The sequence below is a fragment of the Struthio camelus genome, chromosome 2 (genome assembly GCF_040807025.1).
Source record: "Struthio camelus isolate bStrCam1 chromosome 2, bStrCam1.hap1, whole genome shotgun sequence".
Lineage (NCBI taxonomy): Eukaryota > Metazoa > Chordata > Aves > Struthioniformes > Struthionidae > Struthio > Struthio camelus.
The window spans coordinates 160,656,669-160,941,925 of NC_090943.1; the positions used below are offsets into that span (position 1 = coordinate 160,656,669).

Below are 285,257 nucleotides of genomic sequence, written 5' to 3' on the forward strand. Positions count from 1 at the left end.
ATCTCTCTGTATTAACAAGTAGAGATGTTGAGAACAAATATACTATGCAACGTTTCGGGAAATTTTCAAAGTATTCTCATTCATTTAAGTGTGCTTGAAACGATGCATCAATGTAAAATATTTATGTTAATACTACATATTGATGTACTACACGCTTCTCCTTCTATCCAAATACATTTTTACTAATTAAAATATTTTCTAAGACAATGATCAAGCAGGATAATGTCTTCTCCACCATTCTCAGAGAGGGTGAGATTTATTCCAGTTATGCAGAACTGTGCACATTGAAAGTGGTCCTATTAGCAAATATGAGAGCTACCTCATTGCTGAAATACCCTCTCAGCTAGCTGCACAGAATCCTGTAGCAAATTTAGATCAAAAGCCCATTTCCAGACTGTCATCCAGCTAAACTCAGTATGGCTTTCCTCAAAGCTGCAGCAAGGCTAAAGTGCAGTTCCCCCCGAGTCGCTTAAGGGTAGCACTCACGATCACAGCCCAGCAAGAAAAAACAGGAGAGCTTTGGGGGAAAAGATAACATAGAGGAAGGTGTATTAATCTTTTCATTCGTTTTCAGGATTGCTGCAGTTTCCATTATGTTGCAGAATATACAAAGTCAATCCCCTACAAGCATGGGATAGGTGCAGGCAAAGGAGGCACAACTTAAACATTCTTCAACACAAGAAAATCGGAATATTAAAAACTCTCTGTCTTCTGCAAAGAATACGTTTATTTACAGATGACACAAATAAATGGGCACATGCTATACAGTGACACCTGTGGCCAGGCCTTTGCTGACAGAGAGTTTGGAAATTTCCCTCTTTTCTATGAGACAGATTATCTTCTCTCCCTCCCCACATTTACTTTAAAAGGCTCTTCTTTATCTGAAATATGCTATGCCTATGGTAAAAATGAGGGATCTTTTGGAGAGAAAGAACACATGCTGCTCTTAATGGAGATTTTCCACTGGGTTATTTTTGTATAGTCATGTGATGGTGATTTGTAGACCGCAAAGGTCTGAAGATCATTTCCTACATTGTATTACAGAAACCTATTGCTTCTGCGCACTGATATCATCACTTCACTGCAGCTAAAAGAATTGCAAGCTCAGATATGATGAACTGTACTTAGAATTTCATTTCCAAATTGTCTAATCTCTGTGTTCCTCTTTTATTTCAAATTAAAGCTGTTTGACCACTAAAACTCCTAGTTCTTCCTGCAATCATTCAAAATAGCAAAATTGAACGTTTGTATTAGTCGATAAATTTGCAAAAATAAAAATAATTTAAATAAAAAATCATAGATTATATAGATTTAAAAGTGCTTGTCTAAATCCCAAGAGAATTATTATACTGAATTAGGCAATACCAGGTAGATGCTGTATCATTTAGTCCTGTATTTGATCGCGGACAATAAGGAAGGTATTACTTAACAATATGAAAACTGTAAATATCTTCTCAACCATGAATCATTAATAGTTGCCTCATGGCATAAATATTTTGTGCTTTTCAGCTAGGCTGTTTGATTCAGTGTCATCTAGCAGCAAAAAAAAATCATATAATATTTACTAATAATCACCCTTCTTTGACCTTATCCCAGTTTTATCTGTTCCTGCTATATAACTCCATCAAGGCCTATGCAAATGGTGTGGAAACTTTTCTACTGAGAGCCTCTGAAGTCCATCGATGATAACATTTTCTCTCTTTGACATATAATAAGATTCTTTCACTGACTGGCGTTGTGCAAATTCATAGACACGATGCAATAGTAATTGAACTCAGCATCTTTCTTCACATACCTGTCACCTCACTTCTTTCATCTGTAACTAATGGTGTTCCTACCACCCACGCTTTCTAAACTGGGTGTGATTTGTTTATTCCTTTTTTTGGAGCACTTCCTCTTCACCATCTTCTTCGTTAAAATCAAATTTCTTATTTTCAGCTTCATGGCCCTGCAGGATGCCCCATTTGCCTTCTTTTTCCTTTCTTCTTAGTTTCACTGGCCATCCCAGTTCTTTTATGTCTTCTTATTCTCACAATTCATGTTTCATTACTAGATCTTAAAGAAGAAGCACTATCAGCCGACCATGTCCTCTCTCTGATGACCCCCACCATTTAGCCTTCTGACTTGCAGTGTCAAGAGACACAGCTGGATTTAGAAATGCTTTTCGAATTGCATGCATGGTCAGCCAGACACGTGTGCAGGCAATAATATATCAATTGATGTTTTCTGTGGCTACAAATATTTTAGGAACAGCAAATCACCCCTGAATTATTTTGATGTCGTGCTTGACATTTCAAGTTATTTTTGCTAGTTACGGAGGAGGGAAGATGGTGAGGGGGAGTGAAACCTACTGTCAATATTGTTCCTGTGAAGGTTTGTGACATGCTTACCATTAACTGTCTTCAAATAGTCTCAATTTTTAGACAATTGCTCTACCTTGCGCAGTGTGCTGAAAGGAATAGTATACCTTTGTGTGGATTTGATCAATGATTATGAAACTCAGCAGCATGTTTTTTGTGATGGATTCAAACTTCCTGTTCTCTAAGTTTCCTTGCCCTAGAATCTATTGTATTTTTGGACTTTCACTGCCAAATTCTCTTTCTGGACTCTTGTCAGAATCAGAAAGGTCCCATTAAAATGCGATTAGTGTTTGATGTTACAGAAGGATTTGTTAGCTCAACAATTGAATTGAAACCCAAAATAAGAATTTTGGTCGTAAGTGGAAATGAGCCTGTAAGTTTTATCTTAGTTCCTATTTGTTTCTAAGAGATCCTTATGGGGAATGAAGAAAGCCCTTTTCTCCGCCTGTGCGGTGGATATTCAGTTCTACAGATTCTGAATGGGTGGGATGTGCTCCTGCCTGTTTCCTGACCTACTAAATTAGTTCCCTCCAAATCTCTTATTCTATTATCTGTCATGAAGCTCCATTGTCAAAGTCTGTGATATAGTGTTGGCAGCTCAAATTGCTTAAGAGGAATCTAAAATTGTAGGATTTTATAATAATTCATTATTTCAACTTGAAATAGTTTTATATTTATTTCTGGGAAAGGAACAAAACTGTTCCACCAAGAAGCAAAAAAAAATGACTTACCTGAACAGCTACTTAAATATATTGCATTATAGAGGACAGCGTCTGCAGCAAAAGTGAAGCTGCCTTGTAACGCTCTGCGGTAACATTATACACAGTAAGGTTATGCGGTCTAAGTCAGATAGAAAAAGACCAACCTGCTCCATTCAGTCGTCCCAGGAGGCTGAGACTGCCGGGTACAGCTACTTCTTTTCTGATCCTAAGTGGGCAGCAGAGAAACAGGAGTAGGGAGGTTTATAGTCTGAGGTCCCTGGGACCCTAACCCAGGACTGCAGTAGTGTAGGCAAATAAGGGGCTGGGCAAGAACTAAAAAGACACAGAAGCTTGCGTGGGGCATACTCAAAAGTGGCCAATGCAGACAGGTCACTGCAGCCTAGGGTGACTTCAGAAGCAATCTAACAGACCAGTGAAGACATAGCTAATGACATATCACTCAGATGCTTTTGTATCCCCAGCCTGTGGAGCCCAAATGGCAGCCTGTGCAGCTGCAGAGCACTGTGCCTGTGCTATACATCTACTAGCAGCCCAAAACTTGAGTTTGCAGGCTCAGAGCCCAGCCGCACGGGAGCCACCGCACATGTTTCTCAGCCTTTGTTTTATTTTAACAAGTAAACCCTCAGTAAGAGTTTGGTTTCCTCTTCTGCTGATAATCCACGAACAATTTTTGCAGCAACTGATGAGTTAACAACCAAACTGGGTGAAAGGCACTACTTCGAGCTGTGTGCAGCCATAATGCGGGCCTGGAGAAGGGAAAAAGGGCTCTGAAGCCTGACTCCCGTCAAGTGACATGGAGCACGTGCCACACCAGGCAGTAAAGCTGCAACTAAAACCCTCTCCTCCTGCCCCAGGAGAGCCACCTTGCCAAGAACTACACTCCAACTTGGAACTGGCTCCATCAGACAGAATGAGTAACAGCAACGGAAAGAGGCATTAACACGCAATTCTGGCCCCAATGAATTTGGTAGCAAAAGGCACTACTACTTCAAGGGACCAAGAGTTTAGGCTTTGCATTCAGCTATGGGACTGCCTCTCTTGAAATGCTTAGCAGAGGTCCAGTAATCACTTTCAATAGCCCTTAATGAGATAAATAAATTCTAAAAACCCACTGCTTCCTAGAACTGCATGCTGAAGCTAATCTTCCTGTCTCACATAAGTGAAGATTAAAGAGTATGGTAAAAAGCAGCTAATAGCTCAGGAAATGGTTTTTCTTCCTCTTCCTGGTTACAGTTGTACTTATTTTATGACCTTATTTATCATCTCTAATGATATGTGAGTACATATGGAAGCTGGGGACATTTAGGAAACAGCAAATTGGCCATTGCTCCAAATATTTTTTGTGTATACGGGAGCCAAAGAGATAACATGTCCCAGAACAGCAGCTTAATGAACTTATTTAGTGGACTATTGCATTTTAGAGACAGAGAAGTGAGAATAATGGGTTTCATATGTTTAATTGCTTAAATAGTATGAAAACTACATGAGTCTGAAGAACAGCCCGAATGAGAAACTGCAGAGGCAATGAGAGTAAATGACTCACTCTCTTCTCTAACATAGTAGTGAAAAGCCTGCCGGGTATTTGATGCTGGACAATAACATTTAGCGTGTTCCACTTTGTTATAATGGTTGGTGAGAAGCAAAAACTGTTCAATGCGTTACACTACGTCTGTTATTGTGTCCTGCATTCTTGCACATAGACAAAAGCGCTGGGCTAAAAAAGAGATCAAATTCATACCATATGCAGAAATAAAGCAGATATATTTCTGGGAAGTGAAGAGTACATTATCTCTCCGCATAAATCACTGGGAATTTTTCTTTTAACTTCAGTGAAGCAATCCAAAGGCATTAAGAGATAAAGAAAATTAGCATAATCAGCTCATGTTGTTTAATCCCCCTAGTCCAACCCAGGAATATTCTCTACGTGTTATTAGTTAACACTTTTATCCCGGCCAGGTTTATATGACCTGTAGCTTCCCTATTCCACTGACTGCTGTAACTATCAGAAGGCTCTCAATGTGCATCTTGGATTTTGTAGAAAGATGCGTTACATTTAAGTTGTATTTTAAAATTATAATATAGTAAGTGCAATGGAGAAAGGAGAGCACAGAACAATGTGGGAGCTACAAAAGAAAGTACTTTCCAATTTGACTTTTTATAGATGCATAATATAATAAGTATGTATTTTTGATTCCTTAAGAAAGCTGCCAAAATTTGGTACTGGCTGGAGCGAAGACCAGCGTGGAGCTCAGTGATGGATGCCAAATTGAAGGACACAACAGGAGAAGGAGGGCTTCTTGAGGGGATTAGTCAGAAAAATAAAGGTCCTCTTGAAAGCAAGCCTATTTCTTTCACACAGCATGAGCACTGAAGGCTCAGAACTACCACAGGTAAGAAAATCAGTTTCTGTTGAGCAAATATTTGTACCACGCTTTGGTAGTGTTTGGCACCTGTTACTGTAACGTTTAATTCCATGTGGTCAGAGCCAAGACTATAGAGAAATCCTCTGGGAAATCCTATCCCTCTGTTCAGTCAGTACCTAAACTTCCACTGATCAAGGTGAAATCATCTGCAGGTAGCCTTCATCTGAAATGAATGGGATGTGCATTGCTGATAGAGCATGCAGTGATTCCGCGTTATCATTTGAACAGAATTTTGACATGAGCGACTGAGTATTATTAATGAAATGCTCTCTGTTACAGTGGGAAAAAAGCATGTTAAGTAGGTTGTTTTCATCATTTTCTCTTCATAGGTGAGGAAAATCAAAACACTTAGAAAATATTCAGGTACTTCTGCTTGATTTTGTGTCATTAAACAGAAATAATGTCAGTTCTGTAATAACTTTTCCCGTTTGTCATGGACTCAGAGTAAATCAGTTTCTTCAGTTGCACTGACTTAACAGTAGGACAATTGTTGACAATTTGGCCTTATGGCCGAATGCTGTTCCAATATACAAAATCTGGATGTTATTCCAACACACAAAATCTTAAAGAGGAAGAGGTAAAACTTAGTTTAGTGTATTATGACAGTTGTTAGGATAAATATCCTGACAACGAGAAATGGAGATGTGATAAAATTGGACAACGTGACTTGGCGGCACCAAGAACGAATGGTTTCAAATGGTTCTAAGAACACTGAACAAGGATGAAACCATTTGCAGTGTAGGTGGTACCTGTGTAACTGACTTTGGGCAATGGCCATAATTATTTTGTGCTTTCTAGAGATTAATGTGGCTTTGGAAGTTGCAAAGTGCGCACACACACATACCTCTGAATCATTTCTCAGTGGCACATTTGTATTCTTGCGGATGTTATCTGCTGCTAACACAAGAAGGAAAACATTGCAGTCATGATGGTTTCTATTTTTAAACTGACTTTGAAAAAAAGGCAAACAAACAAATTGCTACCAAAAGTCTGCAGCAAAGAGACAGGATAGTAATGGGATGGGCCACTCAGTCTCTGAAAGGCAGACACGCTGCTCTAAGGCCTAACATATCCCAGCTCTCTCCACGGCTTTCTTCCCCTCCTCTCACAATCACCAACAAGATGCATGTTTAAGAATATGAGCTAGTCCAACCAGAAAACGCTTCTTCCTTTTTCTGTAAAGAACCTAACTAAAAGAGATTACAGGTTTTTTATTTCAAGATTTTTGTTTTTGTTGTTAAAATGCCAGTTTTTATGCCAAGAAATATTCCCCCCCGGTTAAATTTTTTGTGGAAATGTTTTAACTTTTACTGTTTCAACTGATGGCGGAGATTATTTTGGTTTTGAATAAAATATATACATATCAAGGTACAGAAGATCCACATACTCTTCTTCCCTCTGTGATGCTATTAATATTTTTCCAGTTCACTCTGTATATGCGCTGCCAAGGTCAAATAAAGATATTGAAGCTCTTAGTGTGAACAGTTAAAAATCGTTATCATAAGTGAATTGCAGCCTTTTGAGACATAGAGTTAAATGACAGAAAACACTGTAACCAACATTTCAGAGGACGGGGTACACGTATGTTTTCAGGCCGTTGTTTTTTGACTGCTTTAAGCCTCTCTCCATGTACCCTACTGCTAGATGAGGTGATTCGGTCCTTATCCCTGCTTTCTTGTGCATGATCCCATCCTCTTCCTCAGGCCAGCAGTTGCAATCGTGTGTTAAAGTGATAATCCACGTCCGGGAACTAATCTAGGGCGAAAGAAACAGATGCTCAGTCCGTAGTCTGGTTCAAGAGTAGCCACGCGAGCTCTGTGCTGGGATTAAGGGAGGCCCCAGCGCCGTGTTGCCAGAGGGATGAAAGAAGGGCGCGCACGTTTCACTCTCGGCACAGACGTCTATCAGATCCATCCAGCTCATCAAGAAGCTGCACGCAGATGGCCTGGACCAAGTCCTGCTAAAGCAGTGCAAGCACTCCACATCATCTCCTGCCACTTGGAAGGATTTCAGGGGTGGCTGACTGGAGAGAGCACGACTCACACGGAGCAGCCTTACAGGCACCCCGGCCAAAATACCTGGAAACGGTGGCAGGGGGTAGTCAGCAGCCAGAGTTGTTCCTGGAGTCCTGAATCATCCTTCACAACTTGAAAAGTTTCCCACAGTGCTGATCAGTAGGGAGTGAGTCCTATTTAATCAGACTCTGGGTAGGGGCCAAGAGTTTGGCTCTCAAAAAGGAAAACGTGCATTTTTTTTCACTGACAGTGCAAACAAAGATCATTTTATAAGAATCGCCATGCCAGACAGATTTTACATAGATGATATCTGCAGACTCTTTCATCTAGGGAAAACTAATTCCGGGTAATCTGAGGCTGTAAGTACAAGAATATTTCCTCAGAAGCAGTACCAGCACAAGGCTTGTGCAGAAACGTTTGAGCTGGACTGAGGAAGTGTCTAGCTAGAAAAAGGGAAAGGAGTTTTTCTTCCATTTTTTTTTCCAGCAGGATCCCTTTCCCAATTCAGTTCATCATGAAAGCAATGCTGTGGAGGTTTATGTAATATAATAAATCATAGTGGCATAATACGGCTTATATAGGGGAAAACTCCATCATTCTGGATGTCGATATTAGTTATGAAAGTCAGTCAATACGCCAACACAAGTTATTAAAATAAACATTCGTCACAATTTTGCTTCAGTTCATCACCAACCACTGGTAGCAGAAATAGCAATATGCTACGTTACTTGAAATTAATATTGAACATCCATCCTCTTGCTATACTAGGTTAAAAAGCGTCCAGAATATTCCTTTTAGCTATTTCTCTACCCTGCTGCTATAAAAACCATCAATGGCAGAATTTCCACTACCCCCTAGGAGGCTCGTCTCAGTGCTGAGCAGCCTTTATACTTAGGAAGCTTTCTGTAAAATCTAGTTGAAAAATCCTTGACTGCTTATTAGGCCATCCTCTTCTTGTCCTGCTCTCAAAGGTTATGCAGAAAGCATGATCAGCAACTGGTTTTTTTTCACAGAAAATCAACGGGTATTTTAGGCAATAGAATGCCGTCGTCATTTATTTATGGATATATTTTGTTCCGGAGATTGAAATGCTTGTAATAAAAGAGAGAAATTTTATCTTTAACATGAAATAACGGGGAAGAGGGAGTTAGGTGTCTTCCCCAGTCTCCTATGTGACACCAGACTTTGCTGCAAAATTTGGAACTTGTTGGAAAGCTGGGGTATTTTCAAATAAGCAGAAGAAATATATCATTCCTGTTTCCTTTCTACATATACTTTCAAACAGTGACACGTTCAAAGCTTCTGTTTCATTCCTGGTTCCTGACAATTCTAGCTGCTCCAAGTATGCATATGGAGATCAGGTCAACAGAAATCTCAGTAATAAGACTAAGGTAGCTAAATGTAAAAACAATACATCTATTGATCCAGGCACTTTTCCCTCCTTGGAATAGATACTATTCTGTTTGTATCAGCTTTCCCCCCCCCAAAAAATCTTACTCTGCTCTTTAGCTTCACTGCAAGCAAAGTGATTGTATAGACCAGAGTTTTTGTGCAGCTCTAGTGTCTGAGTCCACCCTAAACAACGATGGAAAACTGTACTTTCTGCAGAGGTCAGTTCTCTGTCTGGTCCTAGTCAGTAAACTCATGTAGGCCCCAGATGATCTCATAAGATGATTCCAGTTCAAGCGCTAGTAGTACATAATAAATGGTGTACGATCCCCCCTGTGCCCTCATATACAGTCACTACAGTGGCCTAGTATGCAAAGGTCATGACTGAAATGTAGATGATTGAAGCCTACTACATCCAAACCAAAAATTATGCCAGTGGCAGAGGGGAACATTTTGGGTTAGAACAGTTTCCTCTTGAAAACGCATATCCACAATTAATCAAATTCCGAATGTGTGACTCTCGGTTTCCTCACTAGCATCAACTCCTCACATAACTACATTAACATTATTGCTACCACCTCCGTGTCTGCAGAAGTTTCATTCTGTCCTGGAGGACAATGACTTGGCTTCAGCTAGTCATACTTTTATGACATCTCAACTGGACTACAGCAATACCACATATCTGGCCACAGACCTTTTGATAAATGTCTATGTAATATATACTACATCTCTTCAGAACCCTACCCTTTGCTCCCTATGCCAGTTTCCCTTCAGTATTTAGTTAAGTTCAAGATCTCTGCTCTTACCTTTAGGGGAACAAGTGACCTGAGCCCAGGATATCTGAAAGATTAGCTAAAGCCTGTGAATGAAAATCACAGCCAACAGTTTCATTCCTCTACTAAAGTGAAATATCTTACAGTCAGGAAAGGTATGTTCTCGCAGTGCTGTACCAAAACTGTAAAATGAGCTCCCGTAAGTAAGACACGTTACGAGCATCATGACATTTTGCTGTAAGTGCTAAATGTATTTCTTTGACTTTGTCTTCTCCACGAACACGGAATATTTCCACACTAGGGAATGTCAAGTCAGTGAATAGTTCAGAGCTTTATAGAAATTGAAAGTTCAGCCCCTACTGGGAAGCAAGTACTTTGCTTTACTTGGCATTTTTAGCCAACTCAAAAATAAGTTGATAAATTAAGAGGCTTATCCAGTTAGCAAAAGCTGGAATGATAGGTCCAATTTCTCTTCTTCTAAGGAAGAAAAAGGACTGTTTGTAGTTCTGCAAAGTATTTGGAAATTGTCAGTCCTTGGCAGCTGTGAAGGGGAAATGCCAGACTGTAAAGCAACATCTACAGTCATTGCATGTTTTTCCTTGCCCCCACCCACCTGAGGTTATGGAAGGAAAGAAGAAAATAATAATAATAGAGCAAATCAAATAATGAATAGCATATTATAATTCACTATAATTCCACTGTGAGAGTGGATGCAGGATCAGAAAGCCCAGAGTGGGAAGGAGGTGTTTGGTAATATTTGTAATCTCATTCGTGTGGGATTCCTGTTTTTCGGAGCTGTGCTGTTACAGAGGCAGACAAAAAATAAAGGGCTGCACGGGTGCAAGAATGGCACCTTGTTACGTCACCTGAAAGCAAGTCCCGTAGCAGTGATGCTAGTGGGGCCAGAGGGGCTTCACTCCCCTGAGCACGTCTCTCTCCCAGTACCTCTGCAGCTGTAAATTTTGTTCTCCTTTGTTATCTTATGATTTAACCATTACAAGGATAATTAAAATGATGTTAACATTTCAAGTCTGGACTGTGAATTATGTCCTTCTTAAAACCCAAACACCTATCTGTTTGGCACACTTTCCTTTCTCCCACAAAACACGCCTGCCATCTTCTGGCCAGCCCGCTGTGCATCCAGGTGCTGGCTGGAAGCGCCCTTTGGAGTGTCTGTACTTGATGGGCTTTTCCAGTTGTTAAAGCAGTCAACCAAGCAAGCAGGCTGAAATTAAACTTTGGTTTGGGTTGTCATGTTTCCTTGATCACAGAGGAATTTAGCTTTCAGGTTGTACAAAATTCCTCTCTCCCGATTCATAAGGATTTGCATGAGCTTTTCCTTTTATCCTCATATCCGCAAATATCCTAAGGATTTCATTTCATCCAAATTTTAAAAAGGCATTCAAGCAAAACAATCATTATTCAACTGGCTTTACATTTAAATCACGATTTTCAGTGGCATTGGCAGGAAAGTAAGATTGATCAAAGCGGGAATGATGGTTCTGATGAACATATATTAAACACCAACATTGCAGTGGAACTTGAGGCTGGGCAAAGTTCGTGTGGTGTCGGGTTGCAATGCAAATATTCAATGTGACTCTAATCAAAGTCAATGCTTGATATCACCTTAGGAAGCTTCAAGGAATTTGCTAACTAAGAATAAAAACCTTTTTTGGACATCAAGCATTAAGTTTTGACAACCATTCTTTGCTCCTCAGGATCTTCAAAGCAAGGCTAAACCTCTTTCTAAAGAATATAATTTGTTATAAGTAGGGGAACTACTGCTCGAAATTTCACAGTCCATCATACAGAACTTCAGATTGGATGCTCATAATGACTCTCTTTGGTTTTAACGTCTGTGATTAACCCACAAGAGCAGACTGATTATTTTTATTTTAGGATAGAACCATTCTGTAGGAAAATGAAATCATATGAAAATCAAAACACTTCACAAAACCATATTGCATTAATAAATCTGAGAGAAAATGAAAAAGATTTATGACAGTCGGTTCCAAACAGCACACTGATTTAGATTTTTTAAATTTAGGAATATTTTTGCTTCATTTTCTAGTATGTTATATATTACAATATCATATATAGCCTATAATATATTTCTGTAGTATATACATGCAAGATACATATGATATGTACATTATACACACATATATTATAGTATATATATAAGTATTATATTATACATGTACATATTATATATATCGATGAATATATTAAATCTTAAAAATAAAAACTTGAATTGCTCAGAATTTTTACATTTTCGGTGCTTCAATTTTAAAATATAAAATCGATCCACAAAATAGAAAATCTGCCCTCCACATCACTTGTAGTTGAGCAGGATAGTGTGGGAACTGGAACCACCTATACGACCATGTAAAAATCAGTCAAGTAAATTTCTGCACCCTCCAAAATGCCATTATGGCCTTTCCTACATCAGTTACAGAGATTGTGCTGTTCAGCCCTTAATGACACACTTCACCTTCAGCTTAAGTCACATGAAGGGCTGGGAACCATCTGAGTTCCCAGGATAGTCAATGAGAAGATCCCTGAGGTTTCCAGACAATGATTCCACCTGTTTGAAGATAAGTGTCTAAGTGTCTAAGGGTATCTCTTTCTCTTTGTGAACTGTTCAGGAAGCCTACCTAATTAACTTAGAGTGGGCTTTTAGATGGCAGTTAGCTGGGACGAATCCTACCCAACATGACTACCCAGACTATATGGAGACACAGAGAACAGGTTCCTCTGAGCACTTTTGGTGCCAGCTGTGGCACGCAGCCAGTCACATTTATAAGATAGGATTCACCCCTCCTACGAAACTAGATCATGCATTACCTCGTTTTTTTCTAAGCCTTAAGCCTACTCCGTAAAGTTCATGATAACCTCTGCACTGAGACACGTTTTAGTCTGAAATTGTAATCTAGCTTTAGCTTACAAGTCAGGCGTCATCCCAAACTAGGTACCCAGGCTCCACTAGTAGATAGAGATTGACAAGCAACTCCAAATGAAAATTCATCCTCTTCGTCATTGACGCAATCTTCAGATGGGAAAAACTGCTTTTTGGACTCTCTTTTTGCTGTCTGCAGATGATGTCTCCAGTCTGACATAATCTTACTTAACCTGAGGTTCCCCTGTTAGAAACAGTCATGTTTGGCCCCTCAGTATAGTCCCTGGAGAGAATAAGAGGCATCTCTAGCTGCTGATAAAACCAAAGAGCTGACACGCTTTTGAATGAGCTTGTTTCTCTCCATTGACACGGGAAGAAGTGAGGCTGACGGGACTTCCAGCTTCAACTCTGCAACTCATTGCTTAACATTAGGCAGAAGTAGTCCAGACTTGTGCATCAAACCCATCGTTTTATCACCGTTTATCACCATGTAATCCGATCTAGATTTCCCCGGGAGAAGAAAGGCTAGACAGGCCATAGCTCCGAGTCCTCCTTTGCCCTATGCTGCAAATCACTTGCGCTCCACTTCAAAGACAAATGAGACAAAATTGTGCTAGCCTCTTCCTCCCATCCCCTCATCAAGATGGTTTCTATACCCAGTCCTAGTTACACCGATCCCTCTAACCCAGCCTCATGCATGGTTCATACTCAGAATTGATTTTTTGCTGATCAGATTCAAGGTTTTAAAAACAGATTGGTGAAGGCTTTCCATGGGAACAATGGATGTGCTCTTCCAGGGAGGTTCTTTCAAGAAGACCACCTTTTCTGCTGCAGCTGGTCTAGCTTCCAGTGTAAGTCTGATTCTCTCCACTTTTGTCTCTCATAAATTGCCTGTAAACAAATATCGCCCGGGTTAGCTCTTTTAAAGGCTGAAATCATCCTCAGAAATGTGTTATTTTAGCTGAAAACAGAAGATGATTCTTTCCAGTGGGCTTTATCAATCGAAATATTTGTTACATTAGAGAGCAGTTCATACTTTCAATTGGCTTTAACTAGTTTGATATTAGCTCACTGATGTTAACTAGCTTGAAGTAGTCTAACCGGTGACCAGCAGTACGCTTCTGGCCTGTGAACAGTTTTCAGTTATCAGAGACTAACTAAATTTAGTAGCCTAGCCCACAGATTAGCAAAAAACAGCTCTTGCTTGTGACTGTATGCAAAGGGCAGGGGAGCTAGGGGCAGGGCTGCTCTGCACATGGCTTCTGAAAACTGAGCTTTTCCACTGAGATCTCTTCTACTAAGGCTTTGTACTGGTAGTGGAGTAGGTGGGACTGGCAATTACTATGTGAGCCTTGAGAGTGTCTTGGTACCATTGGCCAGGTTTGCCAGCACAGACATCCACTTCAACTGGGAAGTGGAGGAAAGCTCTAGTGGGAGAGAGACAGCCCACTCACGACAGACAGATTAACGACTGACCAAGGAAACAAGTAGCACAAACACTGAAAACAATGTCACCTCCAAAGCCCCGGGAACCTGCCTTGCTCCTTGATATTTTATTCTGTAACTTGGAGGTTCTATGATTGTACCCCAGATGTTGCTAAATATCTGAAAGAAGCAGCTCTACGAGGCCTTTGTTTCTGTACATTGAATTAGAATAGCAAAACCTTGCCTTTCGGAAGGAACGTCTTATCACATGCAGCCATGCATGACCTTTTAAGGGTAAAAAAACGTTGACAGTAACGTATAATTGCTTGGGTTAGCTATGAAAAACAACATATAAATCTAGGTTCTATATGGTGCAGCTGCTCCTCCATGGGAGGATAGTGCATGGGATGGTGGTTTTCCTTCCCTGTGGAGTGCCATCTGGGTATGCGTCTTGGTCAGTGCAGGTTTTACCTTTTAGGCCCAAAAGCCAGCTATAATTGCACCGCGGTGGATCCCTGGCTTCCAATTGGAAGATAAATGACCTTCCTTTGGCCCAGTTATTATTTAAGTCTTCCTCTAAATTTGGGAAGTAGAGACAGATGGGCAGTCGATCCTGGGTTGTTTAAACAAGCTGTGATTGAGGAGGTATTAATTAAACAGCTGAAGAGTTGTGTTTGTTTTAGCATTACATTAGATTCGAACCCTTCATTCTGTGAGGGTGTTTCCATACTATCAGCAACGAGTACTAAGGTTATCAGATCAGTGCTCTCACTATATTTATTATTTGGAACAAATTCATTTTGCACAAGATTCCCTTAGGATGGATTCGACCACTTTTAGGGTGGTGCCTTTTTGCTTGGGGTTAGCAATTTGGGAAATAGTAAGCAATACTAATAGTTCCAGTCTTGCCAGGAGGATTCTTAACTTCAGGCCTCGCTCACTGATGCTGTGGAAATAAGAATAGCGTGTCTTGGCGGGATGAGTCCAGACAGGTTACCCCGTTAAAAAGAAGGAGAAATCCCTCGTGCACCGATTCTGTGTTTCGCACCACTGCTATCAGTAGTTTCCCAGGCAAGTGGGCCACGAGGTTTAGTTGAAGTCATAGGCGCAGCAGCGATGGATGGCAAACTGAGCATCGCAGGCTGCAACGCTCTCGGACACTTTCCTTTCCCAGTAGGTGGAGCACTGAGTTTAGTTCTTAGGAAGAACTAAACTAATCCGCAGCGGGCCCGGACCGGTTATTCAATTGATGGAGTACGCTGGGAAGTTGCATATCCCATTGGGCCTCCTGCGGTTTGAGACTCTTTTTCAATAAGCCATTAGCTCTTTCTGTCATCCCACTTGACTGAGGATAGTATGGGGTGCGAAATACCCATTGAATACCTTCTTGTTTTGCTCAGTCTTGCACTTCCTTACCTGAGAAATGCCAGCCGTTATCACTTCGGATAACATTAGGAGTAGGTGGATTTGCCAGCCAAAGCAGTAGTCCTCACGTTGTATTTTGCCTATCAACTTTTTGACACTTAGTTGCCATAAGCAGGCCGGAGACTGCTTCCACTCCTGTGAGGATGTATGGATATGCTGCAGAGGATCTGAATGGTCCAATACAATCAATTTGCCGTGTAGACCATAAAGTTTTCCCTTCATTGATATATGGAGGTGGTGCTTTAGCAGGGTGATCTGCTTGTAATTTTAATATACATTCGGGACATTCTGTTAGAATAGATTCACAAGTTTTCCTGTGTATGAGCCAGCCCTCACTCTGTGCAGCAAGGTGCCTCCTTACGTGTGTGACCTAGTTGTTCATGTATCCATTCTCCCAATCGATATTACTCAGCAGCTAAAGTGGTTTTCCTAATTTTAGTTAATTCACCTACCTTTTGGTTCCACTTTGTGGCTAGTTGATTACCCTTGGTATGAGCTTTTACCCATCCCGTCTTGACTAGTGTTTTCCTTGCTATATCTAGTAATAGTTGCCAGTCTTGATTTCTCCACACTGGAAATCTATTTATTTCCCAGTTCAAGGTTTCCCATTGACAGAGCCATTGTGTGGTACCGGCCCACACAGCATAAGAATCTACACATATGATTTTTGCTCCATTCTGTGCTGCTGAAACAACTGCTCTTAATCCTCCTACTTGTGCACTGCCATCACTTTCTATTACTTGTTTGCCAGTGGTAATATCTAGGGCAATGGCCTCATACTGCCCTTTACCATTTGTCCTTTTTGCTAAGGCATCAGTGAAGCAAATGTTTCCTGTTAGTGTACCCTCAGTGAGGGGCGGTGCATTCAGAATTGGCGAAGGTTTAAAAGGTTGTTGTAACGTCTGCATTTATAGGCATCTGCAATTTGGAAACCTTAGTGTGTGCCTCAGTTAATTGCAAATTTTCTACAACTGCTGTTAAGTAGGTATACCATTTCCTGACAGTGGATTTTTGTGCAACTCCTTGTGGGGGAGCAGTCCCCTTTAGGATTGCTTCTAGCAAATTAAATGGTTCTTTAGTTTGCACAAATTGTCCCTGGTGTATTTTCTTAACTTGTTTAACTGCTCCGACTAAAGATAAAAGTTTTCATCCCTTTTCCCATCCAGAATATCGTCGTTCTGTTTCTTTAAAGGCAGTCGAGTTAAACAATAAAGGTATTTTTGGTCAATCGGGGCCAGTTTGGAACAGGTTACAGTATATAGCGTGCTCGGCAAAACCCCATTGGGTTATAACAGGGTCGCGGGGGTGTACTGGTCCCAGTGACTGATATGTCTTTAGCTCTTCAGTTAGGGTTTTGGCTGCCTCTTTGTGTTCTAATTTCCACTCCCAGGGTTCGTCTTTCCGTAAGAGCGAATATAACGAATGAGAAATGATAGAAAATCCAGGTATGTGCGTCCTCCAATATCCTAAAGTTTCCATTAACTGCTGTAACTCCTTCCTTGATTGGGGCATTCGCAGTTTTTCGATTTTTCTTAAAGTGTCTGGAGGAATCACTGCACTGCCTGCTAACCACCAGTTACCCACGAATTTTATTTCCCTGCTTGGTCTCTGACAATTTTCAGGCGGACCTCGATTTCTGCTTTATGTAGTGCTTGCCATACTGCTGCGGCCGCTTCCGCCAGCTTCTCAGGGGAAGTTCCTCCGAGCAGAATATCATCTATATATTGGTGCAGTTTCTCGTTTTGAGGGAGTGAGGCTGTCCGTAAGGTCAGCGAGCGCGGCATGAGCAGTTGTGGGTGAATGTTTACACCCCTGCGGGAGTCTGCTGAAGGTGTGTTGTGTTCCTTCCCAAGTGAAAGCACACTTCTCTTTATGCTCCTCCTGCAAGGGGACCATGAAGAACGTATCTTTTACATCTAGCGCCGCCATCCACGGGCGTGCGGCTCCTTGCAAAGCGGCTGTAAAGTTTGCAATATTTGGTACAGCACCTGTTAGCGGGGCTGCATTAACCAATACAGCCGCTAACCAGTTGTCCCGCCTGGTTTCCCGACTGGCCCGACGGGTGAGTTACATGGGGAGCGGGTTCTGGACATAACTTGTCCTTTCTCCGAATCGGCTCCGACTTGAGCAATCCCCTTCCCCGCCGCAGCAGAGATGGGATAGCGCGGTGCGTTAGTGATTTTGGCATGCGGCAGTGCCGGCACCGCGCGGGGCACAGGCGCGGCAGCCTGCCCGCGCCCCGTCCCCCGGCCGGCAGGCGCCGGGCTCGGCCGTTTGAAACACCGACACCTCAGATACCCTCGTGGCCGCCTCTGATTGCTAAGTCGACGTGCGCCCCTCGCCCGGGAGCCCTGGATTAACCCTTGGCGGTTTGGCACGCAGCACTCGCTCCGTTCACACCGGTAATGTTAACTCTTCGCCGCCCGGGTGGCGCATCCAGCTTCTTGGCGTTTTGTTGCGTTAGTATTGAAATTTAGGCTCCCCTGACTATTAAAAACTTCGCCAATTGTCGGTGAGGACCAACCGGAATCAAGCTACACGGGCCGTTATCACTCGGCCACTGCTAAGCCTCCGCTTGCCGGACAGGCAGACCCAATCGCCTTCCGGGCCTTACTCATTTTTTGGCTTCGTGCCCTGCAATTCCCGCCTCAGGGGGAGGAAGGGGTAGTCTCCCTTTCTGGGAGCTGGCAGCGGAGGAGCCGAAATACGCTGCCTCCTTTCGCCGTTATCTCGTTTCTGAGATGCTTCAATCAGACCGGAGATAAGGCCAGCAGGCCGACCTCGGAGGGCCGCTCGGGGGGGGCCTAGGGCTAATTTCCTCCACAATTCACGTCTCCCCTCTCGAGCTTCCATTCGCGGGACTTCAGGCTTATTTCCCCTTCATCTAGCTTCTGTTCCCTGCCGGGGTGCCTGTGTCACCGGTCTCACCCTACCGTCTCCTCCACCGGGCTTCACGATCGGGTTTTCGGCTCTCGGACCGTCCCAGCCCGTTTCTCGGCGGTGGTTAAGGACGCTGCCCACCTAGGGAGTTGTCTGCGGGGGGTCGTTATCACCACTCTTTCATTGTATTCTGTGTCTCTTCTTATCCCTTTTTGCAACTAAATAGAGTTTAAGCAATTGCCCGGGGTCCTCTAATCAGTGGTTTTAAAACATTGCCAAATCTGCTATAGCAGAGAGCGGGGCATCACCGGCTCCTCCTTGGCGGGTGGCTTGTGTGCAAGCGGCTTTTGTGACGGCTGTGGAGAGCTCACTTAGAGATTTAATGCGGATTATGGGGGGGGGGGGGCCTCACCTCGCTCCAAGGTGTCTTATTTCTCTAGCCCAGGAAGCTACCCACCCGATGCTAGAATGGGGCATATTTGCAAGGTCGGGCCCTAAATTTAAGAAAACTCCCGGACCCGAGCAGCCGTTTGTTTCGTCCCCGGCACTCAGCTTTATTCGGTCGCCGCCGCCTAGGCAAACTCGCTGCAAGTACTCAGTTTCAGTTTCACCGGGTTTTCTGCTTTATCTCCCTTGCAAATTTGTCCCTTCTAACGGATCCCAGGGAGTGACCCTCGAAGCATGTGGTGAAGGACCACCCCAAGGTGCTTTCTCTTTTAACAGTGGGTTTAGCTTCATATTCAGGAGGATTTGAGGGGAACAGAGGATCATCTTCTCCTGGCTTGCTATTATCGGGATCACCCCAGATGTCTCCATCCCAGTCTTCAGAGGACACCACGAAGTATTCTTCAACCGCTTCCCAATTATGCCAATTGTCACGATCCCGCTCTACCGAGCAGGTGGGACGCGGGTTCACGCCATGCCTCCATAAATAACCGGTGAGACTGCTCGCCATCCTGGCGACTGCGACAATTTGTGTCGGATGAGCGCGGAGCGATGCACTTCACTCGTAAGAGAGAAGCAGCAATATCTGTCATTGCTGTAAGACAGTGTTTTAACAAAGATCAAAGGTAAATGAGACAGTGGTATAACGGGAGCCGACGGCAAAGTTATCTTGGTTATTAACGGCATAGAGGACAGGTCAGAGGAAATCGTCCAGGAGACCCTCCCGTTGAGTCGTGGGGTCCAGGGTGGACTCCCCTGCTTTCCAAACCCCTACCCAGCCCAGACTTAGTCAACGGTTCACAATCTGTCCTAGATTCACTTAGCAAAGTTTGCAAAGTCTCAGGGCGCTCTTAGTCACGTACCGAGGATCGGTGGCGGGCACCGAGTCTGCCGAGGCCGAGGAGTAACCCCGAGGGGCGTCCCAGCTCCAGGGGACGGACCAGGGGGCCGCCGGGCTGCAGCGCTCCTTAGGGGCACGGAGTTTGACTCCTGGTCACGCAGCGTTTGGTGTGGAGGCATACCTTTTGTGCTGCTCTCATGCCAGGTGTGGGGGAAGATACCTTTTTGCCGACGTCACGCCGCGCAGGGGAAAACATCCGCCTTTTTACTGTTCTCATGCCCGTTTCTGGCCTCACCAGTTGCAACCAGTATCGCCTGGTTCCTCCTGGTCAGCCCTGGGCGCTGTCAGCTGTGTGCGGTCAGTTGGAGCCCGAGATAAGGGAGTTGCGCTTCTCCCACACCTTGGGCTGGAGATCGGGGGGCGGAGGGGGCGGGGGCGGGGAGTTGCGCTCCGCCACTGAATTTTTGCCTGGTTTTGGGAGATGCAACTGCACTGACGGTCAGGCTTTTCCAGCCGCCCACCTATTTTGGGAAAGACTTTTTTTTTTATTCTGTGAACAAATAGATACTGAGCTCATGAGAAGTAATAGTCACAGATACCTACAGAACAGAAACAAATATTAAAATCTAGAAAAATATTGAATATCAATATCTAGGATAAATGTCTAGCTTCTGCTCTGAGATTCTTTGCTATTTTACTACTTTAACACTCTGGAGTTATTTTTACTGGGTATCTAATTTGTAGTAAAGTATGCTTTTCTACCATGAATTAATAGGAGGACTGGGAGGAGGGGATATAGGAATCTGTCAGGAGAGTGCATGTTACCCAAAAGGCAAGCACCTAACACAGCCTGCCTCTAGCAAGATGCACTCAAAAACCCATCAACCCAATGATTCTAATAAACAGCGCATGAGCCTGACTAGTGATTGCCCGTCTGGTACCTAAGGTGATTTGATCGCTTGCTTAGGCTATTCACCGTGCCTGTAGATTTTAGCTATATTCCAGGTTCTTTCTCCCGGGTTTGGATTCCTTCCTGTGGTCTGCTCATCTCAGATGTCTATACTCTGCCTTCTGCACCCAGCCAGGCACATAAACTTCCGGATGAAGAGAGGCAGCTGCTTCAGTTACTCGGGCAGGATAACAGCTTTGCGCTGGACTTGTCAGCCAGCAGCAGCATAAAGGTGGAGCCGCCCTCATCTAAAGCGTCATGCAAAGGAGTAGCTTGCTCCATCCAAAATCTACCCACTTGTGGCCTGAAAATAGAAAACCAACTTGGCAGTAACAAACATAAACATGATCTATATTCATTATTTCTTTTTGCCTGCTTAGTTAAGCCTTTAAATCAGGTCTGCAATGCACAGCTAATAGTTCTGGAAAAGCGGACAAGCTGCTGCAGCAGAAGCCGTGTGTGTGAGAGGGAGGGAGTTTTCAGAGACAGACACGTCTCTATGGAAGACATATGAAGGGCTCAGAAACCAAACCAAACCAAAACAAAAAACTAGTGTAGGTGAAGGATCAGGGAGGAGCATTAAGTAGTGCATTCCCCATAGGCCCCAGTGCAGAGGAGAACTGGAGCCAAGGAAGCAAAAAGTAAGTGCTGTGCTAAGCACTGTCCCTCTCTGCAGGAGCTGGGTGAGCGCCCAAGTGCTGTGGTCCGTGTCCGATGGTCCCAGAGGGAAAGGAGGACTGCGGCTGTGCAGCTCTTCTCTCATGTTGCCAAAGAGATACTGGAAAGGGGTCTGCTGTACTTAGATACATTTGATGTCTCTTGCTTTTCTAGTCTCCTTGCTAAGTGTGCCCGCCACATAGATAAGCAGGAAATGAGATAAATATGCCAGTTATCACATGTTCATATAATTTGTTCTCTTTACACACTTTTTTCCACAGGGGGTGAAACCTAAACTCTGCAGGGAAAGAGCTTTAACTGACAACTATAGTGCTATAAACAGCAAGGTCTAAGCAGCTTCTTTGCGGTCACCTCTTTGCTTCGAAGAGAATGAGAGAGCTTGCCCTTAAATATGGGGAAAATGATAGGACTAAGGGATTTTCCTTACACTGGCGGCGCACTTATGTATGAATCTTTTCTCCTTTAAGAGATGACTCAAGGCTTGTAGCTATGTTTTGACTCTCCAGTGTGTCCCTTGTTTTGAAAAGACACAAAACTCTTCTGGCCGTTTTCACTTTCCAAGGGAGCATTTTTTCTGAATGGTGAGCGCAAGCATCCTGTTCCTCACTGAGGGAAACAAAATAAAGTGAGTGCTCGTATGTTATGGCCATTGTCACTTCAGACAAAGGTGAAAGCTATTACGATTAACTTTGTGAACATTTTTAATACGAGCGAAATGCTTTCCACAGTCTCAGCGTCTTTTTAAAAATGCTATCTAAATGCATGGCATTTAGCTGTAGGGAAGGAATAAGTATCAAATTGATAATACAATAGCTAAGTCTTAAACACGTTACTTTGTATAGGGAAATTCTTACTATATCAAAAACGTCCCTGTCTCAGTAACAAGTATTTCCAGCTCTTACCTTTCTTTTTCTCTTAAGAAGACGACGCAGATATAAACTATTCGAGGGTAAAGACTACCACTGTCTTGCGTTATAATGTAAAAAAATAGACCTGTGAGTGTAAAACTTTTATATTAAGCCTTAAGTAGGAACTACGCTAGTCTTTAAATATCTTTTGTTTTGCAAGTACCACATATGAAAGTCTATATATACTGAGTTGCAGAACAACAGGTTCAGCTTTAGGAAAGTATCTATCTGCTGTTGATATTTCGATCTTATCAGTAGCACACATCTTTACAAGCCTGTGAACACTGAATTCACACAAGCAGAACTGATGACATAAGCTGTCCTCTACAGGTGGTTATGAGCTAATTTTACCAAGACACAGCTGGGTGTCACCCACACACTGAATCCAGCAAAGCTTACATTAATAAAGCACTGACACTTGGCTTTTTTAAAAAAATCATGCACATGAATCTCTCTTATGCTAGAATATCATCCTAGGCATAGAAATTATTGTTGTCCGCTTTAGGTTCCTTGCACGATGCTTGTTTTTTTGGTTCGGTCCAGGATACAGATGGCCTTATTCATTTTAATTAAAAACTGCTGTGAAAAAAGGAATGACATACTATACAGAGCTTTCTTCTTACACTTCAGATAGTTCATTGCAAAAGAAATTTGGGAAGGAGAAATAAAATTTGGGAAAAGTTAATGGGTTGTTACATTCATGGCAAATGAAAACTTGTGATTTTTGACACGCACATTTTGAACTGAGCTTTTCTTAGCATCCAACTATTACAGTTCTTGCAAAACTTACTATCTTTGCATCAGGCTAAGTGTATGTGTCGTGGAAAAGACACTGGATATATTTAAAGCTTCGCAGGTCATGTAGCTAGAAACAGCAACAGTATTCTAAGACCTTCCCTGCATTGTTGTCCTCTTTCCTTAAAAAATATGCTTTTTGCAAGACCATGTGATTTTGCAATATCTGATGTAAGCATTGGCTTTAATTCAGTAAAGTTGTTGCCGTGAAGGGCTCGTGAGAAGGCTTAAGCGAGAGGAGGAGTTTTAACAGCTCAAAAGTTGTTTTGCCAAGGAGCAGCTGTAGATGTGGCCAACACATACGGACACAGACCCCAAACATTCCTTTGGCAGACAGGTATAAAAAGGATGCATTTCTACCATTCCATAGGATAACAAGGGTTATTTCAGTATGTTATTAAACTAGCTGTAATTCAAAGAGGTTAATCAGAGGCTGCACTTGATAATCTGTATTTATGCAGTTCATCTTGCTCCAAATATCTCAAATTCGGGATTTTTAATAGCTTTTGAAAAACTGTATTTTGACCACTCTGAGCTGTGAGAAAACACATAAATCATTTTAAATAACAGAGAATAAAAGCCCAACCTTCTGCTACACGCTGTAGAAAACATCAAACAATTACAGTGACTTTTATTCATTATTCAAATAAATTGATCGGGAATTTTACGACTCCTTGCCTGCAAAAAGAGGTGTATTTAGTTCTTCAGAAAGCACTTTCTAGGTTTACGTTCTTATGCATTATCAAGTAAACAATCACGTTCTTTTGTGCTATCTTGTCAAGGGATTTAGGCTTGACACTTGACACTTTGTAAAAGTCAGGTACGTGCAGCCACAAGTGACATGTGGAGCAAGCTTCACTTTGGAGTTCAGAACCCTTTGCCCCTGAGAATTTATCTATATAGACAAATAAAGGAATTTTATGCCTAAATTATACGTTAGCTTATCAACAAGAAATTGCATAAGTCCCCAACCGTATAAGAACACTTTTTTTTCCTAGGAGTATTAATATGAATTTACACAGAATAGGATCTAACCTTATAATATACATTAGAAAGAATTTGAGACTGGATTTAACCCCCCCCAAAAAAAAAATTGACAAATTTTCTTGGATGTGTATATATAATTGAAGTGAATTTAATAGTTATGCTTGTGTAACAACGTTGGATTTGGTTCATTATTGCACATTTAAAGCTTTCAGTAGCGCAAACTGCAAAATTACAAGTACCCAGCAGGTGTCACCTTCATTCATATTGTATATATGATAATCAAGTTTAGAATTTTTTTATTTAGAATTTAAATTCACAGCAGGAGTCTTAAACACTGGAACATGTTTTCAGAAGAGCATGTAAAACGTATGAATTTGATCTGATACACTTTAGTAACACTAGGATTTCTGAAACACTTGTAATCTGGAAATGTTTATGCACCAAATAATTTACACATAGCCAGGACTGTACTTACACGCCTCAATAACATGTGTAAGATATGCCTGTAAATGCACATATTTAAACCTGAAAATCCATTTAACGGATTCGATTTAATTCGTATGTCCTTAACGCCGTATAAATATATACTACAACATTGCCTTTGATTCTGAGGCCTGTATTGCAAAAATAGATGCAAGCTCCTCTTTACTCACGGAGATCTTAAGCGAGGTTGGAAGTGCTGCAGGAGGGCACGTAATTCCACTTCCGCAGACAAGTGCTTTAAGTTGCTGACTTTTTGAAACTGCACCTCACAGAAATGAATTTTCATATGGATTATGCTGAATTATCAAGCAAACATCACAGATCCACTTGATTTACATTGCTTTTCAACGCAAATCAAATGTTTTTATTAATATTTAGCAGCTTTATACTTAGCTAAGGTGTAAATTTACTCAGGAAAGGTTGAATCACTGTGATTCAGCCACCTTCAAGCAGAAGCAACATAAAGAAACATGCACTCTGCATTTTAAACCTCTAACCTCCAACTACTATTTGGCATTGGGATAGTTACTAGGTCAGAGTCATGCCTTTTAGATAGTGATTAAAAAATGCACTTTGTCCATGTAGCTGGATTTTGTAATACGATCCTGTAGCAATTTGGTAACGTCTCTGGTTTTGTTAGTGTGGCGCACTGCTTAGAAAAGTGCATGCGCCACACGGCTGGGCCTGATTCAAAATCCTTTGAAAATAATAGAAAGACTTCTAAGGGCTTAAGCCATGAGGCAGTCAGACGTGTGAAAAGGCCGAGCTATGACAGGTGAAGGTAAAAGTAGACATTTGCAACAAATCACACGGCGGCAGACGCCAAAAAGCATACAAGCCGATTTCAATTGCCGTCTGAAAACTGCTTTTAATTCACAAAACTCATTGGAAAATGCCACTTTTTTTTCCCCAAAGGGATTAATATTGATTACACATTTGCACTTACATTACTTTTTTTTTATTAAATTTATTTAAATCAAGTCAGCTTGAGGCTTCCGAAAGTTAAGGTACGGTATAAGCTGTACTTCCGTGAGGATGCATGGGGAAGGAGACACGGTTTCAAAGAAAAATGCCTTTTTTTCCATATGATCTAGATATATGCTTATGCTTAGAATAAGACAGGGCTTTGTATCACATGTGAAAAAACAGGAAATTCTACGTAATCATTCCCTAATTAAAAGATCTTTATTTTTTCCAAGGTGAATTACTCACTTAAAAGCCAGGAAACGATTACGTTAAGGCTGACTACACCTAAACATTGGCAAGAAGGCGAAAACGCAGACGCGGGGAAATTTTACAAAGAAAGACGGTGCGCGCAAAGGCTTAGAGAGCAAATTACAGATTTCTGTCGCGAAAACAAAAATTGCCGGCTTGCTGCAGACGTCAGGCCGGCAGGACTGTGTCTCAGGCAGCCTGCTCGGGGGCTGGCAGAGGTTCACGGCCACCACAGCACCAACACGTGTTCTTGTTTGAAAAGGTTTCTTTGTTTTGAAGCAGTGTTTTCGCAAATGCGAGGAATGAATCCTGGCTCGTCCTCCACGTGACGACACGTGCTGTGTTTTGCGCAGGGACAGAGTGTTTTCTGGGGGGTCGGCAACCGGGAGAGCGGAGCCGGGCTGGCGCTGGCCTCGCAGGGCGCTAGGCGTCCACGCCGCCTGTACCTGAAACGCTGCCCAGACGACGCGGGTGCGTCTGAAACGGCCGTGCAGCGCCCGAGGGCAGACACCCTGCGGTGGGACGTGCGCAGAGCGGCTCCCTCGGGAGGCGGGTAGGAAGCGGAAGGGACAGGGAGAGCTTTGACGTCTGCCACCCGGGGATTAGCAGCGTGAACGCTTTTAGGATCGAGGCTGGGGCAGCGTTCAGAGCGGCAAGAGAGCAGCTGCCGAGGGCTCCCCTGTGGGAGCGGGGTTTACCCGAGCGGCAGGCCTGCGGCCAGCTCAGGCCGCCGGAGGGAGCGCGCGGAGCGGGCGGCCGCCAGCCGCGGGAGCTCCCTGACGGGGCGCACGCGGCGGCGGTTGCGGCGGCGGTTGCGGCGGCCGCGCGGGAAGGGACGGGGGAGGGGGGGAGGGGGGGGGGAGCGAACGCAGCGCCCACCGCCCCCTCCCGCCCGCGTGGAAGCCGGGGGCGGGGCCGCGCTTTGTGACGCGCGGGCGCGCGCGGCCCCGCCCTTCTCCCCCGCCCCGCCCCGCCCCCCGGCCCGGCTCGGGCCGAACCTGCTGAGGGAGCGGAGAGGGAAGATGGAGGCGGCGGCGCTGCGGGGGGCCTGGCCGGGCCGAGCGGCGGGAGCGAGGCGGTAGCGGCTCCGCCGGGTTTTCCCTTCCCCAGGCGCCGCTTGTGAAAGGCGGGAGGCGCAAGCCGCCTTCCCCCCCCCCCCTCCTCCCCGCCCCGCGCAAGGGGATGGCGGCGCCGGGCCCTCCGCAGCTGCCGTGGCTGCGGCTGGGCCCGCGGCTGCGGGCCGGGCTGGAGGTCGCGCTGCGGGTGCCCAGCCTGTTCCTCATCGACGCCATCTTCAACTCGTCCCCGCTGCCGGGGGGCTCCTTGAGCGCCGCGTTGCTGGGCGTGCTGCTGCGGCTGCTGGGTGAGCGACCTTCCCGTCCGGCGCCCGGGCGGCCCCCGCCGCCTCGCCTCCGGCCTTCCTGCCCGGCCCGGGCCGGTGCTGCTCCCCCCCCCCCCCCCCCCCCGTCACGGGGAGCCCGCGGGGCCGCTGCCGCCCCCCCCCCACCCCCCGCCGCTGGCCTTGTTTACGGCTGCAGGCAGGGGGTGGGCGCTGCTGCTGCTCTCTTCCGCTCCCTTTCCCGAGCGTCTTTTTTTTTTTTTATTATTACTTATTTATTTATCCCTGCTGTTACGGCCTGTCTCTCTCCTTCCCCCCCCCCCCCCCCTTTCCCCTATCTCTGACCCCCTTCTGGCTGTTTCCTTTCTGCTACTCTAGGCTCCCCCCCCCCCCCCCCCCCAGCCCCCTGCTCACTCGCTCCTCCTGGTGTGCTGCTCTGGTAGCTCATCTTCCCGCCCTCCCGTCGGGAGCCGGAGTGCTTGTTCTCCTCCTTTGCAGCCCTTGGCTGTCCCCTCCCCGGCGCCATGGCGGGGACCTGCTGGGCGCCCCCGGCTGTCCGCCCGGCCCGCTCCGGTGCCGTCCTTTCGTGCCTCCTGAGCGAGTTAACCCAGGGGAACTGCTCGAGCTGGCTGGGACGGCTCCCACGTACCGCCGTGATGCTGGTGGGCGGCCGAGGGGTGCCAGGGCGGCCGAAGTAGCGGACCCGAATCGGGTTTGGCGATGTTTAATGGAGCGGGATGGGTTTTGTGCCATGTGGCAGCTTTGCGTTGCTGTGACTTGCCGCTTCTCTACTGCGAGCGGAGGGGGTGGTGGCTGTAGTCTGGAGGTTTCCACCGTGCCTGTGGAAACCTTGTGACATCGTGATTGTAGACGTTAAAAAAAAAAAAAAAGCACTTGGATAGTGTGGTGTCTTCCCGAAATACGCTGCTGAAGCCCTTATTTTAGGAATGGCAGTTCAAAAACGCTCGAAACTTGAATCCCAAGTGGAATAGAACTGGAGGGGTCTCTTAAAACTGGATATTTTTGAACTTTTTTTTTTTTCTAATCCTGGGATGAAGGCTGAAAGTCGTTTGTATAAATCACTATGTGCTACTATTCTCAGTGTTACATACAGTGTAATGAGAGGTTCTTTATGCAACCCAAGCAAGGTTGGGTTCATTGGATTATAAACGACATTGCGTTAACAGCTAAACAAGTCGTGGTGAATTATACTGGAATCCTGAGTCAGGAAGGAAAGCAGAGGAACATGAAATACAGCTAGGATTTTTGCAGGCCCCTGATGTGTTGACGTTTTGTTGGATTTTATGAAAAATTATGATACTATGAAAAATCTGATATTATGGGAAGATTAGGAATGCAAGAAGGGAGGTGAACAGGAAAGAAGATGCACAGCGAGAAGTGCAGGGGTGACAGTACTGCAGTAGCTGGAGAGCAGAGGGGAAGAAGTGAAGGATAATCTGTAGTAAGATAGCAGATAACAGGAGAGTGAGGCAAGAAAATAACAAAGCAGGTAGTTCAGGTGTGCGCTTTCTTCTTTGGTAAAGGATGTCTGGGAAAGTTGCTGTCCTTATGAGAAGCGTAGGCCTGGAAGATTCTGACTTAGCTACTTTGTCATGTATTGCAGCTGGTACTGTTGGCTTCGTGACAGCGAAGAGGGAATTCTTCCTCTCTGTTTCCCATTTTCTAGTACTTTTGTTTTATACGTCTAGAGCTGTGAAGAATGCTTCTTGGTGATCAAAATATTCCTTTCTAAGGAAATGGACATTGCAGTGCCTTACTGAAATCATTTTCAGAGTCCCTTGTTGTATGATCCAGATGCTGTAGAAAGGGCCTTGAAATTAATCCCACATAAATTAGAATGGTGGATTTGTTATTGGATGATGTCTCTTAAGTGTATGATAATGGGATTAGATGATTAAGAAGTTCTTCAGGATTGTGTTTATGTGCTCACTTTTAATGCTAAATGGAGTTTTTTTTTTAAAGTTGCCTGCACAGTTCTCCAGCCCCCCCCCCCCCCACCCCATCACTTTCTATGTATGTAACTTCATTGGGTTATAAACAGCAACAAAATAAGTTCTAAAACTGTAACACAATTTTTTTCTCTCTAATGTTTTGATTAACTTTGCTTTACGTCTCCTACATGATGTTTACCTTTCATATCTTTGACTGCAGATTTTGTAAGTGATTACAGGAGAAGCACCACCTCAGAAATATAGAACAGTTGCATCAGAAAACAGTCCCTCCTCAGTGAGGACACTGATTTTCTGACAGAGTCACTATAAATACTGTACTTTACGGAAGGATGCAGAAACAAGCAGAATGTCTGGGGCTAGGAAGAAGAGTTATTTGGCAGTTCCACATAATTAAAATATTATCATGTAAAGGTAGTTATGCCCTGCAATTGACTGAAAAGAGAATTCTAGATAGTGTGCTACTGTAAGGATATTGGCAAATGGCAGGAGTTGAGGGAAAAAACATGAGAGAGAGAGATTCATTGTAATATAAGAAATATGTGTGGCTTGATTAAGTGCTCCTTTTGGAGGCGATACTAGATAAATGGTGATGGAATAATACAGATAGGAGTAGTAAGTTGCACAGGAAAAAGCAGTATATACGGAAACATGAAAAAAATCTTAGAGATACTGTTGTATGTAATAATAACAGAGGGAAAATGGGAAGGATCTACTGTTTGGTGAATACTTTAAAGGGAAAACCCTCTTTGGTGAATACTTTAAAGGGAAAACCCTCTTTGGTGAATACTTTAAAGGGAAAACCCTCTTTGGTGAATACTTTAAAGGGAAAACCCTCTTTGGTGAATACTTTAAAGGGAAAACCCTCTTTGGTGAATACTTTAAAGGGAAAACCCTCTTTGGTGAATACTTTAAAGGGAAAACCCTCTTTGGTGAATACTTTAAAGGGAAAACCCTCTTTGGTGAATACTTTAAAGGGAAAACCCTCTTTGGTGAATACTTTAAAGGGAAAACCCTCTTTGGTGAATACTTTAAAGGGAAAACCCTTGTTGTGGCAAAAAGGTGGACTGAATGACATAAACTGAAGCTGGGGGTTTGCCTCCCGTTCCAAGATTTCAGTCGTCACGTGTAGCCTTTTGGGGTTCCTTCAGGGGGCTTTTACACCTGGGTTTTGACAGAGAAATGCTACCATTTTGTTAGGCCCTCTCTAGGGAGACAAGTAAGTGTAACTTTTCTTTCTGTGACTCATTTACAGTACTGTTTTTAGGTATGTGTGTTGCATGCAGGTAGTCAGTATTTTAAGATGACCTGTAGTATATGATACAGACTTGTTACTACAGCTGCAAGGAAGAGAAATGGATTTTGTAACCTTTTGTTAAGGTATGTTTCAGAGCAACCTGGTTAGTACAAAATGCATCTCATTTGTCTCAAATTGTCAGAATTATGTAAATATGTTGTTTCAGTCGTTTGAGCCTTTTCAGTGACCTCTGAAGAAAGAGGAAGGGTACAAACCTGTCATTGATGTTGATTTACCCATAGTATGCACAAAAAGGGAGCAAAACTGTCAAGCCTGTGAAAAAGACCACTGTATATAATGAATATTTAGCTTTCATGGAAGAACTGAGCTGTGATACAATGCACTTCCTGAAAATTGATTGAGGTTTTTTCTCAATCAACTTCTCAAGGTTAATGATTAGTTAGGAAGAATGGTTTTCTATATTGGACTATGCTGCTTGCAAATTATACTGCTAACATGCATTCATAACTGGGCACTCTTTTTTTTTTTTTTCCCCTTTTGTAGTCTCTCTTTTGCTGTTGATTCACGGTGACCCTATTCCTTCTCGTTCAGTCTTTGAGGCCTTTTCTGAATAAGTGCGGTTGTCAATGCTACCAATAGAACTAAAGTGCTAGTTCTCAGCCAAGTTTCCTATTCCCATGATCAAGATACTATGGCTTAAATTTTTTTTTTTTTTTTTTTTGCAATAGTTTATTGTGGAAGATTTGGAACAATCTCAAATACCAGGCTCAGAAAACACTGGTGCTGTCCTAAGTAAAAAAGCAGAGTACTTGTATTTTCACTAGTTTTAGTGCAGAAGTTGAAAACAACTCATAATCAAATACAAGTTGTACAGATCAAAACCTCTCCAGACTGGTTTGGATGTGACAGCGGTTGCATAGGCTGGAAGCTAATTGAGAGGCCCAAAACAAAGGTGTTTCCTGGAGAGGAAATGCTTAAGGAAGTATCAGAGAATCTAGTCGTATGTGCCATTTCATTTAACATCTGTTGGGGTAGGGTGCTCCTCTATATATTACACATTGAAAAGTGTAAGCACTACAGAAAGAATATTGCAAGGACATGAATGCCATACAAAGGTACTGTAGATAGGATGACAGCGTTTCTCATAAGGAAGTGCAAACTTTGAATCATGGGCAAGACATATTCCTGGTCAGATATCAGGCAAAGGTTAGCAAACAGGAATTTTGAGATCTAAATCTGGCTTCTAGCAAATAGACACAAGTTCACACTGGTGTTTGGTAAAGAAGTGTTTGGTACAGTTTTGGATTCTTGTGCACAAAGTGCTACATTGCGGGAAAAGGTCTTCCCCATATGACTTTTAGTTCAGGATGCCTTTTCAGAAATTCAAGCATATTGAAGAAATTGCAAAGAGGCTGTCCTTCCTCCCTTCTCCTCCTTCTGAGTAAGCTACAGCAATTTTTCAATATTTTGACAGTTGTGGTAAAAAGTCTAAAAAGTTGTGGGATGCAATTAAAATATTTTAGTGTTATAAACATTATGCCTTCTGTACTGCCATAATAACTTGATGTTAATAAGAGTTAAAAATGAAACCTAATAAAAATTACTTAAAGCTTGACAGATCTCACTGCTATGATATTAAATTGTCTGAAGCAGACTAGTTTACCTGTTCCTCATCCTTCAGTGTTGTGCATCTTGTGACAATTTCTCAACATACTCAAACTGATATATTACTGACAGTATAAGAGTAAACTGTAATAAATAGTCATGATTTTTATTGAAATGGAAACCTTGAAAGCCAGGTAGTTACATTGTAAAAATACCACATTCATTGGAACACAACTAGCAATCTCTAGAAAAAATGGTGTGTTCCCGTTTTCCTAGTAACTTTCTGTAAACCACTTAATGCTCTATAGCATTCTGTATGAGTTAACTTGACTAGTTTTACTCTTTTGCTTATTTTATCAGTGTCAACTGAAATTAAAAAAAGCAAAGATCCTATTTGCTGTTGTTCAGTTCATTTCAATTTTAAATTGAGGAATGGGGGAAGGGGAAGGTTGTTAGCCGCAAAAGCTTGACTTGTCAGAAAGCCTGACATAACGTATGAGAGTTGTTAACCTATTGATAACCTACTTGCATCATACTCTACCGTTGATTCATGCCCATACTTAGTGAAAGGGTTTAGCTCAACTGTTTTGGAAAATATGTAATACTTGGAGTAGCTTGGACTCTGGCAGTTCAGTACATTGCTCAGGTGAATTAATGGACTTAAGGCAGGATAAATGGGTAAAATGTAGTAACCTTAAAGAGAAAAGTGAAGCTGTGTGTGGTAATTCTTTCAGCTTTTAAAACTTAGGTACCCTCAGAGTTCAAGACCGATCTGGAAGGATCTTTGAGGAAGATTGGGGAAGTTGTCAGTGTTGTAAACTGAAACTGCAGATAAGCTTGTCAGTTGCGGCAACTTACGCTTGCGTTCTCTTTGCGTCACAGCTGCAATGCACTGATGTATTAAATGCAGCTTAAGTGGTTCTGTTGTCTGTTCTCTGAAAATGGCATCCTCAGCAATGTAGAGTTTGAAGAACAGCTCATATGAGTAACTAATCTGAAAGCAATACATTAAATAATTGTAGCTCAAAAACCAATAGGTAAAATCTGTTGTACAACTTCTGCTGATAACTAAATTATTTCAATCTGTTTTCAGGTGTTTTTGTATCCAGTGTTGTTCTGGTCTTACAACAGCGAGCACTTTTCAAGTTTTATATGATCGCCTCGGCGTTTCTGCTGGCTGCAACTTCAGTGTTGGTGAATTACTATGCTTCTTTGCACATAAACTTCTACAGTGCCTACTACACAGCAGCTTTTGGAATTCAGTTCTTCCCTCATAAAGGACCTTCGCTATGGATGGCACTTTCCATCCTTCAGCTTACCTTTGGAATTGGATATGTTACCTTGTTAAATGTGCAGTCCATCTACTCTCAACTAATCATACTGGATATATTGATTCCTGTAATTGGCTTGGTTGTTGAATTACCTTTAAATGTCCGACAGATGCTTGTTTTTGTTTCAGGCCTAGTTCTGACACTAAATACCACAGCCATCTTAGTTATGAAAATTAAGTGGTTCTACTACTCGGTGAGATATGTTTATCTGCTAGTAAGGCATATGTATCGCATTTATGGATTACAGCTATTGATGGAAGATACGTGGAAAAGAATCCGTTTTCCAGCTGTATTGCGCGTCTTCTGGCTAACAAGACTTACGGCACAAGCTGTGGTATTAACATACGTTGTAAAGATGGCAGAAACTAGTACAGAAGAAAAATTCTTCTTAATATCATGGGATAGCTGTTGGGAACTGATTTGCAGTCTGATAATAAGTGGTTGTGATTCTACTTTAACTGTGTTAGGCATGAGTGCTGTAATTTCCTCAATAGCGCATTATTTGGGCCTTGGTATCTTGGCCTTCATTGGATCAACTGATGAAGACGACAAAAGGCTTGGTTTTGTAGCACCTGTTTTGTTTTTCATTTTGGCTCTACAGACTGGTTTAAGTGGACTGAAACCAGAAGAAAGGTTAGTTCGCCTAAGTCGAAACATGTGCCTTTTGTTAACCGCAGTCCTGCATTTTATCCATGGAATGACAGACCCTGTGCTGATGTCTCTCAGTGCCTCTCACGTGTCATCATTTCGCAGACACTTCCCTGTACTGTTTGTTTCGGCTTGCCTTTTCATCCTTCCAGTTCTGCTCAGCTATATCCTCTGGCACCACTATGCACTAAACACGTGGCTTTTTGCAGTTACAGCATTCTGTGTAGAGCTTTGCCTGAAAGTAATAGTTTCTATTACTGTTTATATATTGTTTATGATTGATGGCTACTATAATGTGCTATGGGAAAAACTTGACGATTATGTCTACTATGTTCGTTCAACTGGCAATATTATTGAATTTATATTTGGAGTAATCATGTTTGGAAATGGAGCTTATACCATGGTTTTTGAATCAGGAAGCAAGATTCGTGCTTGTATGATGTGTCTACATGCTTACTTCAACATTTACTTGCAAGCGAAGAATGGCTGGAAGACTTTTATAAATCGCAGGACAGCTGTTAAGAAAATAAACTCACTTCCAGAGATAAAAGGAAGCCGCTTACATGAAATAGATGATGTATGTGCAATCTGCTATCATGAGTTTACCACATCTGCTCGTATTACTCCATGCAATCATTACTTTCATGCACTTTGTCTTCGGAAGTGGCTGTATATTCAGGACACTTGCCCAATGTGCCATCAGAAAGTATATATTGAGGACAAGGAAAATGTCAATATTTCTAACAGCAACGGGTTTGTTGCACCAAATGAAAATCCTGTACAAGTTGCAGAAGAAGCTGCTGATGCTGAAAATGAACTAAATGAAGATAACGACAGTTCGGATAGTGATGAGGAAGATGACGACTGCGTGGCACAGCACTTGAATGAGACTGTTGACTCTAATTCTCTTGGTGATTAAAATGTCCTTTACTAAACCGTGAGGTATTGGTTTCAAATTGACTTCAACAGAATAAAATTATCACTTTGTAGTTATTACACTTAAGCACAACAGCAGTATCTTAATGTTGAGTCTGTGAATGGTGGTTGTTTACTGTGGTATGTGCTACTGTAAATATACCTCTAATTTCTGCTGGTCTCTTTCATGACCACCTTAAACTTATGTACATTATTGTACATGGAATAAAATGTTTTCACATGTTTTTAAGATGGTTGGAAAAAACACTCTTTAATTGATGTAGTGATATGCTGTGCCAAAGACTGTATACCAGTAATCCCTGATCAGTGAGTTCTGGGTGCAAACAAAAAATATTGGTGAAAACAGACTGTTCAGTAGGTCAACTTAGAAATGAAAGAAGCCTGAACCAAAGCAGCTCTACTTACTAATGCAGTATTAGCAGAGCTTTATAGCTATAAACTAGTGAGCTATGTAAAAAAAAAAAAGTAAAATAAATTTAGGTTGGTAGACTTAATGTTCTAGCATTTGCATACATGAAACAAAAATTGAAACTGCTAAGCTTTTTGGTAAAGTAGTAAAGCATGCCATTGATTTGTTGAACGCTTTACTCCTGAATTTCAGTACTAGCTTGGACTATTCTACATGTGAATTTAGCAGCTTGGCATTCAACTTGTAATACGCACAGCTATTACAAGAGTTGCTGGTTTGGATTATCCTAGAAATTGATCCTGAATCTTGATGCAAAGGGGATAGGGCTGAGAAACTGCACAAATGCAGACCACCTTTTTTCAAAATCATCTTTAATTTTGCACAAAAAAAAAAAAAAAGCACTACATACTGGTTCCAATGCTAAGAATGTGCAGATAAGATCATTCTTAAGTTTTTGCAATACATTTACTGAAGTTACGCTGAATAAATGCAAGAAAAACAACTTTATCTATTTGGAAAGAAGACTTTAATAGTGTTGTTATATAAAGTATTGGCCAACTCAAGTGGGTCATCTTCTCTTACTGCTGCCATTATTTCCAGTATTTGACTGAAAAAAAAAAGAAAGAATAATATTAGTAAACTCTGAAACTCAATACTGAATATACTTGTCTACTGCATGTGTATGTACACAAGTAACTAAGATTAACCTGGAATAAAAAAAAAACTATGCTGAGCGCAACACGGAAGGTGTTCAGATATGCAAATAGCTTCACTTTTAAGTCACTAACTTTTATTCCCTTTACACGGAACACTGGTTGCTCACTGGTACAGATTCAGCTTTGGTCTTTTGACTCTTGTTTGGAGGTAATTAAACAGCTTTCTGTTTCAAAGAAAGTGTCATTTTGTGGGTGTCTTCATCAATAGTCTTAATTTTCAGATGGAAATTTATTAGCCTCCTTTCAAGGCTAAAACTGCACTATAAACAGACACTGGTCTATGGCAAAGCTTACATTCCTGCCATAAATTTATCTGTTTTGAGAGTATTGCTGCCAAAATGGTTCATTCCTACTTTGCATTTGTCTATATTAATTTTGAAGAGTAAGTTCAGATCGTGTAGTGGTAGTACATGTTAAATGAGCACTTTTAAAAAGCCTACAGCTTGGCACGAGCTAGGAAAGCTGCGGGGCGAGGGGTGTGAATTAAAAAAAAAGAAAAAAAAAAAAAGGAAAAACAAGTCCTAACCTTTCTTATTTTCTCACAGTCACCTAGCACTTAATACATACCGGGGGGAAAAAAAAAATGCATACGCTGTACAATTTCTAAGAGGTTTTTATATCATCTTACTATTGAAGTAGGAGGAAAAAAAACAAACTCTCATGGTAAAGCTGATGACCCTCAAGCTTGGTAGTAGCATTTGGTAGTGGTGGTTTTTGGATCGTGCATCTAACTTACGTACTAGCCAGACTTCTTTTTGAGAAAGGGAGGGCAGAGAAAGTTCCTTTAAACCAGATGTGGAATGCAAACAACTTTTTACTTAATGCAGCACTCCTGGGCTTTGTAGCCAAACATCATCTTGATTTAAGGGGAAGCTACTAACTGCTCATTCCAAGAGAAGCCAAGGGGAGATCAGGCCGTTTAGCTACAGGCTGACACAGAAATAAGTATTTAATAACCAAGAACTTAAGCCTTGAAGTGTTTTGGTTGGGCTTACATATCTTTCCTCAATTGGATACAGCAGGATTAGCCAGCCCATGTTACTGTAATACTGTGTGTGTGTGAAATCACTACGGTGGGGGGGGGGAATCTTGCAGGCTAAAGTTTTAATGAAAAGAGCTTCCAAGGGGAGTTTTTTTTTTTTTTTTAAATATACATTAATCAGCAGTATCTCCAGCTAAATTGAAAGCTGTCTTGTCTCTGAAAAAGACAAGTGCACAGCGCCTTCTGCCAACTTAGCTATGATGAATGGTTGTGGTCTGATGTTACTTTCCACTCACACCAGATCTTGCTACTTGAGAAGTCACAAAATACCAATTCTCACTTACCATACTTCATTTTTCCTGAGGTTTAAGAGGTTCTCAGGTTACTAATCTACAACTAATATGGGCTATAATTAATTTTAAAGGGACAGTACTTTTGAAATAAGGTTGACCCAAACAAGGTTATTTTACAAGAATACACTAAAACACTAAAAGTATAGCACGTGTGTACCTACTGTAGGGCACGCTCCCTGCGTTCCCCATTGGGGGGTTTCTGAAACACTTTCACTGTAAACTACAACTCAGGCAGCAGAGATGTGCGTGTGTGTGTGTTGGGGGAGGGGGGTGGTGTGAACATATAGGGGCTTGCCTAAATGGTCTTATTCGGTAACAGTAGAGGTGCTTGACTTCCACAAGTCCTCAACTTGTTCTCAGAACCTGTTGTTCAGTTAGTTTCTTCCACTACACCAAAAATCCCTGACTGACCCCAGAAAATTTAAAATACTAAAAGAACATTTCCATGCTAATGTGTGCACTTTGTATTTAAAATACAAATTAAAATTACAAATAATTATTATTGCATAAAATATCTGAACGCTAGTAGGTGTCACCATGAAAGCTTAAACCATGCTTTTAGCATGACTAGTGGTCTTTTCTGGAGAACATTTCTTCAGTTCTCCCAGAGAAGCAGCAGAATTCCCTTCACCTCTCAAATAAATTCTTGTACCGATACCTCGCCAAATTCCTAGATATTTTAGTAGCACCCTGGGAACTGTTTCAAAAGGCTAGTTCCAAACAGGTGTTTTATACAGCTTTTCATAGACAAACAGACTTCACAGCCAAAGAGAGCTCTTCTGATGAAGTAAATAGGCTTTGCATTTGGATAGGTATAGCTGTGAGCTTTATTTACTGGGCTGAAAATTCATCCAAATACCATACCACGACAAGAGAATTCCCTGAATTTCTTTTCTGAGAGTTGATAACAAGAGGATGACAGAGAAGGTTGGTATAACCCACCAAGCAGACTTAGTAACACTTGTAAAAATCTATCAATCAGGGCTATTCAATGGATATAACTAAACCTTTTCACTGAAGGAAGGATACCCTTCCCTGCTTTTCATTGCCTCTGGGAGGGAGTGTGTGAAGGGATAGTAGAAAACAGGGCTTCTCTCCTTTCAGATTCTAACAGTGTGTCCACAAGCCCCTACAGTTTTAATAATTCCTGATGTTGACTACGGTTCTTTGTATCTTAAATGTGTAGGATCACAGTTTTTTGTAAACCTCAATAAATTTTTAAGCACAGCAGCAGAATGAAGAAGCGATCCTAACCAATTTTCGTGTTACTGTAGTTTGTAGCAGAGAGGCCCAAAGACTAGGCTGGTAGGCAACTGGGAGAAGTCATTTATAAATGACTTCTTACGAAAGACTTTTTTATATGACTTGTTGCTTATATCTACTCCATATCGTAGCACTCTCCACTCTTCAGAGGATCACACAGCTCTACCGCTGAATTCATTTAAAAGCAAGTGGAACAACAACCGAGTGAAATTTATTCCAGTCAGGTTCCTTTACAGGATATGGCCCCTTATGCAGTGTATCAAGTGAAAAGATAAAAACAGTACTGGTTTCACTTGCGGGGATTTTTTTGCATCCAGACCTTTTTAAGTTTTTCCACAACCTGTAAAGCGATTCCTTGCTCGAGGTTCAATAAATTTAGAATTCATTTCCATTTACTACGTTTCCAGTGAACTGATTTTTCCTGTAAGATGAGATTTGAACTATGTTAAATAATATAGTACACTTACATTATATGGCAGGGTTCATTTCTGTCCTTCAGGCAGTGCCCTATTTCCCATTTCTTTTTTGTAGGAAATGTAGTTTTTATGTATTTTGATCCCGCATGAGTATTTTTCACTCCACACCAAGGTGCATCTAGTTTCATGCAAAAAAGAAGTATTAGAAGCCCTTACAATCACTTTCTAAAAATTACTTCTCTTCCTGTTTGAAATGGAATTTAATAGATTTGGACAATTTGACATTTTCACTGCCTTTGGATTTTTATACCAATACCATCAGGACTTCACATTTTAAAGTATCAACAATAACAACATATAACACTAATTTCTTCTGTCATAAAAAAAGATCACTAGATAGACTACATGCATTCCACAAAGTTTATGTATGCTTTAACAGGTCGGCGCTTTATATGTAAATGCAATTTACATATAAAAGCATTTAGGTGGGATTTTTTTTTTTTAAGAGTTAAAAAACTTGCCCAGATTCAAAAATTCAAATAAACGCTGCATTTTTAACTGTCAATTACCGATATTTGAAATGAATAGGAGAAAAAAAAAATGACAACCCTAGCCAGTCAATTAAAAAAACCCCAACAACACAGCTTATTATCCCAGGAGGTATATTCAAGCCTTCTTTCATCTTACTCCATTTTAAGAATTGGTGTTTCCAAATGCCATTACCGCCACCACTGGCAAGGTCATGGCTCTTTACGTAGTCCTGTGTTTGAAACATATACAGCAGGCTAGATTTTAACAGATATTCCAGCAGGATTTTGGTACCTAAGTACGTGAAAAAATCTGGGCTTCTAAATTTGTCCTCTTCATCTTCACCTTTAATCTCAGGAACTGACAAGGCAGCTTAGTCCTTCTAGCAGAAGGCTGAAAATGAGTACTTCTGGAGTCTGTAAACTGCTTTCTAACCTGGAAAAAAAGGCAGTCCTTTCTCTTGTCCCAGTTTCTTAGGTCTTGATTCTGCTTTTCATTGCTATACAAGCATATCTCCTCATCTAGCAGTGTTTCAGTCACAAAAAAATCAAGATACAAAATCTTACCAGTCTCTATCATTAATCGTTCACTAGGAATGGATTTCAGGGTCTCCAAGTTAGCTTCTGTCTTCAGCGAACTAGAAAAATCACAGTTAGGAAGAAAATGTGTATAAAAGTAATTATTTTGCCTGCTGAAGTGTTTTGTGGCAAAGGCAGCTTCCTAAATAATTTCTTAAGTGAATAAAATCTGCTTCATCTTTTAAAAACCCTGCCTGCAAATTCAGGATTTGCAGAAGACAAGAGGCTTGGGCAGTTATTCATAGAAACTGTCTCAACCTAGCACGAGTGTAGAACTCCTACTTGCACTGCCCTACTCACCTGGCCTTAACAACCCACACAACTAGAAAAGTCAAGCGGGCTGGCTTTTGGCCAAATGAATACTGCAAATTCAGATTATTTAACTAGTTTATGAGGCTGATCGGATTGCACTTAAATTTTAGTCCTGGATTTGACAAGGCAGCTTAAAATTACAGAATTTAAAAAGTCCTCTAAAGGACTGCTTCTGCAACCCACAGCCTCATTCACTTACAGAAAAGGATTGACCAGAGGATAGCAGGAAGGACCCTAAGACTAGACTAGCTCCCCGAGCTGCGAGTTAACAACTTTTTGTAGCTAACAGATTTATTTTAATGAGAGGAATTCTAAATCTGTCAACAGACAACCATTAAGAGTCTACTGAGCTTTGAAGACTTGACCTGATTTTTTAAAAGAAATCAGTCAGAGGTCAGTAGAGCTGACATTTTAGAATAGTTTTATTTCTTGGAAAGAACTTACCAGCCATTTATTCCAATATAGAGATCTAAATCTATTATAGCAGCTGCTTCTTCCTTTGTGCCATCAAAAGAATGTACCTGGAATATATTTATATATGTGATCATTTGAACAGCTGTCATCAAAAAGTACATATTGATTTTCACTTGTGATATAAATACTTCTGACGGTATGTATTACACATGAATATAAACATCATAAAGATGTGGCGCAGCTCAGCTGATTCTGAATGCGGGCAAAGCTCAGGCTGAAGCCCTTAAATACTGCAGGTGGAACAGTGAAGTAAAAATTTGTTACCGGGTTTCCTTAGTTATAAATACACATAGAGAGGGGCTACACAAAGATACTACTTCGGGCTCAGGAACTCGCTGAGCAATGGATAACTGGAAGACCATACAGAGGAAGCAGTACTGTGCTGACTAATATTTACATTCTTCACTCACTATTCCCCACAGGCCACTGTCAGAGAAAGAGCGGTATTACATTCTACATAGCCTTAGTCCACTGGAGCTGGCGAGAGGGACTGTACCTGCCTTTCTGTCGGTCCAGGGACTAAAGAGGCAAGGGGCAGGTCACAAAGGGCGAACCCTAGTGCATTTGGGAGCCGCAGCTTCTCAGTCCCTGAGTGGAGCAAAGAGAACTGCCTGCTCTTCCATGCTGTGAGAGGAGCAATCAGCTGCAGAGGGTGCCTGCTCTTCATTTCTCTACTAGTAACCAGTTTTGCAGAAGACAGGAAGGAAGGAGAGATTGTGCAGCATTACATAAGAGCAAAAGTAACATGCAAAGTACAGAGCTAGGGGAAGGTATCTGCGGTAAGGGGGAAAATTGGGGACTGAGATGGTATTGTAGGAGACGTGGTCCAACATAAGTTAAGAAAGAACAATCCAAGTCTTTACTAGTTTTGGGAAACCCTGCCATAATGGAAACCTGAAAGAGTGTTGCTGGGCTTTTTAAATCACTTCACTGAAAGTTTTTCCAACTATGCTTTTGAATTAAAACACATGATCTGAATTGCTAAAGTAATCAAAAGTTACATCTGGATATAATTTAAAAGTGGTGTCTAATGTAGGAACCAAATATTCAAGGTTATGGCTTACACAGGGAATATGCATCTGAATTATCTTTGGTCTGAATGTACTACATCTACCGACACTGCAGAACTGGGGAGAAGCCAACGTAATTTATAAGGTGCTTAAACCGTCCTTCTGACAGGCCAAGAAAAACTGCTCATGTCAGCTGCCGAGTTTTTTCTCAGCCTATCCTCTTACCTTGCAAAAAACTGTTGAATAAGCAACAAAAATAAAAACACTGGAAGGGACTGGAAAGTGGTTACTAATTTGTAATAACTTAAATCATGTAAAAGAAAACCTACCCAGACTCTATGGAAAACAAGAAGTTGCATACTAAGGAATAATATTCACACACATTCCCACCTCCCCCCACAGTAGCTACACATATGTGTATATAAAAATGAGCACTACACTGAAGCCTGTACTTACCACCCCTCCCACAAATCTATCTCTATTTCTTCTCATTATATCTGTAAAGTGAAATAAATGAGAACGTAAGAACAGAAAACTTTATAACAGAAAAAGGCAAAAGATTCAGGTTTTCAGATTTTTCCATATTCAGTACTTGTTATTCCTTGAAGCTTTCAAACAAAACCCACCTAAAAATTCAGCATGCGAGTTTCTACAGTGGAGAAACATTGGCAGTTCTGTTTGTTCTGACAGGTCAAACTGTTTTTCAAAATATCTGTAAAAGAAAGAATGCTTAACCAGAAACTCAATGTAAGAACAAATAAACATACTAGAAAATTTTTTCCATCGCGTGTACGTTTTTGTCTTCAAGAATTAAAGACGTAACGGATTTGCCATGCAAAAGTTCTTATTTGTACAAGGATTTAAGCATTCAGTTTTAAAAGGAACCCTTTCCCATGCTATATTCATATACATTAGTGATCTATGTTGGAAGACAGATAAGAAGCGGCCAAGAATGACAATACTGGAAGAATCTATGCTACGCAAGTACTCTCATGGAAGCTGCCCCTTCGTAACTTTTCTTTTTTTTTGCTTGTTGTTTTTTTTTGGGAGGGGAGGGGGTTTAAATGAAAGAAGAACTGACTGTTTTATCTACCAAGTTTTGAAATTTTAGGAATTGAAGAGAGCACATATCGCACAGAACACTATCTCAAGAACCACTTGTAAAAGCAGGGACGGTGAAGGAGCGATATGGAGACTTCTGTAGCCTCAAATGGCCCAAAGTAGGTATCAGAGCTGGTTGCCCGGTAAAGTAACGCTTGTTTGCTCTTCAGTGAAGGTCAAAGTCATGTCTGTCTTGGGGTGGAACAAGTACCAATGTGAGACATTTTATTTCTGCCTTTGGTCTTCATTCTTTCAAAATCTTCAACTGTTTCCCTCCGCCTGGTTGTATGTCTCCATCCCTTCACTGTCACTCATTTTCATCCCTGTCCTACCTTCTACTCCTAGTATTGCCTTTGAGGAATCAGTAACAGCGAGGCAGCAGTCCTATGAAGAGACATAAAAAGGTGGGCAGAGGGAAGGTAACTAGGTAGCCAGTTTTCCCAAGACACTTTCTAAAGGAAACTAATTACCACTGAAAGAACCCTGTCACCTGTCGTTTGCAGCTAGTTCCGACCTCAGAGTATTTTTAATTTACCATTTCTGGCTGTCTGCCACACTACACCGAGGCATGCCAATTGCAGACGCTGAGGAAACATGGTAGAGGAACATATGCGTGGTAGAGGGCCAACGGTGCATAGCTCACTCAGTCTGCATACATAATGTGTAAGATGGCATTATATGGACAGGCCCGGAAGACAGCGTTGCTTGTCCAACAGGCTGGAAGCATCTGCACATATTGGATTTCCTTATGTGTTGCTGCTAAAAGCAGTCCAGGGCACTGCGACATTCACATCGTCAGATATCAGAAACATTTCAAAAGGAAACTCCAATATCCACATACTGCTGCATGTGATTCCCATATGAGTTGGTAGAAAATAGGAGGAGACCATTGGTTCGATTTACATTTTTGTACCACAAAAACAGGGAGTAAAGACAATAAAAAACAAAGACAATGCAAGTGGGTCACTTAAATTTGTTCAATTTTCACTATTTTCTGTCTATTACATGTTGCTATCTTTCTGGTACAGTTAAATTCTCTGTTTATGAGCGCAGATCCTTCACATGCAGCATGTGAAAGAAATCAGCTGTAATGTTAAAAAAAAAAAGACATGAAAATTCACAGCATGAATTACAGTGGCTTAGTATTTTCTAGATCCAACAGAATTTTAACTGGAACTCATGACTGCTCTTGCGGTTAACTGACTAAAATAGCTTGACTAAAAAAAAAAAAGACTTTTTTTTTAAAGGCTCATTTCATATGGAAATGAGGCTTGCAGATACTGATCTGCAAAATAAGCTCCCTCAGTAAATCCTGAATCTACTGGCCAACTTCAATCTAATTTTGAGAGAAGGGTGGTGGTCTTGAAGATGTAAAGTTGGGTGCCCCGTGGAGGGAAGGAGCTCAAGCAGCTTTTTTTCTGCTCTTGGCAACAACGAAGTCCAACACATGCTGCTACTTACTCTGCCGGAGGGACAGGAGTATGAATGGGGAAGGTCTCAGAGTTGAAAAGGAAAGGGATCGCACACCCAGGAAACGTGTGAAGAAACCAAACACGTGGCAGTCAGGATGGTAACAACCTAAATCAGTCGGAAATCAAGCCTCACTAGTTCCACTGCTTAAGGAACAACTTTTTTCTCTCGGCAAGTAAACTGTAATTTAATACGCCTGTTCTGCGTTGCCTCAGAAGTTGAAAATACTTTTGCAATATGCTTGTTTGCAGGTTTAGTTTTGACCATAAAAGTAAGTTTAAGTGTGGTATTTTTAGGTTTGGAATCCAGCCACTAAAGGAGTTGAACCAAACTGGTCTTGCTGAGATGGAGGCTCTCTAGATAAAACAATTCTGGACCCATTTATGAATAACAATACACATAATTTTGGGTGGTTCCTCCCACCCCCTATTTGGTTAAAAAACCCTTCTGTTTCCCATGTTGCTGAGTCCCACAAACCCAGCACAGGTCGCTACAGCAGAAGTGAAATCTTTATATATGCCTTGATTTATAATGTGATTTTCATTATAATAGGAAGGCAGTATCTTCATCTACCTACCATTTAAATCACCATAGAAACACCATACAAAAAGTTATGAGAAAGGAGGACATAAACAGTTCCTGAGGCTGCTTCAATACAGGAATTTCATCCCTATTGGCTTTTTCATCCAAGACATTGGTGGAATGATCATTTTCAATTTTACAGGTAGAAGATTATCCAGAAGAAAACAAAACATAACTAGAAAATAATGATTAAACATTAAACAAAACAGAGAGGTAACGTCCAGATACCATCTACCAGGAAACAGTCATACCCCTCTCCTACGGGGCAGCCCTGCAGCTGCTTGCTAACAAGTGACTGGTATGACACCTGGACTCCAGCTGAGCGGACAGCTGGTCAGCTGGCCCCTCACACTTCACTCTTTGCTCTCCTTTCTTAGTTCATTTATCAAGCGTACACTGAACATTAATTTGAGGAACCTGCCATCTAGTCTGAAAACGGTCACAAGAGTCGGACTACCTAACTCTAGAGCATTTCATTAGTGGAAATGGAAACCACAAAATAATTCAGAACGCCGACCACGTTTCACACACACGTGAAGGATGAAGAATAGGGAAAGGTGAACATTTAGAAAATAGGAACTTTACAAACATAATGCTTACGTGCACCTTTCCTTGGGTCTTTCCTTTTTTCTTTTCTCCCTCATACTTCTTCCTTCCTGTCTTTTTCATCAATCACCTCCTTCCAATTGCAATTTCCAGCAAGGACTTTCAATAAAGTTCTTAGGAACTAGATTAACGTACTTCATACAATTCACTGAAATAGCATCACCTAGAGACTTTCTGTCATTATCAATCTTAATTAGAAAGGAATCACCTACCACCTTTAAAAGGTGATTTCTGTTACACTTCTGTTAACTTCTTTCCTTGTACCCCAAAATTTAAGTGCGCCTGATTACTCTTCCACTTGTCCATCAGCTGCAGTCCATTAGAAAAGAAAAATCAAGATTTTTTCCCTAAATTGTCCACTCAATAACATGAAGCAGATAAAAATCTTAATATATGATACTCCAGCAGTGTTCTAGTTTGCCAGAAAAGATAAACAGGTTATCCTCCAAAACTGTGCTTTGCTGAACTTGGTGCACCCCGAATTCTACCCGAAGAAAAGGTTCTGCCCGCTTGGCTAAATATTTTACTGTATGATTGTAGTATTACAAAGAAGAGATTAACTCTACCGACTGCTAACATGTGGCAATTAGAAAAAAACACAACTAACCACTGCCCCCCTGTGACTAATTCTACTTAGAACAGCAATATGCAAGCATGACTCATTAATCCCTCAACTCAGTGGAATTTATCCCCTACCTTTTTCAGTCAGTTCCCTGTGTAGACGGAGTTCATCATTACAAGAATATGAGCTGATTTTAGGGACTATGCTAGCTTCTTTCTACTCAGTACCTATGCTGTACGTATTACTTCACAGTACGTCACTCGTCAGCTTTTTCATCAGCTTTCCTCGATTACCTTGCTCGCAGGTAACACCTCCCTTATTAAAAAAAGCTTACTCGTGTCCACTGCTGATTTAGCCTATTTGACAGCTTAGTTCCCTTCCTCATGCCCTCCACTACAACAACTCCATTCTTCCTTTGCACACTACAGTACTGTTATTCTCCCTCTGGGAGTCTCTAACAGTTCTTGAATATAAGCAAGAACAAGCATTTGTCACACCCAGAAAATCAAAAATTCTGATTGATTTCATAGAAAAGGACAGGCTAAGTCAATGCCAGCCAGGTAGTATGGCAAAATTTAGCGTATAACTCTGCTTGAATGTAGGCCTCTTTCTTTAAGGTCACATTTCTGTCCAAAAAAAAAAAAAAAAAGAAAAAAGAAAAAGAAAAAAAAAAGCTATAACTTCAGGTCTGTATCTGACAAAACGTCACCTGGGAGAACACAAGATAGAAAACATTTCTGTAAACTACTACAAAGTCCATTTATAATTATCAAAAGTTTCTTACTTGAGCTGGATGTCCTTTGGGCAAAACTCTAATCTATCAAAATCTACAAATGGAAAGAAGAAAACCCGGTTAGTAGTGTTGGGTTTTTCCATACAGAGGAAAAAAATAACGTTGCAGTACTAAGTTAACACTTACCTAGGCCACATTCCCCAATTGCTATTATTTTTCTCTTGTTTTTTTCAGTCAGATTTTGTAATTCAGATAAATACTGATCAGGGCTACTCTGCTCAAATTCTCCACAGCGGGTAGGATGGCAGCCAACTGTACTGTAAAACATGTCTAAAGCAAGGAAAAAATGGCAAATTTATAAATTACAGCTATTATCTGGATTTGAGGTCATAACTTTAAAGAAACTCCTTCTGAATGTCTTTTTATCTTTTTGATGATTTTATTACACTGATATTTGTTACTGGAAGAATGGCAGACAGTATCTCTACAGGGGTCTTTTTAGAACACATAATTTAACTCACTCCAAAACTGCAACTCATAGTTGAGTTATTCTGTTGGAGAAGCCCTCAAAGAGAAATATGACCTGTTCAAAATGGATCAGGTTATCCTCAGCTGCAAAATTCGTAGATAGCCTGTCAATTCCCTTGTACGTCTCCACACTAGCACAGACTTTATCAAAACAACATCTAGTCAAAAGACAGACTTTATCAAAACAACATCTTTATCAAAACAACATCTACTGATAAGTGCTCTTATGGAAGATGTAAACACATGAAAAAAAAACTGAACACGTAAGGGCCTGAGAAATGTGACCTACTATTAAAAACAGTCCTGCTTTGATGGGGGGGGGGGGGGCGGGTAGGAGGAGGCGGGAAGGGAGAAGAGGTTGGGCCAGATTCCCTCCTCAGGCTCTTCCAACCTACATTATTCGAAGATTATATTTTGCAAGCAGTACTTTAACATATGTTCATATATGGATAAGTAATTAGCTGAATGACATTTGCCAAAGGAAAAAGGCTGGGATACTCTCCTTTAAACAGAACGAAAGGGAAAGCTAGGAGAACCGTAAAACAGAAAGACACCTCTCCATTCTTCATGCTGGTCACGATAGCTTGGTAAATAAAAAACAAAAACCCACCAAGCAGCATGTGCTCCACAATATATAAGCATTTCAGCTTATTTCTGGAAGAGGGCCTTGTCCTTTCAGAAACACATATGGTTTGATTTTTCTAAGGATCTGTATTACTTAGAAATACAGATACAAATTGCAGGAAAGACTGATCCCCTCCAGCATCCAGGGACCTAAGTAACAGCATGAAGAAACTCATGCACAATACATTCATCCCATCCTGAAGCATGATTTCTGTTTTTTAATCTGAGATTCCGTCAGGACCTCCAGGCACGTATTCCTTCAAACTATTAATTCCGAGAGAGGAGAGGATTGTATTTTTGACTGACAAAAAAAGTTTTAAGCGAGGATACCATTAGTCTGTGCCAGCTGCAATGCATCCTTACTATCTTGTAGACTTCCACCTGTAATCAAAAACTTGACAGAAGAAAAATACTGTCAGTCAATGCACTTGGCTTTGAACAAACAGCTGCAGAATGTTTAAGAAAACACTCAGTTATAAATAAGAATCTAAACAAGGAAGATCAGCAGACAGTAATTGCTAACATATACGTAACAAAATATCATAAATCAGTAACAAATCTCCATATTCCTCATGAGCTAGTACTCATGTACTAGGGACTCGACTGGAATTTTTTCTTAATCAAGTATCTTCCACACTATTTTAGGTCATTTAAGAAGTAAAATGCTTCTATTTCCAGCAATATTAACTTCATTATACAGTGACTCAAAAAAATTGTACTGCTTTTTTTTGCTCAAGCAACGGTAGCCAGAAAAGTACTCTTCCCTGTCTTACAGTTTGGTCTAACCACCAAAATATGATTAAATAAGTAGATAAACCAACAAAGCAATCTGTACCAGGTCCAGGTTTACAAATTTAAGAATTTCTGGCTCCAATCTTGTATTTTGACCTAAAGCTCAAAGTTTAGCATACCAGAATTGTTGCTAACCTTTTTTTTTTTAAGCACCATCTGCAGAATCTATACCCTAGGTCGTAAACCAGGAACGTCATGCTACGACTATACTGCTTTTGGACAACTGTTATCGCTTCATATGCTACGTACCAGACTTAGTCAATCCCAACTCAGACGTTTCTGCAGTACACTCTCCACTACTACCACCACAGAAAGGAATAAACCTGAAACTGACTCATTGCACATAAAGCACAGAGCCAAACTTCACAAAATTTATCATAAATCAGCAGCCATACGGGCAAGTATACGTATTTTCAAGTGAACAGATTAAGCTCCAAGGCAAGCAGAAACAATCTGGGACAGGGCAGCAACATGACCTAGTAAGACTAAAAACGTAGCTGCGCACAGGGACCTTCTGAATTCTGTCTCTGAATCCACTGTGCGTCTTGAAAAAGTTACGTAGCCAATCTCTTCTTGATGATAAAATAGGAAAATTACCACTTACTCTCAGAGGTTGGCATAAAGATTGAACAATGCTTGTACAGCACGTATATAAGCAATAAAAGTAACCGCGACTCTGTATTTGCTGTTTTCCTTCTTCCTCTCCCGATTTCTTTCTAACTCTTTGAAATAAGAACATTTCAGCAAACTTAGATGCTTGTTCTTCTGCAAGAGGAGGGTTTACTTTTTCAGGGGAAAAAAAAAAATCCACCAGCCTCAGTAGGCAGTAATACAGCTTTGTAACAGTATGCAATGTATTCTGCTTTAATTCCTATTCTTGTCTTGAAAATGTATTCAGTTTAGAGAGATACAGAGAGGTGAGTTTGGACTATTACAACAGAGGGAGTGCGGCCCATTACCGACAAGACTGATTTTAGGCCAAGAGTTCCAAACCTGTTCATAATGATGCAATTTTAATACATATAAGTTAATAGTTACTAGCAGACACTCAGATATGTTATCTGTAAACATTCATGGGCATTCCTAGCTTTTCTGCAGTCACGAATTTACTTTACATATAACAACATCACCTGAAGAATCACAGTCCTGACAAGAGATTTTGAGCTGAGTCTATAGCAGTAACTGCTGTGTGAAAGAGTCGCACAGGATACAAGAAGCCAGTCCTGGCTGCCTATAATATAACTAAAACGGAAAATGACATACTGATTGCAGTAGGTCAGAGGAGAACATCTGTTAAAACTGTACAAAACAAATTCTACATGCACATCACATATGATACCATTGAACTTAATACGTGAGTATCTAATGATCTGTGCAAACGAAAAACAATGCTCTGCACAGAACGTTTTTGCTTTAAGGTACTGCAGCACGATACTGCATTTTCCCCAGCAAGTTACAAAAATATTGTTTTTGTAGTGCTCCACTACCAAATCAAACGCATTGGAAAGCAGTTAAAGACATTAAAGAAATTTTCTAATTATAAGAAATTACCTTTTTAACACCAACTTTGACTGCTCTCTCTACTACGTCCAGAAAGTCATCTGCAGAAGTTTACAGAAACGTCATGAATTAAACACGAGGTTTTACAGCATAGTTGAAGTACTTTTGAAATATAAATCACTTTCCAGCACTTAAAAATGCCTATATGCCATGAACAATCTTTAACCGATATTTGATTAATCCTTAGAAGGGAACTAATCCCTTAGAAGGGAATACAGTAACTGCAAATCTGATCCAAACCTAAGAAGCCAACAGGAGTTTTTCGTATACTTCAATAGGCTGCTTGTTTTTACCTCTGTATCTAAAGATAGAGAGAGCCAAAAGCACCAGTTCTAATGAATAACCATGGTTCACCAAAGCAACGCTGTGACAGCTTTTATTTTTCATAAGGCTCAGACCCCAGTTTCTTTCATGCTATTGGATGTCTCCTACTATAAATACAGCAGCAACCGTTTTCCATTTGCCCCTAGAAGTTACCCATACAATAGCTCAATTGCGGTTGAATATAAAGCAATATATGTCACTTTGAACATCTAATGTATTTTGTTATAGTTTCTACTTCAAGCACTAGCAAAACTTCCAGTCGTTGAGGAAAAAAAGGAAATCCTAACCTCACCTTCTGACAAACTTTTTAACAAGAGAAACCACACCCTCCAGCAGATAAAACAAAATATTCACCTTGATGTTTCTGTGTTCCTCTGTAGATTCCTCTGAACATAGGATCGGTCAGGTTAATACCAATATCTAGGAAGAAAAACACCAACAAATACGGAATAAGGCGTTACAGTCATTCAACGTTTCATTCTGGCAATCAGCACAGTAGGGAAGATGGTGAAAAGCAAAAGCCTTAGCGACCCCTGACTACCACACTGACAGGCAGCACAAAGCCTAAGCGTGAGTCTTCTCCCAGAACCTGAGGGCTCGCTCCTCCTTACCAGGAGCGACAGAACTACGACGTTACGGCCCTGTGCGCATCAAGCCCAGAGTTACCCACTAGCGTTTATAAGACGTACCCTAATGCTCACCAAAGCAAACGCATATACGCTATCCGCTGCAAACCATCCCCCTTCCCACATGAAAATGAAGACCTTAGCTCAGCCAGCGGCCGCAAGGGCCGAGGACAGACACAGGGAGCCGCGCACGAGCCGCAGGAACAGCAGCGAACTGAAAGGAAACCCCACCCAGCCGCCCGGTCAGACCCAGCCGCCCGGTCAGACCCAGCCGCCCGGTCAGACCCAGCCGCCCGGTCAGACCCAGCCGCCCGGTCAGACCCAGCCGCCACCCGCGCGCCGACGCGAGGGAGGCGGGCGAGGGTCTGACAGAGCCCCCGAGCGCGCCCGCAGGGCGCCCAACGGCCCCTCCGCCGCCCCCGCCGGGGGGGAAGAGCCGGCGCTGCTTGGGCTCCGCCACAGCTCGGGGACACGTGCGGCCGCCAAGAGGCACGACGGTGACAGCGACACAACCTCACCGATGAACTTGGCACGGCTCATGATGATGATGATGATGGCGATGGCGGCGGCGGCGGCTGCTGCCGGGGGGGGGGGAGGGGCGGTGCGCGCCTGCGCGGGGCGGTGTCCTCCAGGCTCCCGTCGGCCCCCGCGCCTGAAGGTGAGGGGGAGGGCGGCGCGAGATGGCGGCCTACCTGACGCACCAGCAGAAGGTGCTGCGGCTGTACAAGAAATCCCTGCGGCACTTGGAGTCCTGGTGCATCCACCGGTGAGGAAGGGACTGTGAGGAGAGGGAGGAGGCCTGAGGGGAGGGATTCGCCCGGCCTGGCTGGGGCTTCGTCCTCTTCCTTCCGTACGCAGGGCCGTGGTGGAGGTGGGGAGGAGAAGCCTCCTCAGTCGCCTGCCTGTGCCCGCTGTGGAAACAGGCGCTGTGAGAAAAGGAGTTCCTCAGAGGCCCGTGGCCAAGCCCTGTCTTTACACGGGGGCAACTGGTGATGTTGTTGTGCTTTATTTCTGTATCTGGCTGTGGTGTCTCTTTGTTTTTTCCCTCACGCGTACTGTGTTTGTCACTATGCATAACCAACCTCTGTCTGTAGAGACAAGTACCGCTACTTTGCTGTCCTCCTGAGAGACCGGTTTGACCAACACAAGAATGAGAAGGACATGGTGAAGGCAACAGAGCTGCTGAGGGCAGGTGAGGAGGAGTTTTGGGCAAACCAGCATCCTCAGCCTTACATCTTCCCTGACTCTCCTGGGGGCACTTCTTATGAGAGATACGAGTGTTACAAGGTAAGGTGGCCTGTAAGACTGTGTGTTAGTGTGCTTGGGACTAGCATGCTTACCTTGTTCCTCTTCTATTGGATGGAGAGTGTTTTAAGTAGCCTTTTCATAGCTCAGCAGTATCAGTAGCTCACTGCTGTTAAAAGTCGTACTGCTTGAATGGGAGAAGCTGTCGTGCTTTTGTGATCCTCTGAAATGAAACTTGCTGGTCTGTTGGAAGACAGCTAGTTTCTTTTTGCTGGAGTAACCTTCTGCCATTTTAGCAAGTTGGAGCTGCACAGTGATGGGTTGGACGAGCCCAGTGAAGTGCGGCAGAGCTGTGAGAGGACTAAGGGTGGAGGAAGCAGCGCTAGCCTCTATGGTGGTATCTGCTCACAGCCTTGGTTTCGCTCTGGTCCTGTGTGAACTTTGATGTCAGCTTGGTCTGTTGGGAGACTTGACTTCACTCAGTCCTACTGTTCCTCCAGCATTTTGAGCAATGGTACAAGTGATTGTTTCCCTTGGTGTGTTATAGTGCTAGATAAGTATTTGAGAACCGTGGTGTGTTAGTATAAAAACAGTAATATTCTTAGAACTTAAGGTGCTTCTAGAGAATTTTTTTCCAGACTGTTTTCTTTACAAAGAAAGAAACCTTGCTTTCACATTACAAACATGATGTTTGGGCTTTCTTGGCACTGGCTGTTCTAGTGTATTTTTAAAAAGTTCATATAGAAAGAGTATGCACCGTTTCTCTCTGGCGTTTTGAAGAAAATGCTGATACCCAAGACTAGATCCAATCAAGTGTATGTGCATAAGAAGCCACGTGAAAGAAAAAACCTGACATAGGTTTATCAGAGGTGGAAAATAATTTAGGAGTGATTGTGGTATAAAGGAAGGACTAAGGTTAATGCCAAAGTTACATGCTTTAACAATAGTAGAGATAACGATGACAAAGAATAAGAATCTAGGTGGGAAGAATTTTGTTTGAGCAATAAATGGTCAAGATTGGTCTCGATACAGAAATGCCAACTGTTTTATATTTTCTTTTTTCTTTTCCGTGTTTTTCATGCTAAAACAGTCATTTTGTTAAAGCACAGTCATAAGGATTTGCTTGTTACTATATCAGTAATTGTCTATTGTGGATGCTGCTACGTAAAATGTAATTTTTTTTTTTTAGATCTTGCTCTATTTGATTGGTTTAGTTGGTGTTTGCTGCATGTGGAGGTGTGCGTGTGTGTATATATACATATATGTATTTTTAGCATTAGCTCTGCTATTACTGTATTCAGCTTCTTAGTGGTTAAAAAAAAGGGAAGAAACTGGAACTGTAAATGTCACTGGATGAGTGATGGTATTGGAGCCGTTTCTTAATCTTCGTAATTTTCTTTTTTTTTTTGGTTGATGTTCCTGTCTTTATGTTGCTCCAGATATGTTGCTTCAGAATTCTAAATTCTGCTTTTATTTTTGATTGGACGTCTTAGAGATTGTACCGTAATCGAGACCTTATAGGTGACTAACTTTTGAATAGCTGTAGATCAGCAGAAGCGAGCTGTTGGGTTCTCTCTCTGACAAAGAAAATGAATTAATAATTGCAGAACAGGATCAGTCTAATCCACTGCCTTCAAGAGTAGGAGGGGAAGAAATGATATCTCTTCCATTAGCTGAAATTGTTTTTAGAGCTTTAAAATAAACTGAGATGACCTGGGGTCTGTCCTTGGGCTGCTGGGATTTCAGCAAGTCACTATGACTTCTGATAACCTGTGAAACAGATTGAAAGCACTGACCACTGACATAAGTGTCACATGCTCAACAATTCCGATAGCTCTTAAACAGTGTTTTTATGTGGTACTTTATTTCATGGCCTATTTACCCATTTTAAGACTGATTTCAATGACCAAGTTTAATTCTTTGTTGTGTTTGTGTGTGTGTGTATACATATATATATTTATATTTACCAGGAACACATGCGTTTTGTTTTGTTTTTTGACAGCTTCCTGAATGGTGCTTAGATTTCTGGCATCCTTCTGAGAAGGCAATGTATCCTGATTACTTTGCCAAACGAGAGCAGTGGAAGAAGCTGCAGCTAGAAAGCTGGGATAAAGAGGTCAGTGCTTGCTCAGTGCAAAGTGAAGCTGCTACAGCATGCAAGTATTTTGTGTTACATGCAGTTGTGTTCTTGGAAAGTATTTTAGGTGAGAACAGTGAGTTCACCTACTGTGATCTTATGTAGACTCTGCTTTATTAGAACTTTTGTCAGCTTGAAACGATAACTTAACTTAAAATGCATACGCAGATGTCAAAGAGTTACAGCTTCTTAAAGGCCGTGAAGGGAATTTTCAGTTAAAGCTAAATCTGCAAACTTATTTCAGTTCGCGCAGGGCTGTGGTAGCCGTTTTGCTAAAGGTAGTTCCAGACGGGGATGAACAGAGATTAATGACCGGAGAATTCCTCTTCTGCACTTGTGAGGCTCTGAATGCTTTTCATTTGCACCTTTGAAAGTCACTTGTCACAATGCCCCACATCTGGAAATCCAGAATAATTTCTGGTCAATTTAGGTTTAGCTTCAGTTGGAAGAAGTTGCTGAGGCTGTTAGACTTTTTTTTTTTTAAGTTATTATTTATTTATATTGACTTCAATTGTAGAGAAACGGCTAGATGCTTAAGGTGTCAATTTTGCGAGAATTAGCATAGTGACAGCCAGCACCTATACTACCTCAAGAAACACCTGTGGAAAGCATCTAAAGGGCTGTTGGTGGCATGCAGAAACAGAAAATCTTAAGTGCTTTTCTAGAATACTGCTTGAGGTCTGAGGTCTCCTACTGAGAGTTATGGAGGTTGTTCAGGACTCGTAATTATCTAGTAGCTTTCAAAGCAGCAAAGAAATACTGTCCGTTTTTCATTTAGCAATGGCAGACATGAATTGGGAAGAGATAATGATCTTTTAAGTAAAACTGCTCTTGTAAATCACTAGAACTCATTTTTAGTGACATAATATGAGCTTGCAATGATTACTGGGTTTGTAAGTGAATATTGAGAAACATGAAATCCGTCTGTCAACTTAACAGAAGACATTACTGCGTAGCCCTTCTCTCCCAAAGCGGGGGCCAGTTTCACTTCCTGTCTGAGCACCGAAATCCACAGTGTGGAAATGGTAGTACATACCAAAGCAATTGTATGTCTTGTCTTCTAGGTTAAGCAGTTAGAAGAAGAAACTCCTCCTGGTGGTCCAAAAACTGAAGCCTTGCCTCCAGCTCGTAAGGAAGGGCATCTGCCACCGCTGTGGTGGGAATATGTAACAAGACCCCGTGAAAATCCCATGTAAAAGCATTAATTTCATGTGTGAATTAAAGCAGTCTATCTTCGGTAAGCAGTAGACGTGTCAGTAAACGTACTAGTGTAAGTAACACAAAACGAAGCCGAATAAAATAAAGTGGAAGGCATTTGTGTGGTATATTGGTCTCCTATTATAGCATGCACACAATTATCTTCAGTTTGTGCAGTGTATAATAGATGACTTAATACCTACACCACGTACCTGTAATGTTAACGAGAGCATTGACCTGCACGTGAAGAGGTCTTAACACCAGAGCACATTTGCTAAAGATAAAGAAAGACAGCTTGTGAAGATTAATCTTGGTTGAATTTGTGATATTGCAGATAAAGTATGGATGGTACTTCATTCAGATTTTAACTTGAACCTTCTCGGGTGCCAAGCCTGCTTGCCCGTTTACCTTTGCTTCTTGCATTGAGCCTGAGGTCCCAGAGGAAGAGAGGAAAAAAGGCAGTCAGCTTTCTGCCTTTTTTTTGAGGGCCCTGGGAGTCTGTATCCCTTGGCAGGGAAAGCTGAAGTGTAAAAGGCTGTCCAAGAACAGCTATTGATGACAGAGCAGTTGCATCATGCCAAGCTTGGAACTTTAGGAATGGGTTCCTAAATGTTTAATTTCCAATTTAAGTGCTCAAAAAACAACTAGTTTAAAAGAAACGCCAACCCGTAATATCTGGCTTGAAGCTATAATCCCTGCTTTCAAGCATGAGTAGCAACCAGTGCCTTGGAAAAGTTAAAACAGATGCAGTGTCAGTAGATAATTAGATTTCATTAATTTCTTAGCTGTCTGATGAGGCTGGACAACTCCCTGAACACCCTTAGAAATCTTTTCAATGTAGTTGGTCATGTGGAGCTATAATATAGAGTGACATACTAATTTCCTTATACATAAGAGAATTCCGGTATCTTTCCTCCACAAAGACTAGGGTGGAAAAGGTTACAGAAAGCGTTCTTTCCCTCAGGGAAAATAATGCTAGTTAAATAACGGCCTGTGTAGAGCACTACAGAGGAGAAGGTGCCCAGGCTACAGCAGGAAACAACATGCAAGTAATTTGATGCTGAATTGGGGTATTAGAGCTGGTAGCAGAACAGGAACCACCAACTGTGCCTCTTTGGATGATTGCCCCTATCGGACTGAACAAAATGTTAGCCTAGGCTGCTGTGAAGTTCACCTCCGTTTGTATATATTCCAGCTCTTACAGGAAACTCAGCTTATGAGACTGAAAAAAAGTGGCCAAATAAAACTATGTTCCCAGAGAATGAACAGTTGCTTCTGCTTAAGGCAGAAGGCGAAGCAGGTTTGTTGGGAGGCCTGGATCAAACAATAAGTAACTGAACTAAGTGGCAGGAGCCAGCCTGCCAGCAGGGAGAAGGTGGGAAGGAGTAGTCCTGGAGGAGGTGGATGAAAGTTTCTAAGCAATTTGGATCAGCCTGATAACTTGGAATCTGGTACCACATGCAGGTGAGGTGGTAAACGCTTGTGCTAGGGCTGGAGTTCCAGGATGCTGGCAGCGACAGGCAAGGGCTTTGGTTGTTCCTGGAATGAAAGTATTTTTACCTTGCTTACAGGTAAAGACTTGTTGCCTTCCCGACTTAATAACGCTATTGGAAGTTTTGGCTGCATTTTTAACCTAGATACCGAGTCTTATTAAACACAAACCTTCTGCATGCTGCATTTCTTTACTACCACGGTTGAAATTGCTGTAGAGCACCAGACAAATGTTCATCCCTGTCCAAACTGAATTCTAGATGCTTACAGAGTTGTGTAAGTGAAGCCAAGTCGCAGTCTGAGGAATACAGTTCTCGTATGCTCATTTACGGGTCACAAACAGTTCTCATACTCAATACTTAGGAAGAGCTGGCGATGAAAGCAGTTCACTCCCAGCTGCAGGCCAAAAGCATATATGTAAGATCTAGGAAACTTTGCTAACATTAGCACCTACAACTTCCCAGTGAGTAAGAGAAAAGAGAGGATGTAGGCACCTAATAAAAGCTCATAGGAAAACATAACTTGCTCTTCTGCTGTAACAGTATTGCTATGTTTAAGGCTTCAAGAGAGGATAATTAGGTCAGCCTACAGAAGCTATTTGATTGTGCCGCATTTAGCCCTCACTAGGGCTTATTTTTTCCATGAACTCCCAACTTAAGACTGGAAGATAGTAAGAGATGGCAAAGCCGCTAACTTCAGTTGTTTGAAGAACATATATTCGACTTGTGTATTAGGAGGGACTTTAATCTAGCTGCTATTTAGAAATCGTTGATGACCATCTTCATTAAGCCTAAATGCTAAAATCTGCCTGAATCAAGAAAAATGATTTCACTTGTTCACATGCTCTACTTTGGAAAGTGTCAGTATTTCCAGCAGGCTGGACCTCTTCTCTGTCTTCCGTTGGACCAACGGCAGTAACAGAACTGAGGAGAGGAAACTGCAGTTGCCCTTTTCCAACGCTGATTTCTTCTCTCCACTCACGTACCAGTGCTTTTCAAAACTGAGGGTACATGTTCACATTAGGAGTTCCCACTTGTGTCCTCTTAACTCGTCATGGCTTTCTAATACAGGATCTGCTATACCAGAATTCCAAAATTGCCCTTAGCTAAACTGCAAAAGCTGATTTGCTTTAGCAGCTACTTGCATTAGCCTGTATACGAGAGGCCAAAAATGTACATGCGCAAAACTCACATGGGTCAAAAAATCACAGGGTTCTGCCCAGCCCCTCTGCCTTGTGTCTGAGCATGCTTTGCCATCTCCCCTAGCTGTAGACAAGCAGGCCTCAGGTCAGATCTGGAGTCATAGCCAAGTACATGCTGGCTGAACTGGTCGCTTTGCTTGCCAGAGGGCCCTGCACCATGATGGGGTACAGCTACTCAGGCCGCAGTCAATTTTTTGGCCAGGAACTGAGCAAAAGGAAGACCCAGGGGAAGGCCTGTTAGCCTCACCCCCATCCCTGCATCCAGCCCTGAGGTGATGGACCAGCTCGTCCTGGAGGCCATCACTAAGCACCTGGAGGACATGAAGGTGATCCGGAGTAGCCAGCATGGATTCACCAAAGGGAAATCATGCTTGACCAATCTGATAGCCTTCTCTGATGGCATGACTGGCTGGGCAGATGAGGGGAGAGCAGTGGATGTCGTCTCCCTGGACTTCTGCAAGGCTTTTGACACTGTCTGCCATCACATCCTCCTAGGCAAGCTCAGGAAGTGTGGGTTGGATGCATGGACAGTGAGGTGGATGGAGAACTGGCTGGATGGCAAAGCTCAGAGGGTTGTGGTGAATGGCGCAGAGTCAAGTTGGAGGCCTGTAGCTAGCAGTGTCTTCCGGGGGGGGGGGTGGGGGCGGGGGAGGGTGTCAAGATTGGATCCACTTTTGTTCAACGTATTCCTCAACGACCTGGATGAAGGGACAGCGTGCACCCTCAGCAAGTTTGCTGATGATACTAAACTGGGGGGAGTGGCTGACACACCAGAAGACTGTGCTGCCATTCCGAGGGACCTGGAGAGGCTGGAGAGCTGGGCGGAGAGGAACCTCCTGAAGTTCAACAAAGGCAAGTGCAGGGTCCTGCACCTAGGCAGGAAGAACCCCCATGCACCAGGACAGGCTGGGGTTTGACCTGCTGGAAAGGAGCTCTGCCGAGAAGGACCTGGGAGTGCTGGTGGACAACAAGTTAAACACGCGCCAATAATGTGCCCTTGTGGCCAAGAAGGCCAGTGGTATCCTGGGGTGCATTAGGCAGAGTGTTGCCATCACGTCAAGGGAGGTGATCCTGCCCCTCTCCTCAGCCCTGCTGAGGCCACATCTGGCGTATTGTGTCCAGTTCTGGACTCCCCAGCGCAAGAGAGACATGGCACTCCTGGAGAGTCCAGCAAAGGACTACTAGGATGAGGAAGGGACTGGAGCATGTCTCCTGTGAAGAAAGGCTGAGGGAGCTGGGCCTATTCAGCCTGGAGAAGAGAAGGCTGGGGTTCGGGGGGGGGGGGGGGGGCGGCGGAATGCGATCCATGTCTACAAGTACCTGAAGGGAAGTTGTGAAGAGGATGGGGCCAGACCCTTCTCTGTGGTGCCCAGCGACAGGACGAGAGGCAATGGGCAGAAACTGAAACAGGCAGTTCCATCTGAACATGAGGAAAAATTTCTTTATTGTGAGGGTGACAGAGCACTGGAACAGGTTGCCCAGACAGGCTCTGGAGTCTCCTTTGCTAAAGATATTCGAAAACTCATCTGGACACAATCCTGGGCAATGTGCTCTAGGCGACCCTGCCTGAGGAGGGGGATTTGGACTAGATGATCTCCAGAGGTCCTGTCTAACCTCAACCATTCTGTGATTCTGTGACAAAGTCTCTCCTGACTCTTACAGCCATCGTAACAGGCTTCATTGACGTTCTCTACGAGGATGGATACTTCACCTCCCAGCATGAAAACAAAACAAATATGTCACACACACAAATGCAAATGCATCAGAGATGCACTGTAGAAACATCAGAGATGTGCTTCAAAATTAGCGAGCCTGGCCCAGCAGTACATGGAATTGGGAAATAAGCCACAGAGAGACAGCAGGAATGAAAATACGATCCTTTTCAAGACAGAATGTATTTCCAGCCAAACCACCTTGGGTTTTCCTTTAATGTCTTCATGACAAACTGAAACCTCAGGACAAAATGGATCCATTGCAGTGTTAAGGAAATAAATGAGGCCACTGCGTGATAGCTGTAAGTGGGAGCAATACCCTCCCCCTCTCTACCTTTGTTTCTGAGCAGGCTCAACAACAAAAGTCTTCAATCATCCAGGTATGTGGGAGACAGCACTTGTGTTATGCTTGATAAATTTTGTCTGTAATCATGTGTGGTGTTGACAGCAGCAGTTTTCCTCCCCTGGCAAAAAGAACTGCAGTCCATCACTGGAGCAGATGCACAAACATGTCATCTGTGCTTCCTGGCCAGATAACAACAGTAAGGGACAGAGAAATATAATCAGTGTTTAATAACGGGAATTTCCATCATGAGCTCTGCACTTTCGCTCTGCTACTTCAACTACCCTTTCCAGCATGCATCAGTAAAATGTAACTATAAGCAATTTCTTTTTGAATTCTCTCTTGCTTCTGTTACGTTTTTGAAATTGGCAGCTGGAGTTCAGATGCATGGTTTGCATGACCTTCAGAAGTTTGATAAAGGAAAGCATTGATATCCAAAGCTCTAGAAGCAAAAAGTTTTTTTTAAAAACTGAAATACAGAAGTTTTCCAGCAGTTCTTTATTTATAACGTAGGCTTAAGCAATCATTACAATGTAGAAGGGAGACACACTTACAGCAATTATTGATACCAGTTTAGAACAAAAAACTGCACAGGGAGAGGTCAACTCTCAGTACAAACTAGCAACTAAACCACAATAATTTACCATTAGAAACATTTTATTTTTTAGCTGTGACACTGCTTTTACAATATGCAAAAACACAAACAATAGAACTATCCAAAGTGTCTTGTCACATTCTTTCTACATTGAATTTGGCAACATTTTATATTAAATTTTACTGATTATACTAACGTTTAAGAACTAAACAAGTGAAAAGCTGTACTCAGGTACAGTTACATCCATTTATTCCAAAGGTTTAAATAACACTTTTAACTATTGAGATTATCTCCTAGCAGTTTTTGTTTATGCAAAAACCATCTCAAAGCCTCATTTGCACAATGCATCAGCTACTGTATCAAGATTGGTGGGCTACACCACAGGCACTACTGTTTATTATATCCTGTAATAAGGAGCTTGTTTTTCAAAGAAAGGAAGGTTTAATATTTTCTAAGAATCATGCCTTTTTTCTTTTTTTTTTTCTTTTTGCTTTTAAGCCATAACAAAAAAAATGTTAGCAACCACAGCAGTGTAAAATGTTATATCGAACACAGTGACTACACAGTTACTAGAAGTTCCACATCCAATGCAGTTATGCATTAAAGCATAAGAGGTTATGTAGGCAAGTCCAGAGCCAACAGAAATCTGCAGAGTGTCTGGTGGAAACTAGCCCCTTTTATAGTATTTGGTGCGGTTTTAAACAATCCCAGATGGACAAGTCTGGTACCCACCCAGGTGTGGGCCTGCTGCGGGTGGGCAGACTGCATCCTTCTGGACCGTCTGGACAGAACACCCCCATACGCCCTGGGGTCTGCATATTTCTATCAGCTTTAGGAGACGGGTATTGCAGCAACAGCTTACTTTTACTTGAAGGAAAAAAATCCAACTCTTACAGTTCTATCAATAGCGTTCCAAAAAAAATGACTTAAAATACAAAAAAAGAGAATATAGTGCTCAGACTCCCAGGAACAACAAATAAAAAACCAGTATCTCTCCCCCCCCCACCCCCACCCTACACCCCTTTCTTTTCAGGATTTAATAAAAGCCAATCAACTGCCATTCAAAAGGAGTTAAGAAAAACAAGCCCCTGTATTGGAAAGAAACATTCGCAGTTTATTAGATCACAAGCTGGTTACCCCTGTCAAATTGGTACATGTTTTCTCAAAATATTTGGGTCTTCCAAGGTGCCCAGCCTGCTGGGCACAGTCAGAAAAAGGCATTTTGATAATATCTAAGAACTCCCTGCTTGCACTTTAAAAATGTTTTCACATTTGTAACTGCCTTAAGCCTGTTGACCTTGTTTGTATTCAGTGAAAGGATGAGTGGAACGGAAAGTGACGGTGGAAGAACCAAGCCTACACAGTTAAGGCTGCATGCATGTGACTGAGAGTTGTTGCTGTGCAGTCAAAAAGAAATGTGGAAAAAAACCCAAAGTCTTTAAAACACCCTACAAAACAAAACACTGCAATCCAGTATGGCTTATTCTGATGCATTTACCATGAAGCTACTAGTAATTAATCCTACTAGGCTACTTTTGTGCAACAGCATCTGCTATTTTGACGGCATCTCCCTCCCCCCACTACCCCCAAATACTCTACACCAACTGCAGGTTTCTTCCTTGCATTATATATTGCTTTTATGATCAATTTTTATTCCTGCTTTTCAAACTTTTTAATACTTAAATGAGGATCTAATTCCTTACTGCTTGACTTACTTAAACTTTAAAATAAGTCCCATTGTTTTTTTTTTTTTTTAACCTCACTATTACAAGGCGCTCTACAAAAGCTTGCAAAAAAAGCCAAATTCATTAAATCCCTTTGCTGAAGTTAACTACTCAACATTTTTTTTTTCTCCTATGATTCAAAACTTTACAAAGAGTTATAAAAAAGGTAAATGGAATTTGGCACCTTCAGAAAAAAATTAAAAGTGTAACTGAGATCAAAAAAATGCAGAAACAAAACCATTGGTATTTACAAATTAAAACACCAGTGAAGATTATGTCTTACTATGCTCTTTCACCTTGATTTCCTTTAGAGTACTTTCAGACCGTCTGTTACCGAGTATCCTAAAAAAATTCACTGATTACAGATTGGAATGGATAGAGACAAATTAGTTTTCCTCACAGTTCCTTCTCGGCGGCTAGTACTCTGGCAGCTGTATCGCTCCTAGGAAATACGAGGTGCTGAGCGATCATTTGTGGTCGTCTTCTTCAGTTTGACACCGCGCCGGATGGCGTTCAGCATATCTTCGCCTTGCGGGACATCGCTGGGACTGAGCTCCCCAGGCTCGAGCTCCGGCTGGCCGGCGGGCGCCAGGGTGCTCACGCCATCCCGTTCGCTCTCCTCCCCCTCGCTCTCGGCGACCGCTTGCCTCTGCTCCTCGGCAGCGCTCAGTTTCTGGCTTGACGGTGGAGGGTTGACCGACGCTTGCCCGCTCCACGAGGAGGAGGGCATGCTGGCGACGCCTTGCCCACCCTCTCCAGCTGCCGGAGACTCAGGACTTTGCTCAGCACATTCTTCCGTCCCGGCAAGGGCGCCGGGCAGCCCCCCGGGGATATCTGGCACTGTCGGCGTTTTGACGGGAATCACCGGCGTCTTGATCGGAATCGGACCGGCCCCGATGGTACCGCGTCTGACGGAAGGCTTGGTGGAAGGGGTCCGTCTGATGGTGGCGACGCCGGGGGTGACGATGACGGGTCCGAGCGTGGTCGGCAGACCTGCAGTGGAGGCAGGACGCTTGGTCTGAAACATTCTGCGATAGGACTGGCTGATGTCACTGTTTCTTGGGATGGTGGAAGATTTGTCAAAGTCTTGCTGCTCTGCCTCCTGGTCACCACTCACAGAGAAATAATCATAATCTGAAACTGATGCCAAAAGACACTGTTAAGAAACAAGCTGCAGAAGACAGCTGTGTCATTTAAGTCTAAAGTAGCTGTATGTGTACGTAACCTAAAAAGCCTGGAGGACAATACTAATCAGGAAAGGTTTCCCCTCTAGGAGGGAGAAAGCCTGAAATACCGCGACCAAGATTCTCACACCGAGCGACTGAAGCCAGGCACTAAAGCAGTTTTGAACCTAAAGCTGCAGAGTGCCGGCAGCTCTCATGAAAGAGCGCGAGGAACTGTACACATTCAGTACCTTCTCTAAAAAGAACCAATTAAGTAACAAAGACTTGATATTTGTTGCGAGCATGAAGACACAGAAGACTTAAAACCTTCAGAAATTGTATCCTGTAAGGCATATGCGACTACTACAAATACAAATACTGAAAACGGTCAGTGACCAAAAAGTGTATTTTAAAATAGGGCATTGTGGGGCTCAGGGGACTGTGCACCAGTGATTTCAGCAGCAAATATGCTTGTTTTGCAAACAAAATAATTCCCACCTATCGACAGCTCTGAAAACTCAGCCTGAGCGCTAATAATTACATCTGGGTCCTTCCTTTCCACACAGCTGCTGAGCCAGGCGAGGCCCTCTGCAAGCCCTGCTGCCTTTGCGACTGCACAGCACGACTGATCGCAGCTGAGCAAACGCCATCAAACTCGGCCCCTCTCAGCTTGCTGCTAGTTCCGAAAAGGGGTACAAATAAATTCAACACCTTATTGCAAGTTCCCAGACATGCCCAGTTAAGGTCTCCAATGGATTTTCCCCCAAGTACCACGATTTCTGCTTACATAAGAAGTAAATCTCATGAAGAGAAACGAAGAGCACATTCGGAGTTACTGATGGAGCAAGAAAGCAAAGTTTGTGAGTGCATATTTGCCAAGACAATAGCCCAGAAAGGATATTACCACCACAAGAAGTGTAAGATGCAAACCCAGTGATGTTTTGCTTAACCCATTAAATATAATTCCAGCATTCTCTTTAAAATATGGTAGCATCCTTAAGCTAAAACTCTTTCTAATAACATAGCAGAAAACACAAAATTGTAGTGCACTATCTAGCAATGCAGGTCTCTATTCGGTTAATAAATCCAGACTGCATTTGAAGCTGGAAAGAACTTCAGGACAGCGAAGACCACCTGCTTCCCCCCGCCAGATGCCACCTGCAAAGCCAGCGACGGCTGCAGGAACGCGCTTCCCTCCTCCCGAGGGGCTGGCGCCCGCGACAGCCTGCACCAGAAACGCTCGGAGGGGTGGTGCTTGGACGGCAAGTGAATGCAGGACCGGGCACCTTGAGATGGGATGGTGTCCTCCGAGCAGCACGGGGTTGTCGTCTGCGTGCTGTAGCCGCTGGAGCACTGCAGGGAATCCCGACTGCTCCTCTGCGTGTCCAGCTGCAGGCCTCTCGTCAGGGCCAGGGCCAGCTCCTCGCAGGCCTCCATCTCCTCCCCCGGCTGCACACACACCAAGGAGAGCCATTGCTTACACAAGGTTTGGCCGGTCTTCGCCCAATTTTTAACCATCTCCCCCCTCCCGAGCGACGCTTGCCACCATCCCAACCTGACCGGATTGCGTCCAACCATTTACTCCAGTTTAGAAACATTTTTTTTTTTTGGCTGCCTTTGCTCTACAAATGCTGATGTCCTCAACAACATCATCTCTCGTGCCCACACAACTTCCGCCACCCACCATACCAGCACCACGCAGGTCCCACTCGGGGGGGGAAGAGATGTGCCAACACAAAGCGCGTCAGAAGGGTACCAGCAAGGAGCTACCACCTCCCTTTCTCATGTGCCAAGCAGCGTATTCAAAATCCAAGCCTCACCCTCGTGGCGGCCGACACCGTCATGCTCCGAGGTCTCTGGGCCTCCTCAGCGGGCACAGCTGCTCCGCTCTGCACTCCTCCGTTAAGGTCCGGCTCGCGCTTTTCTTTGCGACGTTGCAATGTGTTCACCATTGGTTGGTCGTATGGGCCCGGTTTGGCCCAGTCCTAAGGAAACGTGTTTGTTAGGAACAGCTTATGTTATTCATTGCACTTCAATTATAACTAAAACTATATAATAGGACAATTTTAATACAATAGAGATGTATGCATCCAACTGAGGTGCCCTTCTGAATCAGGCCAGGTGTAAATTAATTTTGAAGACATTAAAAAATGTTCTATTATAAACAACTATCTATCTCCTTTATTAAATGGGAGACCTAAATCTCCTAGTCTACCTAAACTGCCTTTTACAAAGATATTTAATTTTCTTTAGATGAAGGTCCCTTGTGTTTAAAGCCTATATTTTCAGAAGTTCAAATGCAGAAGTCACACGTGTAAACTTGCACTTGCTAAGCAGCAGATATATTTAAGTGTCCAGTGAGTTCACTGTCCTAGGTGTATGCAAGTTCTAATATTATGTATTGTTACACGTGTCAACAACTCTGAAACATTAGTCCTAAATAGATTTTTAATACATATTAGATGTGCAAGCTTCTCCGGGTAATCTCTCAGCTTACTTACTAGCTGCAATCTAGATTATAATAACAATCCGCACTGAAGAAAAACTAACTTCACCCTGAATTACTGATGCTGAGTTTGAAGCAAACTCCCCAGGCCACTGAGCCTATATTCACTTTGGGCTCTATTAAGCAAAGTCCTGCAGCTGCCTGGGCGCTGCACGTTGCGCACCAAGGGCGGGATTCATCAGGGGCCTGCGCTGGGAGCCAGAGGGGCTGCGAAGCGGCAGCTCCCCCAACGCTAACTGCTAAAGGGGAAAGCCCAGGCACGAGCGAGTCTTCCCCCACCAACACAAGGGGTGCCTCAAAAAAATAAATAAAAGCAGAAGACGCCTCACGTCCCACCGCTGGCAGCAGCTGGCTGCTGACCAGCCTCTGCGTGGCCTTGTGATTAAATCCTTAATGACAAGCTAAGACCATATTATCCATTTTTACTGACAGGTGTCTCAGTCAAGGATATGGGAAGTGCAAGGCAGCTGTACGGACAGAAGCTGCTTGTGTAGACGGATATTTCAGTTTTATTAAGCCATGCAAAACTCAGCTTTGCCTGAACAGCGTTGTCTTTGCTGGGTTTTGCTGCAAAATAGACTGGCAAAGTGTTTCTAGCAGGGGCACAACTAATGACGCTGGAGCCCGCGATCCCTGTGGCCACCCAGTGCACGTCTCGGTCTCCAGCTGCTGGAGAGAGAAATTAGGGAGTCTGCAACGAGATGCCTCTGAATTTACATTTATGAAAAGGTCCCACCAGCGCGCAGGGTGCATCGCCCAGGGAGCGCATCCAGGCTAGGGCAGAGCAGCGGCGTTGCAACGCAAAGAGAGACCCTTGCAGATCCAGCTGGAGCAACTCAAAGAAGTTACCGCACTCTGACATTTGGGACCATCTCACCCGAGACACCAAAACAAGCTGTGTGAGGGCTTCCAGTTTGGATAGCGCACCATGACTCGATACCTCTGTCCAGCGACTGGGGGCAGGTGACTTCTTAAACCCCTCCAGCCAGGTCTACAAGAGCATGCGCCTGCCTGTGGCCACGGGAGGGGTAAAGTGCAACAGCCCCACTGGGAACAGCGTGCTGTTCAATGTTTGGCTGCACTAAGCACACGAGGTGCCGAGGCTGCGCCTCACTGCTCAAACGAGCGCGCTAAACCAGCTCTTCTCGCTGAATAGAGCCCAGAGTGCTTTCAACATCACGTTTGCTCCAGACTTAAACTCTTCCCTAAGTTTAACATATTTTAGGAAGTATCAGAAGAGACAAGACCGTTCAGAACCGCTCACTGCCCTTGTTCTAGCTCTCTATATGGTTACCACCAGGCACTGCCCATTCAGAGTGATACTAAACAGAGCAAATCAACAGGCAATTGCAGGGGTCGAGAGGCAGCAACTGCCACGAGCACAGTGCTGGGGGGAGGAGGAGGAGGAGGAGGAGGAGGAGGAGGAGAAGGAGGAGGAGGAGGAGGAGGAGGAGGAGGAGGAGAGGATGGCCACGACAAAAGGAACACAAACCTTCCAGCTAGGGATCTTAGATGATGGCAACATGCCTGGCCCAATGGTGTAATAATGAACGTAGTCTGGAAGGAGGGCTGAGGGAGCCCGAGTCCACGCGCGGGAGACAGGCGGGAAATGAGGGAAAGGACCTGCACCAACTGAAGCTACGGATGGGTCACTTGATAAACTACAGTGATAAAACCCGTTAGACAACTGGAAACGAAACAAATAAACAAACAAAAAAAACAGAAATTAATATAAACAGAATGAATACGAAAATACACTGTGACTTTGATGCTCTAGGGAAAAAACTTCTGTATCTTAAACCAAACAAACAAACAAAAAAAGTCTTAGCTTTGCCGCAAATAAACAACAGAAAATTGATACAATGCTTGGTTCAGAAGTGAGATTGCTTGAAAATTGTTATTTGGTATAACAAATTTCAGACAGCAACGTGGCAGTCATTGTCTCCAGGCTTGGCAGCTTTGCCTTCTGTCCACGCAAGCGGCACGCCGTGAACGAGCCCTGACAATTCAGCTGCTCTGCAGACTGCGGACACAGAAACAAAACATCTCCAATCCTGAAGGCATTTGCAATGGTGGCATTAATTCTGTGTAAGTGGACAGACAGGAAAAGCATACGGCCTTCGAAAATGACGTTGCAGCCATGTGATGGTACGGAAGAAAAAAAAAACCAGCAAGGATTTACCAGATGAGAATGGATACCGCTGTCACTATCTCCCCCAGTTTAGGGCGTTTCCCCCACGATTTATTCCAACTGTGCTCTAGCACCGTCCATTTCTTTATCTTTTTTTTTTATCTTTTTGTTCAAAGACACACCCAAATTCCTTAAGAGTGTAATGCATGCCACCTAATGGGAGAGCGGGGAGAGCCCACGAACAGCATGACCTGGACAAAGGGCCCCGCAGCAGGCGGCCAGCTGGGTTTAGGGGGCGTTTCACAGTATCCGAGTAGAAAAGGTGGACGACGAACTTTTAGAAAATTGTGTCTCTTTGCAAACCCCCAAATTTGTAGTATCCCCCTATCAACTAGTTTAAAGGCAAGTGTCACTGCGGTTTATTCAAACACATTCGCTTTTCAGGGAGAGCGTAACAGTTCCTATTCTCATCTCCGCAGGGAGGAATCCTGGCTGTGTCCCATGCACGCTTGTTCGGATGTTGCTGGGTTTGGATAACGAGCTAATAGGTTCGTATGTCTTTGAGATGAAGTTTTTCACCTTATCTGCGGAGGCCCAAGCCCCCATGGTGGAGCCTGAGCTGACTGAGGTGGGGGAACTGCACTCGCTCACTGACTGGCAGGTTTCAGAGGCTTCGGAAGAGGCAGAGCTGGACGAGTTCTGCAGCGTAAAACAGCACCGCAACAACGCAGGGAAAGGATACACAAGCCACCAAAAAGAAAAAAAAAAAACAACACACACAAACAAAAAAGAGACAAAAAGCACATACACAGAGACACACATAGGAGAAAGGGAAGGATGAGAGAAGCAGAGGGTTAGGGTTAAAAAAAAAAATCAATTATATACTGCTCAAAACCATTGCTAATGTTCAGGAAATCTATAAGAGAAATAACAAGCCCATTGCTTAATGCGAGAACTTGCCACACAGCTTGTAAATGAGGGAATCGAGGGAATCTCTTGACTCCTCATTGCAATTTCAGCGGCTCAATTCGGTTAGGCGTCTCAGAGCAAAAAGCTGAGGGAATTGAGGAAACCTACAGTCCAAACATGCAATACACCAAGACAACCGATTTGTACAGAAAAGCAGGTTGTCCATACTTGAAGGACACACAGTTTAGATTTAAAACATGGAGCAGCAAATGCCACTTGCATCCACAAGTTCTCGGATATTTTGAGCTGCAAAAGCGCTTGTGAAAAGCTCATCTGAGTTTGAACACTACGGAACAGAGAAAGAAATGATACTTACCGAAGCTGGAGTTTTCCAAAGTGCATTATCTGTATGCATGTGCCTCTGCAGGTAGTATGCATACATTAAAAGTGGTCTAACTCACGCTTTTCTGCCCTGCATTCACTGTGAAGGTACCCATTTCTCTGCTGAGCGCATGAGTGGTGGCCTGTGCTTGCCTCCTGCTTCCTCTTAACAACAGAGATAGAAAATTTCAGGGACTCAAAAGGAGAGGGACAGAAAATGCAGGACACTGCATGTGTATATAGGCAAAACACCTCCAAACATTCAGCTCCCGGCAAGCAGGCTGACTCCTAGGTGAATAACCACGTGGACCAGTTTACAAGTACAACGTTATTTTGTCTCTCTCCCCCTGAAAGCGGCGGTATCATCATCAGTGGAGGTTTTGCATGCAGGTCCACCTGGATCCTTTGAAATCATCAAGAAAACAGGCTAAGTCGTCAGGGCAAGCAATAAGCTCTGCTCGCTGCCACGACATCCAGCACTAGCACCACTTTAATTCATCCTGTTGTCGTCCCAAGACCGGCAAAGCAAGCCTAAAGATATCCCTGGCATTTTACTTTATGACAGTAGAGACAAATGGCTGAGATTTCCAGAAACATGCTCTTATACAAAGGTTGTATCGCAAAACCTCAGATTTCAAGGAGTGAAATTTTGAAGAGGGAGAGGGAATCTTATCTGAAATTAAAATGTCACCAGTAACCTTAGGTGAGATCTTGCGGCGATTACGCCAATAACATGACGGCTGGATAAGAACAAACGTAGAGGGAGAATTGCTGCTAACGCATGAAACTTGTCTCACAGCCTGCTAAAAGCTATGTAAAAAGAATATACAGCTGCTAACCGCCCACGTGAAAGGAGATGTCAGTCTCCTGACATGGGACACCATCGCCATAAGGAATCTGGTGAGGACTACTGGGACTGCTGCGAAGCCAATATGGGATCAGCATCTTGAGCTTATTAGTGAACTGTGGATTTGAGTAAACGCTGTGAAACTTTGCAAAGGCAAAAGAAAAAAGGCAATAAGGATGCACTCCCTGTCTTATGCTGACAGCAAAGCAGACCTGCAGGTGACTTCACAAGTGTGTTTAGGGTACAAGCACGCTCAGCTAACGTGACGTGTATTCAAAGTGGACTAAGTGCTGAGGTGAATGCAAGACAGAAAGAAAACCGCAACAAATGATGACACGTAACTATCAAGCATAGAAGTGAAAAGTATCTACAGAGAAGTGAAAAGTATCTACAGGGATACTCCATGATGCAGTGGTTTGATGTTTTCTCTAACTTGTCACATTCTTCTTGTTTTCATGAAACACCTATTACAGGAGAAAAAGCTCTAAAGATAACGTAAGTGTACCTGACAAAGATGAGCTCCAGTTGACTCTGTCACAGTACACTGAAGAGTGAGGAGGCTATTCTTTGTCTCTCCTCAGAGAAAAGCACGTTTTAGGAATTCTTTCGCTCTGAAACTCTTAAGTTCTGCCTACTATTCTAGGCAGCTCAGCAAAAGAAACTATCTGAAAAGCCCCAAGAGAACACATGCACTAGTGCCGCACCCTGTTCAGGAAAAAAAAGAGAAAAATGTAATTTCAAAAATGTTTTCTGAATCTCATGCTCATAACCCGAAAGAACTGTTGAAAAACCATCTTCGGTCGAAGTATGCTGCACGTGACAGGACAGACAGTGAAGGAACTTGGTTCCAAATGCCATATTGGGCCAGCTTGCTTTTTGGCAATTCCTTGATGATGATGACAAGTGCGAGTTTGGAGTTTACACCTAATGGAAGGTTCCTGTTTACAGGCCAGAAACTTCAGGAGATTTATGTCAAGCCATGGTGAAAATGGGACATAAACGGGCTAGCAAGAACCCTGCATAAAGCAAATAAAGGGAAAAAGACTAAACCTGCAAATTCTGAACATGCAAAGATTTCCTCAACTTACTTGATATATGGAGGAAAAAAAAAAGACTGGAAACGGTTAACTTGTTATTGCAATAAAATGGGCTTTTGCTGTCTTTTCTACCCCTGGGTAGACAGGGTTACAGACAGTAGATGGCAAGATACCTGCAATAGCATCCTAATTTGTGATCAGAGGCTGGGATGGTTAATTTGACATTATCCAGCTACGTGCCAGCTGTGGCAAGAAGCAGGTGACGTTTTGAAGCAGCACAAGCAAACCTGCTGCCACGCAGCGGCTGCCAACAGTCTCCTGCCCAGCATCCAAGGATCAGCCACTGACTCCTCTCGCGAGCCAAGGAAGCAAGCCTCATCATCCCTCCTGGTCCAGGAGACGAAAAGGAGGACTCCCCCAAACCTCGTATGACCGTTTGCAATAGACATAGCTAGGCAAAGGATGAACCAAGATACCACGGGCCAAACCGTCTTGGGAGTTGAAGGAAAGGCAAGAGATGGTGGCAGGGAAATGGGGCCTCCTCGTCTTAAGAAATTCACACGGCACAAGCCAAGGGAGGCTCAGGTATCGCTAAAGAAGGATTACAAAAGTGAGGAAAACAATGGAGAGAGCAGCAGCAGAATGCTGAACTCCTGAAGGAAAAACGTAAAAAAGTGTCAGTGAGGCAAACGCTGCCTGGATCAGACTGCAGAAATGCCTTGAACTGAACAGTGGGGAAGCACAGACCACCCTTCATTTCTTAGCAGAAGCACTGAGAACAGGAACTGTACAGTTACATCCAGGGCAGAAAGTCTCCAGATCTGAGCGCTCGCTCTAGATGCGCAAACGTCCGGTGCAACACGTACCCAGGGAGCGCACGCAGGCAAAGGCTGGGCATGAAGAACGACTTCGACCCCACATCCCTCAGAGTGAGAAACTTCACTGTGGGATTTTTGAACCTATCTGTTGAATCATTTTTAAAATTAATTCTTTCATTTTGGCTATTTTAATCACAGGAGTTTCCCCCCCCCCGCCAAGGCTGTGATAACCGATTGTATTCAGCTCTCAAACCATCTCTTCTAAGAAACAGGTTAAAGCCAACAGTATTAGCAGAAACCTAAAGCAGTGCTTTGCACAGTAACGTGTTCCTCAGATGACCATCACGCGTAGGTAGCCCGATAACTAGAGTCTCAGACATCGGGCTACGGCTCGTTCTTCAACTGCGTCCCTCTGCCTGGTGTGGCATGCCATGAATTCCAGTGAGGAGATAAAAAAAGCTATGTTGTATTTTCCATCTACTGTCCCAATAACCTATAAAAGGATTGCAGCTGTCTCAGACCACTTGCATCCTTTGTTTGCTACATTTTCCATTCAAATGTAGTATTGCTTTCTTAACCCTTTCCCTTCTTCATATACGAGGCAGAGCTTCCTGGGCAAGGTTTCCCCAGGAGACCAGATCCTAATGAAAAACCTGGTCCAATATCCCTCGGAGATCAGTGGAAGAGTCAGCAGTTACCTTTCAAGAGGCTGTGGATAGTGACTCAAGGTCACCTCCTGTGATTTCTCTCCTTTTCAGGAACACGTCTCTACCGACCTCTCTTCTCTGACCAAGAGCAAACCCTTAGGAAACTTATTTAGAAAGGAAGTTTGGGAGAACTAAACACCTGGTGGTAATTAATGCAAGAATGGTGCATTTGTTTTGTTTAAGGTCTAAATTAGGAGCATTTCTTAATTTAAATAGAAAACTAAATATTCATAACAAACTATTTCCCCTATTCTAACTTAATTTTATTTCAAGCAATACAACCTCCTGAAATGCAAAATCTTATCAGCTGCCTAGTTTCTACACACAGAAACAAATTCACATCTACTTTCCCTCCACTTCTCCGCCTAGGGAAAGCTATTTCAAGAATATTCTAACAATCCAGACTTTGACCGCTTTGGTCCGCTGCAATTTGACGACACACCAACAATTCTCTTTTCCTCCTTTATCTGTTTCTTTCTCTTTATCTAACACACTTTGCTTTCATCCCCATCAAGTGAGGAGCAGACTTTAAAATCCAGCTGCATAATCACTGCCCACGTTATTCCCACCACGCAGGTTCTCTCCAACTCCAATGGATCCTTTTATCATCCTCCTCCTAAATCAAACACAACTACACTAGGACTGTACTACTAATACCACTACGCTACTTGATCGCTCTCAGCCCTCAGTTTGTCTTCCCCGTACGCTACGTGTAGGTTTAGCAGCACTAACCACGTCGCGTGTTCACCTAAGAGCTACTCTGCTCCCATCCAAGAGGAGCCCGCACACGCTTTACGCTGTTCAAGTACAAGCCGTAGGCAACGCTGACCTCCAGGAAGAGAGCTGTCACGCTCTTCAGCTGTTCAGCTATACCCAAATGCACTTGCTTCATTAAGGTTAAAGCATTTTACAGTGACCTTTCCACGTGTACAGCTGGCTGGTACGGGCTAACACCTTTACTCCCAGTGACGTTAACATCAATGCTGCAGAAGAGAGGTCACGCTAAAGCAGAACAAGGCATCAGAGTCTGGTTTTATAATTGCTGTTTCTCCTTTCTTCTATGCAGAGTGTAATAAAGAGATAAAGAGTTACTAATCGAGGACTATACTCTGAAAAGCAGTTTCCTCTTTGTCAGTCATCTCCCCTCTGGTAAAGTCTGTATCTTGTTTGCTTAAATCCCTAGTTATTCCTTGCTTGAGAGAGTTTCACTGAAAATTGAACTGTTTTTATTCAGAAACCACAAAGGTAAAAAACGTCTAAAATGTAGGCGAGAACAAAAAAGTCTCATATAGCTCCCATATTCTCACTCACATAATATGGGAATTTTGTGGCCCCCTTCTGCTTTTTTTTATTAAAAGAAAAGAGGCTTTGTTGCTGCTAAGAGGTTCCAAAGCATGGAGCTAGCAAACATTACTAGCAAACCATCCACTTGTGCAAGACGTATCGCTTTTAATTTCCTTTCCTGGTTCCACCGCTCGCTTTGCTGCTTTCCCAGCGTCACTACTAGACACAAGGACATCAGTGTTTCAGAAACAGTCAGCAGCCAATATTCCTCCCCACCCGCCACCGAGCCTCAAAAACACAGTATCAGAGGAAGATCTGTCAGTTGGTTAGAGACACGCAACATCAAAAACGCTGTAAATTGAAATGCTAGCTTTTCAGTAAGCTCACGACCACAATTTTCTGTCAGCACAACACACACGTTACTTAGTGCTGAACATACAAAGCAAGACACTTAAGCGCAGATGAAGCGGCCAGGCAATGATCTGTTACCTTTCCCTCTGTGCAAAGGTATACAGAACTGGAGACATACAGAGCACGCACCTATTTGTTATACCAATACACTGCACGCTTGTCAAGTCAACGTCACGCTGCTGCAGCCTCCTACAGCTCATGAATAGCTCAAGTGATGTTTGGATCAGTTTGCAACTTTAGGGGTAGTGTCCAAAATGAAGTAAAAGCATATGAGAAGGTTCTTAGCTGGGGTAAATCAGCAGGACTCCAACTTTCAGGAGGTTCTGTCAGCAGACACCAGCCTAAGTACCAGCCTAAGCTCTCTCCCTTGCTTAAGCGGGGAACTTGCAAAGAGGGATGTTGGTTTTCCTTTTTTTTCTTTTCCATGCTAAGGACAATTGCAGAGCTAAATTCTTGTCTGCAAACATTGCGTCATCGTGTAGACTACTACTTTTTAGGCAGGTGCAGTGGATACTAGGAAAAACCAAAGATGATGCTAGCATGTAAAACCGATGCACGTATCTGAAAAGTCAGCTTCCTTACCTTGTTACTATTCCAGTTTATTTGTGCTCATGTACTTTTTTGCATTTCACTTAGGTTATCCATAGCCCTTCTAAACAAAACATTCATTTAATTAGTCTGCACAACGTTCTAAATCCATCTCTGTTTCAGGATGTTGTCTATAAAAAAAAAACCACCACTGATGTGTCCAGAACGGGGACACTGCAGATCTACACATTTGGAAACAAAACACTTCTATTAAAATGAAAGAGAGAAATAGAAAGAAAAATATCGAGCTTCCCTTGAGAATACGATCCAAGTCTGAACGAATCAGGGTTGTTCTGGGTGATATCCTAAAAATTTCACTGAGTGCTGCTGACTGAATGTTTCTGCAAGGAAAAGGGGGTCTGTGTGCTGTCAAAGGTGGTCTAGGAGTAGCTGATGCGTGAAGACGACACTTGCTAACTGGTAACACTGAGATTGTCAGCTGCTTGCTCAGCGCGAGGATTACGGTTATCGTTGGCTACGAAACCACCTACTCCCCAGCATAAACAGAAGAGTACGACGGCATTTATTACACTAAAGGGCAGACTTCTACAGTGACCACAGAGCGTATTAAAAATGAGCAACACTCAGCAAGAGGAAGTGAGGTCCACCTCGGATCGTGGCTGAGAGTTACGATGGGATTTTGAACGTGAGATGGCAATTCAGCCTCGATTGAAAAATATGCAGTTGCAATGTGATTTGCTAAAAATCCCCCAAAACCAGAAAACAGAATTCAGGTGCTGAAAGATAAGTCAGGGAGGCAAGCAAACCTCTGCCTTCAAACAGTCAGCGAATTTCTGTAGCGCAGCTGCCTTGAACAAATTGAGAAAAAACTTCCTTCTGCAGACAGGCAAGATGTTAGGCAAAAGTTTCACTTATCTTGACAGTGAAATCCTCTTAATTTGACTGGATTCAGGATATTATGCTATTCGTCCACACAAACATACTTGTTACGAGTTCCATGAAGAATCAAAAATACCACTTATTTCCTGCAGAAATCTTATTTCTGCAAGGAGCTCAGTGGAGGACCAAAAAGGACAAGCCTATCTACAGAAAAGGACATCCCCAAAAGCGGCAAAACCAGTTTCACATGACGGTCTGCTAGTGGCATTTTGGGGATTCTGGGTCCTTTCTGGGGTCCACGCGGAAGGAATAAAAGCAGTCTTCCTGCTGCCAGAGCCACCAGCGTCAGTATCAGTGGTCGCGAGGCTTTTCTGGCATGGGCGTTTGTCCATTAAGCAGCAAACAGCCACCAGATACTAATCAACTGCAATCTGTGTGGGATTATTTACCAGTAACCTCAGGGGGTGAACTGAATATTTATTCTCTCCCACACGGAGGATTTCTCTTGCTCTTATCGGTACATATCTGAAAGGCAGGCGTCTAGGACCAACAGAGAAACCCGTATCCCCTGCAGAGTGACCTGTCCCATCCTGCAGCGCTAACCACCAAGGGAGCATCAACAGGTCACTCCAACTAGGGGCCCAACTTTCAGATGAATGAAGTTCAGTGAGACTTATCTTACCCTCAGTGCTTAACCTGACTCCAAGGTACCCCCAAAACCATGTAAGATCCTTTTGTGAAAGGTGAGCAAAGCCAGAGCGTCCAGCTCACTTCTCGTTCTCATGCTTCCACGTACCTGGTTAGGTGCTTCAGGTGGCATAGGGGATGGCGATTTGGACTGGAAAGCATCCTGGGACATGAATCCAGAGTCATGGGAGGACACACTGGACAGCCTCATGGGTGCCTGCTGAGGCAGATTGGAGCTGCGATAGCGATAGTGTGAACTAGGTGAGTGCGAGTGCGAGCCACTGGACCGGGAATCACTACTGTTAACGCTGTTCAGACTGCTGTGAGAGACAAAAGGAACAGAGAAAGGAAAGGGGAGAGGAAAAGACAAAAGGGGGGGTGGGGAGAGACCCATATACAGTACAATTAACATTCCACGTGTCTCTAGCAACAGGCAGCATAAACCAGAAAAGAAAAAAAAAAAGAGGTTGACAAAACAAATTTAAATATATATATATATATATATACACATATGCACATATATATCATAAGTCAAGAATCATAAGCAGCTGCAGTATCCTTGGCGACCACAGAGAAAATGGCACTTGACCCTGAACTTCGCTCAGAGGATCAGATTCTGTAGCCCAGACGCCAGAAGCTGAAGGCTGAGTCAGGCCCAGAAGAGGAGGTCCCTACGCGCCCTCCCCAGCCTTAACGCAGCCTCCGCGTGCCGCGAGCCACAGCTCGCTTCTACTCCTAACGCCTGGCTGCTCTTGCACCAAGGGCCAAATTCTTCCGGGGATGCCAACAGCAAGGCGTCGAAGGCGTAACAGTGCATCCGAAAGGCTGTATGTGGGCATGCGGTTCCAGTCAGCCAGCAGGCCAACGCGTGAGATTTCTGAAAGCATCACCAAAACCCTGTACTTCAGGGTGTCTGTGACCGGTTTCACTCGCATGGAGGCTCTCTACCAGAAAAAAGGGCAATTAAAGACAATCAAAACTCCAAGTTAGGAGCTATGGAAAAAAAAAAATAATCAAAGAGATTGATTTTTCATCTCCAATATCCATGAACAACGGCAATGACTCATCAGTCACAACGTGGGAGCTTTTAAAGCTTCCTTGTGCTGTGGAGGTGACTGAGCAGGACTAGCAGGATGCATCGGTCCGAAGGCAGATTCCTACTTTCATTGACTAAGCCTACCGCCTAGCTAAAGGGACGGCTCTAAAAGCTACATGGGCAAATTCCCAAATTTCACGTATGAGTTAAGATGTACAAGTCTGCTGGGGGCAGGGAAGAGGCACTGCACTATTTTATCCATACGTAACAGTCTCTTGCCACAGGGGTTTTACTACACAAGAAGATGAGTTTGATTAGGAACAGGTGATGGATTTTCCAGCCATTTTCTTTTACGGCTTCAGGATATTGCATCTTTAAGCCTGTGCTCAATGCTTTATATATGCGTGTTTTCACATATATATAAAAGTATTGAATTTTTTTAATATATATCTGCATGCAGAGGCAAGTACATACGTGTCATGTTCACTTGTTCTGACATGCTATAGATAACTCTGCTCATACACAGGGAACCTGTAGTACATTCTTCATAAAGCAAACTAAAAGGTAATTGTTTGAGAGCAGCTACAGAGGTGTTAGAGCAGAACACACAACAGAGTATCTTCCTTTTCAATAAAAGGAAAGAGTAAATATAGACATCAGGGTACAGGGGCAGCATGCTAATAAACCGCTTCATGAGAGAAAACAGCTTTTACAGAGAAAGCGTCAACAGAATCCAAGTGTTCCAACACATTTCAGGACAGCATTAGACAGCACTAAACAGTCAAAGAACTTGTATCAAAAAAAGCATTTCCATGTACCAGACTGATAGGGTTATCGACAAGGATGTTTTTCCTTTTCAAACACTTAACTTACTGATTAGCAACAGCTACTTAGAATAATCTAAAAAGCCATCATACGAAAAACAGAAAAGGAAATTATGAATGAACAATCTCAGAGCTTAGATCAGTACAGTCTGCTCTTTGATCTGAAACGGGTTCAAGAGAACTGAATCGAAAGCATCTTCAAGTTGTCTTGACTTCAAAAGTTGTTCAGTCACGCCCATCCTTTTCAATATTCTCAGTCACACACGTAAACTGATGAAGACCATGAGGGATTGATTTCCTTAAGAGTTCTCAGTTAAGATTTACTTATGCACACAAATCCATACCACAGTCTGAACTTTCCTCCCTTTGCCCCCAAAGAGGTTAAAATGAAATGTTACCCGTCTACTTACCTGCAAACACTAGATTTTCTGGACATGGTGGTACTGGGAGAAGATGGAGGAGTCTGATAAGACCAGCTGTAATCAGAACCTTTCAAATCTAAAATTACCTGATGAAAGATAATCAATAGTATCAACCACTTGGAAAATCTTTTCTCCTACTAACAGAAAGAACCTGCTTGTTCCCAGCATTCTTCACCACAACAACTTTTCAATGTCTATTTATCCAGTCTCCGTTTTCTTCTAGAATTAGACTATGCATGCTATAGTTCCTATGCAGGACAGTCAGCTTCATCCTCGGATTTCCGAAAACTAGCATACTCAACACCACGGCTGCTATCGCAGAAGGACAGTTTACATTCGAAGAGAAAAATCTTTAAAAAGTAAACCTAAGATTTAATTTATTTCATCCATGTTGTAAGTTATTTTTTCCTTTAAAAAAAAAAAAAAGAAGTTATAACCTTAGAGTTTAAGAACTGTCCTATTAAAAAAATCCTCGAAGATACGGTATTAACTCACGGCAGAAATTCCCTCCTTTATACTTTTCAGTCAATGATAAGGGGTTTAAGGCGTAATAAGAATCAGATAAGAGTTCGTGCAGCAGACTTGGAGGAAAGGGCCTATTTGGAGTCATTCAACAATACGTGTTTTCCTATGCGCTTTAAGGATAGCATGGGAAAAAAGCTCAAATGTTAGAATCTGTGGAACAACCTAATCTCAGCAATGCTGCTGCCACCACGTAAGCCAGGGATGCTCAAATGCAGGGGGAGGAGGTGGCACCCGTTTCTCATGGAGCCTCACTCGAAGGTGGGCACCTTCATATACGTCAAACTGCTACACAGCTACCATTTTACACTGGATATTTTCAGGAGCTCTCAGTTGATACTGAGCAGTCAAATTTTTAAAACTGCTCACGTTAAGGATGATCTTGCTGCAGTTAAGCATCTCCAAAAAAGAACGTAAAGCCACTGAATGCTAGCAGTCGATACTTCTCAGAACATGTAAAAAATAGTACAAGCTGAAAGCTGAAATGTTCTCCAGGTAACAAGAGCTAACCTGTTCACTTGAAGATGGCAATTTGTGTGGATCCATGGTGAGACTTTTCAGGTCATCTGATATAGTTTGTAAATGTGTTATTTCTCCTAGCATTGATATTTCTTCTTCCTGAAGAGACAAAATAGCAAGGCTTGTCACGGCCTTGGTCTTAAAAACGAGGCCCAGAACACAATATACAACCTTCCGCATTTTGCTGATGACTGTAGTCGTGCCCAGTGGAGCTGCTTTTTCTCTTCCATAAATCAATCGTTACTTATGAGAAACGCTTGGAAATACTCATTTACAGAATTTTATGCCTACTTCAAGATTAGTTAAGCTCCGAGGCTCAGAAATCCTCTCGCTCATCGATGAGATAAATAAGACTTGGAGTTCTTTTGGTCACGTCTTCAGAAAAAGAACCATTCTCTCTGCATTTAGAATAGGTTTATCCCTTCTATGCATACTCACTACTGTGCCTTAAAGACTGTAACCCTGCATGTAAACAGGGGTTACACTCATAATTCTTGCTAGTTTTGGAGACTTTGACAAAGGCACTATACAGGTGTAAGGCATTAAGACGTCTATGATTCATGCTGGCTCACACTATAGCAAGAGCTAGCACCACTCTGACAGTATCGGCACTGTAAGTTACCATAGTAATCTCTCAGCTACCATGGTAATTTCACCCAGGTCTTCTGAGTTTGCAATTCCCCTCCTACTGCTCAGCCATCAGCTTCCTACTTCTCTAATCATGGTTTTCTGGTGAGGCTGATGCTCTTTGTAAACAAGCACCAGGGAGATTCTCCCAGTACACCACAGCCTCTTCGGAAACACACCAGCTTACACAAAGCCACAAACGTTCCAGCGCTGGGCTGCAGACAACCTGAGATTAGGAAAATATACCTCAGCTTTCGGAAGGAACTGAAGAAGCTGTCATGTAGGAGGGAAAGAGCTGCCAGAAAACTGCATGGCAGCGGGCTGCAATCTGTCAGATAATGTCATTACATGCACAGGGGAGGTCTTGAAATATTTAGCAGTCCTACTGCTAGAGTAGGAGTAAAGAAGGTTTTCATTAAAACGTGATGTGAAGGAAAAAGCGGTGGAAACTACATTAGCACTGTCTCAGGGCCATATTCACAGCGACTCAAGGGCCACCCAAGTCTTTGTGCCTGCTGCTTCCCCATGAGTTGGCTTGAAAGTTTTCAGTGTCTCTGGTCCCCACTCCCAGGGCCCGTAGGGAAGCGCCCAGCTCTCGCCACTGACTAGGCAGAGATGCAGGAAGGATTTCAGCTGGTTTCTACAGCTCGAGAAATCCCTTCCAAAGACACGATGAGCTACCCTTTTCAGCGGCTGGGGGTCACCTAGCGCACTTGTGCACTGTACCAACGTGGAACGGAGAGCTCTTACTATGACAGGCCGCAGCATGGAGATGAAAGTACAGAACCGGCCGCGTTCCTCGATCAGAGCTTTCCTGACAGCTTGCTTCTCGGTTTCTTCAAGCAGCAGGTACTTATCATTGACGTCTTGTAAAGCACTATCCAGCTGGGGCTGAATGTCACCCCGTCCTGCACACAGGGAACAACCAAGAGTGCATTTTATCAACACTGTGCATCTATACAGACAAATCTCTTGCTTTCAGTCAGCGCTGCTGCCAAATTGTGCTTTTGCAATTCAAATCTCAACCAGTATTTTCCCTTAATTCAAATTATTTATTTTCATTGAAAAAAATGTCACTGAAATTAAGCATTTTATAGCAATTCCCCCCCCACCCCCTTTTGCCTAGGAAAGAAATCCAGCTCAATTGAAAGAAAGTTTCACCATGCCAAAGACAGCATTTCACGTATGGACTCTCTCACGCTGTTAGTTGTTAAAATCCCTCATGTCATCCTTGCTGACAATCAACATCTTACTGATTGGGAGGGTATTCATCACTAATCCCAGGCGTACTCCTCCTCCTTCCTACTGCCGTGCTTGGCAAACTCCTGCTAACAACTTTGTGGAGTCACCAAATGAGCGGATGAGCCTCCTATATGACCTGACAGTAGGAACATGTTACTGAGACTGCTTTATGCAAGCCACTGGTACAACAGCTTTCTTCATTCTAAAGTCCAAAACAAAAAAAAACCCTATTGACATCGGAAATACATAAGTATGTCCAGTCCAGTATTTGTCTATGAAAAGTAAAAAAAAAAAAAAAAAAAAATCCAGTTAACCATAAGCCAACTCATACATAACACTAAAAATTTCTCTGCGAGTTAAGCACCTTGCTCTGCAACAACTGTTTACCCTGCATCATGCCAAAAACTCATTCCTCCAGTAACGAAGAGCTGCTTAACTCCAGCATTACTGAGTCAACCCTGATGCAGTTACCAGATCTCTTCACGCAACCTATCACCCTGAATATTTTAAGGAATCTCAGTTGCATAAACTTCTCTCAAATCTTCCAGAAACACCACACAAAGTAAGAATGCCAGTTGCATTTCCATTCCACTGTTGCTCAATACAAGTGAGACCACATTTAAAAATGATGTGCAAGTTGCAAGCAGCTACCCCCCAAAAAATAATTTTTATGGACAATCTTTTTGAGGGACAATAATCTCTGTGCATGGAGGATTTAAAAATACGAGCAAGAGGAAGAAAAAAGCCTCTTGGTATGTACAAGTACCCAACACCATGTTCCACAAGACGACTCAAGGTCAGAGCTACAAAGGCAAAGCTTTGCATGAGTATCATACCTATGACTGTAATACTTCAGAGCAAGGTGAAGTCATCAGTTCCGCAGCACTAGTGAAGAACCAGAACAGAAAAGATCGAGCAAGAACGGAGCAAAGAGAATCACATTGGCTTAGAGACATTACGGACTGGATGTATCCAAATCTCCTCTACACAGTCAGGTGTAATCCAGATAAAACTGTACAGATCCCCAGGCACAGGGCTCCGACGTGCATCCCCGAGGAGCGGCATCCCTGCCCTCCCCGTGGGCTGGGCGGCCCCACCACGGCCTTGGCTGCGTTCGGCACGCGGGCACCGAATTATCGGCGTGAGCTCCCAGCGTCATCCTGCAGACCAGACTGACTGGTGCAAGGTGGATCATAAAACTGGTGTGGGGAATAAATAACTTTAAAACAGACTCTGAAGTTGTAGAGTTACGTGGCCTCTGCTCTCAAAATTAGCATTGACCAGAAACAAGCTATAGAAGAATTTTAGGTAACTCCCTAAAGGGCCTGTGCCTTCTTACTTGTCATCCGCTTCAGGAGATAAAGCAATGGCCTTCTCTTTGACTGCTGCTCTCTACATTTCAGGCCCTTTTTCATACTCATCATTGCAATCAGATGCAGGGATTAATCATTTTACACCTCCCTGGAGTTGTTCTTTCAAACTCCTTACAAAACTGAGACCTACATTATTACCCGGAACCTTTATTTTGAGAGCTGCCTGGAAACGCTCACAGGTGAAACGAGCTCGTGTTCTTTAACCCTAGAGGCTGGATCGTTCGTATGGCTGTACCAAACACAAAACGTATTAGCTGCTAACTACATCACGCGCTCACCAGTCCAACTCTGGAGAACTGCTGTATATAAAACCGCATTGCTCTCCAGCACCCTCCGCACCTCTGTAACATTTGTATTTTACTTCCTCAAGTAAATCAGGAAATTAATGGACGTACCATCCACTCACAGCCAATTTTATGGGGCTGAGACTCTTGGAAGCCTGTGCAGTCAGTGAAAACAGCCAAGCTCTCCAGGGTGTAATTCAGAGCAGTGAGCCTGCCTAGGTGCTCTGAATCACCTGGACGAGCTTCTCAGGTCAGATGTTTACAGGGCACAAACACAGCTCTCTCACGATGTGCTTCCTCCTCTCCAAGCACAGCCCTGGGCAGCCCTCCCACACCTGGGGATGTCAAGGCCACGCAGGCAGGTTGCGCATCTCCGTCACTCTCCACCAGCTCCAGCCTTCCTTGGTTCAAATCCCCTACCTTTCTCAGGAGGGAACATCAGCATCAAAAGCCATCGCTGATACCAGGTCTCCAGAGGCACCAGGGCTGTGACCCCTGCTGGCACTGTATCCCTCACTTGAGAGCACTGATGGCTTTTCCCTTTTGATTTGTGAAGGGAAGGTCACTTATTTAAGGTATCCCTGACAACTGATTGCACTATTTTTGCAGTCTATCGGAAAATCTGTTGCAATCTATCTTTGGGGACATGAGGTACGCTTTCCTAAGGAACATTAGCAATTGATTATTCTCTCTAGCACAGCAAAGGCTTAAGGTTACATATTTGCAAACACTTCCAAATCAATGCAATTTTTATAACGACAGAAAAGAGTTCCAGAACAGTCTCATCATTCAGCAGCCGGATGGCTGTTGTGGGCAAAGGGGGACCTGAAAGGATACTGCTACCCCAGCTGGAGATCGGTTTGAATGACCCACCAAAACACTCGGATCTAGAGATGGTCAAACGTGTCCAATATCGTCACCAAACTCTGACCCGGAATCGGCCAGAAATGAGCATGCTCTAAGGACGGCTCTGCAAAACACATCCAATTGCATGCAGAAGAATGAGTCAGTAATCTGAAAAGCCAGGAGAAATGCAGATCCACCCTTTCTCCAAATGCGATCTTTGGTGTTGCAGCAAGGAACAGAAACGCCGGATCAGAAGTTACAGCCTGCCTTCATCCTGCCAGGACCAAAAGCAACGTGCGCTCGACGGCCACGGGACCGGTGGGTTGGCATAGGCAAGCACACAGTGCGAGAGCTGCAGAGCGCACGGCACTGCAGTTGCTGAATCGCTTCTCATCAATACTGACACGAATTCACCTTTACTCACCGAACAGTCTTAATATGTTGCCTTCAGAGAGGGGGCTTCACATCATTAGCATGACATGCAAGAGCTTTAAAGGACTGATGTGCACTAAAACATCAGCTGTATAGTGGTCTACGGCTAAAAGCCTCATGCAAATTCTTAAATAACCACTGTTTGAAATAAAACTTCAGTCAAAGGAACATATTAGGGACAAGACAAAAGGTAAGTCTAATTTTCAACCCAATTTCATGCTTATATTTTTTTATAGGGCAACTTAAACTAGCAAAATTGTCAACAGCAGCAAAGAAGAAAAATGATTTTTAAATGCTCTCAGTCTAAGTCTGGCTGCTAAAGTTAATGCTACTAATGGCAAAGTAGATAATGCAATAAATATTGGTGAGATCAATGTTTCCCACGTCGACATTCTCGCCTAAAGACGGCTCCCTCACATTCTTTTTGGGTGTTTTTAAAATTCCACGTGGACGCTTTACACAGAGTGCCAGCACGGACACTGTGAGCGCACGTCTACCAGTACAAACCCAAATGAGCTCAAAGCCATTCGTCCCCAAATCATTTCCTTCGCAACAGCATACCTGCTCTGTCTTCCGGGATGAGCACCCCTTTAAGCCCTGCACAGTAAAGCCAACAAACTGATACGGATCTAGTCTGAGAAAGACACCACAATTCTGCAGCAGGTTACAGAAAGGTGGAAAACTTCATTTGCTGGGCTTAACTTTAGAGGCTAATTCCAGAAATTCAGCAATCAAATCTTGAGTCTCTCCAGTGACTGCTGGAGATCTGAATCAGCTGCGCATGTTCCCAAGTGCTACGCTGTCTCTTACAAGAGAACGTCCAAGCTAAAGGAAACTTGCAGATCGAATTGCAAACTAGGAAAAGCAAAGTGTAGTTTCAAACCAGGAGACCACGCGGCAGGTACCCAGTGACCAGCTGCAGGAGCCCAGCACTTCATGAAGAGCTTCCCCGTCTGATCGACCTAGGCTCTTCCAGAGGGCAGCTTTAAACACCTCCACGAGTATTCCTACCGGTCGAGGTCTGATATTTTCTCTCAAATTCAAAAACACTAAATTTAACTTCAGAGAAGATCTCAAGGCAACTACTTCACGTTTTCGATACAATGACTGAAAATAGCACTCCACCTTGAACAGATTTAAGGTGTGACCAGGCAGGAGAAGAGGAAACAATTGCGATGCCAATTCCACCCCTTCCCCAGCATGAAGTTATACGTGATTTCTTACCTATCATTTAAGAAAGGTGCATGCGAATTTCGGAGAAAAGGGATTTGGACCACAGGTTTACAAAAAACAACACTAAGGACTGTAAGCTCTAGACTTTAAAAGTCATATTAACAACAAGATATTCAATTATTTGAACGTCACCTTGATGACATGTCTATTCCATTTAGCTTCTCTCACAACCGTGATATGATTTAAATCAGTCCATGTTAATCATCCCTTTCTAAAATAAACCACAGGTTTGGCGACAAAACCGATTTTCTTCTTTTACAGTGCTCCAATTAGATGCCAAAAGAAGATACGAATCAAAAGATGGCTTGCTCATTAAGGTCAGGCAATGTTTTAGTTTCATTAGAAATTAAAGTCTAGGCAGTTAGCGGAGACCAGACACCATAAAGAGGCCACAGCAAGGGCTACAATAAACCAGCCACCAGGGATACAGCATGGCACAGACTTACCCAGAGCCTCAGCTGTCAGGCAGGTGCGCATGATGAGAAATTGCAGGACACAAAATTGACACAGAAAGGAAAATAAAAAAAGTCAAACTGGTATTCCAGCACTCCTGGAGTTTAGACATTATTATCAGCTCCGCGACAAGAGAGTGAGCAGTATGGACTAACCTATTTTGACTTCTGCTGCTGCTGCTAAAGGCAAACGCGTTAGCTTTGCTTACTGATGGGCTGCTGTAAATCAAACGCCTGGTTATTTATCATGCAGTTTTATTTCAAGAAATTTAAATCAGCCGAGGAACTCTGTTCAGCTTGCAGATTCTTAGGCAAGAACATGGTAATTTGTGTTGAAGAGCAAGTGCAACACAGACAACCGTCAAACCCTGCTCGAGCCGATGAAGAGGACCAAGGTACATACCCTAACGCGGAAGGGGGAACCTTGGAAACGTGCAAAACCCAAGGCCAGTGCTACATTAGTAACCGCAGCAATTTTTGATGTTCTCCACTACAATTACATTAATAGATTGTTATTTAAATGAAACATTAATTGCTGATGCAGTGGGGAAGAACATCAAACACCATGATATACATATTTCAATTAAAAACATTTTACATTAAGCTTTGCAATACATTTGGCTAGCTGGCAGGAAGAAGTGTCAAATGACATTCAAACTCAAGGAATGCAAATGAAAGTCAAAGACCTTCGGTCACTGAGTTGGCAACACGTCTTCACTGAAGTTTTATAAAGCAGAGCTTACGTTATAAAGGTTGCGGGGGGGGGGGAGGGGGAATAAATCTCAGGCACTACAAAAATCCACACAGGATTTTTCCCCGAAACACATAAAGATAATTTGCTAATTAGTTCTCCTCCTCCTGAGCCATATCATATTGACTGCAGAGCAAGTCCTGGCTCTCACTTCACTCATCACCCCACACTCGATCCATCTGAAGAAACAACTTAGTGGAGCCGGGGTCTGCTCCGAGGTCCTCCCTCCCCAGACTCCTGCTCCCGGGAAAGGGCTAAGCACAGGGACCATGCAAAGTACCTGAATGAGAAGGTCTGAATTTGCTTAACAACTGAGATGTTCCTCAGTTATAACTGCGTGGAAGAGTTTCATGGTTTTTAGTTAAGAGTCATAGGGTTCGCACAATCATCCCTGAGAACAGTACAGCAATTATTACGGTTTGCAAAGACCAGAGTGTACAACAAAACAGCTGCAAAGGCTCTAAAAACACAAACATGTCATCTCAGCTAAGTGGGAGGAGGGAGAAGGCACTTTTGACAGTATTACATTTAGTTAATCATCTATTCTGCGCTCTCAACTTCCTTAAAGGGCTGGTAAGCATACTTTCAAAAACTGCTGAATAACGCAAAGTACCAAAGCAAAGTACAGGTTGTGCATTTGGATACTCAACATTGACAGGACAAGATGAAACGTTGTGCTGAATGTTTATGGCACTCTGCAGACACATCTCTGAGCTACGGCAAAATTCAGCTTTTACTTTAATGCATGTTACGCTAGCCTTGGTATTTTATTGGGAGTGTTACATGCAATCCCTTTTCTAAAATCCCTTTGGATTTAAACATTTTTTTTCCCCTCAAAGCTAGCACACAGTACCATGGGAACAGCCTCAAAGTGAAACCTTCCAGACACGTTATGAGCAGAATGGAAACCTGTCTAGCCAATCGCAAACATCCAAGGTCAACAAACACAGAGAATAAAGCCAACAGGCACACCAGATTTCACACAGTACATTGTTATACTTTAAGTTAGCCATTTGATCGTTACAATTAGATCCTTTTTTTCCTTTCTTTTCTTTTTTTTTTTTTTGGGGAAATAAAAGCCATGCATTTTATTAACCTTCCAAAATGGTTACAAGCAGAGCCAAAGCCGCTGCTACCTTTCCTCTGAGCTCAGTATAGCTGCAATAGCTTCTAGCAGCTATAGCTATAGAGGCCTTGACTTGGCATAAAACCTAATCACGGATTTGTTTTAAATATATGCATAATTATTCTGCTGAATTAGGTTAGCTAGGCAGACTTTTGATGTCCAACATTTGTCTGAAAACAAAGAGCAATTTATAAGATGATGTACGCAGGTTCATCCAACGTGTAACCTCGTCTTTTAGAAACTGGGGAAAAGAGCAAAGTTGCAATGCCAGGGAAGTAATGTGCTCTACAGGCCTCATCTCCTGGGAACATGGGTCTAAGGGAAGAGGTGTGTTGCGGATCCTCCCATTACAGTGCCAGGACACCCCAGGGAATGCATCTGGTGCTCCAGGATCTTCTTTAGACTGCACGTATTCAGACGTCACATGGACTTCTCACAGTCAAAGACAACAAAAAAAAATGAATACCATCGCTGAAAGGTCCTTCAAAACATAATACTTTCATTTCTGCAACGACGTGTCATGTTATCAGCTATATCCTACCAAAGTTCCTAAAAGGACCCATGGGTCCTTTTGGGTTTGTTTCAGAAGTTTGCTGTTTTCCTCATCATTTCCTAATTTGGAAGCACCTTTATTGCAATTAAAAGAAAAAAAAACACCCTTATTCTGTGAAAACAGTTTCTAAGAAATGATCTCAAACGGCAGACCTGATCTTTGGTAGCATGGAATCGGACCAGGCAGATCATGCAAAACAGAGGCAACCCCAAACGTCCTCGGACCCTGGGCGCTCCGGGGGTGCCTGACCCGCAGCACGCCTGCTGGAACAAGCCACATGGACCACGGGTGTCTTCCCAAAGCCCTGGAGATGCAGGCAAGGAGCGAGCAGCTACCATGCAAGGGGCAGACCGGATGCCATAGGATGTAGGTGCTGCAGCCTGACACGGCTGGCAGAGAGGACACCACCAGCGTTAACACATGCAAGTGAGAAGCGCAGGGCTGTATCTCAGCTTCTAGATGTAAAGCTGCCCAAAGTGAATTAATTCCCCTTCCAGTCACAGCAGAAAGCGCACTTAGAAAAGGCTTTCAGGAACATGCACAGTATTTAATCAAATCCAGAACTGGGCAAACATCTCACTTGCCCACAGATGATCGTAAGGTCAAGTCAAAACCATTCCTACAAGCACTAGGTAGAGAACGGGTTTGCTGTTCTAGAGTTCCCATTGGTGGGTCACTAACTTTACAGAAAAATCAAAGGGACAGGCCCTGCTCGAGGCAGAACAGAACAAAAAAGCAAGCCTGACCAACAAGGAAACAGAAGAGCTGAAGACACAATCAAAGGAGCATTCATGCACTCAGCCACATGCTGGGATGGGTTCACCAGAGACTTTCCCTGCCAGGAGGTTCAAACCTCACCTGTGACCTAAAGCAAAATCAGCTCTAGAGCGCTATCATTTTGTAAATAAACCTCTTCCTGATTATGTTTTTGCCTTGCTGACAAACACAACATACTGCCCAATGCAGCACATTAAACAGACCTGTCAGGAGAAGACATACAACGGAGCTTGCATAGTAACATCCGACATCGCTCTTAGGAATTCAAACTAACACTTTCTTCCTTCAAGGCAGGGATCAAAAAGGCAAAGAGGGGAAAAGGCAACTGCTACTTTTTTCTTCTCTATATTTAACTGCTTTAAATAGTTTTTCAAAGGATAGATTTCCCTCCCACCTTCCTCCCATCTGTGCCTGTAATCCACCAGCCCGGCAGGTTCAGGTACTGCGTTCTCACGTCTGCACGAGCCTCAGCACCTCGCTGCGTCTCTCCTCCCCAGGGGGAGCGAGAACAGACGTTTACAGCTCTCAGCTCCTCAAAAAGCTCCTCTTTCAGCTTCTGTGGGCTACTCCGGTGCCTTCATCACCTCCGTCATCCCCCAGCCCCTCCCTTCGCAGCCGGCTCTCACCCTGCCTCAGCACCGTTTGGCTTGTGTTCCGGACCCAAACGCCATGTGTGCGACACCCATTTGAGATCTTACTGCATGGAAATGCAGGAGGTTCACTGACAGCTCTGAGAGCATCTCCTAGCATTGCAAAATTAAGCGAGGGAATGGCTCTAAAAAAATTCTCAAAACACTTCAATCACACTACGGCTGCTATAAAAACAACAGCAAAATGAGGTCTACTCCACTCCCCACTTAAGATGTTCAATCCTGAAGGAGGACAAGACACTGGGGCGCTGACTTCCTCTTGGTTACGCATGGCAGATTCAGGCGAGGGAGAGAGGAACCCAAAAACGCAGGAAGAGAGCTTCAGCCTCCTTGCTTTAACTATCGCTGACAGCACAAAGTACCTGTCAACTTACAGAAACAAGCTCTAATTGAACCATTCTCATTCCCAGGACATGGACAGGCTCTTCTCAGTTCCCACCTCCTGGGCACTGAGGGATTGCTCCTGTTACACTGGGACAACGGGGACCAGACCAGAAAGGGGCAAGGAAGGAAAGAGAGAGAGAAGGAAGAGCACACTCTCCAAAGCAGTGTTAGTCCGAAAGCAGGCAATTCATCACACAAAACGGTAAACAAGTTAACAAATCAACCAAAAAAAGTCTTATCACAAAAAAAAAAAAAAAAAAAAAAGAAGATATCCCCTAACGATAAACATTCTGACCCAAAACGTTGCGCTTTTCCAGCAACACACAGACAGACGCACTGGGCACACGTAGCTAAGCTCTCCCATTAGCTTCTGTCTTTCTGTGCCCTCCTCTCATCCCTTCTACAAGTTACTTGAAATTCAAGAGCAGTTTGCCAGTCGTGTGCCTCTACCAGTGCAATTACTGACTCACGGACTCAGAAAGACAGCTAAGGAGAGTTCACCTATTCTGGGTAAAGCACAAATAGGTCTAAACTTACACATTTTGAAAAGTCCAAGAAACTCTCAGCTCCAGGGTTTGCTTTGCTCGTCTCCAGGCTCGCAGTTTTTAGGCAGGAGAGGAAGCACAAGTGGCAACCTGCAGCCTGAGAGCTGTTCAAAGCTGGAAGGAACCCAGTGCCAGGAAAGGGAATGAGCGAATTTGCTTCCCTGTAAGTTCCGGATCAGTTTTACAAAGCCTGGTGGTGCTTGCACCTAGCTAAAGGACACCTTAGTGAGGGCAGTGCTGCAGGTATCTAAGTGGATGCGTGTTTCCATGAATAGGATGAAGAAACTCCGATGACAAGATGGTGGTGGGAGAGCAACAGAAGCATGAGGTTCAGCTGCTAAAAAAGAAAGAGCCCTTTTGCGGAGACCTCCCTTTCTTTTCCTACTCATCTCTAGTTTTCTATGGTTGCCAAGTGCCCTCCCTGACAACAACCCATGCCACCTTCTCACACCCTGAGGAATAATGCAAGATTTAGGGGATTATAGGCTGTAAAAAAAAAAAAAAAAAAAGAGGGTGGAAAGGGAGAACAGTGAGCAATGTTAATAGTTACAGAACATTTACATAATGGCTTTTTTATATTACTCCAAAAGGGTCTAGAAGATTTTACAGGTATCTGCACAAGTCATTTACAGCGTCGAGGCTCTTAACGGGAATCAGTTAGCAGCAAGTGTTCTGTTCTAAAAAATGACTGACTCTGTACAAACAGCTTTAAGGCTTTTGTGTAAGAACATGAGACAGCAGCATCTGAATATGATTTAAGTGACACACAGTAAGTGTACCCTGGTGCACAAGTACATACCAGCAGTACATTACTGGGGACTGAGTTATTAGACTAGGAAGTCCCGTCGTGGTTCAGTCTCTGTCAATGAGCACAGCACAAGTATGGAGCAAGTTACCTTTTTTCGCTTTCTTCTGCAGCTTCAGTGTGTCAGATGATTTCTTTTTTATCTCTTGGCGGGCTTTTTTGTATTCTAAAAAACACACAGTCTCAGTATCAACACATCTGACATTAAAATGAATGCTTTTCACAGAAAAGGCTATGCTTTCAGATATCAGACCACAAATTTTAAGAGGACAGTCATTTTTAAACAAAGCAGCTTAGAACTCACGTTTTGTAGTGCCTATATGTTTGGCTAACTATAATGTTTTAGGGTGTGAGCACATTCATAAACTGAATCTTTCCCAAATAAACAAAGCCTTTGCAGAAATAACAGCTGAGAACGCAGTACAAAACGAGAGTGCTTTTCATTTGAGATACTCATCCACACTCAGGAACGGAAAACAGAGATGACAGGTTTCTCAAAACATCTGTGTTCAAAAACCAGGATGGTGAAAAGGCAAGGCAGAGAAGATCCCAAGATCCCCATCCAGCAGGAAAGGGAGAGGGTGCTAAGACTTTGCCCAAGGAAGGGTCACATTGCCAGCTCTTGCACACCAAGTGGAGCAGACTGCAGCTGTCCTCATTTTTAGATGAGCTGCAAATCCCAGAAGAATTAAAAACCCAGAACAAAATATTCCACCTCTGTCTAGGCACACTAAAGATACCAGATAAGAAAGCTGATACAAAAAAAAAAAAAAAAAATATATATATATATAAAAGACGGAAGGTATGCATGTGTGTTCACATACACACACTTTAACAGAGGAGGTCAATGTTACTGCTCTTCTATAGAGGGAAAACCAGAAGCAGGTTGGTGGTAGGCACAGGAATTGCGCCTGGGCCAAACGCACCTCCAACACCCAACTCTGTCCCCTAAGCCCTGGTGTCTCTGTGTTTTGGTGAGTCAGCCCTACCTCCTTGTAACAGACCACCATGGTACTGCTTTTATTAGGCAGAGCAAAGTCTTGAATTTTCAAGGGTGAGTGCCAAACTGTGACCAGCTTATAGCACCTGTGCTAGAGGGCCATCATCCCCTGGCAGGAATTTTGCAAAGCTGAAGCCATCTACTAACAAGCTCCTGCCACGCACGACCCCACTGCTCGTTCCTCCAGGAAAGCTTCTGCAGTGGTGCTCAGCACTGCAGCTCTGAGCACCTCACGTCCAATGACACAGCTTTCCAGATCCCCGGCTACACATCTCTGTCCCCCACCAGATATAAAATAACAGCACTGAATGTTTTAGAGAGCTGTGCTTTCTCTGGAGAACACTACAGCTGAGGCATAACACCATCTTACAGTTAGCTTTTAGCTGCACCCCAGAGCTTTGTGGAGATAGACGTGGCATCCTCTGCACTATGGGAGATCACATAGTGAGAGTATGTTAACAGAATTAAAACCAATGACTGCCCTACCAGTCTACAAAAAAAAAAACTATCACCTGGGGTCCTGCAAACTGTGTCTTCAAAATTTATGTGCAAGAGTTTAAAAAAAATAAAATAAAATAAAAATTGTTAGGCACTTTTGGATGTAATGTTTTAAAAGAGAAAAGTTGCTATACATATTTAAAGACATATCATTTCGTTCCCCAGTGCAACCATTAAAAGAGGAAGAAAAGCTGGTATTACAATTTTACTCCTATTAAAGAATTCTTCCTCTGTAACTACCTTTTGCATGGTCTTTATCCAGTTGATTGGCCACTTTCTTCCACTCTTCCATCTGCTCTTGAAGTGGGTTTATCAGACAGTCAATTAAAGCACTAATTTTGTTGAAAAAACACAAAGAGCAATCAAATCCTGCAGATGCCCCTATTCTTACAGAGAGCCAAGGTCAACACTGGAGTATTTTTACTTTTCGCTGTGACAGCTACCAGTGTCACAATGTAAATATCAGAACATAAAGATGTTTAAGCTGGAGAAAGCAAAAGGAAGGACTGGATCAAAAAAATCCACATCACAAGATAAACCAGAATTACTGTGCAGCAGTTCAGGGAAGTGAGGAACTGAGCGTAAACCAGAGGAGTGACCTGAAACAGGGCCAACGTAAACAGTTAGATTCCACTCATCCATCACGCAAAGAGCAGTCTACATGAACCCCCTGGGGACTGAAGAGCTTTATGGGCCCACGAAGATTATAAACTTACAAAGGACACGTACACGCACAGGACGACAGAGAGCAACTGTAGGAGCTATTGGCATCCTGCCCACTAACGAGCCTCACCTCTTACTGGCCGGGGCTCGAGCGTGGAGGCAAGTCAGATGCTGAGCCCATGCCATGCCTGGCACCGCTACTGGGAATATTAAGCAAGAAGAGCCACAGGAGCAGTGGAGTTTGTGACCGAGTGCTAGTAAGGCTCCACTAGGATAACTGGATTGAGATGGCACTATTTAAACAGCTAACTTTGGGGTACCTAGAGGTGAAAGCTCTCTCCATGCCGCCAGTTCCTTCATAAATACCTTTTTAAAATAAAGGGGAAAAATCTCAAGTCATCAAGCAAACGGTAAAGCGTTAATTCGGTTCACCTTGGGTCAGGTACACATTCTGCACCTCTGGTTAAAGGGAAGCGTATGTACGCACTACAGAAGCAGGCTGTGTTTTATGTACAGCCCTGCTCCCATGCAAGTTGCTACTCTCGCATTACCTCTACAGTCCGACTTTAACTGGAAGAAGGGGAGGATGGAATTTAACTTTTCCGAATTAGCTTCCTTTTTGGTTGCAAGCTATTTGGGTTCTCAGGCGAGTTGAGGAAGCAGCACAATATCACTGCTGCTTTCAGATTCAGTGAAAAGGCTTAAAGTCCCGAAACACACGGACAGGTCCCTTGCCCCATCGGCAGCCTGCTCAGCGATGATCGACGCTAACTGACGACGGGAATTTGCAGCATTTGGAGTGATCTGAGGTGACGAGTCCAAGTCCTAGAACATGCAGCGAAACGCTGCATCTCCTGGCTTTGAAAACACTTAGCGGGCCCGGGGGGGAGAGCAGAAAGGCTATTCTTGCTGACGGGGGCAGAGATTAGCTGCAAAGCCAGTGCTGGTGAACACCGTTACGCGTTCCTCAGTAACGGGGGCTGCACAACACCTACGCTGTTATTGCGGTCCAGTAGCTACCAGGCACACAACCACTCACCTGGAGAACTGCCTGAGTTTGGACTCTATACTCCTGTGCCTCATACACATCCTGGTCAGAGCAGATCCAATCTCTCGGGTGCCGCCTGCAAAACAAAACATGAGGAAGGTGAGACGTCTGATAAGATTCCTTCGCGTGACGGAGGCATGGCGACCTGAAAGCGCGTGCCAAGCCTTATGGAGCAACTCAAAACCAGATTCATAATACATACATCCCCATAAAACCAACCAGGTTTTCACCAGGCAGAACTCAGTGGTGTCTACCAACTTGGGGAGAGATCAGAACTGAACCGTTAAGCAGGATCAAAGCAGTTCTCCCCAGCAGCTTCTTGTGCGGTGAGGCCCTACTCCTTGGCAGGAGGGCTGAGAAAACAGGGCTGGAGATGGCAAAGCACAAGGGGAAGAAGGTCGGCAGAACGCTGAGCCTCTACAACCAGGCGGGTTTTCAGTAATACACCAAATTTCCGAAACAAATCCAGCACTTTGGTCCAATTTTCTCATTACCAAATTCTTTAGCCCAATGCTCAAAAAGGATTCTGCTTTCCAGAATACGCTCCTGCCCCCTTCTGCTCCCTCGTACGCATCGATGATGATACGCCTCACCGACCCAAACCATCACCCACACCTGCATCTCAGATCATGCATCTAGCTATTCCCTACGTGCCAGAAGATGGCACTATTTGCTCTAGACCCTGTCTCACTTCAGTTCCTCTGACAACTGCGTGACAGCAGGAATAATTTTTAGCAAGTCTTCCTCTTCCAGAGTTTTCCTTTTTAAAACCACAAGTTCCGCCATTTCCCACTTTCATCAGCATTTCCAATTTTGATCAGCACTTTATATGTCAACACTGTTTTGTTTTGGGTAGCTTTAGTTTTGATAATCGCTTCGTTCCCATTTGCAAACCAAATCTACTACTATCAGAGAACAAAACATTGACCTTTTCACCAAGCCTTTCCAAACTGTAATATTCTGTAGAACAGTGAAGATACCAGCATCTATTTTAAAGTCTCCTGTGATTATTTAAATGGCCTTAGACTTGCATCGTAGAGTATAATATCCTTCTTAGGTTTTATTCTTTTTTTTTCCCTTGAAAAACTGTATGGGTGCAAGAAAAAAAAATCTAGCAAAAAACCTTGATGTCTTTAATAATTTTATTTATTTTTTTAAACACAAAACCAAAAGTTACCGTTTCCCGGCATTCTTACAGAACTGAATTTTGTGCCCAAAAAACGGCTCTGGAACAAAGACAATAAATAACTGGAACAGATTTGCGGCTATTTGGTATTTTCCATTGTTCAAAAAGATACACACCAAGCCCTTTGTCATGCGCTCACACTTACTCCTGTTTTCGTAAGGAGCTTTGGAAATAACGATATTTGGCTGAAGAGCTGTTGCCTAGCGGGGTAACGGCGGGCGCGCGAATCGGCCAGATCGCAGCGCGGAGGTTCACCGACCCCTTCCAGTGTCGCTGCACTGCAAAAGCAAAAGCCGTGATAAGACTATGGAAACTCAGAAAAGCAACACAGAGGATGGGGAGAGGCCTCAGCAAAACGGGAGGAAAGCAGCTGGAGCAACAGGATCATTTCTACGATAAAAGGCACACCTCTGTCCCAAAGGAGGGGCGTTTTTCCTTGGAGACACGTAACTTGGAGCTTCTTGGAGGAAGACCTGCAACAGCAGATATCAAGCCAAAGGGGCTGAGAAACGAACCAAAAAGCTTCCATGACTGTCGGCGGAGTAATTCTCCAGCAAGTTCAAGCAAAATGCAATGAGGCTCACGTTAAAAAACTCACACAAACACTTAAGTGTTTATGTCTGCCAGCGGTTAACTGACACTGCTTTCCTAAGCTCCACCATACAGAAAAAAGGGAAGAGTCATTTTAGAACAATAAATAGGAAATAAGGCACCATGTGTTTTAGAGAGTAGGAAACCAGGGTCAGTAACTACTAATATTAAAACTGCAAAGTAACAACAATTTAACTGAAACACCAATAACCAAAGCATAAATATATTCACTCAACACAGAGTACAGACGAACGGGCAAGGTCAGCAACACAGATATACTGAGTTAGGTCTATGGATTGGTTAAAAAAAGAAAAAGGCGGGGGGGGGACACTTTTTTTTTTTAAACTGTTCTCCCCATCTTTTGCAACTTCATGTTATCCTTAAGAGTCTATAAGCACATGGAAACACCACGTGCTAGCTATTCGAGGAATCTAGGAATGCAGACTACTCCAACACAGTGAAGGAGAAGAGTTTTGAAGAGTTTTTAATAGCCCTTTTGGAAACAAGGTGGTGCAGAAAATGGGTTTCAGGGCGTGCACAGGAAGGGAACGAGCTGCGCCATGGGAAAGCGTGGATGGCCAGTGCCGGATCGTGAGCGGGCGGCGAGCAGAGGCCCACGGCGTCAGAGCTTAGCAAGGCCAACGATGCTACTATAAGAACCAAAAGTTATCAACTGAGTTTGACTACGCTGGAAATGAGATTTCTGCAGTACTGCAGCATATCAAAACAATTCTTGCAAAGGGCTCGCCCCCCGTACACGGGCTTTTCAGCCACCCTCTGTGCCCTGCTTGCTACAGGGTGGTTGAACGAGTTCCCTGCAGCCCCCTGCCACACCAATTACGAGGCTGGTCGGGGCGGACGGCAGCACGCTTCCTTTGCGTTCCTCCCAGCTGCCTCGCCTGCAGCCCGCTGCAACGTGCCGGGCAGCGGATGGACACGGGGCGCATCAGCCCGGAGCGGGGCCGGCGGTGGGCGCGCGCTCCAGAGCTGTGCTGTGCGCCTGGGCTTCACCGCGGCACGTGGAAACCGCTCTCCATTCAAGGTATGCTGCTAAAATAAAGGTACTCTGCATTTCGCATTCCCACTTTGAAGCTAACGTGGCCAAAGTCTAACTAAATGTACGGGGGAGAAGCTCTGGAGGAGACAAGGGGCTTCTGACACTTCAGCACCCATCGGATCGGCAGAGGCAAGAACTGTGGCGACGTGTCCCTACTTACCTACCGGGGCAGACGGCGCACAGAGCTGCCAACAAAGCATCAAAGCTGTAGCATTAAAGCACGACGCAGTTAAATAGTGTTTTGATTCACTGCTCCTGACTACATTATCAAAAATTAAAATGCTTCCTGCGTGGTCAAAGAGTGGTCTCGGCACACCTTAGCTCATCCGGTGTGAACGCCCTGCCTGTACCAATGCACTGAGCGGGGACACGTGCGTAAAGGGTTTATCTCACCTGACACCAGGTTCCTGCAAGGGCTGGGTCCCAACACCATGACGGCGCTGCTGCTCCTGTTTTTGAAGGGCTGGGAGCAGCTGGCTACACAAACTGGCAGAAGTAAGCCATTTTGTAGCACTGCAGCCGGCTCAAAAATGTCCAAGCATAGAAAGGGACAGCAGTTTGGATTTGTTTCTTTATCCAATCCCAGCCAGATGGCCTTAGTGAGCAAGAGTAACATATGCTTTATTTATATAAATTATTTTTTGGCATTAGAGTGGTGGTTTACCCACTCGCAATGAAAGGGTTAATCACTGCTGTCGCATACACTCTACAAAGCAGGGGCTGACCTTACAAACAACACCAACGTGCACAGGAGCCTTTTTACTGGATATGCAGCCTAATATTTCAAGTACAAGACAAAAGAGCTTTCAAAATGTGATGATAAGTTTATCGTACTGGGCTATGCCATGACCACAGGACACCTGGTTCAGCCTCCAAGCTCATTTATGGTTTTTTTCCCCAAAAGATTGGCTCCCTAAGTGACCAGTTGCCTATTTGTTCAAGGATAGGGCCAGAAAATGGGAGATTAGCAAACTTTTAGTCAGATCAAGAGTAAACTGGAAGGCCTGGACTTTATTCACTGCTCTGCGACTGTTTAAGTTGAACTCCCTTGCCTTTGGCTCTCCCTTTACAAAGGGACGCTAGGAATTATCTGCCTCTCTGACACACTACAATAATTCATCCACTAAGACAAACCGTGCTTGGGAATTGTGTAAAGTAGCAGTACGAAACCAGAGATCAGAGCTATACTCATGAGAATCCTCACTCAAAGAAAGTGGCTTAACAAAATACCCAAACTTGATCCCAAAGTGTGTGATGACATCAGACATTTCTCCTAAGAGGCAACTCTGGAAGATGAACACGCTTTTGCTCTCACCTTCCATGCTTTTTCCTACTCCTGCCTAAATCCATGAAAGGCCAAAAAAGTCTTTTTCATGCAAGATAATTAAATGGAAGCCTGTGGACCACTGCACTACAATGAGTCCACTATGAAGGCACAAATGATTCTCTTTCTGCGCTTTCCATTCAACGCTGCAGAGAAGCAACAGGGAGAGATCGTAGCAAAGAGACTCAATTGTTTTATTCAAATCATTATGTTTGCACTTAATAATGCCCACATATGAAGGAAATGACTATCTGATGAAATGCGCAGCTGTACAGCTTCACAGCCTCTGTATACTCAAAACAGCTCCCTACAATCAACCTCTTATCTTCCTCCTTGGGCTTCGGTGTTGAGCAACCCCAGGCGGCTCAGAAGACGATGGCCTTTTGGAAAGTGCCTTGAAGGCTCGAACTTATTAACCAGCTCATCTTTATTTTCAAGGGCAGGGTCCAAACGCACCCGAAAGGGCGAGAATGATGAAAAATGGGTCTAATACTTCTGTAATTTCTGAGTTACCAGAAGAGGCTTCCATTTCGGAGCAAAGATTGAAGCAGCTGCTGAATACAGGCTAGATTATTAAATACAGCTCTGAACACAGAGGCTATGACAGGATGACTAACAGTGGGCCGTTTTAAGCTAATGGTCATTATTCAGCCCTTACCCAAACTCACACTGTTGGAAGACAGTTTCCATCGCTGATTGCACAGGGCATGGACCTTGATCTCGCAAAACTGTTTATGTGGATGGCCCCACGAAACCCCAGGATGGTGGGATCGGTGCCAGGGTATCACAGCAGACGTGGAGAAGAGGAGGACTTTTGCCTCAAAGTGACAGTTCCTAACACAGGGATTGCAGGAACTGCCACTGGAACAGGCACCTAATGAACAGAACTACAGTAGCATTTTATGTTTCGGGGTGTTGACAGCCTCCAGGTAAGGCTTGTAAGTTGGAAAAGCTCATCAAGAACTGCATGCTACAGTGCTGTTGTTCAGCATCTACTACCCAGCAAAAAACAAACCAACAACCCCCCCCCCCCAAACCCCCACCCTTATTCCTACAGGTGCTAAGAGCCTCTCTGAGCAGCACTCAGCAAACGTCTCTGAAAACTGCTGTTCAAACAAAGCTTAAAAAACACTTCCTCAAGTATTTAAAAACAGCTTTCATTTAAACATCTTTCAAAAAACTAAACTAACAAATGCAAATTAAAGGTCGAAATCATCTAAATATTTTAAATTAGCCAATCTGAAAAAACCCGAATGACGGTGGCAGACCGTGGTCACGTACTTGCATCCCTGTCACTGTCATTGCAACGAACAGATTGCTTGCAACGTTTAGCAGAGCGCCCTTTTGGTTAAGTTACTTGGAAAATATATTTATAGGAGCCCAATACTAGCTTGTCATGTTATCTACAACTCCACGCAGTCCAGATGATCCTGAGAAGAAAACGTGTTAGGTTACTGTTTCGCAGAAGAGGCTAGCTTTTGTTCGTGGATGGGGGTAGCAGGGTCTTAAATTGCACTTACATCAATTTTCCAAAACTAAAAAGAGGAAGAAGAGGCAGTCAGCTAAAGCAGTAAAGAACAAGCTAAGACAAGAGGAACAGGAAAACAGAAGCATCCCTGGGCTACAGCCTGCTCTGGCAACCGCCAGCTTCAGGAAGTCCTTAAAACAGCCCGTGAACATGTCTAGCCGGTATCTTAAAAAAGGACATGCAAGAAAGCTCTTCCAACGTCTTCTAGCCTAGTTTATGCCTCTGCCCAGCATCGCTGGACCCTGCCAACACACTGTAGAGCAGTAAAGGTCCACGCAAAGAAGTTTCTCACTAACAAAAGTCTCCGATTTGACCATGCTGGCCTCAAGAGCACAAGCTGATTTGGTCCCCCAACTCCTCTCCCTCTCACAAACACAGCACAGGCAGCAGTATTTTATTTCTGGAGGTTTCTTTCAAGAAGTACTATCCCACTCTTTGCAAGTACTTCTTGCTAGTTTTTATGAATAACAAGTTCCACATCCAAGTTTTAATGTCACAAAAATAGTGTCATTAGAAACAGATTTGCTCAGAAGAACTAATACCGCTCTTGTGCTTTCCAAGGCTATTTACATTTTATTCCCTGGAAAACAATTTGATTACTGAACACCTAGAAGGTCTGATGAAGACCCGCGCTCACAGTGAAGGTGCCCCCAGTAACACCGCCCGTACCCTTCCCCGTCCCTTTTCAAATTTAGAGCCAAAGGTGCATCCGAAACCGTGCTACGAATAGCGACGTAAACCTCACAGGCGTAATCCCAGCAGATCCAGCTGCTTTACTCCAAGTGCTACTAACAGCTTAGGGAAAGCAGGCAACGTGAGTCATCGCGCTCACAAGCGCTTCCCGAAGGGACGGCGAGGAGGACTGCCTCTATCGCAGAGGGGGTTCCCGGAGCGCCGGCCCAGGCAGCGGGCTGCTCTGGGGCAACCTCACGCCTGTGCAGCACCCAGACCCGAGCCATAAGGCCAGCTACACCTAAAGAACGGCTCCACCTGACGGGGATATTCGCTGCACAGTGCAACAGGCGCGACCCAGCAAAAAGATGACGGCCTGGATCAGCAAACATATTTAGAGAGCCGGAGCTGCTGATCTCAGCGCCTTGGCAAATCTAGCTCTAAATGAATTTTTAATGTCATCCCAATGCGTGAAGGCAGCCGTAATCCAAAATCCTTCTGTTCTTCCGAAGCGCAACTCTCTTTTTTGTCTGGGCAAAGCGCTGAGCTGCAATGTAATCTGATTAGACGCCAGCGATGCTCAATGAGGGAAGGGGGTAACACACTTAAAGCAAATGGGCTGGAAGAGCAAGTGCCGTCTCCCTCCGTGCTCGGCATCACATGCAACCGTTCGTTTTGACCTCACTACTTCCAGACAGAATATGCTAAAGCTACAAGTTTTCCGACTCTTTTTTGGGTTCAGCAATCAGCCTTGCTGACATCGCCAGCTCCAGAAGTCAAAAGCCTCCGTGACCACCCAGCTCCCAACCACCTGTGCTGCTGACTGCACTCTCGCCAGGATTTCAACTGCGACCAAACAGCTGCTGCCTCTGAAACACAGAACCAGGCACAACCAAGACAAACGGGTGCAAAAAGCAGAACAATTTTTTTTCTTTTTTCTTTTTTTTCTTTTTTTAAATCAAAGTCAGCAGATCTAACTGAAACCCAGAGCAAGCAGCTCTGCAGACTGCAGAGGATGGGCTATTTTTACATGCTGCCACTCCTCACGCGCTTCCTCAGTGCATGGAAGGGAGGATCATGAAGGGACAAAATGATGCAGAATCACGTAAAGCTACCTTAAGAAATAAACAACTTCAGAAATTTCACAGAAAGTTAGTTATGCCTCAGCTCGTTACGAAGAGATCCACTGACATCAGTGAATAAAACAAATCAACGGCCAAGTAAGCCACAACGGGAGCTCATTGCTCTCAGTCCCTTTGCCCAGGGCAAAGCTCTGCTCCTCCTCAGGAGCCTCAAGTTGTCTCAAATGAACCATCTTTTCCGACTTCTCTCCTAAAACCCAAGAGCTTCTTCAGCAGGAACACGGAGCACTGGCATGCCTCTTTCATCGAATGACAGATAACAAGAAGCCTTTGCAGGAATCCAAGGCACTAATTTTATAATATCTAGATTGCCTCAAACCTCTTAAAGCCTGCTTCGCCCTGTGCTATATTTAAAGACAGCTGCTGTGCTGTTCAGCATACCAACTCTCAAACACTTGACCAGCTCTGCCCTCACTGAAATGACTTTTTGTTTTTTGTTTTTTTCGGCAGCGTCCCACTTATTTTCAACTTCCTCAACCTTACTACAATATTACAAATTTTCACATTGCAAGGGAGAATATCCCCGCATGGGTTTGACACCAGCTGGCTGCTTAAGCCCACAGCGTGAAGGAATTTGGTACACAACACCGACCTCAGTTAAAAAAAAAAAACCCAGTAATAATAAAAAAGCCACCTGTTATAAAAAGGGAAACGAGGACAGTCATCTCCAAACAGAGACGCTTGAAGTCTCTGCACTTCTGGCCCGTAAGCTCAATAAATGCATGCTCAGAAAGATATAGCTTAACAGCAAGCTCGGAATCCAAACTTCTGCTTTTGGAAAAGGAATTAGCATTTTCTCTTTTACTTGTAAGCCGTAAGCGATGCAAGCTTCGTACACAAATCGGGTTGCAAACGGATCCAGTGAGCCAGCTTACGGACACAGGCCCATGCTCCCCAGATCCTTGGCTCCTTCGACTGCGCAGATTCACGTGCTCTGCAGGCAAACTGCTGTTTATCCCACAAATCCTTCCAAACAATCTAAGCTGCCACACTGAATTTCAAGTTTGCCTGCTTAAACCACAGGGAGCACAGCAGGAGGAAAGCTTTGCGAGTCCTTTGATTCACCCCAAAAAAAAAAAAAAAAAGAGCATGCCTTGTAGAAAACGTCAAGCGAGCTGCGAAGTCGCGCAGCATTGCAAACGCGCCATTCTGGCACAGAGCAGGACTCGCAGCAACGCTCATCGGCATGCACATACCAAGCACGGCAACTGGATCTCGTCTTCCAAAGAGACTCCGCTGGACTGTGACATGTCTTCGGACCACGGGAACAGCAGATGCGCGTAACTCCACTGTACCTCTCTGCTCCAGCACACGCACTCAAAACACACATCAAGCTGATAAATCGGTGCATGAAGGCTAAGTATTAAAGTACTGCCTTAATCATCCTCCTCAGTAAAAACGACTGCAAAAAAGCTTCAGGAAATCAGGATTCGAATCAATGAAAAGAGGCTAGAAACCCAAAGAAAGAAGAAAAAGACAGAGCAAGAATAAGGCTTTGCAAATCCTGAAATTTAAGCCTTGAAAGGGAAGCAGAAGTTATCTTACGCCCACAAAAGTTGCCTTCACAGCTCTGCTTTTCAACCTTTTTAGCCTTTGCCTCGCTGAAGTATAAAACCCCGTTTGTGCCTACCCTATTCAGCACAACTTAAAGCACTATTATCTTTCTAACCAAGTCCTGCTTATTTTAGAGTCTTTAATAACGTCAAAATCAACTGGGGTTGGGTGGTTTTAAGTAAGGGACATAGAGTACTGCTAAACTTTCTCGGTAATGGTGTGCCAACCACCTAACACCCTTCCTTATAGGATATGCCTCCTTCTACAGGTGGAAACCCCTTGCTGCCTACTCTACCGCCCTCCAAATATTTGTGCAACTGGTTTGGTCAGCAGCCCTTCCTTTCACCGATTCCAGTGAAAAAACCAGAATCAAAGAATAACTCCCGCTGGAAGGCATCTCTGGAGGTCATCGGTCCTCCCCCCCCCACCAAAAGCCGGGCCAGCTTAGACCAGGTTCCTGATGTCCTTGTCCGGACCAGTTCTGAGCATCTCTAGAGATGGGGATTCCTGGGCACCTCTTCCAATGGCTGACCATTGGCACTGATTTTTTTTCCCCCTTATCTAAACATCCGGACGGAGTTCAGTGCTCCAAGAACTGCTGTTTTGCAAACGCCTTTTGCAAAGCTGCACTCCTCTGACACTACTTCCTCAACATACATTAATACATAACACAACAAATTCACGTGGTCAGCACAGCCGATGAAGTTAAGTGTTTGTTTTACCAAAGCAAAAGCTTTGAGTGCAAAAAAAAATCCATTTTATGCACTGTCACAACCTAATTTGAAAAAAATGAAGTCTGTGGCTTATCCAAAACGACATAAAAATCAACTAAAGTTCACCAGCAAAACAATCCCGCAAGCCAGCTTGTTCAAATGCATCCATATACATTTCCTTTCTTTGCATTTCTCAGTGTTTCTCAAAAAAAGAATTCATACTGCTAACAGTTTAAGCTGACTGCAGCCCGCAAGTAGAGAAACCTGCATCTGCTCATTTGACATTTTTGGTAATGCACCGAATCCATCTAAATCGCATAGCTCCTCACATGCTCTGATGCTCTCGTGTTCTACTAAACAGCCCTCATCAGCCTTCGCCTACACACAGAGTTGACTGTGATCTATTGCCATTATATTGTCTATTAAAGACAAGAGGAAGTGTCAAAACGGGCTGGAGGATTTCTGACCTATGCTTTAAGCACTGTAATGGACAGGACTAGCACATAAATTACAAGTTGAAAGGAAAGTGCTCAGAAAGGGTCACCTCCTATTTAGGATTTATTAACTATTCCCCGCGAGACCACCTTGATTTAGTGCCATGTAACCTACATTCCCCCATTTCGCAGCGATGTTGTTGCACAAAAGGCTTCTCCGCATCCTACTCTGCCATGTAAAGCAGGAACTATCAATTCGCCCAGCTGTTCTAAAGATGGTCAACGTGTGAAACAGGATGCTCGAAGAACATCTGTATACAACCAGAGAGATCAAAAAATCCCATGTGTGACACCAAGCTGGATACGCTAGGGAAGAAAAGCCTTGCACTACTCACAGAAAGTCCTCTTGCCGTGTGCTCTCAAGCAAGTTTGTAACACACAGACCTTGGGCAAAATTCAAGCTACGGAGACCAGGAGATTCTGCTTCTGTTAACCGAAGTGAGAGCCCCCTCCTTGAGTTCTGGAAGCTTTCAGACCTGGGCCGCAGTCCCAAATCCCCAAACGCAAGCATGACTCGAATCCATCTGCTGCTCACCAATGCGTTCAATTCTGGCCTAGCCTGCAAGGCAGAAGTCTTGGAAAAAAAAAATAGTCAAAAATACAGCTTACAGAATAAGGATGCAGCAGCTTTGAAAGGGTGCACAGGACAGAGGCAGTTACCGAACAGCCAGTTGGTCTACCTTGACCCTGATGGACAGTAACGTCTTAAGGCAGTGATTCACAAGCTGTGTTTTGCGAGACCATGGTATGTAGCCTACAGCTGCTTCACAGAGAGCAATGACTCCGGGCTGCCATCGTCTCTCCTTGCCCTGCAAACGGGATCGCCGCGCGTATCGAGATCACGGTGCTCAAACAGGCTAGATAGCAAAGCACTTTCTCAGGGTACGTTCCTATGAACAAGTTATTGCACATCAGCTGCTCAACAACATCCCACGTACCCATACTTAAAGCCTGCACTGACGAGTAATTTACCCTTTTATTTAAGAGAAGCTTCTTGAAAGAGGGCTAAGTTTCCTCAAACTATTTCTCCCCAGAGTAAGGTGTGTGTGCAGACAATTCTTGAGGAGCCGCTAATACACAGGAGCTTAATAACAAGACAGCATTCCTGGTCCTCGCGCGCCTGTCATTTTCCCAGGCATTACAGTGTCAACGCAGGCTAAAACTTGCAAAATTCAAAGCTACAGGTGAAAAACCAACACGCGTGCTTTTCACATCATCTAAAGGCACAACTTCTACAAGAAAGAATCAGTCTTTCTCCTGCTTGGACAAACACCTCCCAACCAACTAAACCAGGCTAAATAACGACACACTCATACTAGTAACATGTTGTCTTGCCATAGCAGGTCAAAAGTTAAAATGTATACTTACTTACTTGCTCTTACTAATGTATACTGCTATACTGCAAGCAAGATCTTAAAGGGTCTTTTTTTTTTTTTTTTTTTTTAAATGTGGTCAACTTTAAAGTTACGCTCTGCTAAGCATGACGTATCATCAGTCTTAATAGACTTCCAACGCAATAGCAGTTGCTGATTTATTTCCTCCCATCCCACATCATCTTCAGAGCCCAGTTCTATTTCAAGCATCAGTAGCCAGTGTTTTCAACATCTGCAGGCTGCCAAGCCAGTTTATCTGTGGAAAAATGGATATGAGCTACTCGCCAACAGGAAAAAAAAAAAAAAAAAAAATCTGTGCTGAAAACTATGGCTAGTTCATGCTTTTTCCGTGTATCTATAAATAATGCAATGCCAGCTGCTAATTAAAGTAGCCAGGTTCAAATGGTGTGAGAGCACTAATCACAACACGACATGTTAAGTCTCCAAAGAGTAAGAAAAGGCAGGCTCAAAAAAGGAAGGAAAAAAAAAAAAAAAAAGAAAGGAAGAAGAAAAATCCCCAACCCCAAACCCGGTAACAACATAAGCTCTTTCAGCTTTTTACACAGCATGAGGGAGAAGAGAGAGGAGCTGATAAAGAACATCCTGTGCAGCAAGCACAGGGCACACAATAAGAGCCACAGAAAAGGCAGCTCATAAGATTTCTCTCGTTGCACAGTACCAAAGCCACACTTTCCTCCGGCTCCTGAAGAGCGAACACTTCAGCAGCCCGAAGATCTGGTCGTGACGTAAGCTCACAGTAACTGCAATGCAGCACTCGCACGGGCTCCCATTATCGCAGAACTGGTCTTCGGAGGCAGCAACGCTGTCACTCATCCCGCGCGGGACTCAAGGGCAAGTCCTTAACAAAAATAATTGCTGCGCCTAATCTGCTCAGCTGCAATCCGTTTCAGATGCAACTGCTTGCAACAGCCCTAGCCTAGATTTTGTAACAGTTTGTTTACAGTAGGTAGAATAAACGATTCAATTAAAAAGACAGCCCCCCAAGAACTGGGGTTTTTTTGCACTAAGGACAGTATAATTGGTTCTTCTTGTAAGCAGTATTTCTGCGGTTAAGAAAAATCTCTCCAAAGAAAGTATTTGGTTTTGTCAATCTGCCTTTTCCAAAAGGACAAAAAGGCTGTGAAAGACACTACATGCAGGGAAGATTACAGTAAAAGAAGAATGAGGCACCTCAGTGGGCAATACGAGATAAAACAGCAACGCACGTGGGAGATATTCTATGCAATGCGTTATTTTACAATTCGGGAGATGGCACAAAAATCCTACCACAGAAGAGCTAGGGAGCACTAAAAATCCTTTGGAGACTGATGAATTTTAGAACGCTAATAAAAACAGAATCATGCTCAAGGAGCTTCTATTTATCTACTAATAATACTTTATACTAGATTCGCTAAAATGTTAGCAAGCTACAGGCAGGTTCAGATACGAAATAACGACGAAAAGCACTGAGTTCCAACGAGAAATATGGCGAGTTATCTGCTATAAAAGCAGAATAAAACCTAATACTATTTTAAAGCATGCAAGAAGGTGACGGTGACTGAAGCCACAATATAGGTGCAATTCAGCAGCAGCAATTGCTCATCCAACACGCTCCCCCCAGCTAGAGGTAGCTCTTGCAAGTCCAGTCAGCAATCACGATGGGGAGGAGGAGAGAAGGGATCCCCAGGGACACCCTTTCTACCAGGAGCTGAACGTGAGACGACTCTGCCTTAAGCTTGCAGCGCACGCAGAAGGTGCTACGATACGGCTTCTTTTGAAGTTTGACCGCCTTTTGCAGAAGGAAGAAAAAAATACATCAAAAGGAAGAGGCTCGCAAAAAGGTGAAGGGATCTTTCTAGCAGAAGCTGTTCTTCAAGAGGGCAGTACCTGCCTTCAGCCTGACCCACGCATGGAGGAGGCTACGGAGAGCGGTGCCGTCAAGTTGCTCCTCATTTGAATGCAGCTTTTGGCTACTATCATGGCACCTTTATTTTAAGGTTCCACTAGCAGAATTACGTTGGGCACATTTCAAACAACTTTGATGCTGTCAGGTTTTGTCAAGCTATAGCTGAGACCCCGACCTACCGCTACTCTGAAGAGGTCAAGGAGCACTTAATTAGGGGGGAGGCACTGGAACATTTGGGGCAGGACGAACACTTACTAGCGGTCTCGCTGCAAAAGCACAACCCCTGCCCCGCACTACAAGCAAAAACGTTGTGAGAATCGTACACAGATCGAGAGTAAAACTACTGTGCGATCTGGTCATTCTCAAGCCTTTCCCTTGCCAATTTACTCCATTGCTTAAGCACAGCTGACTCCAAAATCTAGGTGAGGCATCAGTCCTCACGGGTGAGGCATCCTACTTTCTGCCGCCAGCAACACACAAGTGGTTGAGGTGTTTGGCATCACAGCCAGCTCCCTTTGGCTCTCGGGACAAAGCCATGTGGTACATCTAGAGCAGGGGTGACTGGGGACAGCCTTAGGCACAAGTCCAAACCCAGGCACCAAGCGAGGGTCTCTGGATCTGCAGTGGGATGCTATCATCCAGCCTGCTACTTCGCATGTTTTGCTTCCTTCTATGTCTAAATGACTAGCACAAACGTCTCTCAACAGGAGTTTGACAGCTTTGGAAAAAGCCGCAAGAGCATCCACGGATCCATCCTACAAATATCAACAACCGCTAGAGATGAGAACACCTCACCGAAAAGAGGGCTATAAAAACGGAAATCAACACAGAGCATCTCCCAATGACTCACCTGATGTCAGACCAATGTCCACCCTCCGTCAGGTGACAACACAGCTGTTCGCAAGCAAGGCTTCCCCTTTGGACAAAGTTTTGCTCAGCTTCCTAGGCCGGTAGGGTAGATCCCAACAACCATTAGGAAATACATTGTTCCTGTACTGTGCTTTCTCAAACCATTATTTCCAGCCCTTTCCAAAATTAAGGAAGTGGTCAAGCTCAAAATATGCCAGCGGTCTATCAATTTAGTACAGCCAACATTTCCAAAAGAGAAAACTTCCAGGCTTAAGTCATTCATACATGATCTTTAACCCAGTCTCTAAAATAGGCTAATCTGTTTATCACAGGATATGCTTCCTGCCATAAAACATCCATATGCAGAAGATATTACAGAAAGTTTCCCCAAAGTCTATATTTAAATTGTGATGACAATACATTGCTGGTGTCTGGTTATCTGGTCACCGATTTTCTAAGCTGAAGATTCAGACGCTTTAGAACTGTTTGCTGTTATTTTACCTCCAAGTTTTCCTCTACTGACATCAGAAATCTCCTCCAGAAGAGCTGCCAAGACAGATACCTCCCATCCCAGTGACTCACAGGAGCGAATTTGAGGTGATATAAGCAGCGTGAATCATAAAGGAAAGCTTCTTAAAAGCAGCATTTTGATACAAAAAGCGTATCTTTGTCAACCTTAACAGCTCTTTTACAGCAGAGAACAGCAAGGACCCAGGAGGCAGAGGCAAGCTCTCTCCCTGCCCAGCCTTCCTGACAACTGCGTCGAGACCAGAGGAACGGGAACGATAGCCCAATCCAGCCAACGCAGCCCTCCACTCACCTTCGTGACAGGCTATCCCCTGAAAAAAAACATATATCGCTTTCTGGATCAACACAGTGAAACGAGAGTCCTGTAATCTTCAGGGACAATCAGGAAAACTCTGTTCACGAGATGATGTTCTTGGCCCAGCGAACAACAAAGCACTATTAAATCCAAAACACTGGACATGGGAGCAGGGATTTCCGCTCCACTTTTACTCCTAGAATTCCCTGTGATAAACAAGAATGAAGCCCCCAAATATCCCTGCTTTGAATTTTAGGAGGTTTTGATTCTCCATAGCAGACCAGCTCCACACTGGGTGTCTCTGGGGGAAATTTGGGCAAAGTCAAGGCGACGTTCTCCAGCACGGCCTCTGACATAAACGAACGCCTCTAGCTACGCCGCGTCAGCTGCCACGAGAAGCGCGCTGAGCCTCTTCAGCACATGCATCTCCCAAGAGCATCTTTTCTCAATTTCCCCTAACACCTTCAGACCTAACACCGGGCTTGGGGAGGGCAGCAATACTATTACAATTACTATGCCTATGACCTTTAAATGTTTAACTAGCAATCTATTCTTTGCAGTCAAGATAAAGCAGCAGGTGATTAGCTTCGCTATGAGTCACCATGCCCCTGTAGTGCAATAATTCAATTAGACACTTTAACAGCCTTCAATTTTGTGCGGGATCTGTTTACTAGAGCCATGCTCCCCGAGCTGCAATTCTGTTTTGCCTCACGAGCTAAGCGGGGTCAGTTCAGGTCAGCGCTGGCTTGAAGGAGAGGTCTCACAGAAAATCCCAGACGCTGCAAGAAACGGGGCTGATGTTTGTGGCAGAGGTGCTATGAACACGAGCTTTGGGAGAAGCCTGCAGCCTCTGCCCGGATACGAGTTGTGAGCTACAGCAGAGACCCTGACCTCTCCGAATCGCTAATCTCAGGGCACGCATATTTCACTCGCTCACACCAAATCAGATACACTAGTCTTCATTGGCTGCTGCAGCTGCTCAACATAGTACTCTTCAGGAGGTGTTTCGCATCTCCAGAAACGGTGTGATTGCAGTGGCATGCGCACACCCCCCCCCCCCTTCACCTGCTCCCTCGAGCCACGTCCTCCGCTGCCTTCAGAGCACCAGGAAGCAGCCGGCGCAGCCAAGGAAGGTTCCCCACGCAGTAACGCACCGACTCGTCTTCATCCAACCACACCCGGACCTCAGAAACTGTACCGGGAAGTACCGGCAAACACGACCTGCGTTTGTCACAGCCGAGCCTGTTCCCCACCTCCGCACGGCTTCCTTACCCCGCTAGCTCGATAGACAAGTCTGAAGAGGAAGCAAGCAGGTTTCCCTCCTGCCCGGAGCTGAGTCAGCCAAGGCGACCGCAGACTCCCAAAGCGCAGCTGCACCCTACTGACCCCTGCACCTGGAAACCTGCTCCGCTTTCCTTCGGCGCACAAGGTCCCTAAGCCCCAGCGCAGGCTGAGGCCTCCAGTGGTGTCCCCAGCTCCTGGTGACCCTGCCTCTGATTTCTGCTCACAGCACTGAGGGCTACCAAAACCCAGAGATAAGTCAGTGAGAAGACTAGATATCCTCCTTTTCCCCAACCCAATGGCCAGATACAGCTGCAGAGAACCAAGCTGCACCACTAAGCACGCAGGTTAAGCTTAAAACTATACTTTTGCAAGTTCTGGCTTAAAAATAACCTCTGGTCACCCTCTCCTGCCCATTTCGTAAGGCTTAGGAATCTCTTGCCGGCTGCAAGCTAACAGATGAGTGTTTCGGCTCAAGACCACATTTGCTCGTAGCTTTAGATCCAAAGACCTTGTGTTCAAATTCCAGTGCTGTCAAATGACAAGATTTCCACAGAGAACAGAAAGAAAATTTTGTTTTATGGCACCGAGGTCTACCAAAATCTTTCATTAAATAGCCTTCCCTTTCTTAAAACGTGTGCCTGCATTATGGAAGGGGTTATTTTGTCTGATAACTATTCTGGTTGTATTTGAATCTGAATGTGTATAAGACCACATTCAGTGCAATATTTTTTTTTTTTTAAACCAGGATTAGACTGAGAATTTTATCAACACATCAGGGAGTTTCAAGGAAAATACTTCCATCATAAGCTCCAGCACGCATGCACTTGACAAAGCGCAACTCGTAATGGTATATTCTTCTTCTCCTTTAGAAATAGCTTCATTAGCATAAGCACATTCATCCCAGTTAAACTGCATTTACATCAGGTGTTGCATCACTATTCACGTAAGTACTGCAGTAGAGCTACTGTTTAACGTGTCTAAAACTACTGTGGCATAGGAAAGCCCCAATGAGAGCTTTGCAATGCAGCACTGCAAAAAGGGCACCAGAGCTGGAACGGCCATAGCAAAAAGACCCACGTCAAAGACATCTACAGGTCTACGAATGGGAGAATTTTAGTATTACAGGGTTAAAGAACTAAAACTGTAGGTGATCTTGGCCCCCTAACAAAAAGTGAAACAAAACAAAATAAATCATTTTACACTGCAGGAAGATAATCTGGCAAAAAAAAAAAAAAAAAGGCAGGTAGAGTCATGCATCAACCGTGTGACTAGAAAGCAAAAAAAAAAGATATCTATTTGGCTTCTGCTGAAGTCCAAAATCTTGTATTTCTTTTGAGAGAAAGCCTTCAACAGAACCTCTTATCTACCAGGAGAGTCTTGCACTTTGGCATATAGCACCATAGTAAAAGCCCACCTATAGGCACCATAATGAGCTCTTTCAGTATGTAACTTGCAAAATCACTTTTGATCTTCAAACTTCTCAATACTCCTAGAATAAAAACGTAGCAAGTCACAACAAGCAACCTGATGGCCCAAGAGGTGACCTGCGCAGGGCTGGGAAGCGTTTTTCCTACCCGTGGCATTGCACCTCCCCAAAAAGATACCGACAAGCTTTGAGACAGCAGCTCTCAAAACCTGAATTGGCGACTTCTGGCGCTTTCTGCCCAAAGCAGACGCGCCACAGCCATCCCGATCGGAGGTCTGGGGCAGGGAAAAAAAAAGGCAAAATAAAACATGTGCTTAACAGCTGGCCTAGACGAGGCTCTAAATCTTTCCTTTAAAACAGTAATTCAATCTCCGCACCACATCCCACTTTGCAGAAGTGTGGGAGCAGGCAAATCCCTGGCAGGGCCGGCCGGGGTTGTTACCTTACGGCTGGAGCGCTCTCAGCCGAGAGCGCCTCCTCCGCAGGCGGTTTGTCCTCTGGTCTGCAAGAGGGAAAACCGCTGCCAACCTGCGAGCGGTGCAGGCTGTGCTCCTGCGCGCGCCTGGGAGACAGTCGTCGTCTTCGAGCGGCGCGAGTGACTGACGTTGGGTCAATTAATTCTATATTAACATGCACCCAGGGACCCGGTAATGAGAACGGTGGTTTTTTTTTTTTTTCTTCCTGATTTGATAGAAAAGACATCGAGACATGTTTTAATCTGCAAAACAGACTGATAAAACCAGCTGCCCGACACGGGCTCTCTTACGCAGGCTTAGCTCTCCTCGGAGAGCTCGAGAGCAGCTCCGCTGCCGGCCGGGTAAGTCGCGGGCGCCGCTGATCCTCCGGGCTGCTCAGCCTCCTGGATGCACTTGGAAATCAGACCAGAGGGGAGATTTTCAGAGCAAAGGTTAGCACAGGAGACGATGGATGAGCAGCAGGTCAGGGCAAGACGTGGGGGGCCAGTCCGGACTGCTGGGCAGGTCGCAAACGGTGGGCATCTGCCCCCTGAAGCCCCCCCTGCTCCCCGCAGACCACCTCAAGCAGCTTTTGTCGTGGCAACTTCTCTTCCCTCCCGTTTCAGGGCTTTTATTGCTAAAAAAGAGGGGCAGTGGGCAGCCCTGGACAGGCAGGGCTGCCACATTGCCGTGGTTACCGTAACACTGCTCCATCTGCCGGCAGGCAGCGTATTTCCCCAACGCCGCCTTTCTGCTCGTGAGTCAGCAACTATGTCCTTAACTTAAATAATACGCCACCGCCTCGCCGGGCCTCGTCGCTGCACCTGGCTGGGGGAGCTCCTGTGGGGCTGGCTAGCTGCACCCGACCCTGCTGCAACCACGCGCAGAAGAAGCCGGCGTGGGCAACTGTGGCCACCGCTCACGCTCAGCGCTGCTGCTTCCGCCTCGCGTGCACCATACCCAGCATCGAAACGCCACTCCAGCCTCCAAAACAGAGAAGTCATTAGGCAGAGGCAAAGAGGCCAACTTGCTCAAACCAAAGCTACAGTCAGAGGAAGGCCAGGAACCATCAGCGGACGCAGCTCCTTCTGGGTTCTCCACATGCGAAACAGAGCCCCGGCACCAAAACCCGTTTATTCTCTCTTACGCCCAAAGAGACTAGAGAATGTATCAAGAATTTATCAAACAAGGCTCTGCAGGGCTGGTTTGTTTGCGCTCTTCCCCATCCCTCAAAACTAAGCAGCCCCTTTTCCAAGTCAATCAGAACTTATTATCGGCTTTCAAGCCACAGACATAAAGCGGTCCCAATAAATACTCTCAAGTTACCTCTAATGCATTCCTACTGCAGGAATCAAATTCGCGACCATAAACCCCAGAGTACAAGCAATAGCTGCATGTTCAAGAGTTTAAAAACTAGCAAACCAACTCATTTGCCTTACACAAATGAACTGTTCAGGCACTTACAGTCCTTAAGACCCTGTAGCACAGAACAACATACACACAGCTTCTCGTGAAGGGCTAAATACAGTGTTATGGACAGGTAACTAAGAGGTGGACAGGCCTTCTTGTTACTTCGTAAGCATTTACGAAGCATTACGTCCCGAAAACGGCAAATGTGCGTGAACTCAAAAAGCAACCAGCAGTTCAACAGGAGCTATGCAAGATAACAGAACAAGCAAAGCAATAAGGCTACACCCAGCCCACTGCAGCTTCTCAGCAGAAGAGAAGAAATCCTGTATGGTTCCTGCCATACCCCTTTTCCAAGGAATTTCCCGCTCAGAACGGTGCCTGGTGGAGACGAGCTACAACAAATCCGATTCAGGAGAGAGCCGGCCTACAGCTCGCGCTTAAGGGAGGCACAACAATTCTTGAAAGAACGAGAGCTAAAAATAACTCCGAGCGACCAGAATAAGCGCGTGAACTAAATACAAGGCACATATAAGAAGATTTATTAGGTCTCATGTTGTGACTGTGCTAGGAATCACAATGATGCCCTATTTGCTACCTGGATACACTTGTAACTCAAGGGCGAGTTTACCTGGTGCTGAAACAGAGCATGCAGGATTTCACATGCAAAGGCTAGGTCTAGACCTTCCCAAGTGAGTTTCATTCACCTGAAAACTGGCTACGTTGGTGGAAAAAGAGGGAGAAGCCCCATGAGGTCTCCCAGTTGGCAAGCACGAGGGGTCGACAAGCAACACGACAGGCTGAACTGCCCTGCAGTGTCAGAGTCCAGGATATACATTAGACATGCCAGTAAGTCAATGGATTACACGAGTGATAAGAGCCGGTAATCTTATCTCCAAGAACTCCTTTTTACTAGGAACTTGGGGTCTGAACTCTCAAAATCGAGGCAAGCATTGCAGGAATCAACGCTGGCCTTGCTTTTAGAGCACTGTGCTGGCTTGCAGGCCCTGCTGGACAAGGTGCAGGGTGGTCAAGTCCTGCTTGCAGGCATAACCAAAGGGAAAGTTCAGAGGGTTTAATAAGCATGCTAACGAGGGTTGCAGTAATGAATCCTCTTCAGGAGGAACAAGGAGCAAAATATGCCCAGAGGACCGCGCTCAGATGATGCTCTGAAGGGCATGAGCATGACCACCATTACATTGGCTGTAAACGGCCAATGGAAACTACAAGGAGCAATGGGAAGCGCTGAGAGGGGAAGAACTGCCTTTGGAGCACCGAGTCGCTAAGAGTAGCTCTGTTTTTTCCTCCTTTCTCCCCCCCCCCCCCCCCAAAGTGACTACACATCTGGCTTCACAACCAGACTCTTCCATGTGCCAGATTTGCTGTCTCTCCTGTGTCTTTTTAGGCTATAAAAGATTTTGCAATAGATTTTCATAACTCATGCAAGAGAGCACATACAAGACCTATTTAGAGGCTGCCTTTTCAAAACAGTTTTAGAGATCGTGACCTTTCTGAAAAGTCCCACATCACTGCCCCGCATCCTTTTATGTGACCTGGCTTTCAAGGCTAAATACACAGCAGCAGCACAGGCTTGGTCACCGACCTCTAAAAGATCCAGCCTTGCTCCTGTGGGAAGTGCCAACGCTACATCGGCTGATCCGAAGACATATCCAAATCTTTGGCTCACAAGCAGACAATTCCCTTTAACGCTAACTTTGGTAAGGCTTTTCAGATGGGAACACAGTAGAAAGAGGACGGTAACCAACAAATCAGTTTGCACAAGCCTTTTAATAGCCACAGGAGGAGCAACATTCAATCACTGACAGTCTGCTCCTAGTTAAACTGCAACCCAAGTATACCTAAAGATGCTGCAGGCACATTTCATCTCCTAAACCACCTACTTCCTAGTAAATCCTGGACAGACTAGGTTTGAGCGTGTGAAAAGCAAAAGAAAAGATACCAAAGCCAGACTAAACCTTAAGCAAAGGTCATAATTGCCCTCCCCCTTCCAAATATACCTTATATTCACTGATCCAGTATCCTAATTGTGGGAACTTATCCGGGATCCTTAGGGAGACACTAGACGGATATGATAGTTCTGAAGTCTACATACTTTTTCCATGCTGAAAATCCAGAGCTTGTTCAGACAACAGCTATGGGAGACGAGGAACATCCCGGCTCTTGCCCAGCGATCTGTCCACATTCACTGGATCCTCCCTAGTACGTGTGCCTACACAGCATCTCTTATTTCACAACAGGTCCTCCTATTCACGCAAACGTCATACAACAGACATTTGCAAAGGACAAACAAACCGGGCAGAAGGCAGTGCTGCTCCCACCCTGCTACTGCATGCCTTGGCCTTGATCTCCCCTTCTGACAAAGATGTTGCAGAAGAGGCCTAAGGCAACCGCTCACACAAACGGCTGGGGAAAACAGTCAGAGGCTAGGCTGTCTGCCTCCTCCAGCGTGCAATACAGGCTGCAGACCTCACAGGGGCCTTTCCAGCTGGAAACCTCCGTATGCTGAGCACGAGACTGGGCTGAGCGCGAGAGGCAGCAGCTGGAACGAAGGCAAGGGGGCTTTGGAACAGCCCTGCGCGGCCCCAGAGCTCCGACACCTAACCACCGAGAGCTGCTCTGTGCTTAGGATTATTGATTATCCTCTCCTAATCCTGTGATTGAATGCCGGGGGCAAACAAAGTTTCATATCATATGTAGAGGAATAGCTATTTAAAATCATTAACAGAGATTTATATCTCCAAGCTAGTCGTCTTTTCTCTGGGGAAACCAGACAGCTGCATAGTAAGAGACTGAAAGCTGCAATAAAATGAAGAAATGAGCTCCAATAAATCATTAAGCTAAGGCTCAGAATGTTTATCTGCAATGTCATGTCCTCGTAATCTACAAAAGCAGATGTGTAACTTTTTGTTTTTCTTTTATCAACTATTAAACCGTCATGTAGATATTACGAAAGATTATAACTTTTTCTAAGCGCTGAGCATCCGAGGTTGCAATTTCTTTTCATGACAGGGATACCTGCACATGCCACTCCATATCATGCAAGAGGAACTGGAGATAAAAATCTGTGGAAGCAAACCCTTGAAGAAGAGGCTTTTAACATGACGCTTATCTTCTGCTGATGTTCTAGCAGCTAGACATGCCCAAAACACCGCTTAAAACTTCACTTCATTGTTCATTAATAAGACAGCTCCATGGAACCAATTATACTAGCTCTATTCTATCTTCTCTCATTTTTCCTTCTTCCAGCACCTCGCACTCCTACATTTAAAGGGCAACGCTGACACAATCGGGCATCAGCAGCGTTGCAATTCGCTCAAGACCTCCCAGCAACACAGCTGAAATTCACTGCGGCTGCGGCACACGCTTCCCAGAAGAGGAACGGAGGAGAGACCAGCTGTACTCCAAGAGGGTCCTAGAGACATCCCACCAGGATGTGATCCAGGAGACACAGGGCCATTCCCTCCAGGCACCTCTGCCTGTGCCTTGAGTAAGGCTGATCACCAGAAGGCTGCCAAGAAAGAGTCCGGAGCAAGGAAATAAGCCAGTTTTCTACCTGAAAGCTCACAGTTCGTCCCCCTCCAGGTAGCTCCATACACGTAGCGGGACATTTTCCAACCTTGCACCTTACAAAACAGACCTTCGTCTCTTTCTTCAGAGCTCTACCCCAGTCACCAGCACAGAGGGGAGGAGAATTAGACAGCATTACAGGCACGTAAGACATCCAAAAAAGTTTTTTTTGAACCTTGTTTCCTTTTTTAGAAAAAGGATACAGTATGAAATCGCTGCGGTCCCTCAGGCCCAACATCTGAAAATTAGCATTTGTTTGTTTTACAGAACAGGCCCAGCTCTATCTAATTTAGACCCAATCTGTTAATCTACAAAGAAAGCTAATAAAACGCTGAAATTATGACTGAAGGGGGATTTCAAGAGGCCTGCACCTTACTGTGTTTTTTATGTAGTGAGAAGAGAGTCTTGCATTATTCCACTGTATTCCCTGCTGGCTTGAATGCAAAATTCAGCAATCCTGTAGCTTCTTTTGTCTGCAGATCATCATCTGCAAAGTGTAACTACGTGTTGAATCCAGCCTGGGAGGGCTGCCTTTTAAACCGCATTGGAAGCGTGATTTCCAAGATTTTAAAGGTATGAATCTGCAAGTAAATCTCAACTATTTTATGTGAGCCACTTGAATTACTGCTACGTTCAAGTCCTTGAGGCCTACCAAATCAACAAGCTCTAGCCCACATGACTACGGGTCACAGAAGTTCAACTCCTCCTCATGTAAGAGACAGAATCGAGGTTTGCCTTAAAAAAAAAAAAAAACACACACACACACACACAAGCCACCAACAAGTAAGATGGTCAGCAAACATGCTGCACAATATTTAGCACGAAAAAACTGGGACCTTAACAGGCTTTGCAGCCTAAAACTGCTCCTGAAGGCAACAAACGTGACATGATCGTTCTGACAGCTGTGACAAATTAGGTTTCATTTGCCTGAGAGCCAGCCATGTTCATTTAACTGCAATTACTGGCACATCATGATCCCCACTCGGGAGAATGCACCCAGTTGTCCTGCCAGACAGCGAAACAAAGCCTCTTGTACAGATCAACACGCTTAAATTGTCCTTCTGTAACAGCACTAAGCCTTCAGAAACAACCATTTGCTAATATATGTCAATAGCTTCTACAGGTGTTTATCGTCGTCCCTTTGCTCTGTTTCAGCCAGCGGAATAGCAAAAGCTGGTTGAGATGCTTTAAGCTATTCACCCGTTCCCTGGATGTCTGGTTGCAGAATAAAGCGCTTACAGGAGAATGCGTTATTTTAAGACGTTTATTCTGTCTGGTCCAACCCAGGAGATTTGAAAACAGGCTGAAATACCATTTAAAAATCCTAAACACATAAATTAACATTATTTTTCACTTGTCTTCATGCCTAAGTTCAGTAACATATTTGGATTTTCGGGGATCTTATTTAGCGTAAAATCCTCCACACACACCTACGATTTCAGATGACTCCTCTCCTCACCCCCCCTTACGCTTCAGCCCCACGTCCTGCTGTACGTGCATCACTGAAACATTTTTCTTTGCTGAGCTCATTTAAAGAACTGATGTACCACCATCAACTTCCTCAAAAATTCCTAGATAACATCCCATTTTCTGTTTGATCCATTTAGTTACGTCACCACACACTAGTCATTCTTCTTCAAAACAAACCGTATTTTATCCGGAGCAGGACTTCACCAGCGTGTGCGTTCCGTAGGTAGCAATGCAGGAGCCCTTTTATGCACGTGGTTTCCAGCCAACAGCTGCCGCTTGCCTGTACTAACAGGTGGTTGCTAGTTTTCTTTTCAAGAGCAAGTCCCAGTCGCTATCTTCAGTGGAATGCAAAAACAACCACCAAAAAAAACCAAAAAAACCCCCCACGCAGCGGCATTTAGGCCCTCAGTGCCCGGCGCAGAGCCACATTCCTTTCAGCAGCGAGCGGAAAGATGCTTTCCATTACATTGCAATGAGCAAACCGGGACACATGTTCTCAAGGAGCAACCTCTATTTGCGTGCACACACTCAAGAACGTCCGTGAAAACATCACGCAAAGCCTGTAACGCTGACCTCGCAGGACGCTATCCGAGCCTGAGAAATCTTACGTGGCAGTAGCTAATTTCTGGTCAACATTTCTATCGAGGGAAAGACTTCGAAAATTATTGAAGATATATATATATATTTTTTAAACTGCAGTGAGCCAACATAGCGCAAAATTCTCAGAACAAATAAGCATAAATACACACGAGAAAATGAACACAGAAGGCTTCAGAAAACAAGTGGCAAAGATATGGAAAACATGCAAATAGATTTTTGATTAAAAAACCTACAAAATAGCCCATGACTAAAGCAAACAGCCGTGAGACATGCCACAAAAATCTTCTGAGGAACAGTTAGCAGCAAGGCATTATATGCCCGAAAGCAAAGTTCATAACCAAACCAAGGCTGTTTCTGATCTTGCAAGGCTTAGAAATGTGTTAACCTTTACTCACGGTGTGTAGTCATGCAGTTTTACAGTGAACCAAGTCAAACGCGGGCTTAAATAACTGTAGGATTCCAGCTGAAACAATTCCAGCTTAGAGTCCTTTTCTACACACTGGGCATTTTTAGATAGCAAATTGCTCGTAGCGGAGCCTGACTGCGGCATCTAACACGCTCCGAGCGCGAACGCAACACAAGCAACAGAACTGCGGCCCAAAATCTGGTCACGTTGCCCATGCAACGTAAAGGTTATGCCTACTGCGATGCACACAGCTGCGGAAAAGGTTATTTCCAAAGGTTAACTCCATCGCCCACCGCACGCGCGCCGGGAACGAGCATACCAAGGAGCGAGCTGCAAAGAGCGTAACGCCGCCTCCCTCCCCACCAAGGAGCTCGCCAGAGAGCCCGGCAAACAAACCGAAAACTGTCCTGAAGTTAAACTAACCTTCTTCAGGCACTCCTCTGCCATAGCTGGTTGGTTTGTTTTTGAAACAGAAGTCTTCGTTTTAAACCAACCCTCTAAGAACATGGGTTTGCAAACAAGCCCTTGGAAGAGCAAGCTCAGAGCTAAAAACTCAGCTTACCTTTTTATTTACCGCAGTCAGTCATTAAAAACAAAACCGAGGTGCCAAATCGAGCTCCTCCCTCTGCTCGCCATCCCAATAACCCTACTGATACAGCTAAACCGCAGACGTTAACTTGCTCAGTCGCCGGCGGCTGCTGCGCTGCCGAGAACCGAGTCCATCCCGTCTTCACCCTCCGTCCCCCCGAGTCCTTCGGGACAGAGCAGGAGGCACAGAGGGACCTCAGTACGGCGATGCTAAATACCGCCGCCCGTACGAGTTAAATCGCTGCCTCTTTACACGACTTTCCAATACCCTTATTCACAGGTGCCACCCAGGGATCTTCCCCTGCACCGGGGCTGGCGTTTCGGGGGTGGCCGGCCTGCTTTCTACGATTCTTCTTCCAAACGACCAAGTTTTACCAAAAAAACCGGCAGGAGCGCGAGAGCTTTTTGAGTGCGGTTCCCGGGACTGGCCACCTACCTCTCCCCGGCCTCACGTTCAGATCATGACATGCTTTTTGCCATAGCCTACTTCTTAACAAGCAGCTTTCACGGCTGCTACCTTTTGTCAGCAGCCAGGCAGGCAGGCAGCCTTTTTCACAAAGAGATGGGCCGCACAGAGGCTACTAGCTAAAAATAGCAGTTAATGGGAAGCTACTGTAATATTAAAAGCATTTTTTTTTTATGCTTAAAAGCACTCAAATCTATTCCCTTGTCAATACAAATAAGGCAAACTTAAAATTCAAGAGGAACCCAATTTGCCATTAGGTTTTCCAGATTAAAAAAATAAAGTGTTCAATTATTTATTTCTGGGGAGAAATTGTCCCACCCCAGTCTCACTTCCCGCATTTAAAGAAAAATAAAACATAATCAGTGTCCACACAAAAAAATATCCCCAGGCCCTTTGGGCATGTTTTGAAGAAGCCATTTAGAGTAAGGAACGTGGGTATTTGCTGTCCTCGTATTTATAATGAGGCTCCACCATCCCCAGGAGCGAAGGCAGAATGAAAATGGGTCACATATCTAATTAGCACCACTGAAGCGTGAAGCCCAAACATCCCTGAAATGTAATAGATTTTTTTTTTTTTTTAATAACTCCAGCTTCATCAGAATATCCCACGGTCACCTACGTGATGTGCCAGAAGCTTTACAAAGGGTACCGTAAAGCAAGCGCGTAGCATGCTGCTTTATGACTGGGGAAGGGGAAAGGGCGGTCTCGACAAAAATCTAATTTATTTGCTCAAAAAATAAAGCCATTAGTTGATCAGCCTAGCACAGACTGTTCTTTAATCACATTTAAAAATAAATAAATTAAAAAACCACTCTCTTGACTACAAAACAGCATACACAGGCATGGATGAGACTGCTGGACACAACTGCAGATTTGAAAGCAGACAGCTGGACTGAAACCATGGCGAATTCCAACTCTTTCTTCCAGAAAAGAAACACAAGGGAGGAAGAGCAGGAGGAGGAAAAACAGGAGGAGGAAGAGGACTTCTCCTTTTTTCAGTGCACAGGGCTCCCAGCAGGACGCACGATCACCTGCACGTCAGGCTGCCGCGCTCTCCCAGCCCCATCTGCTCCTGCCTCTTACGCTTGCTTTTATCAGAAGCGGGATCCGCTCCCCAATCTGCACCCAAGCTCTCATTTGTTTTGGGGGACACTAATGGCAATGAAGCAATGGGGTCAGCTCAGTTCCTCCAATCCAAAAAGACGCTACACGAGGGCTTCCACCACGCTCAAAACCACTCGCAGGACTCCGCGCTCCGTTTCGATCCAAGTCAACAAGCCGTAAAAGCCACTCATGCGGGAAGTTTTGGAAGTCACTATAGCCTTCTGGAAAAAAATAAAGTGGAAAAAAAAAAAAGCGAGGCGGGGATTAATTGACCCTGCAGCTGTCTGCTCTCCATATCAAACGTCACCGAGTTCATGTTGCTGCACAGGTTTTTTTTTTTTTTTTGTGCGAGAGAAGAGGAGGCAAAAGGAGCGCAAAACCGGAACAAAGCATTTATTCTGCCTATCCGTGACCACGCTCCTGCCCTGCAGGCGACTGTATCTTCTGTGGGACTTGGCACGTGAGCGCTTCGATGCGTCTCCTGCCCCGATTTTGCATTTCTGTTTATTACATTGAGGCCTCTTTCTAAAGTGCTCTGTCGTCACAGCGGAGTACGAGGCGCACCAACTGCGTACAAGCGAAACCCATGGTATTTTATTTGCAGATAAGGGAGTTGCTAGATTAAACCAAAGGGAAACGAAAATAAAAAACACACACTAGTGCTTTGATTAGAAAGGCGCATATAAACATTTATATCATCTTCTCTTCAATGGTGTACCGCAGGCAAATCATCAGGCTCTCCAAAACCGCTCAGACGCAAGGGAAGTTGAATCTACAGCAGAGCAAACAAGGATAATCCACGTTGACTGTGGGGCCCAGCACAGGTCGGAGACCGCCGGTCCGGTGTCGCAAGTCCAGACCTCAGGTTATCACTGCTGGGGAAACGGTGTCCATTTTCTTTGCTTGTATTTGCAGAATTTCAATTACATTCATATCAACACCACTTGCACCAAAAATGATTCTTGGGCTCCTCTTCTGTGATCCGAAGTTACTCTGCACCACTTCATATTACTATCAGTACTAAGGATATGGCTGTTTGGAGACTCGCGTGCCAGCTATCTCTGTGTGGCTTAGGTGGTACAATGCTAAAAACATACCTAAATTTTTGCCTCTGTGATAGCAGAGACTGGTTACGCTCGCTCCAGAGTCCTGAGGCCACATTTGCTGCAAAGTCCACTCAGGCACCAAACCTGCTCAAACTCTCTAGCTCCAGCAGTGCACCCAGCAGCCTTTTGGAAAAGCGTCCAGCACACACAGTTCCTAAAATAGGACTTCTTACTTAGATATCTAAGTAGACGCTAACCCACAGTGTGTTTCCCACCGTGTTTTACACAAGGATTTCCAGGACCTGAGAACTGGCTCTTGGGGAATTTAGCACAAAAAGGGGCCTCCACGCACTCTCCACTGAGGACCTGGGCGTCTCACCCCAGCTCACGTACCCGGTCCGCAGAGGAGCCAGAAACAAAGTCCAGAGACAAGAAAGTCTCATTTACTGTGGAGCAGAAATAGTCGAGGGGAGGCTTTCAATGGAAAATGTGATGAGAATAGAAAGTAAGAGAGTAAAAGCCCTGTCAGCACATTTCATAGACAGTCATTTTAATGAGGAGATAAACAGATAAAGCTTTCAATCCATATATGGAGTATTTTTTTTTTTTTTTAATTTGAAAAGAAGCTAACCAAGCACATGGAATTCGATGGAAAACAAAGGCCGAACAAAACATTTTCTGACAAGGCCTAAACTTAATCTGAAAGATGTCAGTTCTCGGGCCACAAAGAAGTGGAGGGTTTCCTCACTTCCCCTACCTACCCCATTTATTTTCTTTAATTATCTCTTCCTTTCAGGTATTTGGCCGTGTCACGAAGTTAACAAGTACAAACAAAAACCGACCCACAGTTGTGTCCAAGACGCCCCAGCTTTGCTGCAACAGCAGAGAGTCTGGGCAAAGACCTCCAAGCAAGTTATCTTCTGCCTCCTTATATGCATGCAGAACAGCCTCTGCACAGACAAGCGAATGGCTCCTTTGGTATGTTCACATTCACAAACGTGTACGTGAAAACACTTTTAAAGAGCTTTCACAATGCAATGCTGCAACAAATACACCTGAAAAAGATTTCTGTGAGTACTCTGTAGTATTTCTGATAGTATAGGAAAACACTTTAGAAGAAAAAACAACCTTAAAAATGGAGTTCTGCCTTTCTTAATAGCATGATCAGGACAACATACACCTTTGTAGGCTTCCTTTTTCATTCCCCACTGGAGCCAGAGCCAAGCCACGTAGTTTGAATCTAGACCTCCCCAGGTGTCAGGCAGCTCCACCACCGTGGCGAGACCTCATCACTACCGTGCAAGTTGCCAGCTATACTCTCTGCCACCTCTACAGCCATTTGTTGTGCAAAGAAGCCATCCCACCAATAACATGCTAACTGTTCCTTAAATCTGATGCAACACATTTAAACTAGGTGTGTAAATGGAAAGCCGATGCTCAAAAGCCAGCCTGAGACTATGAAGCAACAAGAGTGATTTCTTCATATGAAGATCATTTTCAACATGGGCAGACTGCGATTTCCCCCCATGAAGTGGGAGCTGGACAAATAACCTTGCAAAGGAAAGCCCTCTCTTCAGAAGCCACGTGGCATCAGTGAAGCCTTCTCTCTGACCAAGGTTACTCCCGTCATAACCTGGAGTGATCAGCCCAAACAGGGGACAGCAGCTTAACCTCAGCAGACCCTTGAATCTTCCCCCCCGGGTGACACTCACCCTTTGGGTGGAGTCTTCAGATAAGCCATCTCCCGTTCACAGCCAAAAGCATCGAAAGTCAGCAGCCTCCAACGAAAGGCTCTACACCCTCTGTGTTACGCTCTCCTGGATATCTTGCAATACTTTGAAATTTTACAGGTGATATTTTCAAGGATAAATGATTTGGGGGCATTTTCAGCACTTAAAACAATACGAAACTACCCCTGCAGCTTTAAATATTTAGTATTACTCTAGCCTTGCTGCTTTAAGAAACAGCATACGTACAGCTATGGACTCCTCTCTACACACAGTGAATACATCGATACAAAACACAGTTTTAATTAAAAGGGAAAACAGAAAAGATAGTTGGGTTTCATATGTTAGGCTAAGTGGCAACCATACAAAATCTCTGTGGTAAAGAAATCTTACTGTTTTGGGGTTTTTACACTTCAGAGATTGTATTTCATGTTAGCAGAAAAAAATCCGTATCCTAAAGAGCCAGCCACAGAAATCCATTATGTAAACACATATACGCTTAAATACGTGACATTGCCGCCAGACTCTTCCAACAACCTGCAAACCTACTGAATGTTCAACTATTCTGAATGCTCCTCAGGGACTATTTTCTGTGGCAACAGTCAAGACGTGTAAGTGCCACCACGTAGGAAGCAACACTGTCCTGTAATCCATAACCCAGGTTGTACCTACTGTGCAATTCAAAATGTGTAGGTTTTTATTTTGAAGCAGTGAAGTAGGGCTAGAAACTGCCCCCTGTATATAGTTACAAATATAGAAAAGTAGAATTAAATCATTGCCTCCTGCCAGACGCAATAAAGTCTAATGTGATTTCTTATTTAAAACAGCTGGGCCAAAATTGTATCTAGTCAGAAAGGGTCACGATGGGAGCAGCCACTATACCACTGTGGACCTCCAGAGCCATCGCTCAGATTGCCTACACTTCAAGGCTGGCAGACTCTAGTTCCCCGCAGCAACAGCAAGGGACGGAGCTCATTTCCAGATCCTTTGGGAAACTGGCCTAACTCGGACGCTGGGTCTGTGTCTTCCCACCGCCAGGAGCCCCGCCTAGCAGAAAGTCCGTTTTGCTGCTTCTTCCTTGAACGAAGACACCATGGTACGTGCCTGTAAGTGTTTTCAGCGCTGTATAACGCGGTCTGAGTACAACCACTGCAACTCTCCCTTCTCATCTGGATTTGTTCAAATAGCTAGTTAGAAGGGTATTCTCCCCAAACTATGGTGTAAGCGAGCTTTTCATAGTTTGTTTTACAAATTCTTTCTTGCTTCTGTTTTGCAGAAGCAAGCTGGGCTAGACTAACAAGAGCAGCGTACCAAAGGAAGCAATAAATTCATCACCACTTTGCAGTCTTGAGATCTGAACAGCCTCCCCAGAAGTTCTGGGCTCAAAAGCATTCCTTTCACACTAGGGACCTCTCAGTACATAAATTCCTTTGTGAAATTCTCAGGCTGCATTGTGCAAGAGATCAGATAAGATAACGAGGACACAGACTATTTTCAATAAGCCTCTCAAAACGCCCATGCTTTCCGAGTAGATGCACAAGTTAATGTGTATCTACCTAGGACTGCAGGTGGATACCTAAACTGCATGAGTGATTGTTCCTGAAATCATGGAAATAAGCCCAAGGGGACGGAAAAGCGCGAAGCAAAATACCCCAAACTTGGGCGTCTTTAGCAGACATCCCAAACCAGCAATAACGGTTGTTTGTCCTACTGTATCCAAAGACGTGACTTTGATTCACAGGCATCTTGATCCACCACCACACTCACCACCACAACCTATTTTTAAACTCACCACGAGTGAGTGGTGTCTGAGCTAGTAAGTATGCCAATCATTAAAAGTAAACAGCATGGTATTTCAAATTCCCATGTCTGTTTTCCCTACCCCCAGAAACAGCAATCTCCATCAAAGAAAGGCCAACTGGCCAACAGTCTAGAGAATCCCAGTTCATTTTAATAGTTGGCCAATCCAACTGAGCAAAGGTTTTTTTTTGTCTCTCTCTTAACTCTTAACTTTTAAATTACACCCTGTATTGCTTTTCTCCAACACCTTTTTTAATTTGAAAGCTTACTTCAGTACTGAGAAACCAGTCCAGGCCACTTATTAAATTTTTGAAAAGGAATTCAATTTTTAAGCACTTTTTTCTTTTACTTGGGTATTTCCCCTGGCCCACAGCATTCATCTCTCTCTCCCTTCAGCATAGGGATTTGCTAATGAACTTTGCTTCAGTCCTGCTCGCTTTCATGGCATGTATCTACAGCAAAGAAGAAGTTTCTACACAGATGGCAAACTTCCAGCCTTTGCTTCCAGTCTGCTCTTCATGAAAAATATAGATATATTCTTTAAATATTATATGAACCAGAGCTGTAACTCAAAACCAGAAACAATGACCTTCTCCTGGATAACATTCAGCAACCCATTCCCCTCTTCCTTGGCCTGCCAGCTGCCTTTAGCACTATCAGCCACATTCCTCCTTTTAATCATCTCTCCACTCCCTGGCTCCTTATGGTTTAGTCTTTTCCCAGCTTTCTTCTCACCTTTCGCACTTGGGGTTTTTCTAGTCTGCTGTGCAGAGCTCAATCCTCTGTCTTTTGCTCTCTGCACTCTGCTCAGCTTCCTCCCATGGGACCAAAGGCCCACTGAAATAATTTTATTGTGATCATCTGGAGTGCAGCATCCCCAATCCTGAATTTTCGGTATTTTCGAACATAAACACAATTTGAACTTCTTGGCATTGACGGCTCAGATTACGATAGGGAACGAGATTGAAAAGGAGAGTCAAACAGCTTGGACCACTTCCATTTTTCGACAACGTTCAGGCACCACTAAGTGAAACGCTGCCAAAAAACAAGGCAGATTCAAACCGTGCTCTAGCCCCATTTCCCGATCGCTGCAGACACTGCCACCTTAATGACAGACCCTTTCCACTAAGCCCTTTCCCCAGACTGTCCTGTTCAGGCTGTGCTCAAGTCTCGTGGATTTTTTCTGAAAAACAGTAAAGACATTGCTTTTCCTACCTGTCCTGGCAACTGAAGCGCATAGCTAGGCTTGGTTTTTGGTACTGCAGATATCCTTCCTTGGTACACTCACACTTAGCTTTATTTCCCCTGGTTTAGCTACACCAGTGCACTTAAAAAAAAATCAAGCCACCCTTCCTTTTTTGCACTCCTTTATTGCCTCTGTCCCATCAGGCTTATGCTACTTTTATCTTTCTCTAATGAACTAACCATTCACCCTCAGGGATCTACAACACGAGTCTGTCTTTCTTCATACCCTCTGCCCCTTTTACCCATATTGATCAGTGATTTTTGATCGCTGCCCGTCATGTTGATATTTTGTCATGCTTATGCACTGTAAGTATGGTGGTTATGTTATGCACTGTAAGAGGAAAAAAAAAGCTTTCACTGGGCTCGATGATGTACAATCTTGATCCAATACAGGCCAAAGTAACCTGCCATTGATCAAAATTTACTCAAATAGGTCAAAACATTCCCAAATATTGTTTTGACTGAAAACATTCCCAGTTATTTCACAAAAAAAAAATTCCCTGCCTGCCTGCTGCTTTTTAATTTCAAAGCATGTCATACCAACAGCGGCGTTGATACTAGCACATGGAACAGACTATTTTAAAGCCGCCAACAAGTTTAAACAAACAAATTGCACAAGTTAAAGTTGTAGTAAAAGTTCCTTCCCAGAAACAAATACTGACATTAGATACAAAATATGAGAATGCCAAGCCAATGCAAATACTCAAGGAGACAAAACAAAACGAGGCAGGAATGCATTTCATTTTGGCATAAATGGCAGTAGTTTTGTGCCCAGATCACAAAGCAGAACTTTCATTTCTGAAAAACAAAATCACTGTACCTCCAGGTGCGTACCAACGCGCCAGGGAAGGCCGGTCGGGAGAGTCGTGTTTCACCTGCCTAGTGACTCACCAGGTAGATGCTCACCAGATCTTTCCTGGTGCTGTTTGCAGATGTTTCACACGGGGCAGACGGACAATTCCCTGGGGTGGCCTCTCAGAGCAAATACTACCCAGATAGATTACAGACGCCATGAGTGGACAAGCCTTCCAGGCAGAAAACAGAGTGTGCAACTTCAATGATAGAGACTTACTTTGATGTGACCTATTGGATTAGCTATAATCCTGGTGTGACTAAATATGTTATTTGCAATCTTTATTGCCCATGGAGTGAAATTTAATGATACCCCTGCTTATTTTCCCTCTTCCAGCAAAAGGCTGGGGAAAAGATAAGGTGCAAGTGTATTGCATACTACTATTTCACACTCAGCCGTTCGCTTCTCCTTGTTTGAAGGCTGAGGCAATACTTAAACTATGAAGAAATTAATAAAAGAGCAATCCAGGCATCCCGGCCAATATTTCCTCCGAACGAAACACATTCTGTTGTCCTCAGCTTCCTGTGAGCTGTTGCCACGCACTTAAAAAGCGGCTCCATTTGCCTCTGAACACGCTGCAGAGACAGCACGGAAGCCTCTCCTTTACACAATGCTTTGGATTACCTACCACGAGCTATCCAAATTAAAACACACAGAATGAAAACAGCTCAATCTTGAGCACTGTCATTACGTTTCCAAGCCAAAATGCAAAAGCTACAAATTTCAACAGTGAGCTCTGGTTGAAGGAAAAGTAAAGTGGTATTTTTAGACTATGGGTTAAGTGTGCGGAATATAGCATAGAATTTTGTGCAGTTATTTTGTTACGTGACACAATCGCCTCAGGCTAACATTAGATGTGGTCGCTATAAAAGATGAAGAAAGTAATAAGGTAGATTACAAAAATAACTAAATCTTATCTCGGGACCTTTCAATCGGAGGCTAAAAGGCAGTTCATCTCAATGGCAGATCACTGGTATAATCAAGGCTGCTCCATCAGATTCTTCCTACAGTCCAGTCTAATATTACATCAGCAAGTCAAAGGAGGACACCACCATTTAACTTTTGCCTTAAATCGAGACTCGACAAAAGAAAAGCTTTTTTTAGCGCTTTGTTCCTGCTCAAAGAGAGCCATTATATTCACATGCAACTATCTGTAGTGTCTACAGGCCTAAGGGACCCAGGACCAGGTTGTCTGTCTTTTCCCCTGGGGCTGTCGTACGCCATTGCCTGCGCTCCTTGCGATCTGCGTATTCGGAGCAGCACGGGACTAAGTAATTCACACGGTTTCATTTTCACTGTCAATACGCAAAGGACTCTGACTTCTTGAAGCCCCTTCTCAACATATTTTCTAGAATTAACTTCAGGAGCTTGGGGGAGGGAGTGTCATCTGTACATCCTGGCTTCACCTCCGTCTGAAAGTCCCCAGCAGTGACGTTTTGGTTGCAAACAGTTCAGCACTGAACATGCAAGCACCCAGCTCAGGCAGCACAGTACCATTATTCAGGAGATAGCCGGAGAGCCGTAAAAAAAGTCAAAACTGTAGGAAAATACTGACTCTTGAGCCCAGGCAGCTATTTTCTCTACTTAATTGCTTTTCCTGGTCTACAGATTACTCCGAAGTCGTTTGTCCCAGTCTGCATTCCTCCAACTGCTTGCTCACGGTAAGTACCTGCTTACTTAGCTGCTCCTGGTCACGTACACAGTTTGCAAAGCTCCCTGCCCACACTCAGTGTGGCCTGGAAACAAAGCAGCTCCTTCCAAAGCTGATTTTGGGTAATGTCTGAGCAACGCCTCGCAGCGGAAAGCAAACTCGTACGGAAGGTCTGACAGGCCACAAGATGGTTTAGTGGAGGGGGAAAAAGGCACCCAGCATAAAAAGGCTAAAACCACCCTATAGAAATACTCTTCAAACTCCTAGGAGGAAACCTTTCTAACTATTAGAGGCTTAGAGCAATGGGAAATTACATGCCTAAAGACCTCTGTGGAGTCGCGCCCTCGTGCCAAGGCCTGAAGGTCTTAGCCTGCGTCCTCCTGCATCTCACAACAGCAGCCTTATCGTGGGGAGAAGATCAGCTGCACCCTACGCATACCTAAAAGGAGGACGTGCTTTGTTTAACTGTTTAGGTTCAAACAGCCTCTCAGATATTTAATTAAGTAGCTCCTATCAGAAGCTATAATATTTCTCCAGCATCCATTTGTCTACATCTAATACTGTCAATAATGCGAAACTTGGCACCGCGTTTACAAGAACCGAGCTGACCGTGCGGCAGGGCGCTCTCTAACGTTTCCAGGAGTCTAAATACCAACTGCTCTCCACTTCTGTTCCTGATAAGGCTCTCAAGGTAGCAAATCCCAGCATTTGTGTCTCTGCACTTGAAGAGAAGTGTAGGGATGACTCATTCGCATATACACAGAACTGTTATTTAAATGGCTATTTCTGCCACATACCTCTGACATAGGAATTAAACTCAGTTTCCTAGTCTCACTCCCTGTTAGCCAGCCCAAAGTCCTGCCGTTAGTCAGACACAGACGTTTCCTTTCTCCTAGCGAATGTCTGGATCTTCATTGCAATCCAGGTCACTCCCCACTGGCCATACAGCAGCTACAGCAGGACCACCAAAGCATGGAGGACAGAAACATTTCGGTATCTCTAATACACGACACATCAGACATTTTACCGAGGCTGAACCACAAGAGCAACAGCAAAAAGCAATCTCTCGTGCCCATTTATCACTGCCTGCACGCGAGTCTGTTGCAGCCTGTCAAATATCTGGAAGCTCTTCCCGCCATCTGTTTTCTTCCTCTAAGGGGGCTGCATATTTCCACCACTGCTCTCTCGCAGAAAAGTCTCTATTTCTGTGAATCTGAAGCAGTATTTTTAAACGGGCTTTGTATTTTGAGCCTGCCCACACAGGCTGTAACAATTGCCACTTGCTTAATTTGGGAACACGCACCGCGCACCGCGCGTTACCGGTTTCCACCCCTGCAGCACAGGCACCAAACCCACATTTGCCCCATCCTCGCTTTGTGAGCTGATAACATTAAACCAAGCCAGTTAACAACGGCAATAGCAAACCGGGCTGTTTCCAGAAGGCGGTGGCCTACTTACTCCTGCAAAAAAAGCTGTCAACCAATTACCAAACCAATTAACAGCAACGAAACAAGGAGGCTGATTTGTAGAAGGACTTTCCGGAGTTTCAGCGCTGGGCGGTAGTTTTATTGTTCTCCTTTGAACACCAAAGTTTACAATAGATTGTTCAAGGTACCTTTTCTGCAGGGCTGAGGTTCCCACAGATTAGCATCTGTCTCCTCTCTATATGTAAATATTGCCCTTTTCTTCACTTCCTACAGAACGCAACTAAGAACTTTACCATTCCAGGAAACAAGCGGCCCTAAATATTTAAGGAGCCTTTTGAGTTTTAAGACAAATAGCCCTAAACGTACACAAACACCTACTCACTGTTACAGCAAAGTCTATCTTCAAAGTCTATCTTTTCCGTAACGCAGGAGATGCATTTACACAGAGCAAACTGTGTTTAGAACAACAAAAATAATCCAGTGCCTCAAATTACAAAGTAATATTCTTGAAGAAAAAAACGAGTTAAAGAATTCGAGTCATTGACCTTCTGCAGCTACTAGCTTCGATAATGTAAATCTGGGGTAGGGTGGCTACCTAGCATTCATTTTCCGTTTTGTTTTACGCCACAGCCCTCTTGCCGACAAGGAAATACGTGACTTTTCGCAGGAAAAAACAATCATTTTCATTTAAAAATTTGGATTAAAAAGTGGAACATTAAGAACGCCATCGCAAATTCAGAAGCAACATAAACAGTGTGGTGTTAACATCACCTTTGGAAGTAAATCCTAAAAATCTGTTTACTGCGTACTTCGCAGTCGGTCTTCTGACAACAGAGAGGAACCGGAAAGCGTCCCACACCAGGTAACTGAGAGTTCTAGTAACGCCGCCTTTAAGTAATCTCACTAGACAACACTGGGCCAATCTGACCTACATGTTTTAAATAACCAGCTGCTTCTACTTTATGGAGAAGCTGGTATTAAACCATTAAGCTAATAGTCAGAGCTGTCTACTGTTTGGATTTTAATTAGATCGGGCCCCACCTGATAAAATACTGGGAGAAGCAGCTTTGCAAATGGAAGCTTCACATGAAAATCTGGTCATGGTAAGACCAGCTCAATTGTCCCTCTTAAAAAAGGCCACAAAGCCAGCATTAAGCTGTTGTGCTTTACCTAGTAAAAAAATATCAATATCAGTCTGTATTCCTGCAGGCTCTGGAAGCAAAGACATTTATAACGTAAGGATGTCTCCGAGAAAGGTATAAACCTCACCGTTCATATATTCAGAACTGAGCCTTATCCATATTCCCCACATTTTGAGTATTGAGGAGTTTCTCAGAACCAAGGGTAGCGTGACATGGCACCTTCTGTGACTACAGGTCTGGCTGAAGCTGTCAACTCTGCCTACTTGGCAGATGGGTTCCGTCTGTTCTGTCCTCAAATTCACTTCGGTTTTTTAACCTGGTCTTCCACCAAACCCAGCATGGTCCTGCAGTGCAATGCCTAAGACATGCCCCAAGAACTCTGTTACGTGGCGACTCCCGAATGCTGCATCTCAACAGTCCCAAAGAGAAAGCACCAACCCAAAGGCCAGACCTTGCGTTACTCAGTCTTTTATACAGTAAAGGACCACCTGACTACCCTGACTGCAGCACTGCTTACTCCAATGGTAAAACTTCAGGAATCAAGTCTAGTTTTCCAGCCTGTACAGCACATCCAGGTCACATCTTCAGGCTCTCTCCCATAATCAAAAATGCTAGAACGTCCTTCTTTTTAATCAAGGATTTCATAAGACTGAAAGAAAAATCTGCAAAAAACTGAATGAATGATTTGGATACCAGCACAACAGCACTTTATATTTGCAGCATTCCACAAAGAAGCCCTTAAAAAAGCCCCCTCTGAAACAGCAAGCAATTAGCATTGCACTTCTAACTCCGTGAAGGTGGATGTACTTTGGGTTCAGATGTTCAGAGCGAGTTATGCAGTCTGCACAACCCGAACCATTGCCTGCTGCCTGGATTTCCCTCGAGGAACATAATTAACATCGAGTTAAAACCCTACCTCCAGCATCAGGGAGATAATTGAAAACCAGGGAGTCCCAAGACTCTTCTCAAATTGAGGAGTTGCTAAACCAAAATGTAAAGCTGCAGCAAGATGTTTATATTAATTATACTAACCAATCATCAAGGGGCTCCTATCTGAGGGCACTTTTCCATGGATAATTTATGGCAGTGTTTAAACGATGGTATATAATACACTGTACATTCTTCAACAACACGAACAAGCTGTTACAGCTACTTCAGCCTTCTAGTATGAAAGCAGAGTGGCTGCTTAACTCCCAAAGGGAACTACTCTCTCAAGTATCATCCTGCAGCAATTCCTTTGGCAAAGAGAACGGCGTTTCATCGTTTATTTTCCACCAAGACACTGCCTTATAGCACCTTGGAATTGTTACTAGCTGATGAAGATACCTACATTAGCTAATAACATGAATTTTCACGCAAAAGATGCCTATAGAAGCGTTTAAAAAAAAAAAAAAAAACAAAAACTAACTAGGCTACGCTGCCCTTTGCAACGCCTTCCCTTTCACACCTTTCGGCCACTTCAGGTTCTCCTCTTGAGGCTCTGCCCGATCCAGCCTTTTGAAATTCCTCTGTATAAAACTACACGGAGGGTTACTCCAACATAGCGGGTAAATACCTCTCTCTTGTATGGGCAAATCAATTTAATTGACTAGCTAGGAAGTTAATCAACTAGATTAACAGCTGACCTACTTAGAGATAGGGAAAAAAGTATTTGATACTCATTTTACAGAAAATAACATGCAATTCAGCACCGTCACATGACGAGTCAGGCAGTCTAGATATAAAGTAGGCTGAAGACTAAGGGCACACGCGGTAGTGGAAGAGCGTTAGGCTCAGCAGGGCGTAAAGGATTCCATTTTACCCTGGAGCATTTAGATGAACTTTGTCATTCTGGGGGAAAAACACAGCAGGACTAAGGATCTCCATGCAATACGGAGAGCATCAGCTCAACACACGGAGCTTTTCCAAGAGAGGCAACTCCAGTGATCAGAACGTCTCCCTCTGGATTTTCTCAGAGGTCAGAGTTCGTGGTTTTGGGTTTCACGAGTAGGTGGGGAAGGAAGGAAATAATACAATTCAAAAAAAAAAAAAAAAAAGACACCAGTATGAGCTCATGCACACCTGTGTTTCACACTGTTGCATCTACTTTATAAGCCACCTATCCTGCAGCAAACTACGGCAGAAAAGGTTTAGCAGCATTTGCCCTCAACCACAGTCAACAGTTATCTCACGGTACTTACTGCTATGAGGCCTAACTTCTGTCTAGGGATCAATTGACAGGACACCTAATTTTCTAACCCACTTCTATTTCCTCTTTGGCTGGCTGCATATCAGTGACATACCGCATTATGAACTGATTCACACTATTATTCCAAAATGTTTGGTATACTGGGGAGAAGGCTGTTGAGCTCTCCTTTTTTTCCTTTTTTAGTCGTCGCTTTTGGAACAAAGAGTTTCATTGGGAGAAACTGTACCTCAGACAAGGGTTATGGATGCGCACTCCTCAACAGGCCAAGCAACACTAACTTGGCTAAATCAGCATCCTCCACTCAACACTGTAGCTTCTCTGCCTACCATTTGGTTTCACATCGGCATCACCGGATTAAGGTAGTCCCTACAGAGTAGAAAGCCCTATGAGGTTTTTTGACGAAAGCCTCCTGTGAAAGCGCCACGCTACTGAAAAAGAGCTACTTGTACTGGAAGATGGAGCTACTGCAATCCTAGTAAATCACTTCTTCAGGTATTCATCAACCAACATACACAGATGCACTTGGTGGCGGCTGCAATTTTTCTAGTATAAAGTGCTTTCCTTTAGTGTAGTCACTCTAAACGTCATACGCCCAGCTCATATCAGACTAGCTATAACGTCATTTACAATTAACAAGGCTGAAAAGCAGCAAATAATTCTAATTAGGAGCGACAACAGAACAAACGATGTCAGCTTTTATGAAAAGGTAGTTATGCCAGAGGCAATGCAGCAAACAGCTAAGCTGCATTAAACCTTCTTCAGAAGAAAAGTTCACCTGCTCTCTATTAATTTACTGATTTGATATTTAAGGACCGACAGTGCTGAAAAATGTGTCATTCCATTAGATGAATAGCTGTCCTGCCTACAGGGGAAACATCATTACTGTAATGGAAAGAGATTTAAGACTTGCGTGCTGCCGATGCGGGTCCACACTGAACAGCTGCTCAGAAATCCTGCGCAACCACTGCAGGCTCTGGCTGCTGGAGCCATTACTCAGAAAACCACAGACTGAACGGGAGGGCCAGAAGTTTCTAAAAATGAAAGGCATCTCTCATCCCTCAGAAGAATGCAGGTAAACAGGCAGAAGAACGAACAGCAAGAAGGGGAAACAGAGAGACTATTTGGTGTCGAGGCAAGCCTCTAAGGAATGTCTAGTAGAAGGAGACCAGTCAAAGCGGTAGGACATAATGACAACTAATCTGCTTTAAAAGGTAAATCAGGACGATTCACTCACAGTTCCTGCAGATACTTACTCTGAAGGTAGTCCGGCATATTTCATCCAACACATATAGAGAAAGGAAAAGTTTATTATTTGCATTCTTATTTGCTCCCAAGAGATGCTTTCTTTTCCGTTAGCAAAATAAAAAAACCAAATTGTCATTTTGGCTGCATCTTATTCTTCCCCCCCGCTCCAATTTTTCCTCTCACTTTTCCCAAAGGCTCCCACTGGGAGAAATTCAGTCTTGGATGACTTCAGTTGCATACTCTGCCTTCAGTCCCCATCTCCTCTCTAAGGTTTAGACTCTTTCCATATGGTGTCGTCACATAACTTAGTTTCTAGTCATCTAAACGGTACCGGTGTTTAAGGACAGCAGCAGTACTTGGGATGGACAAAAGTCTCCCGCTGCCAATGGCGATTTCAACTCCCACCATGAAAGACAAAACCTAAAACGCAGAAAAATCAAGGCTTGGGGGAACCTGACTACAGGAAAGTCCAGCTTTGAAAGCAGTAAGAATAATTTCCAGCCATTTCACTGCGTTTACATACGCAGTGACAGCATATCTTTTCCCTGCCTGCAAAGATGGCACTGCTATGCCCTGCTGAATGAGAAGTATGTGAGAGAAGAGATCCTAGCTACTGGGTTGCAGGTTAAACGTTATCTCCTAATCCTTCTAGTCGAGCTGACCGTGATGGTCCTTTTTTAGTTTTTCCGATGCCTGGATTTGTGTCCTGCCACGCACCTATTCCCTAGCTTAGGGGTGCAAGGAAAATCGGGTTTGGTATCTTTAAAGCAACGTGCCAATACTTCACTCGGGCCTTCCTGACCCCTCTGTCTCCAAAGCAGTGGCACTGCTGGTTGAATGCCATCCCGACCAGCTGGCCCTCTCAGCACTCTTTGCAACTGCCTAATATCTTTGTGTGACCTTCACACAGCGTCAACCAAGCAGAGAGAGGACCAGGCAAACAACCCAAGGAAGAACACTAAAAATAGCCCAAACTTGCGTTAGTCACAGGACCACGACCCTACCGAGAGCACAATTCAGCTTGCGTTCAGAGCCGCAGCCCCGCTTTTCCAGCTCAAAGAATTGCTGTGTCAAATGAGATCAAACGCCTCCGTTTTGGTTATTTTAAAATGGCAGAGCAGAAATACAGATCTCTACTGCTGCTTTTTGTCCCATGAGCAAAATAGAGTATTATGAGATAGCTTGCAGCTTCGATTGAGCAATGGCATAATACAGCATTCAACAGCTTCATTGTGCCAACGCAATACTACATCAAAGCTTTGCGAGGGTCGGTTGTCCTCCCACGATTTACTAAAACCAGGCTTCTTCTCACCAGTTGGTCAGAAGACTCAGCTGAGGAAAGTCCTTGCTCGGTCCTTACTTCAGAAAGGAATTCCCTGCAGACACGGAAACCAAGACGCACAAGCGCCACACAGAAACATGGAGTACCGACAGCTACTGGAAACTGGGCTGGAGTGGAAGCAGCTATTTAACTCCCATCGGGTTAAAAGAAAATGCAAAGTTAAGGAGGGATGGAAGCTAAAAGGAAGTACAGGAAAATAAAGTTCTAGCCCAGCGAGGGTTTCGGAGATGAAAGGGGCAAAAAACTGGAGGCAAGGAAGAGCTGACAAACAGATACTAAACACAGCATAAAAGCTGGCTATTTCGCTAATGTGAATGTGTTCTCCTGCAAATGAAATCCTTTCCCCGTTCACAGAAAGGCTGGTTAGGTGGTTTTCCCAGCAGTCAGGGCAGTGGGGCAGGCCAGGAGGGCTGGGGGCCCCCCGGCTGACAGCAGCTGCTGTGCAGCACAAGTGCACACCAGCTGCACGGCCACACACCGAGTGGGCTCCAAAGAGTTAAATTTGGACACCGCCCAAAGACTCATGCACCTGAAGCTGCCTCGTCCCAGGGCAGTATTTGCATTTCCATTTGTTATCATTTCCACGTTTTGGGGAGCAGGGCAGTGGACGCGAAGGAGAAAGGCAGCATCGTTCTAAAGGTTTAGAAAACTGCTTTTTCAGGATTTTGTTTTGAAGACGAAGGCAAGAAAAACCTCAAGTGAAAGTGAAAACCCATCAAAAAGCACAATGAAGTGCTTCGTTTGTGCTGAAAGCTGTCACTCCATGACGTTCGTCTTGTGCATGCATTAATGCAACACCACGCGTGTCGGTACCATCTCCCACCAACAAATCAGAAGATACTTCTGTACTCGATGACAGTAATCCTAAAATACAAGGGGCACTTTCTCCTACGGCCACTGTGCAGCTATATAGCGGTTTCAAACCCCAGACCGCCTCACTGCTAACAACACACGTGAAGCACAACCAAGACCTACAGACAAAACTGCCCATTTCCCACTCGAGTTCAAGTAAAGTTCAGGGTTTCGACTGGTGTTTTCCTCCGTTCAGCAGGCTGGCTGTGACCTTCCTCCACAACCCTTCTGTTTCGGTGGAAACATTAATCTCACGATCGAGGCACACAAAGGAAGCGGTTCTTTTTTGGAAACAAACTCTCTGAGAGGAGTCGGGAACAACCACAAACCTTAGCAGCTGGACAACAAAATCTAAAACACAGACTCCGGCTGGCCTTCCTGTCGGCCGCAGCCAAAACAAAACGAGCCCTTGGGGGGGAACCTCCTCATCCTGGGACAGGCACGCTGACCTGCCGGCAACACAGATGGATCGGTGTGTGAGGTGTTACCGTGACAGTAGAGAGCCTGAATATTAACAAGCTAAATATTAATAACCTTTTCAAACAAACCACAAGAAGGGAAACCTTAATAAGCATTGCCTGCCAACCCTGTGATCCACCTCCAAAAATGCCCTGAGACGCCCACACCACGTCTCCCTTTTTTCTCCTCCCATTCTTGAGGGGGGAAGGAAGACAAACATTTTTTAAAAGTTGCAACTATAAAGAGGTCAACAGTAATAGCTTTCCAGGCACACCAAATTTCAGCAATTCTCAGGGGGTCTCTGAAGATCCTTTGAGGGACACCAACGTACAGCAACACAACTACCATCACCATCTCTCAAGCTGATTGCTACCCAGCCAGCCTACGTTAGTCAGGCAGGAGTCAGTTGCTCCCCCCAACTATCTGGCTATTAACAAGCATCTTTATATTTTAGAGAGAGGTGTACGGCATCCAGTAAAGTTACAGAAACTGGTTTGTAAATTGTGAACTTTAAATCCTACTCAAATCCCTCCAGCCCTGCTGAAAGGAAGGCTTATGTGCTGCTGCTTACTGGGGTAATCAGTGGACAAAGCTACTCCTTGACTTTGCCTTTTGCCGGGGGCCGTGCCGGGCAGCCACAGCACGCTACAGTCAGCGATAGTCACTGACCACCTCAAATAGTTTGCGTTCTGCATCTAACGCCAGCAATGCATGCCTCTCATCACGCCTCAGTCGTGTAAGATTTAATGAAGACGTACATCACGCACCTGGAAAAAAAAAGTGTCTGAAAGAAAGGCATCAATTATTTAGCTACCAGTGCATCTCTTTCCCCATTGAGAGCAATCCTATGAAAGCCTTCCTCTAATACAAATCCTTATCAAACAGCCAAGTACCAGCTTTTGGGAGCAGAGACAAGGAGTGAATTACACTTTTCTCCAAAACAGATCGATACAAACAGAAAAACGCCACATACTCCCTACACACACACACTGAATGAAGGAAGGTGCTTTCATCTTGCTACAGCCATTGTGACCCGAGCGACACCACCAGCCTCCTCCCACAGAGAGGGACCTCAAGGCGAACTGAGCGCCATGCTGTAGCTTTATTGCCCAAGTAGAAAAAACACGTCCTTCCATTCCCTAAAATCTTAAGATTTTCATTGCAATTCAATGTAAGGAACCAGAACAAAGCACTGCAAAAAAACCACCCTGAATTCCCTGGGAGGGAAGCTAGTTATTCCCCTTATTACCGCCTTAAGGTGAACTGTGGCACAGTGAGTTTAAGTTTCAGTTAAGAAAAGTGAGGGTAAACAGTACTTCAATGTTTGCGCAAAAAAGACCACCAGAAAATGGCAGCTGCAAGGACTAGGATGTAGCTATGATTTCTTAAGTTATTCCAGTGATGTCATCTCAGCAAAGAGATCACATTTAGCTCACGGGGTTATACTGGAAACATCATATCTTACGACAAGCCACAATGATACTGTGGAAGACCACAAAAGCCAAAACAGTATTTCCCCAGGAAGAAGGTAAGCAAGCTCCTACTTTTCAGGTCCTATGAAGAAGATCTTTATAAAGCCGTTGCCGCAAAGAAATATTTTCAGTTGCTAAACCTCGTCAAGACAAATCTACGTCATTCATAAGAGTGGCTATACAGAACTGTCAGTCCCCAAATAAACGTTTGGATAGACGGAAAAAGAAATACACACTCTAGCTTAAGGTGGGTTCTCACCCAGCAAGCACAGCAGCAAGGGAAAAACAAGGACAGTATTGTAATACCACTGAATTACGAAAACATTCACCCCATTGTCACTAGTATTTTTACACTACTTGCTGTGGTAGTAAGCCAAGAGAAAACAGTTCTGGAATAAACATCAGTGCTATTTATCCTGATGCTTCTCTTATTTTGGGTATAAATACATCCAGAAGAATCAAATCATATGAGAGCTATTCAGATATATATGCCTCTTTCCTGCTCCACTGAACTTACAGGTTATCTAAGTGCAAATTATTTTACTGAAACTGCATTTTAAGAAAGTCATGGTATCAAATCTGTTTCTCTTCAGCCACACACTCCGCAGGTCACAGATACTCAGGAAGAACACGCTTTGGAAAAATAAAGTGCAAGTCGTTTTCAACATAGGTATATTTTTTAAAGTTAATCAGAGCAGTGAATTCCGTTACCTTTAAGTGGCTAGATCAAATATGCTCACTCCTCCTTAAAAGACAGGTGGCAATCTTCAAAAATGAGCTAGGCAATTTGATATAAGAGCATCAGGATACATTAAACCATCTAAAGCAAGTCCTACTAGTCTAGGAAACAAAGAAGATGTCAGAAACCAGAATTTTAGCCTTGGTAAAATGTTGTAAGCTCATATCTTCTAGAGTTTCACTGTTCATTGTGGAGTTAGAATTAAAGCAGTTGGAGACTGTTTTAACTAGCTACCAACCTCCCAGGAGGTTACAGCTCTGAAGACAGCCAGTATTGGCCATGTGGCAACTGCATGCACGTGCATTTGGGGGAAATCACAAAGTCTAGCTTCTTACAGGTAGGCAAGTATTTTCTGCGGGCTCTTTGTGAAATGATCGGTCCGGTCAAGGACAATATGCTTTCACGAAAGCCGTATAGCCTATTTTAATCCTACTTTAAGTACAAGCCAGCAGTATTTCCTTACAGTTGGTCGACGACAACAGGATGCAGCTTTTTGTTAGCAAGCAAGGGTTACCTATATCCAAGGGATATCCCACAGAATATGTTTCATGCCGTTTTAGCGCTCACGTTCAGATTGATGCATTCTGCCTGCTCCATTGTTAAACCGTTTCTCTAAAGTTTCCCTCCAGGGAGTTCATTTTCCTCTTGAAAACAGTCACAAGAAAATACAATGCCCCCTCAGGACTAAAGACTGTACAATGATGTTCAATAATTTAACCATAAAAATAGAAGACCTATCTGAAAAAATCCTTTTCGAAAACCATTAATTTCTGAAAATAGTTATTTTCCTTTTGCAAATTAGTTAACTGAGCAATAATAAAAAAAAATTTAAACCACGACTGGAATAGTCACAAATTGTATTAATGGGTATCAAGCATACCTTTTTCAGGTAATGGAAAAAAACCACAGAGTTTCATATTCCAGAATTAATGCCCTGTTATTAGGTACTAGTTAGGCTTGAGAACTGAGTGAGAAAATATAACCTTCGCAGTGGCACTCTATTTGAGGCTGGGGTGACTAATTACGTATTCAAATGCTGCTTGATTTAATATCTACTCAATGCCCATTCTCTCTGAATGAAAAGAAAATGTCACGCTCAGACTACGGAAGAAAGTTTTCCTGACCACAAAGAAGAACTTCATGATGCAGTATTTCAAAAGAAAAAAATAAAGCTCATAACGGGAGCAACAGAAGCTAATTTGCTTCTCTGCAGAAGCCGTCAAAAGGTTTCTGTGAGCAATGTGTGAAAATGCACAATGCCAGCAAAAGCTGAACTAAACCATAGTCCCCTCTCCAGCTGCAATACTAACAGCTCCGTTGCACTACTTCAGCAGGATTTCAGCTCTGAAGAAAAGTATACGGAGAGCAGCAAAACGGAAAATTAGTTACTTTAATCCCCCCGAGTGAAGTTTCCCTTTATTCTATTGAAATATCAAGGATTTTAGAGAGACAGCAGAATATCGGGGGGTGGGGGAAAAAAAATTTAAGTTCTGCAGAAAATTAACAGAGCTTACATCACATAAAAAGGAGTGAACTTTCCTTTTGCGCTCCTGAGCTGAGGAGCCTCCACATTAACCCCCTACACTGTATTTCCTCGGCACGCGGCGTAGTAACAAACACAGTGTGTCTCGCGCAGCGGATGCGAGCCTAGGCTTTCCAGCCAAGCTTGGGCTGTCAGACGTGCCGCAGATTTTAGAAACCCATTTTCGGTTGTACAGCAAGTATCCAGAGCTAAAAGCAGACACCTATTCTACCTCCGCGGGTGCGTAAATATAGCAAGCACGCTTTTTTTCGTAGGGGCGGGCCTCTGGAAAAGCATCGCCTCAAGTACGTTTGTTACTGCGGACGCAGGGAAAAGAGAAGTCAAAACCACGCGCCGATTCCTCGTTACGCAGCAAGAGGTTTGCGTTCTCTGCTTGCACGAAGGCGAAAGGACAGCGCTTCCCCCCCAGACCAGAGGTGCAGGACGCCAGCTTCGGCGTCATCGCTTCCGTACGGGCGTTCGCTTCATCTCTAAAACGGGCGCCAGCAACCAAGGGTGCGGCACCGAGACACGCTCTCGGAGGGCGGCCGACGGGAGCCACCTCTCTCAGGGGCAGCCGGCGCTTAACCTAAGACAAGACAGACTTCATTTTGAGTTTTAACCTTTTCCTCCTATTTACTCGTTTCTTAAAGGATCTACTCATTTGTAACTACTTGCAAAGCAACTGAGGCCGACCTGCTTCGCAAGCCGCGGTAACGTCAACGTTGCTGTGCATGACTTTGCTGTGGATATGTTTTCAGTGTATATTGGACTGCGGCAAGTGAAAACCCCTTCAGGCATTTTAAGCCGAAGCCTATTCCCATATTACCTCTCCTTCAATTATTGCTACTCATTTCTTATAAACGCAAAGCGGACTGCAACCCAACTAGAGTTTTTACTAGTCCTTTCAGGCAATCGGGAGCAAGTCCATGCTCAAGGCAAGTCAGCGGTGCCACGAGCTGTTCCCTGCTCCATCAGGAGCTTCGTTTTGAACCAAGCAGGGAACGGTTTCAATGCCGAAGTCTTAAAAAAATCCTCCCCGCCTTACCCTACCCCCTCGGGCACTGCAAAGACCACAGCAACGTTCATGTCGAGGCCGAGATGCTAACGGCATCTCCTGGCACGCGTTACCGGGTCAGCTGTGCGACGCAGCTTCCTCTTCGAAGAGCGAGGAAACGCTGCCCATCTCTTTTCCTCCTCTCATTTTTAGTCGCTATTTCACAATTGAGCACAACCTCATGACGCTGAAAAATACAAAAGTTCAGCCGTCAAGTTCTCTCTTCCTCCCCCTCGATCAGATATGTTTGATATCACTCAAATGTTTAAAACACGAGGTTTTACCGTGCCCGAAGTACAGTGGCACTGTACTTCCTGCCAAGTCCTCCTGGCATTGAGGAGATTACTGATATTTCTAGAAGACACACGTGCACTCAAAGTAATCAGCAGGTAAACACAGACTCATCTTTTACCACTTCAAGAAACACCGAACAGTCCTATTTAAACGGACAGCATTCTGCTACCAAGAAAACGTGCTCAAAAACGTATGCTAGTGAAAAGGATCTAGTACGCCATTAAGAAAAGGAAACAAAAGAAACAAGTTTCAACTTTTCTTTTAAAATGTAATAGAGACTGCACCGAGTATAAGCAGATTTTCTGAGCGCATATGCAGATATCAGAAAAGAAGGGGAAAAGGGAATTTTAGCAGTTCCAGAGAAGAGATAGTAAGAAGTTTAAAAAAAAAAAAAAAAAAAAAGAGAGAGAGAGGAGAAATAAAACAAAAACAAAAAGGCCCACCCCCATTTTATTCTTTGTCGTTTTGGGGGAACTGCTTCATAAACTCTGGCATCCGACAGCAGCCTCAGGTTACTCGGATACGCCAGGATTCTCCCTTTTGTCTTAATTTGGTCTGCGTTTAGAGACCACACAAACATTCTTCTCCTAAAAGCATTTGTTTTCTAAAGTTATTATTAGACCTGAAGAGCTAAAGCAGATCTGCTCCGCCTGCATTCACAGCCCAGATGCGGACAGCGCGAACGCTCGGCACGGAGAGGCGAAGCCAAGATTGCAGCGTCGCGGACAAGAGGGCCCACAGGAGATGAAAAGAGGGCTGTCTTCAGTGTTTCCAGCCTACAAGCTATTTAGAGGACTATGACTTGATACTTGTTTGTGCTTAAGTAGCACAGATGTGCTCTCTCAATTCATAAGAGTTGGAAGCCAGTAAGCTCTAAAGAAAAAAAGAAAATTATTTTTGCATCCACAGTTTCAGCAGGACAAATATAGAGCACCAACAGGCTTTGCTGCTTTATCATCACGGTAGAATATACGTATTCACATAAATACTTACACCATATACTGCCTGACCATCAAATCTGAAGAGACTCTGAAGCCAACAACAACAAAACCAATAGCTGGGAAAATATTTATTTTGTTCATGTTCTCAGCTGGCCTGAACTGCAACAACAACTGCTGTCTGAATTAGGAGCAAGCCTTTCTTTTGACGTGCATATTAACTGCAAGATGGCAATTGTTGAAGGGGTTTTTCTGCTCTATTTTTAAAGCAAGTAATGTCACTTTTACATAAGGCATCCTGCCTTCAGAAGTTATAGTATATAAAAATTAAAACAAGCACTATTTCTAACATCACAGATGCTAGTAGGTCCAGAAAACTGACTTGCTGTGCCATAACACAACTTCTAAGCGTGCCAAAGAAAGAGGGAGCAGTAGAATTCTTTCTCGTCTTGTTGCGAGTTTGCAACACTTACTGCAATTAAAGCTTAAGGGAAAATACTTTTTAAAGCAACCTATAAAGCCCCCTTTCCTATGATTTTTCCTTTACTAACCACACTCCCACCTCCCTCACACACACAAAAGTTACATTTGCCACCAACTTGAAAACGCAAAGACACGCAAACATACATCAGAAGGATCGAAATTTGTGAAGAATTGAAGAATTTGCCTTGGAGTGCTGCTGGACATCGCATCCTGCTGGCAGGAGCTGCACTGACTCGCTGCTAAGACCACCCCACTGACTATTCTGCAGCATACCGCAAAGCAGCACGTAGCTACAAACAGAACTGCCGCAATTTAAGGGATACATTCTTCCATGCACTGTTCTTATTCCAGTCAGTGGCACAAATTAGCAAGGGTGGTTCCTTAATTACAACGTGCCGCATTTAGAATTGCGACTCATTTCTCAGCTCAGAAGGTCTCGGCTGTTTCTTATTCCAGCAGCTACAAAAATCCACCTTATACTTTAACGCTGTGTGTGTTACAGGGCACGACTTATGGCGCGTGACGTTTAGCTTAAAAGGTTTTGACTCCACAAGTATGAACACGCCCTTCCATTTCTCTTTCCTCTCTCCCACGTCCACTCAAAGCAGGTGAGTTAAGAAAAACTCTACTCAAGCTGAGCTATGACGGTATTAAGAGCTAAGCGTCCAGTCACAGCTTTTGCAATCAGCAAGTAGCCTCAGTTTGCGTTCCCTTCCCATAAACCTCCTCTGGAAGTCTATAAAGAGGACTCTGTATTTTTTGATAAGAATGAAACACGTTTGAGCTATTAGGGACGCCTGCACTACTAATGCCTACCAGGAAACTGCAAGCGCTGTGGTTTGCGTTATCTTAATCCAAATACAACACCGTTGCTTTTAAAAAGATGTCAAGATTCACAGATAAACACGTCATGCTACTGTACTAAACCGCACATTTTCATTTACAACACAGAAGTGTTCAAGAATTAGAAGAGCTAAGTGTTCAGGCTGCAATTTTTACTGTACTATGAACAAAATCTCGTGCCGTTATTCCTGTTCCAAGGCAAGGCCAGCGACATGCACGGTGCTGAGCATGCAGACACTGTCATAAAGGTCTTGCAGCCAGAGAGTTCAGAAAAATACTGCGTTAATTATTAACCTCCAGTTTACTGAGCTGCAATTGCGTTATCACTCAGCTTCCATGCTCTTCATCTGCCTACAAACACATTTTAGCATAATCCGGGTTTTGCAGCATTTAGCATTATGCTACACAAGAGATGAGGACTGGTCACCAAACAGGGTGCACAACTCATATGACCACTCTGCTACACTCCTCCTACCCACCCGGCCAACAACGGGCAAGATCAGTGCCTCAACAAAGCTCAAAGTCTGGTAAACGCACGGATCGCTATAGCGCTCATCCTGCAGCGCATCCCAAAACACGTAAAATAACGATCCTCAATCCTGCGACACAAATCTCCGTAGATCTGCGCAACTTCATCTCCATCCAACCAGCAGGTACGAAAAGCTCCTCTAGTCACTAGGGTGACCACTATTTACTGCAGGAGGAGGATATTCTGAAGGAAACCCACTTCCTACATGGCACCTCAGACCTTGCTCTTGGAGAAGGGCGATGGTTCAGATTCATCAGCCACAGAGCTGCCTTTCTTCCAAGTACGCTGGGCTCCCCCAAGTTTTACATGCTGTCTTAGTCCACAGATACTTTCCTCTTTAGCACAATCATTAATCCAGCAGATCTATCAAAGTGCCGTGCCAGTTGTTTCCAACTGCTAACTTGTAGGAGCTATATGTTCTTTCAGTGAAACCTTTAGAATAGCTTGTTTCCAGTCCATTTACAACAAGTGATGATAGGTAACAACACTAGTGCTTTAATGTCTCTTTGCAAATACATGCTCTAACGTACATGAAGTTAGCAGCCTCCTGCACAGACTAGACATACAAGCCACAGGAATTCAAGATAAACCAGAGATCCAGCTGGTGAGGCTCGTACTGCTTTAATTACAAAAATACAGCACTTATTACTGAAACACAGGCTCTGAAGTGAATAACTCTCTCACTATTAAATGTGCAGCATAAGAAAGTAGCCTTAAGATATTATTTCAAAAGCCACATAATAAAAGTATTCCCTCCCAGTCTGGCAGCTGCACAGAAGCACTGGAGAATCTGCAAGGTCCGAGGCTGTTTCCTCCAGATACGGTGGACACATCCAATTGAAGTGGTCTGGAGCGCAAATCAAAATTGCATGCTACAAGCTGTTGGACATCTGTTGCCAAACGGTCTGTTAGTTCTTCTGAGTCTTCTTAAATGGAAAATCTCACCCTTTTTAAAAGAAAAATCTTTCTCTCATTTCGCAATAGTTGAAAATACATAATTTAATTCAACAAAGAGTTCCCCAAATTGGAAGACTACCTCCATAAACACGTAAAATTCAGTTATGGAACGACTAGCCTATCGACTCCGCTAACAGACACACAGACACTCAGACACTAACTTGTTTACATTAAGTGCTCAATGCTTTTGTCGAGAGAGTTGAAATTTCCATTCGCACTAAGTAGTATTGTCTCTTTTCCTGCAAGCTGAAGAGCATCTCATCTCTCAAATTAAAAAAGAAATTGCTGAATATACACTACATTTTCCCCTCTAGATGAGAGGGGCAAGAGTTTATAATGCATCACACTATTTCTCCTCTTATAGTCGCTTGCAAATTCTCTACTTCCAAAAATAAGTGTTTCAAAGTAGACAGCAGTGAGTATAACTTGCCCTACTTTTGTAGGGGTTCAGATTTACAGGAGCAAAGGCTTTGCAAATATGTCCCCATATTTAAAAGAAACCCACTTCCCCCCGTGCCCACCTCCTTCCTGTAGTGCCAATAAGGAGGAGAGGAGAGAAAAGCCACTGTGCTCAGATTCAAGGATTTTTTTCTACGTTCTTTCAGAAAGCTGTCTGGGCAAAGAGCTGCTCAAGCTCCACGCTTCGGAGCACCCAGTAAAGGGCTTCCCTTCAGCCACAGTGTCGCACCCACACGCTCTTCGACATCCCTTCTGTGGGTCCTCGTGACCATCGCTGGAAACCGTTATTTGTGCTATTCAAAGCACGGTGCTAAGCACATCTCTCTGGTCAGAGCAACACACGCCTAGTAGCGTGACAAGCCACTCTGCGAGCACTGCCGGGCAGGCAGTCTATGCGGCTCCGAGGCGTTTTGTAAGCAAGCAGACCTACTGCATACCAGACAGAAAAATTTAGCAGCATTCTGGAACTAGGGCTTTAAAATACACAGAAGACACATCACTGGCTTAACTACACTAAGCATCCCACTTTTTTTTTTTTTTTTTTTAAATGCTTAAGGTTACTATCCCATTTTATTAGCTTTAAAATGTCAGAACTCGGGCACAAAAACGGGTACTACAAACAAAGAAGCAAAGCAGTATGTTGTTTTTCTTCGCTTTGCACATACAATCTTATGCAAACGATACCGGCATCTTCTTTCATTTCCCTACATCTTCTAGATGGCAGAGCATGAACATGCTTAAAACAACACAGAGAGAAGTACCTGAAAGATTACCACCACCAGCCAGGGGACCACCTACCTTCCTCTCTTACTGAGCTGATGCACTTTCAGCTCTTACACATTCCTTCACAGGCTCCTGACTCAACAGCACGGCTATGGAAACGGGAGGAAAGCTATTTTCAACTGCCCGCTGTAATTCAGTATTCTAGCTCTCATTTCAGGCAAGCGGACTGCAAAGTTGCACAGCATCAACACAGAGAGCGACTTGGCGTCTCCCAGCCAAGCTCACACCTGCAGGTGGTTTCCATGAGCCTGGCCGCAGCTGTGCCTTTCCTAACCCTCTCATCCTGGCATGGACAAAAGCAGCAAAACACAGAAGTATTAACGACCCACTACCGTCATCTGTTGTGTTAATGAAACCTGTCCATAGCAAGTCAGGGTGGCAGATTCATATATGCCTCAACTGATGGGCTGTGCCACCGCTGATGTAACTCTACTTGGTACCATTGCAAGAGGTAGGGCAGTTTGGTCAAGACCATTTGCTAGAGGGGCTGGGTTTTGGGGGGTTGTTTGTTTTGGGGGTTGTTTTGGGTTTTTTTGGGTTTTTTTTTTTTTAAAAAGTCCCATTCCAACAACAAAACAGTGAGAAGAACAAAAGATATGCAATATTGACAATTTCCGAATAGAATTAGACAGCTACTAATGCCAGCACGAACCACACGAGCTCAGTGCTAAACATGACTTTATGAGTGCTCTAAGGAGAAAAGATGATCTCTTCACTCCGTTTTTACTGAAGACTTTTGCAGCTAGCCACAGCAGGAGGTTACGCTCTCTCAACAACTCGATTCCTGGCCACGGCATTTCATTCCAGGCCATTGCCTGACGCGACTGGTTTCCAGGAGCACTGGGAGACCCAAGCATGACACAAGGAGGGAAGCATTCCTGGGATGCATCAGGAGAATCCTTCTCCTTTGCGTTTGCAAAAGTTATGCAAGGTCCACAGATTAAAGACCTCATCAAAAGCCAACGTCTGTATTTCACTGAGGACTCGAGTCAGCAAAGGTAATCCAAGCAAGACTTCTTGTGCGTACTAGTTTGGTTAAAAATTTTTTTTGCATACACATTATACAAAGAAGATGCAGCCAGAGCATTTTCCAGTGCACCTTTACTTGCCCAGCCCCTGCCCGTTCCCGTGCCGCTCTCTGCCAGAGAGCGGCAGGCATTGCTGAGCCCAACCTGGCTTTCAGTAGACTAAGCACTGACCAGTGCTCCACAGATAATCAGGTTAGATGATCTAATGATCGTTCTGGTCCTTAAAAAGAAAATTAGCTGTGAATCACTGTGATGCTTTCAAACCCTGGTACGGTTTCTCCCACACACTGAGACCAGCCACTGCAAAATGAAACTCAAATCACAGCCAAGTTTTCCTTTGCAGTAAGCAAAACACGGCTAGAGCCGTACACATTTGAGACAACAGCAAAGTGAAGCAGACAACCAGGGACGAGAGAGGAAGCCAGAACGGCTGTTCTCTGCTTTTAAGACACAGGGGCATCCAGTTTGCTAAGAAACAAAAAGGCATGGAGATAAGAAACCTGAGGGGCTTCCTGCCCCGATCTTTGCATATGCAAACCCTAAAACAGTAGTCACCTGCCTGCCATGGTTCATTCACTGGTCCCTATTTATCAAGGCACACTTCTCTCTTTTAGCTGGGTAGAATTTGTCATCTTTCCTCTTGAAAGAACTACAGTGAATAATTCATCTTATAATCATGTTTCACCCTAATGCCACAACCCCCCCCCCACACACACAAACACACATCTGAATATGCATTAGATGATTATTAATAGGATACACCAAGATACTTTTTTCAAAGCTCAAAAACTAATTTTTGTTCAAAAGCTACTTGTTCCATTGTCAATACTAATATTGACGGATCTTTAAAGCAGGCTAGGCCACCACTGTTCAACACTCTCACAGAAGCCTTCCCAACCGAAAATTTATGTTAAGAATTTATCCATCTGACCTACGGATGCAGTTGCTGCTGAAGCAATTCTCTTCTTCCTCCAGCACGACTGGGTTTAAAAAAAAAAAAAAAAACAAAACAACAACCTCACAAAAAATATTAAAATGGTTTTCATCCTAGCTAAAAGTAGTGAGATGGCTTTGCAAATTCTCTCCACAAAAGCAAACTCCCTACAGAGCTTTTCTAAAATATTCGGAAAGGGCTGTACCTTCAGCTACAGGGCTGTAATCTAAAATGAGTTAACCAAGAAACAAAACAGGAGACAAACTACTACAAGAGAATCGTTCCTTGCTGCATGGAAAGGTCTTTGTCTAAACACATTGCATCTAAGAAATCTTAATATTGTGTAATTAAAACCTGAACTAACATGGACAGGGAAGCGGAGCTTCAAAAAACAAGGTTTTCAGGATTGTCTAGTTTGACACCTACTTTACAGTGCAGAAACGAGCTTCTCTGCCTTCAGCCTTCCTATGCAATCACTGAGAAAGGTCTGCATGTGCTAAGAGCACCTGGAGTTTTCAGAGTTCAAGAAAGATGGGCTAATATAACTGTAGCTAGGCTTAATGCCACTCAAACGATCAAGAATACTGCATCTTGTTCATCTCGCTATTGCTGGTCCTCCCGCAATAACGTGAAGGCTATTCTTCACATTAAATGTTTGAGTCATTCAATGCAAATATGCTGAAAATGCTGCAGGAAACATGCACTACCACAGAAAGAAAGGAAAAACCATGGAAACCCACAGAAGTTGAAAACAAAAAACCACAGGTAAGCTTCTTTCCAATGAAAACAAGCGCTGTCCTCTGAAATAGAACTAACTGAATCAGACAGGGAAACCCAGACAGACCCATGAAACACTGGGAAACAACAGTCACCCCAGACTTTTCATTTATTTTAAAAGAGGTGGAGGTAAAAATCAAGTTGCTCTCAGTGCACGTCCCCAAGATATTGTGAATTGCGTATCCACCTGTTTAGCCCCACTAATACTTAAGTAGTTTGGGGCATGCGGAGCAGCATGCATCTACAATTCCAAACAACATACCTAAAAAAAAAAAAAAATAATACTAATAAAAAAATAGGCTCCTTGAACAAGGTGGCCGGAGTCCCACACCCTGAATTTTAATTGTAGGCACTTTGTTGAAGTTACATGGCATCTCATGCTGGATCTCCAGGACAACGGATACTTAAATAACTTGCACAAACTTCATGAACTTTAAGACCAGAAGAAATTCATATTGCTATAAACAAAGGTCACACTAACCAGATGTGCCTGGAAATGTTTGAGATCCAAGTCTTGCGGTCAGACTACCACTTCACACCTCCATCCCAAGGGAGGGTCAAACTTCGACAACCCAGCACGGTTCTTGGAAGTCTGCATTTTATTTTCCCCTCAGACAGGACTAAAACTCCCTTCACTTAGAAATTATTGCAATTAAGTGAATTGCCATTTTGTTATAGTTTTTTGACATGCTTACTTTAAAAAAAAAAAAAAAAAGAAAAAGGAAAAGAAAACCCTGAGTCTCCCTTGGAAGTCATAAATTCTATGCGTTCATCTATTGAAAAATATTGTTCGGGGCAAAACATGTCATTATGAGAAACAACTAACGGAAGAGGCTCATATTTGCCTTGTGTCCATTCAACCTTTTCTTTAACTGTTGGAAGCAGTGAATCAAAGGTAAAATGAACTGACTTGCCCCAGTTTGTTTCCGTGCAACTTAAAGCTGCATCATTAAAGTTTAATGTTTACTCCCGTTGGTCACGACAATCTTTTTACATGCAGAATGCATTTCATCTAAGATCTTTTCTCTTTAAAAAAAAAAAAAAAAAAGAGGGGGAAAGAATAAAGCTATTGGTACATCCTTTATTTTCTGTGAAGACTTAAAGAGCTTAGATTTTTGTGCCCAGCTTCCGTTTTTGATAAAAATCACACGTCAACTGGGACTAACTTGAAATAAACACAAGCTAAGCATTAACTCAGCAGTGTTGGTAGTTTCATCCATTGTGATCATGCCCTCAAAACCAGATTTGGCACAGAAGTCAAAACTCTGACCATTTTTCAATAGACAAGAGACCATTCAAAATATGGTGCTAGACCTGGAAAATTGGAAAGGTTACTGAATAATTTTTACCTTTTAACCTTATTATACTTTAACCACTCTCTCCTCGGGGAACAGGACAAAGATTTCTTGCCAGTCTAGTCCAAAAATCCCTTGGCAATATTCAGGATGGGCAGATGGGCGGCTGTTTTTGAAAGCATTAGCTTGTTTACAAGCTAATACAAAGCCTGAACAAGGAAGCTCTATTCTAACAAAGGTAGCGTATTTGTTTTAAAATAGTCACTTCTGCACTTCAAGCTCACTTATGCTCATACAGAAAGTCATGCTACGCTAGTATCTCATCCACTTTCTTCACTTTCCTTGTATGCAGACCAAAAGTTCAGTACTCTCATTGTCCTCTTTGATAACATACCCCAAACTCTTCCCCTCTCCAACCCTCAATTTTGGGAGCCGTGTTAAATTAGTAAGGTTGCCAACAAAGAAAGTATATTGTGAAGAACAAAGAGGTTCTGAGAATAGGCAGCCGCTTCAGAGAGAATGGCTCAAGTCCTTGTTAAAACGCAGCTTGAGAAAAATGAAGTTTGCAAGTCCCTACTTAGGCCAACCTCAAGCTTACAACGGAGGATTAAAACCTGTTAGCGAAATCAATTATCCATCCTGAATGTGTACGGTAGCACTTGAACCACGCAGTCTGGAAAGGGCTCTGCATCACCGTGCATATTCAGCGACAGTCTTCGTTTCCCCAGCAGCAAGCTAAATTTCGGCTTAATAGCTCAGACATTCCCCCGATTATATCCACAGCTAAGGCTCCTGCCTGTACGGCAGCTACAGAACAGCAACATGTGAACTCTTTACCTTTGAACTCGCATGACTAACACTCACATCAAGTTGCTCTTCTCCACCCGGGATAACCTCGATTTAAAAGGAATACACATTCACAACCGCATCAAAGGGAAACACGGTCTACTGGTCTACAGTGACTTTCCAAACTAGTAGGAAGTGAACAAGCATTAAAAAAAAAAATCAGGCATAATCCTTCATAATATGCAGTTTAGTCCTTTATTTAGCAAATGTACTTTAGGCTTCATTTGTTTATAACAACTCGGTGTCTCAGAGTTGTATCAGTATACTATGTAATACACGAAAATCTTAGCCTAAGACCTCATTGCCAGACTCTGCTCAGTACCTGCTTGCAAGGAAGGGAGATTTTCTACTTCTACAGAAGTACACAGAAGAATATGATTTCTCAGCAACATTATATTCTTGAGCTACGACACTTAATAACATTGCTTTTCAAATTGTCAATCTAGCCGTATCTTAGGGTGGTCTAAATTCAACCGTTCCAGAGGCATCATTACTCAAAAAAGAAAAACAAAAAAGGCACTGTCATGCTTTTTGCCGACTATCCATTTCCTCTCCACAGTCTCTCCAGCCGCCTCCAGCGTCCTCGACTACCAAATGGGCAAGAGGCAGCTCCCACAGCGGCTGGTTCAAGGCTGCCCTCATGCCGACTCAGCACACGGAGTCGACGCTGCCGAAATAACCTGAGAGCTTTGCCTGCTTTTCTTTTCACCCAGCCATCAATTTTTCAGAAAATATTTTTAAAGTTTCCTTCTTTGGCACCGCTCTCTCAATCAGGTGCACGTACATGTGTGCCTGCAGGTGCACCTAACATGCACTCCCTCAAAAGCCAAATGTCTTTTGGGGGGAGAGAGTTTCGGGGGCAGCACACCCTCATGCACACCTCCTTTTCTAAGGGGGACGTGCAAAAAAAATACACCGCAACTGACTTCCAGTCACAGATGGAGACCTCTTCAGGCTTCATTTTGTCAATTCGGCAAGCTTATTTGACCATGAAAGTTTTGGCGTCAACACAGTCCTGGGGAACGAACTACCAGACAAAAAGAGAGCAAGAAGTACTCCCTCCTGGCGAGGTCCAACTTCTGTCCTTGGAGGACTCCCTTGGAGAGAGACCACTGTTCTGCACTGCTTCCCCACCTCCATCACATGGAGGAGTTTTACTTTGAAAGTGCCCCTAAACGGAAGCCTCAGTAGCATTTTTACGCACCTGACCCCACTATGCCTTTCTGGATTACTTGTATATACCAGGCTTCCCAAATTGCCAGGCACCCCACAACCTACACGCCAGGCTTCAGCCTTTCCCATTTGCCCTTCCTTGCTCACCTGCGCCGAACAAGCACATTCAGCGCTTCTGCCAAAGCGAGGGCAGAGGCTGGTCCCGGGGAGGAAGCCCCGTTAACAACGCTATTTCTCATGCTCAGCGGCACAGAAACCAGCTCTGCTTCAAAACAGAGTAGCAGCTGTGGCAAGGGCTATAATTCTCTGGAGAAAACACATCCAATTCCTGGGCTTGCGTCTTACTCCAAGATGGGCTGAAGCAACGCGAGAACACAACTGTGACCGGTGCGCTCTTCAAGGTTTCAAGTCCAACTCCTGCATTTTGCAAAACGCATGTTTTCAGCCCGCAAAGTACACTGAAGGTACGCGCACCGCTACTGCGGCAACGGCTGCCACAACCTCTACCTTCTTGTTTGCAATCCATCAAATACTTGCGTGGGGTTGCACCGAACTGTGAAACAGGCGCAAACACAGCTCCAAAGTCAAGTCCCAGCCAGCTCCTTGATATTAGTTACTATAGTAACCAGTCCCCCAGCACCGGCGCTCGCAGCAGGAAATCATGCAGATTTCTCTTTTCCATAGTAATAAATGCTGCAGGAGAGGAGAATTTCCCAACAGTCGCAGGGGCCGACTGTACAAATCCGGACCGATTCTACCCCGCGACGCTACCCCGCTGCAGATGAACGCGCTCTCCTCCCCTCCCACGCGCACAACGGCCACTGCTGTTCGTTTCGGAGGGGCTCCCCCAAAGCCTGCATCAGGACTGCTGCTGCAAAGGTGGCAGCGTTTTCCATTGGCTTCGTTAGATGCCAAACCACTCCTTTTTATACGCGAGAAGCCCAGTTAGAAGCAACAACAAAAGCAAAGCAGCACAACGATTTCAGCATAGGTAGGTACACACAGAGTCCAAGCACTGCATAGGAAACGCGGTCAGGTCACAACCCAAAGGTCCTTTGGGAATAGCCCGTCCTCCTTTCTTTCTCCATCCTGTCCAAAACCAAGCTGAATGGAGGGCAAGTCACAGATTCATTTGAGGGGGGGGGGGGGGAGAGGGAAAAAAAAACCCTCCGTAGAAGGCAAGAGAAGGACTCTGAGAAGCAAAACAGCAAGGTAACGGCATTAGTTTAACTTTTCAGAAGTAGTTCTACAGGTTGGACTTCACCAAGCGTGGGAGTGGAAGAGGAAGACAACAGAACAATATGCTTCTTGTCCTGGGTAAACACTAATTTTCTAGTGAAATTCAAGAACCAAGGGAGTTTTTCCCCCACCTCTCTGAATGGGCCCGTAAGCCTGAACACTGCAGGTTTTGCTACCTCAGCCAGGGATGAAAAGATCAGAAAACTGCTTCACAGAAGAAAACTAACGTGTAGGGGAGGAGGGAAGGGGGGAACAGCTTGCACAGCAACAGGGACAAACATTTGTGCTGGCAACACCCGACAAATCATCGTGCAAACAGACGGACAAGAAAATGAAGGAAGCTGGTCTATTTTAAGCAAGACCTCATTATTACCATGAACGTGTCCTGCTTTCCTGGAAGCAGCAGGTATGCAAACATGAGATGAATCATATCACCCTGCAAATCACTCTGCAGTAGGAATGCTAGTTTGCATGGACACACACGGAGAAGACGTGTACGCTCTGCTGTTCGGACACTGCCGAAAGAGCATCCATCTGGGAGGCAGAGTATTACAGAGAGCCAAAAAAAAAAAAAAAAAAAAAAAAGTTTGACCACGGCAATGCCACCAGTTCATTTGTTAATGATTAGATAGCTCTGTTGTTCTGGACGCTCTGCTCAATGCTAGCGTACTGGAGCTTGTAATTTCGCATTTCTTTGCGAATCCTTTATGTTTTTAAAAATAAACATGATTTCTGTCCAGCAAGGGCAGGAACAGACTTGGGGAGTTAGACAACACATCCCAAGTCAAAGCATGCATTTTTAAACCACAGCCTTCACATAAATTGCCTTGCACGGCATCCTGACGTAAAGAAATGCCGCAGGCAATCAAAGGGACCTGCCGCAGGGCACAGAGAGGTCTCGGTGACAACCTGGCCCTCACTGAGGTGATGCAAGGACCTCCTAGAGCTCTGGCAAGTTTGCATGGAGGCAGCTGCCAGTACCAGCTCAGTCCTTCCCCAACGCATTATCCCTCCATGGAAGCTGCATCCCAGCTGACCAAGAAGGGGGCAACAACCCAACCTGCATTTCGAGATAGCTGCAGGTCTCAACACATGAGGCAGCAGAAAACATCTACAGCAACTGCTCTGCTGCCTCCAAGGTATGTTGTGGGCAAGGTCCACAAGGCAGCACGTACTGCCCTACTTCACAGGAAACTTCACTTACTCTTGACTGACTTTGTAATACTCCCCCCACAAGACGTTCCACCTCCCTTTTCGTCCAATGGCAAATAAATACGAATAAAACATTAAGTAAGATGCAATGGAAATAGCTCTTCAGCAACTGCTGCTCTCCAACCAGTGACGTTAAAAAAAGGAAATAAAAGCTGCAGCAACCCTCTTGTTGTGATTACTACAGAACCGTTGCTATGTGCCAACCAGCAATTTATTACATCCAAAGGCTGCTGGAATTAGCCTGAAAGGGGATCTCCCACCACAGGAACATGTGCTACACTGGGAAAACCAATCACTGACCAAAACCTCAGCCTCCATTTTTAAATCCACATCCCATTATCAAAAGGATGCCTTTGCCTCCTCACCTCTTGCACATCATCTAACAAATTAACTGAAGGAAATTCTTCAGAGCTATTTACGATTTTTCCTCATTATTTCTCAAACTGGATGCTTAAGACATCAAAAGTTCAGTTCTATTTCCGAGCCTGTGAAAGCTCTTTGGAGTTACAAAATCAGTATTTAGTTCCTGAAGCGCAGCAGCTCCGCTTGAAGATGCCCACACAGATGCAAAGTCACTGTGGAGTCACAGACAGCATGTGAGAGCAGCAATCAAACTACCCATCTCCAGCCTTCAGAAAAATTAGGACCTTACAGTCTCTCCAACTAAAAGCACCAGAGCTGCTCAAGGAAGGGGAGAGGAAAAACCACAACTAATACCGAATATATCAAACTAACTCTCTCCTCTTCCTCCTCCCCACATTCCCATCAAAGATTTCTGACTCAGATGACAGTGCAGCTTTACATTTAGTCAGGAAAAAAAAGACATCAGCTATTCTGATCTTGATACACCTGCCCACTCCTTGGATGAAGCATTAAAGAAGCTTAGGTGCACTTCCCCTCAACCTTTCATTTTTCTCCTTCACAGAAGTTATGCTCCTGCACTCACATTTGTTTCTGTTGCCAGCACATGCAACCACCTGCTTTACGCCTCTCCTAACAACATTTCAGTCTCTCAACAAAGCACCTTAAGCTCAAAAAAAATCCTGGGTTGTAGGGCAAATACAAAGTTTATTTATACACCACTTTGTGCACTGCACCATGGGCTAGCTTACTACATAAGTTACTACAGCAATTATTTTAATCCATTACACTGGAAATTTCTCCACTGCTAGGAGCATCAAAGCAGCACAAATGCTGCCAATGACTCTGAGCTAGCTTTTGTCTTGATCTTAAGGGGGGGGGGGGGAGACCCTAAAATAATTAAACATAATTCCTTAATGCTGCAATGTATGCATTCACCCAGAGAAAAGGCTTTGGGAGTATCTTCCCCACCTGGGATCCCTTTTCATCCCCCAAATATAAAATCTAGATGTTAACAAGCAAATCAATCAGATCCTGTTTCTTCTGTTTAGGAATACAAACATTAAATCCCAGTCAGGAAGATTTTCATCTCATTCTGACCGCGCCAGCCCAATGGGCCGACACCAGCAGCACAGTTCTCGGGAGCGCAGTGCCTGCTCAAAGCCTTGGGCTGGCATTTGCTACCTGCCAAGAGAAAGAGAGGAATACGGGAACAGAGAGAACAAAGTAGCACTGCCTCTCCTATATACGTAATGTTGTAGTTTTAGCGCTGGAGAGAAGCATTTCTACGTCCTGCTTCTCACAACGCAACGAATTGTGCAAACAGGTATCCAGCCTCAAAATTATCTGCCAATAATTTTGAATTGATCCTGTGTTTTGCATCATCTGCACGAAGGTATAATGGAAGCCTGAATGGTTCAGTTAAATTATTTTCTTTCTGATTATCTTCTACTTTAAAATCTGCAAGGGAAAAGCTTGGCCTGTATTATTTGATTTCAAAAACTCCATGGAAGGAACAAGTGCTTACTACAGAGTCTCACCTTAACTGAGAGGAAGCTCTAACAAAGGTCTTGTTATTTGAGCGAGAGCATCTGAAGTTAAGACAAGAGTTCAGCAACGAGAAACCTTTTCCTTTCGTGGCCAGCTTCGTTTTCACTCTGGATTTACAGAGAGCATTATCGTAGGTCCTGCCCATGGCCATGAACAGGTATCAAGATTTTTGCAGAACCTTATCCACATTTTTAGTCCCCTGCTGTAGATAGTTGAAAACGCCCTCTTCTCCCCTCAGTCTCCCATCGTGCTTTTCAGAAAAAGAAGAAATCGCCTTTCGGTACTGTCTATACTATTTTGCTGTGGCACCAAGGATTCAAGATTCATCTCCGTGGTTGCACTGCACCTGCTTTCAGTGAGCAAGCGGCCGTTCAGAAGGCCTAAGAACACTTATGTGGGACATACGGATGCCAATTCCACCTCTGCCACGGACTCAGTTTATGACCTTCAGAAGGTCACTTCAACACATACCACTTAGCCTGCCCAAGACAACAGTAAAACATCCTAGAATAAGGTACCTGAAGGCGTGCTCACACAGTACCTGCAGCCACACGGATGCAGAGTCTGCTGAGACACGCGAGTCTGCACCCAAGGTACTACTTTAAGCAGTTTTATTAAACGTGAAAGGAAGCCACTGAACACTAAAGCACAAGAGCTACCTTAGGCAGACGCTCGCAGACATTAATCAGGTTTAATTTCATAACTAAAAGCATTAAACTACATTTACATTCCGGAGTGCTGCTACAGTTTAATGGGGCCTGAAGAAAGCACAGACACTTTAATGCAGCACTTCACCCAGGCTAATACATCCTGTCCCTTGCAAGGGACATGAAACGGCTATGCTGGTTTTGTTACCCTGCCGCTGTCGCGTGCCGCGCGGCGTCACTTTGCAGCTGGCTGACCATCCACGGCTGTCCCCTCCTTGCCCTCAAACCCTCGGTCCCCCTCAGCTGCAATTTCCTCCAGCTCTTTTTGGCAGCATCTTAAAGCTCAGCATTGCCTCCAAGCCCTCGCTGCCATCCGTAAAGTGAAAGAGATGGAAAGCACAAATAGTGCCAACCAGCATGACATACGTCCAAGTTACCACAGGCGGGGAAAACATACCTGGAGTAGGGCTTGCCAAGTTGAAACGTGGCACCTTCAAACAGCATTACGATCCACCACATGCAAGTGGCCACAGAAAGCTCCGTGCAATACTTCTCTTAAAATGATTTAATTAGTCTGCTAGTATCAAACACCCCTGTGTACATGTAAAACAATTCAATACGAAGGAAAAACCAAAAAACCCACAAGAGTGGGTATCAGCTGCCTCATTAACAATCACACTTTGAAGATCAGTTTTAAGCTTGAGGGTAAATCAAAGCTTTTAGATCATCTTTCCGTAAGTTTTAATTTACACCTGTGAAAACCGATGTAGGAGAGACTGCTTGTTCTATGGAAGCGGCTGACAGTGTATCAAATAGATACAGAAAACTGCATATGCCTTCGCATTAACCTCCCTCATAACACAAGGGGAACAGGTACTCCTCACCTACTTTCTCAAGTTCCTGAACTCTAGTGCTTACCTACGAAGGCCATCCAAAAGCAGCAAAGCATTGGAGCAAAGGCAGAAAAACGCTAGCACATTCACAATTACAGTGATCAGCCATCTTACCCCATCACCCAAGAATTTCATCAGGAAGAGCTGAACGGACTTTGAGCATGGTGGAAAATCCAGGGCTTGATTTCTGTAAACATTAATATCCTTCATCCATTTCAATGAAACTGTGATCTTCAGCAGTGCAACTTGAGCAAAAACAGAGTGCCCTGACCAGGTGATCTTTTTTCATACTGTCAGATCCACAGAAATAAAACCTTTTGGCAATAGACTCTTCAGGCTTACTTTCCACCTATTTTTTGTGCCAGGCTGACTTCAAAAAGCATTGAACCGATTAACAAGGGAAAAAGAGAGACAGAACTCTAGGTTAACCCATATCTGAATGGATAGAAAGCTAAGGATACATATTAAGCCGTTTTTGAGAATTGGTCAGGAAGTTTATCTCTGCATATTGAATTAAGAGAATATGCTGGATACTTCTTCACATTGGGAACCTTTCTGACCTCAAAAGCTATGATGGCAAAGTACGGGTTACCTGGCTCATCCGACCTCCTGGCTTTACTACAGGCAGAGCTCCTATTACGCCCTTTGTTTGAGCTCCAAATGGGAATGCAAATGTAAAGTAGTACCATTACTGCTACAGAATTAGAAGGAAGGAAGCTGGAAAACATAGAAACATGGAAAGAAAGATACACCAAGAAAGAAAAAAGGGGTAAAGGCACACGAGGCAGAGAAAGGCATCAGCTGGCACAAGGACTGGAGCCGATGGCAACAGGCTCTCCGTACTCGTACTTGTGTGTTTGGTATCTGCAAAGATATTTGCCTCTCCTTCTGTGTGTGCGGACGCGTACACCCACGCAAACGCTTTCCTCTTTCAAAGCTAATGCTGATGCGCACAGATCAACAGAGGAGCCAGAGAGTGCTTCTGCTGACTGACAAAACACTTTCAGCAGCTCCATCACCGGCTCTTAAAATAATACAGCACTTTCAGTAAAGCTATTACAAATAAAATCCAGCACCCTATCTTTACAAAACTTCAACCATCCTACAGGGTACCAACACTGAAACGGGCATCTGTTTCAGCATTTTCATATCAAGTTCTCCAGCAGCATTGGGCTCATCCAATGACAATCTGTAGCTATGATTCAAAGCACGCCAACCCTCTCTACCTTCGCCATGGCAAGCGTTACACAACTCTTGCGTTATCTCCTACTCTCATAGTTTATCTTTAACATTTGTATGTGTATTTAAAAGGAGGATGCACCCATGCACAAGCACTTAAAGGTTGTAAATTAACTTTACTGACTTTGGTTAACATGTTAACCGAGCACCCTCAAAGCAGTTTGAGGCTGACACAGTTGTCTGATTAAACAACCGAAAACATTCTATGAATTGAGTAAGTCACAGGCCAAATGTGGTACAGAGTTTTCTAAGTTAGATAACTCTTTAAAGGGAGAATTGAGAGCCCATTAAAATTCCCACATCAGAGAAGAAAAAACACCAGGTTTGTTTGGGTTTGTTTTGCCTTCTGAAGACAGTTGTTTATACTATCAATAGAATACTTTTTTTTTTTTTTCCCCAATGAATCTTGCCCTAGTAAGTCATACCAAATGTCACTTCAACAGCGCCAGGATTTTATCCCTATCCAAAGCAAGCTAGAAGGATTTATATTTCTTAAAGGACCCATGTGCAAAACCTCAAGGATGCTCCAAGGCAACAGAGTACCTCTGTGCTACTACTCAAAGGGGCAGGAGTGGAAGCTGGGCAGGGAGGCACATCAGAACCACTGTGAGCTTGGCATTTTGATTCTTCGCCTGGGACGTCAGCTTCTAAAAATAAAAACAAAATTCCCTTCTATCCTCCCAGTCACAGGAGGCAGGAAGACAGAACAGAGGAGCTATACAGATTTGGCCGGCCGCGATTTACAGAGCTCCTTTTGTAAGGGATGTGCTGTAAGAGATAAGAGACGAGACACGATGCTCGCTGGGCTCCTTCCAAGTAACACAGCAGAAAGTGTAAAATACCCTTCAAAAACCCGCACAAGCTGTTTTTGTCGGAAAGGAGGGGAGTGGCCATCGTTCTGGAGACTGAATGCAAGTTCCACAGCCCTCGCAGCATGGCCAGGACGCAAGGCAAGGCGCAAGGTTTTTGTTGTTGTTTTTTGTTTGTTTTCCCTTTGCAGGAGGGAGAGGAAGGAGAAGGGAGTATGCTTAAAGAGAAGACATTTCAGAAACCCAATTGAAGTTCTGGCTTGGGTCTCATCCTGAGTTTATTCCACTTTCTGCAGTGTTTATTATTTACATGAGTAGACGCTGCATAATTTACAGAAGGTATCCAGACAATGAAGGAACTTATCAGAATGTAAATATTAGCTTTAAAAAGTGGGGGGGGGGGGGGGGGGGGACCATTGTTCCGTGTAGTCATGCTATGGTTTAAGACTTGCTCCGGCAGCTGCTACTACTCCTCTTAGCCAGCAGCGGCGGGGAATGGAAAGCTGGCTTAGCTCGCACACCGATAATGAAAATGCACGCTCTTTGCATTCGCAAGGTTACTTTTTTACCCTCCAAGTCAAATGCCAAGGACACGTTAGGGCTAAATAAAATAAAATTATTAAAAAAAAACAGTGCCTCTAAGGTTAGAGTTGGCCAAAAGCCACCTGCTCAGTGGCTTTCCCTTTGGAAACGCTCTCCCCCAGTAGAGCCTGCGGGACACAGTGACCGTGGAGAATGCCCCACCACTGTAGGGACATCTGCACGCGATGCCTTGGCTGCTGTGCCTCCAACATCACAGCGGAGTCGCCTTTTGTCTCCTTCCAACTCAGCAGTCTGGAAAGGTTGCCAGCTGCGCTATTTTGGCTTCCCTCCTCACAAACGAGCTTACGCTGTTACCCGGAGAAGCCCACAGCTCAGGAAAATTAATTTTTACCAATAATGTCAGACTCAAAAAGGAAAAAGGGGAAAGGCAAGCAAAGACTTTCCTCCAAAATACAAGCACAGGCCACCGCCGTTACTATCTGCAGACCCCAAAGGCCACAGCATCAGCTGGTATCGGCTCCATCTTCAGCAGCCCTACACTAATTTACGCCAGCTGAACACCAAGCCTTACCGCTTTTACATTTACTTAAGGTACAAAAGTGTCAGTGACTACAGATTTCAATAAATCCTGCTTTCTAAAATATTATTCATCAACATATAATTCAGATGGTAATTAAGAACTGTTCACATGATTGATGACACATTTAAATTACAGGTTTCCAGCATTTTTTTTTTGGTAAAGAAAAGACGACTTCCTTTTTCACGTGCTGCTTTTTCAAAGTGCAAGTCCATCTAACAGATGTCTCACAGATCTGCTTGTCAATGTAACAAGTTAGGTTTTTTTTTTTTTATTACAACAAATGGTATAAACCACACAGCATTCTGTTAAACTCAATATTGACACATCTGCTTACCACGTGTATTAGTAGCCATGTCAGCCACTTTCTGAAAGGCATCCAAAAAGGCAGCAGCTGCTACTACTGTAGTCCTGAAATGCATACAGATAACAAAACATTAGCAGTGTCTCATTGCTGCCTATTTAATTATTGCCAAAAACATTCAGGCTTATAAAGAATATCAGTGTGAACTTGCAGGGGCCACAAAAAATATCCTCTTTTATATCCGAATTTAGCATTCTCTCTCCCTTAATCTCTCCCTCGCTTTGTGTGAGGGCTGGGGACTTGACGGCAGCCCTGCTAATTCTGTGCAGTGAATTGCACGGGACAGGTGCTGTTTCAAAAGAGCGCAGCCATTCCCCTTCTAGCTGATTCCCTCTGATGAACTAATATTAAGTAGTCAAACATGAAAAAAAAACAAATCTAACACACATTATGCTGCACCCATTAGCGTACAAATTACAGCCACCACTCTTTCCAAGGAACATGTATATTTTAAGGAGAAGCCTGCAGAGCCTTCCCTTTATCCAGATCCCTGACTAAATACTTGCTGCATCCCTTGCAACAGAAAACAACCACCTCCTGGAAATCAGGCTGTTTTAGAGCTTGTGGGCAAGCAGGAACGAGGAAAAGAGCTTCCCCACTTCAAAAGAAACTTTCTGATCCTGTGCTCCTCCAAGCAGCGAGCCTCCTCCCAACGCGTCCACCAGCGATCCTGGAGACCCTACGGTCCAAACAGCCAACCCTGCTTCCCTCCCTCTCCCTCTAGATGTGAAAACATTTGGAGACCACACATCTATTCAAGTGGAGAGCCAACGTGAGCACCAATTTTCCAACGCGCTTGCTCTAAATAAGTAGGCCTTAGAGCCCCTAAGCACCTCAGATTGGTACCAGACATCTGACGGTTTACAGTCTGGTCGACCCGATTTAAATGAGACTGGGCCAGGGCTCTACAGATAAAGCACTACTGTGCCCTCACCATGGTTAGCTCATGGTTCTGTTTCTGCACATCTTTTAAACCAGCAATTCTGATTTCCTCCCCTCACTGTAACAGTCCGTCTCTCCAAGCAAAATCCTGACGGAGGAGGACCTCTGTCCTTTGCCTCAAGGGCTTCCTGCTATCCCTCAAAAAACCCAAGAGGGCTGCAGGAAAGCTGATCCATGGCCAAAAAGGACCACAGAACCGCATAATTAGGTCAAAACGTACCCAAGTTTCGCTCCGAACGTGCTAAAATACGGAGGACAGAACTGGCAGCATAATAAATGGCCTAGAGACCACACAAAAGATTTGACCGCAAAAAACAGGCTTGAGGGGACATGCTTGAGAGGATGTACGAAGACTCCCTACACACCCAGGCAAAAAACCTGACAGTTCTCCAGATAACTACTAACATTTAGCCCCAGAACTAGCTATCTTTTTTCAGCATTTTCCTTAACAGTATTTGTGTACTTAGTCTTCCAAACTTGTGGGTCATGCTGTTATTCATGTACTATGTTGTTAATTATTAATTATACTGCTAATAACAACGTTCCACTTCTCCAGTAACAAGATACAGGAAGAGCTGGTTCCAGCTCAGCTGACATCTGCTCTCCTTTGTCAGAGCACGCAGAAATGAACCAGCAGGGAAAAGCTCACACGTGCTACAAGTAAAGAGCAAATCCTTGAACGCAGGCTTTCAAGCTGTCTGTTTGCACGTTCCTGCAGCTAGAAAAGCACTACGCTGAACGCAACACCACAGGACTGGGAAATAAAACTATTTTTTGTGCCTTCCCAGGAGAGCTATGTTTAAATAGTGTAAAGGACTAAGGAAGTTCTACGTTTCCCTGCTTTTACTGCCTCCACTATTTCCTCCATGCCCACTCAACGGGATGAGATTGCCGGAAAAGGACAAGCCACATGCAAGTGCGATATTTTAAACACGGCATAGCAGAACAGCATGTTCCAGCTGTTTAGGGCAATTGAGCCTAAACACTAGCTTCTTCAGAAAAAGCTCACAACAATGCAGAACCACAAAATATCCTGCCAATAACCATACCTATCACTACCACTGCTGCTGTGAAAAAAATGCTGATGCTCTAGGGAGCCTGGTGGAGATTGCGGTTTGGGGAAAGCAGTGAAGAAATGGAGTCTGGGTTCATATCAGCAGAAACACGCTTTACAAGGGAATTCCAGAGGTAACAGAATTGGTCACAACGTGATACGTATGGTGCTCATTAATGGAAATCTGTGGAAAGCTACATAAAATGCCATTTGCAAAGTAAACCTCAATAAAGGGGTTATTTAATTTTTTTTTTTTTTTAATTGTAATGAGCACTAGTGAATGACCCAGCATGGGAATTCCTGTAATTTTTAAGGCAGAAGAAAACGTTGCTAAGACTCCCAGAGACTCTAGTTAATGTTTTGAGGCCTCTTTTAATAGAAGCCAGCTGTATTCTACACTGATAAAAAGGACAACATATGTCTTCTAACTCCAAATGTGTGTGCTCACTAGCAATAAACCATCTTTTTAGTTTTCCATCAGGATCCATGCCTCAATTTATGTTTTTTTATTATAGTGGTAGATTATGTATTTTTCTAAAATACATCAAATCAGCAGCAGTAGCATGTGCCTTGGTGTTGCATACGAAACACGCACAATTTTACTAGCATATACTAAGCAAGTTATCCTGGTGGAGGCTGCACCTAGTCGTCTTAACAGTTTGCACACACAAGGAATTGGAGGGGATCTTGACTGTGCACTATAAAACTTACCGAAGCTGAGACTGCAATTTCCCAGCTTTATTTATAAAATCTTCCCACACTGGGTAGCTTCCCTGCAAGAAAAAAGAAAAAATAATGAATACTTAATTTGGGCATTCAGTTTTTCATATTCCAGATTCAACGCTCATATGAAACTAAAAGCACAACTAAGACTGTTTATTAAAATCTCATCCATTAACAACAAAATATATTTTCCCAGCAAATTATGTGTCACGTCTTTAACATCAGCCCCAGACAAACGGGACTTAACTAGTTCTGATTCCGAATAAAAGAATAAGTCCTCTGAGGAGCCTTTACAGTTTTCCCAAGTAGATACACCGGGGGAGAAGAAAGGTTTCCACCGAAGCAGCAGTAAGAACCTCCTTGCTTTGGACAGGTACAATAAAAATAAACATATCAGAAGTAAGGTGCTGAGATTTTACAACAATATGTACAGAGAAGTTCCCAACACCCAAAGGCAGAATCCCAGTTGCCCTTCTCTACATATGAATTTCTCTATGCAATTTCCAGGCTCCCCTCCTCTTTTCAAAAAGCCTCCAAGATAATGGTCCGAGTTGCCCAAGACACCACCTCAAACACTGTCTCAAGGTAACAGAGCAATCAGTCACACAAAAGGCACAGGAGCCATAAGGAGGTCAACTTTCTTAGCAGCTGCCCTACAGCTGTGGGACTTGCTTCCAAATCAGACCGCAACGACCTTGGAGCCGATGTCAGAAGCGAAGCTGGTAAAGCAGCGTGGCATTTACAGCGTGCAAAATTTTTAAGAAGGTTTGATTTCATTCCTCTTGCCTTCAAATTTCAGGTGGACTTTCCCCCTCCTCTGTTTTACATTGCGTTAAACAGCGAATTTTCATTTAGAATATAGTCCGGAAGTCGTCTTCTGATCTTTACCTTCCAAAGTGGGGGGAAAAAAAAAAGAGGGGGGGAGGAGTTGATTTTTAAAGTTGAAAAAATATATAAAAAAAATCCTTTTTAGACCAGAAAAAGGTTAACTTGCTCTCTGCAGAGTAAGAGCAAATTTTCTGTTAACGTTAAAAATGGTGGCAGAAAGAACCCTTGAAATTTCCCTTTGATCGGAGCCTAGAGAATTTAAAAAAAAAAAAAAATCCTTGCTTCCTTTAATAAAGGTATAAGACTTGCTGTTACCAGAGCAACGACACAATAAAACCTAGATAAGGCAGCTCCTCAAGGCTAACATTACCACCGCTCCGCCTGGAAGAGGCTGCAAGCGCTTGCAGTTGCTTGCGGCGAACTCCGTCCACCCCGATTAACAGGTGCTGCTCCCGTTTTTAAGTAAAATGAAATCCACCGCTCACGCTACCCCGAGGAGAGCCCGCATCTCCGTTTTGTTCAGAACAAAGACGGCCCCTTCCCCAGAAGTCGACAGCCTAGTTCGGGTGCGCGGCACCTCGCTGCCCTGTTGCCAGAAGGGGCTTGGGCCGAGCCACGGCAGACCTGGATGCAGAAGCTTGCATGCCTACTGCCGCTACCACGGGGCACGACCTGGCATTCTTTCAAAAAATTACCGAGAAAAGTCATTTGAAGTAATGTAAACCAGGTCGCCCTGAAACCTCATTATACCTACACCCTAGGGAGAAGGGGAAGAGAGGACAGCGTTCGTCAGGGTGGGAAGAGCCAGAATATAAAGCGCTTTGTGCTAAGCGAGAATTGTCAGCCATTCAAAAAACAGAAGAAATCCACCAGTTAGTTGAAGAATGCCATTTTCTTAAACCTATTAGTCTTAAGAAAATCCACAGCTCTGAACCCCATCTCTCTCAACAGTCGCTGCTGGCACTTCAGCATCGGCCCGCGCGCCAGCCACGCGTTATGCATGCGGACGCCAGGAGCCCTGAAAGCACCGACAATTAACAGCAGGGCCTAAGGCTTTCCGGGGTTCTCCAGCAAAACGCAAGCTGACAAACGCAGGATACCAAAGCGGCCCAATTATGTTTCCATTTCGGCGGTGCGTCATCCTGCTAAATGTGCCTGATGGCACGCAGGTGGCTGACACCAACCTTGCTTCGCTGCAAAACGCAGCTCAGGAAGAAGACTTTTTTGCCAGGCCGGCCACAGAGAAAAATCCAAGTCAGAACAGTCACCTAGCATTTCTATCTATTTATTCTTTGTCTTTAAAAACGCTGTTCTCTTTAAGCCGAGCCTACGTATATAAGCTTCAGCAGCTCACTCAAATTGGTTGCTAAATTGGTTTGATTAAAATCAATGTCATCTCTTCACGTGGGCATTCCTACACTGGCCCAAGAGCAGCTGATCTCATTTCAAACAGGGGAAAAACCCAGTAGTCGGTTAATTTGGTCATATTTAAAAGATCTCAGGTCTTTCAATTGTTAAAGAAAACACTTTTCAGCAGTTTTGCATCAATGACATGAATGCCTGCATAATCTCTTCAGCCAGCAACACCTTGCTGTTTTCTGACTTCTCTCCAATAAACTTAGCTGAAAATTAAAAAATGAGTTTTTATTTTATCTGTGTCCCCGCAGAATTTGCTGGGTGCTTTTCTCTTTTGAGGCTAAGTCAGCAAGTCCTTCATCTCTCTCTCCATAACACAGAATTTGAGTCTTGCACACAAATTATTGATCCTGTTTGAGACGTTTGTTCTGTTTGAGCTTTTCCAAAAAAACATTTTCACCAGCATATCCTTGCTAAAACCAAAACCCCTCAATTCCCACCAAGCGCAGAAGCGTACAATGCCATCTACCACTTTACAGGCCCTAGTAATAGGTTTTTAGATCACCTCCAGCACCTGGAAAGCAAGGAAACCGTTTAGTGATTCTTGCAGGGACAAACGGAGAAGATGACGCAATCCAAGAATTAAGCTCGTTCTGTAAATACCGCAAGACTCCAGGAACCTGGGGGTGGTTTCCTCTCCAAGACCTCCTTGCGTGTCACCTTGAACAAGGCAGCCCCTCCAGCACTCTATTTCTCATCTACACATCTGGAATAATGGTCCTTCCTTTTGTACAGGGTGGCTATGAAGAGAGATACAACGGTGGTGGAAACCACACACTGAAATAGCCATAAAACTTAAAGCTCAACTTAAAATGTATGACTTTTTCAATGTAAAAAAAAAAAAAAAAGAAAAAAAAAGAGGAAAGGTAGAATACACTGTCTTTGACTAAAAAAAAAAAAAAAAACTTTGTGTGATATAAAGCTGCTTTCGGAACAGCAATAACGTGTTTAAAAACACCGTGTTTCCCAACGCTTGCTCTGCGCCTTCTGCAACTTCCAATTTCAAACAGCTGATAGAGGAAACGGATTTTTGTCCCTTTAAACATCATCAGGCCCCAGCATTATCTGTAAAAGCAGCAGCCTTCCTTTACCTTTCAACCCCTGCTTGGAGCCAGGAGGACCTCGCGGGAAGAGCCGCTATGAAAATCCGGGTCCCAAATCCTCTACTTGGCTTCTCATAGGTTAAAACAGAAACCAGTCATGATGCTGATTTGTTGAAAGGGTTAAATGGACTATTTCCCCTAAAGTAACATTGTGCCTAATTATTTCTTCATCATCAAATGTCACGCATGGGATGTTCTTTCTTGCAAAATGGATGTTTCTATCACTGCATCACATCAAGGTAGCAAGGCTGTGAAGTCCCTCCTTGCTTGGCAGCACCCCACCGTCACCCGCCCGTCTATCATGGCATGGGTTGGCCATAGCACGCCGCTATCAACCCCAACCGCCTAACTAGTTGGTTTACAGGCAATTAGTCATCTGATCCGAGGGCCCAGCCATGCTCTAGTGAATCGATGCCGGGGCAGGGAACAGCCTCCTGCCGACCGACTCGCCTCTGGACCGAGAAACGACGTGGAGCCTCGTGCCACCACCTACTTGGCCAGGCCCAAGGAGGGACACTAAACAGCCTTCCCTGTGGGATGCATGCTGTAATGGTACCTGACAGGCACCACAGCAAGCTCCCAGCCCACCTCCAAGCATCCAACACTGACATCCAGACCTACCAGCGGCAAGCACGGGCACCCATCACCAGCGGGCAGTTTTGGAAAAGGCAGAATTTAACAAACCCTGGGTGGATGACGAACCTGGTTCCGGTGACCCTGCACAAACATAACTCTACAACGGATTTATTCAAGTTTGTTTTTCCTTTTCTTTCAGGACAGCCATCCTGTAATAGGAACAAGCAGAGACCCAGAAGCAAAACTCAGCAGTTTCTCAATGAAGCAAGGGCAGACGTGCAGCAAAGGCTCATATTTACCGAGACTGTTATTGATTAACATCTAATAGCAAGAACAGGAACCCAGACTGTTATATTTATTTGGGATTACGACATGCGCATCAGCAGCCTTGACAGATTAAAGTTGCCCTATCGGTCCTGCTAAGAAGTTACGATCCTTCTGTTTTCTCCATTAAGCAGAAAGACTCTTCCTTCCTTTGATGACTGACTGCACGCACCCCAACTCCCAGAGACGAGATGCATCTCATCTTTTAAGAAAATACTCGATGGTGTCCTTTTAAGTGATTCCATTCACCAAAAAGACTTGGCAGCCCTGTCGTCAGCTCTGGCTGGGACACCAGCTCCCAGGGCAGCGCAAACGGCCCTTGCAGCACCAGCCCGCCTCAACTTGAAGGCAGACTGAGACACGGAATTCGGCTGTTACCGCAGGGAGGTAGGAGAGAGAGGGACTAAGTGGGCAGTGCCCTGGTTTTATTGCACCGGTACCAGAAGGGTGCTGAACAATAACTAGCTACAGACTTCAATAAAAAGGAAAGAAGAACCTCTCCACCTTAGTGCTATTGTGCAGTTACGGAAGTCACCAGCTAAAAAGCCTAGTGCCCCAAATACATAGTGCTGGTATCCAGCTTCACACGCTAGAAACGCATCCAAAGGCTATACATTTATCTTCCGGACAAAAAATTGTAACATTGCTCCAGCACACGTCCCCCCACACCTCCAAAGTAAACGCCACCTAGCCACAAGAGATTTATTCTATAGTTTATCGTCTATCCGAACCACAAGGACTATTATGAATGTTTCATTTCAGTGCCATTTACTACGCTACCTCCAACCAGCAGAGAAGACTTTTACGGTGCCGAACACCACACACACTCACAGATGTCACACACACAAAAAATGACCTGGATAAAGGACTACAGCTTCCACATGGAGACTGTCACTTTTCCAGGGAGCCTTCAACAGGCAAAACAGGAAAAAGCGGAGGGGAAGGGGATCGGAAAACACTGACAGCCTGAAAAAAGGCTTCCGGGCCCAGCTGTCTCAACACGTGGCGAGATGCAACGGCTGACAAACCGATTTCCCCACCCTGCTAACATCTTGCACTGCAAGCTTTTGTCTTTTCTGAAATTGTTGGTAGTCAACTAGGGAAAAGGGCACTTGGCCAGTCGTAATTGCAAGAGTTACAAAGTACTACCCAATACTAATACATTTCTCCACACGATCCACAGTCAGCAAAATTTGCAACTCAAGAACTGGGCTGCCTAGTCCTTTACTAAGCCGCAAAGGCTCTTAGAAGACATAGGTGAGTAGAAAATGAATATCAGCTTACAAAGAGTTCGCAGTTGCTCTTCCCCAACAAAAGAGAGTTCTGCTTGATGGCTTCCCCTACTTTTAGGTTAAAAAATAAACAGCTCAAGAACCTGTCTCACGAAGTTTTATAAGCGGCCTCTATGTATTTCCCAACTACTTGCCAGAATAGTCTCAAACTTCCAACACACTGAAATGTAAGTTTTGCTGGTCAGGGAGATCTCACTTTTTATGAAGAGGGAGAGCTGTACATAACATCCGCTGCAGGACTTACTTCGTTTCGTTCACCTCGTTTCAGTTGCATCCTAACTTCAAAGAACTGCATCAACAAAGACCTAATACTGATTTCAAGAGCATCCTACAGAGAGATGTGGGCTACCAGCTGCTCCAGTGGAGAAGGACAAGGAATAAAGCACTTTTTCTTGCAGCAAAGAAGTTTCAGATAGGACAATCCTTCCTAACATCCAACTATAAGAACAGCTGAACTTTGAAAGGTCAGGTCTTTATTAAAGAGTAACACATCCATAAGGATGTTCTAGGAAAACTGAGTACTGCCAAAACACAAGGAAAGAAGGGACTTGGCAGGCACGTAGTCCCTGTATTTCTAAGCTAAGGATACTGCCATGCACAGGGGAACTCAGGGCTTAGCTTTAGCAGCCAAAGGGACTCTTGACTCATGCAGAACCCATGCTGGGCCAGGAATGAAGAGTCAGTAACAGTAAAAGACATTAAGTTCAACGGATTTCTCAACAAAAGCAGGACACACACGTTACTGAATGGAGGAGGAGGAGGAGACAGGTGAGAACTCCGGGTCTGACAGATTAGACCACATGCAGGTGAAAGTAAAAGCAAGTCAAAGATCAGGTTAAGATGTCACTTAACCTGTAACTACCCCCTTCAGGAACAGAAAGGAAGAACAATTAAAGTCTGGTGTCAATACAAAAACACTACTGCAGATAGTTCTCATGCTACTAAAAAAACCACAATCAATTAGATATTTCTTCTATGTATCACAGACCATCCTTGCCTAATATTTTCAAAACTGTTTGGTTTTAAGTCTAAACAGAGCATGAGGACACTGAGAAAACACTACCTACCCTAGGATATGGGTAATAGCATAATATCTTGATAAATCCAGACAAAGATCCGATGAGAAAACTGTACAAGAGGATATACCTCCCACCAGGAAAAAGCAGAGACATATCAGTTATTTCTTCCTTCCCGAAACCACTTGACGATCTTTAAAGGAGGACCGGTTCCTCGAGCTCCGAAATGCAGCACCTCCTACCAAAGAGTTGCTTATTAGACTACGCATTTATTTTTTTATTTTATTTTTTTAATTTAGGTATGAGGTATTTATTAAGACTGCAAGGCGCCCTGCCTTATGACCCAATGAGGGTGCCTGCTTGCTCAGCCAGTAAAGCTCCATGTCAAGCCTACGTCACCCACAGCCCAGTTTCCCCCTAAGTCTGAGAGGCAAAAACTCAGCTCCAAAGCAGCCACGTTGTGGTTAAAAACCAAATCAGACTGGGTAACGAGCAAACAAAGAAGTTATACTGTGCAAAAAATGTAGCCTGCATAAACATATATTCGCCCTCTCTCTAAACACCGGAAGTTATTTACGGGGTGGGGGGGGGCACCACTAGCCACAGCTTCTGGGGAACCTTTTATCCCATGCTATATTAAAAAAGCTGGACATGAAGTCATCTTTCAGAGGAAGCATTTAGTTCCACGTTCTTCCCTTCAGGTCTAAACAAGTCTGCAAGCCTGAATAGCAGATTTCTCCTCGGAGACTCATCAATACCGCCTTTCATCCACTGAATCGTTAAGTGGCCACTGTGCGTACTCGGCAGCTATTTTATAAACCCACAATATTTCAGCTGGATCAAAATTCAGGTAATTAAAATATCGAGAGGCACTCATTCAAGCTAATGCCTGCACAGCGCCGTCTCGAAGCAGAGCTCACAGCCCTGCACCTCCGCTACCACCGCTGCGGTTTGATCGCTTCTCCCCAAACCTCTGCAGAGGCAAGGGAAATCCTCATTTCTAAGTGTCTATTCCTTGGTCTCAGCAATATCCATCATACCAACAGGCAAAACGATCTCCAGGACCCAAGAACAGGCAGTCTCCGCTCCCAGAGCGCAAGCGTCCGCATCAACCATGGCCTGCGCAACTACCTCGCAGGGAAAAGGGCAGCAACCAGGAAACAAAGTTTAGGGCTTTACTGTCTGGAAAGTGCCAAAACTGATTATCAAAAAGTACAACTACACTTGTCACAGGCTATTTTCTCTCCTTTTCACTCATGAGAAAAAGAAAGAAAATCATTTTCCAGCTCCACGTTATGCACTTTGGCGTGATTGCAGACAATTTGGTTAGGAAGCATCTCATCACAAAATTTCATTAACCAAAGTCCCAAATTGGCCACAGCTACTAAGCCACTACACAAAAGGGCTTTAGTGATATTAGACAGCACATACACCTGACTTACATGACAAGAAAATCTCACACTCGGGTCAGAAGCATGGTGGCAGTTTATGGAGAAATAGAAAATGGGAGCAAAATAATCTGAACCTTTTTATACCATGCATCAAATTCCTCCAGTTACACAGTCACGGCTAGCGTTGCACGCATCAACATCAGTGTACACAACTTAATTCATGCAAGTGTACTTCTTTAAACCACGTAAGACGATTTATGAAACACTGTTTATACATCAGCTAGCATCCTAGAATTAAAATAAAACTGCACAAGAATATTTTGCTATCTACTTGTTGACCAGCACGGTGAAAAATGCCGAGCTAATGCACAGCCTCATACCGCAGACATCCGAATTTTTCATCATCTACCTTCCTGTGATTAAGATGCTCCTATCACACTTCTCCACTTACAGAGGCCCCATAATTTTAGCTACAGAAGAGGAGTTGAACACCGTTGCGTTGAGTGTTGATCGTTCATTTGTAGACGTTATCTGTTCTGCCTGCAAACGGGTTATCACAGGGAAAGAGCAATGTGTCTTAAGCAGCAACAACAAAATAAAGAGATGTGCGTGCGCGTACAGAAGCGGGTACTACGCTGGGAGCTGAAGAACATCCCCTCAGTAGCTCTGTGCTCTAGATGCACTCGGCTCCTTCTTGTCCTAGGGGAAAGGAGCGGAAGCCACTGAACCTGCAGCCGTACCTCACCTTTCTGCAAAATGGCAAACCACTCCTAAGAGCTAAGTCACATGCTTCCAGAGCTCTTTGAAGATGAAAGCTGTTATGGTCCTAACCACAAAGCTACCAGACATTTTGTCTCCAATCCTGCAAAACAGCTCAGCATTCAAGTTATGTCAGCCCTGTAGGAAGGGGTCAATCAACATACTTAAAGGTCAGCTCAGAAACTAGTGAACGGCGTAGTGCTCAGCACCTTACAGCATCAAGGTGGGCATCATTTTGAATTGGAAAACACACCCCTGAGGAGGCAAATGCACTTTTACAGCAGCCTCTTTGTGGTACTAAGTCAAAACTAGCTGTATGCATCCGTGCGTGCTTTGAAGTAGACCAAAAAGTAGACCAAACTGTACTTTCTAAGTACGGTTCCTACTCTGATCTATGTCATGTAATCCTTTCAACTCCTCTTCAATACCACACTGCCTCTGGGTAGACCACGGACATTAGAGATGTTTTTTCAGAAGCTAAAAACATACAGGCTGTTGAGCAGAAGATATATTTACAGATGCACAGAAATGGTACACCAACTGTAGCGACTTCTACATTTTGTGAAGATATACCCACAAAGCAAAACTTTTCTTGCTATTTTATACTGAAGGTTTTGGGGCATCACCCACACGTTCAGAGCCAAGGAAGCAGCAAACCCTTCGGGAATATCACTCTTTGGTACGTATTTACCAGCGCTGAGCCTGTCATTACACAGACTTCTTATCCTCCAAAATTTGGTCAGCCAGCTGCCTTATGCAGCACTGCACAATCCTTTTGACATATAGAGCATTGCAAACCCTATTATACAGCCCTTGGCAACCTGCCAGATCCGAAAGGCATACTTTTTTAAAGGCATGAACAATTCTTGCCCCCAGTATGCCAGAAAAACAAACCAGCCTCGTACGCGTTCGAGTAGCAAATGCTCCTCAGTTGTACATACTGTCAGCACTCACACAAGAGTATATGGATCGAGAAAAGAACGCGTCCCTAAAAATAATCATTCTCCTGGCTGTATGGAGCCCCAATATTCAAGCAGGCATCAGCAGCTCTCTTCCTGTATCATCATTCAACCTTTGCAACACATGACTCCCTCCCCCCTTAAAGATGTTTACAGAAAGATAGCGCAGCTGCGTAGAGAGGGCAAGGAATTTCGGTGTAAGCAAACTAACTGTTTGGGCAAGCAGGTTGCCAGCGGGCAGCAGGGGTAAATCAGTGCAACTTAGCTAGGCACAAAATGTCTTGGTGGTAACACCTTTCAACATTTCTTTTGAGAAGAAAACGTTAAGCTGCACGAAGCAGAAATGAACTCATTTCATGCTTTTGGGGGTGGGGGGGGAGGGAGGGGAAAATGTTTATTTTTTAGACTTGACGTAATCACATGTCCTAAGGATCGCCATGAAAAGGATACGCCAATGCAATATAGCACACATGGGAGACAGATACCTTTCCTTCTCTGAGCCTGTACCTGCGCACTGCACGTCAAGCTTTTTTTTCCTTACACTGGTTATCATCTTTAACAGCTGGACTGAAACTAGACCTTAAAGTCATTGACGTTAACATTCCTCATCTCCAGAGAGACCCCAAGCTTCAAATAAAACACAGCTGCAGAAGAGCTGTCATATTAGTACATGTCAGAGTAACACAAATTTGCCAGATTCTCCGACGCGCGCAGGCGGCCCCTTGGATTCATCTGAACGCAGAGCACTGGCAGCTGTACTTGCAGGAGTAACTGGCTCAGCGTTTTATTTTTTCTAACAAATATCTTTCCCCACTCACTTTATATTATATTTCTGACAAGCACGAGTCCATCCCTCACCAGCAAATCAGCCCTACTTATCAAAGGGCTCTTAATCCTTGATGTGACCACCCCCTGGCTCCATCTTCCACAAAAAGCAAGATGAAGAAGCTGCTCATCACTGGTCATAAAGGCAGGTAGAAGGCTGCAAAAACAGAAATATGCCTTCTTATGCCTGTCACCACACGTTCTCTTCTGTCTCTTTTGCTTTCTCTCCAAGACCAACAGCTTTGAAAGGCTGAAAGAAAAGGCGTACCACGTTCTCGCCCAGAAGAGCTCACTAGTTGCAATGAGCAGAAGAAGAGGGTCCGCCTCCTTTTGAGCATTAAAATAGCAGTAACTGCCAAAAGCAAAGGGTTGATGTTATCGAGATTTCAGCGAGAAGATCATAAATAAGGTGCAAACACTAAAGAGTTAAAAAGACAACATCCCTGCCTGTAGCTACACCTCTAAATTTTCACTCCTTGTGCGGAACCTTCTTTCTTGTTCACCAGCGGGATGAAGCTTGGAGTCCTTTCCATATCTGCACATCCCTCACGCTCAGGGAGAGGAATGAAACCAACTGGGAGTCCTCACCAGATCCATTAAAAATTAGTTAAAACCAGTGTAAGTAAAGCCCCAGGAGACTCGTGTGGGCCTGACTGCTCTTTATTTGTATCCCCACCTCGCTGCATCAGGTGCTGCATGCAAACAGCAAGCCCCTGCCCTGCGCATGATGACAAACGAAGACCACGTGAAAAGGGAAAGCAACGACATCAAGGAAGTGGTGAACCTCAAACGCTGCTAATTTCAGTGTTTCCAGATACGTTTTCTTGCTTTTCTTTTTCCTTCCAGAGAGCAGAGAAGGATGCGATTAAAAGGAACACAGGGTTAGGGCTCAAAAGGAAAAGCAGCATTACAGAGAACGCTCTCGGCCTGAAAAGACAGGATCTTCCAAAAACCATTCTCAAAAGGCCTTCCCAAAAAGTCATCTGCACAGATTTGCCTCGCGCTACAAGAAAAACTGAAATTAACAGCACGTTACGGCAACGCATTTCCCAGCTGCCAGAAACGCGTCACAATCCATTCGGATCGGACGCTCTCTTCCCGCAGGGAGCTCCAGAAAGCACGTTGCGTTCACAGAGAAACTGCCCGACCTTAGAATACAACGCTCAAAACTGCTCCTGCGGGGGTACACGCGTTTTTTGCTTTTGCTTTAATAAACTTCAGCCACTTTGAAGAAGATCTTGCGTAGGAGTGCCACAAATTACAAGTGCCCCACACTCGAGGACGCACCACAGGGAACACCAGCGCTTCGGGAACGGACAAAACCCCGCGGCGGCCAGACTTCTTCCCCCCCGACCTTTACGATTCTTCAATCTGATCCCGAAATCTCAAGGCGCCAAAGCCCAGTTCTAGCGCACACCTGCCAAGCACAATTCCAGCTGTGAACCCGCCACAAACCATGAGGTCCAGATGTGATCTACACGCTACATAGCGAATGTGACCCTCATTTTGTTTGGGAGACGTGGATTTTTCTTGCAGGGAAACCGAAGCTCCAGCTCTCCCTGAAGTTGCTGTACCGGTGTAATGTTTGTGATTCATTTTTACACTTGATAGTGTTCTCCATATCACTCAGCTTTAAACTTAATCATTTTGGAGCTTGTTTTGTTGAGCATCAATTGCATAACTACGCTGTGGTAGAAGAACAGACAGAAATTTGGAGTTTCTGGAGAAAAGGTTTCCGGCAGTTCGAGGGACCGCTGCCAACAAAAGATCATCTTGCTATCAAAAATACGATATATTAATCACATCGGCATATATAGTCCTCACCTTGGCTGCGGCACCTACCTGCCTCCGCTGGCAATACTTCAGAGTAATTTTAACACAGCGTTGATTAACCCCACTGTCTTTAGAATTAAGTTTGAGGGAGAGCAATACACATGATAAAAAGAATGTGCAAAATATTTAGTTGGGGGGGGAAAAAAAAAAAGAAGAGGTGGATTCTGCAGCAAACCCCCCAGCACTGCAGGCCACCTGGGACCTCGCTCATAGGCTGCTACGAGGAACGGGCACCGACAGCGCACTTGGATGCGTGCGGGCAGACCCCGAGCCTGGAGGATGCTGCCCGAACCTGCCCACACAGACCCAGCTGTGCGGAGCGGCGCTTACAACGCCAGTTTTCACTTTACTACTAAAGGTACGATTAGCTGAAAGGCTCTGGGCGGCTGTTATAAAACAGCTACTTTTTAGAAACCGACACAGTCCTTTGTGCACGATTCACAAACAATTCTAACGCAGCTCATCAGGCGTATGGCATCGGCTGCAGCAAAAAGCGCGGGTCAAATTTATTTGTTCTCCTCATGCTAAACAATGGGCAGATTTCCCCCCCCCTTTTTTTTTTAATTTTTTAATTTTAACAACCATCATGCTGCTAAAGAATTGTGATGCGCTCCAAACCCACTCACCCCATGTAATGCCTTCGTGATATCCAGTTCACAGAAAAGCTTCCACTACTATGATGGATTTAAAAACAAAAAACAACCAAAAAAAAAACCCCACCTGTGCCCATCTGCACAAGCTCCTGTCAACCTATTTTTGGTGAGCAGCACTGACACGCGAGGAGCGATGCCTAAGAAAAATCAACACACCAAAGATTCATTCGCTCAAGAGCAAGAAAGCGTTATCGCTTAGAGAAAAGCGGCAGAGGATGAACATGCTGTCCGTCCTTCTGCACCGAAATCCCAAACCGCACGCTTCGTCTGGAACAGAACATCTCCTACATGTTCCTTGCACAGCGCCCTGCAAATGGCTCCAGGGTTTGTGATCGTTTCCTGGCTGGGGCTTTTTTTGTTGCTTTATTTCAAAGCATAGTTAATAAAAAATAAAAGGAGAAGGACAGCACGGGGACCACCCCAGCACGGGGACCACCCCAGCAAGGACTGCAGCATCCTCTTGACCGACGCACACGCGTGCTCCCCCTCCCCTCCGCAATCCTCCCGCTCTCCACAAGCCACGCTTTTAATTAAAGGTCTCCTAGAGAGAGATCCGTTTAGAGCACGCGCAAGCCCTCGCCGAAAAACAACTTTGAGCGCCAGCAGCTTCTCCTCCTCCCCCCAAAACGCAGGGGAAGGCGCTCACCTGCGCTCTGCCGCCGACCCCTCCGCCAGCCTCCTTCCTCCCGCCACCCTCCCCGATGATGAAAGCGCACCGGGGGGGGGGGGTTCGGTGCCACCGGGCTGGGGGGCGCGCGGCGGCCCCGGCCAGGACCCCCTCGACGCTGCAGCATCCCGCAGCGGGGCCGGGGAGCCGTCGCTGGCACAAGGCGGCAGCGCTCTCGCGCCGCGTATTTCGGCGGGCCACGGGCTGGTCCAGAGGAAACCCTGCTGCTTTGCCGCCAAGGGCGCGTTCAGAGGTCCTTGCCGGGCGGGACGGCGGTCGATGGGTTTCGGGGGCGCTGGCGGAGAGGAGCGAGGTGGGCACGCGAGACCTTGGCGTTCGCGCAGAGGAAAAGCCCCAGTGCCACCGAGGCGAGGGCACGCAGCCCGGGAGCGCTAACGCACCAAGCGGCGACGGCAGTCCGGGCGCACATCAGCTGCTGAGCATCTCCAGGTGGTTTTTTTTATTTTTATTTTTTTAAATTGTTAATTATTTTGAACCGTGCCCATCAGCGTGGGCACGGCGATACCTGCGCGGCCCTTGGCCGGCCGCACCCCACGGATCACAGACGCGCGCATCCCCGCCTGGCAGCGACGGCATGGAGCGAAACGGTGGGGGGGGGGGGAAAGGTGGAAAAGGAAATAAAATAATAATTTAAAAAAGAATAACAACGAAAAAAAAAAAACCCAACGGGTTTGGAAAGCGCTGGCGCAAGGGAACAACTTGCACCTTTCGGCAGGGGCGAGCGGGAGGGCGAGGCGGCGTCCGGGGCACAGCTCGCCCGCCCGCAGCCCCCGGGGCCCCCAGCCCCAAACCGCCCCCTCTCACCTTCATGTCGCTGATGATGGTCTGGAAGAGGCCGCCGAGCGCGCTGCACTCCTTCTCGATCACCGCCTCCATTTTCCCAGCTCCGGGGCACGCCGAAACCGCGGCGATTTCGCTGCTCGGCTACGGGAAAACCAGCCGCCACCTCCACCTCCACCTCCTCCTCCTCCTCCCCCCCCACCCCCCGGCTAGTTCCCCCCCCCCCGCCCACAAAAAAAAAAAAAAAGGTACTCAAAAAAATGCAATCCTTAAAAAAAAAAAAAAAAGGTGGAGGGGAGGCAAACAAGCTAATTACAAAAAAGGGGGGGGGGGAAAAATAAAGCAAAACGCACACACCTGACCTCCTGTCTACACCTCTAAAAAAAAAAAAAATAAATAAATAAAAAATGCAAGGGGGGAAAAAAAAAAAAACCCGGCGCCACCGGTGGCTCTCCGCTACACGCCGCTCCGCCCGCCGCGGCGCAGAGCCGAGCTGGCGCTGCCCTCCCACGCGCGGGCAGCGGCACAGCCCATCTCCGCGCCCCCAGCAGCACCGGCCCGGCCGCCCCGCAGCGCGAGCTCCGCCGCCGCCGCCGGAACAGCTCCTCGCTTGCAGCGCGGCAGCGACCCCGCCTGCAGCGCGAGCGCTTAAAAAAAAATAATAAAATAAATTTGAAAAAAATAAAGCGCCGAAAAAAAGAAAAATGCGTGCGTGTGTGTATAAATATAAACACACACACACACAACACCACGGAACTGCGTATTAAATCAAGCTGCGCTCGGTGCACCCGAGCCGCTCCGGCGCTGCCCCGGCGGCAGAGCCCTCCGCCCGCGCGCAACGCCGCGCAACCTCCCCGCTCGGCCCCGCGCGCGCGCCCCCAGCGCCGCCGCCGCCGCCACCACCTCGCTGCGTCACCGATCCTGCTGGAAGGGGAGCGGGGGGGGGGAGGGGGGGGTGCCCCGGCGCGGCTGCTGATTGGCCCAAGGGGAACGATGGGCGGCGGCCCTGGGAGCCGCGGGTTCGATTCCCGCCACCGCCGCCGCCTCTGCGTGGGAGGGTTGCTTGGGGGGGGGGGGGGACGAGGCCAGGCTGCGCGAGCGCCGTTCGCGGCGTGTCCCTGCCCCTTGTGAAGCAGGGAACGGGGGGAGCTCCTGAGGGGGGTTTCCTCCAGCGCTGCCCCCTTGCGGCGTGGAGCTGTCAGAAGAGGCCTGTGGAAGGCTCGCGCCCGCGGGGCCGCCCACGCGGCCGTTAAGCCCCGGCCACCTGTGGCGCGGCGCGCGCTGACAGTGAGGCGCGGCGGGGCCAGGCGCGCAGCGCGCCCTCGCTCTCCCCTCACGCCCCGGCTGGGCTGCCGGACCCACCCGAGGCCTCGCTCCTGCGCAACGGCCCCCTGCCAGGGCTCCCCGAGCCGTCCCGGCCCCACGCGGCTCCCCACGGCCGGGCCGCTCCACCTCTGGCCCTCTCCCCACCGTGGGCTGGGAGGTGGCGCAGGGGTGAGGGTCTCCTCGGGACCTGCCGCCGCCGGCCGCGGCTGCTCCCCGCACGCCGAAGGCCCGGCGGCCCCCGGCCCAGCTTGCCTCACTGGTGACTCTTGTTTTTTCATCCTCCTCCTGTCTCGCGCCGTTCGAGGCCCTCGCCGTGATGCCACAGCCGAAGAGGCCGCTGCGATGGTGAGCGTCGAGTTCTTGCTGCGAAGGGAGGTCGCGCTAATGCCGTTCAAAGCGAGTACGGTCGGAGAGTCTTAACGCGGGCGAGGGAAATATTTTTTGCCCTTGTTCTTTGCGGTTGCCAAACTTCTGCTGTCTCAACTGAAAAATGTCAAGCGGCCTATCTGCCTCAAACCGAGTAATTAGAAAATTTCCTCTGAAAACGCTCAGCAAAGTTAAAAGCAACTGAAAATATAACCTTAGCAGAGTAAAACTGACAGCTACTTTAATCATAGATCAAATGGGGCTGCTTGTACCTCCTGTCCTACAAAGGCAAGACGATGGTTAAGGTTGTTAGCATGAATTATATATAATAAAATATATTTTTTAAAGTAATTCAGTTTTAAAATTCTCTCTGCTGAACCTCCAGTTCTACAAAACATCAAAGTTGAAATTTACTTTATATATATGTGTCTATATATATACACACCCTATATATATGTATGTGTGTATGTTATGGCTGAAGTCCTTTATGCACTGATGCATGTGCTTAATACAGCAACCTTAGAGGTACAGACTGAATATACTGAGGTTCATGAGACTTTTCATAGCACTGAGGTTAAGTGTCTGCTCGTCTTTTTCAGGGACTTGAGGCCTTAGGAGCCTTAAGATCCTATTGCTGCTAACTCCAGTGGAACCACCACGCTCCTGGGAAAATAGCCTGCGTTACTATGCGATTTGATAAAACTCAGATGCAGAACCAGGAAAATGTAAGTGTAAAATAATAAGTCTTAGACCTCAAAATGAGTTTACTCTCCCTTCATATATACATACACACACAGGTACGTGCATAAGGATGAAAAGGATAATTTTCATCCAAGGATGACAATTAAGCTTATCTTAAAATCTCTGCCAGAGAAGACCCATTATGGCACACCGTCATATCTTGGCTCACTTTAGGCACATACAAATGAAGGATTATGTTATCTATGTTAATTTAGCAATGGTGAAAAATACTGGACAGGTGCCATACCTCCAGTGGAACTGTTGCAATACAGACTTTAGCAGTGATTTCCCCTCTGCTTTTTACCACTTCACTTCAGCTAGGAAACACCTCCCCCAAGTCTGGCTGGGTGATTCGTTTTGTGGCTCGTTATGACTCCCTCTCTTGAAGAAAATTCCGGTAAATGTCCACCGTGGTTTATAACAAGAACACCTGCTCATCATGCACAGACCTACAGCTTTAGGTGTTTTTGCATAACTAGCATAACAATTGTCCCCTGGGACAGAGTTATATACAGTAATCTAACAGTAAAAGTTTGTGACCTACTTTGCACCCACTCCGTTTCTAGGATGGTCCTTGTTTTAGCATAAGTAATGTTGTCTATAACCTCTTTTTTGGATATTGCCATTTCCACTGTAAAAGGCTTCTAGTAACAAAAATTACAGAACGCATGGTGCATATGGGACAAGATGGAAGCAAATCTGTTTCTGCAAATAAAGGGTTGCTGAGAGAACTGTTTCGGTCATTTTTAAGAACTGCTTTAACGCTTTAATTTTCTAAATAAGTTAGTCCTGTCTGCTCTGTACTAAGCAACAAATCTTCATACCATGATGAAACAGCATGGAGGCATACAATAGAAAATTAAAGTGTGCGTTTCAAACCTCAAGACGTTGTAACACATGAATTAGGCATACAATATAAGAGAGTGTTTTTTACTTTGCAAAACTGAACGGACAAAGCATGCACACCATTGCTTGTGTTGAGTAACTTGCAAAACTACTATAAATCAAGCGTATGCAGTCACATGCCCATAACCTAGAAAGACCTTACCAAAAGTGTTTGAGGGTAATATTTTTCTGTCAGAAAGTACTAGTGTGTCAAAAATGGAAACATTATGATTTCAACAAACTTTTCGTGCAGGCAACAAAAAATTAAAATGAAATGTTGCAAATGGAAAAGCTTTATTTTTCATTTCAGTATTTTTCATTTCAAAACCTATTTTGTTAAATTTTCATTGTACATATCACTTCCAGTACTGTTGATGTTATTTTTCTATTTTTCTAAGTTTTTTGTTTATTCAGAGGATGTATAGATATAAAATAAAGCAAGAACATGTAATTTAAAACCAACAAAAAGGGGTCTTGGTGACTGGAAACTTTTTTTCTTTCGTATTGAAGGAAACTTCAGACTTTTAATTTTATTCTGCTTGTAAGGGACTTTGAGTTCTAGAATTTTCTGCAGAATGGCAATTCAGCTTCAGCCAGCTGTGGAGTTGGAGTTAGCATTTTTCCTCAAAGACCTGAGTCCAAATGGCTGTTTAAAGTGCAAGTGAGAAGGAGTTTAGTGATTTTGCTCTAATGTCGGGTTACCATCTGTCACGTTATTTCTGGGATCTACTTGACTGATTTATAGCAAATCGCTTCCTGCAAACATTATTTGCAAAACTCTTATGGTCAAAGGCTATTTCTGTGCTCATGAGACATCGTAACAGAGGAATGTTTCATTACCAAGTGATGACATTCTGTAAAATATCCTGTTGCATGGGCAAATGCCAGTACCACTTCATGACAGTTGGGTGGCTGAGTGTATCCTGTTCGGCAACCCCCAACAGATGTCAGCCTTAAAATTTGTCAACAGCACCATAGGATCCCACATTCTGACATTCTTCAACACATTTCGCAGCCTGCTGACACTGAAACCCCAGGAAGGCTGATAAAAGTATTTTTCTAGAGATAAGTAGGAAGCCTGGGCAATGACTTGGTTACTTTGCCTGGCCCGGATGGTTTTTGCTACTCCTCCTGCACTCCGTACCAAGGCGGGAAGGATAGCCAGGCTGAACAGGACACAAATTCATCAGGGTCAAGAGGTCTCAGCCCACTCCTAGCTTTGCCAATGGACTTGCCTTATGACCGGAACGTATCCATTCGCCTTCCTGTGCTTTGCTTTCTCTGTCTGTGAAACAAAAATCTCCAGTTTTAAAAGCATTTTAAGTATTTTTGCACTAAGGACAGGTGTGAATGTTCATTGCAATCAAGACTTTGTCAATGTGCTATGAAAATGTTTAACTGGGGTACTTATTTAGGTCCTGATCTTACAAAGATTTAAGCCCACTTATGAGTGTGAGTAGCCCCATAGCAGACTAGATTACACATGCACTTCAGTGTTACCAGATTGAAGTCATAGAACAACAATCACAAAAGGTACTTAATCACCTTTAAATTACAGTGTTCCTAATTTAGCTAATGTTATTCCCTAGGGAAAAATTGCCTCATCTAGCATACAATCAAGAAAGAATCAAGGGTTGTTCCTTCAAGTAGTTGACAGTTCAAAAAGAGATATGATATAGAAAAAGGGTTGCTAAAGGCTGAAGTATTTTATTGAATTATCTCTTTAAGGAATTGATGCAAATGAATAGCATAATACTACATTATACTTCCACAGAATCTTTCATCCTCAAGCTTTCCTAAAATAAACTTGAAAAACAAATGTATGTTTTTTTTTTTTTAATGGAACAAGTATTCTGACCCTGTTGGAGGCTTTCTGATAATGATTTATATTTTGAAGGGGGTTTGTAATTTCCTCTTTATAGATTTAGAAGAAGAGCTATCTACTAAGTGCCTGACACGATCCTTCAGTCATGGAGGTGCTCACCAGGTTCAGATCTGCTCTGTTCATAAAAGCAGATACAATCACTTTACAATGCCCAGTTGGCTAAGAAGTAAGATGGCAGGCAATAGAGCCAGAAAGATGAAAACAGGACTTCATGAGAGCAGAACAAACCCAACAGAATTCCTGTGAGCCAGGAGCCCCAAATTCATTACGTATGTTAAATAATAAGCCCTCCCTGTTACTAGTGAAGGATCTATATTATTTCTAAAGTAAGTTAATTATTCACTGGTCATATATGCAGTTGGGGACCAGGTGAGGGAGAATTCACAGCTTTCCAGAAGAGCTGCTTACAGTTTCTGGTCTGAAGACATGAGAAATAACAATTTTCTGTTTCTCTAACTTTACTCAGGTTATTTTTGTGCTCCAATTTGTTTTTAAATAACCAAGCGGCATTGCTGTAGTGTGGCACCTCTGCAATTGTTTCTGCTTGCCGGCAAAATAACAGCTGCTATTGCTTTACCATGATTGATTTCCACAGAGCAGCTCCATCTAAAGCCTACCTACAGGCAACAACTGTGCAGCAAAAAAAATCCATGCAGTCTCATTTTCAGTTGTAAGCTTTTCTTGGAAGAAAAATACATTTTCAGCAAAATCCGACATGGGCTGTCGTTCAGTCAGAACACGTTGAGGATGGCCCTCTTATTTTTAACGGAATAAATTAATCTTCCAATTTTTTCCCCCCATCCAGTAGGAAAATAAGTCCTTCCAATGGCTGTCTCTGTTCACAAGGCACAGAAGATCAGCATCAGGGCTTTCATGCTATCAAGGACTTTATAGATTGGCAGGGCTATTTTTCTTTTTCATGTGGTGGAATTTTAAATGTTCTTGCTAAGTTTTTCATCTCAGGCTGATAGGTTCAGAAAAGGTGCTGAGGCCTATCACTGCCTTCCAACCAATGCTCCTGTCATCTGCCTTAAGACTGTTGCATGATGAATCTTTATAAATGCCAGCTCAGGTTCCTGTGGCTGTGGTTGTGAAGATGCTTTTACCTTCTGTAAGTCCCCACGGCCCCGGAGAGCATATTTCTAAGCTACCCGCTCACCCACAGCCTCTCCTTCTTTGTCACTGTCACTAGAGTTGTGGCAGCTATATAATGAGTCACACCAGGATTTGACTTGGCTGAAAACTATGCCTATGAGAAAAGTTCATTTTAGCCCCAGAAGACGACCCTGACTTCTTGTATTGCATGAAGAAGGGGCAGCCTGTATAGCTGCATGCTTGTTCCCCACTAGATACCTTCATGTTTCTCACCTACAGCTAATGCAGGTTTAAAAACCCGAACAGTCAGGCACTCCTCTTCCCCCACCTCTAAAGAGTAAGGACTGCTCAGAACTGTTAAACTGAATCTGCTTTTAAATTAGATCGATCACGTTATACCAGATTTTGGTGTGGACACATTCACTTTGCAAGAAGATGCGTCACTTTCACATACTAAAGCTGTTTCGGTAATGCATCTTAAAGGCACACCTTAAATTACTTTGGATAAAATTTCCTGAGTGGGCCTGTGCAGACAAGCAATAAGTAAAAAAAAAAATCAGATCGTACTTGCAGTTACATACACGCTTAAGTACTCTGAAGAAATGACGCTTATAATAATGTCACCTTTGAAAATAGTTTGTGAGCCATTCTTTCAAGCGACATCAACTTTGACTTCAGTATAACTACACATCAGTCAAAGTTGCCTGTTGCATTACATCTTCAGCATGTGCACTAGTCCAAGCCTTTATGAGCCATTTCTTCTTTCCTGTAGCCTGTTGATGTGAATATTTACACAAAAAATGATTAGGGAAGATATAAGATTAAACTGAATACTCCTGTAGTTCCTACCAAGCAACAATGTTTAGTAGGTCATTATTTTTGAAATCTCTGAGATCTGTATTTATTGCTACACACAAAAATCAATATGTTGAACCGCCACAGGACACGGCCATACAAAACATTATGCAACACCTTCTCCTATAAAAAGAAAATGTTAGTCTGCCAATCCATAAATCCAGCTTTTAAACAAGCATTACATTCAAAAAGAAACGATTTAGAAAAAAAACATAACATATTTCAATGAGCAGACTTCCAGCTCTGCCTTATATAGGCGTAAGTGTAGAATATTCAGGGTTTTTTTTTTCTCTCTTTAGTTGGGTTTAGTTTTTGAAATCCTGAGGAAAACAACTTGAACGCTAATCCTCTTTAACGGACCTAGACACCTGGGATGTCAGTAAGGAGAAATCATTAGGTATAGGTTTCAGCTATCAGTCTAAGTTAAAGTTCTGCTGTGAACTCCATGGACAGAAAGAATTTTAAGTAGATAAGAGCAGAGTGAGAGCCTGCTACTATACAGTTGCTTCAAAAAAAGAAACAGCAAAATTAGAATTAGAAACAACAGGAGCCCTTCGAATAAAGCAAAGAAGATGGACAAAAAGAAATATCTAGCCTACTTATCCAGATAATACAGGCAGACCAGCACGTACTGGAATTTGGGACTAAAACCAAAGAGAGCTGACATGAGGACATACTGCAGGGAGGGACAAGAACAACAGTGAATAGTGCCATTGTGTGACTATTTTAATTAATTTTTGTAATGAAGCCAAAGCTCTAATTTACCATATCCCAAAGGTAAATAGAAAAGGTTGTGACCTTAATTTCAGAGGTGGGGAAGGAATACCTAATTGTTATGTAGTCAGCTGTCACTCATTATTGCAATTGGATAGAGACACTCTGGGTGTTACTAAGAATAGTCCAGATTCAGCAGTTCAGCGGTCAAAATGGTAATGACAGTTGCAATCTCTCTCTCCTTCTTCAGCTTTCTTAGTCTTTGATTAGTAACATTTTGTAGTAGTTTTACTGTGTGGATTGAGATACTTCCTAATCCACCGGCCTCTGAATGAACCTGTCTGGGCTAAGTAATATTTTCCTTCTGTCCTCTCAATATATGGATTGGGTGCAACCTTAGCAGGGTACAAAACATACAGAGATTACAGGCACTCCATCCTGCCTTCTTACTTTCTGTTAGCTCTGACTGCCAAGTAAGTAAACGCCTATGCGTTTACTTACCGAGTATGTTATTACTGAGTTAATAACAGAAAGGACATTTCTAGATAACAGGCCTACAAACTGAAAAGGTGCAGAAGCCACACCTTTTCTACTGAGGACCACTAGTAAGTATTATATTTAATAAAATATGCCTTATATGCTATTCAAAAAATGCCTCCCTTCCCATCGATCAGACTTAGCACAACTGTCTATGCACAATACAACAGTGTTGTGGGTTCATTTTTATGGGCCAAGGGAAAGAGGCCAGGACAGATCTGAGATTTGTGTGAGGTCCTTTCATCTTATCAAGTGCTGTACCTCTGTATGTGCGCAAATGAAAAGAGTACGATATCGAGTGCTCACTAAATGAAGTGTTTTATACCCAAGGTTTTTTTGTTCTTTGACCTATAATGACAGTTTGAAGAGGAAGTTATCCAGTATCAGAACATGCAGGATATAAGCAGAAATGCTGATAGTAAAAAATGCTGTCCTAGCAAGTTTGCCTATGACAGAAACAAAGGAGTGATCTGTGTCAGGCTAACCAGTTCAGACAAAGCATTCTGGTACTAGACGGTGTGAATATTGCTAGATTAAACACCTATAACGTGATAGCTGTCGTCCAAAATACGAAAAACAAAATGCTTCCCAAAATGCTTGTGTTAGTAGTGTTCCTCCTCTCTCAGCATACTCAGAAACAACCTTCTTTATCCTAGAAACATGAACATTTCTTTTAGCACTCTCCTTTTGTTCAATATTCCTACTCAGAATCCTGAATTACATAGTGATCTCATCTATGGTCTGTCATTAAATGTTCGTTGGCAAGGGAGGTTAATTTGCTGTTTGGCATCACAGTTTAACAGTTTAGAACTTGAGCATAAATTTAGATACATCCTTCTGGCTGGGATAGAGATCATCAGGAAAATTCACATTGTGCTTTCATCAACCAAGAATAAACATAATAAGTGGCTTTCTAAACTTCTATCAGTATTGGAAAATATAGCAACTCTTCCATCTTCTACGGCTGGCAAACCAAGAGTGGACCGTTTTCTTTGAAGGACGTGTTTCAACAAAACAAATTAGCGAGAGCCCTTATGAAATCTGATACCCTGTGCCACCAGGCAGGATGATCTAATGGTCTCTTTTGACTTTGAAATCTACGGCTGCGTGAATCAATCTCTAAAGAAGACCCAGGGTTTAGCGTAAATCTTGAGAGACAGATGCCAGTCTTATGGATGTTCAGGGATGATATATAGGGAAAGCACTAGTCCCGGTGGGGTTGAAGCATAGCAGTGGGAGGGAGAAAGTTATCATGAGAAATGACTTGTGCATGCCAAGTGGGCAGTGTGCTGGTCTCCACAGCTATATCTCTTTTGAGGACAGTAAGGTTGTTGGCAGAGGTAATAATGTTCCTTAGGCCAAATAGGGTATTTGGAAAAAGTAGACAAGTGTCTGAGTGCATGAGTTTTTCCTGAAGGCTAACTGAGAAGCAAGCAACTTCAAAGCTAAGTGAGGACATTTAAAATACGAGAATGATTTTTGGGTAATGTTTGACATTGTTCTAATGTGTGAGAAAGAAAAGTGTCATGATGTGAAAACATACCAGTTTTGTTTTTAGGACTGAAAATATCTACCCTGGATGGCTAGGTACTTGATTGACATCCACTTCTTTTGGCCTTTTTGATCCAAATCCTTTGGCAACTCTTATTTCTCAGCCTATGCTCCGTAGAGCAGGGATTAGTGAACAGGGCCTGTTTGCGTTAATTCTAACTCACGGGGGCTATGGTGCAGGGTCCCCTCCCACCAGCAGTGATTGTAAAGGGGAGTAGATTTTACGCCCTTTAGCTGCAAAAGAGCGCTTGGCTCTACAGGCAATGTTGGCATTCAGCTCTATAGATCTCAGTCATCTGCAAAGAATCACTGCACACTGACCTAGATACTCATTCAGCTCTTCTGCAGAACTGGTTTAGTTATAAGGCTGCAATTTCCCTGGTCTTTGCTCTGCCCTACGTCCTACCTTGGAGAGAAAAAAACGAGAGACAAGTTAATGTTAATCTGAATAGTATTTTCCTCCAATGTTTTTTTTCTGGAAAACAGAGTTTCTCAGGGAAATGTGTTACCTTAATCCTTCTCGGCCGCTCCTCTTCTCTGCTTTCTCTTTATGTTACTTTACCTCAGAAATCTTACCACTTTTCAAACATACACTGTCCGCATGAGGTGTGCCACCCCTGCTCCGTTCCCACCTTTCGTTAGGTCTCCGCCATGAGCTCCATAGTACAACAACAGAGAATGGAGAGGTCAATTTATTAGATAAAAAGAGAGTCACAGAAAGAGGATCGGCCTGGATCTCTGACTGCAGCCATCTGAGATGTCTGAATTGCACTCTAGTGTCCTATTATTAATGGGGCACTCAGTCCAGCTTGGTAAGTACGGCTAGATAACATGAAAGTGTCTTTTTAGCCTCTGATTTGTACTAGATAGGGAAAAAAACCACACTTAATTGCCTCTAAAATTTGACTAGAGTCAAATTAGATTGGCAAATCTAATTTTTCCTCTGAGAAATGAACAACTTTAATTCCAACATCTGGAATTATCAATAAAGGGGAATATTTATCTATGCAGTTTTGCTGTAGAGGGCTATAGGGCAACACCAATACAACAACCCAGAAAACAAAGTTCTTCTGACTTCTTTGTTTCATGTGGCGGATTTAGACCTTCAGAAAGCATAGCATCGTGCAGCATAGTGAAAGTGCAGTACTGCACCGTCACTGCCTTCCTCAGTAGGTCAAGGAGAAAAGCTTCCTGGACCTGAAGGCGTTTTTGTTTAACTTGGTATACTATAGACTGCTTCTGAATAAAATCTGCACACTTCATTCTATGCAGAACCGTGTGGAGCCATGGGCTCAGTTCTCTGCTCCTCCACAGAGCTTTTGTGTGACCTCAAGTGAATTATTCAGACTAAGATGCTAAAAGGCATTGAACTATGTCCCTCAGTTTCCTGTCTTCAATATAAGGCTACCTAAAAGCCACGGGTAGACAGGCAAGTAACTCCATAGAAATGGAATTTCTCTGATCGCATGCACTCCTTCAGTATTAGACTGAGGCCAACCCACATGCCTAGTCCTTTGTAGATTTATTTATTTGAAATCAGAATAAATCTCTCTTTTTCCTTCTTTTGTCTCAGTTGGGGTGAGAAATGATTGGATTACAGGACTTTGTAGTTTGCCTGTTGGTGTAAGTACTTTTGCCTATGAAATATATGAAACCCAAATTGAAGAGAAAAGGAAGCTGAGGAAAATGATCTTGCATTTAATTCCAGGTATGATGAGGTGTATGATTACCCACATTTCCTGGGGGAATGGACTCCGCAGTCCATATCCCTATTCTGTCTCTCGTGTCTCACCCTTCCCCACTGACCAAGGGTGAAATGTAACTTCAGGCTCAGAGGGTCAGGCAACTCTTTGGTAGCACACCAGCGCTATCGAGGCATCTGAATAGCAGAACAGAGACTTTGATTTCGGCTTTGTATTCAGCAAGTCTGAGAGAACAGTCACATGGGAGATTCAGCCATAGCATATGACAGGAACAGAGATGATTAGCTCTAGATATTCTTGCAGATTGTTCAGAGAAATGGGAAGAAAATACTGTGAGGCAGAGCAATAAAGATCATAATTCACTTGACATGATTTGCAGGGCAAGGTGAATAACATAGAAGTAAAGGAAACAATGTGGCTTTATTCCCAGATATATAAAAATGTGTCTTTGGAGCTTGATAATTTCTTAGGATTAGAAAAATCCTGCAAAGAGCATGGTCTTGAGAGAAGTGAATTTTGGAGGCATCTTTTTTTAAAGAAGGGGGAAGCAAAAAGGAGATGAGATTGACAGCCCTTGCCTGTTCTCTTTGGCTGATGCTTTTCTTCCTAATAATAATAACAACATTTGCAGATGTGCTCTTGCTGGCATGACTGTGGCATGGGCTGCTCTGGGGAGAAGCCAGCCCCATTTTCATCTCGTGCCGCTGTGTTTTCTTTTTCCTCCCCCACCAACCTCTTGTTAAAAGTGAACTTTCTGTTACATTCGCAGTCTTACCGGGGCCAAATTCTCATCCCCTAGGCAAAGTCTGAATAACTACGCTCAGTGGGAGGAGAGAGAGAGGGGAAAGCTGTGTGGAGGCAGGACTGGGTTTTGAGAAAGGCTCCCAGAGGAACGAGGGCGTACAAGAGGGATTCCAGGTATCTGAAGACTTCAAAGCTTTCTCTGTGGCTAGGGACGGGAGTTGGATTTCATCAGAAGACGACCAGGAGCCTTGAAGGCCAGTGCCTAGCTGACTTTTGGTAATATTCTCAGATGACAGAGGATTTCAGTGTCCTGAAACGTTAGGACACGCTTCTCTCCCCCTGTCACACTGCTGTATTTAAGATGCAGAATTAAACTGACCTGGAACTTGCTCCGGGAGAAACAAGTAGGATCTTTTGTTTAGTGTTTCACCCACTCCCACTTTTTGCTCTGTTTCCCACAGACGGGTCTTGAAGCTGAAAATTCATTTGCTTTCCCTGCCTTTCAGTGCACGTTGCAAAGCCCATCTTTTGCAGGCTGTAAGGGAGGCCAGCATGATGTAATTGGAGATTATGAGCTGGAGGTCATAGGACGTTTCCAGCGGGTGCTTACAATTTGACAGTATAGGTTATCTGTAGTATTTTTTGAAGGAGGGTCTGTTACCAAAAAACTTTTATATTGAAATTAATGAATTAGAGTATCTCACTGAAAAATGCAGATATTTTATTTAGTTTTAAGTATGCATAGCTGTCCAGAACAGTGCCTTGGCGCCAGTGGAATTAAACATAAGGAAATAAGGCAAGCCATTGAGCTGGTTTGCCTGTCACCTGCCAATAGTTTAGCTTTCAGTTGAATTCAGCAACTTTACTCTTAGAGATAACAAGCTTTCCAAGTAATAAAGTAAATGCAAAGATGGCAAGCAGTGCATTTAAAATATTGACCAGGGCTCATGCAAGAAATCCATTCCTTTCCCCATATCTACTTATGAATTTCCTTAAATGCAGCTAGATGAAGTAATTTTACAAGGAGCATAATATTATTCCCTTGTATTAATCATGCGTTAATTGCCAATGCAATCTGAGATGGCGGTACGAAAGAACAAATAGGAAATAGGCTTCCAGATTTTGTTATTTCTCTCCCGCTGTGATCACTCAATAGGCTTGCTTTCCCTCCCCGTCCCATCCCTCCGTCACAGACAAGAAGCTGACCGTGCCAAGGAGGAATGGTGGCTTGCAATGCATCTGTTCCACACAGTTGTATGAAAGCGGGTCCTTCTGCTCCCACAGTAGCCCATACACAGAGGGCACGTTATGTGCATGGCTGCTGCAGGATGTTCTCTTTGAAACACTGTGTCAGCTTGTCTCACTGATACCCCAGTAAACCAGGACTTTTGGAACATGCATTTTTCAAGGCAGTGCTTTATACCATTGCAGTCTATATAAAGGTTGAGTTTTCTTCTGCCAGTCCAACTATCTTATTTCTTCAGGATTCAGTGCACTTTATACTGATGCTAGTGGCAAGTCTGCCACTTACGTTGCTGGGAGGAGGAATTGGCCACTGTAATAATAGCATACTTTATGTGTAATCTGGCCATGAGAATTTAGTGGATATGGCACTGCATGGATTTAATTGATATAATGTGGTTTCCAAGCATTGATCTGCAGCACAACCTCTCAGCTAAATTTCATTCTTGAAACTAAACCGGGCTCTTATCAAATGATTTTCTGCAATGGTCAAAGTAGAGCAAAAAAAATCTGAAAGGAGATGGTTCTTACACTAGCAGCAAGTGAGGGCTCCTGCATTTCACAAGTGGTAGGAAAATTTCTGTCTCAAGAGACACTGGGGCTTTCCTCACTAAGGTAGGAGCTAGGAGGTAGGAGCAGGTGTCTCTAACACTGGCGAGCTCTCGTGAAAGACTACGTCTCTGTCTGCAGCAAAAACTCAGCAGGCGTTCCTGTGGTCTGTGAACTGTTGCTGGTTGTCAAAGTGAGACCGTACAGCAGTGAGCAGTAGAGCCTCCCAGGCTCTGTTGAGGCCAAAAATCAGAAGGCTTATAAACCAATCGCTCTTGTCCCGGAAGCAGGACGCCACCATCAACTGAATCATGGGATCTTGTCTCCGTGATGGACAGTGCTGCTTAGCTTCCTGCAGTGTGCTTGCCGTAACTCCCCAGGGGCCGTACTCTTCTTGCAGGTCTTATGAATGTAGCTCTCCCTCCATCTCCAGATTGTGGAGATGCTGATTTCCTCGAAAAAAAGGAGGAGGAGGAAGAGACTGAAAGGTGTACTGTTGCAAACAGCTTTTCTCCAAGTAGGGATTTTTTAGCAAAATGTGTTCTGAAACTCCAGATCCCACCTTCTCACAAAGCACTAAAATTCACATTTAACTGAAATAGCAAGTATCTTTCACCAAAATAAGAAATTATTTTTATATCACACACAGTTTAGCTATGGACATCCTGGCTGTAGATTGTCACTGAAGCCAAAATCGGGGTGTCCTGGACATTTCTACAGGTAGAAATACTATTGAATGATAGCTTGTAATCAAAAATGTTTGGGAAAGTCCTCTTTCGGGTCTAAATCAGGCTCTGATAATTTGCGATTAAAGGCAAGACACTCATCAGAAACCGACTATTATCTGCCTGTCATACATCTGCGTACTTACCATTTTTCCTCTGTCTTCCTCTGCAGCACTGACTAGCCTATGACATGATGAAGAAGTTGGTAAATAGTGATGGTTCTTTGTAGGATGCCTAGGCTAAAGCACATTTGCGAGCAGAGCCTTAAGCAGGCCTCACTTGGAAAATGAAGTCATTGTCCAACAGTGCTTCCACTTGCGGGTGCAAAGCAGTGGAGCAGGCACACGTCAGTCCCGTCAATATTTTAAATCTAAATGTAAACAAGAAAGCAAGGTGCTGTTGAGGCAGTCAGCTCACCCAGCTGACTAAGAAGTAAATGATGGAGAATTCCCAGGCTAGAGGCAATGGCCTGCTTTTCATCTTCACCTCTAGTCCCTTGGGGAAAACATTACTATTAAAGCAAAGCTCCAGGGAGCTAAAAAAAACTGTGTGTAGAGATTCTTTGGAGGAAAATTTGGCTCCAGTGAAGTCAACAGGAGTTTTGGACTCAACCTCAGTGGAGCCTGAATTTCACCTTTGTGTCCTTAAATCTGTCTTTAAATGTTTCCAGGACTTCACAAAACATTGTCTGCTTGATATGGACTTTTACATCACGATTGTATGGCGCCTGATATAGTCCTATGAAATTCACCATTCTTTTGCGATAAATCACATCTTTCTCTCAAGGGATAAAGACAAATAAATGTCACCTTAGTAATCCTGTGAACTGAATCAAGAGTTTCATGTATCACTGGGCTTCATGACTAGACCTTCATAGTTTCGATGGGAAACTCCTGTAAATCAAATGCTCCTGCAGAAGCTATTTATTTGAGGGACAACTGGAATATTCCAGTGATCCGGATTTAGTTATTTTTGGTGTCTCTTTCCACAGAGAGTTGGCAACCCAATGGAATTCAGGGGACCATGACTAGCTATTCAAGTTTTGCTCTGTTGGATTAGTGCCGTGTATATATTTTGAAAACAGTGTCTGCTCTGAGCAGCAGATAGAGCTATGCCACAGCCCACATCAGTGAAAAGCTCCTGTGATTTTTTCCCTCTTCCATTTTCAGTGAAGGCTGTCCTGTGTTCTCACTCACTTCTATATTTTATTGCCAGTGTGGAATGCTTTAAAAATGCCATTAAGGAATGTGTTACTCACCCAATAGGATCTACAGTACATTTCGCTCTCTGCACTTTTCCTGACAGCAGCTAACCCCTGAATCTACAGTATCATTCTGATGACTGAGAGAGCACAAGCGTATTCTGCCTGGTAAGCGTAACTTTGGGGCTAGCAACAGCATGCCTCTAATACAATGTGCAAAGCCCACTTTTTCTTAAGTGCACAATGATTGTGATGTGGTTGGTCTGATTTTTTGAGGTGCTTCGGCAACTGAGGGTCTCAAGCGGAAGGTCTTTAATTTCTCAGCAAATGAGACCGGACACTGGAGATTCAAAAACTAAATCCAAAGAATGAGCCACCCATTCACTGAGCGGTCAATGAGCCACCACTGCAAAGTCCAATGACTTTACCTTTTTTCCTCATCGCCACTTTCCTTTCCTGTTCCTGGAAGAATTTAGCCTGATTTCTTCACTTTCACTCTACTTTCAAAAGCACTTTTTTAGAGCCACTGCTTTTACCAGCTTCAAAGTGACCTAGGATCCGAAAGTAAGTCAGCAGAAAGGGGGTGAGTCAGCAGAGAAAAATGGCTTTCCATTTTACAAACCTGCCGTCCACTGGGTCTCTGAGAAGGGAATAATCAGTGCATGGGCACAACCACCTTCATTCTTGGGTAGGCATGGAGAAATAACAGCCGGGCCTCGTGCAACATCAGTCTGTCCTGTCAGTCTCTGGGAAGTGCCTGCCATAATGCCACCTTCTCAGAAGCCAGGCTATGGGCGCGGAGCGGATTTCCCCTGCAGAGCCTTCACCGAGCAGGCAGCGAAGGATCCCTCCCCTGCCTCTTCCCCGTCTCACTGCTTGCCTGGCTCTGGTCCATGTCTCTCTACAGACCACTACTAATACTAAAGGGTCCCCAGTGCTCTGGGAACCCCTGGGGCAGAAGTTGGGACTGTAATTGTTTATATGCTATGGACTTTTATATACTGAGATGTATAATGGTGATTTGAGGCTTTGCATGCATGCATGTACTGCTTTACCATCCCTAGAACCCATCTCAGGCTGCTGTGGCTATGCACTTTGGGACAAGAAGCAGTAGGACTAGGAAAAGATTGGATGCACAGGAGTGGGAGCCCGGACTGTTCAGAGACATTCCCAGTTCTGCTTCTGACTCACTGTGTGAGGCTATAAAGTGAGATAACTTCTCTGTTCCCTATGTTGAAAGCCTAAAAAAGCAACCTCGACCTACCCAGATTAAAATAACTTGAGAGCCTGGGTAGCATCTTATTAACTGATCGTTGTTAAAAGGAGAGAGACAGAACGAGCTGGAAAAAAAAAACACTTTCAGTTCCCCTGTTCTGTCTGTAAGGATGACATTTGATAAAAATGTCACTCAAGCAATTAGAAGTTAGCAGCACTACTGCCATCTAATTCTCACAGTCCCTACCTACCACCCAGGGTCTCTGTATCCCACTTAGCGTTAGCAAAAAATTATGTTAATAAGCAGTCATATTCTCCCAGCAAAAGACAGAATCCTGGTGAAATGCATAGGAAATACTAGTGGGTGGTTGTTGTTAAGAGCAAATTTCATTAGAACTATTTGTAAAAGACGGAGGAGGCGGATAATAAACCAAGTGCTAGCACAGAGAACGTCATGTTGAAGTCACTAGAACTGCTTTTGTGTCTTCAGCAGGAGTCGGACTGGGTGCAGAGTCTGGGTCATTTTTGTAGGCTGTCTTCTATGCTCGTGAGCAGTCCTGGAGGTGGATGACTTTAAAGTCTCTTTCAGAGAGTTGTTCGCCAGAGAAATGTGTCCACCTTAGATATTACAGATGTTTAAAATTATTTTTCCTGGTTCAGTTTTGTAAGAAATGTCCTTAATGATACAGGTACTCAGTTCTTTGTTGCCGCGAGTTATAATATGAAAATAAATATTTCTCTGTCAATAGAGAAAGACTGGTTAGTCTTTGGTAAATTCTTGATAGGTAGTGCCAAAGCTGTGGCCTCAATAAGCTGCAACAGGTCTGTCCAAAAGGGCAAAAGGGATCTAGAGCCTAACTGTGTGGCCTCCGTTCCCAGAAGAGGCGCTAGTGTTGCATGTTGCTGTAGCATGCTTTAGCATGCTGCTGTATTCCTTACAGATGCTGTCTTGTTCCAAATGGACGATGTCCTGAGTTTGATACCTAGGTGAGTACAGGGTACGTAGAGCGTTTCTAGATTTCGGGGGCGGGGGAAGAAATCATAATTCAGCGATCCTTTTTCACCTGATCGTCGGTCCATGATATTTTAGAGATTGCTGGTGGCAGCCAAAAGGAAGGAAGACAACCAGAACTCCAACCTGCCTTGTTTCCATTTGGTCTCATTGGTTTTACTATGCACTTGCTGATTTCTATCAATCACAGCTACTTACTACTCATATGCCGCTATGGTTTGCCCAAGCTGGACCTTTATTTCAAAGACAACGACTGCCAGTGTAACATTTTCTGCTTCCAAGAAGCATAGGCCCTTGCCACGTGCATAAAGAAACTCCTCCAGCATAAGTCTATTTGCTTATATTTTTCCTCTGTGTACATAACATAACCTATAACTATTTTTATCTAGTTAGGCATAGATCTTTTGTAGTTATTTCTGCTTATTTTTAAAAACTTGAGTTGGACTTAAAGCTTGGCATGTGTCATATTGGTCCCACTGTTTTTGTGCTGATCTTTTTTTCCATCTCCCTTCATTCCTTGCCTCATATCCCTGGTGGATGCCAGCCCACGTTCTCTTTCCAAACACTCACTGTCTAGTTTCAGCCCTGCCTGCCCCTAGTCTGATTTAATCTAGTCCCTCCCCCGCAAATTAAGGAAACCTTCTCACAATAGTCAGTCACAGTTCTGGTGGCTTATTTCCAGCTCTTAAACATACAAACCTATTTATAGCTCAAAAAGGTCTGAAAAGGGATCATTAAGGGAATACATTTGCAAATGTAGAACAAAGATCTGATTCTGGGATTTTCTTTACACAATTACTTAGTGTAAATAATAATGTTTGACACCTGCTTTTCTCTCATATAGAAATCTCAAAGCACTTTACAACTATGAATTCACTAAGCCCACTGTCATCTGTGTACAAGTTAGCACGAGTGCAGTTCTTTGTGCAGTGGGGAGAGAAGTGGTCCTTGAGGCTCTTAGACTGACACCCTGCTCAGATCTACTAACATTATTATTCTTTTAAATTCACTAACTTGTGCTTACTCTGTCTGTGACCCCATTGATGTGCCTCCTCACTTTAGAGACTGAAGCCTGAGTGAATTAGACCCTCACAGATTTTAATTATATCAAAAATACAGCGCACACAGTACTGAAAGGAGACATTCAAAGGACACCTCGAGTTCCTCGTTTTATTCTGAAGCCATTACATGATTTTGTTCATCTATAAAATGTAACACAGTTACACATTGATGCAGAAACATATTTTTTTTCCATTTCTTAGTTTTCCTTCAATAGTCATGTGATGTCAACATCAGCGTATAGGGCTCATGAGCTCCATCCTAGCCATGCTCTACAATGACAAATTGAATACATTTTTGTGCAAATTATGCTTTGTTGTTTCCCTTTGGCTCTGATGAGAAACAGCAAACCTGCAGTTAGTGTTTGAAAATCAGCACTAAGTAGGAAAGTTAGTGCATCACTCCGGGAAATGCACTTCGATTTAAAAAACAAAAAACAGTACTTTCCTTATGGATTCTGTCTCTGCCCTGAGAAACCAGGACTCAGTTAAAAATGACAAACCCCAAACAGGAATCAAGCTGAGAATGCAGCCAAGTGAGCTTGCCATGGCTTTTTTATCCCTGAGTTTTTTTTTCTGTTTCCCTGTCATCCTTCAGCTATAAGCGTCATTTTGCTGCTTGTCACAAAAGTACGGCTGTGATGTGCGCCTGTTTGCAGTTTCTTTCAGTAGAAAGTCACGCCAGTGTTACAAGGACAATCACATTGACTCGACCAAGCAAAGCCATCTACCTTCACCTGATACAGCCTGACACTTGATGAAAGCACAGCATGGCCAGATATTTTAAATATTAGAAACAATTTTTCACAAGATATTTTCTTTAAAATTTTAGCTGACGTTCTCCCAAGAAAAATATTTTTGTAGAAGGGATGGTTTGCTCTGAAAAGTTTCTTCTTGCTGTGAATCATCCTTTCCAATTAATCTTTTCTGCGGATCTCGACAAAGGTCTCAGATCCATTTTGTTTTTCCTGAGCTATCAGAGGCCTGATTTTGAGGAGTTCTGCCCGTGCTTGGGCAGCGCCATGAGTGCAGGACTCCTATTTTACATAGACGTGCTCCTCTTGGACCAGGATAAAGCCTGAAAAACCCATTTCCGTGCGACTTCCCCTAGAAAACAAGGCAAAATTTAGCTGTTATGTGTGAATCTGATTTTAAACCAAGTCAAAATGTTAGGCCTCCTTTCTGAAAATTCAAGTGCATCTTGCTGTTTTAGGAATATCCTAGGTGTGAGGGTAGCAGAGTGATAAAATGGGGACACAGTTATTTTAGACAGTGAGTGGGGTCGAGGGAGGCAGAGAGGAGCTAGAATCACAGTTCTTTGAGGTACCATGAGACTTCACTTGGGGGTGAGACCAGAAATGCCCCCGTAGACATCTAGTACACATCTAAACCTTATCAAGTTCCACAAAGGTTTTCTCCAACTCATTTGCAGAGCTTGAGCTGGCTGGTCCTGTCAGGGCTCATGTCATGAACTGGTTTCAAAACCAGCCCCCTTATCCTGCTGCTCCTTTAATGTGATTGTGCAGGGCACAGTTGCTTTGCAGCCGTTATGTATTTGGTGGAAAGAATCACTGAGATCCTTAAAAACAGCAGCAAAATACATCCCTGTTGTGTTTGCTGGGCTGCGTTTACATGTCTTTATCCAGAGCATTTGCCTCACCACTTAGGGCTTTTTTCTTCGTCTGAAATGTGCCTACGCTTAGGCTGAGTATTAAGAAGTCTGCAATATCCTTCTTTGTCTCGTTCTCCATCTTTGACCCATATGTATCTTCTTTATACCTGAATAGAGGCTTTTGGGAGCAGAGACCTGTTGGATCTATAGAGGTTCCAGCTGCTCTTTAGGGCATACAAAAATTATGGCCCAGAACAGGGCCAAGTTGCTGACGAGTAGCAGTCGCAGGTGCCAAGCTGCTGACGACTCTCAGGCCTGTTGGCTACTCCTCTGGCTACAGCTGTACCAGTGAGCTAGTGCCAGTACCCTTAATTGATCATGAGGCCAGCTGGCATAGTCTGGCCAGGTCTTTACTTTTAGATTCTCTTAGCCTCCAATTCAGGTTTGCAGACTTCCTGCTAGTAATACTCTACCTGGTTGAGGCTAACTCCTGAACCTTTGCTTAGAAGAGTACTAGCTACCCTGGGCCATAATCATGCCAGAGACCTCTCTAACACTTTCAGTGTCTTAACAAGGATCTTCCAGGATCTGAGCCCAATTTCAGGCCAAACAACTACTGACTTGCTCTGTGGTTTAGCAATATCTTTTTTCTAGACATGAAGGACTTTTTTCCCTGCTCAATCTGTGCTAAGTTCTGTGAACCCTCACCTTGTCTCGCAGTTTTCAATGCATGTGTCCCCTTAGCATCCTTGCTAGGCAGGGAAATGCTGTCAGCCCTAATCAATGGTTGGGAGGCTGGGAAGTGGGGACATGATCTGTAGGAGACACTATGTGCACGCCTTCACTGTCACGCTAAAGAGTGACAACACTGTTGTAGAGATATAACAGAACTATCTGATTTAAAGTAATCATAATAACTTACAATTCAGCACTTGAGTTATTCTCAGCAAGATAAATCAGTCCTGCCGGGTTGCATGCTGCAGAGTTAGCTGGGTGTTCTGACAATGTGCTACGCTTTCTTCTGTAAGGTGGAAGAACCCATGCCCCAGGCCTGTGAAGGTTTAAAGAGCCTTGAGGATCAGATCCTATATAACTCTCTAAAGATCATGAGGGAAGTCAGGAGGTGGGTACAGTTCTCCCAAGTCACAGGCTAGCACAAAAGCCACTGGAGCACATTTCTCTCAAATGTAATAGGTGATAGGGCCTCTGAATCCTTTGAATTTTCTTCCCTCTATGAGAACAAACAGGATCAACTTTAGTTCATATAAGCCAGGGTCATATCTTCAAAAGTAGTCAGTAGTTCTTTCCCTTTTCTTGAGGGAAAAGGAGCCCCCCATAAAGATAGAGGAGTGTTAATTCAACCTGCTCCAAAGGTCTTAACGAGACCTTATATTGTATGTGTGTATTGTATTATATTACAACTCAGACGCCAGCAGAACAATTTCCATGATGGTGATATACCTCAGAAGGTGGAGAAACTTGATCACGGAAAACGGAAAGGATGGAAAAAAACACAGGGGAGCAGAAGTAAACGGAGATGTGTCTCTTACCCACCGCAAATTGAAAGTAGGATCTTGTTAAGGAGGGGCAAAGAGGGAAAATGAAAAGAATGGAGCCTCTGGCAGGAGGAAGGAGGCAGGAAGAGTTGCAGCAACTTCCTGATCAGGAGAGGGCTGGGAAGGCAGCGCACTGGAAGCGTAGGAGAAGGAATGGAAAAAAGCAGGAATGCCAGCTACGTACCACGTTCTCTGCTGAGAGCTGTTAAGAAGGGAACTTCTTAATCTTCTGTGACTGTTGCTTGGTATATACCTCATGTAACGATGAGAAGCAGGTCTTCTGAACACAAGAGTCCCCTTTATGAAGACTGTGGGCAACTCTTCAGCATCTCTGGGAGACACACTGAATTGCAAAGCAGGTGTTGAGAGAACTATGGTGTGTCCTGGAGGATACACCCCTTGCAGGATGTGGTAGTTCCAACTGCCTGTATTAACACCAGGAAAAGTGTAGGGTCAGGCAATCACCCCCTTAATAACACAGGGTTCACCACTCTTCCCCACTTACTAAAACAACAATATATAAGAATAACTTCTTTATTTTCTGTCATGCTTGGATCCTGGGGTCTTGTTTTGTCTGTCACATCTAGTCTATTAAAAGAGGCAGGTTCTGTATCTTGGTCTGCGGTATGATTTTCTGTTTGTCCTTTTGGATGACTTTGCCCAAAGGAGTGATAGTAAAGAAATGTGAAAGCTGGTGTCAGAATAATTTCTTTGAGCATGGAATATAATTTTTTTCATTATTCTTGACATTCTCTTTTATCTGTGTCTCTTCTCTTCCTCTTTCCACTTCTGTTCAGTATTAGAGCAAAGTGAAGCACATAACACAGATTTCACAGATAATACTACTTTCACATTTCTTGCCTCGCATTGACCTACTCTCATGTGGACATGTGGGAGCTTAACATACCACATATGCTCTCTATATTATTATGATTTCAGAAGACACACAGTTTTCCATTCACAAGTATACAACAGCCTGGTCACATGGAGGCTCTTTTGACTCCTGCAATGAGGAGTTCTGCTGCTGTTTCACCAGACCCAAAAGCTACAGAAACAATTCATCCAGCAGCACCCCCCCCCCGCCCAAAAAAAAAAAAAAAGAAAAAAGAAAAACCCCCACAGCGCCTCATATTGTCATGCAGATTTTCCAAAATACACCTTATTTGGTTCTTCCTTTCTGCTGGCCTGCAGACTTAATGTTTCCAAGAGGAGGGAGGCGAACCCAGGACTTCACACTCCTTATTTGGGTGGGAAGCTGGGATCTGGAAGGGAATTAGGAACAGATCCTTCCTCCACCATATTTAGAGGAATGTAATGGATGTTTGGTCTTTTCCTGTTACATGCTGCGGTGAAGAACTGAGCAGAAGAGGGCCCATAATAGTGAAAGGCTGGTTAAACGTGCCGGCAGGCATTAATTGTAATGTGGTCTGTAATGAGGCACCAGTGTTAATGCCCAGACTCCATTTGCATGGCTTTTGGAGGCCTTCACTGTGTAGGTAGTGGAAGCCAAATGGCAGCTATGCAAGGTTAGAAAGGCTCAAGAGCAGATGACATTGTTTCAAGATTAATCCACGAATAAGGCTGTTTGAGGAACAGAGCTTTTCTTACAGTGATATCATTTTAGCACATAACCACTAGCACTGTCAGCATGGTGATTTCTCCCATTCTCAGCCCTCTTCATCTCTTTCTAAATTCTCTCTCTACCCCATATTTTCTCTTTTAGACCCCACTGTAAAAGGGTTAGCCTGCTTCTAAACATATTAAAGTGTATTTCATATGTTTATCAAAAGCAAGGACTGATTTTTGATGACGTGTCTCCTCAGATTGGATAGATGCCACTGCTTTGACGTGTGCGTTTCAGAAGTATCATCGCAAAGCCTATATGTCAAGGGTGACATCTCAGAATCAGATGTAGTTTGGCTGGCACCATAGCTTTGTTCCAGGGCATGGCTGCTTCTCCTGAAGGCTGTGCAAGGTAAGCATTTGTGTTCTAAATTTAAATAAAACAAAATCTAACATATTTTTACTACTGACATTACAACAACTCTTTACAAAATGAATTAGATGATGTATTGACATGAGGGACACAATGGTCCAGCTCCCACATCAAAGATAAACAGACAAAGGATAGAGAAAAAGGTGTAATGAGGTCAGATTTGCTAGCAGATTTGATAGCACAGGTGGGGTTATTTCAATCTATCTGTCTGTCTCCTTAATATCTATAGCTAAAAATGGTTAAAATGAAAATTATTTTGCACTCTGGAATCCCAGCCAAACTACAGTGCCACAAAGCTTGTAAAGATGAGTTGTACGGTGCAGTCAATTGGTCCTAGTGAGCTACTGAAATTACTGCAAAAATGGGATTTGTCTCATGGCTGAAACAAGGGACTGGCAATCTCTTGGCATTTGTTACGGTCTCCACCATGGATTTGAAATGGTGGCTTAGGGCAAGTCCTTTGTTTTTCTACCTTTGAGTTCCCCTGTCTGAAATAAACAGTATTTCCCCCCCTTGCAGAAATACTCATGATGGGAGATTAGTAAGTTGTATTGAGAACCTGGCATGATTTGGTCACGGACTGAAATTCTAGGGACTGTTTCCTGAAAGGGCAAGTGTTAGCTAAGTACAGGTTTTTCATCTTGGCTGCTGCTGTCTGTCAGCAGCGCAGAGAACAAGGTGTTAATATGTCATCACTGTTCTCTAACATAACGCAGGAGTTACACCACAGGCTGAATTTGGAAGATTTATGAAGACAGAGTGCACAAATGTTTTTTTCATGGAAATATACACGTTTTCCTGGAACAGGTGAAGCACACTGTGAACAATTCAGAGAACTGCTTTGAGCAGACATGCTTTGCAAATAATAATTGTTTTGTTTCGAAACAAACACAGTGATTGCAATGCACAAAGGTATTGGCTATGCCACAATGAGCAAATTATAAGTCACTCGCACATGACATGTTGACTGAGTTCACAAACCGGGACTTCTCTGAAGCTAGGATTTGTGAAAGAACCGAAGAGCATTGGGTCTTCAGATCCCACAGAAATGCAGTGGTTTTTGAGTGCCCTACTCCTCTCAGGTTTTTAAAAAAATCCCAGTGTTATGAAGTTAAATACAAAAATGGGCATCAGAGGAATTTCCTCAGTTCAGGTAAATGATTCCTGACCTCGGGCTGCAAGGTCAGAAAGATAATGTCACAGAAAGCCCCGAGGTTCCTTATGGTAGTTGTAGTGTGGCAGTGGCCAGAGGCCCTGCTCAGGACTGGATCACACACAGGTGAGTTTTTCAGGAATGGTTCAGCATTTTCTTAGCTCCTGAGCTGAAATGTCTGGATGATACCAGAGCAAAGGATAAAGCATGCTTTGGAGGAGGATAAATCTGCTACCTGCAATTATCCGTAGGCAATCAGGCAAGGAGGTAAACTCTTTCCTGATGCCACAGCAACCAGCTTATTCTTTAAAAAGTGTGGTTTGATTAGCTCCTTTCTCAATATACACACCTTCCTTGCTATTTGTTTCCAGCTCCAGCCCCATAGTTAACGAGACCATTCCTCCTAGCAGGTAATTCCTCCTAACAGAAGGAGCTGTGCTGATTAACTGCTACAGGCATCTTCAGCATGTATCAAGCAGTAAGATTCAACCACAGGACCTAGAAACCAGTTTTGAGCTCATTTACTTCAGCTGAAATCTCGAGTAATTCCACTAGCTTCAAAGGATTTATATCAGATTCATATCAGTATAAACAGTCCAGAATCTGAACATACTTGCCTGTGTGCAGCAGCCGTGATTTTATATGCACAAGAGCAGATCCTTTCGCAGCTGCTTTTGGAACAGCTTCTTTTTATACATCACTCTGGCCAGTGAGGGCCATTTTGGGATAGACTGACCCACTTTGTGTTGTGCTTTACGGTATGACCAGCTTCTTGAGCATTCGAAGTATGAGGTTTGATTAGGCAGACTGCCATCCTACCTTTCTCTCAGTACAGTGATAAATAGCAACTGATAGAGCCTTTGCCAGAACACAGGTAAGCACTAGGAGCAGAGACCATCAGATTTAATGACCTAAATTCAGCCCTTCAGCAGCAACTTAGGGAAGAGTCCTACCTAGTATATTTACGTAATTTCACTATATATGTTAAAGTTAGGGTTCATTACTGTTATTATTTCTATTTTGGGCTGGACTTACTTAAACTACTCAGATCCCTCACTATTGCAGTAAATGCAACGTCAGGAGCTGGCCTGGCACATTACAGAGAAACGTGCTACACAAGATATTACTGCATTATTTTCTAGAATAAAAGTGACCTTTTCTCTTTTTTTCCAATATTGTCTAAAGGAAGAGTTTGGCCATCCCTGGATTTTGTATTATCTACAGAAAGTTTCTCATTTTCCACCTAAAGATTTAGATGGCAGGATGTGATTGTCATGTTCTGCTTTCTCTGTGCACACTCTCTAACAGTGCTGATATGTTTATAATGATGAATAAACACTATTATTCATAGTACAGTGGCATCTAGAGGGTGTAACGATACATTAGGGCCCTGTTACTCTAGGCCTGGTAGAAACCCACAGGAAGAACCAGTAATTTAAATAGATGAAGAATGTTATTACTGTTTTACAGGTGAGACACAGAGAGATTTGAGACGTTGTCCCATGTCTCATAGGAAGCTTAGCAGAATCAGGAGCTGAACTTGTATCCCCTGAGTTCCAACCTTACACCTCTAATTTTACTGAGGCAGAAAAGCAGGAGGAAGACCACTGTCATCGAGCCAAGTGCATCACAGGAAACACACTCTTTCTTTCAGCTTCATAGAGCTTTTCTTAAACTGCAACACTTCAGGGATTTTGTGTGTGTGTGTGTGTGTGTGTGTGTGTGTGTGTGTGTGTTTCCCTTCCCTGGTGATTATTTCTTCTTTTTTTCTTCCTCTTGCAGCTTGGGAGTCATCACTGTGCAGAGAAAATTTTTATCTAAAACAAAAGGAGCCCAATTTTTATCAGGAAATCAGACACTACTTCTGAGAGAATATGTTATTTCTTTCTCTTTTTTCTTTCCTTTTTTAAATAGCAAAGCAGTGCCAGATTGGGTTCTACAAAAAACAAATTGCATTTGGAATAACATGTGATTGTCTTTTATTATGTCTGACACTGATTCACCTCTTTCACAAAGACTGGTGCGGAGAATTTTATCACCTCTTTATTGTTGCATTTTCTAGTCCTGCTTGGCAGTGGTCTTAATCTTGTCCATTCCTTTGACATGGTCCTGTACATGTATCTCAGTATTTTCTCCCTAGTTCACTTGAATCATGAAGCTATGTCTCTGATCTCTTCCTCAGAGACTTGGTTCAGAGTCAAATCCTTCCTGAAAACTCAGCCCTGTCTTGATTTTCCTAAGAAATTACTGCCCAGCCCTGCCTAGCCTGGGGAGCACCTTGAGAGCCGTCTGTGTATTCGGGACCACGTCTGAGCATGACTGTGCCATCCTCATCTACCTCCTACTTCAGCTTATATTTGCAGCCACCTCGCTGCGGGTAATTGGTTTTCTGCTGCTAGAGAGCTCCTAGCATGCTGTGAGTACTCTCAGAAATAACCTTGCTGTTGGGTTTTGGGTGAAGAAGGTGGTGGTGAAGGGTAGTCTCCATATTAGTGCTTGTTTTCCTCTTTCTCTTAGCTACTGTGCTTCTTTTCATAGCACCTTTCATAGCACCAGCCAAGTGGGTGTGATTATAACCTTGCCAGTCTACATCATGCTGTGGATCCCATCCCAAATACCAGTAGGCTACAGCCTCTTTAAAAACTTTTCTTTGGCAGACCTTTAGGCCAGGTTAGGACATTCAGGCATTCAGCACATAATCAGGCACTGCTTCTGGTGTTATGCTGTGAGTAGGATTTCCATAGATGGAAAGAAATCAGCACCACTTCCTCCAGGGGGGCAGGAGCTTCAAGATACCCAATGCAAGTATCTTCCATGGCTGTTAGGAGGAAGGAAGAACCTTTCTCTGGAATAAGTAGTCTCTGCGGATAGAGAATATTGTGGATTAGCAAGACACATGGGATAGTGATCACAGAGGCTGTTTTCTTCAGAAAGGGAGCATATTAACAGAGCTTATGAAGACCAACTTCTACTGAAATGACAGAGAGGGAGTTCAGGGGGCGGAATATAAATACTCATGTCGGAATTGGCCAGAGTACAGAGGCTTACAACACTGAGCTCTTTCAAAAAGCTAAAGCAACATGAACCTGACGTATAGGCAATCACTCTAGACTTAACAAAGTGCAGTTCCTTATGTTCCCACAATAAAAAGCCTACAATACTGACTCCCTCCAAAAAGATGGCATTTCGGCAAAGAGATGTGCCTTTCTGGCAATGTTGCCATAATTCACATGTTACTTGGTTTGGATATCTTTTAGAGGTTATAAATGCACGGTCACCAAGACGCTGGCAAACTCAGTCCACAAGATGGTCTTACGGGTCATTTTGCCTCATAGCATACTGCAAACCAGTACAGCAAAGTGCTTTCCTCTTTATGGCATTAAATTTTGCGAGGGAGATAAAATGAAGCAGACTTTTGCTCAGAAGAAAGAGAGCAGATGGCAGGATCTCAAGACATGCTGTTTCTGAGTGAAAAGAAGGCATCATGAATGGCTGGATATGAAGGCAATGACCAGACGTGATTTAGTCTACTTTCGCCTCTTCCTTTTATTTAAGGACAACAGCTGACTGCATTTCCACAACATCCCAAAGAATTGCTTCAAATGATGTATTTCAGCTCAAGGCATCTGCCCTTTCCAGAACACTGAATAGCCACAGTGCTTCATAACTGTGGTGCTTCATAACGTCATTTAGAGCTGAGAATTTCAGGAGCACTAAAAACCAGACCCAAGAGGCTTCAAGTTGAATATCTAAATGTGGAAACACTTGAAAAACTTGACCATTTTCCAAAAGATGGGACTATACTTTTTCTTTGTAGAAACGAAACTGTTAAACTGACCGACCCTATTCAGTGCTGAGCATATTGAACATCCACTCATCTAACCGTAGATGCCAGGCAGCAAGAGAATATAATGGCTCTGAGGAAGCATGTTCATTAATACTGCTCATGTTCATTACAGCCTGCTCATTGCTCCACAGAGGACTGCTCCATGGAGACGTTTACATTCTTCCTGCATCTTCCATCTCTTTTGGGCAAGACAGACTGGCCTTCTCCTGTGCAGTGGAGGTAACTCTTTGTGGACCATCCACCGAGTATATACAAGGAAGAGAAATATGGTGCCATTTCCCCTCCATCGTCCTAGCAGATATAGGTCCTGATAGCTTAGAAGGAAAAACTGAGACATGTCTCATTGGCCTCAGCTTACAGTTTCACAGCTTTGTTTATGTAGTTTGCATTTACCTTGACAACAGTTGCATTGTATTTCATGTATCTTTGTGGGTTTGCTTTCTCTGTGCTTTGGCATTTTAAACCAACAGCTGATGTCAGCCTAGAGCTGGGCTTTCCCAGATTTTCCATTTTTGATCACAATCTTGTCAGAGCTTTTAAACCACAAAGACGTATAGGTGGTAAGGGAGTTCCGTGAACGGCCAGACGCTGTGGGGAGTGATGCTGACTCTTCTGTGTGTCTCACTCTGAGTCACCGCTGAACCCAGTGAGACTCTCCACTGACAGAGATCAGGAAACACTGTGCTGATCAAGATACCGTGCACTGAAGGATATATAAAAACAAGCCCTGGACTCGTGGATATTAGGACTTATTGGGAGAAAATACTGCTATTTAAAATAAAAATAATAATTAAAAAAAACCTAGCTTGGCTGGATCAAGAAGTTCTGCAGAGAGTAAAACTGAAACATTACCTGGTGTTAGATTCCTTAAAACACTATAGGAGAAATTCACCAATTAGGAGTGTATGTGAATAGCTCTATGACCTAAGCTCACTTTACTCAGCCACACATTATCTGATGGCTTGGAAGTGAGAGGCAAATTGTTGTCCCCAGGAGGGAGAGGGTCACTGTGATCTAATGTCTGCATTTGCAGTGCCAAGACTTGTTACTCATCCCTTTAAGCGTCTATTTTAAATAGTATTGTTTTTAAAGGTAGCCACATAAGACAGAATATAAAGCAGTTCCTTGTAAAAAAAATAATTGGTTCAAAGGGTAGTTTCATGCTGTAAATACATTCTGTCCACTTTAGATTTCCCCTGCAGTAAATAATGGATTAAGTCATGAAAATCACATTATAATGAGAATGGCACAATGCTTTAATGAAACCAGAGCTAGGACAACTAACCCTATTGTCTGTTCTCCTCAGAAATCAGAATAAGGTTTATCCGTTGACACACCATATCCAGCTTTAATTGAGTAATTAGTAGCAAGATAATATCAAAGTGCTTGACAGTGTTTTTCTAACTGGCATATAGACACATAACAAAAATCTGGGCTTTGTCTAGGAGTTGTTTACAACTCAGGAGAGAAAGTCTACAGCTGCCAACCTCCCGAGCGCCCTAACTACAGGATAATGACTAGCTGGACTCTCCTGTGCCCCATCTGTTTGCTCGGAGAGAGACCAAGGGAGAATAGTCCACTGGCACTGCCCCCAGGAAGGGCAAGCCCAGAGCTTTGCTCCTCACTCCTAGTGCTATTCATACACTTCTTATCATGAAGCACAACCAGAGAAGTCCCTTGAGCAAGGACTGGAGTGCCCAACCATCCCTCCTCATTCCTCACTCCAGGAATGCCCAAACTATATGCTACAGTCCTGATATCTTTTGCTTGCCTTCTCTTCCAGAAGCAAAGCCTCCCCTCCTTTCTGCACAATAGCCTAGCTACAACTAGGGATATGGAGTGCCGGAAACATTTCCTCCTCTCACTCAACTCTAGTAAACTTGTAAGGATGCATGCATGGAAAGGGCAGCAGTGGCTTTGAAATCTCTCAGGCTGAGGGTATAAAAACTGGGCCTTACAATTTCTGGGCAAGTGCTTTAACTAGTTGGCTTTTGTACAAGAAGAATGAATTATCTGTTCCAGTCATGTTCTGGAAGAAAAAAAGCTAGCTGGTAATCTCTACCCAAGGGGAGGATTATGGTTATGTATGGGAGTGCTTTGCAAATCCCCACTCTGGATGACTGCCCCAGACATTTCCTGATTGTATGCCTGGGGGACACTAAGGTGTTCAGTAACCTTCCACTCTCTTCCGTTCTCTGGCTTCCAAGAGAAGGAGACATGGGTGCATAGGCTGGAAGCTGTGACACATCCTGGCCAGGTCTTTGGCTTGGCTAGTTGGAGGACTGTAAGATGAATCATGGATCATCAGTGTTCTGCAGCCAAGATGTAGCTGGATGTCCCAAGATTCAGACCCACACCTAATTTGATGTTGCAGGTAAATTCCTAAGTCCAGGAGAAAGATGGGATTTCAAACAGTGGCTTCTTTTTCAAGTTTCAGGTTGTCTTAGCATTGTGCTTAGCACCCTCAACGCTGGGCCCATTGTGGGGCGCTGGCTCTCCTCATTGTGGCACAGCACCGTTGATGCCTGAGCCCATGTAGCACTAAGGGCTTTCTAGCTGCAATTCGGTAGCCTGCCTTTCACTTTCCGCTCTGTACTCTTTCACCCAAGCGGCTGTGGCACCATTTTCCAGAGCTTCTGGAGCAGTTTTTTTCCCCTGTTGTTCTCACGCTGTTATTCTCATGGCCTTTAACTTGCAAACCCCGATACTGTTGTTATGGTAGGTTCTCACGGGAAGCAATTGCCACTGAGATGAGAATCATCTCTCCTTCCCCCCTGCTCCTTTCCTTCTCTGTGGTTGTCGCTGTCAATCAGGGGACCCAATAATACACATGCACAAGCTTAACAACCAAGCAGCAAGCAACACCTGCCATGATCAAACAATCACCCCTAACAGCATTGTAAGCAGGAATAACCAATAGGGAATTTGGGCATGTCCTGATGAAAACTATATCATTATTATGGGAAAATTATAATGGGGAGAGCCAGATACCCTGGAGAGGACACCCATCTGGAGGGCCCCATTACTTCTCTGCTGGCTGGCCACTTGGAGAAGTTTCCCTTAGCCTTTTTTCTGTCTCTACTGCAACACTCTTGTCTGCTGTCACTGATGGACGTAAAACAGCAAGTGCTGTTTGATAAGATGATTACAAACATGGCATCCTAAGTCAGGATGTGGTTATGACTATAGCAAAGAAAACTCACTCGTCTAGGCGCTGTCTTCGTATTTCATCATTCTTCCAACCAGTCTGATTCAGAAATGTACCGGGCACACTGCACTTTCCAGGAAAGGACTCATGGGATATTCAGCCCAGTTTAAGATCAGGTCCTTAAGAGAAACTGTCTCTCCATATTTATTATAAAAAGCCATCAGCTCAGCCAGTTCTGCAGTGATGGCTTGTGTTATTAAGATTTCATGATATTACAGAAGTGTGAACCTACTTCCTTCATACCAGCGATGATGTCAGTCCGTGACTGATGAGGTTTTTTTAATCGTGTTTATCTTTAGACCCACCCACTAACTAAGACTCAGAAAGGGACTGTATGAATGTATCTGCATGCAGAAAATGATGCTCTGTGTGGAGTAATGGATTCTATTAGCAGCTTCAGTTTTGGCCAAAGAGTTCATCAGTCTTGCCAAAACTCGGGAGTTAATCCAGCTAAGACAGATATGATTTCCTTCTATGTCTTCCAGCCACTGTTGGCTAATCTGTTCAGCTGGAGTCCTAACCAGTTCAAACCCAGAGAAAGCAATGGGAATACACCGAGATACAGAAGGCTTAAACTAAAGAGAGTGCAACATCCTGGCATCCTGGAAGACAGCTGCAAGACATTTATTAGCAGTGATGATGCATGAGATAGAAGGAAAGATGACTAATAAGCCTTTCACTTGAAGTTGTGGCTGAGCGTATCGTAACCAGTAACACTCAGCTACCTCTAGGCAAAATCCTCCATCAGTCCCAAAGAGCAGACAGTGCATTCAATGAGTAAACTGAAGTTGGGACATAATGATTTCTCAAATTACTTGCTATTGCTGATTTCCATCCCCGGTGTTTTGAGGGCTACTATTCAGCTAGCAATGCCCTTGCTCCAGAATCATTATTGGCTCGACTGCTTCTGACATAACTCACCCATTGCACATTGTCTAGGGTTCGGCTGTCATGGCTATAAACAGTGCAATAAGGAGAGATAAGAGATTAGCCAGATTACTGGCAGCAGTAGAAGCTGTAGAGCAACCTTGGCAAGGCTGCTTGTGCTATCTGGCAGAAAGCTGAACAGAGAGAAAAACAAGGCTCTGCGCGTACTGGGAGCACGGTCCTGGGCATACACCTAGGAGAGCCTGACACAGGCTGCCATTACCCAGGGTTTTTGACAAGCTGCCTTTTCAGCTCAATGAGGCTCTGTATGGGTTTAAGGCATCTCCCATGCGCAACATGCAGCAGCATCAGGGACCTGCCAAAGGTTCAAACCCGCAAGGGAGTAAGCGAAGCCTAGGGGGCCACCACTCACCACCTGAGACACTCTGCTTCTTCATCTGCTTACCCTGAGCTGGCCGGCCACAAACATGAGGCAAAATTCATTAAAATGCCAGGAAAAAAATGTTTGTGCTAGCACACTGCAGCTTCTGTCTGAAACAAGCTAAAGCTCATTAGAAGACGGTTGGGGTCACTGCTGAATTGGAGCCCTGTGGAAGCTCAGACGAGTGGGTGATGTCCACACGTTAGCTGAGCTGTGGTAACTGTTCACGTACGCACTCTCACCCCTTTGCAAATAGCAAGGAAAGCACATTCATCTAACCCTCTTCCACTGAGGCTTAACTTAATGTGTTTTACCTTGCGGCTGCCGTAGGCTAAGCGTATGAATCAGTCAGCTCTTGCAGTGCAGCTGACATGTAAGAACTCAACCATGTGTCTCAGCCCCGTGGGCTAACTATTGTCACAATGTCCTTCCTCCTGCATTTGTCTCGGCTTGTTTATGACCCTGAGTGGCTGGGTTGCACCAGATTTACTTTGTGACTTCCTTTAGCAGGGACCAGGCTCCTGTGTCATTTTTGCTATGGACTTTTCATATTTTTGGGCTGCTATGTTTTAAACTCCTCTCCCTCCATACCCATAGGTTTTATGGGTTTAGTTGAATCCCCCGTTACCAAGACTTTCTATTCATATTCAGACATGTGCATCTATTGCTCTTCATGCTAGAAGTAAAGCTCTCTTCCCTAATCAAGCAAACAAAAAAATTAGCTTAGCACCAAAAGCTGTTTGAAACAGATAAAGTTTAAAGCAGTTCATAAAGACGTGGAGCTGATTTTTGCAACCCTTTTTATACTTGGAGGACCATTTTATCATTGTAATATTGGACTATAGCAAAAGAATCTTGCAATAAAAGGCCGACATAAATTGACCTTTTGTTGCAAATTCTGCCATTCAAGCATAAAGCAGGAAGAAAGGCTACATAAGCTGTGTTAAAAGTAGGTCACATACACTGTTACCATGGCTGTCCTGGATGCATTTTACTAAGTAGGTTTCTTGGTTTGAGCGGTGATATGCGCACAGGCGAGATTCTGAGTTTGCTAGACAACTTTGTATGGCATGAAAAGACTTGAGTAGTATCAAGGGGTGTTAAAAGCCTTATTCCTAGCTCGGGCAGGATTGCTGTGGAACATTTATAATGCTAGCTTCGGAGGAAAGGGACATCCTAGTGGCAGGGATAGTATTTCTGTGAACAGGCTGAGAGCTGGCAATGCCTTCCCTTAGGTATGTTCCAGGACTGCATAAGTGACATGGGAGCTAGTGTATCTCTAGGTGCAGCAATAGTACTTCAGGTCCACACTACCTGGCTTTGCGGAGCCTCTCCCCACTGTGCTGAGCTGGAGCAATGCTAGCTGAGGGGACTTCCTACCACAGCAGCACTCCTCTTCCCCCAGCCTATGGTGATCTCTTTCTCCAGCAAAGTGGTTGCTCTGCTATGTTCTGACAGGTACAAGTGGGATGGAGGAGAACAGAAGAGGTGAAGAAATGACTTGCACTGGGGATCTCATCTCTTCCAGTCTTGTCTTTTTTATTCAGTCTCTACCATTGCATAAAGTCACCCACTTCTCTGTAACATCAGCTTGCTCTCAGCTAGACGACCAGAGAGAAAGAAACTTTTACTTCCTTCACAACTGTCTGAACTGTCATTGATTCTCTGGTATTGGTCCCATGAGAGATTCAAATGGTCTCTGAAGCTCCAGAACGGTCCAAGCAAAAATGACAGAGATGGCTGAACTCACTCTGGCCCCTTTTAGGGCTGCACGCTCGCTGTGATCCTATTAGAGGATCCCTGGGTTTTTTTCTGCACTGTTAATATTACTAAGGAAAAAAGTTGAGTCCAAGCCTCCAAGAGTCAACAAGATCTTTGTCCACTAACTCCAGTGGGCTGTCGACAGACCTTACTTCAGAAAAACATCACCCTCCAGGAAAATGCCTAAGTACAAAAGGCTTTTCAATATCCTTCTGAATAGGAGTGAATTTAAGCATGTGGTCAAACATTTTATTGACTCTAACCAGTGTACTACAGATAATGAAAACCAAGTAAGTCATAGGATCTCCTCAGGAAAACAAATATAACATCCATGTTCCCCAGGACTGTCCAAGCTTATCTGACTCAGCTGCACTAACAGCTCCAAAATAAGACTGGATTCAAGATCTAAGCTCCTCCTTGTGATTGACAGCAGACCCTTGAAGGTGATGGAGAACCAGAGCACTTCCCCAAAAGGGAGTCCAGTGCCAGCTCAAGAATTTCCTATTAACGTTTTTACTCGGCCAGCAGGGAAGGGCCTCCATTTATCATTTCCTTTATCTCTGACATAAAATGATATGATAGACCTGAGGAGAAATTGTTTTCCTTTGTGTTGCCATTATAGACTTACACAGTGAAATAATGCTCGGCCTTTGATCTTGCTCTGCTTGTGTTTTGCATGATCTTTCCAGACGATTGAGAAATAGACTATAGGATTAGTAGATTAAAAGAAAGAATCAAAGTAACAAAGTAGCTAGATTTTATGATTTGTGCTGAATTATTTATCACACAATAAATGGCTTACCCATTTTAGTAGACAATCCATCTACCTACCCATCCCCTTACATGGGCTTCAGTACAAAACAGATTAAACACAGTCAAAGGAAGGAAGAAACAATGGGAGCAAGTAAAATTCTGGTGTTAACAGATGGAAAAACAAAAGGTGGAAGTTCTTTTTAGTTATAGCACTGGATAGACATTAAGTAGGAAGATTCTTCACTGCATTTCTATATAGCAGTTCTGAGGGGTCCCTAATGGAAATAGGTTCTAACGTCCTGAATAAATATATGATAAAAGACTATCCAGGCATGGCTGGCACAAGATCGCACAGAGCTAAAACTACTCCACACAAGTAGGTGAAGGACACTGTAAGGCCCTCAAAACCTGGTCTGATTTGCTTATCTGACATGCAAACTATTTAACTTAACATGCATTTTCTACTAGTTGTGAAGGACTTTCACCCAAATCTCACTCCAGTAGGTCCATTTCTTGTACTGAAGAGCCCAGCATTGGACACAGAACTCCAGATGTGGCCTCACCAGGGCTGAGTAGAAGGGGAGGATCACCTCCCTTGACCTGCTGGCAATGCTCTTCCTAATGCAACCCAGGATCCCCTTGGCCTTCTTGGCCACAAGGGCACATTGCTGCCTCATGCTTAACTTGCTGTCCACCAGGACCCCTTGGTGCTTCTCTGCAAAGCTGATTTCCAGCTGGTTGGCCCCCAGCCTGTCCTGGTGCATGAGGCTGTTCCCTTCCCCCCCCCCCCCCCCAGGTGTAGGACCTTGCATTTCCCTTTGCTGAACTTCAGGAGGGTCCTCTCTGCCCGTTTCTCCAGCTTGTCAAGGTCCTTCTGAATAGAAGTGCAACCATCTGGTGCGTCAGCCACTCCTCCCAGTTTTGCGTCCTCAGCGAACTTGCGGAGGATGCAGTCTGTCAAATCATCCAAGTCATTAATGAAGGTGCGAAACAGTATTGGCCCCAGACTGACCCCTGGGGGACACCGCTAGTGACTGGCTGCCACCTTAAGCTCATGCCGCTGATCGCAACCCTTGGAGCCTGACAGTTCAGTCAGTTGTCGACCACCTCACTGACCACTTACCTAGCCCACGCTACATCAGCTTGCCTGTGAGGACGTTATGGGGCACAGCGTCAAAAGCCTTACTGAAGTCCAGATAAAAAACATCCACTGCTCTCACCTCATCCGCCAAGCCACTCGTCTCATTGTAGAAGACTGCCAGGCTGGTCAAGTATGATTTCCCCTTCGTAAATCCATGCTGACTACTCCCAGTCACCTTCTGGTCCTTGACGTGTTTACAGTTATTCGCTCCATCACCTTCCCAGGGACTGAGGTGAGGCTGACCAGCCTGTCGTTCCCCAGATCTTGCTTCTTGAAGACACGCGTGACATTGGCTCTCTTCTAGTCCTCAGGAACCTCTGCTGATCACCGTGACCTTTCACGGATAATCAAGAGTGGCCTCACAGTGACGTTCACCAGTTCCCCCAACACTCATGAGCGTATCCTGTCAGGTCCCGTGGACTTGTGTATGTCCAGTTTGTTTAAACGATCCCTAACCTGATACTCCTGCACCAAGGGCAAGTCTCCCTTGCTCCAGATTCTCCCTCTGGTCTCAGGGACTTGGGATTCCCGAGGGCCGGTCTTACCAGTAAAGACTGAAGAGAAGGCGGCACCGGGTACCTCGGCCTTTTCCACGTCCTTTGTCACCAGGGCCCCTGCCCTGTTTAGTAACAGGCCCACATTTTCCCTAGCCTTCCTTTTGCTTCTTAGGTACTTACAGAAGCTGTTCTTGTCGCCTTTCACATCCCTTGCCAGTTTCAACCCTAGATGGGCTTTAGCTGTCCTAACCCCTTGCTGCATGCTTGGACAGTGTCTCGATATTCTTCCTGGGTCACCTGTCCCTGCTTCCACCTCTTATGTGCTTTTTTTGTGTTTGAATTTAGTCAAGAGCTCCTTATTCATCCATGAAGATCTCCTACTACCTTTCTTTACTTCCTGCATCTATGGATGGACCATTCCTGAGTTTGGAGGAGGTGATCCTGGAAAATCAGCCAGCTCTCCTGAAGCCCTCTTCTCTTCTGGGTCTCTTCAAAGCAGATCTCTGAACAGGCAAAGGCTGCTCCTCTGAAGTCTAGGCTTGAGATGCTGCTATTTGTCTTCTTCCCTCCTTGCAAGATCCTGAACTCCACCATCTCATGGTCACTGTAGGCAAGGTTGCTCCAGCCTTAACATCCTTGGCCAGTTCTTTTTTGTTTGTAAGTGTCAGGTCCAGCAGAATGCCTCCCCTTATTGGCTTCTCTGTCACCTGTGTCAGGAAGTTGTCGTGAGTGAGCTCCAAAAACTCCTGGATTGCTTGTGCTCTGCTGCGTGGTCTCTCCAGCAGATATCAGGATGGTTCAAATCCCCCATGAGGACATGGGCCTGTGAACATGGGGCTTCCTCCAGTTGTCAGAAGAAGACACGATCTTCTACCTCTTCCTGATCAAGTGCTCTGTAGCAGACCAAGCTATTACTATTTACTTATTATTTACTGAAGACCAGCGGCATGCTTAAAAAGAGCCCTATACCAAGCTTATAGTGGAAGAATAAAATTAAAAGCTCTAAAACTCCGAAAGACACAGCTCCAGCTATGTGTCAAAGCCCCTCGTCTCTCAGATTTACATAGGAAGATGATGGAATGAATCCAGTGAGTGCATGAAGTTACAAACCGCCCTTTATATGCCGAATAATTATTTGGATGGCTGTTGTTGACAACGTGTTTATTAGTTTCCTGGTGTAAGCAACCATATGTTCTGTGAAAAAAAAAAATCTGATTTGAAATCAGAGTTTCTGCAGCTTGTTTGCAAATATGATTTTCTTGGAATTGTTTTAAAGCTTAGTACTATTTGCCTCGTTTTAAATAGGCAGGAATGAGGAACAAAAACATCAGTTATTACCTCAGGCAGGTATCTCCTACAACAGGGCTCCTTGAGTGCTGAAGTCTGACCTTGATTCAGGGTTGCTGCAGGTTAACTACAGAAAGAGAGGGCAGCACCTGGCCTGCCTGGCAGAGCTGGGCCAGCACGCAGAGCTCAGTACAACTCCCAGCATGGCTCAACACAGCAAAAGCAGCAGCTCTGACCCTTGGGAAGGATAACACAGCTAGGCCCTGTGTTAAGCAATTAAACGCTTCTCTTTAAAAAGGGCTCTTTGTTTCTTTTGTGTAAAATTCTGAAAAATGCACGTCTTCCTTCTTAAAAGTAACAGGAAGCCCTTAGCCTGAGTCTCCAATGCAGCTGCAGCTGAGTTACCTGATCACAGAGATCTATAGGATCTAACATGCCCAAATATTTTTGAGGATGTGGGCTTAGAACTTAAGTTTCACTAATGAGCAGTGGAACAGAGATGGCAAAGTACTAGTTTTTTAGAGTGTTTAGGTGTCTAAAGCATTCTAAAGCACATTCAATAGCACCAAACCACGCCTCATAATTAGCATTAGCCCTTGCTACCCTTGCTAAGATTTTTTTTTTTCTGTTCAGTCTGGTGCTTTGCTGGTTTTGAAAAGTTTACCCAAAATCTATAGTTACTAGTCTAACCCAAAATCTGTAGTTATTAATTAGTCTAGCTGTCCAAAAACCCAACCACTCTAGAGAAAGATCTGCTGTAAGTTAAACCCTGAAAATCATCTTGTTACCAACATACGTAGTGGCTAGGTGCCTCCATCAGGCCAGAACTGCACTTTGATAGAAACATATACAAAATAACGCTGCGTAGGGGCAGTCCTGCAAAACCATGGAGTCTCTTCCCTTTCCCTTGCTATGTGACCAGGATTAAACAGCATTCCAGGCAGAAATAATGGAGCTGCAGGTGGAGGCAGAAAAACAGCCTTCTAGGCTCTTGTAAGCTGGTCTTGTAAATGCAAGTCAGTGCCCAGAAAGGCTTTTATATTACCTGCAAGGGGACCACAGTAATGTTAGTGACAGGAGATTTCTAGCACCAAGAAACAGTCCTCCTCAGAAGATCTTCTCCAGGTCTCCATCATTTGTAATGATGTGTTGCCACCGAGGTCACAGGACAGCTTAAGTACAGCTGTCTTTCCCATTCTTACTGCCAATATTCAGGATGATTGGTTTGTCATGAGCAAAGATTTTCTCCCAGGTACAAGCAAACATTTCAAGTATTATTATATTGCATTGTATTTATATATTGTATATAGTATTATATTCAAGTACAACTTGCTTCCAGTGGGATATTGCTTTCTGTCCCCAAAGAGTTTTTCTGATATAAAACTCTACAGTTATCAAAAAGCAGTCAGTGAAGTTTTTTACATAGCTATAAATACAAAAGACAGGTAATATTTTAAAAAGTAGGAAAAACTCCCCCTCAAATTGCTTTCATTCACTAACATCTGCCCACACCATTTCCATATGAAAATGACAAGACTTTAGAATTAAATTCAAAAGCAATGTAAAAGAAATCTCAGACAAGTTGAACTATTTGTTCTAGTGCTGAAGTTCTAGTGCTGGCGTTTCCTGATTTTTTGCTACATCAGAGGTGTTATTTTTCCTGTTGCTGTGACCCTCGTCCAGCAGAAGCTCAGGACGGCTGCATCTTATCCTTCCAAGGCAAAGTGCTGGAGATCATTCGGTAGGAATGCATTAGACTAGCATTATTGCACATTGTATGATGTGCTTGTACAGATGTCAGGTGAGAATTTCACAGTTACGATAAAAATCAGTACAAATCCTGCAGCTGGCCAGCGTACCAGGAAACCTCTGCAGACTTACGCAATACTGTTCATTCCAGTTAGGTCAAACAAAATTGCCCTGGCTCAGAAAGATAAAGCAACTACAAACAATTATTTTCAAATAACAGATCTCCTAAAATGAAATTAAATAAATCCTAAACTTTCTGTTCTATTCCCATTAAAAAAAAACATTCCATACATATCAGGGATTAGTCAGAATTCCCCTTCCTCCGTCTTGCCTTCATGTAGAATTTACTTTTAATATCGCTCAGTTTCCTGAACCCACAAAGCTAGCTTGTCTGTTTTGCTGTTATTCACTGGGGCAAAATAAAATGATAGGGCAAGAAGGGAATGCAGATGTGTTTATCCTGGGTCAGAGCAAAAGGAATTTGCATACTAGCAGGGGTGGAGACACAAGCAAGGGGCTGATGGGTTGCTTTGAGGCTTTGCTGTGGGAGAAGTGCAGTGGGAGGTCTCCTACATAGGCTCCCTAAGGGACATCAGCCAAAACTGCACCTCCACCTGCACCTCCTAAACCCACATGCTGTCCACTGGCTGGTCTTGGAGGAATTGTGATCAGTCCCTTCCTACCACAGGAAGTCCCAACCTTTCAGGAAGCACAGGGCTATGCTGGGGTGGGAGGCATCTCACACACTGCAATTTCCCCCTAAGAAACCATCCCACTTCCCTTGTAATTTGAAATCTTATTGTTATAAGTAAGCACCAGGGAGAGGACTCGATGCCTTTCATCCCTACGGTGTCTCAGAACTCGAAGCCTGCAAATAACACAATCCAGTGCAGATGTTACAGTGCATTTACTGAAAAAGATTCCCTCTTACCTTAGAGCTCTTTTGATTAGGCCGGAAATTGTCCTTATGCCATAAATGAAAACGTCCTTATAGAAAAATATGATGGAACCTAGCAGAGGTGACTGGCCAGATTTTAAGAAGCATTTACCTCGCTACAGAATTAGACAGATCTTGGAGAGAGATTTTTCAACGGTGTTTAAATCTCATTGATTTCCACGGCAATTAGATGTTAGTCACCTTTCAAAAATCCCATTAGGCACCATTCCTTCAGAACCTGGCTTTTAGTTAGTAACGGGCAGTGCCTATAAAACCAAGTTTTGTGCATGTGTGGGAAGAGGGCTGAGGCAATTACTTTTCTGAGAAAGCACAGCAAGAAGTGAAGCTTAAGAAACTGAAGGAAAAAGAATTGCCCTTTGAACCTATGCCATAGAATTCTATATAAAAGCATACAAAAATACTGAGAATATATTGGTCAGTTCAGGCAACTAGCATTTCTTGCTATATTTTATAGGATTTGCTATAAAACTTTGCTTGTTCCACTTATCTAACACCTAACTGAAGTGTTTCCTAAGCCCAGCTTTCTATTTCTTCAGCACACATATGCCAGTGCAGTAACAGGCTGTTCTTGGTGTATGATGAGGAACAGAGACACACTTGGCACACATATCGTGTCACTATGATCTGGAATGTTGACTACAGATCCATGTCCCATTATGCATCCAGGGAGGGACCTTGCAAGAAAAGGACGGGAAACAGAACAGATAATGCTTTTATGATCACTCTTCAGTTAGGTAAAGAGTAATATCTCTCCAAACCTGGAAGAAGAAGAAAAGTAGGTGTGGGACATACTTTATAGCCACTCTCCACAATACTGACTAACCATTGTTAATTGTCCTCCTCTAAAGACAGCTTTTCCAAGTTAAGCATGTATTTACATAATCCAGTGTGTGCACATAAATACCTATGCAAATCATGCAAATCAGGTATCTTCCTAGGTACTTACATGTGTGACCAAGTAGAGCATTGACGCTAATTCCTGATTAAAAACATAGTCTTAAATTAGGCACAAAATACTATGAAGGAATGCTTGCATTGGTAGTAGACAAATACTAAATTTAAAATCACATGAGACAGAGGTCTGTTTTCCAAAGTAAATACAACTAGTTGTTGGTCTTCAACTAGAAATATAGTCCAATATTTTATTAAACCACTTTCAAACTCATTGCTTAGCCTATGTATACGCTGAGCATATTTGAAACTATTTAAGCATAAATACTGGCATTTCTGACTACATTTTTAATGCTCAGTCCCCTCACCAGAAAACAGCTGTACTTGCTAAGGATATTCTTGCACATGGATTTGTTTGTCAGGAACATCCACAGAATGTTTTGTGCACACATTGCAGAGTACTACAGAACCAAAACCAACACCCTGCCAAAGAAAACACCTGAAAACCAGCATTCTCTGTGTATAAATGGATAAGAAAGGGGAAGCTGTGGGCTAAAACCCTCTTAGGTTGCCCTTAAGTTAGAAGTGGGAATCTTCCTCCTCTCCCCCAAACCATGCTACTGCTCAGGTACATTAGACATTGATTTGAGTGTATTTGTCTTACCCTCAATGACTCTGGGAATGAATGGGAGCGCTTGCTTGGACTCCCAGGCAACTTAATATCTCAGTTTTCAACCGTAATTGATTTTAAGGTTCACTTAACTTTTGGGGGCACATGAGAGCTTGAATAAAGCCTCAAAGTAAGTGTCTCAAGTCATGACTAGGTGGAATTTAAGCATATATTTCAATATCTACGTATTTGATAGGAACAGCTACAATGTTGAATACCAAATGCTTGTAATAAATTTTTCACAAATATCAGGGAGAGTTTAACGAAAATGCGAAAAAGAAAAACCCAAAAAACAAAGTGCAGAAAAATATAATCTACTAATGAACAACACAGAAGTAGTAAAGTTATTCTGCAAAACCACTGATGGAGCCACAGCTCAACTGCACCACAGACACCCTCAAATACTCAATTTCTAACCCAGCTAGAGCAAAACATCTCCTAGTCCTTCAATATCATTTTTAGCTTTGCTTTTCCTATAAGACAAGGGAGTGCTCTGCAAATAGAAGTGAGCCGTGCTGCTATGAAAAATTACAGCCTGCAGGTGCAGGCAGAGCAGTTCAAACGTTTTCTTGTGGTTGTCAGTTTGCAGGCTGACGGGCTCAAAGGGACACGTGGGGCCATTGAACTTGACCCTGGGCATAAAGTGAGGGGAAAGAGGGGAAGAGAAGGCAGCTTTCTGCCATTTGTCTTTGGCAGATAGCTTTTGTTTGGGTAAGTGTCATCTTGGTATGGCAGGACACTCAGAGGTACTTGAGATCAGTAGAAACGATGCAGAAGTACAAAGACTTGAAAGGAGGGAGCAAGAGATGGATTTGGAGCCATGGGGAGGGAAAGCGATAAGGTCTTGCTGGTTCAGGGAGCTTTGGGCATCAGGGGCAAACCTGCTTCCCTTTCCCCTTTGCAAGACAGGGAAGCTCTGAAGAAAAGCACATCTAAACCTCCCACCTATGAAACAAGAAAGGAGGCTGACAGGTGCTGAGGGGGCACAGGAAGGACAGGGAGAAGCTCAGGCATGGGAGGAAGGACTAGAATGAAGGGAGGGCGAGTAGGCTGGCAGGGGCAGGACAGGGCAGGCCCAGCGGAAGCAAGTTCATGAAGTACAAGCAGGGTGACATGTGGCAAGGTGCAGGCGCTGGTCTTGCATATGCACTGGGCACAAGAGAGAAGTAAGGCCCCCCAGAATGGTCCAGTTTGAGATACCTTAATGCAGCAGAGAGAGGAAAGGGAAGCTGGGAATTCTCCCTGTGAGTAAGTACACTTCAAACATAAGAAGGAAGCATACAGGAGGTGGAAGCAGGGACAGATCACTTGGGAGGAATATAGGGACACTATCAGAGTACACAGGGATGTGACAAGGACGGCCAAGGCCCATTTGGAATTAAATCTGGCAAGGGATATCAAGGACAACAAGAAGGGCTTCTTCAAATACATCAGCAGCAAAAGGAAGACTAGGGAAAATGTGGGCCCACTGCTGAATGGGGCAGGGACCCTGGAGAGAGAGGACACAGAGAAGGCAGAGACACTGAACGCCTTCTTTGTTTCAGTCTTCACTGCTAAGGCCAGCCCTGAGGAATCCCTGACCCTGGGGACAAGAGAGGAAGTCTGGAGAAAGGAAGACTCTCCCTTGGTCGAGGAGGATCAGGTTAGAGATCTTTTGTCCAAACTTGACACCCACAAGTCCATGGGCCCCAATGGGATGCACCCACAAGTGCTGAGAGAGCTGGCGGACATCATTGCTAGGCCACTCTCCATCATCTTGGAAAGGTCCTGGAGATCGGGAGAGGTGCCTGAGGACTGGAAGAAAGCCAATGTCACCCCAGTCTTCAAAAAGGGCAAGGAGGAGGAGCCAGGAAACTACAGGCCTGTCAGCCTCAGCCCCATCCCGGGAAAGGTGATGGACCAGCTCCTCCTGGAGGCCATCTCTAAGCATCTGGAGGACAAGAAGGTGATCCGGAGTAGCCAGCATGGATTCACCAAACTATGCTTAACCAACCTGATAGCTTTCTATAATGGAATGACTGGCTGGGTAGATGAGGGGAGAGCAGTGGATGTTGTCTTTCTGGACTTCAGCAAGGCTTTTGACACTGTCTCCCATAACACCTTCACAGGTAAGCTCAGGAAGAGCAGGTTAGATAAGTGGACAGTAAAGCAGATTGAGAACTGGCTGAATGACGGAGCTCAGAGAGTTGTTATCTGCGGCACAGAGTCTAGTTGGATGCCTGTGGCTAGCGGTGTCCCCCAAGGGTCAGTCCTGGGTCCAGTCTTGTTCAATGTATTCCTCAATGACCTGGAGGAAGGGACAGCATGCACCCTCAGCAAGTTTGCTGATGATACTAAACTGGGGGGAAGAGGCTGACACACCAGAAGACTGTGCTGCCATTCAGAGGGACCTGGAGAGGCTGGAGAGCTGGGTGGAGAGGAACCTCCTGAAGTTCAACAAAGGCAAGAGCAGGGTCCTGCACCTAGGGAGGAAGAACCCCATGCACCAGGACAGGCTGGGAACTGACCTGCTGGAAAGGAGCTCTGCCAAGAAGGACCTGGGAGTGCTGGGGGACAACAAATTAACCAAGAGCCAGCAGTGTGGCCTTGTGGCCAAGAAGGCCAATGGTCTCCTGGGTTGCATTAGGCAGAGTGTTGCCAGCAGGTCAAGGGAGGTGATCCTGCCCCTCTCCTCAGCCCTGGTGAGGCCTCACCTCGAGTACTGTGTCCAGTGTTGGACTTCCCAGTACAAGAGAGACATGCAGCTCCTGGAGTGAGCCCAGCAAAGAGCTACTAAGATGAAGGGACTGTTGCATCTGTCCTATGAAGAAAGGCTGAGAGAGCTGGGCCTGTTCAGCCTGGAGAAGAGAAGGCTGAGGGGGGATCTGATCAATGTGTACAAGTATCTGAAGCAATGTGCTCTAGATAACCCTGCCTGAGGAGGGGGATTTGGACTAGATGATCTCCAGAGGTCCCTTCCAACCTAAACGATTCTGTGAAGGAAATTCTGAGGGTGATCTGGCAATGGTGGTGGTTAATGGGAAAAGAAGTAGAGACAAAAATCATCTTTTTTTTTGTTGGTAACTACCCTGTAATAAAAATACCAGAAATTAAACTACAGACCATGCATCCTCTCTCCAGGCATTTTCATTTATAGACATCAAAAAAGCACCCCAAAGGACCATCATCATTTTTATTCATCATATAGCTGTAAGAAACTGCTGAGAGGGGAATTCATTGTTTCTCTGCTTGAGCACAGCTCATCTATAACCAGAAATATTAACTGTCTAAGTGATCACCAACTCTCCAAACATTTCTATACCCATTAAAAAAAGCCACATTGTCAAAAGGCAAAAAGTCCAACTCCATTAATATACAAGTGAACTTTCCTGAAGGTGTCTTGGCTCTCAGAACCTGCTTTGCCGAATTTGATTTTCTGCAAGAGGGGGAGCTCCGCAGAACTACAACCTCCCAGGCAATCCTACCTTGGTGATCCCTTTTTCTGCCTCTTGCCTATGCTGGCCACCTGTGGCAGTCATCTGCCAAATCGACCGAAAAGCCCTGTTTCACAGCCCCTCATAGTAGACGCGTACCACTGCACCTCTTTATTGACAGCTGGACAGCCACCGACAGGCGCTCTCCATCTCCCACTGACGTCCTCCTGCTGCTCAGTGCTACTGTGCTCCACAGTGAGCACCAATTGAGTGCTCTCAGGCTCTTCCCTTTGGCTGTTGCCAGCCAGGGCAGCGAGAAGATGACAGAGTTCAAAAGAAAAATTTCAGGCCCAAGCTTATTGCCTGCATTTTCAGCAGTTTGAAGAATTAAGATATACTCAATTGCTTAACCAGGGACATCATCTGGAACAAAATCAAGATTAGGAAATCTGTGTTTTGCGTCTTTCTGAACAACGCGCCTTTAGGTGTCTTGAGACAACGCAGTAATTTTCTGCTCTCTGTAAGCTGTAGTTTCGTCCCCTCTCCCCCCCCCCCCTTTTTTTTTTTTTGTAAATATGAAGTGCATTCAAACAGATCCCAAACCTTTCCAAAGCTAACAAGGAAAGGATTTCTTTCCCCAGTTGAAGCGGAGTTAACAAGGTTGCGAAGAAGCACTGCATGCTAAGACCTGCCCCATGCCAGCAACAAGCAGGTATTAAGATGAGAGGAGTCTTTGTAAAACTCTGGGCAAAGGGGTTGGGCCCATCTCTTCACAGCCTGACGTACACCTCATTATTTCAACAGCAGACAAACAGTGATACCAAATTGTTTACAAGAGTGTGGAAGTACATCTTGACAGTATTGTTTTTGCTCTGGTTAGTGATGACAGAATAGATGATTATGAAAAGCAATTGAAACATATTTTCCACAGATAAAATGACTCATAACTCCTTCTCGATGCTATTGTCTCAAAACCAAAGGTTATAGAGGGAGGCGAGAGGAGGAAGAAGGAAGAAAAGAGAAGGACGGGGAGCGTGGTGCGCTTGCAGCAATTCCTCTGCAATCCTGAGCCACCCCTGCATGCATTCTTTAACTTATGCATACAAATATCCCCCTCACACAGCAGCATGCAGTCCAACACACAGGTGGGAACAGGAGTAAATCAAAGTACAAAACCAATGCCTGCAACAAGAAGATAAGGCAGAAGATTAAGTGCATGGCTGAGTGTCTAGACTATGGTTTGCATTTTAAGCTTGTTCATAACTTCTGACGTTAAACCATCAGCGTGTACACCCAAAATGAACATCCTGGATAAAGGTCAAGAACACTTTTGTCAGGACACAGGGACCAAGAAAGCTGTAGGTTAACATGAGCTGGATCCTCACTTGTGTTAGTCAGAATAACTAGAACAAAACCAATACAGCCGTGCCAGTTCACACCCACTTCAGCTGTGATCTGTTAAAGTACTTTTGGAGGGAGTCCTGTGATAGAGTCTAGACATTGTTATTCAGAAATAACTTGATCTTCATCTTTTCCTCCTGTACAGAAAGAAAAAGGAAATGTATGTCACAAAGCAACAAATAACCCAGAACATCAGGGAAAGACTGGACAGTAACCATATTAAAGGCAGATCAGAAACGATTCAAAGGAGCTTATAGAGAAGCATCGGCTATCTTGGTCCTCCTTGCGACTGTGACTGCATGAAAAGAGATTGCACGGAGCACAGAATCAGGTGATCTGCTGTGCAAAACCATCTTTGCCTTAGAGAACAAAATTCAAGAGCCCATTTCATCAGCCTTGCCTCTTGGGTCATTGCAGCGATCTTCTGCTTTTATCTTCCTCAATTCCAGATCTGGCAGACCCAGTGCCTAAGAAAATGAGTCTTGTTAGCATCTGGTATATCATGTTTGCCAGGAAAAAAATCTAAGGAACTTGCAAGGTCTTCTGTGTTTAGGGGCTATTTCAAACATCACCATCGTTTTGCCCCTGGCTTGCTTACCAGAGACGTTGTCTGAAGTGAAATAGCTTCTCTAATTCTAATATTTTGTCTCTTTCTGGCCTACATCGCCTCTAGGTCTCCTGGTCCCAAAGTTTTATTTTTAGCTTACTTCTCTTATTTAACTTCCATGGAAGACTTCAGCATGCTCCTTCCACACGAATATCTACACTAAGAGGCAGGGAGATGAGAGATCCTTTGAAAGGAACATCTGTGAAGTCTTTGTGCTGCAGTATCCCGAAGGCCTTGACATTATGTCTTTTCCTTTGCTTCTGCATCAGCTTCTTGTCTCTTCACATGTAGCTTTTAAGGATATTTTTAGATAGCTGAACAATTCAAACAGTGTGCCCGGAGCTAGCATTTAAACTTGGGCCTACATTTTCAGAAAAAAAGGTTTAAAGTTAGACTGGTTATTTAGGAGTTTCAAAAAGGCTTATCTCCCATTGACATTTTTACAGGTCTTATTTTTGTAGCTGCTTATATTTCAGATGAAGAATGGGCATATTATAGAGAAATGTTTCAAGGGTTTCATGGGAAAGAAGGACATAAATCCTAGTAGCTAAGTCTGTCAATAAAATGGTAGATTTTATTTTTTTACCCATACTACTTAGGCTGACCTCAGCAGGGCTGCTTTAGTACAGCTGAGCCTATGATGTGATGAGATGCCAAAGTCTGCATCGGACATCTTAGCATTGCATTACAAACATCATGTACACATTGCGCAGAGCACTGAGACAGTACAAAACTCACTTTGCTAGTTCTCATTTATCAAAACATTTTCACAGATTTATATGGTAGGGGTAAACAATATGCTACATTACCTGCTGTCTGTTCTTCTGTAGCTGGCAAAAACCAATACAAACCTCAGCTTGGGAGTCTCCGCTAATTGAACAAAAGCATGTTCTTGTATCCACACACTAGTCTGGTCCAACAGGGCACACTTATGCCTGTGGAACCACAGCCTTAGAAGACACATCAGGCATGTGAGCATGAAGAAGAAAGCCAAATGATGACAGCAGCAATCAGGAAGAATACAGTGGTTGGATATTCAGGAGTATAAATGCTGAAACACAGAGACCCTCCTCTCATGGGACTATTCCATTTTCTGACATCAGGATTCTTTGGGAGAGATGTAGCATGACACATCTAAAACAAGCAGATTAGTTTTTCTCTCAGAACTCCAGCTATCTCCACTACAGCCTATTCTCCAGTCCTGGGGTACCCAACCTTTCCATGGTACCTGTTGAGAAATTGTGTCCGTCAGTCAAATAAAGATGCTACAGAGGGATGAAAGATGAGGAGCTGTAAGGGCCTGGGGGAAAGAACATTGGGTCCCTGAGGCCCTCATTCCCTCCTTGCAGGATATACCTATCTTAGGTACACAACTGAGCTCTGGATGATCTGACAATGCTGCTCTCAGTACCTGTAGCTAACTTGCTTCCTTCCACAGATGAGGATATGATCAGCAGCAAGGCTGTGCTGGCCCTAGTCATCATGCCATCACAGGAGTTACATAGGGATTGCTAGAAAGCCATAGGTGGCTCAAGGGTACCAATGCAGTCACCACTGTCTTACTGTTGGGATTGCTACTGTCACCTCCTGCCTACCTACTCTTCTCTATTGCTGTTCTTTCGTTAAGGTTCAGACTACTGGCAAAAAACCAAATATAATCAAGCACTGCAGTTCTTTGCTTTCTTCCTGTTCCGCTCCTGGTCTCGCTCATTCACCAGTCACCTCTTCATTTTATACTTGCTTTACAAATGATACCAGCCACCATCCAAACGTTAGTATCTTCAGTGACTGCTACAACTGCAGTCTTGATAGTGGGATACTTCCCTTCTCCACACTGGCAGCACCATACTGTTCCCTGGCAACTACTTCTGATGTATCCTCTCATGATGAATCAGAGGAGACTGAGCAGAAGGAAGACCAGGACCCCAGTGGGATGACTTGACGCTCATAGTCAGTGAAAATAGGATTTAAGTGACTATCACAGTAGATAGAAGAGTTAAGATTGAACAGGATGAGAAAATAAATAAATTATACAGGAGAGGACTGTAAAGAAAAGGAATTGTGATGGGGCCATATTGAAAGAGAAATTTACCCTATTTCAGCTAGTCTCTAGCATCTGTCCACAGAAATGTGTTATTATCCACAGCACATGTAAAGTAACCCAAACCAGTTTAGCCTTTTCTCATTGCTTCAGAATGGAAATCCAAAACAAATGGTTATCTTCAATATTTGCTTATCTAGGTTTCAGTTCCCCCTTGGTAAAACAGAGACTCACACACTTCTCAAGAAAGGTATGAAAAAAATTCGATAGTGTTAGTGATAGCTCTGAGAGCCACAGAAGAGTGCATGAGGAAAGTAATGTTTCTGACTTCAGTGCAGTAGTAAGCAGAACACCCTGGAACAAGGTGATCACAGAATCACAGAATGGTTTAGGTTGGAAGGGACCTCTGGAGATCATCTAGTCCAAACTCCCTGCTCAAGCAGGGTCACCTAGAGCATATTGCCCAGGATCGCATCCAGACGGGTCTTGAACATCTCCAGCAAAGGAGACTCCACTACCTCTCTGGACAACCTGTTCCAGTGCTCTGTCACCCTCACAGTGAAGAAGTTTTTTCTCAGGTTTAGATGGAACTGCCTGTGGTTCAGTTTCTGCCCATTGCCTCTTGTCCTGTTGCTGGGCACCACGGAGAAGAGGCTGGCCTCATCCTCTTGACACTCCCCCTTCAGATACTTGTACACGTTGATGAGATTGCCTCTCAGTCCTCTCTTCTCCAGGCTGAACAGGCCCAGCTCTTGCAGTCTTTCTTCAGAGGACAGGTGCTCCAGCCCTCTAATCATCTTGGTAGCCCTCCGCTGGACTCTCTCCAGGAGTGCCATGTCTCTCTTGTACTGGGGAGCCCAGAACTGGACACAGCACTCCAGGTGTGGCCTCACCAGGGCTGAGGAGAGGGGCAGGATCACCTCCCTCCACCTGCTGGCAACACTCTGCCTCATGCACCCCAGCATACCATTGGCCTTCTTGGCCACCAGGGCACACTGCTGGCTCATGGGCAACTTGTTGTCCACCAGCACTCCCAGGTCCTTCTCGGCAGAGCTCCTTTCCAGCAGGTCAGTTCCCAGCCTCTACTGGTGCATGGGGTTCTTCCTCCCCAGGGGCAGGACCCTGCACTTGCCTTTGTTGAACTTCAGGAGGTTCCTCTCTGCCCAGCTCTCCAGCCTCTCCAGGTCCCTCGGAATGGCAGCACAGTCTTCTGGTGTGTCAGCCACTCCCCCCAGTTTAGTATCATCAGCAAACTTGCTGAGGGTGCACGCTGTCCCTTCCTCCAGGTCATTGAGGAATATATTGAACAAGACTGGACCCAGGACTGACCCCTGGGGGACACCACTAGCCACAGGCCTCCAACTTGACTCTGCGCCATTCACCACAACCCTCTGAGCTCGGCCATCCAGCCAGTTCTCCATCCACCTCACTGTCCATGCATCTAGCCCACGCTTCCTGAGCTTACCTAGGAGGATGTGATGGGAGACAGTGTCAAAAGCCTTGCTGAAGTCCAGGTAGACAACATCCACCGCTCTCTCCTCATCTACCCAGCCAGTCATTCCGTCATAGAAGGCTATCAGATTGGTCAAGCATGATTTCCCTTTGGTGAATCCATGCTGGCTACTCCGGATCACCTTCTTGTCCTCCAGATGCTTAGCGATGACCTTCAAGAGGAGCTGTTCCATCACCTTTCCCGGGATGGGGCTGAGGCTGACAGGCCTGTAGTTCCTTGGGTCCTCCTCCTTGCCCTCTTGGAAGACTGGGGTGACATTGGCTTTCTTCCAGTCCTCAGGCACCTCTCCTGATCTCCAGGACCTTTCCAAGATGATGGAGAGTGGCCTAGCAATAACATCCGCCAGCTCCCTCAGCACTCGTGGGTGCATCCCATCAGGGCCCATGGATTTGTGGATGTCAAGTTTGGACAAAAGATCTCTAACCTGATCCTCCTCCACCAAGGGAGAGTCTTCCTTTCTCCAGCCTTCCTCTCTTGTCCCCAGGGTCAGGGATTCCTCAGGGCTGGCCTTAGCAGTGAAGACTGAAACAAAGGCAGCATTCAGCAACTCTGCCTTCTCTGTATCCTTCGTCACCAGGGCACCCACACCATTCAGCAGTGGGCCCACGTTTTCCCTAGTCTTCCTTTTGCTGCTGATGTATTTGAAGAACCCCTTCTTGTTGTCCTTGACATCCCTTGCCAGATTTAATTCCAACTGGGCCTTAGCCTTCCTTGTCGCATCCCTGCACACTCTGACAATGTTCCTATATTCCTCCCAAGTGGCCTGTCCCCTTTTCCACATTCTGTACACTTCCTTCTTCTGCTGGAGTTTTGCCAGGAGTTCCTTGCTCATCCATGCAGGTCTCCTGCCCGCTTTGCTCGACTTCTTCCTCAGAGGGATGCACTGCTCTTGAGCCTGGAGGAGGTGACGCTTGAATATTAACCAGCTTTCTTGGACCCCTCTTCCTTCTAGGGCCTTAACCCATGAGATTCCCCTAAGTAGGTCCCTGAAGAGGCCAAAGTTAGCTCTCCTGAAGTCCAGGGTTGCGATCCTACTCATTGCCCTGCTCCCTCCTGGTAGGATCCTCAACTCCACCATCTCATGGTCACAGCAGCCAAGGCTGCCCCCAACCTCCACATCTCCAACTAGACCTTCTTTGTTTGTGAGTACAAGGTCTAGCATTGCACCTCTCCTCGTTGGCGTCTCCACCACCTGAGTCAAGAAATTATCATCAATGCTTTGCAGGAACCTCTTTGACTGTTTGTGCCCAGCTGTGCTGTCTTCCCAACAGATGTCAGGGTGGTTGAAGTCTCCCATGAGAACCAGGGCCTGTGATCGTGAGGCTACTTCCAGCTGTCGGTAGAAGGCCTCATCGATGACTTCCTCCTGGTCAGGTGGCCTGTAGTAAACCCCCACAACAGTGTCACCCATGTTACCCTGCCCTTTAATCCTTACCCATAGACTCTCAACTTGCTCTTCATCCACCCCTAGGCAGAGCTCCATACATTCTAGCTGCTCCCTCACATAAAGAGGAACTCCACCACCTCGCCTTCCTGGCCTGTCTTTCCTAAAAAGCACATAGCCATCCATGACAGCATCCCAGTCATGTGAACTATCCCACCATGTCTCTGTCACTGCAATGAGATCATGGCCCTGCAACCGCACACAGATCTCTAACTCTTCCTGCTTATTCCCCATGCTGCGTGCATTGGTGTACAGGCATTTCAGGGAGCCAGTCAAGCATGCAAGCTTCCCAGGAGAGGTGCAAGAGAAGCCTCCATAGCCATGTTGCATGCTGTCTCCCCTGGCTGTATGCACCCGCTGGAGGCATCCTGACTTGAGCGGTGTTTTACTGACTCTCCTGCAACTATACCACTCCCCTTCCCCTATCTTGCCTAGTTTAAAGCCCTCCTTACCAGGCTGGCCAACCTGTTGGCAAAGACACGCGTGCCCCGCTTTGTGAAGTGGATCCCATTTCTTTCCATCAGCTGTTGATCTTCAAACAGGGTCCCATGGTAATAGAAACCCAAACCCTGTTTCCAACACCAGCGGCGCAGCCAGTTGTTAACTTGGAAAACTCGTCTACTCCTCCTCCTGTCCCTTCCCCTCACAGGCAAGATTGAGGAGAAAACGACCTGGGCTCCCAGACCCTTCACCACCATTCCCAGAGCTCTGAAGTCCCGTTTGATGGTTTCCAATTTGCCTTTCGTGTCATTAGCACCCACATGGAAGATCAGCAGAGGGTAGTAGTCCAATGCGTGGACAAGCCTTGGCAGTCTTTCCACGACATCTCTTATTCGAGCCCCTGGCAGGCAGCAAACCTCTCTGGACAAGAGGTCAGGTCGGCAGATAGGCGCCTCTGTCCCCTGCAGCAGGGAGTCACCCACAACAATCACTCGCCGTTTCTTCCGGGGGTTCCTGCACGGCACAGGGTCTGCCAGGCCAGTTGCCTCTCTTGGAGCCATGCCCAGCTCCTCCTCGGCTTGGAGGGCGCTAAACTTGTTCTTCAAGGGTAAGTCTTGAGAAGGAGCAAGAGCCTTTCTCCTTCTACGAGAGGTCACCAGCTTCCAGCCCTCTTCAACAGCGTTATGATGCACCTTTACACACGGTGCTGAGCCCTCTGACAACTCCGCTGCAGTGGGGGCAGGGGACTCCCGGAGCTGAACAGTCTCCGAGAATACCCTGTCAATCTCCTGCTCATCCTCTCGGATGCTACGCAGCCTACTAACCTCCTCCCGTAACTCCTTTATCTGGTGACGCAACTGGTCAACCACAGCACACCTCACACAGGAGAGCTGACTGTCAGCCCAGGCCTCACGGAGAGGCCCCAGGCACTCCCTGCAGCCTGACAGCTGCAGGGCTGCATCTGCTGTCTGAGGGTCTGTCTGGATTGAAGCCTCAGACACAGCCGATGCAGCACCTCCAGCAGCCACTGGGGAACGTGCTCTGCGGCGTGTCATGACCATGCCCCGGGGAAGGACACACCACTGTGCAAAATGGAGAGGTACCTTCCTTGCCTTCTGCGCAAACTGCTGCCTCTGTTCACTGCCTCTGTTGGCTGCGCTCTGGGAGCTGTGCGCTAGGCCTGGCTCTTATATAGGCCTCTGCCTAGCAGTGACTCACAAGGGTGCTTGACCCACCCAATCAGGAGCCACCTGAAACAAAAGCCCCAACTCCCTCTGACCAGGGCAGCCCAGAGAGCTCGTTAGCAGCAGCCCCACCTAGCTAGAACTTCCCAGGAGAAGTGAAGTCAAGGCCCCCTGCAGCAGTCCTTGCCCAGCTCTCCCTTCCTGCTAGCAGCAAGCACCGTCTAGTTCCTCGGGGGTCCCCAGAAAGTCTCCACAACTTCCAACAAGGCCCACACAGAGCCCAGACAATGCTGCACAAACTGCTGCGTCTGTTTGCTGCCTCTGTTGGCTGCGATCATTCAGCAGATATTGTCCATCTTTTGCACTGAACAAACCAAGCATCGTATCAAAAATATACCATGTGATCATACAATGGAAACCTGCATCGTAATGCATATAAATGCTATAAACTAATGTTACAGGGTAAATGTTAATTCTAACATTTATCTTCAGAACTACTGTCTTCATAACTTAATGTTTTTCTAATATAGCTTTTTGGATGAAATATCCATATATGCTAGCAAAAAAGAAATTCAAACCAGACAGCCAGACGTCATTTTTTCCCCCCCCTCTAAGGAATGTCATGTTTGGAATGGCCTACTGGGCAAAAGCAAATACATAACGGTTATTCAGAAAGCAATTAGATTCTGACCGCAGGGAAATGTTTTCTGAATGGATTGAGCTTTAATGGAACAGACCCAATAGTTTTTTTTGTTCCTCTGTTTCTTATATAAGGAATCTTTTTTCTTTAGAGTTAAGATCTGGGTTAACGATGAACACGTTACTATACTCTTCATACCGTTCTTCAGTATGAACTCATACATATATCTTAATAGCTACAAGGGCTCCATTCTAAGACAGATATAAATAAAATGTCTAAAGATATTTTGAGGTAATGATTCTATATATGCCCTTAACCAGAAGCACAATTAATGCTAATAAATTTTAAGTCTTTTCATTTACAGAAACATCAAATCACAGGCATAGTCAGTGTTTTGGACTGATACAAATAACAAAACCAAGTAGTAACCCAAGCCAAAACTAAAAAGGAATTTATTTGCCTTTGAGCTATTCTAAAGATTTAGAGATTTCACATCATCTTCTTTTCAATTCTACGATATTAGAAGTTACAGTTTATTTAAAGAGCTAATAAATAACAGGCCTAATTCTGCTCTCAACAAGGACATATCTGAGAGAGCAAAGGCAAGAAGGTTCAGTTAGGTTAGATAAGCTAACATTGCTACAAGGTTTCACCTAATACTAAACAGTGGCAGAAAACAATAAGGCAGTGTTTGATAATATGATATAAATCAGTGTTTGATAATATGAGAAAAGTTAAATCTTTTAAGATACCTTTATAATGACAAATTGTAGATATTTCCATTACCTGAATCAAAATCAATAGCCAGGATTATTTAGTGACAGAACACATGCAGTCTAGGCACTGGGAGGAGAGAGGAAATAAAAAGTTTCTTTCTTTTATTTTTTGTGGATGTTTCATCCAAGGAGCAGGCTGATTCACCCAACCTACAAGATGCAAGACAATACAGAAAAGAAGTAGCATTACCACCTAGCTACAGAGGAAAACATACCCTTCATTATCCAGGAGGACCATTAGGGTGACTCTGCTTTCCAGCACTCCAGCAATACCTAGAGGCTCCGCTACAACAGCTCACTACCGCACTAGCTCAGAAGGCCCTGACACCTTACATACATACACTTTTTTCTTGAGGTTTTGTCAGTTCTCAGTTGTGTCAATTATGTATGCAAGGCTTGCTTCATGCAGACTTGAATCTACCAGCTGTTGCTTGTCTTCACACAGAATCAATCTCAAGTGTCTCTAATTAGCCAGTGAGATCAGGTGCTCTCACAAAAGACTGCAGTGTTGGCTCAGCTTCTTGGTACACCAAAGCCAGACTTCTGTATCTGAGAGTGATCAACAACTGTGGTGTGAGTGGAAAAAGCTCTAAGTTATGATTTTTTTATTTTTGGATACCACGCATAACACAAGGTGGATCAATCTCTTTTCATCCTACTTTGCTATTTTTCCTTCTTTGTAAGTGGAAAAATGCCTTTCTCATTCAATATACATCTATCTCTGTGAGGAACTAGGCAGGCAGGATGCCTGCAGAACTCTAATACTCCCATCTACCTTCCATATATGGGTTGGTTTAAAAAATAGACTTCCTTGATTTTGTAGCACTATCAATAAGAATATTTGCCATGTGGTGAACAGCATCTAGTTACTAAGTAGGGAGAGGGACTCTTGTATTATTAATGGCATGCAAATAGTAAACAAATTCTAATCGTGAAATCTGCTCTTAAGAAAGATAAAATACCTGCTTGCACAGCTACTGGAGTTAAAGCGCATGAATTATATGAGGAGTGATCAAATAATAATACCTTGCTCTTGTGAAGTCCTTTTCACTAGTATGCTCAGGTGTCAAAGCACATTAACATGGAAATCAATACTACAGGAAAGAACTGGGAAGCTGATGTACAGGGAACTGAAGGGACATACCCTGTTAGCCAAGAGGTGAGTGGCAGGGATCGGAAGAAAATCCTTGTATTGCAATTCCCAGATTAGTCTTGCAGCAGTGTGATAGAAAGCTGGTATCATTTAGTGCTTTTAAGATGATAATATTATAGAGACAGTTGCAAAAAGAACAACAGAAAAATGATCCTAGGGACCCTCCTTTCAAATTAGCACAATATTATAGTGGGAGTTTGTCCACTCAAACCCAACATCCACTACATGACCAGTTCAGATTTCCAGTAACACATGGGAGAATGGTGGTTTGAGATGGTTAAATAATGTCTGAAAAAAAACATATACTATTAAGTGGGAGAAAGAGAACCTAAATGAAAAGAAGAGCAATCTAAGTCCATTTGACATTTGCTTTCTAGTATGTGGGAAAACTTCCCTCAGGAAAAATGGACTTGATCCTTTGAGAACTTGCGATCAAATTTACGTGGAGAAGAAACTGACTGTCCTAATCTACCGTTATTGGTGGCCACTAATTTAGAATAATCTTTTTGTGTAGCTGCCAGTATACTTCTATTTACAGATGATTTTATATAAAAGGCAGCTCTATTGTAGTGATCAGGCAAGAACAGTATTTTCCTCCATGATACTGTCCTTTATGTAGTCTGGAGTCACATAACTACATGCTGAAGTGACTAAAAGGAGCATTATAGCTTTGCACTCATGTTTAACCTGCAGAGCCACTACAGCTGAAAGAGGAAGGTCCAGCTCTCATCTGGCTCATACATCAAAAAAATTGCTCTGATTTCAGAAACAAAACTGAACTTCATTTATACCTGAAATTGCACCAATGTAACTAAGAGCAGATTTTAATAGAAATCACAGAAGCACAGAATGGTTGAGGTTGGAAGGGACCTCTGGAGATCATCTAGTCCAAACTCCCTGCTCAAGCAGGGTCACCTAGAGCATATTGCCCAGGATCGCATCCAGACGGGTCTTGAACATCTCCAGCAAAGGAGACTCCACTACCTCTCTGGACAACCTGTTCCAGTGCTCTGTCACCCTCACAGTGAAGAAGTTTTTTCTCAGGTTTAGATGGAACTGCCTGTGGTTCAGTTTCTGCCCATTGCCTCTTGTCCTGTTGCTGGGCACCACGGAGAAGAGGCTGGCCTCATCCTCTTGACACCCTCCCTTCAGATACTTATACACGTTGATGAGATTGCCTCTCAGTCCTCTCTTCTCCAGGCTGAACAGGCCCAGCTCTTGCAGTCTTTGTTCACAGGACAGGTGCTCCAGCCCTCTAATCATCTTGGTAGCCCTCCGCTGGACTCTCTCCAGGAGTGCCATGTCTCTCTTGTACTGGGGAGCCCAGAATTGGACACAGTACTCCGGGTGTGGCCTCACCAGGGCTGAGGAGAGGGGCAGGATCACCTCCCTCCACCTGCTGGCAACACTCTGCCTCATGCACCCCAGCATACCATTGGCCTTCTTGGCCACAAGGCCACACTGCTGGCTCATGGGCAACTTGTTGTCCACCAGCACTCCCAGGTCCTTCTCGGCAGAGCTCCTTTCCAGCAGGTCAGTTCCCAGCCTCTACTGGTGCATGGGGTTCTTCCTACCTAGGTGCAGGACCCTGCTCTTGCCTTTGTTGAACTTCAGGAGGTTCCTCTCCGCCCAGCTCTCCAGCCTCTCCAGGTCCCTCTCAATGGCAGCACAGTCTTCTGGTGTGTCAGCCACTCCCCCCAGTTTAGTATCATCAGCAAACTTGCTGAGGGTGCACGCTGTCCCTTCCTCCAGGTCATTGAGGAATATATTGAACAAGACTGGACCCAGGACTGACCCCTGGGGGACACCACTAGCCACAGGCCTCCAACTTGACTCTGCGCCATTCACCACAACCCTCTGAGCTCGGCCATCCAGCCAGTTCTCAATCCACCTCACTGTCCACTCATCTAGCCCACGCTTCCTGAGCTTACCTAGGAGGATGTGATGGGAGACAGTGTCAAAAGCCTTGCTGAAGTCCAGGTAGACAACATCCACCGCTCTCTCCTCATCTACCCAGCCAGTCATTTCGTCATAGAAGGCTATCAGATTGGTCAAGCATGATTTCCCTTTGGTGAATCCATGCTGGCTACTCCGGATCACCTTCTTGTCCTCCAGATGCTTAGCGATGACCTTCAGGATGAGCTGTTCCATCACCTTTCCCGGGATGGGGCTGAGGCTGACAGGCCTGTAGTTCCTTGGGTCCTCCTTCTTGCCCTTTTGGAAGACTGGCGTGACACTGGCTTTCTTCCAGTCCTCAGGCACCTCTCCTGATCTCCAGGACCTTTCCAAGATGATGGAGAGTGGCCTAGCAATAACATCCGCCAGCTCCCTCAGCACTCGTGGGTGCATCCCATCAGGGCCCATGGATTTGTGGATGTCAAGTTTGGACAAAAGATCTTTAACCTGATCCTCCTCCACCAAGGGAGAGTCTTCCTTTCTCCAGCCTTCCTCTCTTGTCCCCAGGGTCAGGGATTCCTCAGGGCTGGCCTTAGCAGTGAAGACTGAAACAAAGGCAGCATTCAGCAACTCTGCCTTCTCTGTATCCTTCGTCACCAGGGCACCCGCCCCATTCAGCAGCGGGCCCACGTTTTCCCTAGTCTTCCTTTTGCTGCTGATGTATTTGAAGAACCCCTTCTTGTTGTCCTTGACATCCCTTGCCAGATTTAATTCCAACTGGGCCTTAGCCTTCCTTGTCACATCCCTGCACACTCTGACAATGTTCCTATATTCCTCCCAAGTGGCCTGTCCCCTTTTCCACATTCTGTACACTTCCTTCTTCTGCTGGAGTTTTGCCAGGAGTTCCTTGCTCATCCATGCAGGTCTCCTGCCCGCTTTGCTCGACTTCTTCCTCAGAGGGATGCACTGCTCTTGAGCCTGGAGGAGGTGACGCTTGAATATTAACCAGCTTTCTTGGACCCCTCTTCCTTCTAGGGCCTTAACCCATGAGATTCCCCTAAGTAGGTCCCTGAAGAGGCCAAAGTCAGCTCTCCTGAAGTCCAGGGTTGCAATCCTACTCATTGCCCTGCTCCCTCCTGGTAGGATCCTGAACTCCACCATCTCATGGTCACAGCAGCCAAGGCTGCCCCCAACCTTCACGTCTCCAACCAGACCTTCTTTGTTTGTTAGTACAAGGTCTAGCATTGCACCTCTCCTCTCCCATTTGTGCTATTAATGATTATGGCTAATCATTAAAATTATTTATTTATCTAGTAAGTAAAAATACTTATTTACTTGTAAGGCAAACTCATGAGGTATAGAAGCTGCTGGGGATTAATGGATTTAGAAATTTAGTACGGCATTTTACACCCGCTTTTCAGCATATAACCACCCACAGAAAGAATTGTCAGGATTATGGTCTGGTGTTTTTGAGAACTGTAAAATATATACTGTCATCTTCTATGCACCTCACTTTTAAGAAATGCTGAAAGAACATGGCAACTATTTTTTCATTTATCTTCTGCCTCTTTGAAACCAAATGTAATTGTTTACTGTCTATTCATCCCTTCTCCATAATACATCATGGAATCAGAGGCTGAGAGTCTAATGGACGAAAATGTTAAAAAGCCCATAAAAATGTTTTCAGTCTCCTACCCCCTGCAGGTAGGCCACCATAAAATTGGTTGTGGAGCTGTGAGGGCAACTGATCTAGAATTGGAAAGATCAGCCTCTTCTCAAATATTTTTAAAGCTGTATGACGCACACACATTGAGGTTTACTTGGTTTATGGTCTTCACTCTGTAAATCTCTCTGGTTGAGCCTGTTAGGTTGGATCCATAAAGGGACATAAGTGCCTGAAGTTAGACTTAGGTGATATTTCGGTACTAATGTCAAAATATGCAATTTCCAAAAATTTCATTTATCCCTACAGACACTGAAGTTTGTAGACATCTACGTTTTCACTCATAAGTTTTTCCAGCAACCTAAAGTTCTGCTTCTGGACCTGCTCAGAAATACAGTCAAGCTCTACAACCAGGTCATCCCCTACCTACATTTCCTGAAGGTCCTTATCCAGTTACTGTGCTCATTTAATGAACACCTACAGCATCTTTTTTTTCCTCCTATGGCAACTGTGACTTTTGTTTGGAAACATGACTACAGGAAACCTTCCCAGAATGTATGCAACTTGCCCTGTAGTTCAGATGATCTCAGAGAAAGGCAAGCAGAGGTGACAAGGGGTTGCTAGCACATGAAGAAAGCGTCAGCCTCTTCTTCTCTCCTCAAAAATACATCAGTGATGTACATCAGTGATATTCCCACAAACACAACTGCTGGTTAAAAAACAAAAACCAAAAAAAAACCGTATGTGGCTTTCGGGGTCTTTTTTTTTTAAACTGGGTTGTATATTTAGGCATTTTTTAATTTGTTTTTAGAAAGAGCAGAGAAATATTTCTTTTTTTTTTTTTCATTTTTCCTGGACATAGCAGGGAATATCAGTCGTGTTACAAAACCTGTGTAGTGTTTCTAAAGTGTTCTCTGTGGTCATTCAAGTTTCACAGAGCTTCTTCTTAAGCAGTGAGAAGAGCAGAGAAGACAATCTCATACTACGCATAGGACTATGCAACATAATTTTCTTGAGAAGTGCTTGATATTGGATGCTACAGACACGGACAGATTTTAAATGAGTGTTGTTTTAAGAAGTATAAGAGGCTCCTAAGCGACTGTCCTCTCTTCATTCTGATTCCATCCGCAGTCTCAGTTCTCCTTGGATGCCCCCAGGATATGACTCAACAATGACATTTAAATCATGTCTAGAGTTTCTATATCGAAGAAGGGGGAAAAACTGCAACAGCCAACACATCTATTATCTCATGATATGTATGTGCGTTAGCTGAGTAACTACACTATTATCCCTAGTATAAACCTTGCTTACTTTTCTTGATGCTTCTTTCCCTACTCTTCCTAACTTTTACTATAACTTGTTGTTAGGCCAAATCTGAAATTTAATGGGATCTCTTAGTGTACTCACGTGTACAATGGTCTCCAAATTCAAAGCTATAGTTTGTAAGCATGAAGGATCTTTGTGCATTATAAGGTGCCGTTCACATTTTTAGGCATGGTAAAATATTAGTTTATTATAAGAATATGTTGCCATGAAAATTAGTGTTGAAATCATGGGTCACCAGCCACAGGTCACAAATTAGCCATGTAATGTACTCTGTGGGCTTTATCTTCTGTGTTAATCCTGAAAATGTTCTACATTTAATTTTAATGCACTCCTTAGGTCAATTTTCAGCTGCAATTTGTCATGTATCATTAATTCACAAGTCCAAACAAGTCCTGATATTAATTATTAGTATTACTTCACTGCAGCCAAACATTTAGCAAGCTACAGTCGTGTTCCTGCTCTTCATCTCTACCTGTAAGCATCTGGCTGCTGCATATTTGGTACTCGTTCCTTATTTCTTCTCATACTTTGCATTTGTTAGTCTGTACTTACCCCCCAAAATACTACACTATAAAATATGCAATTATAATATTCATTCTTTAACCTTCTGTGTGGTATTCGACATCCAAAGAGATTTTCCCAGCTCTGGGAATTGTTGAGTCAATGTTGTCTCAGCTACAGACCAGCAACTATAACCAGTGTTTTCAAAGCTAGCAGAACCTGCACTCCTAAATCCATTATTTATACCCTTAGATAATAGTGATCCGATTTTTACAAATATTTAAACCCAATACATTTCTGCCTGAAATCAATGAAGAACAATTAACATTCATAACTGGCAAATAGAAACAATAGTCTATATTTATCCTTGAGTAATTGTGTGTGGTCATATCTCCATCAGGACCAGTTTGGCCTAGACGCTCCCATCACACAGCCTACCACATTAGAAAAGCAGTTCTTAGGCTTTAGGTTAATATTTCAGCGGTAGCCAAAGGGACACCACAGTCCAGGTCATACCTATAAACAATTTGCAACCAGTATCTCATAAAATAGATGATTAAGAGTGAGGAATGAATGTGAATTGAATAAAACTGCCAAACTGTAACACGGTTCTACAGATTTTCTTTAAATACTCAGAGAATTTGAGAATATTTTAATTTTAGAGCCAACCAACAGCCTTGTAAAGGCTGATTAACACCTTCTAGAGAAAGAAATGGAAGACATCATTGCCAAAGAGTTTTCCTTTAGAAAACTGCTCAGAGGACGCAGTGGGAGAAGTGAAGACTCCTTCCTGTCACAGGAATATTTGCTTCTGTCACACAGCCGAGAGGCGAAAATTTCTTCCTTTTGCTGCAGTGACTCCCTAGGCCTTCCTGCCATGCTGGCCCCCTTCCTCTTCCTGTGGGACGCTGAGATGAAGATTGCAAGTGCCAGCCTGATCTCCCAGCACTGCAGCACGCAGCCCTCAGCCGCTGCTGATGTTGCAATGGGAAGGGAGGAGTAGGAAAGCACTACGCAGTTGGGTGAGGTAGCAGCAAGGGGAAGAGACAACTTCCTTCACCCTGTACCCAGGAGGTACCTTCCTCCTATGCTCGTATTCGGTCTCTGCTTTAGCTTACCCCACCTATTTAAGCTGCCTGGATTTATATTCCCTTTGCAGCAGTAATGCAGCCTGTCCAGTCCAGCTGACCTCGACTGGCTAGTTTACAGCTAAGAGTCTCATTATGGCACATGGTGATATGCTGTACTTTTATATTAAGAGCTGAAATAACAAACTCAGTTCATGCAGGGGTCAAAGCTTTGGACTCATCTCTGCTTGAGAGGTTTGGTTATTTATTAATTATACTTAAAGTTTTATAACAGCTTAAAAGGAATGTGAGCCAGAGGCAACGCTTCCAGTCAAGCCTCCCTTGTGCAATGCTTGTGTAATTCGCTTATTTTGGTGATGGTTCGTGCAGCTTGGAAAGGCTCCAGCCTGTTCCCTTCTCTAATGTCTTCCTGGTGATTTCCTCATCCTCCGAAAGGGCAATGTTCACACAGACCCCCAAAAGCACTACTGTATTGTGAAATCCCAGCACATGAGAGTCCAGCTCGTTCAGTGCTGAGGAGGGCAGAAAAATGTCTTGCCCAATTACTTTCTCAGGAAAATCCAAAAGGTTGCTGTCTCCTGATACCCACTGGTGAGACTGGAGAAGTACACGTGGCAAGTCACTTCACTGCTTGAAATCCCACTCATGGTAACAAGTAAGGCACCTGCAGGGTTGACAGGTAGCAGGATCCAAGTTTTTGATCAAGAGGCTGCCAGGACTAGAGTTCAGGAGCAGTATTAAAAGGTGCTGTAAGTGAATGAGTTCTGGTTTGTTAAGAATTGTTGTATACCAGCTCTTTGAATTAGAAAAGCTTCAGCCCGTTATGAACATTGCAGGTCCAATTCGTCTCTGCCTCTTACTTGGGGCAAAGCAACCATGTACTTGTTAGTATGCACTTCTGAAACAGAAAATCCCTGGTATGAGTGGTTTGCATCCATTTTGCAGGAGTTTAAAACACCACATGGAGTGGTAACAGGAGAAAATAATTCTGGCCAAGCCTATGTGAGACATGGATTGGTTACTTTGGTCGTGGAAACTAAAGACTGGACTCCAACATAAGGCTAGAGTTAAGCACTTCAGTGAACCTCCTCCAGATTTACAGCGTGGCAGGAGTGAGCCTGGGAGCCTGCCCTACTTCAGGGGCAGCTCAGGCGCCAGCTCCTGGTAGCGACAGCCACCTGCTGGTTTATTTGTGCATCTTCAAGGTTTCTTCTTCACTGGGTTGAACTAGTTCATGCAAGGCAAAACAAGAAGTTTGAGACTCAACCTGTTACATTCCCAATGGATTTATGAGCAAACCACCTGTTTAATTTGAGAACAAGTTCTCACTCTTAACTGGTCTCTACTAATCTTTTTTGACTTTGCTTTCTATCAGCTTTCAAGTGACTATTTTTTTATCAGTCATACTTTTTGAGCTGTTCCTCAAGAGCTACTTCCACACACTGAATGTATTAGCTAATGAAAACATTGCAGTCACGTCAAGTAGCTTAGTATAATTACGCCCATTTTACAGCAGGGTAGTGTGTGAGAGTATTGGGACCCAAGTCGGGAGAAGGGTTCAAGATGTCTTCAGCAGCATTATCGGCATGGAGGTGCATCTGGCAATTCTTTCCTACACTGCTTGCTACTTGCTGGTGTTTCTTGAGACCCTGGCCCCAAAGGAAAGAGGAGCTGGCAGCATATGATGTGCTGTATCTCATCAGGAAATGTATGAGGAGTCGCTACAAAATCCTTTCCCCTTCTGTCCTTCCCTACTTGTTTTCCTGTTTGCAGAAATGCAAACAGAAAGAAGGTAGGCCCAAGCAAAAGGTAGGGCTGACATAAATTCAATGCAGTATAAGTGGTCTGCAGGTTGTAACTTTGATTAAATGAATTTGCATAGCCGATATTAGTTATATCCTAATGTATTAACACAGATGTCAGTTAAGAAGTGCTTAGAAAACTGTATGTAAAGTAAACAAAATAAGGCATAGGAAGGCGTGCTTAAGGGAGTGGATCTTGAGAGGTGTTTTCAGGGTGATGTCTGTGGATAATATGCCATCCTGCTTCTGCCAGGCCTTATTAAGATGAGCCATGAAGCGACTGCTTTGACTTTAGCAATAAAAGATATTATCAGTGCTTCTTGATTTCTCTTAAAATAACACACAACTTTCTGTAGTAATATTACAGGTTTGTTACCTATCAAAGGTAACAAACATTAATTGGGCCCACTGGTCTCAATTTATTGTGATAATCAGTATCTTCTGTTTTTTTCCCTTCCTTTGCTGCTGACTGTGTAATTTCTCCCCTGCTTCCCTCTCCTCATTCCTTTGCCTGGCACGTTAACCTTTCAGTTTCTCTCTTAATTTAATTTTTCCTAGAAAAATCATCCTCCTGCCCCTTGTCTCACTCTGTGTGCCGTCACATCGTTGGCCTTGGGTGCTGTCCAAATGAATAAAAAATGGTATGCTTTGTCCTAGGGCTCTCACCGTCTAGGCCTGAGACAAAAGAGAAGTGTATTCACAAAGTGACTGTGGTAACAATAAGAGAATAAAAAAAGATGACTAATCAAGTTTCAAGGCCTACACTCCATCCTCGTCCTCCTCGACTTGTCTGCTGTCCTTGACACTACCGTTAATGCTTGTTCTTTGATCTCTTGTTGCATTGAAGCTCATGAATTTTCCATGCTGCCTCTTTCTCTCAATCTAGACTAACTCTCAAGCATCTTTTCCCAAAGCTTTTCTTCCCACCTCAAAGTGGAGCCCCTTAAAACTTACTTGTGTCCCTTCCCCTCCACCTTCTGTTCTTCATCCTTGGGTGGCCTCTTCTGCTGATGTGGAGGCAGCTATTACCTCTATCTATGGCAGCTACCTTTAAAAATACATATCTATTGCTGACTGTTCTTCTGCTCATCGGTTTCACATCTACTGCCTCTCTAGTGCTACATCCTGACAGGCAGCTTGTTACCAAGCTCAGTGAGATCCAGAAGGAGCTTATTAAAAAATAAACCTAACAGCCCAGCTTTACCTAGTTGTCTGGCTGGCAGCCAGTGTGTTTGTCAATTTTAACTCCTTTGATATCTAAATTTAGCTCTCTTCTACTGCTGATACCATTTGGCAGAAGGTGTACTTACAATATTACTCCCAAAGCTGTTCAGCAGGCATCTCTTTGCTACATTCAAACCCTTCCCAGGAATTCAATTCTGCTCATAAAAAAAATAGGGAGTCAGTGCTGTCCTAAATAGCTAAAGGCATAATTTTATTGTTATCACTCTCTTCTGCTGTTTGTATGTTTGTATAATGCCATATCAAAGCTTCCTTTCTAGCCAGGGACTGTCTTAATTGTTCATGACACATTTAAAACACTTCAGATTTCTTGGTAAATTAGTAAGCGTGTTTTTGTGGTTCTTTCATAGAATTGCAAGGGAAAGAAAAGTATTCCAGTAATAGGAAAGTGACTACAAAACTGCAACATTGGCATAGGGTAGCAGACACAGATGAAGTATCTGTCCGAGAATGTTGTACTTCTATGTCCTAGATTTGACACTGATAGTTCAAGGTGGTTTTGATTGCACTAAAACTTTTCTTGTGTTGAGTGTCATAGAAGAGAAAAAACCTAAGAAAGTTGCTATGAAGTCTCCACAAGACTCTTTAGACTTGTACAAGTATTTTCTTCATGTAGTTCTTCAGTTATGAATTATTCTTCTCTGAGGTTCCTAATTTCTCTTTTGAGAAGGATCTGAAAAATTATTCTTGCTTTACTGTGACTCAATTCTGCAAAATTTTAAGAAAGTGCACAATGTTGAACTTTGAACTTACACAACACGAATTTAGGTGATTCTGTGTCATTTTAGGTGCTTGTGACCAACTTAAAGATCTCTGCATAGGCTTTGGTATCAATGCCTATGTCATGACAGCATCCAGACACTTTGAATATAATTTACATGGAAACTCCACTGAGATAAATGGGACAGATTTTCCTCCTCCTATTTCACCAGCAGAATTTACTAGGATATATAAACTGAAATAATTCCATACAATCGCAGCTGAAAGAGCCTGCCTCTTTTCCCTAATAGCTCACAAGTAAGGCATTAACCTAGACCTAAATTCTTTTTCAGTTTTTATCCCAGGACATTTGAACCGTCTAGGTGAGTGCTATAATCACACAGCTACTTAGGGGAGATTTTCTAAGCTCTATAGTTTCCCTAACATATTTAAATACCAGTAGGAGTAGGGCCCAACAACCATGTCCCGAATGCTCTTATGACTGCACTGTAGTATCACACTCATTTGCTTTCTTTGTGCCACTGAATATTCAGGTATGCCATACAGAGCAGAGGAAATTCAGCAGGGGACTAGAATATCCTGCAGCAGGTATGTGACAAATACAGCAGCAAAGATGGCAAAGAGGCACCTCTGGATTTAAATCTCCTCCAGAACAAAGGAAACTGGAGGTTGGTGTCCTGCATCCTGGATGCCTTATCCAGGCAGCTATGGTAATTACCTTGAGCAATTAAGTAAATGACCAATTCCTAGCCATCCTTTGAAGGGGCTGATAACCTTCATTCATTGGAAGATAGAGGTAAGTTCCCAATCCAGTAGAGAGTAGATGCTTCATGTGTCGGAAAGGTGAGTTCTGCTAAGCTGAGCACTGCAGCTTCCTTTGAGAATCTACCTCAAAAGAATTCTTTCCATAAGGAAAATTACACCTAAATATTTAGAGAATCAGAACTTTCAAGTGCAAGTGATTAGAAAAGAGGAGGTACAGTGAAGTTTGCAGATGTAAAGAGGCATTCGGCTAGGGAATTAATCTTTTATGAATGACTGCAAAAAACATGGTCCCTAGCCCTTTTTTGTTCATAAAAGCCCTACTATAAGCTGCAGAAGAGACTTGCTTCTTTTTAGCTCCTTAGAAATACTCAGCAAGAACTTGAACATGGAATACTTAAGAATGTAAGTTAAATTAATGTTTTATGGTAAATCTGGCAGAAGTAAAAATGTATTGGTACTCCTCACTACCGGTCAAGAATAGTTGTTAGCTGTATAGTTATCTATGATCTGTTTTGATGCTATTTGTCAACTGCATCTTTTTCTTATACATCTGGCATTCATGATACAATCCAAAGCCTGTTAAAGTTAACAGAAACTGTGCTGCTGATTCCTTTGCTCATCTGGAGAGCTTTTTCATGGTGCTTTAAAAGCTCTGCAGATATAAAAGCAGGAAAGTTTCAGTCTGAGAAGGCTGCTTGACATTAAATAATTAATTGAATGCATGTTAATATTCATAAGGACCCAATTATGTGGAAAAGGCATAGTGACCTTGTTTGCTAATTAGAAAAGAAAATAGTGGCATGTTATTTTTGTTAAGTTTGGGTTGTTAGCTAAAACTTGGGTCAATAACCAAGTGCAAGGTTAAGATGAAATAAGAAGATAATCACACTAATTAGATAGTAACTGCTGAAGTAAGAAGGATAGGATTGTAAATGAGCTATTTTTCAGCAAGTAAGAATCACAGAATCATAACTGAGTCTGGAAGGACCTCTGGAGGTAGGCTGGTCCAACTCCCCCCTCAAAGTTGGGCCAAATTCAAAGCTACATTATTCAGGGCCTGCGGGATGTGCTGAAGTGTTAACAAAACATGAACCAGGAAATGCTTGAGAAAATGAAATGGATATAATTAGGTATAAAAGCCATGCCTAAAGGTGGTTCTTTCAAATTTTCATTGAAGGGAAAATATTTTTGTTGTCACCAAGCTGTCCTGTTTCGCCAGGTAGTGTTAAAAGTAAATGAGACAACAGGCTGAAAACTTAGGGAAAGCAACTGCTTTAGTTCTAATCATAACAGTCTCCTAATTTTTGTAAAATGAATCTCACACTTTTTAATAAAAATGACAGCGATTTGGGTCAGCACTGAATGTAGTAAGCAGCAGCTGGGTCTTATTTAACATCATTTTAATCTAATAGTCAGTATCTCAAAAGACTCTGGATCAGTCACTGCAGGACCACCGCAGAAGCTGTTCTAAGAAATACCTGCCTGAGGCCTCTGAGGATAGAAGGAGAGCTTCATGGCACAAATGTGCAGGGGGAATGGCCAAGAGGTACCAATGTCCTCTTGAGACCTGGCCTGTGATGAGCAGAGTCTCCACACACAAACATCACCAGGTAATGAGGAGCAGCACTTCCTGCTCACGTGCATGCCTCCTAGAGCACACTTGCACTGCTCTCTCCATCACATGCATTCAAACCACAAAGTATTAGCCTATTCCCATCCCTGGAAAGGGTCATCATGCTAAGATTGTATCCAGGGCGCATACAACCTCCTTATAACTCTGCTCAATGCTGTTTCTGACTCCTGTCGTGGGCCTGAACCAAAGACCAGTGAAGTTCTTGGGAGAGGTGACCTTGTTCAGTTGGGCTCTGCCATCTTCAGCCAGTTTTCAGGTTGCTTGTATACAGTACGAAAGGTTTGACTCATTTGTTTGTTTTGATGCAAAAAAGTACCTGGGAACTTAGAAAATTTGACTTTCATTCATATTAATTCCCATACTGTGAGAATGTTACCCTTTTTGCAGCTGAGACTGGGTTAATTTGACAGCCGGAAAAAAATTGAGAAAGATTCTTATGGAAGAACTTGGACTTTTTTCTCTTATATCACCTAACATTTTTTGAAAGCTCTGAAATGAAAAGATGAGGAAATTTATTAGCTTACCTGAGATATCACAATTGCCTGGCTTATCCTTACATTTGTCTTCGTTGTTTACTTTATGTTTTGAACTACCCATGGCAGCACAGCCTTCCTGACTGCGCATATTCTGTCATTCAAGTCTGACAGATTGGTGATCAAATTCAGGAGATCTGCCAGCTACTTATAGTCCCATAAAGCACTGTAATATTTGCTTTAATTTTGCAACGAAGGATTAAAACAACTGCCAGTTAGAAAAAGCATGTAAAATTCTGATTAAAAGATTGTCTTTTCAGTGGTTTCTTTTGGATTTGTATGTAACCCATTGATTGAATTTGTTGTCCTTTCTGAAATGTTTACGAAAATGTACAATAGTTCTTTTTGTAAACTGACCTATCCAATACATGCTTTATCAAAAGGTTAATGTGGGTAAAAAGGGGAACGTGATATTAATTTACATCTATAAAATCACCAGGTTAATCTCAAATAGTGTCTTCTCAGTGCTGTTTAGAGTCTAAAACATTAGAAGTTCCAGATTGCTTCCGTGATAGGGTCTGCTTGAAGTTCAGTCCAGCTCTATTTTCAGTTGAACAGAAACTTCCATGGCAGGCCAGAACTAAGCAAGACAAACTAAGAAAGGTTTTACAGGTTTAAAGCAAAGGGGAGAGGATATGACCTGTAAGCTACAAATATTAAGAACAGAAAGGCAGAGGAAGAAATTCTGTTTATGATCTTGAGAAGTTGAAAGAGCCATTCTGAGTCCAAGCCCCTGGTGCTGCACACATTAACTTTTGTGGGCAAGGAAGCTTCCGGTCAATGTTTGTTTCTTCTCCATTCAGGGAAACAGGATTTCTACATGTTTCTGTTAAATAAACAGGATTATACTAAGATCCGTCCTGACTAAATTCAAACATAAAGAAACTGTACAAGAGGTGGAAGCAGGGACAGGTGACCCAGGAAGAATATCGAGACACTGTCCAAGCATGCAGCAAGGGGTTAGGACAGCTAAAGCCCATCTAGGGTTGAAACTGGCAAGGGATGTGAAAGGCGACAAGAACAGCTTCTGTAAGTACCTAAGAAGCAAAAGGAAGGCTAGGGAAAATGTGGGCCTGTTACTAAACAGGGCAGGGGCCCTGGTGACAAAGGACGTGGAAAAGGCCGAGGTACCCGGTGCCGCCTTCTCTTCAGTCTTTACTGGTAAGACCGGCCCTCGGGAATCCCAAGTCCCTGAGACCAGAGGGAGAATCTGGAGCAAGGGAGACTTGCCCTTGGTGCAGGAGTATCAGGTTAGGGATCGTTTAAACAAACTGGACATACACAAGTCCACGGGACCTGACAGGATACGCTCATGAGTGTTGGGGGAACTGGTGAACGTCACTGTGAGGCCACTCTTGATTATCCGTGAAAGGTCACGGTGATCAGCAGAGGTTCCTGAGGACTAGAAGAGAGCCAATGTCACGCGTGTCTTCAAGAAGCAAGATCTGGGGAACGACAGGCTGGTCAGCCTCACCTCAGTCCCTGGGAAGGTGATGGAGCGAATAACTGTAAACACGTCAAGGACCAGAAGGTGACTGGGAGTAGTCAGCATGGATTTACGAAGGGGAAATCATACTTGACCAGCCTGGCAGTCTTCTACAATGAGACGAGTGGCTTGGCGGATGAGGTGAGAGCAGTGGATGTTTTTTATCTGGACTTCAGTAAGGCTTTTGACGCTGTGCCCCATAACGTCCTCATAGGCAAGCTGATGTAGCGTGGGCTAGGTAAGTGGTCAGTGAGGTGGTCGACAACTGACTGAACTGTCAGGCTCCAAGGGTTGCGATCAGCGGCATGAGCTTAAGGTGGCAGCCAGTCACTAGCGGTGTCCCCCAGGGGTCAGTCTGGGGCCAATACTGTTTCGCACCTTCATTAATGACTTGGATGATTTGACAGACTGCATCCTCCGCAAGTTCGCTGAGGACGCAAAACTGGGAGGAGTGGCTGACGCACCAGATGGTTGCACTTCTATTCAGAAGGACCTTGACAAGCTGGAGAAACGGGCAGAGAGGACCCTCCTGAAGTTCAGCAAAGGGAAATGCAAGGTCCTACACCTGGGGGGGGGGGGGGGGAAGGGAACAGCCTCATGCACCAGGACAGGCTGGGGGCCAACCAGCTGGAAATCAGCTTTGCAGAGAAGCACCAAGGGGTCCTGGTGGACAGCAAGTTAAGCATGAGGCAGCAATGTGCCCTTGTGGCCAAGAAGGCCAAGGGGATCCTGGGTTGCATTAGGAAGAGCATTGCCAGCAGGTCAAGGGAGGTGATCCTCCCCTTCTACTCAGCCCTGGTGAGGCCACATCTGGAGTTCTGTGTCCAATGCTGGGCTCTTCAGTACAAGAAAGATATGGATGTACTGGAGCAAGTCTAGTGAGGGCCACTATGATTATTAAGACGCTGGAGCACATGAGGAGAGGCCAAGAGAGCTGAGACTATTCAGCCTGGAGAAGAGAAGGCTCAGGGAGGATCTTATCAATGTTTATTAATATCTGAAGGGAATATGTAAAGAGCACGGGGTCAGACTCTTCTCAGTGATGGTCAGTGACAGGAGAGGCAATGGACACAAGCTGAAACACAGGAATTTCTGCTTGAACATAAGAAAACACTTTGGTATGAGGGTGGTTGAACACTGGAACAGGTTGCCCAGAGAGGCTGTGGAGTCTCCATCCTTGGAAATAGTCAAAACCCAGCTGGACATGGTCCCTGGCAACCTACTCTAGTTGACCCTACTTGGGCAGGATGGTTGGACAAATGGTCTCCAGAAGTCCCTTCCGACCCCAACCATTCTGTGATTCTATGTTTTTGCAACATATCTAATTCATATCAACACTTCTTCATTCAAGTAGAAAAAAATCCTTGCATGGCCTTGCAGTTTGGCTATCTATGTGAGCTAAAAGGGCAATACTATTAAATAACATCTCAAATGAACTTGAAATACTTTGAAGAGTTGACTTTTAGTTAGTATTTTGCTTTGTGACAGTCACAAAGCAAAGTAAATCTCTGGTTTTTTCCTCAAATACTGAAGAACAATGCGTGTGATTATGTACAATAATAATAGATTGAAAGGAAAATTGCCCAAACTGTGATCGTCAAAACAGAGGAGAAATCAATTTCGTGCAAACTTGGACACAGCAGACAAATAAAAAAATAGACAGGTTTGGGAAAAGAAACAAGTGAGAATCAGCAGAAAGTTCGAAAACAGACATAGAAATCTCTGTGTTTGGTACTGCTATAGGAAAGACAGAATTTTACATAATGGTAACTTCTACAAAGTTAACTGAAACTGCAGAAGAAAATTTTAGGAAAAGAAATTTCCAAATTACCAGCATCTTTTATGAATACTTTACAGTTGTCAGACACCCTGAGAGATAAATCTTTTTTCAAAGGCAAATATCTTCTTCTGTCTGTCTGTGTGTGTATACATATATATTTTTTGGAGATAGATAATTTCAAAAGATAGGAAGCTAATAAAATGAAACACATCCATTTACTTCAGAAAAAATTACTGATATAAATTTTTCATAGATGACAACGAATCAGATTAAAACAGGATTTCTTGCATCTACAGATTCACCTTTAGGTCTCTGACACGTGTGCAGTCACAGATTAAAATTGGTTGGCTGAAATAGCTGTGCCACTGCCTGTCGGCCAAACCTCTAGGACAGAGTTAATGCCAGTGTTTTAAATCTAAAATCTGGAAGTGAACTACCTCTAAATACAATTTGCCTTATCACATTGGCTTGAAAACTGCAGCAATTCAAAAGCTGCTTCAATTGCCATTTACTTATCCCATGGCAGGGATAAGGCACGTATGTGCGGTGGTTTGAATCAACCATCAATTTTAGTCTGCCATCACACTGTGTGCAAACGTTAAGTACAGTTCTGCTGCTGCCAGAGAATAAGAAATTTCAGCCAATAAATGTTACTGGACAAGAGAAACTTGAGAAAAAATGTCCAGTCTCATCTGCGAGGAAAAATAGACTGAAAATACAAACCAGAGAAGCTGAAGTTTGTGGGTGAAATCCATTCTGAAAAGGGGATTGATGTATCTTTAAATACTTAGTCTCTCACTTGTATCTGGGAACAGGTATTCTGCTGTAGAAGAAACAAGAAATACACTTGTTCATATAGCGAACTCTTTTCTGTGTAACACAGTAGCATGAATATGGCAAAAACATTTAGACCTTACCACCTAACGACTTCCTTCACAGTGGAACTGCCCGCTAATTTAGACACTCCCTGTATGGTCTGCTTGTTATTACAACCGCTTGCATGGGTTTGAATACAAAAGCAGGGCTTCTCCCAGACTTTCTCTTCAATTCTGGCTCTAAATAACAACAAAAGTGCCTGCTGGTGTCCCAGGCAGGGGAAGTTAAGTGGACAGACCTCACTACCACACTTAATTGATGCTAATGACTGTGTTTTGTCTTTGCTACTAGCTTGATAGAGTCCCAGCAGTGTTTTCCCAGACAGCTCTCTGAGGATCATTTGCATTGCCATGGTCCGTTAGGTAACTGCAGGCCAGGATTCCTCAAACGGCAGAATCTGGTCTGTGCTTTGTGTAAGTAAATCGGCTTGCCAAGGTCTGGCTGCCCTGAAGAGCAACCAGAACCATACATCAGAAAGCTCAGGCAGCAGCATAGTAGGCAGTGCCCATAGGAAGATGCAGGGCAGCGGAGAGCGTCCTGCGTCCACTTCTTACTCCATTCCTCTGAGGAGCAGGCCCCATGCTCCCTGCTTGTTCATTCCTACTACTACTAGCTCTCCTGTCAGAGCACCTTCAGTCTCTCTCTCCGTCCTGCCTGATGACTGCATTTGACCTGTTGGTAAATAGCTAAGGACTCGTCTCATCTCCCTGAGACACGCTTTTAGCAAAAGCACTTCAGCTTTGGCACACAAGCTGTTGTCCAGCAACACGTTGCTTTCTTTCACTCTTGAAGCATCACAGCCACCAGCCAAAAAGCCTAGAGGAGGTCTGGCTAAGAGAGAATCTGAGTATCTTTGTACAAGCCTGACCTGAAGCAACAGAGAGTAGATGGAAAACAGATGTCAGTGAAAGAGAACTGCTGTAGAAAATAAAATGGAAAAGATCCCCTTTCTTTAGGCTCTTCTTTGTCATTCTGATGCATTTGCTTCCTGCTTGCCTTGGATTTTCTTGTCTTCTTGCAGTTACTGTACGTTTGGGAGTTCTCTTTACAGGCTCAGTTTAGATACTTGCTCGTGGAGGAAAAAGTCCCCTCCTTTTCCCAGTCATTCTCCTTGTAGAGTCATAATCATCTGTATTTCATTTACGTCAGCTATCAAGAAGTGACCAACTCATTTCTCCCTCTGAGCGGAAAAACCTGGATTTTGCTTTAATGTTATAATGTTGCATTTTCAAATAATATCTTGTCATACTCGCCTGCTGTTTTTCTTCTCTCAGGAAATCTGACATTTACAGGTGTCTCTGCCACAGTCAAGTACTTCGGTTTCATATTTGGGATTTTTTTTCTAATAATTCATTTAATAAGTATCCTTTGGCATTTTACAGAGGGTCCCAGAGTTTCTCAGGAAAAGGAGAACTCATTTCTTCATTAACTCTGGTAAGCAGCTGGTTTTGAATTCAAGAGAGTATACAAATTCCTAGAATTAAGTTCCAGGAGAAGGGTCACAGTCATTTAAAGTGTCATATGTAATACAGGCCATTTTGTGTCATCCAGTTACCTCTGCATTTGACCCAATTACTTGTGTTGAATGAAAGCACAGCTTGTCATTGGCTAAAATATGTATAACGTCACATCTGATTTAAAGGCATAAAGAGATGGTTCTACCAGGCATTGCACACCTCAGTGTTAAACATTAGGGCCTTATGCCTCAGCTGAAACAATCTGGGTCAGTTTGCTTTTGAGCCAGTGCTGCCTGACTAAAGAACCCTTTGGCATGTGGTATTTTTCTTTCTCTAAAGGTGTTTCTGTGCTGTAATCCAGTCATTTCTCAGTCACCTATTGGACAAATTCAGCACACTGAAATTCTTACATATCCTATTCCAATCCCTTTTTTCCAGTCTACAAGTCAGGTACAGTGCTCTTTTGTTCACCTTTTGTCAGTATTTAAGGTTGAATTTTTACCTTTGAGAACACAAATCCCTGATATCATTGTCACCAATGCCATATACCACAGTAAAATCATCTTACTTTTCCTGCTCACTGCACCACTGTACATACATCCAAAGATTATATCTTTAATATCTCTTGCTACATCACTGTCCTGGATATGCATGTTTGCTGATTTTCACAGTTGCTTCTTTTCACAGTAATCCTTTGTGTTATATTGACTGAAGTGCCAAAAGAGCTCTGAAGACCTGCGACCCTAAAATTAAGCATGAGATTAGCTTCAAGTACCCATTACTTTTAGAAAAATGTTGTACTAAGAAGTTAAAAGACAACTAAAAAGCAGGAAAAAGCTACAAATACAGCTTGATAATTCCCCCAAAGCGCAAAAGTCATGATTAAATGAAAAATACTTAAAATACTATTCCTCTACTGGAATTCCCTGTCATCTAGCTTTGGCTTGTGTGTATGGCAAAGTAGTGGATACAGGCAGCGGCATAGCTGTGAAGCAGACCCCGATTAAAAAAAAAAAAAGTATTGGAGCGTTTTGGCATGTAGTTTAGTACAGTTCCACAAGAGGGGGCTATTAGCTAAAAGCAAAGATTGTTCCGAAAATGTGAGTAATCGGACTCAGTCAGTCTGTAGAGGGTTTTGCCCCGATAGCAGTGCTTATGGCATTCTTTTTTTGAGGTGGAAATTTAAAACCAGTTTGCTGCTTTTACAGCTCTAGCTTAGCTATGCTAGGCATCTACAGTAGCTAAAACACATTCTATATAAAATAGTTGAAAAATCCTTTGTATGTGAATGAAGGATATGCTGACTGAAAATTGCCTATCAGTCACTGCAGCTTTTTAGTTCATAAGAATCAAATTCCGAATCAGGTGGGAAAAACAGCTGCAGCTGGCAGTAGAATTTGGTACCATGCCTTTATAAGAAAGGGAAAAAAGAGATATCCCCTTTTACAGGGAGTGTTACTGAGTCAAAACTGCACATCTAATTTAAGCCAGCCCTGTTCACATATGACTGCATCATAACAGAGCAATATTGACATCCATATTTAACCCATTTTCTTCCCTTTTGGCCTTAAGTACTTTTTTTCCCTCCTCTGAACTCGAGAGTTTGAAATAAGAATATCTCAGACTTGAATCTTGTAAAATCTGAGTTCTACACCTTGATTCTCAGAACAACCGCCTTTCTTCATTGCTGAATGCTTAGTACAGGAGCACACTGTGGAAGCTGTGTATCTGTGGAAGAAAAAAATTAACTTTAGCCTGCTGTTTGGCTAATCTACAGACAAGCAAGCATGTATAAATTCCTCCAGCACTGATGAATACTGAAAGTAACCAGCATGCTTGAAAATGATCCCAGTTTTTTTTTAAGTGAACAAACCTGAGATTGTATCTGAAAGAACCTTTTGGGGAAGGTGTGTAATATCAGGTAAATTTAGTATGTTTATGTTTCCTTATGTATACGTTTTCCCTGCAGTACATTTGTAATCATTATATACTCCCTTTTCATTTTGAAAGCTAGATGATTGCTGATTAACTCTGCTATTGTCCTGGAGACTAAGCCAAACTGCAGCTCTTGTAACTCAGACTTATTAAGGGATTTCAATGGGAAATGAAACGGACTGTTGCCTAAACTCTGGTATGGAGGAAAAGAGACACGGCTTCTTATCCTGTTAAAGGTGACTTTCAGATCATCAGAAGCAAGTCCAGGAGGCCACAAATACTGTTTATGTGATTCCTACAAGGGATTCATGCAGGAATATCCATCTACATTTTTATGGCAGGGCTCTAGGGCATCTAGAGAGTGCCCACAGTCTACCATGGGTAGAGAGCACTCATGGAGCCACTGCTTATCCCACCAGTCCTTGCTGTGTACCTCCTAGCCACCACGTCTTTCTATTCACTCTGCAAGACAGCCAGTGAACAAAACAGGAAAGGAAGATTGCCCGACTACAGCCTACGAGTCCTCTTGGCCTTCTGCAAGTCCCCAGAGGCCGAGTCTACTGGCCAATCCAGCCCAAACACAGATAGCAGCTCTATAAAGCCAGCCCTCCTCAACGGCTGCATGAAGACGCCCATCTCCTCCCTTGCGCATCATTTGTGAACGACCCAATCTCTCCCCTAAAGGAACGGACAGGCCAGGAGCAACAACCAGCAAGCCTGGTTCTGCTGATCAGCCCTGACTGAGCTGAAAGATTGAGATTCTTGAAAATCAGCCTGGTTTCATATTAGTAGAACAAATTTGAGAGCCTGGGACCCACCCTAAGCCAGGGCAGACAGAATCCTTCCTGGGAAACGGACTTGGCGTTGACTAAAACTTGTGGAAAAAGCCAGAGTGGAGCACAGGTCATCTAGTGGTGACCATTTGGATACGGTGAGGTGAACAAGAAGGGCAGAGATAGGCAGCAATTTGGGCAGCTGTCCATTTATAATGGTAGCGGTGAAGCTTGAGCCATGGTTGTGGGTACGTGCATCGTCCTATCAAGGAGAGAATATTTAGTGTATTGGCCCATAAACAACTGGGTTTTATTCTTAAATTGTCTACATCCTGCCTGCAGAGTTTCTACACAGAGGGTAAAAGTTACCCGAACAAAACAACTTCCAATACCCTCATCTGTGCAGGGTGAATCAATATCAAATTTATAATCAGTATGCCAGAGCTCAAGGAGTTGGAATCAGAGATTAGAAGTGTCACTAACCTGAACTTAGAACTTCAGAGGAAAATACTCAGTTCTCAGATTCAAAAGCGTATTTTGTCTCAAAGAACTTTTCTAGTGTTCAGAGATTAATTGTACTTCTCAATGAAAACTAAGAGTAGGTGCAGAAAAGAATAAAAGCAACAGGGAAGATCGATGGTAGGGAAACATACAGAGCTGGGTGGAAAAACTCACTTGCACCGTGAGATGATGGATATTCACAAGTTTTTATCACACACACCTGAGGTCTAAGGAGTCACTCACTGGCTTATAAAAAAAATCTGCTAAACGTAAATTCCCAGCTGTGTGGATTCTCTATACCAAATTTTGTAGGTCATGCATTTTTCTGTAATGTGCCTCTGCAGACACTATAATTATATGCTGCCTCCATTTTTATTGACATGTCCTACCCATAATTTTCAGTCATAAACTTTATCCAGGCTTGATATTGATAGATGTTTAATCAATTATATTTAAAACATTTTTCTTAACAAGTAACATTTTTTGTATGTTGCAATAAAGCCACTTAGGTATGAAGTTTGCTCAGCTGGAGGACAAGTTCACTCACAGCAGTTAATGTTGACCAATTCCCATCCTATAAGGATTTTTTAATATTTGCTAAGCTCTCTCTACTGATCCCTCTGCTTGTTTGGCTTGTCCTTTCTATTCGCCCTGTTCAGCTCTTCCGATATTGTAATGAATGGACAGATCATTGGTGGTGCGTAGTTTGCAATTCTAGGCCATGAGAACTCATAAATATGAGCTGCTTTCCTGCTTATTGAGCTACTGTACCTTTTGCTTCAGTGCTGTTCCCTACTGAACTTCAGGGCTTGGTTGTCTTCTGGGTGAATTTGAATTGCAGCTACGCCAAAACAAACCACTATCTGAGCAACTGAAGGAGAGAAACAGCCTGCATTTCCATTAAATGTTGCGTAACTGCACAAGACGAAAGACTTTTTTTTATACTACAAATACGAGTACTGTTAAGACATTGCTATGCAGCTCTGCCTTATGGCTGCCTTCTGGTTCTTTAACCTCTTTTTCCATCCCCAGTATCTGTAGTCTGTCTGTTATCTGTTAACCTCTTTCCTAAATCACCACCTTCACATAGCAAACCTGAGGACTGTAAACGCCTGTAGTGGCTGGTGAAAACATTTTGCTATCTATCCTCAACAAGGCAAGACTAGGGAAGAGTCAATGGAACAGAATTTCAAAATCAAGAAAACCCACAATATTTTGTCACTACTGGTGTGAAGATTGCAATTTTGAAAATAATGAGTTATCCTTTCCCTTTCTCTCCTTCCCAGTCAGCTGGTTTGTGATTGTGGATAACATTGACTAACACTTGCTGCTCTATATAGTAAGAAAGGAATTCAACACATTGAGATTAAAAAAACAAAAAAAGATGTACAATGTAGGATACAAAAAAATGGAAGAAATTGAAAGTATATTTCCAGCTTGATCAGGGAAACGGAACAGAGAAGGGCACAAGTGCTTATAGATGCTGGGGATGACTCAGAGGAAACACAATGTTCATCTGACCACTGGCTGTACCACAGCCTATATGTTGCCTGTCAAGCCCCCAAAACTTTAAATTATAACTTGAACACCCCAGGCATTACAGCTTTGTCCCAGAATAGGCTCCTTCTTAAATACTCTGTACCACAGGGCTGCAAAGAGCATGACGGCTACTGGATTTAATTCTCTAGCTATGCATGAATATGAGACAAATTATTTTATAGTCTTCCTGCTGGGAGGGAGAGAAAACATTGCTCAGCATCCAGCATCCATTTTTCTGTGACTTTAAAAATAGTCTCATCAGCATGAAATTCCATAATGTACTTCTTGACAGTCAAAGTTCCTTAGTGGATCTCAGGTTCACATGTTACACACATATTTGGTAATATTTTTGTTATTGCTTGAATATCTAAAGCGTTTTTTGATATTAAAAACTTACCAAAAATATCCGCAGTCACAGTTCTTCATTATGATCAGCTCCTGAAAACATCTAACTGCACTGCACTAAATTATTAGAAAAATTGAAACACTCAACTTTTGTGTATAAAATCCCCACATGAAACATGATAACAATTATGCAGTCCTTCACACACCCATTAATATATAAAGAACAATAATGACTGCAGCTTTTTATGTAAGTGTCCTCTTGCTCCAAGCATTCCTAATTTTGAATAATTGCAGTTTCATATAATCTCCCTTCCCATTTTTCAGGAACTTTGACACCTTCTTCTTCTAAACATTTACAAAGCTCCACTTGTTCTCATAACAAATACTGAAACATATCAATATAAGCAATAGGTCTGATACCTTAGAAATGGGTCCTAATGCATGTACTGGCAGGGTACTTGTGCTAACTCTCCAAACTAGGGGCCTGCCTTGTATTTTGTGGGTCTGTATCTTAAGATGGCATATGTATGTAGTCTACGTCTGCAACACTGGCAAGCTTTTATCTTAATCAAGTGGTATTTTTTAAATATCCCGACGTTCTGCCCATCACTTCTAGTTATTCCAATTTTGCATCACTATCCTATCAATTGCTGGTTGTCCAAGTCCAAAAACAGCACTTCACTGGGTGAAGCTGCTTCTGGAAAAGAGATAAGAGAAAAGTCTGCTCAACTCCAACTTCTCAGGTGCTCTCATTTCCTCGTTGGAAATTTTGTTATGTAATTTTAGAAATTCTTGTTTCAGCCTGTTTGTATTTGCTGTCGTGCGATTAAAAACATGAAATGGTGTTTCATAGCACTCATCTTGTGCTTCGCAAATGACAGAATACTGTTTCGTACTCTAGAAACAACATTCTTAAAAAAATTCAAGAATGCACACAAAAACAAAACAAAAAACAATCTGTTTTGTAAAATGGGAATAAGAGGCAAAAAATCAGTAGCTCTGCCTAACTACCTACAGAAATACCTTCTTACTTACAACAATGTATTAACAGAAGATTGTTCTTACAATAAAAAAAGAAATGTAAATATGTCAAGGTCTGACCACAGTCAGGGCAGTGAGGGTGAATTAAGAAATAGTGGGGACCCTCCCGTCCTATGCTGGAAATATGGAAGTGCTCTGCTAACATTTGAGCCTCTAACAGATGCAGCTCTCCAAAAAAGTCCAGACTGACGCGTGCAGGACACCTGTGAGTGTTCAGTGTACCACATATGAACAAGCATTCAAAAAACAAACTCGAAATTGCTTCACTTCACAACACTCACCATTTGGAATGTAACTATCAAGCAAAAACTGACTCATGAATTACATAATCGTGAAATATGTTTTTTACGAACATTTTGTCAACAGAAGGTCATTTCTCAGGGCAGAAGGGGAACAAGCGTGTAGTTTCATTGCTCATCTAATAAGATGTAATTACAGTCTCTAGCACAAGAGACACCCACACTCACTCTTTTCTGTTCTAGCCATCTATTACTGCCCCCTCCTGTATCTCAGATGAAGCATTCATGTGTCTATATTGCAACTAGGATTAATTAGAGTTAATTTTTTGTAGTGGAGTACATCTACATTTCGTCAGTGAACCGACCCAAGTAACCTTACAGGTGCATAAATCACCTGTGTAAAGAGGGGTTTTCGGCAGTAGAGTGGAAGATGAAACTTCATTCTGAGCTTAAAAACATCACTCATCCTCGTTTACATGATTCTGCTTTAGTTTGTTTTCTTGAACACCATCCTTCTTTCTATTAGCCTTACAAGCTTTTACTGCTTCTTCCGACTACTTGCTTGCATTATCCTACTTCTGTTTTAAGTAGTTTTTGCTTCATGCTTGTCAATTGATTTATCTCAGTGTTCAGAAGGTTGACATTGTTTCCAATACTCGCTCTAACTTAAAAGATTACTATTCTCCCAGTATTTGGTCTCTGCTATGAAATGCCCAGAAGGGTTATACACAGTTTACTGTGGTCTCTCAAAGTACCCAGTGATCTCAGAATCTGTAATGCTCAATTCATAAAATAAGGCAATTAGCAGGCACAACAAACATTTAGTAAATTGAACGCAGGAAATTAAGTGCAGGTGTAGCTGAGATGGTTCAGTCTCAAGTGGTTTAAACGTGCTACTTGCTAACAGCTATAATAATTCTAGTTCATCCTGGGGTGAACAGTTTTTACACTGTGAGCCTGCTGTGAGCAGTTTTTACAGGTAGATTCCTATGATTACAGATGCCTCCACTGAACCAAAGTTAGTTTCATTGTTGAGGGAATAACCACCATAGTTGGACAAAATCAGTATCTTTACCACATAGACAGACCTGTGCTTCATCTCTTTAGCTGCCGGTATTTTTATTTTTAGCCTAAACTGACTGACCCGATGAATGAACCAAAAAGCTTTCTCTTACTGGCTCCTATTCCACCTTTATTCATTCAAGTCTACCTGTTTGTTTTCGGTCTCTGCGTAGGCATGAGAAATTATTGGAGGTTTTTCTCCAAAGTTCTTCAGAATCCACCAATACAGTGTTATTTTGCCACCGCAATGATCGCAGCTCCTCTTTTCTTGACTCAGGACCTGTGTTGTTCAAGTTGCTTATCATTGGTTTTGCTCGTTCTCCTTCAGATACCTCGTGAGGTCACGTCTAATAACATAATTACTTTTAAGTACTATTCTACTGTGATAAGAGAGCTGTGCTAAATATTGTGTTGCAACAGGGGCATAGCCACGGAAGGGTGTGTAGTTCCTGTTACAGAAAAAAGGAAGGGCGACAGGTAGGTGCCTCTAAGAGGTGACCCACAGGAGGTCAGGGCTACACAAGGACCATCAGTTCTTTGGGACTATGCCTGTTTTCGTGTATTGTTTTAGTCCAGCGATCGCCTAACCCCTATGAACAGTCCCAGGAGCAGAACTCCTTGCCGGTGCGGACTCGGTGCGTGCCTGGACGGCCGGCCAGGCCGCCCCTGCCCCTGCCCCTCCTCGGGCCGTGCTGCGGCCGCACGGCTAGGTCTTCCTCACGGAAAATGATTTTAAATCTCCTCGGGCTGATGAACTAGGCTGTTCCCTGGGGGCTGAGCAGCTGGGGGACGAAAGCGGCTGCACTCCCGCCCCATTTCCCCACCGTTTGGGCTGTTTTGCCTCAGCCTCCCGCTCCCCACGCGCGGCAGGCCCCCGTCACCCGGTGTCCGTCCCCCCCCCCCGGACCCCGAGTTCCCGCCGCTCGCAGCGCGCATGCGCCGCCCCTCGCGGCGGCGAGTGGCACCGGGTCGGGGCACGCAGCCCCTCTTCATCCCGTGCCCATGGCAACCCGGGCGCTCCGGCCCCGCCCCGCTCACCTCGGCGTCACATCGCCCTAGGAGCCCGGCGGGCGCAAGCCCCGCCCTCCTCCCGCTCGGATTGGGCGCCCGGCCATAGCGCCATCTCGGCATAGCACCGCCGATTGGCCAGCTGCCTCTGAGGCACGGGGCGCGCGGTCCCCACGAGGAGAAGGAGGCAGTTGCTCATTAGCATAGCACCTCCCCCTCTTGGCTGGCTTGCCCCGCCTCCTCCCGTTCCCCCCCCCCACGCCCGCCACGCGTGGGTGCTCGCGGTGGGGCATCGCCCGGCGCGGAGGGGTTCGCCCGGCGGTGGAGCGCGCAGCGGGTCCTGAGGCGGCCTGACCCACGGCGGGGGAGGAGGCGGCTGCCTCGGGCAGGTAGAGAAGCATCAGCCGCCTCCCCGGAGGGGGGCATCCCGCGAGGGCCGAGCCGCCGCCTCAGCCGCCCGCCTGCCCGGCTCTGGATGAGTCACGGGGAACCGGGCTCGTAACGGCGGCTTCGCGTCAGGTGGGGAGGCGGCCGCTGCCGCCGCGCCGCGCCACGCCGGAGGAGGGTCTGCGCCATCCCCACGCCGCGGCCGTGGGCAGCGGGAGCCCGGGCCGAGGCGGCAGCCGAGGTTGTGGATTCTTTTAAGTGGGCGCAGCTGCTCTACGGTTCTCCGTGATTTTTAAGAAGACTTTTTACAGTGAGTTTTCTATCCGCCTTTTTGGAGTCTCTCCCTGGGCTCCTATGGCCCGGTGAGGTTGCGCTTACTCCTTCCCTGCGTTTTTGTGGAGCCCCTTGGTTTCCCACTGTGGGGTCTCTCTCTTTCATTGCAAAGGAATTCTCTGTGTTTTTGTATATACTTTTTCTATTTTTGTGTGAAAACCTGTTTCAGGGAGCCTTAGTCAGCCTAAAAGGCTTTAAAGGAAGCAACCAGCAGCAGTGGCCAGTCCCTTCACAATGTGGACTTTCCTGGGTATTGCCTCCTTCATCTACGTGTATAAGAAGTGTGGGGACCTGATGACTTATGCTAATAAGGAGGTGCTCCTGTCCGTGTTAGTGTTTTTCTCCCTTGGCTTGCTGCTATCGTATAGGTATCGCTTCAGAGGGCCCAAGCAACAGCAGCAGCAGAAGTCCCACTTGGGGATGCTCTCTCATGTGCTCTCAGCTTTACCGCTCGTTGGCTTCTTCTGGGCCAAACCCACCCCAGGATCTCAACAAGTTGAACAACCCAAATCCCGAAAGGTAGGTTCAGCTCAGACATGGCACACAGGGTGAAATGCCTTCCTGTTGTTACCTCTGACTGCTGCCCTGACGCCCTACTGAGGGAGAGGAGCTAATTAAGGGTTGGAAAGGATTTGTGTTTTGGTTCTAGACGGGTCATTTGCCAAGTTTTGCGTTAGCTGTGGATAACAAAAGAGACAAGCTTATTTAATTGATATAGGTTTTTTTTTTTTGGATCAAATGAAATGTGAATGTTGGAAAAAAGAGTTATAGAAAAGGATTTTTATACTAGCAGAAAATATCCTCATTGTACAAGTTGTCTTTTCTTAACATTCCTGGATGAAATATAATTGTCTAGAGAAAGCTGCAAATATAGTTAATTAGAAATTATTGCAGGTGTAATACAGCACCTGAGCTCAGATAGTCGGTCTGTTCCACTGAACCCAGCATGAGACTTAATACGAGACTGTAGAGAGAACTGTCATTTATAGCTGGAGCTTAGTCTTGCCATCTAAGACTACTGAATGAATATGCAGGTTCAGTACATCTGTGAACTGAAATTGTTAGACTACTTTCTCTTGTGTTTCTGGGCACTTTCGCCTGGGCCCTGACCCCTTGTGAAATAGAATTTGAAGGTATTTTTGGCTGCAAGTCTTGCAAATTTGCTGTCAGACTCTTTTTCTTTTTCTTTTTTTCTTTTTTCTTTTTTTTTTTTTTTTTTAAGTAAAGCCTGCTTTCACCAGAGTTTGCTTTATTACCTGATATTTTTATAGGTAATTTATTTTTGCTTATCAAAATGAAAAAGCATCGAGGGTTCCGTAACCCTCAATATAGATAGAAACATGACACTGTGCCACGAGATATCCTACTCTCAGTGTTGTTTTGGGCGTTCATTTCACTGATGCAATCATATTTTCACTGCTGTCAGCACTGTGGTGCTGATGCATTTGTGAAAGAGTGGGTTGCACTCCACTGCACGTTCTACCAGTTGGAGTAATGACTTGCAGGCTTGCCCTGGAATTTTCCTTGTAACTTTTTTGCACTTCAAAGTATATGTGATTAGTTGGTATTGGGAAGGCACTGTAATATAGTTGATGTTAAAGTATCAGATATATTCATAGTAATCTGATGTATGTAATACAATTTGATGTATGTCAGTTCTTGGCAGCTTTTAAATATAGGGATTTGGTAATCTTGCTCAGAGTTCAGACTGTTTAATGAGTTTTCATTTTAGCAGCAGTTCCTTATAACATTTCCCTATTAACTGTTTCTGCTGACACTTTCCCATGCTGAGTGTTTACCATAAACTGGTTGGTTGGTTGTTTTGTAGAGTAGTTTCTGTTAGAAAGACATTGATATTCTTTTACAGTAAAATTAAAGAGAAACACATTTTTCAGAGACTATAATAACTTTTCCCATTGCAAAGCGCTAAGGCCCCCATATATTAGGGGCTCACCGACATGAAGGCATTGGTATGTTACTTTGTAGATCAAGAAAATAGTACAGCCTTGGTTCATTGCCTTTTGTATGGACTTGACTTTCAGTACATCTGAGACTGAAATTATATTAGTGGTCTGGTTTTGATCAGGAGTGCAGTTTTAAGTCAGTGTTGGTTTTTTTTTTCCTGCTGTTTTTTGTGTTTTGATTACATTGTAAAGTACAACAGATTTCATTTTGGACAAAATTACACTAGAACATGCTCTCCAGCCAACTGGTGGACACTCAGTCTGTTGGATCAAAGTAGAACTAGTCCAGGGTTAACCCCCTGCAGAAGTCATGGTGCAGATGTTGAGTCATCAGCACATCCTGTTTCTCACTACTTCCAAATCCCTTGCTGCTCAACCATGTTCTTGTAAACATAGAATGAGTAGGCCCAGGAACAACAAAGGACTCTACTTAACCTTGCTCAGTGTCAGCGATGTGCAGGACTACAGGAGTAGAGGCTCATACCTATATATGAGGGACAAAACTGATTAACTTTGACACTGCAAAAATAAGTTCCTCATCCTTATATTCCTGCATCATGCTATAATTAATTAATTGTAAGGTGAATGTACAGCAGAAATTCTCTGTGTGTGTTTGTAATTTTGTTGACTTTCCTTTCTAAAGGGCAGAAGAGAAGTGAACTTCTCAGATTTACATATGACAGAGACTGCTCCAAATACAACATTATCACCTCAGTATGATCCAGAAATTATCATTGTGGGTTCAGGTGTCCTTGGTTCTTCTTTGGCTGCGGTGCTCTCGAGGGATGGAAGGAAGGTGACTGTCATAGAGAGGGATCTGAAAGAACCGGACAGGATAGTTGGAGAACTGTTACAACCTGGAGGTTTTAATGCCCTTAGAGACTTGGGTCTTGAAGGTAAGTGCATTTCAAAGTGCAGATACATCTGCATATTTGCAAAAAGCATGCGTACAGAGAAAATCAAGAAATACATTATCTACTGTGAATATTTGAATTAAAATTGCTTAGGTGTTTTTAGTCTACCATTTTGAAAATATTCTCCCCTTAACATGTGTCTTGTGATTAAAAAAAAAAATTAGACTGTATGTACGGAAGTAATTTTAATAGACAATTAAGCTTTTTGAAATACGTTTTTCTTACCCATGTATTGGCATATATTTTGCAGATACAGTGAAAGATATTGATGCGCGAGTAGTAAATGGTTACATAATCCATGACATAGAGAGCGAGTCGGAGGTTGAAATTCCTTATCCAACATCTGAAGATGGCCACGTGGCTAGTGGAAGGTCATTTCGTCATGGCCAGTTCATCATGAGTCTCCGAAAGGCAGCTATGGCAGAACCCAAGTAAGTCAACTTGTAATAGTGAACATCGCGTTTTGTCTCCTGAGATTTAGTAGCGTTTTTCCTAGTGTCAGGGAGATTTTCACTCTGTCTGAACACAGAGAGCTCCAATTCACAAGACTAATACAAAAAGACAGCTATACTCGTTCTCTCGGTTTTCTATACGTGTCACGTCCGTGAACTGAGTATACGTTGTCTGTTAGCCATTGGAACAAGTTAATATTTAAATTTATGGGAATATAGGCTTCAAATATTACTCAAGGTACTGGCCCATATGAAAGAACAGTTCAAGTGTAAAGGCTTGATTCTCCTATGCTGATTCTTGGGTTTGGCTTTTTAACAAAAGGAGCCTCCTCTTCTCAGTGAGCAATGCCTAGAACTGGTAAATGGTAGAACTGGTAAATGGTAAGTCTGATATCATTTCTTACGGTGATGTTATTTGTGATGTAAGAAGTCAAACTCTTCTTACATACGTATGTTTGTGCTTTTTCTAATAACAACAAAATAGGCAAAATAGCTAGAATGGAAAAACAGATAGTTGGAAAGAGCTATTTCTGGTAGCTTCAGTGTTTTGGAATACTGTAGACCCTTCCTCCTACTAATAAAATAAAAATCATAGTGTTTGGTGTTTCCTCTAACTGATCACTTTCTTTGAGAAACTTTAATTGAAGCAGAATAGATACTAGATGCTGTTTTCTGTGTGTTTTTTTTTTTTTTTGTTATAAATTATGCTTACAAGGGAAATACGAATGGCTTTATTTTCTTTATTCTTAATACATCTTTATTCTGAACTGGAAAATTGCTTGGTCCCATAATTTATGTTACATTTTACGAACTAGTAAAATCATCACTAAAAGCTAGCAACTTTGCAATACAGTTAAGGTTAATGACAACTACATTTGCTATCCATAAAAGCTAAAGCTTTCTTTTTAGGGATTCAAACTCAGTGAAATTTGGGCATATGTTCATTCAATTTGTGGAAGGCTCCAGAAGCTGTACACAAATTTTGAAGCAAACATTTACAACCACTAATATTTGACTTCAGATCTATGCTTTCCCATTTTCCAGGCTCTCTTTAATGTTCCTGTTGTGTATGTTTGCTTTCTTTTTATATGTCGTGTAAAAACAGCTTATTGAATCAAGGTGCAGGAGAGATCAATCAATCTTGGTAGCACCATTATGTTTTGTCTTTCATCTCATAACTTGTGAAAATACAGGGGAGAATTACTGCTGGTTAATATATCCTGTCTCTTTGTGCTAGGCAATATGAATTTATTTCAAATGAGTAAAGTTAATTTTGTAGAGGAAAAAGTAGGTGCATTTTAAGTTAATCATTTTTATAGTAGGTTAGAATCACAAAAGGAAGCAAGCACTTAGATAACTCAGGAAATAAGCACTTACTTAGATAAGTCACATGGCAAATATAAATAAATTTAAAAGCTACTGGGATCCTCAGTACCCTGATTCACCTGCTGTTAAACCAAGAGGGTGCTGTAGTCCCTTTCTGCTAGAGTACCTATTAGTGTGCTTACACAAAACTATTCATGTTTTGGTACAGCCAACCTGCCTGTTGCCTGGAAAAACTGTTAAGCTAGTCACTACCGCTTCTTTGACTTGACAGATTTGACGTGATAGGTATGCTTTCCTGCACCTAGGAGTTCAGCTCTCTTATGAAGTTTAAGTGTGGTAGTGAAATTTTGGGGCAGGTATTATGTATGAATATGTCTGTCCCATATTACTCACTGGCATGTGAGTTAGGGCACCCACCTTGGATGTGGGAGATTTGCTTGGAAATTTTTGTGCTGGCCGACACGCAGCAAAGATACAAATCCAATTGCCTATGTTCCTCTGAGAGCCTGAAACATCAGGCTGCTACATTCTCGCATGGATCTTTATCCTGCTTTTCGAAGTTGTTGAATTCCATATGGGTATGAAAGTATTCATGAGCTATAGAAAGAAGAGTGTCAGTTTTGAGCTGCTGAGAGTGTCTCTGAACTGCTAGGATCGGGTGTAACAGCTCAGACTGAACAATGAATTTAGGTGGACAGAGATTTTGGTTTTTGAAACCTGAATAGCCCATGTTGGGAGATGAATGCAAGGGGTGCTCAGTTCATCCATAAGCGATCCATAAGCGTCAGCAGAACTGTAAAGGCACAAACAGTAAACTGAATGTGTATCCTGAGTTTTGAGGTGAAAAGCTAGATGTGTCTGTCCTATGCAGATTAGTTGGATTAATTTGAGACTTAGGTATCTCAGTTCTACCTAGTTTACATATTAATGTTGAAGTGCTACTTTGGGTCTTGCTCCTTGGTTCTGTGTGGAGTTAGGTCTCACCCAAACTCTCAGCATTTCCCACTATTGAGCACAAATGACTTCTCAATTAGTGGTAGGTGTCTGACAGTTACTAGGTATCAAGTTCCTTTGTGCATCTCCCATGTGGTCATAGGACACCTAATGCAAAACTGGGGATTCTGCTAAGTGGTAGCATGTTTGAGTTAAGCATTACAGTTTTAGAGTATTCTCATGTACGAGACATAATGGTAATGCTGAACTGCAATTAATGACAGGCACTTCTTGCTATTTAATATGGCTTTCTGAAAGCGATAAAAAAACATATTTGTGTGCAAAATTAAAAATATATATTTGACTGCAGAAACAGGCTTATTGAAGAACTGGCCTTGCTTGTATGGTAGTGCCTTGAAATGTTGGCCTTGTTAATCCTCTTCCATTCTGTTCTTAACCCCTTTAATTTCAGTGCAAAATTCATCGAAGGCACTGTGTTGCAGTTGCTTGAGGAGGAAGACTGTGTAGTGGGTGTTCAATACAAGGACAAAGAAACTGGAGATATTAAGGTGAGACAGTTTTGCGTTTTGATCTTTGTATTCTGACGGTAGTTAAACAGCAATATATATAGCATTTTTAGAAGTTTGTTATTTCAGAGCACTGATGCAGAAATACTTCAACTGTCAGGAAAGCAAAAGCTTTAACAAAAGGGAGATCACTTTCTCGTGCGTACAATCCTGGCATATGAGAATTCCTGTTAGAACTTCTGATGGCAGTGTCTCTGGAGAATTCACTTAATCGTTTATTTCAGGATTCACATGTCTGGAGTTTAAAGTCTTTTGAAAAAAGTTACTGATGAGAAACAATATATTAAGACTCGTACTTGGTATATGTAACAGTCTGTGTTTCCACATATACTTCTACCATCAGCTGAGGTGTCTGAAAGTAAGAGAGTAGTTGCCTGTTCACAGAGATACTTCTCTGTCCAGTCGTTTCTTGGAACATAGAAAGAAAATGAGTGATTCTGGATTATTTTAATTGTGTCACTGATTTGATTCGTGTTCCTGCCTCCACTGATACTAAAGTGCTGGCTAAATGCTATGAAACTGAGTGAATTTATATTAAAAAAAAAAAAAAATGTTTAGGAGTCTACCGGCTGAGGTAGACTCTTCTTTGAAGTCCTGGGTATACTGCCTATTCTCTAGAAAAGCGAAAAATGGGAATCTCCTTTCTTGGTTATAAGGTTCCTTTGCTGTATAAAGTTATGTAGCGAGCATGGGGAAGACAGGCACCTTTCTCCTAGCTAAACTCTGCTGCCCTCCATACTAGATTCAGAAAACTCCTTAGTAGTCGGAGGATCCTATTCTGAGCATTGCTAACAAAATCTCACGTCTTTAGGTTGTTTAGAAATGAAAACAGTATAAAGCCATATGTAAAAGAGCCATTTAGAAGTACTTGCCTAAGATGTAGGAGAACTGGTTTTAGGCCCTCCTCAGGCAAAAGGCATTTCAGTCCATTTTCTAGCAGAGCGCTGTCACTGGGAAGCTGTAAGACTGCTGAGTGGAAACACCATCCTTGGCCCCCCCTTGAGGTAGCTTGCGGTGGGGAGTCCGAAGTCCTGTTCCTTGGTCTATCTGTTTTTAATCCCACGTACAATGAATAAAACAGCATTGCATCTCTCCAGCATTACTGGAGATCTACTCCAGTAAAATAAGCCATTGCATCACATCTGGGTACTGGAAAGGTATGTGTGTTTTTTTCTTTTTGTCTTCCTCGGATCCAGCTCACTTAGTCATCCAGCAATACCAATTTTAGAACAGGTTTGGCTTTTTTTGGTAGTGCATGTTTCCTATCTATATAATGGGCATAGCAAATTCATACTTTTCTTTGAATGCTCTAAATTCTGTGGCTGGAAAGAGCTATGTTATTTGCTGGCCTAGATATCCTCTGATTGTAGAAACCCAGTGGAAGAAATTTCTGCTGACCGTTTCTTCTGTGGCACCCTATAGCTAGAGAACTATTTAAAAAAAAAAAAAGAAAAAAAAAGAAAAAGCCTGTATCCATTCCTTAGCAGCTTTCATAAGGAAAGGGGGCTGATGTGAATAGGTCTGTGTGCTTTTCTGTCCTCCTCACCCCCATTCTCTTCTCTACCACATGATGTTTGAGTTTTCTAATCTCTTAAATGAAGCTGAAGTTAGCCAGTATAATAAAGTGAAATTACAAAACAGGCAGCTGAATAGAGGAAAGATGTAAGTACACCGACTGTGGAAAAATTGTAGCATGAGCGTTCAGATCATTAGACACTAGGGAATCCGTGCAGCCAGGCAACTTGTGCATGCTCCAATTGCAGCAATGATTAGAGCTTGCAGTCATCTGAGACAGGAATCCATAGGAAAAAAGGCTTTACTAGTTCTGCTATCTCTTGAGCTGTATTTCTGAACTCACTTCCATAAGCTCAAAGACCAGAAATATATATATTATTTTACTCAGCTGCACCCTCATTTGCCTTAGTCTAACATCCCTTCGTGCAGCAAAAGACAAAAGGATCGTGTCACACAAGTGCCGGAGTCCCATTCTTGTGCAGGAGAGAACTGCTCACAGATGAACCCATTCCAGGCACGGATGTGCAATTCACATTCTGGCTCACCAGATGCTTCTATCCAGAGCTGAAAAGTTTCCCAGGAGTACTAATGAAACATGGTGTGGCTTTTTGCCCTGTTACTTATAACCTGAAAGCTTAAAAGGAGAACTGTTTTTCTGCTTATGCCTGCTGTACGAAATGATTAAAGGCCAAGGACTACTGCTCATTATAGACCTACAGCTATTTGCAATTAAATGACTGAATAGACTGACTGAATGAGAAAGCTGTACGTCTCTTTTTAAAAAAGAAAACATCTACCTCTAAATGATTTCTGTTATAATGATGTTCTAATATTACCATAACAATAAAGTGTTTTAAAATATACTTTAAAATGTTAATCAGAATATAATTTGCTCATGTTAGAGAATAATGAATGTATTAAACATTAAGAATTTGTGCATGCATTCAAGTTGAACCTAATCAGTTCACTCAGATTTTATTTTGTATTTTCTTTATATGCACAATTTCAGCTCATAGTTCCTAAATACACTAGGAACTGCGGAGAATTACTTGCGTGCGCTTGAAAGTTTACTAGTATGCTTACTGCATTTCAGTTTGTTACACTTTTTTGGTTTGTTTTTGTTTAGGTGCTTGCGTGTGGTTCTTTTGTTTTAAATTTCTTTTTCGTTGTTTTGTTTCTTTCCTGAAGAAGAACATTATAGGGTGTGGGGAGCAGTTACTGTACTTTCTAATCTTTGTTTTTGCCCAAGCTGTTACACGGTCCCCATAGCTACGTTATGTGATTGCATATCTGTAAAAGCTGGAGCATATCATTAGGCTAAATTTTAGAAGAAGTAGAGTTAAATACCAAGATGAAGAAGGCAAAAAATACTTTCTTAATACATGTTTTATAAATCTGGTTTTGATCATCTTATATGCTTATTGTTTATCGAACATTTAGTGTGCAATTGAAAACAAGAGGGTTTGGGAATTATTCTCTACTGTTGTTCTGAATCAAAATAGAAAATGTTGTACCCTTTTTTTTATGCTGCAGGAGCTCCATGCACCACTTACTGTTGTTGCTGATGGACTTTTCTCCAAGTTCAGGAAAAATCTGATCTCCAGCAAAGTTACTGTTTCATCCCATTTTGTTGGCTGCATTTTGAAGGTAGGTTTTATAGATAATACCATATAAGCTGTTATGCTGCTGTTTCTTAATGCTGGTCTGAATTAAACTGAGTATGTTATGGCTCGTTAACTTTGTGCATATGCTTTGGCATATTGCCTATTTTTGATCTTCACTGAGAAACTCACTTCCCAGAATCTGATGCCTTACCAAGGCCTTGCAGCATCTAAGTGTTGTGGGAAAGATCACTGCAAAGTGATACCCAGTAACATTCTATGAAAGGTTTGTAAATTGCTTTTTCCCTAAAAGGGGATCAGGTGTGTGTGTTGGGGGAAGACTCAGATCACAGTCGCTGTTTCGTAAAACACCTCTTATTCCTTAAGCTGTTATATCAGTAGAATCAAGTCACAGTTATTAATGACAGGTACATGCAACATGTTTACTTAATCGCTCACATACTTTGCTTGGATGTTGACTCACAGTTACCTTTTGGGAGCAATGTCTGGGAGGCCAACCCCAACTGTATACTAATGCGCTGAGGGTTCTAGGTAGTGTTTGGAGGGTCCTTCAGAGAGTCCTCTGTTGCATGAGGTTTATGCATAATCCTACATATATAATTCTGTATTCTCTATCTGCATATAGCAGCCACTGCCCTCTAGACGGTGTCAAACAAGCTGTTACTAATGCTGGTGTGTGCTGGCCGTCTTGTACCAATTCAGCAGCCTCTTAATGCCTGGAGTTTATCAGTTCTTGTGGATTCTACAGGGTTGCTAGTCTCCAGAGTTTATCAGTCCTTGGGAGACTTTCACACGCTACCTTCTCAATATGTACTTTTCCTTTCTTTGGCCTGTTGTTTTCTGGTTTTATAGGTACTTTGAGAACATTCACACAAATTCATACAGAAGGGGCCTTTATAATATGGAGTTAGCATTTGTTACTATTTGTTATTTTCGGAATATTTTTTGTAAGGAAATGACAGCAATGTAAAGTGAAAGAAAAGTGTTTGGTCAGAATCTGTGGACAGAGATATGTACAAGATTTTAATCAAATATAATTGCTAGCAGAGGCACTGCAGGTTTACATAGAGTATATCTCTGTGTGAAAGATTTGAATGCTTTTTTTTTAAGCAACTACTGAGGACTGTCTTGAATTTTGATATTAAGTGGTCTCTAACAGAATGAATTAGAACCATATTTTAATGTTTTTTCTGGCCGTTTTATCAGTTTCTTTGTCACTTGAGGAATGCTTGGAAATGTTTGTCTATGTTTTTAACTCTTAAATTATTGATGCGTATGCTGTCTCAACTATAGGATAACTGAAGTTGCCATGTCAGAGGTAGTATATGTGGTACAATAACATCTCTGATTTTCAGCTCTTAAAGTGTGTTTTTTAAATAATTGTAGGTAATTAATTATTATTTCAGTAATCCAGATACAAAAAAGAATCTGGATATTGCACTTAAAAGTTAGACTGCCAGCTTTAACAGTAGAGTTCATTGTTAATCTATGCATATAATTTCCCTGTAGCTGAACAAGGGAGGGTTAAACAATTGGGCAGGGTTCAGCATAACTAATTAACCTGAGCTCTGGACTATGTAGACTGTGTTTAGGAAATACTGAAAAAGGGACGTTTCAACATCTCATATAAAACAAGTACTAATCCCTGTGTGGGAGGTAGGCACCTTTGACAAGCTGCAGTTTAATTTGTAAAATTGTTTGCCTAGGTATAGGTTCTTTGACTGGTTATGCTCATTTTTTCATATTTTTATTATTAGGGTACTTGTTCAGAGAGCAGAAATCGTGAATTTTAGTTCCACTTAACAGCTGTGGGTCAAATGGCTGTGGGTCACCTATGACTTATACTCCAGAAGAGTACCCTTACTGTGCTTCTGCCTGAAGATGGGTCACTGTGTAACTAGGGGAATACGTCTCTGAAGGACCTACGTATTTTGAGTGAGAAAGTGTGAATCTAGCTCTGTAGCTAGATGACTGGAGAACTCAGTTGGGAATACTGAGTGTATCTTGCCCTCCATGGCTGCTATGTTAACCACTGGATTAATAGGTAAAGTAATTAAGAGAGCAGGAGCGAGCACTACAGAACTGCCAGTGGACTGGGAACACAACTTTGGAGAAATCTCAGTACTTTTTGGATCCTTCCATCTTATAATTATCACAGCCCAAACACTGTTTCTCTACTTTTGGAAACTTGTTTTAAGCCTATGAGTAGCTACTCTAGTTACTGTCCTGGTTAGGATCCTATGAGTCTTCCTCAGCTGATTTCCCTATATAGGGATGTACAGAGTATTGTATTTTTCCCTCCCACCACTTAGTTTATTAAAATAATACAAAATGATCCTATGGAAAACTATCACACTGGCTACATTACGTGCTGACAATGGCATGTTTTCTATGCGTTATTGAGTTGACTAAATGAAATGTATAGCTTAACATACATTTTTAGTATCTATTAAAATGTATTGGCAAAATAATTGTAATTACACTGGAGGTAAGCTAACTTTTTCTTGAAAACGTTTCTGTTCTTCACTTAAAGACAACAAATAACACAGGCAAACTTAATATGCCATTTTATGGGATCTTATTTTCAAGCATATAAGACATGATTTTGTATATCTGAAGTTTAATATCCTTTCATTAATCAGTCTCGATCCTTCTCCCCCTCTCTTTATTTTTAAGGCTGCACCACAGTTTAAAGCTAATTATGCTGAACTTGTTTTAGCTAAAACTAGTCCAGTGCTAATCTATCAGATTTCTTCAACTGAGACTCGGGTCCTTGTCGATATTCGAGGGGAAATGCCAAAAAATTTAAAAGAATACATGATTGAACACATTTATCCACAACTACCTGGTAAGTCTAGAAAGGTTTCCCTCCACAATCTTCACAATTAGAATGTGCCCTAAAGTAATCATCCATTTAACTGATATTTTTTCCCCCAATTTCACTGCTGAAATGTTTACATGTGAATTTTAAATCAGATCTGTATATACACAGAATAATTTTTAGATTGTCTTAGTTTTCTTCAGCATCCAAATCCTTGTAAGATTTTGGGGAGGGGAGGGGAGGGCAAGACGTGGGGGATCTGTATTTTTTCCATGCACACGATTGCTGTTACAGTAAACCATTCACTACTTATATTCCACAGCAAACAGCAGTTTGTTCATTTGGCATCTGTAATGTTAGCCATTCAGAAGGATTACATTAAGATCCTCTGAGAAGAGCTTAAAATGGGTTATGTGGAAATTATTTAAGACTCCACCTAAGTAATGTAACTCAACAATTTGATTTTTGCAGATCACCTAAAGGAACCATTCTTAATAGCAGTTCAGAATGATCGCTTGAGGACTATGCCTGCAAGCTTCTTGCCTCCTTCAGCTGTTAACAAAAAAGGTCTATATTAGGAAATAAAGGGGGGGGGAAAGGCATTATAAATTACTTATGTGACTTAGAACTATATATGTATGTTGTTCAGTAGAATTGTCTGATGATTCTGGTGAGAAAAATGTGAATATTTTGAAAATGTGTGTATATTTGGCACAATTTAACTAGAATGCTTGTATTGACACTAGCCTTCAAGTTAATATCTGCTTCATTTTAAAGTTCAAGGTTTTTTATTATTTTTAACATGCAGAATAAATCAGTTCATGACTGAAATCACTCATGCTCATACAAGATTTGGTTGTTTGTTGAAAGGAAAACTTGATATTAAAAAAGGCTCTTGAGCTCTGTGTTTCACACACGTGTGAGACATACAGGAAAGAAATATTTTGAATGTTTATCTTTTTAGAGCTTTTTAAACATGCTATTCGAAGACATCTGACTTTAAATTTCTAGTTGTTATCCATCTTGTTTCCTGGTGGGAATGAATTCACTGTAAGTTTGATACCAAAATACAGGATTTGCGTTTGAAGTTTGTATAGTGGTTTGTACAGTGTTCTATTAATTTTTCTCTTCTACTTAGGAGTTCTTCTTTTAGGAGATGCGTATAATATAAGGCACCCTCTAACTGGTGGAGGAATGAGTGTTGTTTTAAACGATGTTAAAATATGGAGAAGTTTGCTCCAGAATATTCCAGACCTTTATGAAGATTCTGAAATTCTTCAGGTGAAGCTTTATTTTGAGCTTGTTTTTAGGCAGCTTTAGCTGCAGTTTAGATAAGACACTTAAGTTTCATGTAACGCGGGGACGTGCAAGTTATTAGTGAGGCACAGCTGGTTTCAAAATTTTGGATAGACAAATTGTACATCAAGCTTTCACTAGTAGGCAGAGATGTGATTCGTGACTTCTGTGTAAGTGAAAGTGTATTTTTTTTTTGAAAAGTGAGAAGCATTTAAAGGGATCCTGAATGTCATGGATCTTCTTATACAATACAGGATTTATCTGACCAAGAGTAGATACCTACATCTCAGCATCTCAGATTTACAGTTATTTCTTACTTACTTTCAGTCAACAGAGAGAAATACGTGAGTTATATCTGTCAAATATCTCATCTAATCTCGCCTTCTATGTTATGAGATGAAACACACCCTGGAACTGCCCGCTTTCTCTGTTGAATATCATAGCAGCCTGGATAACTGGTTCAGATAAATTTCCAAAGCTCAGTGAGCTGGTGTGGTTTTTCATCGAGTCTATCGCTAAATCCACTCTGTACTTTCACATGAGTATGGCTCTTTCACCCATTTAGAAAGCTTTTGAATGCCCTTCTGTAGTTTCCTGACAGAAATGTGTGTGTGTGTGTTTTATATTTACTTTTATTTTTACTTTTGCAGGCAAAAAGAACGTTTTACTGGACAAGAAAAAAGTCTCATTCTTTTGTTGTGAATGTTCTTGCACAGGCCCTGTATGAACTTTTTGCTGCCACAGATGGTAAATACGTTTTAAAGATAACTTCTAACTAGTTACCACTTGGTAAATAAATACAGGGTGGGGAGGAGGGGGGAATGTGTATGTATATAAGCATATATCCATGTGTTTGTATGTACTTCAAAGGATTTTAATGAGTTAGCTTAACCTGTGTTCCCAGTTGTTGAGCTCTAGTCTTATGTAAACTGAGTTTCAGTGATGTGACGGAAAGTCTGGAATTAGTATTAAAAAAAAAAATGTATCAGTTAGTACTCAGAAATATGTAGCTATTTTGTAAGATTATCCTTTACTTAAATAAAGCCATCTCCAAATCTCACTGAATTGAGATAGACAGTTGCAGAGTCATGGATTTTACATCACTCTTGTGTATGCTGAAAAAGTTTCAATATCTGCTGTATATTTTGCTGAGTGATTTTAATTCATTTTGTAGATTCCTTGCATCAGCTAAAGAAAGCCTGTTTCCATTACTTTAGACTTGGTGGCGAGTGTGTCTCAGGTCCTGTTGGATTGCTATCTGTGTAAGTTCAACGCGCTGATAATAGTTGATATGAACCTGATCAAGTACTCTGAGCCTCTGTTGGGACCTACTTTGCTCCCAGGCAGGCAGCTCTTGTGCAGGGAAGAATGGTCTACATGGACTGATACCTTTAGGATTAGGTTTAGATCGGAGCTTTGTTAGAAGCCACGTGTTCAAATGCTAAGTTTTTTAGTGCAACTAAAATATGGAAAGAAGTTAGTATAAGTGGCATGGGAGTTTGAATGGCTCAGAGTGGTCTAGGCTAGCTGAAGAGTTAACGGTAAAAGAGACTTTCCATGTTTGATAAGTTGAGAGTAGTGACAGATGTCCCCCATATATAAACAAAAGGAACAGAGAAATTAGTAACTCTCCAGGTGTTTCAGATACCCCGAGAAATGGGTGAAAGCACATAAATCGTACTACTTTGAATGTGTGAAGGGTGAGCATTTGTTTCTCCCGTTTTGGAATAAGAGCTAAAACTGGTAGAGCCTGTTGAGACTAGTGCCATGGGAGATGATAAAGGCAGACATAGACTATGAGAAATAAGAGAAAAATGGGGGAGAAGAAAGAAAAAAAAAAAAAAAAAAAGCAGTGGTGGACTCTACTGCAGAAGGGAATACAGAGTGTGTGTTAGCCCCAGGATGTACCAGCTTTTTTTCAGGTGAGATATCAGGACCAGAGCTGCTTTAAAGAGAAAGACAAACATGAT

At 43.7% G+C, this 285,257-nt stretch overlaps 5 protein-coding genes across 36 annotated transcripts in view; 3 read left to right on the top strand and 2 right to left on the bottom strand.

The window, feature by feature from the left end:
• The first annotated feature begins 25,963 nt into the window (after window positions 1-25,963).
• Window positions 25,964-35,173, top strand: RNF139 (ring finger protein 139). 4 transcript variants are annotated; one of them, XM_068933257.1, is made up of 3 exons: window positions 26,603-26,642; window positions 26,818-26,974; window positions 32,877-35,173. In XM_068933257.1, the coding sequence occupies exons 1-3, from the start codon at window positions 26,634-26,636 to the stop codon at window positions 34,679-34,681; spliced, it is 1,971 nt and encodes a 656-aa protein (XP_068789358.1). In that variant the 5' UTR covers window positions 26,603-26,633; the 3' UTR covers window positions 34,682-35,173. The 4 variants fall into 4 exon arrangements, with proteins under 4 accessions (XP_068789359.1, XP_068789357.1, XP_068789358.1 ...); XM_068933258.1 differs by lacking the exons at window positions 26,603-26,642; window positions 26,818-26,974 and adding an exon at window positions 25,964-26,164; XM_068933256.1 differs by having other exon boundaries at window positions 26,591-26,974.
• Window positions 35,174-35,306: 133 nt separating this feature from the next.
• TATDN1 (TatD DNase domain containing 1) lies at window positions 35,307-51,889 on the bottom strand. 4 transcript variants are annotated; one of them, XM_068933259.1, is made up of 12 exons: window positions 51,766-51,889; window positions 50,976-51,041; window positions 50,289-50,338; window positions 48,276-48,339; window positions 46,980-47,123; window positions 46,845-46,887; window positions 42,366-42,451; window positions 42,196-42,236; window positions 40,700-40,776; window positions 39,932-40,002; window positions 38,889-39,015; window positions 35,307-35,714 (listed from the first exon to the last, which is right to left on the bottom strand). In XM_068933259.1, the coding sequence occupies exons 1-12, from the start codon at window positions 51,785-51,787 to the stop codon at window positions 35,612-35,614; spliced, it is 894 nt and encodes a 297-aa protein (XP_068789360.1). In that variant the 5' UTR covers window positions 51,788-51,889; the 3' UTR covers window positions 35,307-35,611. The 4 variants fall into 4 exon arrangements, with proteins under 4 accessions (XP_068789360.1, XP_068789361.1, XP_068789362.1 ...); XM_068933260.1 differs by having other exon boundaries at window positions 51,761-51,840; XM_068933261.1 differs by lacking the exon at window positions 51,766-51,889 and adding an exon at window positions 51,386-51,602.
• On the top strand, window positions 51,825-55,943 carry NDUFB9 (NADH:ubiquinone oxidoreductase subunit B9). The gene is made up of 4 exons (XM_009675807.2): window positions 51,825-52,013; window positions 52,342-52,534; window positions 54,495-54,608; window positions 55,694-55,943. The coding sequence occupies exons 1-4, from the start codon at window positions 51,928-51,930 to the stop codon at window positions 55,823-55,825; spliced, it is 525 nt and encodes a 174-aa protein (XP_009674102.1). The 5' UTR covers window positions 51,825-51,927; the 3' UTR covers window positions 55,826-55,943.
• Window positions 55,944-61,056: 5,113 nt separating this feature from the next.
• MTSS1 (MTSS I-BAR domain containing 1) lies at window positions 61,057-184,459 on the bottom strand. Of its 24 annotated transcripts, none has more exons than XM_068933231.1 (17): window positions 184,425-184,448; window positions 183,546-183,665; window positions 169,067-169,128; window positions 166,333-166,406; window positions 95,805-95,889; window positions 94,343-94,434; window positions 92,696-92,770; window positions 87,008-87,019; window positions 81,902-82,059; window positions 80,516-80,623; window positions 79,472-79,569; window positions 77,311-77,521; window positions 69,272-69,391; window positions 68,054-68,248; window positions 65,876-66,040; window positions 65,342-65,504; window positions 61,057-64,032 (listed from the first exon to the last, which is right to left on the bottom strand). In XM_068933231.1, the coding sequence occupies exons 2-17, from the start codon at window positions 183,615-183,617 to the stop codon at window positions 63,335-63,337; spliced, it is 2,388 nt and encodes a 795-aa protein (XP_068789332.1). In that variant the 5' UTR covers window positions 183,618-183,665; window positions 184,425-184,448; the 3' UTR covers window positions 61,057-63,334. The 24 variants fall into 24 exon arrangements, with proteins under 24 accessions (XP_068789332.1, XP_068789333.1, XP_068789341.1 ...); XM_068933232.1 differs by lacking the exon at window positions 184,425-184,448 and adding an exon at window positions 183,879-184,361; XM_068933240.1 differs by lacking the exon at window positions 87,008-87,019 and having other exon boundaries at window positions 61,057-63,885.
• An 84,799-nt stretch (window positions 184,460-269,258) lies between these two features.
• Window positions 269,259-285,257, top strand: part of SQLE (squalene epoxidase) — a 16,648-nt gene continuing 649 nt past the window's right edge. Inside the window, exons 1-11 of one of the 3 annotated variants that reach the window (XM_068933263.1) lie at window positions 269,288-269,526; window positions 270,226-270,376; window positions 272,465-272,717; window positions 272,986-273,166; window positions 275,919-276,015; window positions 279,082-279,195; window positions 281,847-282,018; window positions 282,463-282,558; window positions 283,130-283,272; window positions 283,938-284,034; window positions 284,462-284,549. In XM_068933263.1, the coding sequence (XP_068789364.1) occupies window positions 270,278-270,376; window positions 272,465-272,717; window positions 272,986-273,166; window positions 275,919-276,015; window positions 279,082-279,195; window positions 281,847-282,018; window positions 282,463-282,558; window positions 283,130-283,272; window positions 283,938-284,034; window positions 284,462-284,549 (1,340 nt within the window). In that variant the 5' untranslated portion in view covers window positions 269,288-269,526; window positions 270,226-270,277. Of the gene's footprint in view, window positions 270,377-272,464; window positions 272,718-272,985; window positions 273,167-275,918; window positions 276,016-279,081; window positions 279,196-281,846; window positions 282,019-282,462; window positions 282,559-283,129; window positions 283,273-283,937; window positions 284,035-284,461; window positions 284,550-285,257 lie in introns of all 3 variants that reach the window. The other 2 variants (XM_068933262.1, XM_009675795.2) reach the window with 2 other exon arrangements.

Bases quoted from the DNA above. Each gene is read 5' to 3' on its own strand.
- TATDN1 (XM_068933259.1), bottom strand. From the start codon at position 51,787: ATGAGCCGTGCCAAGTTCATCG. The intron at 48,340-50,288 runs GTAATTTCTTAT...TCTTCTGTCAAG, and splicing joins TCAAAGTTGGTGTTAAAAAG to TTTTTGATTACAGGTGGAAG. The intron at 40,003-40,699 runs GTAAGTTCTTTC...TGATTTTTCTAG, and splicing joins TATATTGGAATAAATGGCTG to TTCGCTGAAGACAGAAGCTA.
- MTSS1 (XM_068933231.1), bottom strand. From the start codon at position 183,617: ATGGAGGCGGTGATCGAGAAGGAGTGCAGCGCGCTCGGCGGCCTCTTC. The intron at 94,435-95,804 runs GTGAGTGGTTGT...CAACAAAATTAG, and splicing joins AAACTCAGGCAGTTCTCCAG to TGCTTTAATTGACTGTCTGA. The intron at 68,249-69,271 runs GTGAAAAACTTC...TTTCGTTTCCAG, and splicing joins CTTGGGCCTCCGCAGATAAG to TTGTCTAACGGGTTTTATCA.
- RNF139 (XM_068933256.1), top strand. From the start codon at position 26,794: ATGGCGGCGCCGGGCCCTCCGCAGCTGCCGTGGCTGCGGCTGGGCCCG. The intron at 26,975-32,876 runs GTGAGCGACCTT...ATCTGTTTTCAG, and splicing joins CGTGCTGCTGCGGCTGCTGG to GTGTTTTTGTATCCAGTGTT.
- NDUFB9 (XM_009675807.2), top strand. From the start codon at position 51,928: ATGGCGGCCTACCTGACGCACCAGCAGAAGGTGCTGCGGCTGTACAAG. The intron at 52,535-54,494 runs GTAAGGTGGCCT...GTTTTTTGACAG, and splicing joins AGAGATACGAGTGTTACAAG to CTTCCTGAATGGTGCTTAGA. The intron at 54,609-55,693 runs GTCAGTGCTTGC...CTTGTCTTCTAG, and splicing joins TAGAAAGCTGGGATAAAGAG to GTTAAGCAGTTAGAAGAAGA.